Genomic DNA, 267,016 nt, shown 5'->3' with positions numbered 1-267,016 from the left:
ACGCTTATCTCTCATACCCTCATTTCTGTTATCACCCGCAATAGTAAATACTAATTGTGATCTAGTATTATAATCCGATTACGTGCTCGGTAACATTCAAGTAAAGATAACGCGATGGGTAAGATATACCTACACATATTTAAAAGGGGATTAATCAAATTAATAATATGATTACTACGCTTTTAACAGACTTCAAAAAGAGGTCTGAATTCGGTTGTATTTTTTTTTATGTTATTTTACCTTACCTGTATGGACCCGGCGCAAAATGAACCACTTTCCCATTGATGTTTTAAGAGGCGACTAAGGGAACTTAATGATCAAGGGATGGACAGCAGCGTCCATCTTAAAACATCACCAAATCCTAACTGCGGTTGTCTATCCGCCTGCCAAACGTGGTAACTACGGCAAAAATCCCCCCGATGGTAAACTGCCATAAGGAACACTCCTGTTCCTTATGACAGTCCATGAGGGAGGCCTACATCCATAAGTGGACAGATAACGGCTAATATGGCCGGGGAAGGAATTGTTAGTAGTCTGCATTACTAATCACATTGCTATCAAAATACCCTGTCAGGTTGACCTCCAGGGTAGGGACCCTGGAAATCATCGTGCTGAATTCCTGCCTGAACCTGAAACTGACCTGCCTTCATCCACACCTATCATCCCACACACGGAGCACCAGGCCCTGCCAGCGTATATCGTTAGCGCAGGCGAAGAGTACCATTCCATTATCACCCATTAAAAAAAACGGTTGATATGAAAAAATCGATTACAAATATAACTAAATAAATAATAAATAAATAAGTATTGTGGAAAAGGAATGTTCACTCACACTAACGAATGAGGAAGTCCTGAAAAGAGTGATAATAGAGAATAGAACATTAATTAAAATAATAGAGAATAGAAGAGGCAAAATGCTGGGCCCCATTATACGACATGACGATTTTTTTAGAGCATAGCAGAAGGAAAAATAGAGGGCAAAAGAGAAATAGGAAAACCGAGGAATAACTACATGGGACAGATAAAAGGAACACTAGGTGTCATGTCGTATGAGATGAGGTCAAGGATATGTATATGGCCTGGGATAGAGCTGGCTGGAAGAAAATGCATGAATTAGTTGCACCGATAAGAGGAAACTCTTAAATGAAAAGAAGATATCGTCACAGTTGTAGAATACTGACGGATCTATATATGTAATATTTGTCAGATCCGTCAGTATTCTACGACTATGACGACATTTAAAAGTAGCTTAGACCAAGTGCTTAGTGCATATCAGTACGCAGTAGTATTAGATACATAAAATGCAAAACGTCATCACTTTGACACGTGACTGGTGCAGATTAATTCTGATAAACTAAGGCTTAAGGGTTAAATAAATATGGCATACACTTATATAATCATATCAATTCATCAACAAGCAGACTTCATATTCGAGAAATTTAATATACAGGGTGTTAAGTAAACGTATCGGAAAACTGTAACCACCATCCTACTGTAGGTATTAAACATCATTGTCATGTTTAGAACTTTATTTGTGAACTCATATGCACAGAATGTCTTATTCTCTTTTCTTCTTAATAATATATTGTTTGTTCATTAAAACCAGAGGGCCTACCATGAAATATTTTCCGAAATTTCGGGGCCGAACAAAAATGTACAAATTTCATGTTAAAATTACATAATACATGCCATTTGGAAATATTAAAAATGTTAAAATATCGTTCCTTTGGACTGTTATGATAGAATTTATGACAAAAGAAATGTTAAGCTCCATTTACTGAGCCGATTTCGACTGGGTACGGACAAAACACGAAATTGAGCCCGAAAATTCGGAATTTCATTCTATGGTAGACCCCCAGTACTTACAATACCTTTATTATAATTATATACATTATATACGGATCGTCTTTACAAATCTGTATTTTTTTAAATATCATACTAGCGGGCATTACTAGCACCTTTCTTTTTCATCCCCAAGCGTATGAAGAAATAATCATTATGTCGTATTTGTTCGGAATCAAACAACTTGAAAAGTATAATAAATAAGCATTCTAGCCAATATGGTAATAAAGCTGTATCCGTTTTTTATGGGGATAGATATAGGTCTATGGCCAGCAGTGGGACATGATTGATGGTTATGAATAAATGTTCACTCATCACCTGAGTGTCCTATGAGTCACTGGGGAACCAAAATATCACAGTAAATTGAGTACATATTATTAATTTTTATAAACTTTTATGACTCTTTTTGAGGCCTGCATCGGACCATAGATTATTAAGTTTTTTTTTTGTCCCACGACATTCGTTCATATTACTTGATTTGGTGGTGTCTTTTGATTGTTAAAATATATCCAATGATGTCCTAAAATTGATTAAGGTACGATGGGACTGACGAGGCTAAAAGGACAAAAGTCCCTAAATAAATAAAGATTAAAAAAAGAAAATGATTCTTTAAAGGGAACAATAGAGTTTTCATTTATTCATTCATTCATATATGTATATACACATGTATTATCCAAACACTGGGAAATATCAATGTAAGTTTAAAAATGGCACTTTTATATTTATATACTCGAAAGCTGAAAAAAATATCCTACCAATGCTAGCTACGCACGCAACTACAAATCTGCCCGAGTTTGAATAATACTAATCGCTATCATTACATAGTATAAAACAAAGTTGCTTCCCGTCTGTCTGTCCCTATGTATGCTTAGATCTGCTATAGGTATGCATATCAGCATATATATAATATGTATATATGTATGTGTGCATAAATCGAAATAAAAACAAAATCTTTAAAACTACGCAATGGATTTTGATGCGGTTTTTTTTTTTTAATAGATAGAGTGATTCTAGAAGGTTTATATGTATAATACATGCATAATATAGTAGAGAAGCACTGATAATTTTGAAGTTTCTAATGTGACGTGATGTAGTGTGCAACTGTGTGAAGCCGGGGCGGGTCGCTAATTAATTATATGTTGAAAAAACTTTGGGCTAATCCCTTTTTGCACATACAAAAATTTCAAGAAACTATCAAACTAAACCCAAAACCGAAAAGCGCTCGCGTAAATGACTGTTATGGTGAGCGTACGGCTAACTACCTGGTTCCTCGATTTATTAACGAACCACCCACCGATGTACGAGATAACATTGCTATTAGCAACGTCAAGTGTAAATTAAAACGATACTTCTTGCATGGTTTTAATACAATTTAAATAGTTTTAATGTATTTAGTATTAATATAAACCTACGTGATTTCTGAATGCTAATGTAACATAATTTCTGTAACTTTGTATTTTTATTGTTAATAAAAAAAAAAAATTGGGGAGAGGATTACTGATGAGGTTAAAAACCTCATTGCTAGAGCAATATACCCTGTATTTTTTTGATGGGTGGAAATGGAATGGTAACACCGCCTCTGCTATCTATTTAGACTAGCGAGGCAACACTGACAGATGAAGGGAAGAATGAAAGCAGAACAGTTAGCCTATTGTGACAAATTCCATAAAAATTTGCTACGATGATTTTCAGAGAGAACTACTTGGAGGTTGACATATTAAGCATATTATAAGCAATGTGGCGGTTCCATCCTTTTCTAAAAATGCCCTTCACCCCAATATACCATGTCGAAGGTCAACGTCCGCACGGTTTCCCTGGAAACCACTAGTGAGTTTAAACGCTAGTGATTTTTTTTTTATACAACTTAGAATGGCAAACAAGCTGACGGCTCACCTGATGGAAAGTGGTAACCGTCGCCTATAGACATGAGCAGTACCATGGACAACAGAGTATACTGTTTTGCCCATGATACCCCCCCATGCGTTGCCATTCCTGAGGACTCAGGTATTATTCCTCTGTACCCTGTAAATTCACGCCATATCCCACCCTTCCAACCGAAACACACACACAATTTATCACGATAGGCCAAATGACTTACCTCCATGCACATCTATCATCCCTCACTAGTACCCCGCCAGACCATACCAATAGCTCGGGCGATATTAGCATACAATTCCATCAGGAAAAATACAGATACCAAAACCCAAAAGTGATAAGTTAAAAATAAAATTTAATATCATAAAAATAATTTTATAGAAGTAATTTAAAAATAACAGGTAACACAGCAAATGGTAGTCGACCATTTAATGAATTAATCATCACATTGATACGATGATAGGCATAATCGATCGAGCAATAAATCAAATATGACTGGCTGATTGATCCATTTTGCCTATAATAAAAAAAAAAAAACAAATATTTATAATAAACATATCATTATATACATTATATCATCACGTATAAACATTATGTAGTTCGCAGGAAAATTATGATATATATATATATATATATATATATATATATATATATATATATATATATATATATATATATATATATATATATATATATATATATATATATATATATATATATATATATATATATATACAGGGATTTTGGGAAATCCTTAATACCCTCATTTCTCTGCGATATTTGTCTTCAACGGATAATCGTGAATGTTTAGCATATTTGATAGATTTAAAAAAAATTAAATAAGTATTAATACAGGGTGTAAGGAACAGGTTGGTACAATGAATTCAGACCACTTTTCTGAATTGAAAACCAGTGGAAAGTCTTTCAGAAAATTTTCAATTTTTTCCTATATTTTAATTTTAAATCTTGTAATTTATGTTATTATTGACATAATACAAAGAAATAATAATATTTTACATATAGTGAAACACTATGAAATACCAAAAACAGAAATGTAATTTTCTTATTAAAATCCCACCACAACGCGCGGAATCAGCTGTGTAAGATCAACGCCAAAAGTGTACGAGACTACCTACGAAGAAGTGCCATTGAATGGGCGATGTAGGTATCGCGCGTCGTATGGATCGTAAAATTTCAAATACATTGCGCGCCGTCAACACTAAAAATTGTTAATTATATAGTTGTGGTGCATTTCCGGTAGGAAAATAATCTACAATCTAATTCAGATGATTCATTTGAATCAGCCGTTTTCGTTTTGACCAACCTGTCCCTTCTACCCTGTATATGTTATTAGAAGTAAAAAGAATTAACAAAATATTTCAGGCACTATATACACGCACTTCACTGATTTTATTGTAAACTAGCTTTTTGCCCGCTACTTCTGACGCGTGTACTTCAGAAGTAGGAAAAACAATAGAATTGACCACTTCCAGACGACGTATCAAGATTTTGAGTAAAACTTTCAGAAAGACAAGTTAAAACTACACTTAAATGTCGTGCAATTGTTTTTCCGTGACGCCGGAACAAACATACAGACAGACAAAAATTCAAAAAAATATTGTTTTAGTATTATTAAGACCTTTTATATTAATTGTTCTCAAATATATCCCATGTACAGACATTATACAGTTACAATTTTATTATATTAATAAGATAACTACATCGTCTAACTAATATCTACATATTTTTGGACGAATTCGATTTATAATAACTGTTTTACATTCGTATGATCACTGTTCATATCACGAATAAATGGGAATCATACCTCTGTGTAGTATGTCAGTCTATTGATTTGCAGCAAATCAAATACATTTGGAAGGACGTACGTCGTATTGAATCCTATCATACCGTACGTGAAGTATTTATAACTGAGTTCCACAATTATTTTATTTTTATTATCTAGACTATCTTCAGAGTTCCTCAGTTCGTTCTTGTCCTTCCCTAGTAACGCGCAGACAAACGCATAGGAAACTGACTTGCCCACCGCCCTAGTGGCTAGCACTCCGCAGAAGCCGAGGATAGTTCTCAGTATGGTGCAGCCCAGCATCTCGATTGACGGCCAGATGATCTCGTACGGTGGTCGTTCAGCGCTGGCCGTCATATTCCCGAGCTGATAGTTGGTCCAAGAGCCGGTCAGGATGCCCGCGCACACGCTCACGATCAGTGTGGTGTCGCCTCTGTCGATGTTAAAATTATAACACATTAGCTATTTCCCGCGGCTTTACATATATGCTACAGTATATATTCTATGTGTTAAGTTGGGATACTAGCTACAGTAATTCGTTTTTAGAGTTCCGTAGGTCTAAAGGAAAAAATGGAACGCGTTTGTGGTTTCTAACCACAGTTTATGCCCAAAGCTTGACATTTCAGATAAGAAGCACTATATTATATATGTATAAGGTAAATCTATCATATATTGCTAGTTACAAATTTATTATATGTCGGAATTCACGATATATTATTACAACTAGCATTTGACCAGTTTCATTTTATAAACACAGGAAACACTCAGACCAGAGGACGGCAACCTTTTAAGTCGGAAGAGTATAAAATTACAATTTACAAAATGGGGGGAAAGAGATTGTTAGTACTGGAGACTGAGAATCCTATTACTAGCAATATACCCAACCAGGTCAACCTCCTTGCGGTTCCCCCTGGAAACTATCATGGTTAATTCCTGATGAATTCATCATGATGGGCTAACTGGCCTGTTTTCATTCTCATCTATCACCCTTCACTGGTGCTCCGCCAGCGTATCCCGTTAGCGCAGGCGGGGTTACCATTCCATTTTCACTCATCAAAACAATAATTTACAAAATTTCAAAGTTTTTAAAGAGCCACAAATAGTTTTCTTGCCAACAAAAAATAGTACTTTCATATACAAAGTTTGATGCCTAATCCTCGTTAATCGATTCAGAGTATTTTTTTATTTTTAAATGAATAATATTTGCGTATGGAACTGAAGAGCCGCAGCGTCACATCCAAAGAGCCGCAGGTGGCTCACGAGCCGCAGGTTGCTGACCCCTGACCCAGACCAATACTTACGAACATACTATATTTTCAATGGATCAACCCCGTGACCATCAAATCAGAAGGTGAGTCAGTATATTAAATTTGCTACACCACCAAAGTTGTCTATGTATACGTATAACTCAAAACGGAACGCCGGATAAGTTATTATATTTATGTACATTAATTCCCTTTTTCATAAAAAGTTAAAGCTCTTTTTTTATACTACTTTGGTAGCAAACCTGTAACACCAAGGATTGAGCCCCTAATATGGTGGAAAGGTATTTGTGGTTCCACTGAGTTAAGCAAAGTAGCGATTCGTATTCTATCAGCTCCCTGTACTTCGGCAGCCACTGAGCGTTCCTTTAGTATCCAAGGCTACATACATAATAACAAAAGAAATCGACTTACAACTGAAAGAACTGAAAAAATTTCATTCATTTGTTATAACTGGAATCTTAAACATAAAGCTGAATGCGAGGACATTCAGTTTAATGAAGAAAATACCTTAGAAGCTTTCATTGAGCAAGTAAATGAACATAACAGTTTAGACGAAATAGAGCCTATCGAACCTATACAATTCATCGCTTGTAATAACTCTGAATCTGACAGTGATTGACTGTAGTTTTACATTTTACTTTCATCTCTTTCTTAATAAACTCAAAATCAAATTAAAAGTTTTTTATTCTGTAGGCTGCATAATAATATTGTCTATGTCCAGTATAGTGGACGTCTTGCGGCTGAGATGACGATGATGAAGTACAAAATCATAAACACCCAAAAATTTGGGTGTTTATGGGGTTTAAACCCAATAAACCCAAAACACCCGGTTTTTACCCACCAGACTTTAAACCCACCCAGGTGGATTGCCCATCTCTAATTGTCACGCGTGTTGCCGACCCTTTTAACGTTTTTGGTAAGGTTAGAGAGGAACGGCTGGGTACTTTACCTATTACACTGTTTTGTCACTTTCATTCAAACTGAGAATTTAACACAAAAGAAAGAGACAAAATATTTCAATATATAAAATAAGTTTATAAGAGGTTTAACGACTTTATGAATAAGGAGGTAATAGGGCCAAGTTTTTTTTTTCATGACCAAGATGTGTATTGCCTTATAATTATAATAGTAAATAACCTGTTTAGATTTTATAGGATTGACATGTTAAAAAACAAAAAAAAAAAAAACAAATTAAATGTAAAGAAAAAAAATAACATGTATTGCCTCGTAGCCTCAACACGGTTAACATACGGCTCTGTATAGATTACGTAATAAAACCAACATTGTTCAGATAACATTCAAGTTTATCAATAACTATGATATGAGGTGCGCATGAGTAAGGTATACGAATATAGCGAATCGTCATCATACCAGCCGTTACTTGTACACTGCTGACTATAGGCTTCCCCCATAATGAGTAGTTTTGCCAGTAATTGCCACGCTTGACAAGCGGATTGGCAACCGCAATTAAGCTTTGATATTTTTAAACGAACGTTGCTGCCTGTCCCTTGAACATTAAGTTCCCTTAGTCGCCTATTACGACACCCACGGGAAAGGAAAGGTTAAGATGACGATCCCTCTATGGGAAAAGTCCGCCATTGTATATTAAATATTTTAATATGTCCAATGTAAATTATGTACAATAAAGATTTTACAATACAATAGTATAAAATAAAGTCGCTGTACACATCTCTCGCTCTTTTACCACCGACGGATTTTGATACGAGTTTCACTGTAGTATAGATATTTTATTGACGTTTTGTATGTACAATACATCCTAATTTGCATACCTACTAAGTCAGAGCCATAGGCGTATTTAGAGAGTGGCCCGGATGGGCCAAGACCATCCAGGAAGTGTCTCGTGCCCACCCCAGAATGAGGATCGAAGTTATCAAATGTAGGCAAAGCCAAGTTTGAGATCACATATGCGTCTTGTTAAGCCTCCCCTCCCCCCCAAATCTATTCCTAAATACAATAATCGAAGCGAGTCCCTAGTAACACAAATAGAGACAGTGGAGTAGATGACAACGTCAAGATAATGAATGTTATTATCGTACTATATTGTGTACATAATAGTTAGATAAACATTCACACGTTTTTCAATATTTCAGTCATTCATTATCTACTTCTGAACATTGGCCTCCTCAAATTCAATGGACAGTGCTCTGTAGAAGCAAGCAACTGTAGGGAGGAAGCAACCGCAAATGCATCATTGTGGGTACGATAGGCATGCCCACAACCACAATAGACTCGTGACGTCACACTTTCACGATCTATTGAGGTTGATAGGCTAATATTATATCTAACCGGCGAGCGTGTATGAAAAGATTGAATGTAGAAGAAGCGAAAGAGGTTTGCTTGAATCGAAGCATTTGGCGTTCCATTGTTTCTGCCTACCCTAATAGGAGACAGGCGGGACAGATATGTATGTATTTATGTATGTACTTTTAATACTTTCGTGAGCGAACAAACTTACATTATAATGGCATTACTGCATTCATAAAGGACAATATATGAGTGTATATGTAGTACAGGGATGTTACAATGCATTATGTTAAGTCTACAGAGATGACCATGTATATAGGCAATAATAACCAATTTTAATCAGATAGACTGGCAGCTATAAAAAAAATTATGGGCAGTGGAATCATAAATATAAAAAAAATAAGTTTAAAAATTATTCTTTTATGTTTCTACATTTACATCTCACCTTGTTGGAGTCCATTTGTCGGCATTTGGATAGAAGACTATCACCAATATAGAGATAGCTATGATCACTAAGGGTGCATAGTGTGAAGTAAGTATGAGACCATCAAGCCAGTCAACAATTGGTATCAGCACTACTAACAGAGCGGCTGATAGGAGCAAACCTGCAACTATATCCTGTAATGTAAGGATTTTATTAAATTCTAATGTTATTGATTTTCTATTACTCCACTATATCTAAGAAAACCACAAATATCTAATAAAACATAGCCATATTTTCGATATTACTGTATTTGTTGATCTGTCTTTTTAAAAAAAAATTATCTTTTACCATACATTTTTAATTTAAAGATTGTAATAAAAACACCAATGGTAGAAATAATTTCAATGTTTCTGTCTTATTGAATTAAAAGGTTACACAATATGTTGATAGTTTTTGTACAAGGCTAAATTTCAGAGCTTGTTTTATTAACCACCCTTACTTATAGAAAAAAATAAAACTGGTATTAGACTAGGTATGAAATTGCAAGTGAGAGAATATTTTTTAGTAGATAAAAAATATTTAGAAGGACAAACTATTGTTTCCTCCACAAGATTACCATAATAAATTTATTATAGATACAAGAATTTAAATATTTTATTAACTTGTATAAATTCAATAACTCTACTAATAGTATTAAAGTGAAACTTTCTAAAGTTAATTAGATTACTGAAACAAACTTTTTTATGGCTAAAAGGAATGAAATTTAGTATTCAAATAGATCCTTATAAACACATAGGCTAATTTTTATTCATATTATGAGCGGTCATGGGTTATAAATAGTTAAAAGTATCTTCATAAAAACAAATTTTTATTATGGAAAGGAATCAGCTGCTCTTTTTACTATATGGCACCAAATTTATAATAAAAAAAAAAAATTAAGTAACTTACCAACACACTATGCATTCCAAGATACAGTCTACTGACACATATGAGGGTGCACCAGGAGACAGCTAAGAGAGCACCCCAGTGCGCTGGATACTCATACCTATCCATGGTGTAGAGTAATACGGAGAACGGTATTGACACACCAACCATGGCATGTGTTGACGGCATACCATATTCTATTGCCCATTTTGTCTGTAACTTCTTAACAGGATAGCCAGGTCTAGGCCATCGTATTATATCCTTGAAGCCTTGTCCTAAAAATAACGATAATATGTAAATTTTGCAAATTAAAAGATAAATATGTAAATTAGAGTCCAAAGTCTGCATCACAATTCTGTTAACATTATTTAAAAATAATATTAGTTTGCAATAACTCTTAACTGAAACTAGATTTTCTTTGTTAAATCAAATTCATTTAACCAAAGAATAAAAATAATAAAAAAATCTATAACAGTCATGTATATTTTAGATTTTAGAAAGTCCCCAATATGTCAATAGTAGAGACTAACATGCTTATTCATAAAAATGCCAAATGTCTTCTAAATCTACTTAAGCTATTTACTGTTTTGTCTCTTTCTTTTGCACTAGGCTCAATTTGAAAGAACTAAATACTATAATAGTTAAAATAGGTTTGTTGTAAGTTTTAGTTTTTATAATGAATAAGGTGGTTACATATTATTTACAAAATACAATATTTTTTTCCTGTCAATCTCTTTCTTGATTATTTCTAGTCATAGGTATATTCACTGCCTAAGAGTATAATGAAGTGACTGATAAGTAAACAGTTTTTTAGATTTTTTTTTATACAACGTAGAATGGCAAACAAGCTGACGGCCCACCTGATGGAAAGTGGTAACCGTTGCCTATAGATATGAGCAGTACTATGGACATAACAGAGTATACTGTTTCGCCCATGATACTCCCCATGCGTTGCCATTCCTGAGGACTCAGATGTTATTCCTCTGTACTCAGTAAATTCACGCCATATCCCACCCTTCAAACCGAAACACAGCCATGCAAATACAGCTGCTTCACGGTTGAAACATGAATGGGACAGAGGTACCCAAGCAATCGACTTTTGTACAAAGTCTCCCTCTAGTAAATAATAGCTAATAATTTATACTGACAAGGGTACCAGCGAGAGAAAACATGTGACTACAAAAATTTGTTGGCTCCTATGAATAAATTCATTAGAAATTATTTATGGTTTCAATTGAAGCTACATAGAAGTTGATTTGACATTTAATGTTACTGATAATAAGGCTGCCATTACTAACAATACCTTCACCCCTGGATGTAATTAATTTTCAAAAATTTGGCATTCTGTTTTAGAGGTTTTAAAGGCTACTGACATACATTTAGAATATTCTGTTATTTCAGCATATGAGTAATGATGCATAACAAAACCAATCACGTGATAGATGCCTTAAAATAAGCGAATCAACACATACCTATATACATAACGACCGTCCAGACCAAAACAACCCTTCTACCAACGGCACTATCGATGTTCCAAAACCAAAATGGTATAAAAGTAGCATAGAATATCTCGTCACCAAAGGCGGTGCCCACTACGAACACATAGTACCAAAATTTGTTGTTTATCGTGCACTCCACTTCGTCCTTGTTACTCTCCGACGATGTATCAGTTTCATACGAGGAACCAGAACTACTAGAGATATTACTTGGTATTCGTTTATGTTGCTTAATATCAAACTCTTCGTTTACACGCTCCAGCCTCTCAGAATGCACCACCTCGGATGATTCATTCTTTTGAACACTTTTATAAATTACACCGAAGAAGTTTTGAACTTTAACTACAAGTAAAGGATCTTTTAAATATTCGATAGCGTTGTCCCACATTTTTCTGTTTCTTTTCTAAACTAATGCTTCATTTGTAAAACTTTATAATTTTCACTGAACATATAATTTTCACTTTTAACGAGCGTATTTAGTGATAATCGAAGCCGACTGTTAGAGAGAATTTCATTAGAGTAGTTTTATTAAAACACAATGTAAAATTGTCATTTTTCTTATCAACTTGTCTGTCAATGAGATCAGTTGTCATTTCTCAGCTGACTAGATCTGGTAACTCGAGCCATTTGTGCCAATATGGCCTCTTAAGTCAAATTATAGCTTTTCATTTTAATTCTGTCCTTAATTAAATATAGAATGTAAAAAAATATGGGTCATTATTTTGTGATATTCTAGAAATAAAAATCTGTTCAGAATTCTGTGTTTTATATAATAAATAAACTAATTGACAATTTAGCAATTTCTTATAATAAAGCTAAAATGAAATTACCAATATAATTAATACCTATTAGAACACTTCTTTTCAACCGATTTAAAAAAGGAAGAGGTTTTCAATTCGGTAGCTTTTTTATTTATTACCTTAATCTCCGTCAATTATAAATCGATTTGAAGTATTCTTTTTAGATTAGTTCTTTAGAAATATCAATATAGTTTTTCTGTGGAACATGATATATATTATTCTTATTATATTATTCTTGTTCTTGTCCTTATCTCATCTATCTGTTTAGTGAACTAAGTGGATTTCACAAATCTAAAATTTTTTTTTATATATATTAATTAGCCTGAAAATCTTTATCTATGTAGGCAATAAGGCTTTTTAAAATGTCACTGTCAAATGGCAGTGCAATTGGGATTATTCCTTTTGTAGGTAAACTTCACTAAAAATTAAATATTTTAAAATTTTCAATTACTTTCTATAGATGTTTATTTAAAAGTTATCGTCCCGTCAGGCAATTCTTGTAAAAGTAGTGCTTGGGAATCCAATTGAATTGACATAAAAATATTTATAAACGTCTTACCTACCCTGCGTAAACTAAATAAATTTATAACTATCCTTCGCTGCTTAATGTGTCGTTTATTTTTCTTTAATTTATGAGCATATGCGATAAAAAATAAAGTGATTTATTAAGTAATATATTTAATTTTGGAAATTCACATATAACCTGCTTGCGTGTTCAACATAAATAAAGTTTCGACTACAAACAAGTTTTCATGTAAGTATGTAGGTAAAAGTATTTTTTTTTACAACTGAACAAAACACGATATTTTCCTTTTTATAAACATTCTTGCAAAATCATCTCGTTAATTTTAGACTTATTAAAAACTGTAAAAAGAGCATTATTATTTTTAGTTTTGTTTACAAACAACTGCATGAAAGCAATAAATAATTCTACTTATGATTTTATAATTGTATTTATTTCCAACAAATAATTACCTACATAAAATTGTAATTCAAAGTCTAAGAAATGCACAAAAGATGATGTAATTGTTAAAAACATATCGAAATTCCTTTTAGGATTACCTTAAAATTATTCACAATTTATATTTTTCAAGTAACTTCAAAAGGAATGGGAGGTTTTCAGTTAATATATATTTTTTGTGTTTATCCTTTGCTATATCTTTTGTATCAATTTTGGGATTTTTGTTTGTATTTGGTAGAACATGCTGATACTCAAATTGTTATTTCTCTACAGAGAAAATGTGCTTCTGTTAACATTAAATACCTAAAAACACTTTCAGGTACATAATAAGTAAATAAAAAAAAAATTAAGTAACTAAGGGTATCCACTTACTGAATTTTTAAAATTTATCTTCTCAATAAAAAAATGGCTTGCACAGCCATTTTTTTATAATAAAGAAATAGCTACAAAGATTGTTGTATTAATTTTTTTTTTGTATTAATTTTATTAATTTATTATTACTTTTTTCTCTGTTTTATTTTTAAATTATGAAATATAATATAATATGGTATAAGCGCGACAGGTCTCAGGTTAATTTTGAGGCTTATAAGAAACTACGTAACATCTGCAACAGAATGTGTAGGGATGCCAAACGCCACTATATCCATTTTACCATTCAAAACCTCTCCCAACCGTAAGTTTGGAAATTTCTGCAATCTTTAGGCATAGGCAAATCCTCTAGTCAATCTCTTAATAACTTGGACCTTAATGGTTTAAATACTCACTTTTCTACTCCTCCCTCTTCTTTAAGTAATTCTGCTAGGGCCAACTCTCTTTCATATCTTTCTGATGCCGAAGTGCCTGATTGCCCTTCATTTACTTTCCGTATAGTGTCCACAGATGCTGTCAGAAAAATTATCTGTTCCATATCTACCAAAGCCATTGGCAGTGACAACTTAAGCCTCGATATGATTCTGCCGGTGTTGGATGAGATATTGCCCGTAATCACACACATTATAAACTACTCACTGAAATGCAATGTTTTCCCGACACAGTGGAAAAAGGCCTTTATTATTCCACTTCCCAAAACTCTGAATCCGACCAGCTTCTCCCAATTCCGTCCCATATCCATTCTCCCCATTCTCTCTAAGGTCCTTGAATCAGTAGTTCACCATCAATTACATCAGTATCTCACTGCCAATCACCTGTTATGCCCTTTCCAATCAGGTTTCCGTCCATCCCATAGCACTACTGGAGCACTACTTAATATTACTGAGGACATTCGGCGTGCCATGGATGACACTAATCTCACAGCTATTGTTCTTCTTGACTTTACTAACGCTTTTAACTCAGTAGATTTTGACATTTTGCTTGCCATGCTCCGTGTAGTAAACGTATCCTCTCCTGCTATTGAATGGTTTTCTTCCTATCTTTTCGGTCGTCAGCAGTGTGTCAGAGCCAATGATGCTTCATCGGATTGGTCTCCACTCACTGCCGGTGTACCTCAAGGTGGCGTGCTGTCTCCTTCACTCTTTTCAATTTTTATAAACAATATTTCTCGGATCATTAATTCTCCCTACCATCTGTATGCGGATGATCTACAACTTTACAGACACTTTGCACTGTCCGAAGTGTCTGATGCCATTGCTGTCTTAAATACGGATTTATCTGCAATACAATCGTGGGCTAACACATTTGGTCTTCTCGTAAATCCTGCTAAATCACAAGCTATCATTATTGGCAGCAGCAGGATGCGATGCAGGTTGAATTGGACCGGGATACCGCCACTTTACTACGATGGAGTTCCAGTGGCATATAGCGAGAAGGTTAAGAACCTTGGTCTCATAATGGACGGCACTCTATCTTGGACATGTCATATAAATGAGCTCAGTAGACGCATGCACTTTACATTTCACTCTCTCAAGCGACTTCAATACTTTCTCCCAGTAAATACTAAAATCATGCTCGCACAATCTCTACTACTCCCAATACTTGACTATGCCGACGTCTGTTTTTTGGATGTGACTGAGGAGCTTCTAAACAAGCTGGAACGATTACAAAATCTGGCCATTAGGTTCATCTTTGGTCTTCGTAAATATGATCACGTTTCTGCCTTTCGCAACCAGTTAAAGTGGCTTCCTATCCGACTTCGACGTGATATGCACATCCTTTCTTTCCTTTATAACATACTTAATAACCCCAATTCTCCTTCGTACCTCCGCTCTCGATTTAAATTATTACCACCACCAATCCGTCCTAAACGCTCCTGTCAAGTTCAGTCCAGGATTCTCGACCTACCTTTGTCTAGAACACATTTTATGGGCAACTCTTTCTCGTATCGAGCTGCCCAATTATGGAACAAACTCCCTTCCCACAAACAAGAGAGCCCTTCAATTACCTCTTTCAAGAAAAGGTTGAAGTTACATTTTCTTTCCTTTGAGTCATAATTTATTTATTTTTATAATTGAACTGTCAAACTTTGAAATCATTGAACTAAATTTCTATTCTAGGTAGTATATTCATTTATTTTAACATCCACTGTATAAGTAAGTAGATATTATATTTATTTATAGTATATGTATTTATGTAATATTTTATTATTTTATATTTTATTATGTATCTTAATATTTTATTTAACTGTATATTTGTTTATGTATACTAAATATTAATAGTTGTAGCGTTTCAGCTGCCCGCTAGCAACATGTTTTCTAACTGCATTGGGTTGACTGGAAGAGATCTCTGTCAGAGATAAGTCCACCCTTGCTCACAATATTTATAAATGCATTAACATTGTAATTTACAAGTGCAATAAAGAATATATATAATCCCAAGTAGGTTTTGATGTAAATTTGTTTTACTCTTATCTAACTCTCATATTCACTGGTTGAATGTTTTATATAATTTTACAAAATGATGACACTTTATGCTACATCTTTGTACAAAAGGCATCTGCTGGAGTACCTCTCTCTTACATATTTCTCATGAATGCCATGTTTAAGGGGGGTAAAGAGGTTTCTACAGGGTCTGCAACACACTCACACTCAGTGGTATAAAAAAAAAATTAAACAACTATACTGGCATGGTTCAGTTTGAAAGATGAAATTTGAAATTACACACATCATAGTCCTCAGGAATGGCAATCATTGGGGTATTTCAGATCATGTTAAATAGCTGGCTTGAAACTTTAAAAACACCACATGTACCCTTGTATCTCCTCAAAGTTCGATATTATTATTATATTATTGGCACTAGGCAATTCTAGCATAGGAATGTTCCACCCAGCCCCCATTTCTATATATGCCTATGATGGTAATACATGAACAGCACCATGGATGTCACCATGTATTGCATGGTACTATTTATGTCCTTAGGCGATGGTTGTCACTTTTCATCAGGTGGGCCGTTGGTTTTTTTGCCTTTAATATGCATAAAATATGTATAGCAATATTCAAAGTCGGGCGGCTCGAATTATCGATAGTCAACGCCTTACTGTCCGACTCGACCCACTGAAACTGCGCAGAGATGTTGCATCTCTGTGCATCTTCTACCGAATTTATCATGGGGAGTGTTCTGAGGAATTGTTCGGATTGATACCTGCTGCTGATTTTCACCACCGTACAACCCGCCACAAACTAAAGTTTCATCCCAATCATCTGGACGAGTGGCGGTCTTCCACGCACAACCATTCTTTGGAATCAACTTCCAGCAGCAGTATTTCCGAACCGATACGACAACATAACCTTCAAGAAAAGTGTGTTCCTTTTTAAAAGGCCGGCAGCACACCTGCAATGCCGCTGGTGTTGTGGGTGATCATGGGCGGCGGTAGTCACTTACCATCAGGTGAGCCGCATGCTCGTTTGCCCCCTGTGTTGTAAAAAAAAAAAAAAAATAGCAGTACTAGCTATATTGACTAGTAGTAATTTTTCTATAATTCATTAATTGAAGAAGTAATTAATTTGGTACTTACTTTTTAAATAAATAAGCTAGCATCATCAGTGTGTGTTGCCAGCAACAAGCTTGTCTTAAACTAGCTATGTAGTGTCTAAATCAATCAGCAACGAGCACAAATGGAAGATACAGTGTTTTAGTAAGAAATACAGAAAATTAGCAAAGTATAATGTCTGATGAACACTTTGAAACTGATCATGGCTGATATATATGTATATGCTGTTTTTCTTTAATGGATGATAATGAAATGGTAACCTCACCTATGCTATCAAAATACATTGGTCGGGCATCAGTGAAAGATGAAGTGAGGATGATTCTCACTTATCGGTGAGTTGGCCCATCTTGACAAATTCATCAATAATTAACAAGGATGGTTGCCAGGGGGAACTGTGTGGAGGTTGACCTGATAGGATATATTGCTAGCAGTGGGCCAATCTCATCCCATTACTAACAATCCCTTTCCCCCTGTATATGCTGTTACAGATAATACGAATATACAGATTATTTTTTACATGATAGTATTTTATTAGACCAAGATCAAACTGAGAACTGTAACCAGCATTATAATGTGAAAGTAACCTCAGATTGTTAAGTGACTTGAATGCTAGACTTGTTTAAGTTAAGATTATAACTGGCTATATAAACTGCTGTTAAACTTATTTAAAAACCAAATATCAATTTTAAATTAAAAATATTTATATTCTGTCAAAGAATGAATTAAACTACTGTTTCAATATAGCTACTACTGTGTGTAAATATTACATGAAAATCTAAGAAGTCGGCAAATAATAATATACAAATACAATTATCTACGTTTCTCACTATCCTATAAGTTATGACCGGCACGATAAGGTTTCCTCCAGTCGCCGCCCCGCCGTCCGGTCGATCGTTCGGCAAACACGTTGCGAGATTTCCCGCCAAATTACTGGTTCAGTTCACGTGTTTACTATATTAGATACGCAAAAAATAACAATAAAAAGGTATTATTATTATTTGAGAATATAGTATTATTAAAACATGAAAATTATATTTAATATCAATATATTTTTGTATTATTATGTTCAGGATTTGTTCATTAGTACCTCCTGTACTATGTCTTCTAAAATGTAAGAGATTAATTTCACTTTCCCCAACGTAAACTTTATTTCGCAGTTTTGATAGGTAATAATAATAATTCAAATTTTTATTAATAATTATACAATATTATGTTCTTAAACGATGGGTACAGATATATGGTGAATATATGAACTTGTCTAAAATGTAATTACTTCTGCCTAGATATATGAGTACATAAGAAAGTATATTGTGACTTCCAGAAATTATATTTATTCGATGTACACATGTAAGTGACTCAACAAAGATACTATTTAAAACTCGTTTTAAATCCGAATGAAGATTATAATTAATTTTCAAAAAGAAATATGACGAAAAACCAAGCAATGAACATTTGGTAACACTACTCTGTAATCAGGGTAGAAATGGCGATAATTTTAATGGGTATGTTAACTCCCATTATTATCTTTAAAGGCGGCCTCCATCCAGACCCCCTTGTTAAAAATCATCATCAGCCGTTAACTGTCCACTGCTGAACATCCTTTATAAGAGAAGATTTTGCCAGTATTTGCTAAGCTTGACTAGCGGGTTGGCAACCACAGTTAAGCTTTCGTAATGTTTTAAAAGACGCAGCTACCTATCCCTCGACCATTAAATTCCCATAGTCGCCTTTTACGACTCAGAAATAGGGGATAGAAAGGAGTGGCCCATTCTATGCCAAGACCACACGGCATAATAAAAATGCAGTTAGGTATTTTGATCCACAATAAGCTTAGAAACGTTTTGTTGTTTGCTCAATGATAATATATCGTCAAGTAGTTTATAACAAACAATAGAAACCCTGATAGAGGGCTGTAGCTAGCAGGGCACACAGATAACGGTGCTGTGGCGCTCCGTATTGTTTGCGGTAGCCTATAACAATAAATATCTCAGCTTTATTAAGAGGAAATAAAATCAATATTATTTCTAAAACTTATATTCAATCTTTTTATGATATATTATTTTTTTATATGCCCGACGGAAATATTTGCACAGCGCTATACGCCTCCTGTAGAAGACTTCTGAATGAAGTCAGAAATGAGAAACACAGTGAGTTCACAAAATTACCGTTGTGCACGTATATAAACATCGAATATAAAATCATTCTGACCTAGATTAAATAACTAATTTAACCCTCCCCCAACCAACAACCACCAATAACCACAATATGGTCCGGTGGCCCCATTCCATGCTATGCCCTACCTTTTTTATGAGTGACAATGAAGTGTAAAACGCGTATATAAATGTGAAAGAAGTCAAATTAGTCTACCGTGACGAATTCACCACAAATTAACCGTAATGGCCTCTAGAAGAAATCGCGTAAAAGTTAATCTTATAGAGTATATTATTAGGAGGTTATTAGTCCCCACTATTAATATCCCTCCCTCCCCCCCCCCTAAATACACCTTATCCAATACGCGATCGCAGCCGCCAAACCCAAAAGAGGCGCCAAGTTACAAGTTCCTTTAGATGCCTCTTACAACTCTTACGGGCAAGGGAAGGGGTGGTCCATTCAATGCCAGGATGACCCTGGTATGACCTCATGGGAACTATTTACTACAATTTAAGCCTTGTTACAGGACGGCACTTGGTGAACATGGCGACGGAAGGAGAACCAAACACTCTCAAGACGTATTGGGATCATTTCTTCAAAGCAGAGACTGGCACTTATGAGGTAGATAGAAAGATATATAATTTATTTGCAGTACTTGCAGCACACAAGTTAGAAGTCGTTTGCTTGGGTACCTCTGTCCCATTCGTGTTCAACCGTGAAGCAGTTGTGTTTGCATGGCTGTGTTTCGGTTTGAAGAGTGGGATATGGCGTGAATTTACAGGGTACAGATGAATAACATCTTAGTCTCCAGAAATGGCAACGCATGGGAGGTATCATGGGCGAAACAGTATACTCTGGTGTGTCCATGGTACTGCTCATGTCTATAGGCGACGGTTACCACTTTCCATTAAGTGGGCCGTCAGCTTATTTGCTATTCTAAGTTGTATGAAAAAAAACACAAATAATAACATATCGAGATATACAAAAAAAGAGATAAAAGGTAAGATTACATCATCATCTTCCTACCCTTATCCCAATTTATTTGGGGTCGGCGTAATATGTTTTTTTTTTATCCATATTACAAAAAGATTTGGGTTATAGTTTTACGACCGTCCATTAGTTAGTTCATTTTGGAAAAATGATCTCTTGGCCAAAGTTTTTTTTTTATACCACTAAGGTGACAAACAAGCATACAGCCCACCTGATGGTAAGTGGTTACCGTAGCCTATGAACACAAGTAATTTAGGAATCTAAATTTTATTGCATGGATATGAATAAAAATGATTAGAAGACTGTCATCACTGTGTTCTCTTGTATTTGATATTTATATGTTGTATTTAACGTGTGTATGTATGTGTGTATATGTATGTATATATATATATATATGTATGTATGTGTGTGTGTGTGTGTGTATATATGTATATATATAATTATTTATAATTTATATAAATATTTATTAAAATTTCTGTCGTGCACTATTACTGCCCACTCACTGCTTCCTATGCCACTGCGTTAGGTTGACTGGAAGAAATCTCTTTTAGAGATAAGTTCGCCTTTGCTAACATTGTTATTAACTTATTGTTGTTACTGTATGTTTTAGTGCAATAAAGAATATATATACATAGATATATATGAATTCTTAATTTTACATACTACTATCGATTTCGATTTCAGCTTGCATACATGATCAAATGTCTTCCAGCGATGCGCGGAAATGAACTATTACATTGAATTGGCTAAGAATATAAATGTTAATTGATGCTCACCGCCGTATCTTTAACGAGACTTTTTGTTGCAGAAATCGACTTGGCTCGATTTGTTCTTGGCGGAATTCCTGATAAGAACAAATGACGGAGCGAATCCTAAGGAACTAATTAACTTTTGGTAAGAAAAATATGATGGATCTTTAAAAGATTTTTTTTATACAACTTAGAATGGCAAACAAGCTGACGGCCCACCTGATGGAAAGTGGTAACCGTCGCCTATAGACATGAGCAGTACCATGGACATAACAGAGTATACTGTTTCGCCCATGATACCCCCCATGCGTTGCCATTCCTGAGTACTCAGGTGTTATTCCTCTGTACCCTGTAAATTCACGCCATATCCCACCCTTCAAACCGAAACACAGCCATGCAAACAACTGCTTTACGGTTGAAACACAAATGGGATAGAGGTACCCAAGCAAACGACTTTTGTACAAAGTACCTTGTACGCAGATAATATGCATCTTGATGGAGTGTCAACTGTCAAAATATGTTTAAAAAAATAGTCAAATGTTGGCTGATGCATATCTTTTTTAGACAAAACACGTCATTTTTCGTTGTTACTATTTCAATATTTAGGTATCCCTATTCACACACACTGACAAATCGCAACTACAAAAATAAAAAAAAAATGGACTGATTTTAGCGAAGTGTGGGTGGATAGATAAGGATGTAACCTGTAAGTTTGTGGCTGAGTTTATATATATTCTTGATATTTATGACTTAGGTTATGGTGAATGAAATTAAATTCATATGGTTCCTAGGGCTCTATTTGAAGACTAACTCGTTACTAATAACACCAATCTCCCTTCACTAATTTGAATTTGGAATTTTTATATGAAATCTATCTCTAAAGAACTTCAGTGGATTGCCAAATCGTGACCATCACAGTTGTCGTCACATTAGGCTATTGTGATTTTCATCTCTCAGCCCTGTCAGTGGGGTGGTGACGTTGGTCGGCTGCGAGCTACTATGCGGCATCCACCGCGTCACCTCGTCCATCAACACGCATTATACTGTGCCGCTACCATGCCTCGACACCGTTTGCTCAGGGAAGGAAACGCCCGTCTTCGAAGAGTCGCCCGAACCTACACCGCCAGGTAATCTTGTCCCCAGATAAATATTTCAAATAAACACTCAACTTACAAAATATATATTTAGTTACATTATACTCTATACCACAACATTGATGGAAATTGTATGTATGAATGAATGATAACTTTATTTGCTCGTTTGTTCGTTTGCTCGTGTAGTTCGCTTGAGGATAAATACGAGTAGTTATCGTGTCAAGGTTATCGTGTCATGTGCTTATTTTTGAATTTGGACTACATTTCTTTAAAGACATAAATGAATACCAGAAACAAAGCACTAGGGGTGTATATATATATTATAAAACAAATGTTAATTTCGCATTAAATGTCCCTTTTGCAACACATATATATATATATATATATATATATATATATATATATATATATATATATATATATATATATATATATATATATATATATATATCAGTGAGTCTACCATGAATATATAAAGAATATATATATATAATAGCGTTTCTCGAATATATAATGTCGAAATGAGGTACCACAAAATTGCTCTAGAGGCAATAAATAGTAGGTGTAGTATAAATTACATTACTTGATATCAACTCTAATTCAGGAATAAATGTTCTAATTAAGGAATAAATGCAGAATATTATTATACAGTTTTAAGAAATTTGAAGCAGTGATTTGCCTTCATACAGAGATCAAAACAGAAGACGCGAGGGTGCAGCCGACCAGCCTTTTCACGATAGCCAATTTACAGTCCTCCGCCGAGATTCTCAGAAAGTATTTACTCGGTGGAGTCGCTTGGCGATGTCTCGTTCTGCTCAGAGCCTTAGGAGTTGAGGTAAGGATACAATATTGTAATTCATTGTTTTTATTTCACGGCTGAAATAATGTGTTTTTTAATGGGTGATAATAGAATGGTAACCCCACCCGCGCTATTAGTATACACCGGCGGGGCACCAGTGAAGGATAATAGGTGACGATAAAGCAGGTCAATTAGCCCATCGTGACAAATTCAACAAGAATTGTCACGATGGTTTCCAGGGGGAACTACGTGGAGGTCATATTGCTAATAGGGCATATTGCTAGCAATGGGGCTGTCAAACTCCATTGTTAATAATCCCTTTCCCCCCGAAATAATGTGTTAGCACGTACATTCGACGCTCATACAAAAGTACCATCAGTAATAATTTAAAATGACAGATACCTTACTAATGGTAGTACTGAGTGTCAAAACACTCAGTCATTCTTCTGAATAGTTTTAAACTTTGATAAACCGTTGTAGATTAATACATAGGTACTTTATATCGTAACTTTGGTAGGCAAGTCATAACATGTTCGTCTTCAGAAATGGCAACGCGTAATGGGTATCATGGACGACGCAATATCGACTATATTGTTGTCCATGGTACTGTTCATGTCTATAAACAATGGATACCGCTTTGTGAACAATCCACTTGTTTACCATTCGAAGTTACAATAAAAAAAATGTAGCTGGCATATTATGTATCATTGATTTTTTTTTTTATACAACTTAGAATGGCAAACAAGGATTCTTATTAATCTAGATGTAAAATGCCCACAAAAGTTGTATAATGTATTATTGTCAATGTCCTCATATGAACCGATACAATGATTCGGAGGAGCTGACCCGTGGCCCCGGCCGCATTATACACAGTTATTGATAAATAACATTTAACATATGATAAACATGTATACATATAAATATGTATGCTCTCTTAAGTTTTATCAATGAAACATGTCTGTATGCATAATTTGAAGTTATCGTCAATTATTAAAGTTGGTTATTTATTTAGCAGAAGTTGAATTTTTATTTATTTAACTTTTTATTGTACCAAAAATAACCAAAAATAAATAAATGACTTTAGACATTAGAATAATCTCTACAGGAGACAATTAAGCAAATGGCTTTGTCATGTCTCTCTTGAAAATATGAAGATACTAGCTTTTATTTATTTATTCACAATAAAACTTCGTAGAAATAGCGAGCTTAATGCCATATGGCATTCTCTACCAGCTAATTATTAGGTAAAAACAGAGAGCGTATGAAGGGCAGAGGTGATGGTTTACCCGCGACTTCACTCTCGTGACCGGATTTTTTTTAATGGATGCTGGAATGGTAACCCCACCTGCGTTATACATATATCGGTATACACCGGCGGGGCACCAGTAAGTGATGATAGGTGAGGATGAAGCAGATCAGTTACGTTAATGCTAAAGGTATTAATATGGAATTAACTTGGAATAACCCTCGAGTTTAAAAAGAAAGAATAAAATTAGTACAGATGATGTTACAATTTTTTTTTTTTATTAATGGTGCATATGTATATTTGTAAGTGTATGTATAAGTTACGCATAACCTTCACTAATTCCGAAATTACCGATTTTGGTCATTCTTTTTATAAGCGAGAGTTATTCCTGTTTTGGATTCATATTAATTTTTTCACCATTGACGAGGCTGTTTTTTTTTTCGTGGAACGAAATTTTAAAATTATTTAGTAATGGAAATTATTTGATTGATTGAAGACAATTTGACAATTCACTGGTCTTTTTATCCAGGGTCTATCCTGCTGCAGACAGCTGAGCTCGGTACTGATCTGGCTGTACGGCGAGCTGAGCGGCACTCCATCACCTTCCCAGCAGCGTTGTCTTTCACCAGCTTCGTCACGGACACCCATACACCAGCTATTCTCACACAAGTAAGTAGTTCAAACTATACATAAATTGATAAGGTATTATTTTTCTGTGATATGTCTTGTTCACATCCTCCTTCGTGCAGGATCAAGGATACATAGACAGGACAGGAGATGAGACATGCTCTGCGAAATAATTTCCCTTTGAGAAATAATACCCCATTTCATCAAGTTGTACTTGCAGCGTCCAACCTAGATTCGCAGTCTATTGAGCGATTTTCAGATTGTCCACTGCAAGTCGCCATCCGGAGGCAGGTGTTCAGCTGATCAGAACGAAATCTGAGGGAGCAGGATGATTGGATTTCCACAAGTTGACTTTATTTTTTCAGGCTAGATGATAACAGTTAAGTTTCTGAGAAAGCTTTTGGTTTGGAAGTCTTAAAGTTTCGTCATCATCCTCTCAGACATTATATGTCCACTGCTGAACATAGGCTTCCTCCATAGACGGCCATAAGGAACGGTCCTGAGCCATCTGACTCCACTGACTACCTTAAAGTCTCACAAATAAACAAAATTGAAGCTTCCGGCAAATATTTGGGAATCTTCTACTAACTTGTTTAGTTTCTATTGTTTGGTAGGTACCTAATTTACATTCGATCCAACAAAATCGTATTTGAGATTTTATCTATGTACGAGAATGTACCTTACTCCAACTGAACTTATTTGTTTAAACCAATAATTTGTGAACACAAAAGAGCGAAAAGGAATACATTATTCAGATTTATAACAAAAATTTCAAAGCAAAAACGGTTCCTCAACCCCCTTCCCCCTGATTTAACGACATTGTACTATATCAGCGCTTAACTATCCACTTCTGAACATAGGCCTCCTCAATAAAGGAGAGTTTTGCCAATAGTTACCACGCTTGACAGACCGGTTGGCAACCACAGTGAGCCTTCGATGATGTTTTAAGAGAGATACCTATCCATCGACATTTAAGTTCCTCTTGTCACCTCTTACGACACCCATGGGAAGAGAATTAGTGGCCCGTTATATACCGGGACCTCACGGCAACGAGATAATGAGATTATATTGGTGTTAAATTTCAAACGCGTACTTCTATTCGATAACCGAAACACATGTGGCCTCACAATATTTGCTAATTGATAATAATTATTGGGATTGCCAAAATATAATTTCTATATGTGCGTGACTCACGGCATCTCGTTGTTTATTTTGCCAGTTATTGTATTATAATGAAATTCAAGGCATTCTTGTGTATAAGAAAAATAGCTTTAACTACCCAAACATTTACCGTTTTAATTTGTATAGAGATAAAAAGAATGATTATAATGTTTTTGATAACATATTTTTACGCGTAGTTATTGTAATGATTATCAGACTGTAAAAAAGCTGTACCTGTATGCCTATTTTTATTCAGTTTTGATAAACAGCTAGTTGTAAAGATACGATGGAAGTTACATAGACATTTCCCCAGATAAATCTCATTTATTTATTTTTTTATGTATTACAATGTATTAAACTGCATGTATGTTTTTTATGAGATGATAATGGAATGGCAAACCCATCTGTACTATCGATATATAATGGCAGATTACTTGTGAATGATAAGTGAAATCAAGAACAATGATTTCTAGACGGCAGGTGTGCTAGCAATTAGTTTCTAATATTGAAAATCTCCTCCCTTCTCGTCAATAACACACATAAGAGACACATCGATCTTAACACAGCCTTTTCTAACTTGAAGCCTGCCCTAGATTTGATGACGTAGCTAATAATATTTTTCTTTTTAGGATATGGTCACAACAGAAACCTGTTAGTATTCAAGGATCCAAAGTGACCTCCGCAGCATCATCAGAGAAAGGTTCCGTTATTGGAAAGTAAGTTTTGTTTTGTCTGATTCTGTATTTATTTAAATTAAAATAAATCATTAATCTGCTGCATTCTATTTCATATTAGATCCAGACACGGTGCTCAAAGTAAAGCCGACGTTGCAGAAAGTAAAAGCAAAAGAAAATTAATTAAACATAGTGATCCTTCCACAGAAGATAGTGATTCCAATCAAGATCTCCAAATTTTGAATCGATCCATTGGCATTAAAGTTTGTACGCCTGACGATAGCTTCGATTATTTCAATACCCCAGTACGATCCCCCGCCGAGTACCCTCTTGAAACTCTACATAGTGATACTTACTCTACGCCACGGAAAGACAAGCCGAAAGTGGATGACTATATGACAGACAAACATAAAGAAATACTCAATTCAGAAATAACATCCTTCGAATTTGTATTATTAATAATAGATCTGCTACAAGAACTATGCAGAGCTGAAAGTAGTTTATCCGGCGCGGAAGGATCACAAATATCAGTACAGTGTATCAATTTTTCCCTGAGAAATCTCTGCTCTCTACAGTTTAGTTCAGTGCCGTCACAGTCCTCGGAGGACGTAGAGGAAGCATCGGAAATCAAAGTAGCTTTAACGGAACTACTCATAGTGTCGTTGGACAAAGTCCTCGTGCATCCAGATTTATGTGCCAAACTAATCAACAACGGCATACTGCCGATGCTGCTACGAATCTTAGAAGACGTGGTCTGTAAATCTAGCAATAAATATCGGAAAACCGATAATCGTGCCAAAGATATTCAAACATCAAATAAGACTGAATCGGAAAATTTGCTCAATTTCGTATTTGGTATATCATATTCGATAACTGCATTCTTCCATTGCCTACTAATGCAGTGCCGGACAGTGGAGAAACTTCGAGAATTTACAGAACAGTTTAGGTTATATGCCGAGTGCCTTAAAGGTGGGTTATTGAAAGACTGCATAGAGTTAATGATAAGGATACCTGATGTAAAACATGACGAGACAGTGACTTTAATCAAGAAGTTAATTGAGACGGTCGGTAAACTAATTTGTGGTATGAAACGAGTGAGGAGTGAAGTAATTCACTCTGCTGCGTGTCCGAGGAGTAGACATAAAACGTGCCGGCAACGGGTGGCGGCTGGCATGTACCACCACCACGACATCCTGGGCGAGGCCAGCATCGACCTGCCCATAGCCTCTGCGTGCTGCATATCTGTGCTGTACGGAACGCTGACTGCTTTAGTAATAGATGAGGAGGTATCCGCAGAACCGGCGTTACGAAACAAACTTCTGAAAGTAATGTTGAACTGTGGGGTGTGTTGTTGTTTCTCACCAGGCACTCTCATGGAAAGCATTGTGAGACTTATGTTAACGCATAACAGCGTAGCCTCCTTGTGTCTTCAAGTACTGGAGCATACTGTATATGGAGAGTTAGGAGCGAGCGTGCTTGTACCAAAAGTTACGGATCAGCTGCCGTGCTCAATTTGTGAACCATCCGAAGACAAAAGAGATATTGGTAGAAAATGTTCACATGGGATCGGTCCAATGGAAAGAAAGAGCGTGTGGTCTTTTCTTATCCATTATAATTCTTTACTTCAATTAGATAACCATAATAACGTATTGCACGCGACGGTCAGTCACTTATTGCGGGTAACACCAAAATGTCGCTCAGAAATGAAATATGAACTTCTATTTAGCGTCATCTATCCGAGCTTCATCGTCGCTAAACATAGGTACATATTAAGAGCGGAAGAGTCCGCTTACTTCCTCACCGTATCATGTCTGAACATATTTGCGAGCCTTCTAAATACTATACCATTTGCTGAACAGTTCATACAAAAAGGCGGACTCAGTTATGTTCTCGAATTAGTGTCATTGTCTGAATTTTCAAATCAATGTTGTTCCATCCTCGAAATAGCTATCACAGTTGAAATATTCAAGTTTATAAAAGACAACTCTGAAGTAACATACTACAGGGAGATAAGTACTCTGGCCTCTGTGCAGATGCTTTTTAAGTCTTTATCGGATATGACTGACAAGTGTTATAAAATATTTAAGTTAAAACTGACAGATGAACTCTTTGACGAGTTGAGCGATTTGACCAAAGAAAAAGAGATGTTAGCGTTCACGCCCGGTTCAGAGTACGTGCAATCCAGACGGATTTCTGTGCCACAAGTAAAAAGCGATTTTGCTTCAAACGAGGGCGTGATCGAAGAATCTATAGAAGATTACATTGAGGTGCTGAAGAACATATGGACCTTTTGGAAGACTTGCGCAGAACTATGCCTGTATAGCCCTATGTTTAGGGAGTACGTTGTGAGTGAGAGCGTGTTCATAGACAGTTATGGCCTGTTGAAGCTACTGCTTCATTACCTGTGTCACTGTGAGTGCGGGCCAGCCGAGACGCGGATTCTGATCAAAATACTGGAGGCACTGTTAACTGTGCAGTTGGCTGCATCCGGTGAGTCTATTTTTTATTACAATAAAATATGTATTGTATATAAAGTCATTGGGCAAAATTAAAGCACATTGCTTTAAGTAAATAATGTCTGATCCGAAGTTCAATTCTCGGTTGGAATCGAACTTTTTAAACGGCCTTAGTTGAGCGTTTTAGGTTAAATGCTCAGATCTCATTTGTTCGAATTTTCATAACACGATAATAATATAAGATTAATATAAGTTTTTTTTTTTATATTTATATTACAACTTAGAATGGAAAACAAGCTGATAGCCTTATGAAAAGTTGCAATAGACTCCTATAAACATGAATTCCTATGGGCATCTCGGAATACCTTGTTACATCTATTGCCATTCTTGATTATACTTCTGTAAGCTGTAACTTCACTACCTGTCGCTAAACGCTATGCTGACGGCCCACCTTATGGAAAGTGGTAACCGTCGCCTATAGACATGAGCAGTACTATGGACATAACAGAATATACTGTTTCGCCCATGATACCCCATGCGTTACCATTCCTGAGGACTCGGTTGTTATTCCCCTGTACCCTGTAATTTACTGTCTTATTATTGTAAAGAAAGGAGGCTTCCTTATACTTTTTGTTCCAATTATGTAAGTAGAGATAAGTTATAAACAAAATGCAAACAGAAATCGCGAACATTGACTCGTAACAGATGACCCCTCGAACCTTGACATTTGACTCTGAAGCTCAGTTTAATGTTACAAATTGTTCAAAATACACATCGAGTCTAGGACCGGCCTGTTATCGGATACCTTAGTATTGATGTCTACACTATACGTTGTCAACTGCGCACCATCCTTATGTCAATGTCCCCAAGGTTAAATTTCGCATTGCAACTATTGATATCTGTCTGCATTATAGAAGTTTGTTACACACTAGATCGGGTTTCTTATTCATGTTCATTCAGCCGGTAAGAAATAAAACGGAATGCGGAAAGAATCTTTTATTTTATTACAGTAAAATTATAAGATTGTCATGTGGTCCCGACATAGCTGATCTTTCCTTTCCCATGGATGCAGTATGAGGCGACTAAGGAATCTTAATGGTCGAGGGATACGTAGCAGCGTCCCTGTTAAAATATCACCAAAGCTAACTGCAGTTGCCAATCCACTTGTCAAGGGTGTCAACTATTGGCAAAAACCCTCTTTCGGGGCATATTTTTAGCTATGGCCAGTTAGCGGTTGATATAATGTGATGATGATAGTAAAATTATTAAACCTGTGCCAGATTTTTTTGCAATATTGCAAACAAGCTAGCGGCGGAAAGGGATTGTTAGTAATGCGCTATACCCTGATAAGTGAGAATGAAAAGGCAGGTCAGTTAGCCCATTGTGATGAATACACCTGGAATCCAGCACGATGGTTTCCAGGGGGGCCTCGTAGAGGTCGACCTAACAGGATATATTGCTAACAATAGGACTGATAGTCCGCATCACTAACTATCCTTTCCCGCCCGACAGGGCATATTGTTGGCAATGAGAATTAGTCTCCTCATGTCTAACAGTGGTTTCCATACCGGTGTATAGATGTGACCTCGGAGCGGTCTAAGGAAACGAGCTGCAGCCTGATCCGGGCGGTGCTGTGCGGCGCGGGGGTGGCGGCGGGCGAGGGCGGGGGGCTGCACGCGGTGTGCGAGGCGCTGCTGCGTGTGGCGGCCGCGCAGCCCAGCGCCCGCCACTGCATGCCCACGCTCCCTCATGCAAAGGTAACCCTCATTCATTGTCCACTAGCCAATACTATTTTGAAAATACTCTTATCTGTTTTTTCTAAGAGATTTATGTATTAAGTAAATATTTAAAACATGAATTGTACAAAACCTAATGTCTTTGACAAAATCCACGATAAATCAAATATTACACTCGAACGAAATCACGGGCGAAAGCTAGTTTAAAATATTAATGGAACTAAATGTGTTACAATAGAACGGGACCCTTGTGGCGCAATTTATACATTATTAATTAAAACAAATACATTCCTACTGCCTACAAATATTCTTATACATCGGCATCCGACGTCTCGTTAAAAAAAACATAGAAAAAAAACATTCTACCAGTAATTTAATAAACGTTCGTCCAATCAAACTAAAGAAATTCCCATATTTCGTCTCATAGGAATGTGCGCGACATTATCGAATTAACGGCGACCGGTTTGGTGGCAGCACTTTTATGTCTTGCTAGATACAAGCAGGGTTCCGCATTTTACTATATGAATGTGTAACTAAAATTCTAAAAAAAAAAAAAAAAATGTGTAACTATCATACTAGTAATCAACTATCACAATAATATTATCATCAAGAGCCCCGCTCTATCAATTAAACGAACAGAACTTCTCCACTTAAACTATAATTACTCTTCTAAATCTAAAGGTTGCCTGGAAGAGGTCGCTCTTAGTTATAAGGCTGCCCATTGTTTTGTCAGTGTAATATTTTCTTGTAATTGTTTGTATTTATAATAAGTTTATTATTGTAAACTAATGGAGGAAACAATAATGAGTATCTATCTACCTAATATTATATGGCGTTAATTTACAAACAGGTAAAGAGAAATAACACCTGAGTCCTCAGGAATGGCAACGCATGGGAGGTATCGTGGTCGAAACAGTATACTCTGTTATGTCCATAGTATTGCTCATGTCTATAGGCGACAGTTACCACTTTCCATCAGGTGGGCCGTCAGCTTGTTTGCCATTCTAAGTTGTATAAAAAAAAAACAATATTATAAAAGAGAAATAAAAATTTTCATTATTTGTAATGGATAAACTTAGAAAGTACCAATTTTAAAAATCTCTCACCTATCAATTCTAACATTATCTACTGATAGTCACTTGGTTTATATTTTATTTAAAAAAAATTAGACGTCTTTTAATTATCTATCTGTGCGAAGTTGGAGCGGGTGTCTAGTTTACAATGAACATATGTAAGTATAGGAATTTATTAAGATATCCAATATCGTACCGTACCCAGGTACTTTGTGGTCGAGCCGCTACGTAGTCCGTTCGCCGGTCGCGTCCGTACACATGCACTCGATTGGAGGCAATGCACGTGAACTCTAAATAACAAAGTTACACGTTAATAAAACACGTAATTTTGCGTACCTTCCCCGTGGTTCAATGGTGTTTAATTTCCTTGATATCTATAAGAAAATAAATGTGGTAATAATGTGAAGTGAAACTAAGATGTTATTTGTACATAAAGATGGATGAACAAACGGTAAAAATTTATATTATAATAAAAATATTTTTTTAGGTACTTCTTTGGATAGTGAAAAGTTTTTATATAAATACAAGTAAATAAATAAATCGAGCTAGTTACGTTACCTAGTCGTACTTTGAAATTATGATAAAACAAATAAGATTTTGTGAATATCATAATATTTTTGATTGTCTGTGAGGGAAACTTACATTTTTCCCTGGATAATTATTATCTTCCTGCCCTTATCCCAATTATTTTGTATTTTTTATTATGCCAATAATTTTTTTTAATATGACAAGGTTTTGGTTTTTCATTTTACGACCGGCCGCTTGCTTCACGTCATCTTATCTCGTCATCTCTGGATTATGAACGACAAAAATCATTTTGAGCCATTAAAGCCACGGTTTCATCATTTAAAATCCATCTCATGACAGAACCTGTACGGTATAGGCAGAGAAAATTGAGTATTAACGAACTTTTATGTTTCCTTTTTGAGTAATAGCTACTTAGTTTCATTGATAGAACACGCCCTTAAATGTATGCCAATGATTTCTTCTTGTAGATACAATGTATATTATAATTGCATATCACTCCATCGATCGTAACAAACTTTCGAATTTATTGGAACTTATTATACTTGCCTATTATACTTATTATTCTATGGACCACACGGGTCCATAGAATGGGCCACCCCTTCCTTTCCCATAGGTGTTGTACTAGAGGCGTGTTACAGGCGACTAAGGGAATTTAATGATCGAGGAATGGGCAATGACCATCTTAAAATATCACCAACTGGGGTTGCCAACCCGCCTGCCAAACGTGGCAACTACTGGCAAAACCCCCTTTATATGGGGGGCCTATGTTCAGCAGTGGACAGTTAACGGCTGATATGATGATCATGAATAGAATTATGCACAAATCATTTTAAGGTTGTTAATTATTAAGAACAATTAGGAATGAGTTTAGAATTGGGATTAACTTGCAATAGTATGCATTGGCTAGTTACACTAATATGTATCTTTAAGAACAATGTGATACTTTTATATCGCTAGTATTGCAATTCGAAAATGCAAAACGTCTCAATTCCAATATAGATAGATAAATAATTTATTTGCATTACTTACATCTCACAAATTACAATACAAACATACACATAATACAGACATACACAGTAAAAGAGATAAAAGAATGAAAAACAAAAAAAGCAACAAAAAGAAACAAAAAGCAAAGTATATAAAAAAACATTTTCCTTCTTTCATGTGCGTGCCATAGTAACACGAAATGGTCACAACACAGTTTATTGCTTTGCCCTCAAAAAAGCAAAACACTGATGTTCTGTTGCGGCCAAGGGTCAGTCGCGAAATTCCTTAATAAAAATAATAATAAAAAAGAAATATAAATAAAATACATTGTGTGTGTCCATTACATTTGCCTCCATTTGATATTCTATTCTATTCTAAATAAATAAATAACAGATACCATAAGATGAGGGGTAGTCGAGAGGTCACTTTCTGTCACATTATCGATATATCGAATATCGAGCTATTGTAATTTATATTAAGAGTAACCCTCGCAGATCCACATTTTTTTTATACCACTGAGGTGGCAAACAAGATGGTAAGTGGTTTTTGTAGCCTATGAACACCTGCAATACCAGAGGTATTACGCGTGCGTTGCCGACCCTGAAGAAACCTCTTTACCCCCCTTTTGAAGAACCCCATGCTGTAGTCTCTTGGGAAAACCTCGGCAGGGAGCTCATTCCAAAACCTGAATGTTCGTGGGAGGAAACATCTCTGAAACCGTGCAGTACGAGACCATTGAGGCTGTAGGACATGAAGATGAACTCCCTTTCGATGGCGAGCCGTATGATGGTAGAAAGTAGCTGTGAGCATCATATTGAACAATTCCTCTAAGCACAATCCATTGTACAGGCGGTAGAACACGCAGAGCGAGGCAAAATCTCTCCTAAGACTCAAGGGTTCGATACCGCTTGTAAGCCACATCCGTACGTTTCCCGTTGTAAACCAAAATCTTAGTTAATTCTCTATAAATTCATCGCTATGGGCCAACTGACCTTTTTCATCCTCACCTATCATCTCTCACTGCTTCCCCGCCCGCGTGTACAAATAGGGTAGGCTGTGTTATCATTTTATTATCACCTATTGGAAACAATGGTATAGCGTTGATGGTGTGGCGTCGTTCAGGTACCGCCGCTGCTGTGCCCGTCGGGCAGCAGTTCACCAGCGTGCTCGTCCAGCGAGGACAGTGCGCCCGCGCCCTACGCCAGCGACCGCAGCGACGCGCCCCGCCCCGACGACGGCTATGAGGTGAGTAAAGCAGTGCGCCCTCGTGACGGACCTTGCTGTCCCCATCTGTCTTTATAGTACATTACTGCAGTAGCTAGCAACTGAGGCATTGATGGACGAACGTGCAAATGTGGGCCGAGGTGTAGCCGAGGCACACATACGTGAGTCCATCAATGCCTAGTTGTGGCCAAGGCTTGTATAGTACTTTTTGAATTCAATGACGAATACTAATAATTTTTCACGCGCCATAATGTTCCCTTGTTTTTTTTTTTTCAATAAACAGCTTTCTATTTGCAAGCCAGTTCGAAATTTAAATTAAACCTTTTATTAGTTACCTTCTTGGTAGCCATGTATCGAAGTAAAAGAACATTCCATTTTTAAATTACAGGACGGATATGAATTTACATAGTAATTTATCTGGCCGCAAAACACGACAGATATGGTTTTTCATATAACTTTGTATACCGTCCTCCCAGTGTATACCGTTAGCGCAGGTGAGATTACCATTCCATTATCATCCATTATAAAAGAAGAGGAGCCAGCTCCCAGATACAAGCGAAAGCTTTCAACTATGTGTAGAGACAGTGCATACGCGCAAGACCTTGCTTGCGGTAGCGATAACGTATTTATATTGTAGATATATTCACTGTTAAGTCTATTTTGCCGTTCCAAACTAAAATACATAGTTGCAGCTTTTTATAATTTTGAACCAAGTCAATTATCATGTATGTATATTCGTACTGAATTAATTTTTCCACTTGTGTGGCATGTTACCATAACTGTCACCTCCTTCCCCGGAAGACCGAATCCTCTATTGCAGTGCTAAATATCTAGGAGCTGAGCTTTTTTCTCAGCACTGTTATCATTTCAGATCAAATCTACTCTGCATATCCTCAGAATTTGTCATATTTACCAGAATTCTTATTAAATTTATAAGTGCTAGTAAATGTACCTAATATGAATTATTTACGATGTGCATTGTTGTGTGTCTCAGGCTGATGTCGAAATAAGTAAACTGGATATGACGTCATACAAGCTGAAGAAAATATCTGACTCTCTTTCCTCTACGGGAAGCAATTATGGTAAGTTCCTTCTTATTCGAACAAGTCGAAGATAGCTCAGAGGAGTTTTTTTTAACTGAATAAAAATTAAATTATTACCGTGCTTGTAATTAAGGCGGTAATAGGTAACAAACAAACTCACTTTCACATTTGTAATATTAATAAGGATTAAAAAACTTAGAGATTATACTTTTGGGCATATTTATTAATTTTCAACCGACTTCAAAAAAGGAGGTATTTTTTATGTATACTCTTATTACCTCCATCAGTTATAAATCGATTTGGAAAATATTTTTTTATCTCTAAAGGATATACTAACAAATTGGTCCCGTAGAAATTTTATCAAAATCGGTTTTCGTAGTTTACTGTTAAAAATAAAATAACTGGTTTTTACACAATTAAAGTCTTTTTTTTTCTGTGGAAAACATTTTTAATTTTATTTATGTTGTTGCCAGCTAAGATCCAAAAAAAATTCGAGTCGACTGTGGAGTGTAGCGAGTACATAAAGAACGACGAACTTGCCCACCCGGAGTTGTGCATCATAGTCGTCGACATACTCATACAACTCATACAGATGTAAGTATGAACTATTATTAATCTGTCAACCAACTTTAAAAAAGGAGGGAGTTATTTGTCCACAATATATTTCTTTCATGTATGTCCATCGATTTCTCCGTCAATTTTGGACCGATTTCAATAATTCATTTATTATTCGAAAAAGTATACGCCTGAGGCGGTCCCATTGTCACCAAGCCAGGCTCTTATGATGGGACCTAGAAAAATCGAGGGCAAACCCTAAATTTTAGAGACACATATATGGTGATTCATATTTTTCTAAATTTGTTTAGATATTTGCATGCGGTAGTCATTATCTCATATTGCTGAACTGATAATGGAAAACACAACTCCTCGATGATTGAATATTTAAATATATTTTCCAAATAAAGTCCAACTCTTAAATAACTGTAAGCATCTGTCAAATTATACAGATCTATCGACAACAAACAACAGAACGCATCAATTGTCACAGACTGAAAACATTTCTTCTGTTAATTTTGTTAGTTGCTAGTCAACTGTTGTATCAGGTTATCCTGCAACTTATTTTTCGTCAATTATCAGCGTACGTTTTAATATTAACGAATGTTGTAATTTTTTTCAAAGCAAAAGGTACTTTTTTTAACGGATGACTAGCGACCCGCCTCAGCTTCGCACAGGTGTAATACTAAATAGCACCAACGGCCCCCCGGCCGGTACCCCCACAACCCCTATGTCCCTTCATTTTAATTCTGTAATATGAAATGATAGAATAAAAATTATCACCGGGCCAAATCGCGTTGAGATCGACTTAATAGGGTATATGGCTAGCAATGGGCCTGTTAATCTGCATTACTAACAATCCCTTCTCCCCCCAGCTAAATGTACTATTGTGTGCGTGTGTGTCAGGGCGGTGGAAGGCGGCGGCGGCGCGGGCGCGCGGTGCGGCCGGCTGTGCAGGCGGCTGGCGGCGCGGCGGCCGCGCGCCGGCCTGCTGCGCCGCCTGCTGGCGCCGCCCGTGCGAGCCTTGCTCGCAACACACCACCCGCCGCTCCAAGGTCGGTCGCCCACTCGCCACCATCACCAACATCACCATCACCATCACCGCCACTTGTGTATACGTCAATCTATCTTTATAACACAACAGTGAACGCTCTCGCTTGACAACAATATTTTTATAAAATCTATATGACACATATTCTGTATATATATATATATATATCTTAGATTATATATTATAGATAGTGTCTTCGTACAAATACTTCGAGAAAATCAGGTCAACTATTTCATATAATTTTGCGTGATAAATAGTTATGAAGGTTTCTTCAACAGGTTAAGGTTTCTTTTCTTCTCTTTTAAAGTTTCTTTCTTTCTTCTGAATTTTTCCACCTTTTTAGTGCGTAAAAACTCATTTTATTTATTAAAAAAATATAGACACGTCAAGATATGTTATGTGCGTAAGTATATAGAACACTGATAAAAAAACGAGTGAGCTAATTTAACAATTAGCTGACAAAAAGTTGACCCATTTTAAGACTCGATGCTCTATCTATATACTATATTCTAAGATATATATAAGCGAACGCAACATAAATATCAGCTTTCACAGTATTAACTCTTCATTAAAACAACATTCATTTATCAGATTTACAGCGCAACATTTTGGAGTTAATCCACTCGGCCGCGACTCAAAGTATAAGCCCAGTAGAATTGGGGGAGCTACTGAAACTGCTGGCAGCGGAGCAGCCGCCGCTGGACCTGCTGCTTCCAGCGCTGCAGCGGCTGGCGGCGGCCGCTGTGCCTAACACACCTGATTGTTTCCTCACGTTTCCAGTGGAAGCTCAGCCTGCAGGTCGGTTTCTATTGCTGCACTGATTCATACATAATATCGATTGTCGAGATCTTCGACATTTCTACCTTAAAATCCACCATATTAGAATTGGCTTTGTATAACCCGCCCATATAAATGTACTATTCCCTTAATATTACGCTCTTAGGTCGAAATACCTATTAAACTCTACGGGTTATGTACTAACTGACACTGAACACGTACTAACTAATATACCTATGCTGGGTAAAATGTGCTAGTAATATGATCTAATAACCCCATTGCTAGCAATATATTCTGTCACCTCGACCTCCAGCAGTTCCCCCTGGAAACCATTGTGGTTAATTCTTCTCAAATTTGTTACAATGAGCTAACAGATATGTTTTTGTCCTTTTTTATCATCCTTCACTGCTTTATTATATATTTCAGCTAAATAGTCATCTCTTGTTGTATGTAATATGTAGCAATACCAGTTCAGCAGTCGACAGTTAAGGGCTCTTAACTCTCCACTGTTGACCTGGTTTTGCCAGTAGTTCCCACACTTGGTAGGCGGGTTGGCAAACGCAATTTGGCTTTTGATGATATTTTAAGAGGGACGCTGCTGTCCATCTCTTCACCATAAACTCCCTTAGTCGCCTCTTACGACACTCACGGGAAAGAGGTGGCTCTCTTAAAAACCATAAATTATACAATGGGAATTTTAATATACTTGTCATATTTAGTAAAAATAAGAGTCGAAAAATTTATACTTGACAACAATAAGTACATATTTTTCTTGTATACATATTTTATTTCCTTGTGTCTTTCATAAAGGGGAATAGTAAACAGTTTACATTCGTTCGTTTCATGCATTCATTTATTTCACAAACTCCCTTTTTGTTCTAGCTCGTATTTTATACACTTTTAATTGATAATAAAATATAAGAATTATTCTATTTACAGACACCATGCAAATGGCGGGAGACGATGTGAACTTATCGGTGAACTATCAAATAGAAGCGCAAACAAGGAAATTACGGGAGAGCCATATTGCAGCGGGTGAGTTCATTTTAAACTGTTTTTGTTCATATTTCAATTTGTTTCCCGGAACTTAGTGTGAGTAATGTTTGAAACAAATAACGCTTTAACATCAAAAATTTATTTTATAAAAGCGATGTTATTTCTAAATTGTTTTGTATGGTACTCTGTTTTATTTTTATCTATTTATTTATATGCTTTTGGAAATGAATTTTTTCTACCTATAGACATCAAGTTATAACCAAAATGTACACTTATCTTACTGACTTATTCCTTCAAGGGATTTCTTTCAGTCAATCTTTAGACCCCGAAAGAAGAAAGTATCTGTAGAGTTTGTATTTTTTTTATGCCACTGAGGTGGCAAACAAGCATACGGCCCACCTGATGGTAAGTGGTTGTATGTACTGCGTGACATATATATATATATAGTCCAAAAATAAAATGATAAATAACTGAATATAGAACACTTAAAATCTTTTTGATTGAGCTTTGAGAGCATGAACGTTCTGGCCCATTTTGGTATCATTTGGAAGAAGTTCCAAAGTCTACACTGTAAAGGATATGGTGTGGGATTTTTGTGGTATTTTACAATATTATGAAAAAAGTTAAAAAAAAGTCTCTAATCTTTTCCACATTAAAGGGCAATTCAGTAAAGTTCATATTGGTTCATTCTTAGATCTGGAAATTCTATCAAAGCTCAAGAGTGTAGGTATTTTGGGTTGCTCTTCAATATATTGGGTTACTAGTTTACCATAATATAATATAGTATTAGTTTGAGGGTCAGATCTTGAAAACATTAATTTAATGTAATGTAGGTGGCCAGGTGGATTTCTTTTCAGTTTTATATAAAAATGATTGAGGACACATTGTAGTCACACTCCTTCATTATATAGAAATAATTATGTTGTAAGTAAATATACATATGTGGTAGAAAAAATACAGATGTAAAGAAAATCATTAGCCGTACGTCAAACTTGGAATCTACCAATGATATAGAATATATTAGGACAAAAATATCCTAAATAAAAATATAAATAAAATGTGCCTTACATACTACTACTCATAAATTGATAGCTGAATACTCCATGTAAATGTGAAAAACGACTTTTTTGTTGTTTCTCTACGATTCATATTTCTTTGAGATTTTTTTTCACCAGTAGAACATCTTGATTCTATCTCGCACTGTATATAGCTTCGATCTCAAATGATACGAGGTATAGCCAGATTAATGTGATGCTTAAGTAAGTGCATGGTGGCAGGCGTGGCGTCTGCGTGGTCGCGGCACGCGGCGCGATGCTGCGTGGGCGGCGCGGGCTGGGCCGCGTGGCAGGCTGGCTTCGGCGTCCTGCTGTGGCTGCGACTCACACACGCGCGAGCCTCACGCTCGCCACGCTCACCATGCTCGACACGCTCGCCACACTCGCGCTCCAGATGGGGTAAGTACCTTTTACAATTTTATGTATCTATTATCTAGTATCCGAAGTACATGATTTACTTAGTAAGTAACTTAATGGTACAGTGTAATACATCAAGTGATATTTATAAGTTATTATTTATTTTCAATTTATTTATGCCTTCATTTCTCTCTAACTACAGTACGTGACATTTTTTAAGTTGAACTTAGAAGATATACTAATATGACAATTTGGGTCATAGTGCATAGATTATTATTATATTAAGTAAAAAATCGTGTGTGAACGTAGGCAGTAGGTATAAAGTAATACGTACTAATAAACTGATGACAATGCAATCACAAAAACGAGATAAAAATAATTAATACACTAGTATGCGAACTCTTTTTTTGGTTACCATATATGTGGTGAGATAATACTCACCAATGTTTATAATATATGTAAACTTTTATAATATAATTAAGTTTTTAAAAACAAGCAGACAAACGAACATTTTGTTATATATATATATTTATATCATAACGCTTGGTCACGGGACTCACTCGCAAGATGCGCGCGCAGGTCGCGCAGGCGCTTTGTGATTGTTGGCAATTTATTTACAATATGAACCCTACTATTAATTCTACATATACACATACTATTAGTATTTAAAAAGAAATCAATGGCATACAAATTGAAATAAATTAATTTTTAACACTATTAGTAATGTGAAAGTTGAGAAAAATTATTTGGATATTGCCTGTTATGTTTTCTTAATTTCATTCACATCCTTTCAGCTGTCAATAAGCGCTCAATAAATTTAACGAGATTGCACATCTATACATTAAAAGTTCTTTAGAAGTGTTCACATTGATTACTAAAATAGTAGCATAAACAAGTAGAGATTGTGTCGAAAACCTGTGATCGTCCACATATTGTTATAATATATACCTCACTGGTATCAAAGAATAATATATATTTTTTACTAATGGTTTCTTCAGTGAAATCAATTAAAAAATTACATGAAAATTAAATTGAAATAAGTAGATAGATCATTATCATAATTATCTCAGCCATTATCTGTCCATTGCTGAACATAGGCCTCTCCCATAGACTGCCGTAAGGAACTATGCTAAGCCACCTGCGTCCATTATTATAATTGCATTCACGTACATAATATAGCGTTGTTACAATGCTCTTATAAAGAGTAAGTATATGAAATCCTGTTTGGGTGTAGCAAAATTTTATTTTTTATTTATTCATTAGTACAAATATGTGTACATGGCGGACTTAATGCTAAAAGTATTCTCTCCCAGTCAACCATAGAGTAGTGTCAGAATACTCGAATGCGGTACTAGTAATTATTGATATACATACTGTAACAGACCGTTGTTGGAAAATGTTATTTTGGTAGTTATCAAAATGAAACGGACGCTTGCAAGACACTTTTTTAATCAATTCACAAAATATAGCAAAACTACGAACTAACAACAACAACTAACAACTCGTACACACACGTGTCACGGGACAATCGTTTGGCGCATGCGCGCCGGCATTAATTCAATCAAATGCTAACAGATGGCGCTAGTGGTTACAATTATAACATTTTACGAGGTGCGAGGTGCATCGCTTACATCCTCCCCCCTAGTGTCGGTGTCGCGACACTCATCAACTCGCGGAAACGGTGCCACTCGTGTCACCGGTCTCTTCATCACGCCCCGGTTGCTTCTCACGTCCACGACCCTCACTCTCCCGTCTTTTCCAGGATATACAGCTTCTATAATTCCTACAGGCCAGCTGTATCTAGGTAAGTTCGGGTCCACTACAAGAACCAAGTCTCCTACACGGACTGAATCTTCATCGTGGTACCACTTTTGACGCGGCAACAGCACAGGTAATATTTCTTTCAGCCATCGCTGCCAGAACATATCACATAACCTTTGAGCTACTCTCCATTGACGGCGCAGGTAAAGGTCACTGTCGTCGAAGTCACCGAGCACAGGTAAGTTAGACGAGGAACCAAGCAAGAAGTGGTTAGGGGTCAGTGTCTCCTGGCTCCTAGGATCCACCGATACGTGAGTCAGTGGTCTACTATTCACCATACTCTCTACTTCTGCGAGAAAAGTAACAAGAACTTCCTCACGCGGCGCTCTTTCTTTCAGCACAACGCGAAGTGTAGACTTCACGCTGCGAATGAGGCGCTCCCAGGCTCCGCCCATATGTGGACTAGCCGGCGGTATGAAATGCCAGTCTACTCCTCTGTGTGCGAGTTCTGATTGGACTATATCATTGTTCATAATTTCAGCACAGGCTTTCTTCAATTCAGCATCTGCCCCTCTCATGTTGGTGCCGTTATCTGAATAAATGCATTGTGGCCACCCTCGTCGTGCAGCTGCTCTTCTGAGAGCCATGATGAGTGAATCCGTTGTCAGCGAAGGCACTACTTCAATATGTATCGCACGGACTGTCAGACAGGTGAATATCACTCCATAACGTTTAGGTCTCTGTCGTCCTACTGTGACTTCAAGAGGACCGAACAAATCGATGCCACAATGAGTGAAGGGCCTTAAGTGATGGGCTAATCTGGCTTCAGGTAAGTCACCTAATCTAGATGGTTTAGGAGTAACCTTTTTTATACGACACAACAAGCATCTGGAAGCAACGGTACGGACTGTAGGTCGCAAATTAATTATCCAGTATTTTTGTCTTACTTCATTCACCACCATCTTATTCCAGGAGTGAGCAGTACGTTCATGGTAATGCTTCACTATCAATCGTGCAACGTGATTTCGACCATCAAGAATTATAGGATTTTTTACTTGTATATCTATATTTTTTGCAGCACCTATACGGCCGTCTACGCGCATCAATCCTTCTTCATCAATAAAAGGAGTTAAGGTACGTAATCTACTATTTTTATTTATTTCTTTGTTCTGATTAATATCTTCTATTTCACAGGGAAAGGATTCAGCTTGCGAATACTTCAATAACAACACTTCGGCACGGTCCAGTAATCTACGGTCAATTTTTGTATATATAATACTTTTCTTACATTTTTCAGTAAACAATAGTACAGCCGCAGTACTACGCAGCAAACGCAACCATCTCGAGAACCAACTGGGATCCGGTACAGGTAAGTCTACTCTTTCGTTTATATTACATACAGCATGTACATGTTCTACATCATTGTTACAATTTTTATTTAGATTTTCAGGCTCCAATGGCCACTGTTCGCGAGTGGAATACAAAAATTGAGGACCAATAAACCATTCACATTCATTGTTTAATACATAATTATTCTGTTTAGTCGCTACGTCCGCGATATTCAAGTGTGTAGGTACATAATGCCATTCATTCATCTTTGACAGTGAATCAATTTCACCTAGGCGATTCGCCACAAATGTTTTGTAATTTCGTGTGTTATTTCGTATCCAATGTAACACTGTGGACGCATCGGTCCAAAAATATCGCTTGTCTATTTTAAATCTATGTTCGCGCTGTATAATTTCAGCAAGGCGACATCCTAGAAGTGCTGCTTGCAACTCTAGTCTTGGCACAGAAATTGGTTTCACAGGTGCGACACGGCTTTTGCTAGCAACAAAGGATATTAATATGTTTCCGTCGCGCGATACTCTCCTGATATAGGCCACGGCTGCGTAAGCAGCAGGCGAAGCATCGCAGAAGATGTGCAACTCAAGCTGGAACGGATTAGATTCGCATAGCGCGCGCGTCGGTAGGCGATCAGCGGGGACCGCGGTCACGTGACTTGAAGTGGCAGAGTTACGTCCGCTGTCACAGGAATTTGAACCATCGGTCGACGTACGAAAGTACCATCTCGGAACACGAATGCTTTCAATAGTTTGTAACTGAGTTAACCAATTGCAAAATAAATTGTATAAATCATCTGTGATGTTTTCATCCCATTTAATATTGGATTTCCATATTAATTGCATTAATATTTTTGCTTTAATTGTGAATGGAGCGAGCATACCGTGAATATCGAATATAGACATTACTATACTAAGTACTTCTCGTTTAGTAGGCCTGCGCACTAAATTCAAAATATCCTCCGAGATACGTTTCAATGATACGTCAAACGCTAGTGTATCACTAGAGGGATGCCACATTAATCCAAGTGTACGTTCCGGCTGATTCTCAATTTTGAACCTTACGGCTTTATCACCTAAGGCATATTCCGGTATATTTTGCATGACCTCTTCGCAGTTACTTATCCAATTATGTATATGAAAACCTCCATTCTTATGTATATATATGACTTCGTTTATTACTTTTATAGCAATCGCGATATTTTCAAAACTCTCAATGCAATCATCCATATAGTGACTTTGTAAAATAGTTTTTACAGCTTCCGGCATCGTGGATTCAAATCTAATAGCGTTTTTATTTTTTATATACTGTGCAATAAATGGGGAACAATTCGCGCCAAAAATAAGCGAAGTCATTATATATTCCTTAACTTCATCGCTAGGGTTATCACGCCATAAAAACCGTAGTGCGTGTCGATCCTCTGGTTTAATTTTAATGCGTAGAAACATATCTCTTATGTCTCCCGTTACCGCTACTGGGTTCTCACGAAATCGCATCATAATACCTAATAAAGATTGCAACAAATCTGGGCCTTGCAATAAATAATCGTTTAATGAATAACCTTTGCATGTGGCCGCTGCGTCAAAAACTAATCTTAACTTATTTTTGTTAGGATTGTCTACACCAAAGTGCGGTAGGTACCAAACTCGCTGTGCACTTTGATTACCGGGTACAAGTTCTTGAGCATAATCGTTTACGAGCAAATGGTTTACGCGTTCTCTGTATCGTAGCGCGTACTCATTATTCAAACTCATTTTTCGTTCGACAGACTTCAATCGGTTCAAGGCATTTGGATATGAATTCGGCATTGAGGTTTCGGATTTCCAAGGCAACCCTACCTCCCAATGTTCATTGATGAGGTTAGCAGTTTTATCTAATATTGAAATAGCTTTCAAATCGTTCGCATTCTGTCGTGGTATATTCGAAATACCTATTGTTTCTAACGAAAAGAAACGTTTCATTTCATCTTGAAATAAAATATCACTGTAGGTACAATAATGCACTGACCTTTGTCCCTGAGCGGTGATGGCGGCGACGGACGGGCTGAGCGAAGCGCGCACAGGGCCGCACTCGCGCGCTAACGAGTCACGGACACCAACACTAGGCGACGCACCCTCATACATACCTTCGCACCCACTTACACTACTCGGATCACATTTTATATTATTATACAATAATGAACAAACTGAGAAATTATTTACATCATTTTTACTATAGACAGATCCATGTACACACCAACCTAATTGTGTTTTTGTTACATAAGGCTCATTTTTACTACCATAACATTCGAGCGGTGCAATTAAATGATAATTATCTTGACCTATTAATAACTTAGGTTTAACATCACTAGAGTACTTAGGTATAAAGGTATTTTCACTCACATGTTTATACTTTTGTACGTTAAGACCGGACACGCTATACACTGGGAGATTAAGTTCTCGCATTTTGCAAACATTTAAATCGAAACGAACACGATCACTATTTGATACACTACACTTCACATTCTCTACTGAACACGTAAGGTGCCCAGCATCCCATGCGCTGTCCACGCGCATAGTTGTAGTCTGCCCCTGGAGTCCGGCGCTGTCTGCAATATCGGCCGCTATCAGTGAAATGGTCGCGGCATCATCGAGTAGAGCGTACGTCTGTACACTCTGTTTCGAGCCGTGCACGGTTATAGGTACCACTTTCAGTAGCACTTTAGGTTTTAATAGTGCATATGTATGTGCGACGGTCTCCACAGGTTTATCTTCCTCTTTTGTCTCTTTTGCAGGTGGCGACTTCACGTAGTGCAGTAATTTATGGTGCGACTGCCGGCACCCGTCGACATCACAGTTGTCCGCTCTACACGTTTCACTGTGGTGGCCGGCCGCTAGGCATTTATAGCAAAGTTTGTTTACCTTTACGAAATTCCAGCGGTCGCGGCGCATCGCTCGCTTATAGCGAGTACATTCGTCTAATCGATGCTCACTCTTATTACAGAATTTACAAACATTCACTGGTGTCGAGGTGTTCATCACATGTTCGACTGTTGTATGCACATTGTAATATTTATTCGGTTTTTTATATTCAGTCTCGTGTCTTCTTTTATTTTCAGAATGACTATATATGTTGCTCACACCGGCGGTTGCCGTTTTGGTCGCCTCGATGTGTAAAAACTCGGCAAATAATTCCAATTTGGTTCTATTTTCGTATGAATGACTAAATAAATAATCGACCCACTTGGTAATAAGAACACTAGGACACTTAGAGATCACGGTTGTCATTAATTCCGGGCTCCGTAGGTAATCGGACTGCTGTATCGCCTGCACTGCTGCTACATAGTTTCTCACTTTGGTGGAGAAGGTCACTATTTCATTGTGGTATGCAGGTGGTAGCGGTGCTATCTTTTTTAATTGGTTGACTATCTTTGTTATTATTACTTTTGGTCTTCCAAACTGAAGTGCCAAGGTCTCGATGATCACATCAGGTGAGGTGTTGCCGATGAGCATAGAGGACACGGCATCCTTCGCTTCTCCGCGAAGACACTTTCTCAAACGCCACAGATTCTCCGTGTTAGTGTAGTTACATAACTCTGTGGATTCTTGGTACGATTTATGGAACTGGAGCCACTCCAAGGGATCGCCGTAATACTGAGGTAAGTCTTTTGAAGTACTCAATCGGGACAGAAGTTGCCGGTTACTCGTGTGGACTCCAGTGGTGATAGCGTCTCTGAGAGCGCAGGTCAACTGCTGGATGTCGGTTGACGCGGCCACTGCCGGCGCCTCCGTTAGCGACCCACCACAGTGCGGGCGCTCAGGTGCATCCAGATTACTGCGATCTAACCATTGTTCTATCTTGGTGTTGGAGTTCACCAACGAGTGTTGGCTTCTGGTACTTCTGAAACTTTCTACTTCCAGGGCGGCGATGTCAGCGGCCAGTTTCTTTTCAATGAGCTGCTTTTCAATTTCAGCTTTAGCTCGAGCTGCTTCCCATTCCAGCTGCTTTTTACGCGCCAACGTGGAGCTGCTGGAATGTTTACTGTGGGAAATCATCGTGTCTGCATCCGTTTTAACACGTCGTACAACTTTTTCCCTTTGTTCACGCGACTTCAAAATGGCGCTCCGCGTTTGCATTTTGCGCGGAGTTCGCGTCGTAACGAACATTTTCTAACTTGCTTGTTCTTCAAAGGATCCGGCTCGATGGAACAGCGAATGTAACAGACCGTTGTTGGAAAATGTTATTTTGGTAGTTATCAAAATGAAACGGACGCTTGCAAGACACTTTTTTAATCAATTCACAAAATATAGCAAAACTACGAACTAACAACAACAACTAACAACTCGTACACACACGTGTCACGGGACAATCGTTTGGCGCATGCGCGCCGGCATTAATTCAATCAAATGCTAACAGATGGCGCTAGTGGTTACAATTATAACATTTTACGAGGTGCGAGGTGCATCGCTTACACATACATACTAAAATTACATATATATAAACGAATAAATATATATAAATAACAAATATACTGACACCTATATGATATATACTATATTATACACGAAATTGAGAATAATATAAAGCACTTACCGCTCGGATAAAGTAAGAAAGTGAGCGTGAACGCTTTTATTGAAAGACGGTTTAATTAATTATATTGAATTATTTAAATTATACATGCATTTATGTCAATTTAAATGTCAGATTATATTTAATTATTTACATATAATTAATAAAATAATAAATTAATAACATATAAATAATTGTTCATTTTAAAATAAATTTGTCATGCAATAATTTGGATTTACATTAAATAAATAAACAACAGTTTAAAATATCATATAAAATACATTGGAGTCAGTCTAGTTATTTAGGTATAAATATGTGTATGTAACACAGTGTCTTACCACCTAGATGAAGTAGACGAGTGGCAGGACGAGTCGAGTGAGACGGAGGTGCCGGCGAGTGGCCCGCCGCGAGCCGGCGAGCCGCTGCACGTGTTCTCCGTCGGACACGACTCGCTCATGTTCGAACTGTGGCTCGAACCCACCACAGGTAATTCTGTTGTTGTGTACCCTATAGTTTAACTTACATCTTCTAACCAGACTTCAAACCGAAGCACAAGCAAGCATTGCTGCTTCATGACAGAAACATGGTTTTTTTTCTATTTTTTATTGGATGAAAATGGAATAGTAACCCCACCTGCGCTAACGAGATACGCTGGCGGCGCACCAGTGAAGGGTGATCGATGAGGATGAAAACAGGCCAGTTAGCCCATCATGATGAATTCATCTGAGATTAATCATGATAGTTTCCAGGGGAAACCGCGAGGAGATCGACCTGGTTGGGTATATTGCTAGCAATGGGATTCTTAGTCTCCATTACTAACAATTCCTTTCCCCCCGCAGAAACATGATAGGACAGAGGACCCACGAAGACGGTTTTCCACAAGTCATATTTCAGTAATTATTGGCTGCCAATTCCAATCATCTTCCCTAACATAACTCATGCCCCACCAGCGACATTTATCCGGCCCCGTACGATCGACGACTTATTGTTTATTTCACACCCCGTTTTATTCTTTCAGCCGATTCTGTTTACAATAGCACCAGCTTGGCTCTCTGATCCAAAACGTATAGACGCGAAGGCGGCAGGCCCTCGCAGTAGCGCACCTGCATCTTCTTAAGGATGTACCAGAGGGAGACTTTGTACAAAAGTCGATTCCTTGGGTACCTCTGTCCGATTTGTGTTTCAACCGTGAAGCAGTTGTGTTTGCATGGCTGTGTTTTGGTTTGAAGGGTGGGATATGGCGTGAATTTACTGGGTACATAGGAATAACACCTGAGTCCTCAGGAATGGCAACGCATGGGGGGTATCATGGACGAAACAGTATACTCTGTTATGTCCATGGTTCTGCTCATGTCTATAGGCGACGGTTACCACTTTCCATCAGGTGGGCCGTCAGCTTGTTTGCCATTCTAAGTTGTATAAAAAAAAAGCTATATTATCTACAATTATCATGGGTTGTATTTTATTTAAAAAAAATAGAGATCCCGAGTCGTGTAATATATGCTCTTACATACGAAAAATACAGTTATATTAACTACTTACTATAATTCTATATATAATTTCAATTGGATCCTATTCTTTCCATGGTGCTGTTCATGTCTGTAGGTGACGATTATCACTTTCCATCAGGATTTAAACAAATACGGGAATAAACAAATATCCCTTCTTCTGTCCAAATGATAAGTGGTTATCTTTTTGCACTGTTCGCTACAGGCATGGTGATATTTCGGTTGACGCGGCCGGAGATGGCGGCGAGAGGCGGCGGCGGCGGCGGCGGCGGCGGCGGCGTGGTGGCGGAGAGCCGCGGCGGGCCGCTGCCCACGCACCGCTGGCTCTGCGTCGCGCTCAACGTCACCGACAGGGTCATCAAGCGCCGCATATACGTACAGGTCGGTAATGAAACGTATAGGCCATAGAACAAGTAATCACTACGTTATAAGAGTTAGCAGCGGCCTTATTATAACCTGGAAGTTGGAATGCATTTTACCATTTCGAAATAACAAAATTAGACAGACATTAAACGAGCCAGTGACATCCCGCATCTTGGTTTCTTCATGCGTACTCTTAGTGTGGGACACTTGTTTAATATAAAAAAAAGCAACTTTTTCCCCCACACCGAAATTATTTATTTAATATTTTCTTTTATACGCAGCTTAATAGTAACCCTTTCACTAATTTGAAGGTTCACTTTGACTCGCGACGCGCGTCAAAGTGAACCTTCACCGACGGTTCAGGGTTATATTGAGCCTGGATGAATCTAACTAGTTAGTTTTACTGGCCTGACCGGCGGGCAAAAACCAGGTCCGTAGCAGGGCAGTAATTAGGCTAAATTACGACTGATTGATTTACAGTTTGTATGAGTTCATATAGGCATAATACTGCAGATTTAATGGAAATAAATGATATTGATAGTCAGCAATAATATGTCTATATGCTAAGGTCACCAGAGGGAAACTTTGTTCAAAAGTCGATTGCTTGGGTACCTCTGTCCCATTCGTGTTTCAACCGTGAAGCAGTTGTGTTTGCATGGCTTCGATTTGAAGGGTGGGATATGGCGTGAATTTACTGGGTACAGAGGAATAACACCTGAGTCCTCAGGAATGGCAATGCATGGGGAGTATCATGGGCGAAACAGTATACTCTGTTATGTCCATGATACTGCTCATGTCTATAGGTGACAGTTACCACTTTACATCAGGTGGGCCGTCAGCTTGTTTGCCATTCTAAGTTGTATAAAAAAAAAAGGTTGTAACAGTACGCTAACGAAAATGTATCTACCGATTGTTTTGTTTGTCACTTGTCTAAGTTAATTTACTAATGACCGTTCGTTTTGTTACAGGTGACGATGTACGTAGACGGTTACGAGCACGAGACTGTATCGCTGCCGTTGCAAGGTAACTTGGGTAATTGATTTTATATATATTTTTTTTAATATATAGATGTGTCGGGGTCCAGTCAATCAAAAAATACCAATTTAAAAGCATGTTCTAATGTAAGAGATATTTTCCCTGTTTTTTGGTACAAAATATTTCCAAAAGTAATTTTTTTTATCTCGAGCTACGCACGTGTTCGGAATCTTTCGCTATATTCAGAATCAAAATAGGACAATTGCAATTGTGGGACAGGTATCCTGGTCCGCAAGGTGACGCCGAGCCATGTGCTGGTAGGGCACACGGGCGGTGAGACCGGCGGCGCTGCATACCTGGTGTCTGGTGTGCAGCTGTACCGCACGGCGCTGCTGACGCGGCCGCGAGCGCTGCACCTCGCTGCACACGGGCCCGACCACTCCTGCCAGGTGCCAGCACACCACGCACCACGCACCACGCACCACGCACTACACGCCGTCACACATTACACGTGCAAGGGTACCATAGCGGTATGGGGGAAAAAGGGATTGTTAGTAATGGGGTCTAACTGCCTTTATCAGATCAACCTCTATGCGGTTCCCCCTGGAAACTGAACATACTGATGTCGATATACTTTGTGCCATAGTGTTTAATTTCTGCAATTCTTCGACACCAACGATAGAACATTTCATATATTCAAAGATTTACTATTTATTTATTTACAGAAACACCAATAGCATTTTGCATTATAACACATTAAATATTTAATATTTATTAAATTAAGATAGATACTCTTTATTGTTTCCTCCAAAAAAACTACAATAATAAAACTATTAAAGATACGAACAATTACAAGAAATTATTACAGTGAGAAAACAATGGGCGACCTTATCGCTAAAAGCTATCTCTTCCAGACAACCTTTGGATGGAGAGGAGTAAGTAACTAAGGCACATTAAATAAGAAAAAATAATTTTCAGGTTCGATGCGAAACGCCCAATTATTCACTACTCTTGACAACGAATCTTCTAGATACAGACATGGACTGGGATCAGGTGAGATTACATTATAGTTAATTGGCTAACGATAATGTCACTACTAATAAAAAGAATTTTGTAATTTTAATAAGTTTTCTCTTCTGACTGTACTAATTTTCAAACGCCAGATGTACGAGATAACGCACACGTCCCTGCGCGAACTGCACGACAATCTGTTACTGTCGTTCTCTGCGCATGCGCCTGACACGATTAACTTGTACCAGCAGCCCGTCGCCCTACCCACCGGTACGTATATCGTTAGCTCTTGAAGTCTCTCTTCAGGCAGGAAGATTCTTGAAAGTGAATACAGCGCTTATGCCGTACGATTTCATCTCAATATGTACCGATACCTCGCATGCAGTGATGAGACACTGTAAAGTAGGTTCTTTACCTAACCTGAAAAAGAAAATGGAATCGAAACTACAATATTCGGTTTGCCCAGTGGGTTGATTGATAGAGAACACCGTCCATTATTAAGTCCGCCAAATATGCATAGAATTTTACTGTGCATTAAAATTTAAATAAGTAAATGAAAATAAATATTGTAGTAATTTGCTTAAATTCCTGTCCACCAATTTCTACTTGGCTACTGTCCTGTACTTGTAAATTGGCTCACGATCCTTCTGGCTGACGTTCCTTATCTATCAACGCTTTCAATATGAGAGGGGGGGGCACTGCTGCGTTGCCATTCTTTTAAAAATATGTGTTCATTGATCTATAACGGGATAGTATACAGATGTAAAAGGATAGATACTCTATTTGGCAGTGTTCGGGACGCGCGTGGGGATGAGCTGTGGCAGTGGCGGCGGCGGCGGCGGTGGTGAGCCGCCGACGACGCTGCGGCTGACGTGGGCGGGCGCGCCGCTAGCCAACCGACACAGCGGCTTCGCGCCCGCGCTTCTGCTGCTCGGCGGCCCGCACCACCTGCTCTATATGTTTGCCAGGGTATGTATGCTGCATGTACGAAATAATCCTTCACATTACTCTGACACGATTCTTATAGAGACATGTCGTGATAGCTGCTTCTGTATTGGTTTCTTACACGATAGGCATTCAACTAAATGTCACATTATCACAAAATTTTTCGTTATCTGATGATATTAGCTATTAGGTTCATGTTTGTTCCTTCCAGGTGGTGGAGTTGGAGGGTTCGGCGGAACAGCAGGCGGCGGCGCTGTCGGTGTTGCTGCGTGCGTGCAACGTGGACGGGCGCCTGTACGCCACGCTGTTCGCGTCGGACGCGCTAGACATGCTGCTAGCCATTTTTGCTGCGCCCGCCTGTCTCTTCTCGCACCATATGCTCAAGGTGATCACTCTCCTGTGGACAGTCGCCACCTCGCTGGCGATAGTGGTAATGAGTGCAAGAGACGCAAAACGATTGCCTGTTGTCTTAACCGCTTCGTTTAAGCTTTATAGTAGCATTGTTTTAATTTGTTTAGAGTGAGTGATTAATCTGACCATGTGGCAGGTAATCCTGGACTCAGCATGCAGCGCGCCCTTGCTGAGCACTACCGGAGCCGTGACGATCGTCCATGGTGACGCCGCCCTCATTGAACCAAGCCTGCTGATGCTGTTGTTACAAGCCTGGAGGCACCTTGACGACTCTCCCGACCAGGTACAGAGCACATGTAACTTTACAGCCAGCCATATTATTTTTTTATATCGTTGATCATGGTTCACATTCTCAACATAAAAAGCGTTCGGTTGTGTAAATATCTAATAAACATTTTTATGTAGGAAGTGCAATGGGAAGAGGAAGGGCAGGATACGCAACGCGGGTCCGTGTTGGCGTTGGCACTGCGCTGCATGTGTGCGCTGGTCCACGACGAGCACCCGCGCCGCGACTTCAACCTCTATCAGATGCAGCGCCTCGGCCTGCTCGCACACCTGCTGCTCGTTTGCAAAGTACGTCTAATATATGAAGTTACAAACACTATGTATAATAATTTTCATCTTTCGAGACTAAAACAATGGCCATATAACTTTATACAGGAGCGATACCTGAACTCTGAGTGCGAGTCGCTGGGGGAGAGCGCGAGTGCAAGCTTGGTGCAGCTGGTGCGCGCGCTGCTGGGCTCGCCGCCGCTGCTGGCGCACCTGGCGCACCTCGCCGACTTCCTGCTGCTCATGCACCAGGTACGTACCGCCGGGCTCGCCGCCGCTGCTGGCGCACCTGGCGCACCTCGCCGACTTCCTGCTGCTCATGCACCAGGTACGTACCGCCGGGCTCGCCGCCGCTGCTGGCGCACCTGGCGCACCTCGCCGACTTCCTGCTGCTCATGCACCCACCTGGCGTACCGCCGGGCTCGCCGCCGCTGCTGGCGCACCTGGCGCACCTCGCCGACTTCCTGCTGCTCATGCACCAGGTACGTACCGCCGGGCTCGCCGCCGCTGCTGGCGCACCTGGCGCACCTCGCCGACTTCCTGCTGCTCATGCACCAGGTACGTACCGCCGGGCTCGCCGCCGCTGCTGGCGCACCTGGCGCACCTCGCCGACTTCCTGCTGCTCATGCACCAGGTACGTACCGCCGGGCTCGCCGCCGCTGCTGGCGCACCTGGCGCACCTCGCCGACTTCCTGCTGCTCATGCACCAGGTACGTACCGCCGGGCTCGCCGCCGCTGCTGGCGCCCCTGGCGCACCTCGCCGACTTCCTGCTGCTCATGCACCAGGTACGTACCGCCGGGCTCGCCGCCGCTGCTGGCGCACCTGGCGCACCTCGCTGACTTCCTGCTGCTCATGCACCAGGTACGTACCGCTGGGCTGTACTAGCTGCGTACGCTCTTCTATTGTAGATATTTCCTCGTTATTTAAGTGTCAACTACTGATATGAACTTGGCATTCTTACCACAGGCGAGCGACACATTCGTGACTCACTCAAGAGCTAACTTCTACTTCCTCATCACTCCGGAGATGCCAGATATGAGCGACTTCATGGACAATACCTCCGTTAAGAAACGTAGACGCAGCAGGAGGTCGGAGAATAGACCCAGCGAGTCAAACACACTGTCCGAAGACGTTACCAGTGATAGCAGAAGTAGATCGAATGTAATCGTGGACGTGGAGAATGTAGAGAGGTTATCAGAAGGGGATCCTAACAGCAGAAGGGAAAACACCAAACAATTAAAAGGAATTATTAATAAGCAGATCAAGAAGCATAGGTATGTATTTTTTTTTAATGAAAGAAACCTATTTCGTGAAAATAAACATTTTAATTTTAAATATCATAATCGCTTCACTCGTATTATCAAATTTATATATGGCTGCTACTCAAGTATTTGTCGTCGTTGTTCAAGGAACTCATTCGAAACTGCCAATATGTAGAAAAGATGTAAACAACCCTAAAATATCCGTCTTAACCATGCATTACAAATACAATCCATTCCAATGAAATAACATGACTATTCTATTAATTTGCAGGAAACATGACGTATCGTCTACCTCAAAAAACTCAGACGCAACTGTTGGTAAGGATTAACATATTTGTTTTATTGTAATTGTAATGAGGGATTCTTAACATCTTAATAAGGCTCACTTTTAAAACGCCAAATCTGTGTAAATTGCCGTTTAGTTAACACTGAGGCTGATGTTGTTAAGAAAACTCGATGCATTTTGTGGAGATGGTAATACGAACGACGAATAATTCAAGATTTCTGTCTTGCACTACTATTGCCCACTCACTACTTCCTATGCCACTGCGTTAGGTTGACTGGAAGAAATCTCTTTTAGAGATAAGTTCGCCTTTGCTAAAATTGTTATTAACTTATTGTTGTTACTGTATGTTTTAGTGCAATAAAGTATATATATATATATATATATATATATATATATATATATATATATATATATATATATATATATATATATATATATATATATATATAATGTACACTTGTATATTGAATGGACTGCTTAGCACAGAGGTTGTATCGCGAATGTGTATAAGATAAAACATTCAAGTTACGTTGATTAATTTAGGTCACTTACAAATTAGGGAACGGTGCAAAGTTCGCTTTGAAATTATGAATAATCATTGTGCAGTATTACATGTAGGCACAACCCCATCGAACTGATCCACTTCTATACATTACATACGAATATTTGTAACTTTATGGTCTTATTTTTAATGCTTCACATTTACATTTATAGCGAAAAGCAGCAAATTTCTCGTAGTCTGCCTATTAAAATGCAAAATACTGGTTACAGAAAGATCGGATGAAGGGGGAGGTGGCAGTGAAATGACCGAAACCAAGGCCAAAGTGACGATTGAGGATATACCGGAGGGGCATGCGGAGGATGAGAAGATCACGGACAAGAACGTACAAGAGAAGCACGAGGGGGATGAAAAGAAGGCGACAGTCGAAGGAGTACCGGAGAAGCAAGCGGAGGATCAAAAAACAATAGACGAGGGTATACCGGAGAGACCCAGAGACGATAAAGAGAAGGTTGTAGAGGAGAATGTGACTGGAAAGCAAAGTGAAACTAAGGAGAAGACGACGGGCAAGGGTGTTTCAGAGAGAAGCGGGAAAGACGAGCTCAGCGAGTATATTGTTGTGGACGTGGACGAGATACAGCACACTACCGTCGAGGTGTACACTAGCGGCATCTATCAACAGGTAACAACTATATGTATACTTATGTATACCATAATATGTAATACCTTTTTGTATTATTTTTTTATATATTGTATTATTGCTGAACATAGCCTGCCCCATGAGGGAGGTATGCCAGTAGTTGCCACGCTTGGCAGGCGGGTTGACAACTGCAGTTTGGCTTTTGATAATGTTTTAAAAGGGACGCTGCTGCCAATCTTTCCACCATAAGTTTAGTCGCCTCTTACGACACCCTCGTTCTATATATTTCTATATATTCTATGCGCGGATCTACACGGCTACATGGCTATGGCTATGTTACATATTCATATCTTTTTAAAAATTTATATCAATAAAGTACATTCGACGATCTCGGTGGCGTAGTTTGCATAAATTAGCTCATTTAGGTAAAGCAACGTGCACACGAGTACAATTCTCGGTTGGACCAATTTAGCAAATAACCTTTTGTATTGGCTTAGATTGAGAGCCACATGGTTTGTGTGGTGTGACAGTTATTGTTATTAAACACGTGTCCGTGTTCCGGCAGCGGCGGGTGCGCGCGGGCGCGGGCCCGGGCTGGGCGGCGTGCGAGGGGCTGCTGCTGGCGCTGCGGGACGCGCTGCTCGCGCTCACCGACCACGACTTCGCGCAGGTGCCGCCTTGTTACTTATTTTATGTTTTCTTACATCAGCCGTTAACTATCCACTGCTGAACATAGGCATTCCTCACAAGGAGAGTTTAGACAATAGTTGATTGTATTAAATGTCATGTGTATTAGTTAAATATTGTTTTTATTTGTAAAAAACTTGTAATTGACTTTTGTCTTTAATATTTTTTATTATGAAATTTTCTAGCTGTTGATGTTTTTTTAATAAAAAATAAATGCTTTGATAGACGAGTTAGCAATCGCAGTTAGGCTTTAGTGATTGTTTTAAGAGAGACGCTGCTGCTAATCCCTCGACCATTATGTTCCCTTAGTTCCCTCTTACGACACTCACGGGCAAGTAATGGGTGGCCCATTTTGGGCCAAAACCACACAACTTTTTTTTATTTAGCGACTAGTATTTACCCGCCACCTCGTTCGCGTGACCACGATATATTTAAAAGATAAAAAATTGCCTATATCCTTCTCCAACCCATATAATAATACTTTTATCAAATTTAATAGCGAACGGTTAAGCCTTTAAGACACTATCGATTAATAAATAAACCAACTTATTTTTACATTTAGGGATTAAATCTGTCGTTTAATTTTTGTTAGGAGTTTGTTATTTGTGTGCGTGCGCAGGCGGCGAGTGGCGCGGTGCCGGCGGAAAGTATCGCCGTGCTGGCCAACCACCGCGTGGGCGCCGTGCGCGCCGCCGTGCTGCGCGTGCTGGCCGCGCTGCAGCGCCGCGCGCCGCCCGCGCTGCAGCGCACGCTGCTCGCGCGACACTACTACCTGCACCTCGCCAACCAGGTACATATGGCATGGTATGGGGGCGCTGCTGTGCCGCGCACACATACACTAAATTGACCAATTTAGAACATTCGCTTTTTGAATTAAGAGTAATAATTGCGCAGTTTTTTTCTTCTTTTAGCTTCGGGTTTTCAGGGTAGCCATTACCCATTTTCAAGTTTAATTAAAAAGCAGGGAAAGCGACGCAGATCAAAACTGGAATATAGTGGTAAAAAATATAGGGATAGAATTACAGGATCAGGACAGTTGGGAAAGAAAATAAATTAATATAGTAAATGAACATATATTTATATATAGTTTTATATAAACATAATAGATATATAAGTATAATTATATATAATTTATAACTTTATATCATTACTTACTATAAAATCAGGAAGGATTCTCTTAACTGATAAGTTAAAATAGTTTAATAAATTACACAGTTATTTTTTAATGCAAACCGTTTGTAGTGAGGCACTGTATCTAGATGTAAATCTTGATTATTTTAGATTGATTATTGTCTAATGAAGTTTCCATTGCACCAGATATCGCTGTACAAGAGTACGTGGGACTTGGCGGCGGCGTGCGCGGCTCTCATCACCAAGTGCGACGTGCCGCTCGAGGACCAACTTAATGTATACCAATTCGTATACTTTATTTATTTATTTATTTATTTATAGGATCACTAACATAAGATACAGCGAAACATTTCAATACAATATACTGGTAAATTAGATCTAAGTGTTCTTACATTTAGAAGCAACCATAGCATGCGTTGTCACTACATAGTATAAGTAAAACAAAGTCGCTATTGTTGTCTGTCCGTTCCTATGTATGCTTAAATCTTTAAAGCTACGCAACGGATTTTGAAGCGGTTTTTTTAATAGATAGAGTGATCCAAGAGGAAGGTTTATATGTATAATACGTGCATAATATTGTAGAGAAACACGGACAAATTTAGAGGTTTCTAATGTGACGTGATGTAATGTGCACCCGCGCGATGCCGGGGCGGGTCGCTAGTGTTAGATAAAATTTACATATAACTTATTTGATTTCAATGAAAATAATCAATAACTATTACGATTTTGCGCTCACCTTGATGGTTTTAATACATCATAACTTCATGGTCATAGGTTATCGATTGCTTGCGTACCTCTGTCCCATTCGTGTTTCATCCGTGAAGCAGTTGTGTTTGCATGGCTGTATTTCGGTTTGAAGAATGGGATATGGCGTGAATTTACTGGGTACAGAGGTATAACCCCTGAGTCCTCAGGAATGGCAACGCATGGGGGGTATTTATGTTCATGGTACTGCTCATGTCTATAGGCGACGGTTACCACTTTCCATCAGGTGGGCTTGTTTACCATTCTAAGTTGTATAAAAAAAAAACCCCTGTCAGTGAAAATATTTCCATTAATGTAAAAATACTTGTACTGATAGCCAACAATCAATACAATATCTGTTTGTATTTTTATGGCTATTTTTAAATATTAAAAAAAAACAATCCGGTCGTCTCCGTGCCCGTCATATAGTGTGGGCGGGCGAGGTAGGGGCTTCGGGGCGTACCCCTTTGCCCCGGCTTCCACTCCGGAGGCTTAAAAAAAGCTACACATGTCTATAAACTATCTAGTGTCCATATAGTTGGCGCTGTATACAATGTTTAGTAATCGATTCGTTAAACTTGGTTTTGCCCTCTACCGCCATCTACCGAGTTCGTATTGTCTTATCGGAATAAAACTTTTCAATTCGGAGCAAACAATATACATTTACAAAATTTTCTTAAAAATCTATTAAGACATGTCAGAGATTGTCGTGACCGAATAACGTGAACCAAAATTTTAATTTATACTCTACTGTTAAACTTTTTTTTTTTCATCAGAGAGAGATTTTATACAAAAGTCGTTTGCTTCGATACATCTGTCCCATTCGTGTTTTAACCATTAAGCAGTTGTTTGCATGACTGTGTTTTGGTTTAAAGAGTGGGATATGACGTGAATTTACAGGGTACAGAGGAATAACATCTGAGTCCTCTGGAATGGCAACGCATGGGGGGGTATCATGGGCAAAACAGTATACTCTGTTATGTCCATGGTACTGCTCGTGTCTATAGGCGAGGCTTACCACTTTTCTTTAAGATGGCCGCCAGCTTATTTGCCATTTTAAGTTGCACAAAAAATATGAAGTAGTTATCGTGAGTATACAGTAATTGGTGTGTGGTGTGTAGGAGGACATATGGGCGGACGTGCGTGAGAGCGCGGTGCAGTACAGCCCGCCGCTGCTGGCGCTGCTGCCCGGCGCTGTACGCGACCCGTCGCTCGTGCACCACATCGCGATGCTGCTGCACCGCCTCATCGACAAGGTACACGGCTTTCACTCTCACTCAGCGACCACCAAGCGACACTTGTAACTACTAGCTGTATCCCGACGCTCTCCATCTATCCATTAGGTTTAAAGCATATTATGTGTTTATCTAACTAGGGTATAGTCAGAGAGGGAGGGGAGAGCAGTTGGGGACGCCTATATCGCCAAGGTTCCAGATAACGCTGAGGTGTAGAAGGTTAGAAGCTCAATATCGCATGTAAATCGATTAGAGTGACCAGTGAATTCTTGGTGATCTTTTGTTTTTCTTCCTGAAGCAGAAGCAGCTAGCAGGCGCCTTCTAAAATTTCGCTCATGGAAGGGTCGCATCATATTTATTTATTCATTAGTACTAATATGTGTACATGGCGGACTTAATGCTAAAATCATTCTCTCCCAGTCAACCATAGAGAAGTATCAGAATACTCGAATGCGGTACTACTAATTATTGATATACATACATACTAAAATTACATATATAAACGAATAAATATTTATTCGTTTATATATATAATATATAAATATATTTGTTATATATATATATATATATATATATATATATATATATATATATATATATATATATATATATATATATATGCTAGGGTTGTAACAATGCGTATCCGCAGGCGACCGTGAAGGCGCTGTGCGACGTGTGCTTGCCGGAGACGTGTGTGAAGGCAGTGCGTGCGGCGGGCGGTTTGCCAGCGGGCGACGGCCGAAACCAATTGCTGCGCCATCTGTACGAACTGCTCGATCACTTCACGCTCAAGGCACTTGCCGCGTCCCACGCCACACAGGTACTGGTAGTGCACCTCGATGTCTTATGCCATTTCAAGTATACAATAATATATGTTAATATACGGGATAATAAATGTGAATATACATCATAGTATATATTTTTATTGTCTCCTATGCCATACATTTCCAGAGGGAGATTTCGTACAAAAGTCGATTGCTTGGGTACCTTTGTCCCATTCGTGTTTCAATCGTGAAGCAGCTGTGTTTGCATGGCTGTGTTTCGGTTTGAAGGGTGGGATATGGCGTGAATTTACTGGGTACAGAGGAATAACACCTAAGTCCTCAGGAATGGCAACGCATGGGGGGTATCATGGGCGAAACAGTATACTCTGTTATGTCCATGGTACTGCTCGTGTCTATAGGCGACGGTTACCACTTTCCATCAGGTGGACCGTCAGCTTTTTTGCCATTCTAAGTTGTATAAAAAAAATACATATGCCGATTTTTTAGTGTTTATGCTTTTTACACACACGTGCATATAATTTAAACTTGCCCATGGCGTACGTGACGTCAGGATCGAAATACTAAAACTCAAACCTAAAATTTCACGTGTCTAATTTCTAAACTGAGGAAATTCCATACAAATTTTCAATCCCCGTTTTGCCTTCTGAGGGATCGAATTTTCAAAATTCCTTTTTTATTGTTCACCTACGCTATATAAAGAATCTATTTGTAAAATTTCAAGATTTTTAAATCAGCAATTTCAGCCGAAAATGTTGAATCTGTGCATATAAGTCAGATAGTCATCAGCTCAGCATTATCTTTTATATATAGTATTACTACTTTTATATACTAGCTGACCTCGTAAACGTTGTTTTACCACTTATTGCGAAATATAAAAGTTGCGATTAAAATACAGGGGTTGATCGTAAAACGATGAAAATTTTAAGTAGTATGTATTTTTCAATGCTAAATTATAATAAAATAAAAATAAAAATGTCAGAAAAATAAAAAAATAAAAATTTGGGGTGGGTGACCCTTATCACTTACGGGTATGAAAAATAGATGTTAGCCGATTCTCAGACCTACCCAATATGCACACAAAATTTCATAAATATCGGTAAAGCCGTTTCGGAGGAGTTTGGTAACAAACACCGTGACACGAGAATTTTATATATAAGATATATATATATATATATATATATATATATATATATATATATATATATATATATATATATACATATATTTGTATAGATTAATATGCGATTTATAATATCTGTAAAGTATACTTTTTTTTTTCAATGGATGATAATGGAATGGTAACCCCAGTATACGCTGTCGGGGCACTAGTGAGGGATGGATAGATGAGAATTAAAAGGTAGATCAGTAGGTAGTCAGCACGATGGTTTCCAGGAGAGACCACGTGCAGGTCGACCTGATATGGTATATTGCTAACAAGTGGACTGATATTCCGCATTACTAACAATCCCTTGCCCCCTTGTAAAGTAATCACATATCTGCGATGGTTACCACTGTCCATCAGGTGGGCCGTCAGCTTGTTTGCCATTTTTTGTTATTGCATGTTGTATAAAAAAAAAAAAACATTGTGCTTACTATTTTGTTCCTACGTCCCCAGACAATAGTGGACATCCATCACATGCTCACTTACGTGGAGGCGACAGCAGTGGACGACGACGCAGGCACGAGGGTCCGCGTGGCGGCGCGGGACGCTCAGATTTCCTTGTTCAATGTACAGTTGGAGTACTTAGAACAGCGGCTACACTCGTCCTACAATGCGCATACAAAGTACGCCAACTATTTCACAACCGGTAAGTGTCTATGTATTGTATACATTATGAAGTCAAAATAGACATTGTTAAATTCGTCAAGTTAATAAGGAGATGGGGGGAAAGGGATTGTTAGTAATGGAGACTGAGAATGCTATTGCTAGCAATATACCCAATCAGGTCGACCTCCTCGCGATTCTCCCTGGAAACTATCATGGTTAATTTCTGATGAATTCATCATGATGGGCTAACTGGCCTGTTTTCATTCTCATCTATCACCCTTCACTGATGCTCCGCCAGCGTATCCCGTTAGCGCAGGCGGTGTTACCATATCATTTTCACCCATCAAAAAAAAATAAGGAATGGAAGAGACCTTTGGCTAGCTGTGGTATATCATAGGTTAATAATAGTATATAACTGGAAACCTAAAAATCTAACGGCAAAAAAAAATTAATATATGTAATTATAATACCGGCAAATAACGAGCCACCCTTTCCTTCGGTGGTTTCGTAAGAGGCGACTAAGGGAATTTAATGGTCTAATAATAAACAGCAGCGTCTCTCTTAAAACTACACTAAAAGCCTCTTAAAACTGCAATTGCCAATCCGCCTGCCAAGCGTGGCAACTACTACTGGCGAAACCCTCTTATGGGCGAAGTTTGATAGCGGGAAAAGGGGCATAACTTGAGTGTTCGTGGGAGGGAACATGTCTGTAACCGTGGTGTACGCGAGCATGGGTTGAAACTTGCGCGACGCGATGGCGCACTATTGTTGTAATTGGTGTGGTGTTGCGCGGCGCAGTGCTGTCGTCGGCGGTGTCGCTGGGCGCGGAGGGCGCGGGGCGCGGCGAGCGCGCGGAGGCGGGCGGGCGGCACGCGGCGGCCGCGGCGCGCGCCGTGGCCTTCCTGGCCGCGCACCCGCCCACGCAGCCGCTGCCCTCGCCCGCGCACGCCGCGCTCGCGCGCCGCCTGCTGCGCACGCTGCTGCTAGGTGCGTACACCGCTACCTGCGCGTACGCGCACTTGTACCGTGCGCGCGTCTCACTTACTACTTCATTTACGTCACTGCAGAAGATTGCATCCATTATGAGACATGAACATTTTTAAGATATAATCTTCTGAAATATAAAACTTTTAGTAGAACTGTTGAGTCACATGTTTGTTTAAAATTTGTAAATTTTTAAATTATGAATATGATCTATATTTAACAGTGATTAATTAAAAACTAAAATGATAGTGTTTTTTTTTTTCATATTAAACGATGCATTTATATCTGAAATAACCAAGTAAAAAACAAGGAAACGATATATACTCGTAATAATAGGCATTTGTCGTGTTTATGATGTAACGATGAGGAGACTGTGCATGTACTTGTACGTTTGGCGGCAGCGGTGAGCGGGGCGGGCGGGCACAGCCAGCGGCCCAAGTGGTGGGCGAGCAGCGGCGCGGAGTGGGCGCCGGCGCTGCAGCAGCTGTGCTGGTGGGCGGGCGGCGGCGCGGGCGTGCGGCCGCTGCAGCCGCCGCTGCTGCGCGCGCTGCACGCCGCGCCGCCGCCCGCGCTGCGCCTGCTCGCCGGGCCCGACCCGCCCTCCACGCGCAAGGTGCCGCACCCGCAACTACTCTCTAATGCCTTCCCTTACTACTCTACAACGTGCAGTCAACCTCGACCGTACACCACATTCATTTATTTATTCTTGTGATACAAACACAGATTACAAACAAAACTTTCAACAAGAGAATATAACAATGCATTTATAAGTTTGCAGTCCAATTATAATTGTACTCAACATTCACAGAGATGAAACAGAATAGGTTGATTTTTAATACACAAAAAGAATGAATGAAAAACTACATACAAAACAAGAATCAAAAACAAAACTACCAAACTACGCTTATAAACTATTAGGTCATCAATGTATCTAAAATGATTCGATACGATGAAGATTTCCGATAGAATATGTCAATATCCGATTTACAATCAATGTCATTGTACAATTGTTGATGTAGTGTATATCATTAGAAAATATATATGTCGTTGCCGATCACCAAACAGACGCGAGTACAAGCATCCGTCAATGAAAGATCGCCTCTTCACATAAATTAATCAACGCGGGTGATCGGCGACCTGATTGGTGAGCCAAAAGGCTCATTTAAACACAGTAAACAACCAATACAGAGTAGGTATACTGTTTAGCTGGCGGTGTATCTGCTGACGATGCTGAAACACATCCACGCGGCGGGCGAGGAGGCGGGCGGCCAGCCGCCGGTCGAGCTGCCCATTTTAGATTGGGCGCGCGGCTGGGCGCTCAGCATGCAGGCCGAGCTGCCGGACCGGCTCGCCGGCGACGCGCTGCTGGCCGAGGCGGCCGTGCTGCTGCGCCAGGACCGGGAACGATGCGCACGCGCCGCCGCTCGCCAGAAGCCCGCCATCGCCAAGTTAGTTATCCAACATTCCACACATATACACACTACTGCTGACTATACTGCCAGTGGAGTTGGCACATGACCATGCAGCACAGGAAACTTCCATGTTTTTTTTTTTTTTATACAACTTAGAATGGCATATAATGGCACCTAATGGAAAGTGGTAATCGCCGCCTATAGACATGAGCAGTACCATGGACGTAACAGAGTATACTGTTTCGCCCATGATACCCCCCCATGCGCTGCAATTCCTGAGGACTGCTCATTTCAAAGCTCCGTTCGAGTGCAGTATATTTTGACCAAGCGAGGGATAGTGATTTATTTTAGATTATCTATAACCGTTGACTTCCGAAACAAAAAAAAAAACAAACACCAGAGAGAGACTTTGTACAAAAGTCGATTGCTTGGGTACCTCTGTCCCATTCGTGTTTCAACCGTGAAGCAGTTGTGTTTGCATGGCTGTGTTTCGGTTTGAAGGGTGGGATATGACGTGAATTTACAGGGTACGGAGGAATAACACCTTAGTCCTCAGGAATAGCAACGCATGGAGTGTATCATGGGCGAAACAGTATACTCAGTTATGTCCACGGTACTGCTCATGTGTATAGGTGACGGTTACCACTTTCCATCAGGTGGAACGTCAGCTTGTTCGCCTACCCCTACCGGTTATGTGTTGAGAGAGACTAATGTAAAGTGCGTGTGCGCGCGCGCAGGGCGGTGTTCAGCAGGGAGGCGCTGGCGGCGCGCGCGGCGGAGGCGGCGATGGGCATGACGCGCGCGGCCGTGGAGGCGCAGAACGCGGCGCGCAAGGCCTTCCTCGAGCACCTGCGCCGCCGCCTGGCCGCGCGCGCCGCCGCCGCGCGCCGCCTGCGCCGCCTCGTCGCCGACCTCGCGCACGAGCAGGGTGCGTATACACACACACTATATACATACCAGCACCACTACCACTACCAGTACAGCACCGACCCTGCAAAACGACTAAACTTTTTATCAGCTAATTATCAAATTTTTTTTTATACCACTGAGGTGGCAAACAAGCATACGGCTCACCTGATAGTAAGCGGTTACCGTAGCCTATGAATGCCTGCAATACCAAGGGTATTACGCGCGCGTTGCCAACCCTAAAGAAACCTCTTTACCCCCCTTTTGAAGAACCCCATGCTGTAGTCTCTTGGGAAAACCTCGGCAGGGAGCTCATTCCATAACCTCAGTGTTCGTGGGAGAAAACATCTCTGAAATCGCGTTGTACGCAATCATTTAGCTCACTCATTTTTTTTTATTATTGTTCTATATACTTACACGCACAATGTACCTCGACGTATTTATATTTAATTATTTTTTAAATAAAATGAGTTTTTGCGTTATAAAGGAATTATTAAATTACATAACTGTTTATCGCGCAAAATTGTATGAAAAAGTTGACCCGCTTTTCTAGAAGCATTTGTATGTAGATACTCCATCTGTATAATCTAAGTACACTTCTGATGATGAAAACATCTTCGTGCGGCAATTTTTTTTATAAATCACTGAGGTGACAAACAAGCATACGGCCCACTTGATGGTAAACGTTTACAGTAGTCTATAAACATCTACATTACCAGAGATACTCGATGCGCATTACCAACCCTGTAGAAACGTCCGATAGGATCTCATAAAAATCTATTACATGAAATGGAGTACTTTATTTGCTTTGAATAAACGATAATAAAGTTCTTATTAAATTGTAATATTAGCCCTAGGATCACAAAGCAAATACATTAGTGCAAAGAAGTGGAAACTTGTTATATGTTATGGAAACGGGATACCTACCAGTAAAAGTTGATAGGTGAGAAAGCAGATTAGTTCACCCATGGTGACAATTTTTTTTATTTTTTATTTTTTTTATACAACTTAGAATGGCAAACAAGCTGACGGCCCACCTGATGGAAAGTGGTGACCGTCGCCTATAGACATGAGCAGTACCAAGGTCATAACAGAATATATACTGTTTCCACAAAAATTTACTATAATGGTTTCCAAGGAGACTACGTGAACGTCGACCTGATAGAGTATATTGCTAGCAATGGTAGACCCTATTAGGAACAACCCCTTTCCCCCCTGCTGGACGCTATTGTTGTGGTATGTGTATGCGGCGGGGGGGGGGGGGGGGGATGATGTGTGCGTGTACTGGAGTACTGGTATATTGACGAGCGCATGCGTTGCGTGGCGTAGGGGTGTGGCACGAGGCGCGCAGCTACCCGCAGTCGTGGCAGCTCGACCCCACCGAGGGCGCGGGCCGCGTGCGCGTGCGGCTGCGGCGCGCCCACCTGCGCATACAGCCGCGCTTCCTCAAGCCCGAGCACCGGTACAAGGCCGGTGAGTCGCATTATTTCATCATCTTTCGTACGTAATTATATGCATGCTGTTTAAGTTGTCAAGTTATCAATTCCTTTATTCTACTTTGTCTTGAGATTAATTTATTGAATGGATGAATGAATGAAAATTATTTATTGCTTATTTTAAACAATAATACAGATTATAAAGATTACCAATATGTACACAAACAAAATATATAGTTAATTACATAAACTTAATTACCTAGAAGCAAGACAAAGAGGCAACAATGGGCGGCCTTATTGCTAAATAAAGATCTCTTCTATATGAGGCATATATGGAGAGATAAAACTAAAATTATGTCTGGCAAAGGCGTAACATTTATTGTGTATTTTTTTTTTTTACATTTATGACGTAAATTTGACAGACTATTTGTACAAGTATAAATTACGTGTACAAGTTACAGCTACAACCGTTCATAATTATTTATTTGTATATAAAAAAACCTAATTAATGTAATTAGAATTTAGTGTCTATACACATGTATTTACACGTTATGTATCAATACGAAAATACACGTCATATACATAACCTGTTCAAGTAATACGCTTATTTTTAAGGGAGCACGATTTACACACTCGTGTTGTCTGCTGTCGTATCGTGATCTACACAAGTGTGTTGTTGTATCAGATGTTGACTGTCCACTGCTGAACATAGCCTCCCCCATAAGGGGGTTTTGCTAGGAGTTGCCACGCTTAGCAGGCGGGACGGTATCTGCTATTTACCTTTTGACGCTGCTGTCCATCATAAACTCCCTCAGTCGCCTCGTATGATATCGATGAGAAAGGAATAAGTAGTCTATTGTATGCCGGGAGCTGCACGGTTATTATGGTTTACACACAAGTGTGTAAACGAGTTTAATGCGTGTAATTGTTTTCTTTTTTCACTGTGCATTTATGTTTATTGTTGTTTGTGTGCTGTAGAGCTGTGGCGGCAGCCAGCACCGCTGCAGCGCGTGTTGGCGGCGGCGCAAGGCGCACGCGGCGCGGCGGCGCGCCTGCAGCCGCACGAGACGCTGGCGCACGCCGCACGCGTCACGCACGTGCACGTCGCGCGCGAGACCAGCGGCGACCTGCTGCTCACAGACCGCTGTCTCCACTTCGTGCCCGACGGTACGCCGCTACACTGTAGCACAGCCTTTCCCAATGTGGGCGATATTACCCCCTTGTGGGTGCTGCAGGCCTAAAGGGGCGGTAAGAGATACAGAAAAAAATGGCGTTGTGTAGAGATTTGGGAAGGGTGATTTGTTGATCTTGAAGTAATAGTGGTTTTTAAGTAGGTGAAGAAATGGGAGCGCTAAAAAATAATTTAATCTCAAAGAAGGCAGTAGACAAAATAATTTTGGAAACCCTTGCTGCAATTCGTTATCATCATATCGACCATTATCTGTCCACTACTGAAATATATGCTCCCCCATAACTTGGAAGGCTTTACCAATAGTTTTTTTTTAATCAGTGGTAATGGAATATCATGTCATATAAGAAGGTCAAGGATATGGCCTGGGATAGAGCTGGCTGGATGAAGATGCATGAATGCACCGATAAGAGGAAACTCTTAAATGAAAAGAGAGAGAGAGGTAATGGAATCGTAACCCCGCTTGCGTTATAGGTATACGCTGACGGCGCAACAGTAATAGATGATAGGTGAGGATGAAAGCAGGTCAGTCAACCCGTCGAGACGAATTCAACGATAAATTAGTCACGATAGTTTTTAGAGGGAACCGCCTGAAGGTGGACCCGATAGGGCGTATTGAGAGCAATAGGGAGTAATCTGACGTGATTTGTCTGCGCGCGCGGCAGAGGAGGAGGGCGAGGGCGAGGGCGAGGGCGAGGGCGAGGGCGCGGCGGAGGGCGGCGGCGGCGCGCTGAGCTGGCCGCTGTGGCGCGTGGCGCGCGTGGCGGCGCGGCGCTGGTGCCTGCGCGAGCGCGCCGTGGAGGTGTTCGTGCGCGGCGGCCGCGCGCACCTGCTCGCCTTCCACCACGAGCCCGCGCGCGCCGCCTTCCTGCGCGCGCTCGCCGCCTGCCACCCGCCCGCCAGGTGCCGCGCTGCTATCACATCACATTACATTACGTCCACGGCCCGAGCTTTACACTTCTCCAATACATACACACAGGAAATATTCAGTATCAGTACAATAACATATATATAAAAATAATAATACACATAAATACATTTAATTTCTAAATTTCTGCACACAAACACCTTGTGACCTACACACACACATACACCTTCATCGGTAGTAGATTTTTAATTCACGGTAACTAGTTGTTCAGTATAATATTCATGTTATCCTTCATGTGCCATTAATAAGGACCAGGGACTCAGATGTTATTCCTCTGTACCCTGTAAATTCACTGCCATATCCCACCCTTTAAACCGAAACATCAGCAATGCAAACACAACTACTTGACAATGGAAATACGAATGGGGCAGAGGTGCCCAAGCAAACTACTTTTGTATAAAGTCTCCCTCTGGTATCTAATTCTATTTTCTAATTTCAAAACTAAAATTTCTATACATAAATACAGTTCTTAAACACTTCATTACGTTCATGACGCTATTCATATCTATAAATAACTATTATCACATTCTTCTCTTCTAATAATCTCCACTTCTAATAAACCATTAACTTATTTAAAAAAACTTACATAAATACCTATTCTACTACGACTAATGCTACATTACCTCTACATAAATACCTATTCTACTCGACTAATGCTACATTACCTCTACATAAATACCTATTCTACTTGACTAATGCTACATTACCTTTACATAAATACCTATTCTACTCGACTAATGCTACATTAATGTTTATATTAGTTCGGAGCCCGATACTCTGTCAGAAGCGATGGCCCAATGGCGATCCGGCAGTATCACCAACTGGGAGTACCTGATGCGGCTGAACTGCCTCGGCGGCCGTTCGTACAACGACCTGATGCAATACCCGGTGTTTCCGTTCGTAATCGCTGACTACACCTCGCGGATACTGGACCTCAACAACCCGGCCTCGTTCCGAGACCTCAGCAAGCCGATGGCGGTGCAAAACAAAAACCGGGAACAGCACTATATAAACACTTACAATGTAAGTTGTCTATTATCGAGTCATATCTATGTTTATGCGTGCAGTGCAGTAAGGAAATTGTTTAGTACGTCGGTTGCTTGGGTACCTCTGTCCCATTCGTGTTTCTACCGTGAAGCAGTTGTGTTTGCATGGCTGTGTTTCGGTTTGATGGGTGGGATATGGCGTGAATTTACAGGGTACAGAGGAATAACACTAGTCCTCAGGATTGGCAACGCTTGGGAGGTATCAAGGGCGAAACATTATACTCTGTTATGTCCATGATACTGCTCATGTCTATAGGCGACGGTTACCACTTTCCATCAGGTGGGCCGTCAGCTTGTTTGCCATTCTAAGTAATATAAAAAAAAATAACAGGTTTAATATTTTCTTCAATTCAATTTATTCGTAACAATACTTCATTGTGTTGAATATTTTTTATAAGTAACAAGAAAATATAATAAAACTACTAGGCAGTTGAAATATACGTCTCTAGCAACCTGGTCGTTTTAAATCAACCCGCAACATCTGTCTCCATAAATTTTTTATTTCACGGACTTTTTATAAAGTGTAATCACTATTTAACGGATAAAATTCTCACGTTTCCAAGTAAATATATTCCTAATAGTCCGAAGTCAGGAATACTAGAGAAAAACATTATTGTTAATATATTCTCTTCGTTCTATCGAAAATTTCGAAGTTGATTGGTGATTTTGGATTCTGATCGTTTGAACACTTTATGGGTAGGAATATGATAAACAATGCATCACTATACCGTCTCTTTTTTTCCGTTTTTTATTTCATTGTATGTTCGAAATTGTAATACGAAACGTATTAGTTTTGGAGCCACGTGAGCGTGAGCAAGAAATGCGGATCATCCGCCAAGTGTGATGGCATTACATAAAGATGCAATGCAGCATTACCGATCTTCCATCATTCAAAGATCGGCGCGCCAATGATCGAACAGACGGCGGACACAATCGCTCAGCGACGTTTCAATGTAATGACATCTACTTAGTGTAACTGAGGGTAGCAAATTATATGTAAATTGGTATATAAGCGTTCCGTCGCGGATGATCGACGACCGAAGATTGATTTAAAGTCGCTGTTTACCACTCGCCTCTGAACAAGACTATCGCCAGCCTCTGTGATGTGGTGAAAGATGATGACCAGCAAGGTGATCCGGTTGCAGGACCTGGCGGCGGCGCGGCGGGCAGGCTGCTCGGCACTGTCGCAGCAGCCGCACCACTACGCGTCGCTGTACTCCAACTCGGGCGGCGTGCTACACTACCTCGTGCGTCTGCCGCCCTTCACAGAGCTCTTCCTCAACTACCAGGGTAAGTATTGTACACGTCGGCGCGATACATAGACATAAAGAGAAATAGACAACGCATTTGTTTTGAATTCGTAAGTGTCACCATTTAACTGTTTGTCTTGTTTAACTTGTTTATTGATTGTAAATCACTTCTCATACTAACTTCCCGTACTTAGATAGATAAATAGATTTTACTAGCGACCCGCCCCGGCTTCGCATGGGTGCACATTACATCACATTAGAAACCTCTAAAATTATCAGTGTTTCTCTACAATATTATGCATATATTATACATATAAATCTTCCTCTTGAACCACTCTATCTATTAAAAAAATCCGCTTCAAAATCCGTTGCGTAGTTTTAAAGATTTAAACATACATAGGGACGGACAGACAGCGACAGCGACTTTGTTTTATACTATGTAGTGATTTGTATCACTTACGGTACACTAATAATGTTAGCTATGGGTACATATTTAAAGAAATACAACAAAACATATACAAAAAAAACTTTCCCTTTCAACCTTCTACAGTTTTTTTGATGTTTCATTTATCATAAGATTACCAGAATCAATTAGTAAGGGTTTCAATTTGTCAGCGTACACGTGACACTGATTTAGACATTCATTGGCTACACTGTATCCTCCACAGTAATTGCTTCCTCATTCATCACCAATTTATTTCCAGATAACAACTTCGATATGCCGGACCGCACGTTCCACTCGCTGGTAACTACGTGGCGGCTAATCACAAACGACTCGCCCACCGACGTAAAGGAACTCATACCGGAGCTTTTCTATTTGCCAGAGTTGTTCTATAACAATGAAGGTCAGTGGCGCCACGTATAAATAATCGATAATATGTACATGTAGAAAAAAATGGCGGGAACGGTGAATATTTAGTTTAAATTGAAGAGCTGTAGTTTGAGTATACATACGCGATGATACAATGCGTAATTGTTTCTTATGATTGTGACGCCCTTTGAATATTATGTGTAAAAAAAATATAATTTTCGACTTACAATTGTCTTATACATGATGCTGGCAGAAATGGTCGTAAAAATGGCGACCGGTTGCCATTGAGGAAGTGAAGAATATGTATATGTACGTAACTTCTTTAAGGAAGCAAAGGACTGAGATCTCGCAAGTATCAATCGCTCTCGACAAATGTATATAAAAAATGCAATAAATATCAATAATTTAGACATTAAATGAGTGAGAAACACTCGCTTTTATAAAACCCGTACAAGGCATTTGGGAATATAGTGTGAACGGTAATGTTATTGGGCGTGCATCAGTGCCTTTATAAACAATATGGCGCCAGTGCCAGTAGGTCCAACATAATGTAAAGTGTTATCGCGTGGTGTAAGATTAGTATTATGAGTATTATGTAGGGGGGGAAGGTTGTGCCCTTGTTCTAAGTTTACCATGTATAATCTTTGTATAGCGGCATGCAAAGTTGACACTGTGCTGTGTGGCTTTTTTTAAATGGATATTGGAACGGTAATACCACCAGCGCTATCGGTATACACTGACCGGGGAGCCAATGCGAAATGATAGGTAAAGATGAAAGCCGGTCAGTTAGTCCATCCATAAGAAATAACCACGGTCGTTTCCAGGAGGGAACTGCGTGGAGGTCAACTTGATAGAGTATATTGCTAGTATTAGGTTTGTTAGATCCTATAAGCAGCGATTTCTATTCCGCTGGTGGTGTGCGGCAGGGCTGTCGCTGGGCGTGCGGCAGTGCGGCGCGGGCGTGGACGCGGTGGAGCTGCCCGCGTGGGCGGCGGACGCGCGGCTGTTCACGCTGGTGCTGCGGCAGGCGCTCGAGGCGCCGCACGTCACCGACATGCTGCCGCACTGGATCGACCTCATCTTCGGCTACAAGCAGACCGGCCAGCCCGCCATCGACGCCATCAATGTGTTCCCAGCATGTGTACGTATCCCATTTATTATTATTAATCATCGTTTTGTCAGCCGTTAACTGACTACTGCTGAACATAGTTCTTCCTCTACTGGGGAGTTTTGCCAGTAGTTGCGCTTAACATGCGGGTTGGCAACTACAGTTAGGCTTTAATGATGGTTAAAGAGGTGCACTGCTTGCCCATCCTTCGACTATTAAGTTCCCCTAGTTGTCTTTAACAACCATATGATGTGCCATAAAATGTGAGTGGCCCATTCTATGTTGGGACATATGATCTAAATTTACCACTAGCTAACGTTTTGGTATGTTGCGGGTTGAGAGGTGTGATGTGCGTGTAACAACATGTGCAGACGTACTACGGGTTCGACCCGCTGGCGCTGGAGGACGAGGTGGACCGCACGGCGGCGGAGGCGATGGTGCGCACGTACGGGCAGGCGCCGCGCCAGCTGCTGCGCCAGCCGCACCCGCACCGCGCGCCCGACCTGCTGCACCGCGCCTCCCACCAGGTACGGCCCGCTGCTGACTTCGCTGCCCATCCTCCGCCGACGAAACATCGGAGCCTCGACGACCGGGTGCAAGCATTCCGCGACGTTACTTAAACATAATGACTAATCTTCGGCGCAGTATACCCGAGAACAGCTAATTGTATGCAATTAGATGCATCAAGGTTCGGTGGTCGAAGATACCTCCGTACTCGTCACGACAACCTGACCTTTCGCCCCTCGATAGGGGTCAAAGTGCGGTGGCCTAAGCCGAGATTCGAGCCGCTCTGATGCTCTTGAGTGCACGCCGCAGTTCATAAGAAAGACCTGACACTTTGCCGCTCCCCTCTCGCGGGCTTGGAGTGTCATCTGCATTCGCCCTGCGCACGCGTCCGGTGAAGCTGTAAAGGTCATTTGCGGCCAACAGCATGGACGGTTAGAAAAAAGATACCTCCGTCGAATGTGACGTTAGTTCTGTCGTCATTAACATGCGACCGATTAGCCTAAAATGGTACTAGCCTCAATGAGCTAGATTGTTGCTCCCAATCGCAGATTGTAATCCACAAGTTATAGTATATAATATAGTAATATTATAAATATTCATACATTTCACTGCTAGCTGTTTAGCTTCCGAAGCAAATTTATCACACAAATGGATACTTTTATGAATGTTTCTGTTTGTTTGTTATCGTAAAACGGACGAGAAGCTGCGTCCATTGTTTATTTGTAAAGCGTTTCGACTAGTTGTTTATTTATTTGCTTGGTGAGAACGTGTCGTTGGAGCGTTGATAAGTTGTGTTGTGCGCGCAGCCGAGCGTGTGGGCGGGCGTGGAGGGCGGCCGCTGGGGCCGCTGGTGCGGCTCGCCCGCGCTGCCGCCGCCCGTGCCGCGCGCGCGCCGCTCGCTGGCGACCGCGGGCGGGGCGGGGGCGGGGTTGGCGGGGGCGGGGGGCACGCTGTACGCGCTGCCCCACGCGCGTACCGTCGCGTACGCCCCGCCCTCTAGCGCGCTTGTCACCATACAAGGTACCCGAACTTATACATTACACACACACTAACGCCATTATAAATTATGTCTTGTATGAACAAACACGAATACAGTTTTTTTTTTATTTTTTATTTCGAACATTACATACACATTTTTAAGAATTCAATAACTTTCTCTCGCAATAACTAAGATCGAAAAAAAAGAAGTATATGTTCACCATCATTTTAGTTGTTAATTATCCTCACATTAGCTCCCTCTGTAGACTGTCATAGTAAATAGCCTTAAGGCGGCCTGCATTAATTGACTCCCCGCAACACATATGAAGCTATGGCTCCATCAGTGAAGGAGTCTTAAAACAAGGCGGAGAGTGGTAAACAGCGCTTGATACGCCCTGATCTAAAAACAGCGTCGTAACATAAGGTGCTATAATAAAATGGAGAAGGAGGATGTCAAAAACTTGCCTAAAGGTGTCAGGTAGACCAAGGCCAGTCATGAATAAAGTCATTCATTTTATACAGAATTTATTAGTTCGAATTACCTGATAAATTGTTAATTCAAGATATATGTACGACCAGCTTATTACCTTTGTAGTTACTATTATTTTTAGCTTACTAGTGGCTGTTTTATCTATTGGCCATTTTTATGTTATCATTGATCATTGATTCATTATTTCCATTTCAAGTTTCGAATAAATGATTACTATGTGAAATAAAACTGGCTACGTGGTAGGTGAGTCGGGCAGCTCGTACGCAGTAATATCATGGGACCACGCGGACGACGTGGTGCGCGTGCGCCGCCGCCGCGACGCAGCGCTCGACATGCTGCTGCGGGTGCCCGCGCTCGACAAGGTAATACACGTGCCTATATTACATGCACTGCCATATTTCATGTTTTATTTACATTCACCTCCAAATTACCGGCCACAAGGTACCGGCCGTATATCTATATTAATTTCGGTCGAGTTCTTCATTTCGATATTAACATATTGGATAACATTCAATAGACATTTAATATATTCGTTATTGAGCCAAGCTAGCCAAACCTATTTAGATAATGTAACTAAAATATATAGGTATTGGTATATGTTAGCCACCCCTGTGGGCAGATAACGTGCGTGGCGTCGTGCGTGGGCAGCGAGAGCGCGTGCGCGGCGATGATGGGGCACGCGGCGGGGCGCGTGGCGGCGCTGCGCGTGCGCGTGCGCGGCGCGCCGGGCGGCGCGGGCGGCGCGGGCGGCGCGCGCGCGGCCGCTGCTCGCGCACCGCGCCGCCGTCGCCGCGCTGCACGTGTGTGCGCGCGCGTCGCTGCTCGTCTCCGCCGGCTGCGACGGCTGCATCGTGCTCTGGGACCTCAACGAGTGCGTGCCTCCCGTACACTCCTCATCGCAACCGCTACAACCGTCCCAGAATACTCTATGAGACCAGTCGTACCTTTCATGCGTTACCATTATGGACTAAACCGTTATACCTCTTTATTCGGAAATATTCTCCATTTTGTAATTCATTGTCACTTTTATTTCTTTTTCCTTAGTATTTATACTTCTTTAATTGAAAATGTCCCACTTCATTTCATCATGATTCATTTTATTAATATTTCTTGCATGCACGCCCGCACACGCAAAAGAGAAAGAAATTATATATACCATTTTATTTGCACCCACTAAAAAACTCGCACGCACACACGCACATGTATTTGTGTATACGTGTGTACACACAAATACATGTACGTAAAATATAAATGAAGAACAAAATCGTATATATACCACAGTAACATAAAATTGAATCTTAGCAAACTGCTTTAATTGTAATCGTATCCGACAGACTGACATACATCCGAACACTGCCGAACCGCGACATGCTGCCGGTGACGCACGTGACGGTGAGCGAGACGCTGTGCGACGTGGCCACCGTGCACGACCCGGCCGCCCGCGCCCGCGCCGCCCCCGTCGACACCCGCGCGCCCGGCGCTGTACACGACGACGTCACCGGCGCCGACTCGTACGAGCACGACGTTGACAAATACAAGTCGCTCATACGTGTGCACACTGTGAACGCTTCATTTGTCGGTACGTATTTCATTATTCGGTGGGTCTACCGTGAAATGAAATAACGAATTATCGGGCGCAATTTCGTGTTTTTGTTCATATCGAAATCGGCCCATAGTCCTCCCATTTCGTTCGTCATAAATCCTACCATAATAATCCAAAGGAACAATATTTTACCATTTTTAATATTTTTAAACGCTACATATTACCTAATTTTGAAATCAAATTTGTGTTTCGTTCGGTCTAGAAATTTCGGAAAATATTTCATAGTAGGCCCTCAGATGTCTAAGTTAGCACCACATTCGACGTATCTGTATTCGCGTCTTAGTCATGAGTGACTGTGACGCGCTAAGGGCTCGCTGTAGGCGCTTGCGGCATCGTCACAGATAAGAAAGACGGCGTTCGGAACTCTTCGGGTATCAACGGCTAGTCTTCGTAGTCTTCCTCTTTGTCTGTCATTATTGCCACTAGTTGTGTTGATAAGTCACTGTGTACATACAGTGCTCAAAGTATCGCCCTTCAACTCGTAGTTGATTCAAACCGGTAGTTATTAAATTAAAATATAGTGCTAACGTAATTTACCTATAATATCAACAATAAAAATAAACACTGGTTAACTTCATGCAATTCTATTACTAATGTCTCACCGCCGTAGGTTTAAAAGCAAACAATGTTATTAAATTGAAGTTAGTTGAAAATAGGTAGTAATAGTTTAAAAAAGGGTCTTAGACATTCTAAAAAGTTCTTAAATGATAATGTCGAAGGATGGGATAAACTCATCTACAGCGGTGGCATACAACAGGCAAGACTCTTTATGAGTGCCCTAACTGGATATATGCCAATAAGGCATATACTACACAAGATGGTTCTATCTTCGGACACACTGTGCAGACTGTGCGGGGAGAAATCGGAATCCATGGAACACTTGATATGCAACTGTGATTCGTTGGCAAGTATGCGTATGAGTCTACTGGGAACGGCTTATCCAAAGCCAGGGGACTACATATATTGTTAGGGTAACACATAGGATCTATGAAACGATGGTATAAAGCAGGGGGAAGCACAAAAGATCCGTATGGGTCGACGTGCAACGGCTTAGCTGATCCCATATGCAAAAAATAAAATAAGATAGTCGAAAATATATCTACTTCAGTAAAGACGTGTTTTCTTGCACCTTAAATTGATATTGAAAAGTGAACCTTAAAACCATAAACATATAGTGTATGTTTACGTAACTTTTTATAACTTGTACAGGTAGCGTGAAGGTAGCGGAACGTGTGACGAGCATTTGCTACTCGAACGCACCAGAGGGCGTGAGTGTGAACTGCGTGGCGGCCGGGCTGGAAGGCGGCGGCGTGGTGCTGTACTCGTCGTGGGACTTGCGCCGCGTCGCCTACATACCGCCCGCTGAACGCGCGCCGCTACTCAGGTACTGTACTGTACTGTACGCCCCCTGCTGTACTGCACACTGCATCCTGCACCCTGCACGTACATTGTACTGTATAATGGGTGAGCGTTTTAAAATTATCCAATAATGAATATGTTAAAAGTCTATTACTAACACCGACTGCACTAGCGGTATAATCTAGTTCATGTATATTTTATTAATAAAAATAGAAAATTTAGAATATACCTAAATTACACGTGATTAAACTGTGTGTTAGTGATTAAATATCCTGTGTTCGTGTTTGTAATAAAAATTATTCAGCCAAACTGAAGAAAACATAAAAGTAAAATTTAAGTTCGATCTGGTTGTTATAAAAATCAAGTAATGATTGTAAACCACATTAATAAAAATCAACAATAATAAGATGACAACAGTGCAATGAATATATTCTTACTAACAACAATACAAGCGATATTGAAGAGAACTATTAATAAATATTCCATATATAGTAATAACAAGTGCAAGTGACGGTTGAAGGTCAAAGCGGATAAGCAATAAATTCAAACACCTCCAATAATTTAAGATTTTTATGAACATCAACTGTCAATTAGCAAAGATTATAATTGAATGTTTCACACTAAGACGCAACAAGTTACTTGGTCTGGCGGCAACGCTGAACGACTTGTGCCCCGAAGGTTGATGTTTCAAATCTCAGGCGAATATAAAGTTTATTTTTCGTTCTTTTTTTTTTTTTTTATAATAAATTAGAGTGTGGATTAATATTATTATTTAATTCTAGAAGACATAGATAAACATTTTATGACATTTTTTTTAAGGAAGATCATTTTTAGTGAAGAGCAGAAACTTTTATTTAATTTTGACATTTTATTATTTAATTGTATTTTTTTTTAATTGATTTATTGCCCGATTTTATATAAAGAAGACAATGGCATATGAAAATGTAACTTACCGAAAACCGACACGATCGAGTTCATTGCATAATATTTCAGACTCTCATTCCTCTATATTTAATTCAACTATGATGAGTTTACCTAATAACACATCATTCAGTGAGAGTCAAATTCATGCAGAATTAACACAAAAAATAAAAGACCTTACAAGTGAATTAGAGATCGCTCACCAAGAAATAGAAAATTTAAATACTGAAAATTTTAAATTAAAATCAGACCTCGACAAAAGCTGCAAATTAGTAGAATCTTTAAAGAAAGTGCATTTATCTCCGCCAACTCCTTTATCAGGACGAAAGAAAAGAAATCCTATTAAAAACAAACCGGCCACTCTAGCAAAGTCATTATTATTAAGTAGTTCTACTTTAGATCAAAGTCCACAATCTAAGAATTTAAATAAAGATCAACAGATGTTTATACCTGACCACCCAGAACAAGCTATTGAAGACAAAATGAATTCACAACTAACATTAATAAATGTAGAAAAAGAAGAAAAACCAAATGACAGCCAGAAATACAGAATTGAAGCGAAAGAACATAATTTGAAAAGGAAAATTATTGTTATAGCAGATGATCAAGGAAGGAATGTACAGAAACATCTTCAAAAATTAGTCGGAAAGGAGTATATTGTTAGTTGTTTCTGGAAACCCGGAGCTAAACTACAAGAGGTTCTCTTGTCGGAAAAAAAGTCTATTGGCGGGTTGAATAAAAATGATTTTGTGATAGTACTTGGTGGAACTAATGACAGAAATCCCTACGAGTTTCAAATGTATATAAATAAGTGGATTGAATCTATATCTAATACTAACATTTTGATTTCCGAAATACCATATAATTATTATTTAAACGAAAGAAAAATAAATTACGAGCTAAAGTTTATATGTACTAAATATGACAACACTACTTTTGTTGATATGCACTATCATTATGAAAGACCTAGACGCAGTTCTTTTGCACTACACCTATGTCAATTAATGCTCAGAGAAGTCTTACGCATAGACCATAAAATAAAATATTCCAAATATAGAAATCAAGTATTGAATTCAAAAATAATTTCCTCAAATTTATTAGAAAAAGGTACCCAAACTGACGAAATTATAGAAATACAAAACGCACAAACTACGCTTTTTCGTGAACTATAAACCTAAAGCCCCTGACAAAATTAGTAATTTCACATTATTACATCAAAATATAGCGGGCGTTTTAAATAAATCGGAACTATTAGAAATAGCCTTGACGGACTTAACAAAAAATGAAAGGTTGGATGTTGATGTAGTGTGTCTTAGTGAAACATTTATTAGAAAGGGCACTGAAAATTTATTAAAGATCCCCAACTATAAATTAGCGTCTTCGTTTTCTCGAGATACCAAACGAGGAGGTAGCTGTATTTTGATAAAAAAAGGACTAGAATTTAAACAAATTTCTGCTTTAGGACAATTATCACAAAAATTTCTATTTGAGTGTTCCGGGATTGATATCATATCCTGTAACATAATTGTCATTTGTATTTATAGAATACCAGGAAGGGATACGTCAATATTTATGAATAGATTAGAAGAATTATTAGATTTAGTAACAAAAAAATATAAAAATAGAAAAATTATTCTTTGTGGAGACTGGAACATTGACACCTTAAAAAAAAATAAAACATCTAACGAATTAATAAGTGTACTAAAAAGTTATAATTTTGAAATACATATAAAATATCCAACAAGACAACAATCCTGTATTGACCAAATCGCAAGCAACATAAAAAATGTGAATGCTAAGCTTTACTACTTAGGGTTATCTGATCACGAAACTGCACAAACTATCACACTAAAAATAAATAAAAGAAAAAGTAGCACGTCCTGGACAGAATATCGTAGGGATTATAGTAAACTGAATATTAATAAATTTTGTGAAAGCATGAGGCAATTGAGCTTCAGTGAATTGTACGAGCAAGTTACTGTGAATAAAGCATTCGATGCATTTCATAATCTGCTATTGTTATTTTATAATTTGTGCTTTCCGATAATTAAAATTAAATTAAAATCTAATAATCAGAAATCTATATGGTTATCTAAAGGAATAAAAAAGAGTTGTCTCAAAAAGAGAATATACTATTTAAAATTTAAACATGCTAATCACAATAAAAAAGTAAATGCGAAAATTTATAAGACCTATAGTAAAATTTTACAAAAATGTATTAATACTTCACAACAAATACAATGCAACAAATATATAGAAAAAAGCAAAAATAAAGGAAAAGCTATATGGAAATTAATTAATAATAACATTAATAATGAAGCTGAAAATAGACAAATTGATATGATTAAAATAGATAATATAATACATAATGATCCAAATATAATATGCAATCTATTCAATGATTATTTCGTAAATTCAATAAATAAAAAATCGACATTAAAATCTAATTATACCCATAATATCAGTATGAATGATAATGCCAAAACAATATTTTTGACACCTAGTAGCGATATAGAAGTTATGGATATTATAAAGACATTAAATAATACAAACTCAGTAGGTTATGATTCAATTAGCACAAAAATTTTAAAAACATGCTCTATTCACTTGTGTAAACCATTATCCTACATTATTAATATGTCGTTTGAACAAGGCTATTTTCCAGATAGTCTAAAAATGTCTATAATAAAGCCATTACATAAAAAAGAGGATGTAAGTGATATGAGTAATTATAGGCCTATTGCACTTATCCCAGTAATTTCTAAAATATTTGAGAGAGCTATGTTAAAAAGGCTCAATGACTTTATGACTAAAAATAATATCTTAAAACAAGAACAATATGGATTTAGGAAAAATAGCTCAACATCTTTGGCTTGTTTCGATTTAATAAAATCTGTAACGGAGGGATTGAATAATAGGGAGCACGTAGCTGCAATATTTTTGGATATGACTAAAGCTTTTGACTGTTTAGATCATAATATAGCACTAAACAAATTATATAAATACGGAATAAGAGGAAATGCACATAGTTGGCTAAAAAGCTATTTACAAGATCGCAAACAATGTACCGAGACGTTTAAAATTATTAATGGCTATAAAAAAATCTATAGATCTATCCCAAAATTAAATAAAGTAGGAATTCCTCAAGGAAGCATTCTTGGACCATATATTTTTTTGACTTATATAAATGATTTGCCTAATATAATCACACATAAATGTATACTATATGCTGACGATACAACTATATTAATAAAATGTAAAAATAAAGATGACTTAGAAACACAAATTAATGACACATTACAAAATGTTATAAAATGGTTAACAGAAAATAATTTAAAAGTTAATTTAAATAAAACCAAAATAATACATTTTGGCACACATCATTCAAAATCTGTAAAAATAAATATAAATTACCAAAATCAATCAGTGGAATTAGTGGATAGTACCAGATTCTTAGGCATAATTATAGATAGAAATTGTAACTGGAAGGCCCATATAGAGGCCTTGTGTAACAATCTCCATAGATTCGTGCATGCGATACGAAAATTAAGATTGTCAGTATCAGAACAGGCTGCACTGAGTGCTTATCATGGATACGTATCCTCCATACTTTCATATGGATTACTAATATGGGGAAACTCTGCAGAAATTTCCAGAGCATTTGTTGTGCAAAAGAGGTGTGTTAAAGCTATATGTGGTGCAAAAATTAGAGAAAGTTGTCGCCCTCTTTTTAAGAAATTAAATATTCTTCCACTGCCATGTACGTACATTAGAGATTTGTGTATATTTGTAAGGGAACATGCTGGCTTTTTCAAAAGAATATCGGACTCGAGAACACGTACAACTAGACCAAACGACAAATTATATGTACCAAAGTGCAGGTTAGATTTACATAAAAGAAACGCATACTGTATGGCTATTAAAGTTTACAACCATCTACCAAATAACATTAGAGAAGTAACAGCTCATACAGTGTTTAAACGTAAACTTAAAAATTGGCTGTTATGTAACGGGTTTTATACCATTAATGAATATTTCGCTAAAAAAACAAATGCACTTCACAACCTACACTAGAGATACAGTTGTTAAAATATTTTATTAATTTGGACAACTATTGTATAGGCTTTTATTTTTTCTGTTTACTGTAATAAATAATAATAATTTATTGTATGACTAAGGAAAGGAAATATAATGTAGAATATATATATAAATTTATTATATTGTTAAAAATTTGCACGCCGACATAGAGGCAGAATGTACACGGGAAATATAAACCTCTATCATCTAAAATTACCTGCATTCTAGCAAAATAAATTCATTTCATTTCATTTCATTTATCCGAAAAATTATATTGAAGACTTGACATATTAGAAAATAAATATCGAACCGATATAGGCGATATCGAAATGGGTGATAACCTTTTTTTCCGCTTTCAATCTCCAGATAAACCCAATATATAGATATCAGATCGGTATCCATATTACCCATGCCTAATGTAAACAGATAATAATAATAATACATTTGCTTATTTCAAGGTATTACTTATAGTTTTCACTAAATAAACATTAAATTTCAGTGTGACATACAGCAGCGACTCCCTACTGCTGTTCGGGTTGTACGGGAACGGCGTGGTGGTGGCGTGGGAGAGCGGCGGCGGCGCGGGCGAGGGCGGCGCGCCGCGGATACTGCACGCGCATGCGCTGCTGTAACACCAATACTGCGGATAGTTGTTGGCAGCTATAAACGTGCAATGTATATCACATTTATAATGTCTAATAAGTATTAAGGTCTCAAATAGAGGTCAAGGTCGCTTCCAAAGGTCAAGGTTCAAGGTAAGACAATAAACATATAAAACCTAATTATCACTCAATAAATATGACTTCACACATCACTGCTGTGCTAATATGTCACAAATAATATTAATTTTAGTAAATAACTGACAATCTGTATTAATAAAAATTGTTATTATGTATTTATAGCAAATTGTTAAGTGCATCTGAACTTGAACATAAATAGATGTTTTGTGGGTAAAAATAAAACCCACTAAGAGGTTCCGTAATATCATACTTATAATCTCCCTATGATATTATCAGACTGTAAACACATTTAGTTTTGTCTTATTTAAGCGATTTGGTATATTTTAACTCGCTAGATGCTATAAAAAAGACTGCTTTATTGAATTTTTAATCTTAGCTCGTCTTCATACAGGAGATATAAAAACTACACTTATAAGAAATCAACGGCATTTTATTAAACTTTTATAGGCAGTAAATGATAGAAGGTGGCAGTTAATCCTTCTTTGCATAATAGTGGAAATTTCCATCATTACATCGAATGCTCAAAAATTATATAAAAGAACAAGTTCACTTTAAGTTGATCGTGTCTGGATACCTTTTTAATGTCCATTGCAGAAAAAAAACATAGCTGTATAATTTATTTTTTAACCATTTTTCCTTTAATTTTGATCATGAATTATATCACCATGATTTATATCACCAATAAAAAAAATATGCAAAGAAGGGTTAAACAGATTTATGTATCAGTAAGAGAGTAAAGTATGTCTTCCAAACACGTCAACTAATACGTCCTGCATAGTGTATATTTAAAAAATAACTAATTTAATTAGTACGATAGATATATACTTTCATATTTAACAAATGTGTATATATATATAAATAAGTCATATATCTCAATAAATAAAAATCTCAAATCCTCTCAACCGATTTTAATAAAATTTTGTATTGTATACTCCAACTTGAGAGATATCCTATCTCTCAAATTTTTATTTTGATAAAATCAACTCGATAGATGACAGTAGGGAGCAAAACAACTTTGTTAGGTTAAATAATAATATTAAAAAAAGAGAATATGTAAAAATGCTTCCTGGTCTCTGACTAATCAGAGATTGTCGATTATCACTTTTTTACATATACTGTATTTTAGTTACACTCTTTTTATATGTAATAGAAATTTTAAACATGTAAAATGTATGTAATTGGTAAGTAAATAATAATATATAATTGTAATGTAACGAAGCAATATTTTTATATTGTCCAGAAATATTTTTGTAAAACAAATATTGTTAATGTCATTTAGATTGTAATTAGAAATGTCGACAAGGAGAGTGGCAACTCTGTGAACAAATTTGTATGATACTTAAGGCCGATGTTGTCTAAAAGACTTTAGTACTTTGTCGCACTAACATTGCTGACTGATTCAAAGATTGTGTTTGATAATCAAACTAAATTTTAATGTAACAAAGTACAATGTTTATATAATGTTAAACGTGGCAGCATTGCCAAATTATTAATAATGAATTATGTCCATCAAATGATATATGACTTGGATTGAATATTTTAATGTATAAATGCTAAGTAAGTACCACGGCCTAATACCAGTCTGAATGAATTTAGACTGTAAGAGTAATATATTAAAGTAATATTTTGTAAAATATATCTTTTTACTAGAAAAATTGCACTCTCAAAGATGTGGTATCCAAGTTGATCAATATTAATTATTAGAAGTTATTCATACACTTTCAGTGCTGTCAATTCTGAGGCGTCCTTTCTCTAAATCTTATCTTTTAACCGAATATTTTAACATAATAGTTTCTTTATCGTAATCTTTAATTTTTCAGTTTTATACATTTAATTTATACAATTTTTGGAATAACAACACATACAATTAATTATAAATAGTACTCAAGATACTAGCAACATTACCTCTATGGACCGCTAAACTCGTCTTTTTCGCAAAGTAGCTACACCAGTTCTTGGATCACCAGTAACCTTGATGAGGCGCGCTCAGGGCTGAAGCTAGACCCATGTTTAAGCTAGGCCAAAAGAACTGTTTGGTAAGGCAGAAGCCATAATTAAGTGATTTAGAAAAAGCTAATCTGTCTAATTAACTAAGGTATTGAGCCTTTTGAAATAGGGCATTGCTCCTCAATATCCCCCTCCCCCCCCCCCCCGGCTATGGCCGTGGGGCCGATAAAAATGCTTTATTATAAATTAAATTTAATAATTTTGAATTAAATTTATTACAAATTTAATTCATATTATTCTAAGAATAAAGGTTTCTATATGATATCAAAATGAAATTTTAAGGTAGTGTAAATTTTAAAAAGAATTTACTGCGCCGTGTATGTTGCTGCCTTGTATTTAAGATATGCTTGTATTGTACTTAGGATACCATACATTTGATAGTGTAATATTATATATAGTATAAATTTTATATTGATATCTCTATTCAGAGTAATTTATCACCATATCTTTAAAGAGTATTGTATCAAATATAATAAACGTGAGATTGGGTTCCAATACTGAGATCTATATTTAAACGGTATCAACAAAATATATAATATTATTAATATGTAACAATAAACAACAAAAACATTATGTAATATAAGAATAATTAATTTTGATATATATTAGAGAATTCTTAATTTAAATTTACTAATTCACTCAGGTTTATAATATTGTATACAATATGCATATACAAATAGAGATCAAAATTGTATATTCAATTGTGCCAAATGAAATCGGCCAAAAGCGAGTACAATTTGCATTAATACTTATAGATGTGGTTCTTTAGTATATGATATCTATACAGGTTACGATTTTTTCTTGCAGATTGAATGGGTACAATTTTAAATAGCTAAGTGTAACGTTTATGGCTGGCATTAGAAAATAGGTGTTCTATATCGATGGTTCCTTTTTCAGCTAGGTGAAGTTTCGAATATTAATTTTATTTCAATTTAATTTGTTTATTATTTTTAATTTTATACACACATATTTAAGATATAACTATTGAAATAATGTACATATCATTAGCGTATAAACTATGCCTTATATATTAAAATTGTGCTACAAGCATTCCAAGTAATGTTATTCCGTAATAAAACTTATTGATATTTAAATGAATAGATTAAGAACTGATAGTTCTCAATCTAATACAAGTATATTTTTTTCTATTTGTAAGATAATATAAATTAGGACTGACTCTAATGTAACATTTCTCTGAACTTATGTCTTGACTAATAACTCTTAATATTTTAATTTGGTTGTTTCGCGATGTTATTATTTTATGAACTATCGTACTCGTAAACTAAATTTATAAAAAAAAAATGTCACTGTGATATCAAATTTTAATGTTAGAGATAGGTCAAGAGAAATGCCATTTTAAAATATAGCCCATTGTCTTTTCCAAGAACAAACTAAACCTTTATTATAATTAAGTACTCATATTCTTATACATATATCTAAAAATTAAAAAAAGGCAGCATGAAACGCCATTTTTTTTTTTTATTATTATATACACAGGAATAACTGTAATGAGTATACGAAACTTATTCATGAAACTAAACAACTTAAGAAGTTTAGTCAAAATCTAATATTATTTTATAAATTATTCATATTAATTGGATCATGTAACCAAATTATTTTATTACTATTGTATATGTATGCGTGTGAATTTATTCTTGCATTTAGGCTTGACATATATATTATGACAAATCGTGTACAGTTATTCCTATCATTTCTGTTTCAATATTTTGTAAAGTATTGCATGTACCTACTAAATGCTAATAAAAGAGTGGGCTAATCACCTACCTACTGAGATAAAAAAAAAGTTTTTTAGTATGTAATTTTCAATTTTTTAGTATATTTTTTTCTTTTGTAATATAATTGTATGTCGTTGTTACCAAATTCTATTTTATGTTGATTATGAAATTAAATAAAAATAAAATATTTTAATACAATTCAATGTTTTATTTATTATTAGCTATTCAGTGCACACATGAAATAATATAAAAAGTAATATCATATAATGTTAACCTAGGATTAATATTTAAACCATATATCGTTATCTTTATGAACTTTTACATTTATAATATGATGAGACTAGAATTAATTTCTTGGACTGGGTATACCTTACAGTGAAAACTCGACTAAGAGTAATTGCGGAAATATTTTTAATAAATCATGAAATCTACATGTATGAGATAACAACATTCACCATTTCGTCGATATCTTCGTCATTTTATGTAATTGGACGACGGAAATAAAAGCAATTTCTATAATAATGTTATTTTTTTCTAAAATCTAATTAAATATAATGAATTTTTTATGGGATTATACTGAAAGTGAGAAAATCAAAAAAGTATTAATGTCGACTCATAATTAGCGGAGATACCTGTCGGTAAACACAATTTTTGATTACAGTTTAAAATCATACCAGGTATCACTAATTACAATAACAACACGTTATGTGTGAATTTGTTAAATTTTACTTTATTAACCTATACGATTTTTTCCGTTATTTGTCGCCGATAGTGATTTTTAGTGATGCCAACACCCTGCGAAAGCTAACTGACCTGCTTTTTCAGGGGGGAGGACGGGATGGGATTGTTAATAATGCGGACTACCAGTCTCATTGCTAGCAATATACCCTATCTGGTCGACTTCCACGTGGTACCACTGGAAACCATCGTGCTGAATTCCAGGTATATTCATCATGGTGGACTAACGGAGCTGCTTTTTCATTCTCACCTATCATCCTTCACTGACGCTACACCAGCGTATACCGTTAGCGCAGGCGGGGTTACCATTCCATTATCATCCATTAAAAAACACCTTGCGAGATAATTTAAAAGGCAAAAACAAAAAACATCGCCTAATTCAGCAACATTGAACCTGCAGAGCCCAGCCATTCAGCAGATTCATGTATCTTTTTAAATAGATCATTATTATATCTATATCTCCATCAAATACATTGGTAACTTTATAAACACAAAAAGAAAAACACTACATCTATAGATTTTTGCGTTCTATTTATCTCTATCTATGCTAATACGAAATACTATTGACTTTTATATTTAAAGTTTTGATATGACAACTTACTGTCACTGTCGTTGAACACATAGTCTGTTATAGTTATAGTCTGTAATCGTGGATTTGTCACCAGCATTATGTGACATACTGTTTGAGTAGCTTGATTATCTTAATGCAAAACGTGTTTGTTTTCAATTAATTCCATTTTATATCTCGATTTTTTTTTATTAATTATTTACTTTAAAAGAGACATATTCAGTTACTTTGAATCCATAAATTATAAAAGCCATGGGATCCTCGAAGAAACATAAAAAGGAATCCAAAAAGAAGAAACATCGTAGTAGATCTCGGTCACCGCTGGGCGGTGAGGAACGCGAACGAAAAAGGCATAAGAAACATAAAGACCGGAAAAAAGATCGCTCCCCTGACGGTGAGTTCCTTCATTTATATTACTTAAAAATAAACGCTGGACACCGATGATCATTTCTGGCATAACTATTTGTATTTTTATATTAAGCTAAGTATACCTAACTTCACACTGGTCTAGAAAAACAGATCCAGAAACCTGCATTCTGCGATGATCATCTGTACCAGCGGTGCTTCCATTTGACATGATAATGGCATATTTTGCTCGTTATTTCAGAGCCAGGTGGCATCGAGTGGGCCACCTCTGCTTGTATGCTGCTCCGATGAGGTGGGTATTGTATGTTAGTTGGGAAGAGCAATAAAACAATGCTCAGGCGCAGTTTTCTATCCAAAACTTCTTTGCAATATTATATACTAGCTGATGCCCGCAACTTTGTCTGCGTGGTATTTGTTTTTCCTGTTTAGTATATATCAATGTATATACCTATCTATTTAATACGTCTGGGAATACTGGTCTACATATAACAAATGACGTGTCATTCTCACTCTTTGCCTGAGGACAAAATTACTAATTAAGTAGGTTGTGTACTAAGCTGTATAAGTTACTATAGTTTTTTGAACTATCCCATGGGAATTCTTCAATTTTCTATTGTTAAAAGTACCTAAAATGTTGACTGGGGATGTAAAGTATCACTATGCAAAATTTCATTTAAATTGGTCCAATAGTTTCAGAGATTAGTCTGTTTGTACAGGATAAACAGACTGAAAAACAAAAAGTTTGAAAAAAGTGTGTAAGTCTATTTCACATCCACCTGTTTCTGATTTTAGTGTTTTTTTTTTTAACATTCAACCTCTAGTTTTATTATATGAATATAGATATATGTACTATATTGCACTTGTAAATATAAAGATGCAGTGTTTCAGTTACCTACTTGTTAACAAGGGTTGGCTTATCTGTAAAAGAGATTTCTTCCAACCAACCTAATGCAGTGAAAGAGAAATTAATTAATGGGTAATATAGTGCAACAAAGATGTGTACATGATAAAAAAGAACCATATTATTAGAGCCATATGGTTCAGTTACTTATTTTTTATTGCAAGTCAGTTTACTGGTATAGCAAATAAACTGCTTTAAATTTAATCTTAATTTTTAAAAGTATTAAAAATTATTATTAAATTGTTGTTATATTATAAATACTACAATAATTTAAACAGTCATGAGTCTGTCTTAATAATTCTGTTGCTGTCAATTTAAGTGCTTATCATTCTTCATTCATAGATTAGTATATAAGAGCTTATTTTTCTCTCTACATACCTTATACATATTATACATATACTATACATTCTTTCCTGATAATTCATGAGGTAGGCAGAAAGTAACAAAACACAAAAACTTATAATTTTGTTATTTTTCTCATCTTCCCCTTGTACTTTCTAATTATTTAAGGCCGGAATATGAATAATGGCCGAAAGCTAGCTTTTAAAAACTACATCTGTTGTGTATCATATAAAAACCTCATGTTACAGTATACATTCAACCTAATCATTGAAATCATTGAATTAATTTTCATTCCAATTGCTCTTTGAGATCAGTTCCCATCCCATAAGACAGGCATGTGATTTCAGTATTTTTTTTTATTTTATCTATAGTGTTTTATACATTACTTGTCTAAATCATTGTAACACATTTTCTAAAAAGGTTATTCAGAAAATAAATAACATAATGCAAAATAACACATGGATTCAGGTGGCTCAAGACCAGTCCTTACGGCAGTATAAGGGAAGGCCTATGTTCAGCAATGAAAAAATAGTTGAGATGATCATCAAAATAATTCCTAGTTCAGTAATTAAAATAATGATACTTATTTAATGGTATTATGTAATATATTTCCATTATTTATATTATGTTATTATTCATATTGTTAATATTTTTACTTATTTAATGACATTTAATTCTATTTTAATGTTTATCAAACACAAGGCATGCTGTGGTTGCCTATAAATGTAAGAACAGTTAGATTTAATCTACCAGTGTATTGTACTGCAATGTTTAGCTGTATCTTATGTTGGTAATCCTATAAATAAATAAATATATTTTTTTATATTAAAAATCAATACAAGGCTTGTATAACAACATTATTTGATACATTACATACTTTACTAATATAATAACAATTTAGGAACTTCTAATTGTTGACTGTTTTTTTACGGTTACATTTTCTTATACAAAAGACCAAAGTCATCATCAGAGAAGGAATGAGTCATGAGGTGTACCTATATACACAATATGTTTACATATATTCTATTAATATTGAAGTATAGAATATATTTAATTTGTTACTATGCAATATTACAAATTACAAACAAACATCTATCTTGGGCAAATAAATATATAAGTAATAGGTTTTAAAGACACGAAATTATGAATAAATATTGAAAATATTTTATTTATATTATGTAATTATAGGAAGGTATTACTCAACTTATTTTGCTACTTTCTTTATTCAACTTTGCTCTTGCAATGTGTCTGGAGGAAAGCAAATAGGGTAATGAAGTAATAATATTGTAAAAGAAGGAATACTGGAAATAAAACTCTATGCCAATCTGACTATTGTAGTAAGAGTAGGGCTTTATCCTTCTATGACCTTATCAATACATTTATGACCTATGACCTTATCAATTACAACAATATCTCACTACTAAGAAGCAGTGAGATATTGTTGTAAATTGTTATAAGTTTCTTTATTTCTCAAAAATATATAAATTACTTGATAATAGAGAATAATAATAATAATATAATATTTACTAGTTTAATTTTATAATACTATAACAAACTAAACACCACTGCTGGTCACTGGTTTCTACATATAAGAAAAGTTTATTGTTACAAAAGACATTATCGTAAAATTTTTATTATAAGGTTTTATTAGTAGTATTCCTTCTCTTTTCCCTTTCTTCTCTTCATTGACTGTGCCTGATCTAGTTATTTAGTAGCTTTAGACAAATGTAATTTTTCCCACCTTTTATAACATTAATTATCAAAGGTGCCGGCCAGGCCTGGATTCACATGGGTGCAAAGAATTTTCTCTAATAATATATATATATATATATATATATATATATATATATATATATATATATATATATATATATATATTTTCTATAGGTGAAAGAATTTTTAAAATTATGTAGTTTTAGAGTTTATTTATTACAATTAAACAATCAAATCTTTTCTCTTTATAATATTAGTATAAATAATGACATTTTATTGCTTTAGTCATTTACCCGGCTGGTGCGCCTCTAAAGCTGACTCTATGCTTTCTTCCTTTAGTTGCCGCTAACAACATATTGCAGATGAAAAGGATTCGTGTCATATTGTATTATTAATTTATCATCACAAATTTTATAACATTATAGATCCTATTAATTTTAAAATTTTCAATAAATTGAGGAGTCTGAGGTAGTTGTTTCGGGTAATATATAGTTGTTGTAACTGATATTTAATAGTTATTATTGTTATGACGATATTAGTAATGTAGTGTATTAATCAAGTTATTACAACTGACAATAAATAACAAATTTAATTGCTTTTATATCATCATCATCTACCTACCCTTCTTCCAATTATTATTTGCGGTCGGCGTAATATGTTTTCCTCTTCCATTCTTTGATAAAAATAAATAAATAAATAAAAATAAAAAATATTAAAATTTAAAAATAAATTGATCTTATATATTAAATAACAACAAAGAAATATTAACTAAAATGGGAAGGGGGGGGGCAACACATTTACCTAGTATGTGCAGTGCTAAATTGACAAATAACATTTTATTTGATATTTTCTTACTGTACTGCACACACAACCATAAGTGTTATTCTTAATTATATATAATACGTTATCATGTAAAGTAATTAAGTAATCAATAGTGTAACATAGATGTTACTCCATATTCCCTCTTGATAATATAAAATGCGTTATCATGTCAAGTAATTAAGCAATCAATAGTAAAACATAGTTTTAACCTAGATGAGTTGTTAATCAAGTATTATGGTTTGTTGCAGTGGAAGAAGTGCCGGTGGACTCTCACCTGACTGCAGTGCAGACGGTTAAATCGTTAAGTCACAGCCGCAGCCGCAGCACCAGTGTTGAGCGGCGTGCCTACAAGGAAACCAATAGTCATGGGTGAGTTAAATGACCACATACATCATGCTTAACATTGTAACTACAGGCTGAAATCTATGTCTTTAGCTATACGCAAAACATCTTAGCTTTCTTTCTTAATTTAGTGGGTTTTTACCACCCATTCTATAAAATATGTTAGGACAAATTTCGTTAACAAAAAATACGTATTGGATAGTACATTCAAAGTATTTTGCCATTTTAGATCCATCATCCTTTGGAAGAATCATTTAGTTTTACTGTTAAAACACTTCCATTAAATGATGTTAGATTGGTATGATGTATCATCACCTATAGATTGGTTAATATGAATCTTTAACGAGATTGTGAAAGCAGATGAATTTGGATTAATTAATAAAGATAGAGTAAAGCAGTGTGAAGTGTGATTCTGTCTTTTGGCTGGGTGTAACATTTCATAGTGAGACATCACAATAGCGTTATTTTAATCGTGTTATACAATATACTATTGTAGTTACTATTGTAAACAGTTAAAAGAAAGCATGTTATAAAAACATTGACGTGTATAAAATTATTTTCCATCCGTCCACGCTCAGCCTCTTAAAAAGGGCACGTCATGTACTCTTTGCCATGTTTGTTCTTATACTTAAAACTCCTTACTCATCTTGACGTGGGTACCAGATAATACTGGGGCAGGCACGGCCCACCGGTCACCCCTTTTAAGTACGCCTATGGATACCTGTAACGCGCGACATTGACTGCGAAAATAAAAATAAAAAGAAAAAAACTTCAGTCAATCAATCAAATAATATATTTTGCTGAAACCTAGAGGAATTTAATATTTAAAATAAAATTATACATGTTTAAGCACCGTGATTTTTTACTTACAAAAGAAGTGACGATGAATAGATGTTTGTTACTCTTTCACGCAAAAACTACTGAATAGATTTGCATGAAATTTGGTACATGGGTAGATTATATCCTAACTTAGCCCATAGGATACTTTATATATTGAATCACGCGGACAAAACTGCGGGATACAGCTAGTTAAGAATAACTTGTGTACTTGTAATACTCGTACCTTTAATCTCATTATATTTTAAATTACTTAACTAAAGTTTTAATATTTTATTTTTTAATTAAACAGGGATAAAAGTCACGACGTTGAGCGCGAACGTGTTCGAGAGCCGTCACCTGTGGCCGCGAGCAGTACAGCCCAGGAGAGCATCTCCATAGAGGAGACCAACAGACTCCGCGCCAAGCTCGGCCTCAAGCCGCTCGAGGTCACTGAGAAACCAGCTGGTAAGTCTTATGTACCCACAGATTTATATAATACAACAACATTACAGAAGATATACGGCCCGCCATGGACGAGACCAAACGAACTGCTATTATCCTCCTAGACTTTTCCAATGCATTTAATTCCGTCGATTTTGACATTCTTCTTGGTGTTCTTCGTGCTGTTAATGTCTTTGCTTCTGCCTTGCAATGGTTCTCTTATCTTTTCGGTCGTAATCTTCAATATTATCGACATTTCTCTCCAGCTAATCTAATATGTACGATCACAGCTTTGAACAATTTTTCTCAACGTTCTCTACCCAAAGGTTGTCTAGAAGAGATTGCTTAGTGATAAGGCCGCATTTTGTATCACTTCTCATTAATATTTACTGCATTTGTTATTTCTCTTTTTATTTTGTACAATAAAGTGTAAATAAACAAGGATTTATCATCGATTCATTCTTGGGCTAAAGCTTTTGGTCTCCTTGTTAATTCATCTAAATCTCAATCCATTCTTATAGGCAGTAGCAGGCTTAGAGGCAAGCTCGATATGTCTCAAATGCCACCACTAATATATGATGATGTTCCCTTAGTATACACCTATCCCCCGATTTACACGGTAGATACGTTCCTGAGAAAAACGTGTAAATTGAAAATTAAAAATTTTCAAGTCAAAACCGTGTAAATCGAAAAGCTTGCAAAAAAATGCATAATTTTGCTATTTAACAGTTGTGATTTTTTTCAATATTTTTAGGTGTACACAGAAATAAAAATGAAATGCATTGACAGGTTAAAATATGTAATATGTTACGGAAACACTGTTTTTTTATTTAATTACAATACATTAAACGATCCAAAGCGACCCAAAATTTCGATTTTAGTTTCTAAAGAAATAACTTTTCTTTTAACTTCACATTATAAGCTATAATTTTTTTTTTTTTTAATTTATGTTAATTTATAAAAATCTTAATTATGCACTCATTTGTAATTTACGAATATGAAAAATTAAATCTTTCTGACACTGTGAAACTTTCACTCAAATACAATTTTCCGTAGATAAAACTTTAATTTTATGCGAAGAAATACAGACACAGTGTGCATGTGCAGCAAGTCAGCATATACGCTATATGTGTACACAGCGCACGTGTTCAAACACAGTAGCATTTAGTAGAGTACGATAAAAACAAAAAAAAAAACTTATTTGGAAAACCGTGTAAAAGCGAAAACGTGTAAAACAAGTACCGTGTAAATCGGGGGATAGGTGTATACCGATAAAGTAAAAAACCTAGAACTCTATTTTTTAAGTTGGTCGAAAACACTTGTACTCTGCCATTATAAAGTTATTATAATAAACACCTGACCGACATCTAACCTTTTAGAAACATAAACTAAATCACAATTATTTTGTATATAGATTTATTTATATGCAACTTAGAATGTCAAACATGCTGACGGCCCATCTGATGGAAAGTGGTAACTGTCACCTATAGATATGAACAGTACCTTGAACATAACAGAGTATACTGTTTCCCTCTATGCATTGCCATTCCTGAGGACTAAGGTACACATATACATGTGTATATGTGGGCCTAAGAACTAAGAATATTTTAAACTATAAAGTAATATTATAAAGAAGAAGTATTTGTTTGTCTGTATTAGATAAATTCTAAAACTACTCAACTGATTTTAATAAAATTTTCACCTAAAGAAAGCTACTTTATCAGCTACTAACAGAGGCTATATATTACACGTGCGAAGCCGAATCGTTAGTAATTTAATAAATATATTGTAACAGAGGATGGCAAGATCAAAGATGATCTCGGCGAGTTCTACCACAAACCAGCCGCAAATATCTCACAGCAGAAGAAGTCGGAGAAGATACGGGAGAAACTCGAGGAGCGGCGGGAGAAACGGAAGCTTGAACAAAAGTGAGTACAGTCAGCAATGGCAGGCATAGCTGTAGCTGAGGGCTTTGAATGACCAATGCCCTACTTTAAAAGGACAAAGACTTTTTAGAAGTCAATTATGGATTTTGTCCTACCAAAAATTTCTTTTGTCCTACCTTAAACTTAGGTCTAGCTACGGCTCCGTTGACAGGTCAAAAATAGATGATTAATAAATGGACACCGCACGCTTCCAGAAACGAATCCAGTAAGTTATTTACGCCTTGATGATATTCGCGCTGACCACCCTGAATCAAATAGCTGATAAAAACTTGGTGTTCTCTGTGTGAATTTATAATCTAATATATAAAATACTCGTGTCTCGGTGTTTGTTACCAAACTCCTCCGAAACGGCTTTACCGATTTTTATGAAATTTTGTGTGCATATTGGGGTAGGTCTGAGAATCGGCCAACATCTATTTTTCATATCCCTCAGTGATAGGGGTGACCCACCCCTAATTATATTTTTTTTATTTATTTTTTATTTTTTTTTTTGTTTTTTTTTTATTTTTTTTTATTTAATTATGATTTACCATTACAAAATACATACAAATTAAAATTTTCACCCTTTTACGATCAACTCCTGGTTTTTAATCGCTATTTTTATATGCCGCAATAGGGTTGCAAGATGACAATCGAATTGTAGTACAATATATTTTCATGTATACTTCTAGAAATAATGTATATGGTAAAACAACGTTTATCGAGTCAGCTAGTAATTTATAAGACATTGATCCACAAAAAAAAAGCACTTCAATTGTGGCAAAACCTATTTATTGATTAATTGAATATATAATATAATATTAATGTTACAGTATAAGGAATCTATTTAAAATTAAACTACTGAACTGATTTTGATAAAATTTTCATATAAAAAAAAAGGATTTCCCAAATCGGTTTGTACTTAAATGACGACATTCCGAGGTAACAAACACATTTAAGTTAGACCTTCAGGAACACAACATAGAGAACTGCATCCAATTTGGTGCAGTAGTTTTTATGTGATGCCTGAACAAACATACAGCTGTCTGTACAAAATTTCTAAAAAAAATATGTTTTGTTTTCTACTGGTCTTATTAAGACTCTCATATTATTTTTTCTTAAATATCTTCCATGGATGTTAGTAAGATATGGCATAATTTAAATTATAAAGTAATTAATAATATTCATGTCTTCATCAGGCTACAGACTACATTACTGGCAGACGAGTCCGACGATGAGGATGCAATCGCCTGGGTCAAGAAGTCCAGGGACATAGAAAAACAAAAGGCCGAAGCTGCTAAGAGGGTGAGCTCGTGTAACATGTTTGTCAGCAATGTGGAAAGAATGTCACGTGAAAGATTGACGAAACAGACATTGACAAAACAGACATACAATAGGAAAGCGTTAAATTAACTTGTGTGAGGAGAGGTTTGTTTTTTAATGAGTGAAGATAAAATGGTAGCCCCGCTTACGCTATCGGTATATGCTGGCGGGGCACCAGTAAAGGGTGACAGGTGAGAATGAAGGCACTATTGAACAAGAATTAATCATTATGGTTTCCAGAGAAAACCGCATGGAAGTCGACCTGATAGGGTGTATTGCTAGCAATGAAGCTGTTAAATCTCATTACTAACAATCCCTTTCCCCCCGAGAGGTACAGATTAACCTATAGCTGTACTTCTTAGTCAGTGGATGCAGGTGGTTTGGGACCGTTCTTTATGGTCTACAGGGGAGGTCTATGTGAATTTACTGGCTACAGAGGAATAACACCTGAGTCCTCAGGAATGGCAACGCATGGGGAGTATCATGGGCGAAACAGTATACTCTGTTATTTCCATGGTATTGCTTATGTCTATAGGCGACGGTTACCACTTTCCAACAGGTGGGCCGTCAGCTTGTTTGCCATTCTAAGTTGTATAAAAAAAATTTTTCAGTAATAGTCTAGTAGCTGATATATGTATATATAATACGCTATGGTTCTTGCTGAAAAACAGCGCTGTAGCGCTTCAAGCGGTGCAGCAATATGCGGACCTACATCACAGAACATTGCGACACACACGCGCGTACGCGTACACATTCGTATATACCTGTAGGGTCTATTATTGATTATTATTATAATTTAAGTGCTTTTAATTATTTGTATACAATTATTATTTTCTTTTGTTTATTTTGATTTCTTTTGTTCTTGTTTTGTGCGCTACTGTGTGGGCCGCATGCTTCTTTGATTAAATTATCTCTTTCTTTCTATATGATGTCTCTTAATCGGTGGTCTGCAGATCACTGGAACCACGAAGTCGACTTGGTATGGTATATTACAAGCAATAGGGTTATTAGTTCCCAATACTAATCCTTTTCCCTCCTATAATGTGTTGTTGATATCCCAGGCCGCGATGCTGGACGAGATGGACTCCGTGTTCGGCGTGTCGGCGCTTGTAGAGCAAGAGGAGCGAGAAGCCCGCGCCGACCGATACAGTGCCGCCCACTTGCGCGGCCTGCGGGTAGCGCACGACGTCAATGCGGTCAGTATACCTCACTTGAGACTATATACGGGTTTCAAACCATAGAGACATACATGAGAAATTTTCAACAAAAAAATATTTTCCTTTTTATAAATGAAAAGTGTTAAGAGCACTTTTTATAATGGGTAAAATTTAAAGCAAATTTGTGTATAAATGAGCTAATATAATTAATTATAAGTTAAACAATAATAGAAACTAGTAATTGTGTGTATGTATAAAAAATCCTTTAAAGGAAAGTCGGTGTATGAAATTGAAAAGATTTGAAACCTGCAAATATTTAGCTACCATATGCTTGAGGTAGAATGGGACACTCACAATTTTGTCACTCCATTTACCTGTATATATGCACTCATTCTAGCATTAGTTCCTTCCTAACATATAACTAAGGTGCGATATTATATGTAAATTGAATATATGTTATGTATATTTTCGTGAAAGTCGAAAGTACAGTATACAAGGGTTGCATGGAATTTACGCACAAACAAACGAGTGTTCATTTTTTTATAATGGATGGGTAACTCCGACCGCGCTTACGGTAAACGCCGACGGGGGCCTGATATATGACCAGTGAGGCATGATAGGTGAGGATAAAAGCAAGTCAGTTAGCCCATCGTGATCAATAGACCTGGAATTCAGCATGATGTTTTCCAGGTGGGACCACATGAAGGTCATCCTGGTTGGGTATTTTGCTAACAATTGGCTCCTTAGCCTCCATTACTAATAATCTCTCCCCCTTCCCATATCTGACAAGTCAGTTGTTTTCGAATGCAGGTATATAAATTTGTTTGTGGATAATCTAAACTTATGTTATTATGTGTTGTGATGTAGTTGGGCGAGGAGCGCGAGATCGTGCTGACGCTGGCCGACAAGGAGGTGCTGGCGGAAGACGCCGAGGACGTGCTCGTCAACGTCAACATCGTCGACGACGAGCGATACAAGAAGGTCAGTCGCCCCAACACTACTGTACCTTAATTATTTAAGTTTATTAGACCAGAGTTGATAAACATTACAGTTAGCGTCAAGGATCAGTAGCTGAATGTAGCAGCCAAGTCTACATATTTTCCATTATACGAATTCCTACTAACGCAAGCAGTCAACACAGACAATCTGCTTTTTTTTTATACCACTGAGGTGGCAAACAAGCATACGGCCCACCTGATGGTAAGTGGTTACCGTAGCCTATGAACATCTGCAATACCAGAGGTATTACATGTGCGTTGCCGACCCTGAAGAAACCTCTTTATCCCCCTCCTGAGTCACATAAAAGAGTTGCTGATTTTCCGTTAGGCAACCATAGCGGACGTGATTATTCCGTAATGTTCCGTTAATGTAACGACCGATCTACCGCGCAGTGTGACCAAGACTACCAAATTATATGCAATTTGATGTATTTTTATTTATTTAACTCTTTATTGCACCATATACAAAAATATACAATGACAATTGAATAATTCAAGTGAAATACAGTAACATAAATACAGATTGAAATATACACATAAAGGTACAAAAGGCGGTCTTATCGCTAGGACAATCTCTTACAGACAACCTTTGGTTAAAGGAGAACAGATAGAAGTGGGTAGGTGGCGCAAGAGTGAATTAATAATTTATGTAATAGCATTACGTCGTGGATCGGCGACGGTTATATAGAAAATTCTCATTAGCGGCTTTCGTTTAAGACTAGGGCCTTATTAGGTCTATTTTAGGTTACTTATCATCAGCAATCGAGGATCCGTGGCAGAACGTTGGTGTCATATTTAGCATATCTTCGTTCAGCGCTAGTGTTTAAGTGTGGCGCGTCACATAGGAAATTGTGTAATGCCTATATCTTGTCAATACTAGGTTCCATCTATTTTAATTCATATTGTATATATTCCAGAACATAGAGGAACGCAAAAAGGCCAAAGCAGGCTACCAAGCGTACGATGATGAGGCCGACATGGAGGCGGCCGCCCTCGGCTACCAGAAGCCGGTGCTCGCCAAGTATGACGAAGAGATTGACAAAGAAAAAGCGGAGAAACAGCGAGGGTTCTTCATCGGTGATGAGGACGGTATCGAGGCGCAGCGCTTCAAGGAGATGATGGTATGTTATAAATTATAATATTAATGTCATAGACATAAATAGCATGATATTTCACTGCCACTCTCGAAGAAGAGAATACTGTGAAGAAATATTCTGATTACGATATCCATTCTACATTTAATCCAGGGCCTCTAGACAAATGATAAATGAATTCGTCGATGGAATCGACATCGCTAGCGAGTCTGTGAGTTGGAATGAGATAGCAACACTAGATGACTCATTCCAACTCACGGATTCGCTAGCGATGTCAATTCCATCGATGAATTCGCTTACCACTTGTCTAGAGGCACAGATCTCGTACTTTAATTTTTTTTTAATTCACTACATTACTTCATTGTCTGTGTCTATAGTTTTAAATTAAGAACATTAAGATTACTGGACAATAGATAGAGTACGAGATAAATACTCTTTATTGTTTTCTCTAAAAGATTATAGTAATATAAATTTCGTGCTCTTAGAAGTATGTTTTTTTTTGTTTCAATCTGTTTGTTCAAATTTATTGTGTTATATAGTAACATTTATTTTTATTGGGCATATAAAAAAAAATTATGTATAATGGTGGACTTAGCCCATACAGGGGTAGTTATTCCAGTCGACTATTGAGAAATCGAAAAAAAAAAACTATATAATTTTCGAAGGTAAAAACTGTACAGCTAAAGATAAAACCTTATAATATTTAGTTAAAATTAAACATAATGCTCCATTCTTTCTGAATCATTATGCAAATTTGTTATTTGCTTTGATCTTCGAGGGGTACGTTGCCGGTCATCTAGTGCGGTTCTATAAGACCTAGCAACTGTTGATATCAGAGAGCGCCACGCTCACTAGTGGTGTGTTTGTTTGTGCAGCGGCGGTCGCGGTTGGCGGGCGGGCCGGACCGGCGGCTGGAGTCGTTGCAGCTACCCGAGCTGCAGCTCGCCTCCGACTATATGGACGAGCACGAGATACAGGCCAAGTTCAAGAAACCCAAAAAGAGGGTATGTACACATGGACTTATTAATTATACATATTTTTTACAGTTACATGTACTAATTCTTACTAATGTCACAGTATAAGGAAAAATTTTTCATACAGTAGTTTTACGAAGGGAGGTACCGAACTACCATACATTCGTTCGGTACATTTATATAACACAATTATATAATTGGTATAATTCATAGCAGTTTTTATCATTCTAACGTTCCACAATTATTATTTGTGTGCAGGGTAAGATGCGAAAGAAGGCCAAACAGGAGCCAATCGACGTGGACGACTACGAGGCGGGCACTGTACCCCTTGACACCGATGACACAGGTAATATACTCTGCGTTTTATTTTGTATTCAACTTAGAAAGAGGTGTTATGAAAAGTCATAATCGTATAACATCGACAACACATCTTACTGTGTTAGTGATATATCAATTTTTTATTTTATTTTATCTTTATTTGTACCAATCACTTTATTGTATTTGTATATTTGTTATTATATACTCTGTGTAATTATTATAAGTTTTATTTTGTATTCAACTTAGAAAGAGGTGTTATGAAAAGTCATAATCGTCGCCGATAACATCGACAACACATCTTACTCGTAGTTCTCAAAAGTGTCTTTATATATCAATTTTTGATTTTGATTTTGATTTTGATTTTATCTTTATTTGGTCTCCTAGCAATTGTTACACTGATAAGATTTAATATTACAATTACTGTCTATTTATACTTAGTGTACAATCATTTTAAAGGAAACACAGCGTGCTAATTAACAAAAACAATAATATGGTATAACAATCTCTTGAAGTATTTGACATTGGTATAGTTTTTTAGATTCAATAGATGATTGCCTCACATAAGTTTTTTAGCTATTTAAATTACCTGTAATGCTTTCCTATAGAAATCCCCTTCTGTATCGAAGTGAATATCCAAGTGTTGCTAGCAATCATTCAACAGCTTGCAAAGACGTGGTACAGTGGAGTTGGCACCAAGAACAGTTCTACGGAACGGCACGGACATTAGACTGATGTAACTACGAGGATAGTGTACGGGCAATCGAAAATGAAATTTGGCAAGAAGCTGAGAACAATCAATTCTGTTCCTAAACAACTTATATAAGAACATTAAATCTATTAATGTTCTACGCTTATTAAGTGATACCATATTGAAATAGATAAGCATGTTTTTATGATATTATTCTTTGTTTTGTAGCTGGTTTCATCTTGTTAGTTATTTTTATCCAACTTCATAATAGCAGTCTATATTACTGGTTATTTGATTAGCATTATTTTGTTTAATTTCATTACCATTAGTAAGAGTGTGACTGCCAACATTTAAACATTCACTGTTATTATTATTACTAGAAGATCTACAACTTCCATATTAGCTATCAATCTCCAACTGCTATTTCGTCCGCCCATGTTTTGCAACACGTGTTTCACCTCTAAATGAGGTATTTTAAGGATAAAATAGCTTGCTTCTCGAAGATGAAATTTCAAATTAGAGAAATCAATTTTGCAAAACTGCAAAATTGATTAAACACACTTAAACAAGTGTGCTGAGATTTGTTATTATATCGAACCCGCAGAAGTTAAGCCCGAGGAGCTGGCGACGGGGATAAAGGTGGAGGACGAAGACGAGACGGAGCCCGACAGCGAGCTGCAGGCTGCACTCGCCCGCGCGCGCCGCCTGCGGCTCATGCAGCCCTCCACCACGCCCAAGGTCACGCGCATACGCACGCACACGCACACCCAGCGCCTACAGGCACACTGACACGCGTACAGATATTGTATTGACACGCATTCGCCATGCAGTGCTGACACGCACAGATAACACTCGCGTACACCCGCCCGCGGCGCTCGCAGTCACACGCAGCGCCGACACGCACACACACGCGGAATTCACAAGCATGCGCACACAGTTCTCAAACACACACTCTTCACTGCACCTTGTATAAGTATTTTCAAGGGAAACTTCAGCGTAGGAAGGTGCAGAAACTAACTCTAGAAACACGTATCTCTGTACTAGACAGTTAACTTGTTTAACAATATTATTTGTCAGTAAAACAGCTTTGTAGACACAAACAATATGGTTTTAAATACACAAACGTCGTGGTCCAATCCACGTCGAAACGTCGGCAAAAAAGAAACAGGTATGTATTATTGTAACATGCAACCATGTAGGTACTATTTACCTGTAAAGGCTTTTATATCGCGTTAAGTCCCGATTGTGTATTTAAAATATATTTAAACAACGAGAAAGTTTAAAATTAAATAATAGGTTGTTTATTTATTTATTTACTCATAGGAAAACCAGGGCTACATTAGAGCAAATAGGTACAGTTTAATATTACAAAATAAGCCACTAATAGGTTTTCACAAGAAGCAACAATATAGATACAAGGCGCTGCACACAAAGCAACAAAAATAAGAATAATATATAAATATAATATACAATATGAGAATTTATCACTTGTTTAAAATAAAAAATAACTTGTTTATGAGAAAATAAACATTCATTTTCTCATCCAGGTGGAGGAGATATTGGAGCGCGTGAAAAAAGAGGAGCCTGAGGAGGAGGACGAGGACAGTATGGGGGGCAGCGGAAGCGCGATGGTGCTGGACGCGACGGCGGAGTTCTGCCGCACGCTGGGCGACATCCCCACCTACGGGCTCGCCGGCAACAGGGACCACCACGCTGAGATCATGGTACCCTAGTAACTTATTTATAGATCAGTGTCACAATATGGCGATGATATTGTTTATTCAACATTCATTCAAAGCTATTTCTGCAATGAAAAAGTTTTTTATAATCATTACCATATCATCAAATTTTTTTAGGACTTCGAGCGTGATGATATCGAGCCGGAGCCGGAGGCGACTTCAAACGCGGGCGCCTGGAGTCGCGTCGACGTCGGCAGCGAAAAGCCACCAGATCTCGCTGCAGGTTGGACTTGACAAATTTACTATCATATATTTTTTCTCATACATGCTTGCAAATGTGAGCGTTATTTTGACAATCTTCTTAGAGATAAATCAAAATTGCCGTACTGGCCAGACACATGCGGGCAGCGGCCGGCAAAAGTTGTATGAAAATCCATATCTGTCGTGTTTTGCGGCCAGATAAATTACTATGTAAACTCATCTGTCCTGTAATTTAAAAATGGAATGACCTTTTACTTCAAAACATGGCTACCAAGGAGGAAACGAATAAAAGGTTTTATTTAAATTTCGAACTAGCTTGCAAATAGCTGTTTATTGAAAAAAAAACAAAGGAACAATATGGCGCGTGAAAAATTATTATTGTTCATTATTCGTCATTGAACTTAAAAAGTAAAATTGTGTTTTTGATTTCCGCGCATTGTTTGAGAAAAGTACTATACAAGCCTTGGCCACAGCCAGGCATTGATGGGCTCACATATGTGTGCCTCGGCTACGTCTCGGCCCCCATTTGCACGTTCGTCCATCAATACCTCAGTTGCTGGCCGCTGCAGTAATGTACTATTCTATTCTAATTAACTTCTTGTGTTAAATAATTATTCATACAGCTATGTTTATTTATTGCTCTTACCTGGTCTCAGTCGCCCCGGTGGTGAGAAGTCGCAGAATTTTACCGCCGGTGGTTTTCGATATTTTTTTTTTGTTTCGTTTTTGTTCAGTACAGAAAGGCAAAGGAACTGCGTCCATACAGCTATGTATAATTTAGTGAGTGTGTAATATCTGTATGCGCAGGGTCGGGCGTAGGGCTGGAAGCGGAGCCTGCGCTGGGTGCAGGTGTGGCGGGTGCACTGCAGCTGGCGCTCAGCAAGGGCTACCTGGAGCGCGCCGGCGCCGCGCCCGCGCCGCGCTCGCACCTCGCGCACCTGCTGGCCGCGCGCCACTACTCCATCGAGGACAAGGCGCTCGGGTACGGACCCTGTCCCCACTATACTACACTATACTACACTATACGCTCAGCAAGGGCTACCTGGAGCGCGCGACCAAGTGTGACACTACACACTAACCTCGATTATATGTACCTGAATTTGTACTAATATTAGACCGTACGTAATCGTTACACTGTTTGTAAATTAACCGATAATGTATTGTATTCAGTGGCGAGGATGACAAATACGGACGGCGGGAGCGCGGCGGCCACTCGGGCCCGCTGCAGGAGTTCCGCGAGAAGTCCAACTTCCGACCGAACATCAAGCTGGAGTACGTGGACGACGACGGCCGCCCGCTGTGCCCCAAGGAGGCGTTCCGCTATCTCTCGCACAAGTTCCACGGCAAGGGGCCTGGCAAGAACAAGCAGGAGAAGCGCATCAAGAAGGCCGTGCAAGAGGGGGTTAGTACACGTTTTTATAATATTTATAATTGTTTGTTATTTAATATAAATATGTATATGTGTGTGAGTGAGTGTGTATATGTATAAGTGTGTGTGTGAGTGTGTATATGTGTGTATGTGTATATGTGTATGTATGTTTACAAAAAAATTATTACTCTAAAAATAAGAAATATGATTTTCTCAAACATGCTTGAAAATGTGAGCATTATTTTGACAATCTTCTTCGAGATAAATCAAAATTGCCGTACTGGCCAGATACATGCGAACAGCGGCCGGCAAAAGTTGTATGAAAATAAACTCATATCTGTCCTGTAATTTAAAAATGGAATGACCTTTTACTTCGAAACATGGGTACAACCAAGGAGGTAACTAATAAAAGGTTTTATTTAAATTTCGAACTGCCTAGCAAATAGAAAGCTGTTTATTAAAAAAAAAAACAAAGAAACATTATGGCGCGTGAAAAATTATTATTATTCGTTATTCGTCATTGAACATAAAAAGTAAAATTGTGTTTTTGATTTATTTATTGATTTATTTATTTATATAAATAAAATAAATAAATAAAATAAAAAAATTATTGATTTCCGCGCATTGTTTGAGAAAAGTACTATACAAGCCTTAGCTATAACTAGGTATTGATGGACTCACGTATGTGTGCCTCGGCTACGCCTCGGCCCACATTTGCACGTTCTTCCGTCAATACCTCAGTTGCTGGTCGCTGCAGTAATGTACTATTAACAGTGTTCCTATCGTATTACAGCTAATGAAAAAGATGAGTTCTACGGACACGCCGCTGGGCACGCTGCAGATGCTGCAGGAGAAGCAACGCGAGACGCACTCCCCGTACATTGTGCTCAGCGGCGCCAAGCGCGACGCAGCCAACTAAATATAATAGTCCACAGCGAGCAAACTACACAAACTAAACAACTATTAATTGGCAATTGAATTATTATTAAATTAAAGTAATATTTTGTAATAGAGGAAAGATTGTTTGTAATGGCTAAATTAAAAAATACTTTTCGATTTTAAACATTATTTCATCTATAGAAAACTACATTACCAGCTAGTAATATAGGTCGTATATGGTCGCTGTAACAATAACTTTTTTTTTAATAGGTGATAATGGAATGGTTACCCCACCCGCGCTATCGGTATACACCGGCGGGGTACCAGTGAAGGATGATAGGTGAGGATGAAGCAGGTCAGTTAGCCCATCTTGACGAATTCAACAAGAATTGTCCACGATGGTTTCCAGTGGGGACCACGTGAAGGTCGATCTAACAGGGCACATTGCTAGCAATGGGGCTGTTAAACTGCATTGCCAACAATTCCCTTCTCCTTGTAACAATTATTGTACATGACACGAACAACTAATAACCACGTAAATCCATAGTAAACGGATTTAATAATAAATATTAAAGTTATTAATTGGTACAGATACATTGTTATGTAATACTTTGACTACTTTGTAATTGGAGCCCTTGATTGATTTTTTGTTAAATATTTTTGACTATCACAAATTATTTTTGATTAGAACGACTAAACGTTTAAAATTAGACCGTTAAACTTCCTTTAAGTGTATAAAAGTGACAGTCGGCCATAGTGGCCGCTACTCACTTTACTTGTTTGACGATATATTTAAAATGAAGGAATGTCAGATATGATAAATATAAATGAATTAATTTACGTATACGAAACATTATCATCCCATGGCAGTTATCATATGTGGACGTCTTAGGTCTGACTTCCATTATTATAATTTTTTTAATGAATAACAAGCTCGCTTTGGACTCACCGTTAGGATCGTATCTGTTTAGATAACCTTTGGAATATTTGTATATTTTCGAGTAGTTCGGATTACTATGAAATAAACTGATGTCCAAATTATGTGTGTGTTTTTTTAATTCACCTTTTAGTATCCCGCGAATTTGATTGAAATTTCATTTCGTTTAATTCTGTTCAGTCATTCATGGCCAACAGACATTTAGGTACCCTAATAAACGTGTAAGATTTATGAAAAAAAGAAAATTATTACTAATACCATTTACCTGAATTTACATGAATGGAGACTTGGTACAAAAGTCGTTTGCTTGGGCACCTCTGTCCTCTGTCTGTAGAGGAATAACACCAGAGTCCTCAGGAATGGCAACGCATGGTGGGTATCATGGGCGAAACAGTATACTCTGTTATGTCCACGGTACTGCTCATGTCTATAGGCGACGGTTACCACTTTCAATCAGGTGGGCCGTCAGCATGTTTGCCATTCTAAGTTGTATAAAAAAAATTACCGCGAATTCGTTAATGGTGTGACGGTTTAACACAGTTCCATTTATCAATGGTTCCGACTTCAATTCCTACACTGTACAAACATTTTACATTCATCCAGTGTCTGTTTTATTGATCTGAATGTTTTCTATTGATAACATACATATTTGCAGAAAAATCAATTGTCTAGTATCGAATGTATAAACTTAATTTTGACGTATATGATAAAAGAAGTAAAAAGTATTCATTAATAACTTATCAACAACTATGAGGGAGGCCTTTGTCCAGCAGTGGACGGATAATGACTGAAATGATGATGACGAACTAGTATTAATCTGATTGTACTGTTCCTTGTTCCGGAAATCTAAAAAAGTTAAATATTTCTTAAAAGTGCTTGTAGGCAAACATAAAAGTATGTACTTATTGAGTATGATCTAAAACTCCAAGCCAGTATGTTGGCACTGGCCACAAACTCAACTTGTAAGCAATATCTGTCAAACATTAATGTGACAATCATATTAGTATTTTGCTATTATATCCAATTATTAAGATCCCAGCACTCGTTACAATGACCGATCTATATTTGACGGAGCCACGACTCAGCGCGGCAGGTCCCACGCCGGCCGACGTGGCGCGATTCGTGCCTTACGCGTGCAATCAGTTGCAGGCGCCTTTTATGGTCAAAGTTGTTATGCGAACTCAAGGTACTTGTTTTAAAATGCCCAACTAACTTAAATATGTTGTAAAATCCTAAATATATTAGAGATTACTATCATAGCTTAATTGCGTGTTAAATAGTGCAAAGCAAATAGATAGTAACAAACAAATTTCTTGCTTTGAGTTTTACGAGACAGGATTTGCCTAGTGTTGGATCATAGCTATATCGTACCATAGACTAATTTTGTTTAAGGAAATAAAGTTTTTTTTTTACTCTTAAATCGTAAAATTTTCTTCAGATTCGGATTCAAGTGTTAAAACATATAGGTAAGTAAAACTTGTCCACTCTCAAACAATTTTGTTTAATATATGAAAACAGGATGGTTGGGGTATTAGATTATGTTGGCAGGGTACCAGTGAGAGATGATAGGCGATGTAAATAAAATCAGGTCAGGTGGCTTATAGGCCACTATAGTAACAAGTTTATCACAAATCGAACATGGTGATTTCCAAAGAGAACCGCGTGGAGGTTGATCTAACATGGTCTATTCATTCTATTCAAGGTCTGTGCTATTGTATGTTAGTTAATCCCTGTTACTAACAATCTCTTCTCCTTGCATTGGTATTTCCTGTCTTTATATGTGTACTACCGAATATGCTCTCAACTGATTATTTTCATTTACCAACAGACGAATATGTAAGCAAAACAGAAGAGAGATATAAGAGATCGAACAAAGTGAAGTCAGCCATTCATCAGAATATATCTAATGTGTCTGAAAGCAAGGTGTCTACGGTCTCTGTAGACCCGCAGACAGACAGGGACATGATTGTTATCGTCGCCGTGACCGACGTAGTCGGTAATTTGGTCGAGCTCATTTTCTACCGCTGCCCCGACATCCCGCGTCTCCTCATTAAGATCATCGGCCTATGTATTCCATACCACCCGTACTTTAAGAAGCTCACGCTGCGATGGGGTCCCCTTGATGGCCCTACTCTTTATGAAGTAGCGAAACTTCTCTCCTTTTCGCATATCACCGAACTTAATCTTGACGACTCACCCGTCGCTGCAGCCAATTATTATATGCTTCTAGAAGAACAGACACAGTTGCGGTGCCTGTCACTCGCGCGCTGCAACATAGACGATAACGATTGTACAATTATCGCCTCGAAACTGATCCACCCACTTCCCGCGGCGAGAACACTCGTAATGCTTTCGCTCGCCTCTAATTTTATATGTGACGTCGGAGCCTGTGCGCTTGGTGAAGCTTTGAGAAGCAACCGGTCTCTGCAATATCTGAATCTATCCGGAAATCAGATAGGTGACGTCGGTGCGGCAAGCATATTCGGGAGTCTCATGGAATTCCCGTTGTCATGCGACGAAGTGGTAAAGAAGAGACAGCGACAATTAAAGTACCTCAAAACGAAAGAGGAGGTGTATACCAAGTACTATAATGAGCTGACAACGGCGCTTCTGGAACACTCACACGACGAGAACAGTCGCACTGGGAAGCGGAAAGCAACGGGAACGCGCAGCAGGAAATCCAGTATAACAAGCACGCTGACAGCAACTGCCACGAGCGTACTCGACACGGTCTCACTTAAAGCAGAACTGATGGCCACCGAACTGCTCGGCGCCTACTCTGACCCATTCAGCATCGAGGAAACGATGTTACACGACAATTATGTATACAGTATGGGGAACATGACATTGTGCTACTTGAACTTGGCGTACAACAGCCTAAGCTACCTCAGCACTGTGAAACTGCTGGAAGTGGTGACGTACCAGAGCGAAGTGGCTCACAAGGTGGCCAGCGGATTGTTACGTGTGCATCTGGTTGGAAACCAGTTGCCGGTGGCCAGCCGCGAGCTAGATGTCGCGCTACAGCTGCTCGACAAGGCCATGATCTGCAGAGCCAATAAGCAACAGAAGCGGCCCGAGCGGTCCGCGCGCTCCGTCAAGTCTAAATAGAGAAACATTTTGAATTTAACGTTTCAAGACTGATCCTATACGCAATTTGATTAGTTTATACTCAAATTTGTTAAGATATAATATTAACTTACTGTGGTAAACATAGTTAATAATGTAGATTATTTAGTACTATCATCATTATATCAGACTTTAATTGTCCACTGTTGAACAAGCCTCCCCCTTAATGGGGTTTTGCTGGTAGTTACTACGCTTGGTAGGCGGATTGGCAACCGCAGTTAGGCTTTGAAAAAGTTTTAAGAGGGACACTGCTGCCGATCCGTCGCCCTCTCTTAGTTGCCTCTTACGACACCCACGGGAAAGGAAGAGGTGGCCTATTCTATGCCGGGACCGACACGGCGATTATTTAGTATATTTGAACTTAATTATTACTCAATTGCTGTTTTGTGTAAAGCATTTTTAAGAGTAATGTTCGGCTAGATAATTTCTTTCATGTGACATCGCGATGAAGCGCCGCGGTGTCGTTTAACAGAACCGAATAAGCTAATACTACTTTTAATAAAATATATTTTTAAATCAAATAACTTTATTTTAACAACTTTATTTAACAAACATCATTGTAAATAACACGATTATTTAAATTACAATAATATTAACTTTATCAAAACTAGATTAAATATCTTCTATAAAACTTCACAACAGTAATCGTTGAATAATCACGATACTCCTGTAAGATAAAATGAATGTCTAAATGCTTATTATAAAGTTCTTTAAAAAAGATGTTTAAATGCTTCACTCACACTAGATTGAGTTTCATGACACACTGACCGCAAATTCCACGCACTGTCTTTGCGACAAACGGCAGAAACCTTGACGGTCAGTGTTGTAAGATCACATCACTAGTGTATATGGGACATCACTAGAAGTGGACACTGATTGGTTGATTAAATAGTATTGTGTAATAATGACGATCTGAGTAATGAATAATGGATATGCAATAATTAAATAAACTATCTATTATTAAAAGATTATAAAAATAGTGTGAAAACCGCCTTAAGGCACTTGGTTATGTACCAACACAAGTGTAATCCTAGCGCCTAAGATATTTTCAGGACGTGTGTATAATATTTTTGTTATACCTAATTGGTTTATTTGAATTCATCATCATCATCATTTCAGCCGTTATCCGTCCACTGCTGGGCATAAGCCTCCCCCATAGACTGCCATAAGGAACAATCCTGAGCCACCTGCACCCACTGACTCCCTGCAATGTATTCCAGCTCTTCACTCCATCTAGTGGAGGGTCATCCTACGTTGCGTTTGCTCGTACAGGGTTGCCACTTAAGAACTGTTTTTCCCCATCGATTGTCGGTTCTTCGAGCCATGGCCTGGTAATATAGACCAGGCCATTGCCATTTAAGCTTGCTTATCCTTCGGGCTATGTCGGTTACCTTGGTTTTTTTGCGGTTATCTTTATCAACTGAATTCATATCACTGAGTTAATTACACTGATTCCATCCTCGCTACTTTAGAGGTACTCTGCCTACTCTGGTAACGTATACTTATAGTGCAGGCAGCGTTACTATTCTTTCTACACTACTTTACCTGGTTGCTCGCTACTCGTTGGCACGAGCGCGAGAGGGCGCAGGCGCGGGCGTGGGAGCGGAGGCGACGGCGGACGGCTCGAAGTGCGTCTTCTTGGCGCGCATGTTCCGCAGCCGCGTTTGCCGCACCAGTTCCGGCGTGGGCGGCCGCCGCACCGGCTGCGTAGACGCCATACGCAGGTGTGCGTACAGCGGGATCTGGGGAGCGGAAATAAGAGGGAGGTCCCTTACAAAATTTACATTTTTTTTTATACAACTTAGAATGGCAAACAATGTGATGGCCCACCCGTTGCCTATAGACATGAGCAGTACCATGGACATAACAGAGTATACTGTTTCGCCCATGATACTCCCCATGCGTTGCCATTCCTGAGGACTCAAGTGTTATTCCTTTATACCCAGTAAATTCACGTTATATCCCAACCTTCAAACCGAAACACAGCCATGCAAACATAACTGCTTCACGGTTAAAAACCGAATGGGACAGAGGTACCCAAGCAATCGACTTTTGTACAAAGTCTCCCTCTGGTTACATTCTCATTTTGTAGCACTTCGAAGGACGCGTAAACTCGTTGCCCGACAAGTCACGTCTCTAACAGTCTTATAACACTTTCAATAACACAAGTTGACACCTTCACATTATTAGTAAAAGTGGTCTCAGGGGATAGTGGAGTAGTCTTCTGTATTTTTTTAATCAGTGCAAATGAAATAGTGACTTTGCCTGCGCTATAGGTGTACACTGGTGGGGCACCAGTGAAGGATGATTGGTGAGTAGAAGTAAGTCAGTTGGCCCATCGTGACGAATTCATCAATTATTAACCACGATGGTTTTCAGGAAGAATTAATTATGGGGTTGTTTTTTTTTATTGGTGAAAATGGTATGGTAACCCCGCCTGCGTTAACAGGATACGCTGGCGGAGCACCAGTGAACGGTGATAGATGAGAATGAAAACAGGCCAGTTAGCCCATCACGATGAATTCATCAGGAATTAACCATGATAGTTTCCAGGGGGAACCGCGAGGAGGTCGACCTGGTCGGGTATATTGTTAGCAATATTGGAGATTCTCAGTCTCCATTACTAACAATCACTTTCCGACCATTATGGAGTAATTAGACATCATTACTAACCATTACTTTCCCTTCAGTCTTCTGTATTTTTTAATGGATGATACCATTATCATCCATTAAAAAATCACAGTTTGTATGCAGTATTGTGGGTGATAACGGAAATGGGGTATGAGAGATAAACGTTAGATAACTAAGTACAGTTTTTTAATGGATGATCATCAAATGGTTACCCCGTCTGCGCTATCAGTATACACTGGCGGGGTACCAGTAACAGATGATAGGTGAGGATGATGAAGCAGATCAGTTGGCTCATCATGACGAATTTAACAATAAATCAATCATAATGGAACCGCGTGGAGGTCGACCCGATAGGGTATATTGATAGCAATGGGATTGCTAATCTCCATTACTAACAATCCTTTCTCTCCAAGTCTTCTGCATTAATACCTAATTTACTTTATGAATACAATATCAGCATAGACTCAAACTGCAATAATCAAGTTATTCAACCTACAAGATAAATGGAAATAAATAAAATTATATAAAGTAAGCACAGATAAATAAAACAAATGCTGCTTTCATAACACAAAAATAAAAAAAACCCACTCACAGTGTGTAGCGAGTCATCGAGCTGTATGGGGTCGTGGCGGTCGGGCCGCGCGGGCAGCTCGAAGTAGCGGCCGAGCAGTGGCTCGGGCGGCGTCGTGCCATACGTCTTGGTACGTAGCTCCTGCTCGGTGATGTCGCGCAGGTGGTCCACTTCCACCTGCCCTGGCACATACCGCGACACCCAGCCCGATCGCCACACCTTATACACGCACAGAAATTCGGGTATTTATAGATGATAAACCAGCGCGATTTTAAGCTGGCGGGATACCAATAAAGAATTATGAATGAGAATAAGCCTGAGCTGACCTGAGTCAATTGAATCGTCGAGAATGGAGTTCAGCAGGAATTAACCACGATGGTTTCCATGAGAGACCTCTGAAATTTGTCTGACAGGATATATTGTTGATTTCATTTACTAACACTCTTCCCATTTCCTAAATTACTTTGATCATCACAGAAATGATCTAGTGTTCTTGGTTCTTAAGAAACCAGACAAAAAACTTTTAAGAACATAACTCCAAATCTATTATATATTTACAATCCTTATCATAAAGCAGTGTAAAGTATTATATTTGGCGACAAAGTCACCTATGTGTTGTGATTGCTCTGTATAAGTAGATTTTTTTGCTCAAAAATGAATTCCTCAGACACAAGATTCTTTAGAAAAGTTCCTTTCAAAATATATCCAGCCCATTAATCATGTCCAATTTGTTTTACACAAAAGAAAAGAGGTTAGGATCCAATCAGGTCTTCAAACAGTGTACGTTACCCCGTCGCAGCGGACGAACCTATCGGCATTTTGCTGTGTGACACACATTGTGGTTTGCAGTAATGTATCGAAACATGTAAATAAAAAAACAATTATAAGTAAGTATAAATTTGCCAAACCTTGAAAGTGGTGAAGCTGGCAACTTTTTTGACATCGGGCGGGAATCTGGTGGTATCTAATGTCCAGGGCACAAAGCTTCCCAATGTTTGCAAGTACTCTCCAGACAGCCGCCACACACGTACACTGTAGTCTGAACTTCCACTAAACCGAGCATTGATAATAAAATCACCAACAGAAATTTAATTGATTGCTTCAGTGGCGTAGCTGTTTCTACCATGAAGCAGTTGTGTTTTCATGGCTATGTTTCGGTTTGAAACGTGGGATATGGCGTGAATTTACAGGGTACAGAGGAATAACATCTGAGTCCTCAGGAATGGCAACGCATGGAGGGTATCATAAGCGAAACAGTATACTCTGTTATGTCCATGGTACTGGTCATGTCTATAGGCGACGGATACCACTTACCATCAGGTTGGCCGTCAGCTTGTTTGCCATTCTAAGTTGTATAAAAAAACAATATAATAGTCCCTGCTCCATAACTTCCATAAGTAATAAAAGGGCCCCGGGAGCACTAGTAGAGCTCCCCAAAAGTTCTTTCCTTCCCCTTTCACTCCTCATCGCAAGGTCTGCGAACCATCAGCAATGCCATAGGCTGCTGCCGTTGTGATCAAACAACCGTACCCAATATTTTAAGTAGGAAGAACGCAAAACTATGGTATGGTTTTTTTGATAAAACAAAAATTTGTTAAAAATTAATTTAATTTCGAAATTTAGTTATGAGTTTCATCATCATCATCATCATTTTCACTGTACACTGCTGAATATATGCCACTCCCCTGCGAGTTTTGCCAGTAGTTACCACGCTTGGAAGGCAGATTGGCAGCCGCAGTTAGCCTTTGGAGATGTTTTAAGAGGGACGCTGCTGATCATCCCTCGCTCTCACTTTATCGCCTCTTACGAGACTCACAGGAAAGGAAGGGATAGCCTATTCTATGCTGGTACAAGACGACAAAAGTCATGTATTTATAACAATTTTTTTGTACAGGTTCGATGTTAGTAAAGATGATGGAATAGTGAAACTTTAAAAATGAGCTTCTTTAAAATACTAATTTGGCCTACAGAACTGTCTGATTGGGCACGAGAACTTCACCAAGCAAACTATGAAGCATGATTACAGAGACCTAAGAACCAGTTTCATATGCTCTATATAGGCCATGGTGGTGATGGAACGCAGGTGGGCGCGGTAGCTGCTGAGCAGCAGCGGTAGCGGCTGGTCGCGTACGGCTCGCTTCGCGCGACCCTCGATGCGGTCCCGCCACAGGAACGGAAACTGCACTCGCAGCTCTGGCATATTCACGTGAACCTATCGTGTTAATGGACACTAGAATTATATTAGATATACTGGCCATAATATCTTACCTAAAAAATTGCGTCGCATGAGAAATCTGAAAGACTTCAAAATTGTTTTACCGTAGCACAAGTCTCTCAACTAAAGTAAATGTTACGAGTGTGCTAACTCTGAGTAACGAGAACTTATTTATTTGACGCCCAATTTTCTAATATTCATAATTATATATCTATTATACCTGAATAAAGTCAAGTACTTATAAATTCGTTATGCGCTCACTTGTTCTTGCATGAGATAGTTTGTCATCAGCCACACTTTGATGTATCCCACTGTGGTGCCAGTAAACAGGAATCGATTAGCGCTGTCTGTAGCGAAGGCAGATACATAATCGCCCACAGTGTGGACTCCCTGGAACGAGCCCTGGAACCCGCCCGCTGGGTGATCTGACCATCCCTGCACCTGGCCGTTCTCCAGCGCAACCATCAGGGCCGCTGCACGAAAGCATACAGATGGAGTCGACAGGTTGATCCAAATAAGGATCCAAATTTTCACATGATCTGTCCACTGCTGAATATGGGCCTCCCCCCCCCATAAGGAAGGGTTTTGCCATTCATTTTTGTTTGTTTTTTGTTTGTGATTGATTTGGTTTTGGTGATGTTTTAAGAGGGACGCAAAACGGTGCTAAAGCGAGCTGCCTTTTAGGAATTATAATTTATTCATTCATGCTGATTAATTTGGGACGGGCACGCGGAACCTTAATGTTTAAGAAATTAGGGACACTGGTCGAAGTATAAAATTAATGTAAGAATGTGCTGGAGTCAGAGAACTATTTATAAAATAGGTAAATAATTATGTTAAGATGAAGCAAAAAGAGGCACAGTGGCACCGACCGTCGTGCATGGTGCAGGGGCGTGTCTCGAGGAAGATCATGGCGTGCACGGCCAGCTGGCGCATGGCCTGCGCGCGCGCCGGCAGCGCCGCGCCCAGCGACACGCGCCGCGCCCGCGCCTTGTGTACCGCCGCGCCCACCGTCGGCGTCGACAGCCGCGCGCTCGTGCTGCATACACATGGCGCCAAGGAGTCACCTCACGTTTACCTAGTTTTCTACACACCCACATACTGCACCACGCTCACGCACGCTCAGTCTGTGACCACATTTTCCAGAGGGAGTTTAAAAGAGGTCTAAACCTATCTTTGCGCATAGTTAAAAGCTCCGTTTACATCCTAAGAAGGGCATCAAGCCATAATGGGATGGGCACGGCTCATACACCCTCCCCCTTAGGGGGGAAAGGGATTGTTAGTAATGGAGACTGAGAATCCCATTGCTAGCAATATAACCCAACCAGGTCGACCTCCTCGGAGTTCTCCCTGGAAACTATCATGGTTAATTCCTGATGAATTCATCATGATGGGCTAACTGGCCTGTTTTCATTCTGATCTATCACCCTTCACTGGTGCTCCGCAAGCGTATACCGTTAACGCAGGCGGAGTTACCATACCATTTTCACCCATCAAAAAAAAATCCTCCCCCTTAAATGCGCCTATACCAAATACGCACATACACATATACACTGCACGCCGACCGTAAAATTACTGTTAAGAACAGATTGAGTGTTGTGCATCAAAACACCTGACGCATATTCTCAATCGTTATCGTACACAACCATACAAACACAGTACCTAAGAAGAGGCGTGGAGGCGCGGCGGGTGGTAGTGGCTGTCGGTGAAGTGGTACGCGATACGTCTCGCTTCTTGTAGTGCATTTTGATGCGTAGCATTGGATCTGTACACGAAAACCGTCTGAAACCAAATATATGACGTTTTAATGGATGAAAATGAAATAGTAACCTAGCCTGAGTACCTATATCTATTTGACAGGTCAAACGTAAATATGTTAGCGAAATACTATAAACTTAAACTCAATTTAAAGAAAGTGTGGTAAAATAACCCCACATCACAAAAATATCTTTACATGTTCTGTGTATCACCTGTAGGGTTGACCCGTCTCTAGTTTCCAGAGCAGCAGCTCTGAGTTGTAGGAGGCAGTGGCAAGCGAGAGCGGCGAGCGTGCAGCCGCCGCCAGCACGTCGTCACTGTGCCTCGTCTCCCAGCTTTTACCGCTACTTGCCGTGCCGGTGTCTTCAAACTCCGTCACATGACGGTTCCACCCCACGGCCAGGATCCTTGGCATAATCATAAGCAACACAATGTACTCTGTCTATGGTACTATTCATATCTATACGCGACAGTTACCACTTTCCATCAGGTGGGTCGTCAGCTTGTTTGCCATATTAAAGTTGCATAAAAGAGCAACCAAAATGTAACTACAAAGCCTGGACTATATTAATATACTCCTTTGGGAGGGAGTAGGGATTGTTAATAATGGGCGATAATTGCCCCTTTGCTAACAGTATTCTCTGTGAAATCAACCTCCACTCCTTTCTCCCTGGAAACCATCGTGATTAATTCCTGATAAAATCATCACCATGAGTCAACTGACCTGACTTCATCTACAAATACCATTCCTCAATAATGAGCACCAGTCAGGGTAAACCCATAACGCAGACGGGTTTTAACATTCCTTTTTAATATTAAAAAAGAACTTTTTAGGATTAAGGAAGTAAAGTTTTATCAAACTACTTTTTAGTATATATTTTTTTGATGGATGAAATTGGTATAGTAACCCCGCCTGCGCTAACGGGATACGCTGGCGGAGCACCAGTGAAGGGTGATAGATGAGAATGAAAACAGGCCAGTTAGCCCATCATGATGAATTCATCAGGAATTAACCATGATAGTTTCCAGGGGGAACCGCGAGGAGGTCGACCTGGTTGGGTATATTGCTAGCAATAGGATTCTCAGTCTCCATTACTAACAATCCCTTTCCCCCCACTTTTTAGTATTATAACATAGCTACGTACCTCCCCTCTACCCAAAAACAATTCGTAACTTCACACATGTGTTCGATTGCCATATTCCTTAGACACAAGCCAGTATTGAAGTTCCATACCTGAGCATAGAAATCTGTTTTAATTTTTGATGATCCAAACCTTTTAAATTATTTTAACAAATTCATTCATGATAACCCTGCATAATCTTTTATCAAGGTCTACGTAGAATGTATCCAAACCCTTGATGGTCATGTTTGAAAAAATTATGTAACTGAAAATGGTTTAAGACAGAGGTTCCTAAACTGAAGATTAAGAAACGCCCACCAAATACCTTTTATTTCATGGAACCCCATATCAAATGATTACAAATCGAAAACATTGTAATTTAAATAAGAACAAAAGCTTTTATTAGAAATATTTTAAAATAACTTTATAGCGTCATTTATTTTTTAATGTGAAGAATGAAATTCTTTCACTGTATAAATAATTTCGCAGAACCCTGGAGACTTTTTTACGGAAGCCATATTAGGAATCGCTAGTTTAAGAGGCAAAGGTATCACTAGTACTTTAAGAGTGCCATTGCGTGCGCCAGTAACCAGTAGCTGCCAGCCAGGATCAAAGCAAGCCGCCGTGATCTCGACCGGGATCAGCTCACCGTGCAACAGTCGCGTGTGGGCGTCGCGGACCATCGCATTGCGTTTACCTTTACGCAATTATTTACAGTCGATTACACTTATTGATAGGGATATATAGAAAGAAATGATAGTCAAATTTCGAGTTAGTTGAGAATTATTTAAAAGATCCTGGATTTGATTTGTGGGTGGAGGATTATGAAGATTCAGATTAAATAAATCCCCAAACCTAACCTTCCTACAACAATTAGATCTAGTTTCGTAAACAGTATCTTCGTGAACGGCCAGACAAAACAGGATATTCTATCTTTCCCGAAAATTATTATGAGTTATTTAGGTAAACAATACACAATATCTAGTGCAAGAAAAGAAATATCGAAGTAAGACTATATTAAATCCTATTGTTTATAAAAAAAAACCGTATTTAACATTAATGAGTTATTAAGATGATTATGATAATAATAGTGATGATGTGTGATGATGATATAATAGTGATAAGTTTATGGCAATAACCTGTAACCGGATCCCAATTGATAATAATGCTGTCCATGCCACAAGTGATAACGACTTTGAATAAGGGATTGTATAGTATCTTGGCTACAGCACGCGAGTGCGTGAAACCATCGGTGTGTTGAGGGTTGAGCTGCTCATCCAAGACAAGCACTGCTATCTTCATGGCTGCGAGGATCAGCTCTCGAGTTGCTTTGTTGTACACGGCCGATATCGGAGTCCGCTCGCCGATTTGCGAGGGGATGTCTATGTATGTCTAATAACATACATTATATTTATGTTATTTCTGCATAATACCAGATGTAGACTTTGTACAAAAGTTATTTGCTTGAACACCTCTATCCCATTCGTGTCTCTACCTTGAAGCAGTTGTGTTTGCATGGCTGTGTTTCGGTTTGAAGAGTGGGATATGGCAGTGAAATTACAGGGTACAAAGGAATAATAGCTGTGTTCTCAGGAATGGCAACACATTATCATGGACAAAACAGTATATCCTGTTATGTCCACAGTACTGTTAATGTCTATAGGCAACGGTTACCACTTACCATCAGGTGGGCCGTCAGCTTGTTTGCCATTCTAAGTTGCATAAAAAACCCTCCTTTATCAGCTATCTATAATGAAATGTTAATGCATGCGGCATATATGAGTATGAAGTAAAGGGCGGGATGCATCTTTCAGGTGTATAATAGTGCCATAGAACTCTGGGACTATTTTCCAATCTTGATTTCTTATAGTATTGGGAGATATCTAAACTCTGGATAAATAGTGGTTGTTATATTTGTTACCACTTCACCAGAAACATCCTTTTTGGATTAGTAAGTCACGTTTGATTATACGTTGCGAGAAAAATTACTATAAGCTGACCTGCACGCAGACCTGTCCCTGCACGTCCCAGACTTTGATGACGCGGTCGCGCGAGAGCGAGTAGATGGTCTGGCCGGAATTCTGTAGCACGAGGGCTGTGATGGCGGCGCGGTGACCCGTCAGCACGGCACCGGGCCGCGTCGGCACGAACGGATTCCACACGCGCACCGCGCAGTCCGGTCCGCCAGTCACCAGCACATGCGCTTCCTCGTCGAACGCGAAGCACTGAATGCCCTGAAGTACCATCAGGCTTGGGAACGATTTGGAACGAGTTCCCACTGATTATGCTAATTTTTATCTTCTATAATTTGCATCTTAAGACCATTTGGTGATGGAGTAAGAAGACGTTACTATAGAGATATCACTGATATTCTACAAAGACCGTGATACCTTTTATGCGATATACCAGCTCATAAAACTATGTTATGTTCCCGTACCCTGTAATTTTACTGTCTTATCTTTCAAATCGAATATACACATAGCTGCTTCATACACATAGAAGGATATCTAAGCAGATGATATTTATTACAAAGTTTCCTTCTGACCTGAACGTTATCGCCTACCTAATGCAGTGAAACTTATAAATCAATAATTATTTTCTTTTGGAGATCGCATAAAAACTGAAATTCTGTTGGCTGATTTATCTACTCGTATCTAATTTCGATGAGTTTTTTTTAGTTTCGAACTTTCATAAAAATCGATGTCCCAAGAAAGTATTTTATAAAACGTTTTCTTCTTTATTGCGGAAGCATCAGCTTTTCTGGGGACCTTATGTTGAAAATATAATTAAAATTTTGGTAAAACAAAATTGAACAGGAGTTTTACACTTATTAAAAATAACCCTGTTGCACCTTGTCAACTCGAAACATGTTATGCGTCTTGGAGCCGGCGAGGTCACACATGAGCAGCGAGTCCGCGCATGTGGCGCACGAGACGACGCAATGCAGCGACGCGTAAAACGACACTTGCCGCACCCACTCCGAGTGCACGCGCTGCAGCTCCACCAGCCGCATCTCCGGCAGCACTTGGGGCTAATATGTCGTGATTATTACACTGTGGCCAAATTAAAGGGCGTCGTTCAGGTAGATACCTAGAGCGACAAAAATGAGGCATGACAAAATTGACAGCAGGAAAATATAATTTTTGTCCAAAGCGGCAAAACTGCCAGATTTATTAGGAAATTTCCCTAAAAATCATCAATTTAGGTTGTACGATGTCTATCAGTTTCTAAGTTATCAGTGTTACAGTTTTAAGTAGACACTTATTTTATACTTGTAACTTCATAAAATCTTACACAGTAATTTCTGTCAAACAGTCATATAGCACAAATTTGGAGGATCACCTTCCGCTGCAGGTCGACGTGTCGCAACTGGATCAGCGCACGGCCGGCCTGGTTGCGGAAGGGGCCGCGCTTCACAGGCGAGAACAGCAGTATTCGCACGTTGCCTCCCACGTCGCCGCAAATGAGGATGCACTTCTCATTCGCATCTTTGTGATATTGGTAGTACATCGTGCAGATCTGTGTGTAATTTGAATTTTATATATATTACGTGGATTTTAGAAATAAGAGAATGGCGAATAAAATAAGAGAATGACCTTTGATTATTTAAGATTATTTTCCAGGACGACACGGCCTGGTCTCTTTAAAAATGACGCATTATTATATCTTAGAACTTCATTTTACGCGTAGCCGAAGGTTTTGCTCGCACTGGTAGGCACTAGACAATTGTGGGATAGGCACGCCTCCCCTTCCATCTTAAATATGCCTGATGTTGAATTTGATAATTGTTAACACTTTGTTTAATTTTAAATTCAGGATCTTATATAGTATAAGATCTATAATTTATTTTACCATTTAAAATTTGCTATCCAAAAAACGATGACTGTGAATCATGATGCAAGACTGCAGCTTACCATGTATTCCCAACTAGTAATGATTATCTTGAGGGTGAATGTCTTAGCAGTACAGTCATAGAAACGTAGGTCGCGCTCTGTGGAACTTGTTACGACAATGTTCACGTCGGGCATGCACACCATATCCGTGACCCAGGTCGTGCTGACCTTCAGGTGAGCTGCAATTATCATCATCATCAGTTGTCAGGACTGCTATATCAAAAACCAACTCTGTGTAAAAAATAAATAATACTATTGACTGCGAGTTCCGGTTTGAAGCATGAGTATGGCTGTCCAACCAACTTGGTCAACAAATGGGTTATTGTACGTGATTTATTTTGACAGGTGAGATATTTCGGGGAAATTATTAAATAATGTGATTGAACATTTTTATGCCACACATAAGGGTTCGGGCAAGCATGCATGCTTTTGGTGTTGCACCCGTTTAAGGGCTGCGATGCGCTATGCTTGCCAGCACAACAATCTCGTTGTAGAAAATAGTTAGAACTTCGGACAGAATAGTGACAGACCTTTAATTTCATAGGATTCATCATTTAGCTCCGCATATGTACAAATTTTGGATTGCATATTCGAAACCAACCAACTTTACAAATTAATTTGCTTAGCAAAGAATTATCAACAAATTCAGTTTTCGTAAGAAATTAGTAGGACTAACGGCTGGACGAAAAGGCAGTTCTCAGCAACGACATATCCAGTGACCACCAGTTGATCATGCCATCGCGACTTGCTGTTATGTATGTACCTTGCATAGGGTCTGTACTACGATCCTGTGTGAAGATTTATAATTGAACATTCTTTTTATACTTGAAATTGGGAAACAAGCCTTTGGCTCCTTGATAAAAGTAGTAGCCGTTGCTTAGAGACATGAAGACTCTAATATTATACATACACAAAATATACTCTGATATCCACAGTATCCCTAATGCGATACTATTCCTGAGGACTATGGTGTTATGCCTCCGAACGTTGGAAAATCAATCCTTTATTCTTCTTCAAACTAAAGCATAGTTATATAAGGACAAATATCTCCAAAACACGGGTAGTACAGGTGTACTTACTCTTGCAGATACGTAGGGGGGATTGTTAGTAATGCGGACTACTAGTCCCGTTGCTAGCAATGTACCCTGTGAGGTCGACATTCACGTAGTCCTCCCTGGAAACCGTGATGAATACACCTGGAATTGTGCTGAATTTCAGGCGTATTCATCTTAATGGGCTAACTAACTTGAGTTTTCATTCTCACCAATCATCCCTTACTGGTGCCCCGCCAGCGTATATCGTTAGCGCAGGCGAGGTTACCATTCCATTATCATCTATTAAAACAATACAATTTATTGATTATCTATTACTATTAGTATATTAATTTATTTTAACATATACTATATAAGTAGGTAGGTATTGTACATATTTATAGTGTATGTATTTATGTAATATTTTATTATATATTTTAATATTTTATTTAACTGTATATTTGTTTATGTATTAATAGTTGTGGCACTTCAGCTGCCCGCTAACGAAATGCTTTCTTACTGTACTGGGTTGACTGGAAGAGATCTCTGTCAGAGATAAGTCCACCCTTGCTCACAACATTTATAAATAGATTATTTTATATGTAACTTACAAGTGCAATAAAGAATATATACTCTCTAAACTGATAGTAACTGACTAAGCTATTTACTTCTCTCGTTGAATTATACCTTCGACACATCAGGACAAAAGCATATCCTGGATATGGGATGCCGATGCTGAGAGCGCATTACGGTGGGAAGGCCCATGATCGGCGGTTGCAGTGACTCTCTCTGGTTCTCTGGGTCATTGGCAAAGTAACCCAACAGAAGATGCGAAACAAGCTCATCCCAGCCGATCTCGCCGTTTCGGTTTGTATTGATCTTTTTTGATGAAATAATATTATTTAAAATACAATTTTGTATTCTGATATTATGTTTTTATTATCTATCTAAACCATTCATTCATTCGAAAATAAACCATTCATTCATTCTTATTTTATAAATACAACGAAGAAGCTAGTCGTAGGTATATAAAATTGAGGGAAGAAAGTAAAGAAGCCTGGGACTCGATTCTCCTAGTGTGTCTGATGCGAATTTCTCAGCCAAGTCAGTTTTAGTTTTCTTTAGATCATTAGTTAAAATTACTTTCCTAGTATTTAAAAAAAGGAAGGTTAATGAACCGTGTATGAACGTGCTCAGAGAATTCAGTATATTTTATAATAGGATAGGTACATGAGCCAAGAAGACTGTCACAACATTAAAGAATTATAAAACAAATTGACGAATATTTTGTGTTACAGTTATTTCTAATTACGTTTATAATGTAATTTTAAATCTAAGTCAATTAGGTAGAAGTACACCTTCATGAAAAGGATTTGAAATTCCTCGTCATCATAATCCACATTGAGTAAAGTGCTTAAAACATTTCGGAACTCAGTTGGCAACAGTACGTTTCTGTAGGCTGTCTGAAAAGCTTCTTTGATTTTAATCATGTCCACCATAGTACATCGTTCATGCAACGGGGCGTTCCTCCATCGTGACCGTGACGCGAGTGCTGTACTAGCCTCTGACTTGGACGAAAAGGTCATTAATGACTTCATATCGCTTTCGGCCATTTTATTATATGATATGATCCAATTGAAATTAAATTATAAAATGTGTAATATTTTTAGTGTACGTAAATGACTTATAATAATCACAGATAAAAAATACCTATCAAAAATAAGACAAATCTTCTTACATATTTTTTTTTATATTTTTAATACATCCTTATTCGCATCGCATTAGTGTATAATTTGTGGATAAATTATTACAGATGATGAAGCGAAGAAGTAAGCCGATCAATAAATGCCGAGCAATAAAGATCATGCAATTAAAAAAGAAACAACCCATTTCCTAATGCGTCTTATCGTTTTTAGTAAATCTTATTAAAAAAAGAAACGTTAAAATAGACCGCTTAAATGTTGAAGAAATCGGTGTAGTCAGTATTAAACAAGTAACGCCTTTTTTTTTTTTTTTTTTTTTTTTTTTTGTGGCGTTCACCCCGATATTAGGGTATTTTGCCAAGAACAAAACGGGGAAACGATAATAGTAATAAAAATATCTAACACAAACGAATTTAGAAAGGATAAGGATTAGGTCTAGGATATTTATAGGATATGAAGGATATACTTGTACATATGAGAATATACTTATAAATATATAGGAAAAGCAATTGATGCAACTATAAATGTATTCATGTAATATAACTAAATCTTAATATTGTTATCATATATATATGAAGATAGTATTTTATAGATAATAGGATCATTGGAAGAAAGTAGAGTAAGAATAGAAGTTGGGAATGGAACACGGATGGATCGGAGATGATTAATGTTAATACTTTTTGGAACCAACCAAAAAGTATTAACATCTTCTCTCGGTGTGGAGACCTATTGACGCTAGGATTTTCCACAAACGAGGTCTAGGCAGAGGTTTTGTGAATATATCTGCCAACTGTAGTCCAGTGTGAACTTTCTTTATCACTAGCTCTCTAGCTATAACAAGCTCACGAACAAAGAAATGACGAATCCGAATATGTTTAGTCCTCTTGTGGAATTCCGGATTCTCAGCTAATCTAATAGCAGCTTCATTATCCACATTCAACACAGGAAGTTCTTTCAAGCCTACCAGTTCTCGAAACAACCTAGTTAGCCAGATACATTCCTTAGCTGCTTCGCTAGCAGCGACTATTTCTGCTTCCGTTGTAGAAATTGCTACACTAGTTTGTCTTTGGCTTAACCATGAGATAGGACCACCCGCATAGAGGCACAGTACTCCTGACGTTGATCTTCCTGTTGTAATACAACCTCCATGATCTGAATCACTATAGCTTTCCAATATTTTGTTCTTATAATATTTCTTGTACAAAATTCCAGCTTCAGGAGCATATTTGAGATAACGCATAATACGTTTCACCCTAACGCAATCTGTCTCAGTTGGTTTTTCTAAATTCCGTGATACAACACTTACAGCATAGGCGATATCTGGACGTGTGCCAACCATAAGGTAAGCTAATGCACCAACAATCTGCCGATAATTTTCCAGGATTGGAGTTAAATCACACGTATTGTGCTTTTGTTCCACATCATCCTTAACTATGGGCGTCATAACAGGACGACAATCTTCCATACCAAAACGCTTCAAAAGTTTTCTTGTGTAACCAGCTTGAGCTATCAGTAGGCCGTCTTCTCTTTTTTCTATCTCTATTCCCAAAAAATAGCATGCAGGCTTCATAGTAATTTTGAAAGTACCTTTCAGATCTTCAAAAAATTCATCTACTAGCATCTGTGAAGATCCTGCCACCAAGCCGTCATCCACATACAAAGCTACAATTAACCAGATGGCAACGATTAGAGCTGTCTTGAGTATCGCGGCTAGTGAGGAAATGTATATGATGCAATTCGATGTTTCAACTGCTTTCTTGTATGGATCCTTGGACGAGGAGATTTTTATGTCTCAACCGGAAGGTTATGACGATGGCACTGGACGCGTATGTTTATTAAAAAGGAGTCTGTACGGCTTGAAACAAGCTCCGAGATGTTGGAACAAACGAATACTAGATTTTTTCAAGAGCGTGGATTTCAAAGCTTGTGATGCTGATCCTTGTCTCTTCGTACGAGACAACGATAAGGGGAAGATTATTGTAGCTTTGTATGTGGATGACGGCTTGGTGGCAGGATCTTCACAGATGCTAGTAGATGAATTTTTTGAAGATCTGAAAGGTACTTTCAAAATTACTATGAAGCCTGTGTAATTCATCCCAAGGTAGTGTTAATACTTTTTGGTTGGTTCCAAAATTTAAAATGCGGTGTGACACCTATTGCGTGTGTTGCCTAGCGATTGTTGACTGTCGTTTTTATTACGAAAATAGAAAATTAGTAGGTGATTTAAATATTATTTTTATTTATATATCAAGTGATATTGTGTGTTCGTTTATATATATTTTGTGTTATTTGTTTGGACCTTATAAACTGTATAAGTGAAATCTACTGACAATTCTGCTAATTCTTACTACCAATCTTTGAAGAGTTCAGTTATACAGTTTATAAGGTCCAAACAAATAACACAAAATATATATAAACGAACACACAATATCACTTGATATATAAATAAAAATAATATTTAAATCACCTACTAATTTTCTATTTTCGTAATAAAAACGACAGTCAACAATCGCTAGGCAACACACGCAATAGGTGTCACACCGCATTTTAAATTTTGGAACCAACCAAAAAGTATTAACATCTTCTCTCGGTGTGGAGACCTATTGACGCTAGGATTTTCCACAAACGAGGTCTAGGCAGAGGTTTTGTGAATATATCTGCCAACTGTAGTCCAGTGTGAACTTTCTTTATCACTGGCTCTCTAGCTATAACAAGCTCACGAACAAAGAAATGACGAATCCGAATATGTTTAGTCCTCTTGTGGAATTCCGGATTCTCAGCTAATCTAATAGCAGCTTCATTATCCACATTCAACACAGGAAGTTCTTTCAAGCCTACCAGTTCTCGAAACAACCTAGTTAGCCAGATACATTCCTTAGCTGCTTCGCTAGCAGCGACTATTTCTGCTTCCGTTGTAGAAATTGCTACACTAGTTTGTCTTTGGCTTAACCATGAGATAGGACCACCCGCATAGAGGCACAGTACTCCTGACGTTGATCTTCCTGTTGTAATACAACCTCCATGATCTGAATCACTATAGCTTTCCAATATTTTGTTCTTATAATATTTCTTGTACAAAATTCCAGCTTCAGGAGCATATTTGAGATAACGCATAATACGTTTCACCCTAACGCAATCTGTCTCAGTTGGTTTTTCTAAATTCCGTGATACAACACTTACAGCATAGGCGATATCTGGACGTGTGCCAACCATAAGGTAAGCTAATGCACCAACAATCTGCCGATAATTTTCCAGGATTGGAGTTAAATCACACGTATTGTGCTTTTGTTCCACATCATCCTTAACTATGGGCGTCATAACAGGACGACAATCTTCCATACCAAAACGCTTCAAAAGTTTTCTTGTGTAACCAGCTTGAGCTATCAGTAGGCCGTCTTCTCTTTTTTCTATCTCTATTCCCAAAAAATAGCATGCAGGCTTCATAGTAATTTTGAAAGTACCTTTCAGATCTTCAAAAAATTCATCTACTAGCATCTGTGAAGATCCTGCCACCAAGCCGTCATCCACATACAAAGCTACAATAATCTTCCCCTTATCGTTGTCTCGTACGAAGAGACAAGGATCAGCATCACAAGCTTTGAAATCCACGCTCTTGAAAAAATCTAGTATTCGTTTGTTCCAACATCTCGGAGCTTGTTTCAAGCCGTACAGACTCCTTTTTAATAAGCATACGCGTCCAGTGCCATCGTCATAACCTTCCGGTTGAGACATAAAAATCTCCTCGTCCAAGGATCCATACAAGAAAGCAGTTGAAACATCGAATTGCATCATATACATTTCCTCACTAGCCGCGATACTCAAGACAGCTCTAATCGTTGCCATCTTAGCTACTGGGCTAAATGTCTGATAGTAATCAATGCCTTTCTTCTGTCGAAATCCCTTTATGACAAGTCTAGATTTATACTTATCAACTGTTCCATCTGCATTAAGTTTCACTTTAAGGACCCATTTGCATGGAATAGCCTTCCTATTTTTCGGTAGTTCTGTTAAAATCCAAGTTCCATTTTCTTTTAAAGAAGAAATTTCACTTTCCATAGCTTTTTTCCATAGCTTACTTTCCGGACTTTGTATCGCTTCTTTATAGCAACTTGGTTCTGAGTAACCAGTCCATTCGGTGTTCATAATATAATCATTGAACTTAGCAGGAAGTCTAAGTAATGCACGATCTCTCAATACTCTAGCACCTTGCTCAGATATCTCAAGATCTCGAAGACCTTCTGGAATATTATTATTAATATCTTCCCCATTTGCTTCATCCAGTTCAATTTCTTCTTCATGAACATCATTTCTCGTATCATCAAATACTTCATCATCAATAGGCGAGCTTGGAGAAGTCTCTATCAAAGGACTTTCTTCTCTTGCAGTATTAATACGATCATTTGTAGCGATCGAAGCTTTCTGAAGAGGAATCTCTATCTCATTCTCTTCAATTTGTTTAGTTGACACATCAACGAACCTTGATTCGATTGGATTCTCATTGATAACAACATCTCGAGACCTTATTAAAGAATTCGAAGCTTTATTCCAAAGTCTATAGCCATCATCGTTATCATAACCAATCAAAATACATTTATCTGCTTTCTTTTGCAATTTCTTTCTTTTTTGTTTTGGTACATGTGCATAACATAAAGAACCAATTATTCTCAAATGCTTAATTTGTGGTTTTCTTTCATACCAGAGTTCATAGGGAGATTTCTTCTCTATACTCGACGGTCCAGTCCTATTTAAAATATAGACAGCCGTGTTCACGAGTTCAGCCCACAAGTATTGTGGCAACTCCTCATGCGCATGCATCATTGCTCTAGCAGATTCAACAATGGTTCTGTTGTCACGTTCACAACAACCATTCTGCTCTGGTGTATATGGCATCACCAGCCGTTGCTTAACACCATTCCTTTTTAGAATATTTTTTTACTTTTTCGTTGTCGAACTCTCCGCCGTTATCGCTGAGCAGTTCCTTGACTGTATGTCCTACTGTCTTAGCTTCAGCTAGCATATCTTCTAATTTTTGATATACTTCTGACTTTTCACGTAGAAAGTAGACATAGCGAAATCGTGTGTAGTCGTCCTTAAATAAAACAAAATACTTATATTTTGATGTAGAACTTGGGAAGGGTCCACAAACATCTGTGTGAATAAGTTGTCCAGGTGCAGTTGCTCTTTCACGTACACCAAACTTCCGTCTATGTGCTTTTCCGAAAATACAGCCTTCACAGACTTCTTCATTAGACCAGTTTGTTTTAATTCCCAACTCACGTTCGATTACACCCTTTACGTGTTTTTTACTCTGATGTCCCAATCTCTCATGATATAGTTGCAATTTATCTGTCTTGTCTACCAGATTTATGCAAGTCACAGGCAATACAGGTTTAAATTTCAACTTATATAAACCACCATACCTTTCTCTGGTTCCTTTTACGGCAATCTTTCCGTTGATTTGGACATTACAAGATGTTACACGGGACTCAAACAGACTATCAGGATTTCTGTCCTGAGCCGATAGAACCGAAAATAAATTCTTACTAATTTGAGGTACATACCAGACGTTTCGAAGATATATATTCTCTTCCTTACCATCAACATCAGCTATAACGTTGATTGTGCCTTTACCAACGGCTTTGATAATATTACCATCCGCTGTTGTAACAGTGTGAGATTCGCCAAAGTATTCAAAATCCTGATAGAGATCCTGACGCATTGTTACATGATTGGTAGCTCCATTATCAACATACCAGCCATCCTTGTCGATAACCGTGTCTAATGAATTTACCAACAACAACATCATGTTCATGCTTGAAACAGTCTCTTTTCCTAAGCGAGTAGACTTCTTCTTAGAACATTCCTTCATAAGATGTCCTACTTCTTTACAAAAGAAACATTTCCTTTTATCAGTAGTCTTTGAAGTCTCACCTTCTTTCTTTAAAGTTTCACCTTTTTCCTTAGTAAACTTTTTCTTCACTTTGGTCACCAGTGCTTGCCCACTAATCTCACTAGTACCTCCTGTTCCTGTAAGAGCACGTTCATGAGCACACAATTGACTAGTTAGGTTTTCCACTGTTCGATCCTTTTTTGACATCAACAACCAACTCGACTTAAAAGAAAAATACGATTCAGGCAGTGTGTCTAGAATTTTGCAAATCAGCAAAAGATCCGTTAAATTTGTATTATTTTCTGCTTTTGCAAGTTCCTGTACCAGTTTGAACCATATATTCTTCAGTTTTGTAATGTGAGTTGTAATATTATCTAAGGGATCTTTACTGTACCGGAAGAATTCCATACATAAATCATACGCTTTATTGTCATTAACGCCATCATAAAGCCTGTGTAATTCATCCCATACTTCTTTAGGAGTGGAGAATCTAATCACCTTGTCAAGTGTTTCGTCGCTAATATTATTAGTTATCAAGAGTAGTGCTGTACTCTCTAACCTGAGAAAATTCTGTAGACTCGTGATATCACCTGTGCTAACCCTATCTCCATCAGCTGATGCAGCAGCTCCAGCCACTTGCGTAGCAGCTTCTGCCAGCAGAGAAGGTCGTTGTATATTACCTTCAACAATATCAAGAAGTCCGTCGATACTCCTTAGCAAAGCGGTCATCCGATACTTCCATTGTATCCAGTTATGGTTTTCAAGATTTAATCAAAGGACTTTCTTCTCTTGCAGTATTAATACGATCATTTGTAGCGATCGAAGCTTTCTGAAGAGGAATCTCTATCTCATTCTCTTCAATTTGTTTAGTTGACACATCAACGAACCTTGATTCGATTGGATTCTCATTGATAACAACATCTCGAGACCTTATTAAAGAATTCGAAGCTTTATTCCAAAGTCTATAGCCATCATCGTTATCATAACCAATCAAAATACATTTATCTGCTTACTTCTGCTAATTCTTACAACCAATCATTGAAGAGTTCAGTTACTGTTCAAGGAACAAGGTTCAAGGTACGAATATCTTTAAGTGGTTACGGGCCCAGATTGCTGAAGATGGATCTTGCCAAGATACAGATTACCAAACTTGAAAACCATAACTGGATACAATGGAAGTATCGGATGACCGCTTTGCTAAGGGGTATCGACGGACTTCTTGATATTGTTGAAGGTAATATACAACGACCTTCTCTGCTGGCAGAAGCTGCTACGCAAGTGGCTGGAGCTGCTGCATCAGCTGATGGAGATAGGGTTAGCACAGGTGATATCACGAGTCTACAGAATTTTCTCAGGTTAGAGAGTACAGCACTACTCTTGATAACTAATAATATTAGCGACGAAACACTTGACAAGGTGATTAGATTCTCCACTCCTAAAGAAGTATGGGATGAATTACACAGGCTTTATGATGGCGTTAATGACAATAAAGCGTATGATTTATGTATGGAATTCTTCCGGTACAGTAAAGATCCCTTAGATAATATTACAACTCACATTACAAAACTGAAGAATATATGGTTCAAACTGGTACAGGAACTTGCAAAAGCAGAAAATAATACAAATTTACCGGATCTTTTGCTGATTTGCAAAATTCTAGACACACTGCCTGAATCGTATTTTTCTTTTAAGTCGAGTTGGTTGTTGATGTCAAAAAAGGATCGAACAGTGGAAAACCTAACTAGTCAATTGTGTGCTCATGAACGTGCTCTTACAGGAACAGGAGGTACTAGTGAGATTAGTGGGCAAGCACTGGTGACCAAAGTGAAGAAAAAGTTTACTAAGGAAAAAGGTGAAACTTTAAAGAAAGAAGGTGAGACTTCAAAGACTACTGATAAAAGGAAATGTTTCTTTTGTAAAGAAGTAGGACATCTTATGAAGGAATGTTCTAAGAAGAAGTCTACTCGCTTAGGAAAAGAGACTGTTTCAAGCATGAACATGATGTTGTTGTTGGTAAATTCATTAGACACGGTTATCGACAAGGATGGCTGGTATGTTGATAATGGAGCTACCAATCATGTAACAATGCGTCAGGATCTCTATCAGGATTTTGAATACTTTGGGCTGAGCGAATCTCACACTGTTACAACAGCGGATGGTAATATTATCAAAGCCGTTGGTAAAGGCACAATCAACGTTATAGCTGATGTTGATGGTAAGGAAGAGAATATATATCTTCGAAACGTCTGGTATGTACCTCAAATTAGTAAGAATTTATTTTCGGTTCTATCGGCTCAGGACAGAAATCCTGATAGTCTGTTTGAGTCCCGTGTAACATCTTGTAATGTCCAAATCAACGGAAAGATTGCCGTAAAAGGAACCAGAGAAAGGTATGGTGGTTTATATAAGTTGAAATTTAAACCTGTATTGCCTGTGACTTGCATAAATCTGGTAGACAAGACAGATAAATTGCAACTATATCATGAGAGATTGGGACATCAGAGTAAAAAACACGTAAAGGGTGTAATCGAACGTGAGTTGGGAATTAAAACAAACTGGTCTAATGAAGAAGTCTGTGAAGGCTGTATTTTCGGAAAAGCACATAGACGGAAGTTTGGTGTACGTGAAAGAGCAACTGCACCTGGACAACTTATTCACACAGATGTTTGTGGACCCTTCCCAAGTTCTACATCAAAATATAAGTATTTTGTTTTATTTAAGGACGACTACACACGATTTCGCTATGTCTACTTTCTACGTGAAAAGTCAGAAGTATATCAAAAATTAGAAGATATGCTAGCTGAAGCTAAGACAGTAGGACATACAGTCAAGGAACTGCTCAGCGATAACGGCGGAGAGTTCGACAACGAAAAAGTAAAAAAATATTCTAAAAAGGAATGGTGTTAAGCAACGGCTGGTGATGCCATATACACCAGAGCAGAATGGTTGTTGTGAACGTGACAACAGAACCATTGTTGAATCTGCTAGAGCAATGATGCATGCGCATGAGGAGTTGCCACAATACTTGTGGGCTGAACTCGTGAACACGGCTGTCTATATTTTAAATAGGACTGGACCGTCGAGTATAGAGAAGAAATCTCCCTATGAACTCTGGTATGAAAGAAAACCACAAATTAAGCATTTGAGAATAATTGGTTCTTTATGTTATGCACATGTACCAAAACAAAAAAGAAAGAAATTGCAAAAGAAAGCAGATAAATGTATTTTGATTGGTTATGATAACGATGATGGCTATAGACTTTGGAATAAAGCTTCGAATTCTTTAATAAGGTCTCGAGATGTTGTTATCAATGAGAATCCAATCGAATCAAGGTTCGTTGATGTGTCAACTAAACAAATTGAAGAGAATGAGATAGAGATTCCTCTTCAGAAAGCTTCGATCGCTACAAATGATCGTATTAATACTGCAAGAGAAGAAAGTCCTTTGATAGAGACTTCTCCAAGCTCGCCTATTGATGATGAAGTATTTGATGATACGAGAAATGATGTTCATGAAGAAGAAATTGAACTGGATGAAGCAAATGGGGAAGATATTAATAATAATATTCCAGAAGGTCTTCGAGATCTTGAGATATCTGAGCAAGGTGCTAGAGTATTGAGAGATCGTGCATTACTTAGACTTCCTGCTAAGTTCAATGATTATATTATGAACACCGAATGGACTGGTTACTCAGAACCAAGTTGCTATAAAGAAGCGATACAAAGTCCGGAAAGTAAGCTATGGAAAAAAGCTATGGAAAGTGAAATTTCTTCTTTAAAAGAAAATGGAACTTGGATTTTAACAGAACTACCGAAAAATAGGAAGGCTATTCCATGCAAATGGGTCTTTAAAGTGAAACTTAATGCAGATGGAACAGTTGATAAGTATAAATCTAGACTTGTCATAAAGGGATTTCGACAGAAGAAAGGCATTGATTACTATCAGACATTTAGCCCAGTAGCTAAGATGGCAACGATTAGAGCTGTCTTGAGTATCGCGGCTAGTGAGGAAATGTATATGATGCAATTCGATGTTTCAACTGCTTTCTTGTATGGATCCTTGGACGAGGAGATTTTTATGTCTCAACCGGAAGGTTATGACGATGGCACTGGACGCGTATGTTTATTAAAAAGGAGTCTGTACGGCTTGAAACAAGCTCCGAGATGTTGGAACAAACGAATACTAGATTTTTCAAGAGCGTGGATTTCAAAGCTTGTGATGCTGATCCTTGTCTCTTCGTACGAGACAACGATAAGGGGAAGATTATTGTAGCTTTGTATGTGGATGACGGCTTGGTGGCAGGATCTTCACAGATGCTAGTATTAAAAAGGGAGGTGTGGTCAAATTTAGAACATGAGAAGAATATATGATTCAAGTCTGCCACTTCAGCACCGCAATTACACGACGAACTTTGTACAATACCAAGCTTGTATAAATGAGAAGGTGTGCATACGTGACCTAGACGCATACGAGTTATAATAGTTGTTGCGGTCTTTCCAAGCTTTAATTTACAAAACCATGGTTTGAAAGGAATATCGGGTTGTATAAGGCGATAAAATCTTCCTTTTATTGTACTTGTTTTTTCCCAATATTCCTTCCAGGCATACCTTAAATATATTTTTGGGAGACAAGCTAGGTCACTACAGTAATTATGATACGGATACATATCACCACAAGTTACAGCCTCTCTTGCAATAAGGTCAGCTTTGTCATTGCCGCTAATACCACTGTGTCCTGGTAACCAGGCAAAAGAAACGGAATACCCTCTCAACATGCAAAGATAAAGACTTTGTCTTATGTCACAAATAATGGGATAAACTGGTTTTGATTTAAACGGATATTTGGCTAGAGCTTGTAAAGAGCTCATAGAGTCAGTGAAAACTATTGCCTTATGTAATTTCATTAAAAGTATATATTCTACAGCTTTTAAAATACCATAACATTCCCCGGTAAAAACTGAAGACTCCGGTGGAAGTTTAATTTTTTGAACGATATTAAATTGTGAATGAAACACACCCACACCTACACAACCGCTATTGTCTGGTTTTGATGCATCAGTAAAGATGTAGTGCCATTCATTCCATTCAATGTCAGTTATAAACATAAATTTGGCATTCAATTCTGAATCATTTTTTGATAACCCAAAATCATATTTAATATTAGGAGATAAAACTAAAGATTGATATGAGCATTTATAAATGGGAAAACAGGACGATGTAAAAGTGGGAGATTCTATGGATTTATATTTTTCATAACTTTGTATTAAACATGGAGGTTTTTTATGTTTCCAATAAGATGAAGACGAAATAAAGATATGTAGTTGAGATAACTTTTGAATAAGCGGATGATCAGATAATTGTAAACAACGAAAAAAGAAGCGATCAGATAGATATTGCCTTCTTAAAACCAAAGGTGGATCACCGACTTCGAGCTGTAAAGCATTGATTGGACTTGATTTCATTGCTCCAGAGATAATCCTCAAGGCCTTTGATTGAATTAAATCCAATTTCTTAAAAGCAAATGAACTTCCTGGAGCTAACAAAAAAGTTCCATAATCAATGACACTCCTTATAAGACCATTATAAGCAAGTTTTAGTGAAACGGGATGTGCTCCCCACCAAACTCCAGCAAGGCACCTAAGAATGTTGAGGTTACGCTCACATTTCGTAGAAATATAATTACAGTGGGACAGACCTGTTAATTTATTATCTAGCACGATACCTAAAAATTTAATTTCAGTCTTTATAGGAATGTATGAGTTATCATAAAGCACCTTAATTTGTTGCGGTGATCTCATTCTTGAAAACAAAACTACACTACTCTTGGTTACAGAAAGATTAAGACCATTTGCATCTAACCACGTTTTTAACAAATCTAATGAATCAGATAATTTGGCAGAAGCAGATTCTATGGACTTCGCAATAAAATATAATAAAAGATCATCAGCATATTGTAAAATTTTGACGGATTTATCAAGGAATAATTCTAGATCGTATGTGTATATGTTAAATAAGATTGGACTGAGAACAGATCCTTGTGGAAGGCCTTTCCATACTGTTCTAGATAATTTGGTATCTTCATCTAAATTCATATATATCGTTCTTTCTGATAAAATATTGATAATGAAATTAGAAAGCATTACCGGTACATTTAGAGCTTGTAATTTAGTTTTTAAAATAGAAATTATTACATTATCATAGGCAGAATTTATATCTAAAAAGGCTGAGAGGATTGACAAATTTTGTGAGAAAGCTATATGAATATCTGAAATAAGAATGCTCACATTATCTAAGGTGCTCTTACCTTTCCTAAAACCAAACTGGTTCGGGGATAGTAAGTTATTACTTTCTAACAACCATTCTAGACGGTTTTTCACTAAATGTTCAGCTAGCTTTAGTAAGACAGAGGAAAGTGCAACAGGACGGTATGAAGATGGTTCAGAAGGTGGTTTATGAGGCTTTAGAAATGGTATAATAATCTGAGACTTCCATGAAGTAGGTATATTTCCCGAAATAATTATGGAATTAATTATATTTAAAAAGTAAATTAATGTCGCATCGCTAGCATTTTTAAAAAAGGAATACGGTATACCGTCTTCTCCCGGTGCAGAGTCTTTAATAGAAGCTAGAACACCTTTAAGTTCTACTAGAGTAAAAGGAGAGTCAAGTTCGAATAATTCGTCAGAGACGGATAGAGAAATATTGTAAAGGCATTCCGGCACATAACTAGGAGCAAGGCGATCTAAAAATTTATTCGCTAAAGTTAAATCGAGTGCAGAACGTGATGTATGATCACTAAAGGCAGATCTGAATCTTTTAATATTATTCCAAACGACTGATGAATTAACTTCTGGACAGATAGAAGAACAAAATCTTCTCCAGCCTTCTAATTTCTTTTTTTTCAGTAGTTTTCGAGTAGAACGTGAAACTGCGGTGTAAATTTCAAAATTTTCTGGTGTCATGTAATTATTATAATTTTTTTCAGCCTCTTTACGATTTTTAATTGCTTCCGTACAATCTTTGTCCCACCAAGGTGGCGAGGGAATTTTCCCTGAAGCACTATTTTTAACAGGAAATAATAAATCAGCAACCTCCTTCATATTTATCATCAAGTCATTACAACATTGATGTTCATTTCCATGGTAAACAATAGGTAACTCCGATATTTTATTATCTAAATATTGTTTGTAAATATTCCAGTCTACATTTGATAAATTATATTTAAGCCGAGGACCACTCTTTCGACTTGAGGGAATGGAAATTGGAAAAGAAAGAATGAGGGGAAAGTGATCGCTTCCGAAAGTAGAGGAATGAGGATACCACGACAGTGAAGAAGCTAAATCAGAAGAACATATTGAAATGTCAGGAGCACTAAACCCTTCATTCGGTGCAGTTCTACGTGTTGGTACATCTGAGTTAATAATACATAAGTTGTAAGTGTCAATTATCGTCAGGAGTTTTCCACCATAAAAATTAGAAGTAGAACTGCCCCACGATTGGTGTTGAGCATTAAAATCGCCCATTACGAGAAAAGGTTTAGGTAAAATTGAAAATAATTGTTCTAGTTGTGAATATATTTGGCATGTAGGATCAGGAATATATAAAGTAACAAAACAGATACCATTTATAATTATAGCAGCTGCATTAATGCCGCTATATACAGGAAGCGAAAAAGAAGAAAAAGGAAGGAGTTTTTGACCAATATGGCAACACCGCCATATCCGTCAGCTCTATCATCACGGAGACTTGTAAAGCCTGAAATCCTAAAAGGATATCCTGGCTTTAACCAAGTCTCTTGTAGAGCTATTATAAAAGGATTATATTTATTAATCAAATAAAATAAGTCTGATTTCTTGTTTGTTATGCTACGACAGTTCCACTGAATTATTAGGACTTTGTAATCCATTGTGAGAAGTTAATAATTGAGAAAATACATTGTAAATGGCATCGTTGGACGGTGGTAAAGTTGTTTGTATCATTTTCGATTGCGATAACACTTTAATAAGCATGAGAATAATATCAAAGATGGATTGATTATTGTCAATATTATTTGATGATAATGCACAACCATTAGAGGGAGCAGGAATATTATATTCCTTAACTATGGCTTCATGGGCAGAACGATCATATCCTTGTTGTGCTTTTTGAGGAGTGCGTGGTTTAAGTGTAACTGTTTTTTTATATGATGATTGAATATGTGGTAATGATGATTTCTCTTTGAGGAAAGAAGATTGAAAATGAGATTTATTGGACGGAGATGATGATGTTAATACATCTGAATATAGTTTAGAAGTGGGAGGATGAAATTTTGATGCTTCAGCATAAGAAACACAACTGTGGGCCATTGTTTCTTTAATGGCTTTCTGACGTGCATATTCAGGACATTTCTTACTAATTGCTGAATGAGAACCATTACACAAGATACAAGAAACATTTTCCTCATCTACTTCACATTTATCACCTGTATGATTTTGCCTGCATTTATAACACCGAGGATTTGAACGACACTGCATCTTGACATGTCCGAACCTACAGCAGTTATAGCATTGGATAGTGGGGTAAATGTACAAATCTACAGTTAATGATGTGTAAAACATAAATACTCTTTTTGGTAATATTTGTCCATCAAAAGTAATAACAATGGTTTCAGTATTAATAAAACTTGGTTGTCCTTCATTAATGGTCTTTTTCTTAATTCTTCTGGTTTTTAGAATTCTCCCACAACCTATAGGTACTGATATATTTTGGATTACTTCCTCTTCTGTCCAATCTTTAGGAATACCCCTCACAATTCCCATACGGGTTACATGGAAAGAAGGTATAAATGCCTTAAAATTATGTGTTTCTAAGTGACTATTATTTAAAAATGCATTTGCATTTTCAAAATTTGAGAAAGAAAGCGATAAACGGTTTCTTCCTATTCTTTGAGGCTACCATTCACTATATTATTTATCTTATTAGTGTGTAAAAAGCGACCAAATGCAATAGGATGTAATGTAGTGTTATCATTAGGATGTGTTTCATTTTTTTGTACATGAACGACATAAGGAGCTACATCCTCGGCATTGTACAAAGTTCTGCTTAAAGTACTGGGTGGAGAAGCAGGTTTAACAGACTCGGTATTATTTACAACTGGTATTGATACTAGAGTTTGATTCTCATCCTCAATACATTGACAATCACTATCTTTAATTTTAGATTCGAGACCTTTGGTGTGCCTCCTTCGTTTTTTATTGCAATGTTTGCAAATGCGACGTTCGCCACGTACTCGCTTACGTTTAGAACTTGCAACGCTAGAACCATCTGTGTCCATACTAGATTCACCCAATATATCAAAACTATTATTAAATGGGATAGTTATATTTGCAGACACCTGGGGGTTGTCCCCCCAGGGTCTATAGGTGGATCCATAATGTCTAATTAATATAGGTAATTTACTTACCAATATTTACAGCAACAAACACTATTACTACAAAATATACAATTATATATACAATCTAATACACAATATATAAATAAGACTAATCCTTATATAATTAAAAATAAAATTAATTTAAAGAAGATCAAAAAACACTCCCGCTTTTTTAAACGTTTCCCGCGCTTTTTTCAAGTAACGCCTTCTTCCCATAGATATATAATTATCTGTGCCTGTGCTTATTCCTAACTTTTTTAAATGGGTTAATTTAATAAATAAGACATTTTCATAGATTAGGAATATAAAAATTTGGCTTACTTAATGTTAGTGCCATAGATATAGTATAATGATGTTTTAACCATAGATATTAGAAGAATTTACCTCAAATATTGACTGACGTAGTACTGATTGTCATAAATAATTTTTCTCTTAATCTGTGTTCCTGACCGACTGACAGTGACAGAGAAGTCTTCGAATTTCTTATATCTATATTTTCTCATATTTTGTGAATGATACAATTGTAATAATTATTTTTAATTTATTTGTATAAAAAAATAGATTTGGGCATTGATTTGTGCCACTGTTTTATTTCCATTTCTTACTTTGGACGTCCCTATAATGTTTCTAACATTGAAATTACTTTCAAATAGACATCCTTCGTTTATAGCTCGTACAGTTTTTGTAAAGAATAATAATGTGGACGACGCCTGTAGATTGTTAAATAGAATTCTTGGTAAAGAAGGTATCTTAGAACAATTTAGGCTTACAAGATATTATGAAAAACCTTTTCAGGCAAGTAACCTAAAATATTTGGATATTGAGATTTCAAATATTTCTTTTTTTCACGTTGGATTGAAAAATAGAATGTTAAGATTGAAGGAAATAGTAAATAATTATACGACACTTGAAGTTCCTGTTAAATCGTAACATAATCTTTACGTAATAGGCATATTTTTTATATTAGTGCTTGTCATCACAGTTCATCATTTAAATTATAACATGTATATTATGTTTACATTTACAGACACGACGACGCATAAATCATGAGAAATGTAAAGCCATCTATAATGAAGATATGGAACGTAAAATAAAATTTGTGCTTAGGAAGAACCGACATGAGCCATTTCCTGGATGTCACTGAAAAACAAATTACCTCAACATATTTAGCATACTAGTTAATATAAATAAATGTAAATAGGGAATGTCGTTTTTTTATTTTAAGATTATAAACCAAGATTGTATAAAATAAGTTTAATCAATAATAGTAATTATGTAGAAGTTTTGAACTTGATTTTGAGCAAGATTTATTTTTAACTAGTTGCATTCCATGGCTTTGAGCATGTATATCATCTTATGTGCTAAGTTAAAATATAATCTAGCTGTCAATTTTCATTCAAATCTGTTGCATAGTTTTTGCATGAAAGAGCAACAAACATGTATCAAATCATCCATCATTAGAATTTTTTATATTTATAGTATAGGATATCTGTAAAATAGGATTTTTAAAATGGATCTAGTCAAAACTAAAAGATTTTTTATTAACAGAAGAACTAATAATATTTATACCCTGTAGTATATGCAGGTGTTTTACTGCCATATTGACATTTCCAATTTATCATCAACTACATAGGCATTATCTAGTTTGTCTACCCTGTAAGAGACCATAATACGACTACAGGTGAAGGTTGAAAAATAGGGGTTGGAACACTTAAAAAATGCTAAAAAATTAAAATTTGCAAAGTCATATGAGATCTATCATAATAAGTATGGAAGTCACACAATTTTCAAAAAGTTATTTAATCTGTTTGCTTCTTACATAAAAATACTATAGATATTTAGCAAAATATTTACAAAGGTTACAAATAGAGTATTGTCTCAGCTTAGATTACATTTTTGTAAATATATAAGAAAACTACAAGTAAGACTAGATGCATAGTTTGGCACTGAGAAGGCGGCTGCGGGCTCAGAGGCCTGCGGTCGCGCCGTCACGTGTAGTTGTAGCAGGCGTCGCGCCGCCGCACGTAAAAGTGATAGCGGTAACACCGGTGGCATGTTTTTATGCCACAGCGGTAACTCAAACCACCCTGGGGCTTGCCTTTACAGTACTTCAGCCCACAAGGGTACCAGTTGACACAAATCTGTAATGTAATTAATGTTGTATTATTTATTTATTCCGTTATCACATTCTTTAGAGGATATTTGATATCTTTAGAAATTAGCCAAACCTTTCATCTTTGGGCTTTTACATTATTATCTATTTTATTCCTTACACCCCAAATGCAAGGAACGATATTTAAGTGGCTTGGGGTTGCTCCTTAGAGCATTATATAAGAGACACTATGTCCAGTGTTAGGAGCTGATCTCAGGGGAATACTTATTAAATTGTTATTATCAAAGGCTGCAATTATTGTATGCCTGAAGCAGTGAATTAACTAGATCAGATAGTGCTATATGCATATAATGAATAGCTGATGTTGATGATTTAGAGCCTTCCTCATTTTAAGGTAAGTCAAGACTTATTCTTTCTCATTACCATACCATATTTTATTTTTTGTACCATATTTTAATTTAGTCAATCAAGTTATTTAAATAAGTAAATAGAGTATCTACCTCCAAGTGGCAGATGCACTCTTTGCCCATATCTGTCTCTGTGACGCAAGCAGCGACTGCCTGCTTACCGTCCGCGGCATCTGATGACAGTGCATGTGCCGGGAATGGCGTCACTGCTGACATGTAAGAGGACTGGTCCATTCCTGATAAATAACCATAATTTGCTTGAACAGTTTCAGATAATTACGATATAGTTTACTAAAAATAAAGTGAGTAAATGTAACTATATTTTTAGATATCCTTCTTATGTTACATTTTAAAATATTCAGATATTTCTGTTCTTTGTCTTTATTTATTTTTCTGCTATTATAATAACAAGGATCATTGCTTAATTTCTCTGGTTTTCATGCAACTTTGAAGTTTACTTTTCACTGTTCATTCCAAATGCCAATAGTTTTTAAGGAAATGAACACTATAGGAAAAACTGTAAGGACTGTCTAGTTTCTCATCCTAATTCCATCACAAAAATGCTGTTGCATCTATGTAAGATCAGAAGACTAAAGAGAGCAGATGTCTTATATATAATAAAAATAATGTTTGTCTTACAAAATGCTTTATGTCACTCAATAAATTTGATTTCAGCCCTTAAATTGATTGCAAATATATTAATAGGAAAACTATAAATTTAGAATTTGTTTAAAAATATTATAAAATGAGCACACCAGGTCTGGGTGCCCAGCGGGTGAGATCAGCAGCCCGCAAGTAGACGCGGTCGCGGGCGGCGGCGCAATGCGCGGCTGCGGCGGCTGATAGCAGCCGAGTGGCGCGGCCCGCCCACGCTGACGCCGTCGTCTGCCGCCAACCTTTGTCTTCCTCCGCTACACGCACTGTGCCTGGATTTTTCTATGGAAAATAATTATTCCTCTACATAATATTATTGATTCAACACAGTCTTAGGAAAAAAAATATGTTAGGTAAATTGGTTATGAAAAAGTGCTTAATTCTACTCCAATTTTTTTAACATATGACCAAAAAAACCTTAAAGTGGTCTTTACCTGTCTGAGTTTAGCCATAGCATCTGGGGCAATGAAATCGGCCTGTGCTGCATGTGATAAAAAGCATAGAGTCTGGTAGCCAGTCTGACCAAGCTCTTCTTCACCAGGAATCACAACCTTCATAGCTTCCACCTCCTAGTTTAATATATGCAAGTATTAGTCAAAAGAACAATTATTATTTCAAAATGAAGGATTTTTGATTGCCTTGAATAAGGTGCACATGTATTCTCAGATATCTCTTTATGTATAGCAAAATGTGCAAAGTCCATCTAGCTACCTAAATAACCTTATAGCATTAATACTACTTCATCAATATATCAGCTGTCCACTGCTGAACATGGGCCTTCCGCTTAGTTTTGCTTTTGATATTTTAAGAGGGATGCTGCTGCCCACCCCTAAACCATTAAGCTTTCTTAGTCACCTCTTACGAAATCCACAGGAAAAAGGTGGCCCATTCTATGTTGGGACTACATGACTATGCTACTTAGAAGTCATATAATATAGGTACATTAATTCATTAGTGCTTTAGAAAGGGAACAGATTTATTTTTTACTTGAATAAACAAACAAACTGATAGCTCCACTAATTGAAAATGGTAATCATTGCCTATAGACATCAATAATATGTACATCATAGAACACCACTTGAAGCTCATTGTACCACTCATATATTTAAATAGTCTTCATTTCTGAAGGCTTAGCTTTTATGCTTTAATTTTGCTGTTAATAATTAAATAAATGCTGCTAATTAATAATTTACTGATACAATAAATTTTTATGGTTACTAACTTTAGAAAATGAAACTAATTTGACATCATATAGTCACTACACATGATGAAGTGATTTCTAATTAAGTGCAAACTATTTTTTAAATAATGACTATGACTTAAATATAATTTTTCATAAATCTTTACATACATTAGTGAAGTCTACGAGTTGGGATACATAAACGCCGTCAAGCCTCTGAAACTCCAGAGTTACCGTGTCTTCGGATACGTTCGCCGTTATGTTCTCCTGCATAACGTCACCACCCTGCATTCATAAACATATCCCATCAATTTTTGATCTTTTAAAACGACAAGTAAAAGTTAATAACAATATTAAACAAATGGTCCATACCTGATTTTTCACATTTATTAAAAGTTGTAGATTTGTTGGCTGTGCCAGTACATATAGTAATACGACTGTTTTAAACAATTCCATTGCAGTAAATTCGTTTATATTTCATATCAATTCTTTGTATCAATTAAAATAATCTTTTATACATTCAATATTTAAATATTTATAGGTTTTTCAGTTCATCACATCAAATTAAATTTATTTTATTGACACTTGAACTTGACAGTCAATGACTAAATGACATTGTATAGAGTATTTATTGAACAATTTTACCGAAGCGATATATAAAGGTTCAAGAATGCAATAATAATAATGTATTATATTGTAGAAATATATATTGCATGTTAGTATATTAAAATTAAATAACGATAATAAATACTAAAGTGATTAAATCGGTGACAAAAACTTTTTAGATTACAGGATTTATAAATGCTTCCAATCGTTCCATTTTACGTAAATTTTCATAATTAAAATCGCATAAGATTATCTATTTATTATTTATACATATTAAAATAAAATATTATAGTTAATACATTATATTGATTTTATTATTATTATTTTTGATTAAAACTTAAAACTTTAAAGTGGATTTTACTACAAAAAATATATATATATATGACTTAGCAATATATTTCATCAAAATTCTTTATATCCAACTTTTTTATATTAGCTTTTATTGTATAAATAGTGTTCACACAGGATTTGCAAATCAATATTTTTCAAAAGTACCTACCTTTTTTGAGGTCATTCCATTGTAGCAATATTTATTTTTGAGGTCATTACATTAGAATACGATTTCGCCCGATGTGCAACCGAACGAAACACGAACAAGAACGTCATCCGAAACGTAACTAAAGAAAGAAGGGCGATGTTGTACTAGCGAAGAAAGACAGCTGTCGTTTCGTTTTCAGCTGATTTTTGTGTACGATTATCACTATCATCCATTGACTGTCCACTGAGGCGTTTCGTAACAGCTTAAGGCTCCCGAGTATCTCCATCGCGCGTGATAGAGAACGAGGAGCATTAAAGGACGATATCGGGGAAGCATCGGGTCATAGCAACGAACAAAGGGAGATGGTCCATTGAGTACGGGTGGTGCGTAGCGGGCGGCCGTGACGTCACAAGGCCGCGACGTCGAGGCCGATGCGGCGGGTGCGCTTGTGATCTCGGCGCTCCGGGCAGCGCGGAGAGCGCGAGCAGCGCGGCGAGAAGTCGGAGGCAGCCTGGCCTCCAGTGACTCGGGCGACGAGGGCGCCGGGCACCGGCCGCCGCGCAAGCGGACCCGCAGGCTGTCGCCGCCGGCCCGGCCCGCGGCCATGCACCAGCCCTGCGCCAACGGCGCGCCGCCCCCGGTGCACCTCAACGGCGACGCCATCGCGCGTAACGGCGACCTGCCGCCGCCCGGTCCGCGCATGGGGCAGACCGACCAAGAGATCGTGCGCCTCATCGGCCAGCACCTCGTGTCCATTGGACTTGAGTGAGTACCCACTTTATAGTTTTACCTTGTTACCTGTTCCTATCAATATAAATGATCTAATTGTTTTCTGAATCAGTGTAGATTAGTCTAGATCAGTCTAGATCTATGCAGAATGACACACTAATAAGGATAAGTGCAAAAATACCCAGTCAAATGAGCAAATCGGAGTTTGTCCTGACAGGTAATCTGTCAGTGTAAACAATAATAGTGTAACAGTGCAAGCGAAGTGGCTATTCTGTTTTCATTTAAAAAAAAACAACATTACTATGTACTCATTACCATTACTACCTTATACTTGCAACTTCATTCAAATAATAAGGATATGATCACTGATCGGAATAAAAAGTAGTCAATATGCTTCTCCATCCCATATAGTACAACAAGTCTATTCCAAATTTCATAGTGATTGTTTTAACTGTTAAAAAGCTATAAGGTAACAAACAAACAAACTCACACATAACATTTATAATATTAGCAAGGATTGCATATACTGGAATAACAAAACTTATTCCCCCAGGTTACGGCATTACTACTCTACTTGGGGCTACTCATTTAGTAACTTACATTTCTTTTTATATGCACATTCAAATTTCCTGTGTTACATATTTCTGAATGATGCCTACCTACAAAATATTTATAATCACAAAGATTTTTATTATTTTGCTAATTATGTTCTGACTGTCTGTGATAGATTTTTTAAAAAAGGAATACTATTTAAGTTCACAATGTTGTTAAATATAATTTAACACAGATTTTTTATTTAAAATTAATAATAATATTAGTTATATCTATGAATCGTGTTGATTCCTAAAATGTACACTGTATGTCCAGGACTTAAAACATACTGTCCTCTCACCACCCTGTGGTATTCCCTTTTATCAAATTTCCTTTGTAAAGTGTGTCTTCATTCTTTCTGGGAATTTGTGTGTGGGAACAGCTATTGTGCAATATGTATTGGTATGTTGTAGTATGGTTTGGAAGGGGTTTGCACCCTTAACATGCTAATAATAATTTGTTTACAATATCTGTTATGATTTAATTGACTGTAAACAATGACTGGGAAAATAAAGATACTAAAATAAATATTCTGAACTGTGTAGAAATATTAGTTGTCTATGGATTTATCTACTTGAGTTTGTATAAAAAATTGTCTGTGTGTTATCTAGGGTTTGTATATTTGTGTACCAAGGGTCATCAGCTGTTTACCATAGCAGTAACAACTGTCAAAATATGTTTACAAGCATTCCCTTTTATAATATTAGTAAAAATAAACTTATATTTCATGAATAACATTAAAAAATCACTAAGGAGGGTTGTTTTAGTAGATAACTCCTTGATCAGGGGGGAAAGGGATTGTTAGTAATGGAGACTGAGAATCCCATTGCTAGCAATATACCCAACTAGGTCGACCTCCTCGCGGTTCTCCCTGGAAACTATCATGGCTAATTTCTGATGAATTCATCATGATGGGCTAACTGGCCTGTTTTCATTCTCATCTATCACCCTTCACTGGTGCTCCGCCAGCATATCAAGTTAGCGCAGGCGGGGTTACCATACCATTTACATCCATCAAAAAAAAACCCTTTAATCAATGTAATTTGACCATGATTTTAGGATTATGAATAGATAGATAGATAGATAATTTAATTGTATTACTTACAGCACACAACAACAGATATTATTGCACAGTGAAAAAAAAAGAAAATACATACACAAAAAATAAAAACAAAATGCACAAAATAAGTAACAATTTTTCCTTTCATGTGTGTGCCACAGTAACACAGAATGGTCACAACTCAGCTTATTGCTTTGCTCTCAAAAGAGCAAAACACTGATATTCTATATATATATATATATTATCGATTAAGACCTTTGCATAGAAATACTGAGAACTTAACAATTTAATTTTGAACAGTGAATATTTATTCTGTAAGTTAATTAGCTTTTTACTCACTACTTCATTACATATGGATAACAGAACTTGGAAAACTAATAAAATGGATCTCTTCTAGATGGTGTATCAAGATAAAATATATGCCACATTTTAAGCTAGACATTCAGGAACACAATTGTGAAAACTGCATCCAATTTGATATAGCAGTTTCCGCATGACACCATAATAAGATACCCCATATCAATTTATCTTAATTATACAACTAGTGTAGTTACAATTTTATAATTTTAGTAAGACTATTATTATTATAACTATTTAATATTTTGTCTTTATCTTTTTTAAATATAAAAATCATGTGTCATAATTTTATCTTCCTATTTTTTCTTTTCTCATAACTTAAAACTCTAAATGGAAGCTACTGGGGGGAAAAGGATTATTAGTGATGGGGTCAAATAGCCCTATTACTAGCAATATACCCTGTCAGGTCGACCCCCACGTGGTTCCCCCTGGAAACCATCGTGACTAATTCTAGTTTAATTCGTCAGGATGGGCTAACTGATCTACTTTCATCTTCATCTGTCATCCCTCACTGCCCTGCCCCACCAGTGTATACCAATAGCGCAGACGGAGTCACCATACCATTATCACTCATTAAAAAAAAAAACGAAGCTACTCAAATGGATTTTAATTAATCTTTGTAAACATTATAAACTAAATTTTTGCCTGATAAACTTTTCATATGGGTGGATTTTAGTAGTGGAAAAATCAATTAAATAGGCCACTTTTATCAAATAACAATTTAATAGTTAGACCTTTAGTAATATAACTGTGAAAACTACATCTAATTTGATGTAGTAGTTTTAATGTGATTCCAGAACAAACATACAAATACAAATGTCTTTATTGTGGATCATAGGTCAAATTAAGGTATTACATCAGTTAAATAGTATCTCTATGTCCTGCTATATAATATATGGAACAATTATAAATAAAGTACATCCATTATTTAACAGTATATAAAACAACATTTAAAATTATATAGTGAAACAATAGTACATTACTGCAGCAGCCAGCAACTGAGGCATTGATGGACGAACGTGCAAATGTGGGCCGAAGCGTAGCCGAGGCACACATATGTGAGTACATGCCTCACCTTAAGAGACGGGCTAGTATTTATTCTAACAAGGAAAAAATTATGCTGTAGACAGTGGTAGGGGTTAACATAGCAAAACAATGCTTGCTGGGACATATAGTTTTTTTTAATGGATGATAATGGAATGGTATGGGCCTGTGCTATCGATATATATATATATATATATATATATATATATATAACACTGGCTACACTATATATATATATATATATATAATATAATATAATATAATATATTTATATATATATATATTTTGCTTACAAAAAAGTAATTTCAAAAAGACAAAAATAATGTGGGACTGATATGGGAATATACTCTGTTAATTGCTCTTTATCAAAATCTGTTAAAAATTAAAGTTGTTATTTAATTGTTTTGAATAATATATTTGGCATATAATGGTCGTATGGCATTAAGCTCGCCATTTGTACAAAGTTTTATTGTGCAATAAAGAATAAATAAATAAATAAATTATATTACATACTTTGTATGCATTAACATATTCAATGTGAGACAATGAATTCTACTTAAATATTCTATTTAAATATTATGCTTCAATGTATTAAATTTTTTCAGCTTAGATATTCTGTTATGTCATATCCATACAGAAAATAAATTTAAATACATTTTGGCAGTCATAATACCAAGCTTTTGTGTCTGTGAATATAACTTTATCCACAAACATCCATCTGCCCTGAAAAATTTATATGGAGAACTTAAAAAAAAATATCTCTCATGTATGAGGCATTTTTATATGGATGCTAATAGAATGGTGTCTTTGCCTGCACTGGGGATATAAAAATGGTGGGTTACCAGTAGAACTACCCTTAAGGAGGAGAGGGATGCAGTTGAGATATAAGAAAGGCACAAAGGTTTATGTGAGGTGACACAGGACACATGCATTGATAAAGTATCACTTCAAATTCGTATGTGAATGATGCTAGTTGAGGATGAAATAAATTAATTAAATAAATAAATTATAAATAATAAATAAATAAATTAATTATGATGAGGTAAATTAATTGATGGGCCATCAATTAATTTACCACAACAGTGTCCAGATTTCCCTATTTACTTTTTTCCCATTCTTTTTTTACCAACTTCCTTTACTCATTCTGTTTTTTTTCCTTTCCTGAATAACACTAACAATTGCCTTCATAAGGGAAGTCAACGTCAGCCTGGCGATTGGTCCTGAAATCAAAAGCCAAATTATTAAAATCATTTGCTGACTCCAAAATTAGGATAAGGGCAGTAAGATGATGATGATGATGAGTTTCCAGTAGAAGCTTTGTGAAGGTAGACATGACAGGATATATTGGCCTCTAGTTCTCTTCCTGACAGTCTCTCTCCCATACATGAAGCTAGCATAGTCGCCTAGTTATTTTAGTTAGGAGTCTATTTTTTTTTTAGTCGAAGTAACTACACAATACCCATGAAAAACAAGACAGTTTGATCTATGATCAAAATAAGTGTTTAATTTAATTTTTTTGAAGTATCTAATGTGAAGCAATGATATTATTTTCAATTAAACTTATAATTATACCTTTGTTGGAAATGTATATGTAAACAGATTATTATTTGACCAACTGATAATTGATGGGGAATTAATGTTTTCAAATGGTATTGATAATGTTGCAAGAAATCAGTAGGTTTAACAAGTAAATGCAGTTGGCTCATAGGTACCTTTTTATTGCTTTTCAAACAAAATAAAGTTATTTGTATTTGTTGTCTATTAGATTTTATATTCAGCAGTGGATAATTCACGGCTAAAATGATGATTAAGGTTTTTTTATGAAACTTAGAATGGTAAACAAGTTGACGGGTGGGCCGTCAACTCAACTTGTTTGATGGAAAGTGGTAACCGTCGCCTATATACATGGACAGTACCATGGACATAACAGAGTATACTGTTTTGTGAATGATACCATTCATGTGTTGCCATTTCTGAGGACTTAGGTGTTATTCCTCTGTACCCTGCATTCCAGAACAAATTTGGACATAACAGAGTATACTGTTTTGTGAATGATACCATTCATCCATTTCTGAGGACTTACCTCTTCAAATTTACCGAAACACAGCCAGGCAAACACAACTGTTTCACGGTTGAAACATGAATGGGACAGAGGTACCAAGCAAACAACTTTTGTACAAAGTCTGGTACAAATATCTTAAGTTTAAATGGATTCTTCATGTTAACAGAGTATAGGTACATAATATATTGTACACTATTTAATCTTGATTGGCTTGAGAGGTTGACTCTTACCATTATTGTGATATGACTGATAATATTAACATTGTAAGATAGTAGGTTGTTACATCTGTAACGTATATATCCTAGCTGTTCGCGTTATTTTTTTAAATGAATTAAAATGGTATGCTACAGTCATTGTTATCAGTTTTTTTTTGGCGGGGTATCGGCGTAGGAAGGTTTACCAGAGGGAGGCTTTGTACAAAAGTCGATTGCTTGGGCACCTCTGTCCCATTCGTGTTTCAACCGTGAAGCAGTTGTGTTTGCATGGCTGTGTTTCGGTTTGAAGGGTGGGTTATGGCGTGAATTTACAGGGTACAGAGGAATAACATCCGAGTCCTCAGGAATGGCAACGTATGGGGGATATCATGGGTGAAACAGTATACTCTGTTATGTCCATGGTACTGCTCATGTCTAAAGGCGACGGTTACCACTTTCCATCAGGTGGGCCGTCAGCTTGTTTGCCATTCTAAGTTGTATAAAAAAAAGGTAGGTGAGAAAGAAGTCAGATCAGTTAGCCTATTGTGATGAATTCACCGGGAATTAAATATGGCGTCCACTTTGATCATTCCAGTTTACGTGTATTGAGTAAGTCCTCATTACTAATAGCACTGATACGGGTTACCGAGGCTCGTGCTGAAAATCAGCGCTGTAGTGCCCCTGACACTACAGCAAAATGCTGAGCACGCATCTCATTTTGCAGGTATTGCGACGCACACACACACTCATTTTGGATGAAACTGTTATAATATGCATTTTTTTTTTAATTTTCTTTATTTTTATTTTGTAGTTTTCTGTTTCTTTATTATAATTCTTAATATTTTTTTACTCCGTATGTGGGTGTAGTCGTATATTTTTGTAAAATAAAGTTTCGTTCTTTTTTTTTTTAATAATTTTAAATTTGTTGATTCTACAAAACTCCATTCATCGGTTGCTTTTACTTGTGGCTTGAAGAAGCTGCTTTTTGTGGAGCAAAAAGTAGAGTCATTTGTGAACTTAGGTTAAGAATGTAACTTTGGTCTACCTAAGTTGACGAATGACAATTGCATTGCAAATGACAATGCGTTTAATTAGGTACCTCGCGGTCACGTAGATGGCGTCAGTGTCACGAGTGCGTCCCAACTCATTACGAAATATCTGCGTAATCGCTACTTAAGTGTTACAAAATTGCTATTTAATCACGTCACAATAAATGCGATGTATGTATCCGTCCCGTCACGGTACCTAAATTCGCCTGCTCAATTGGGTCGATGCCGTGTGGTCCCGGCATAGAATGAGCCACACCTTCCATTCGTTGTGTTATAAGAAGGGATTAAGGGAACTTAATGGTCGAGAGATGGGCAGCAGCGTCATTCCTAAAACTTCAGCAAAAGCTAAACTGCGGTTGCTAATCCGCCCGTCAAGTGTGGTAATTATTGGCAAAAGGAATGTTCCCGTTCTTTATGGTAGTCTATAGAGAAGGTTTACTTTTAGCAGTGGACAGATAACGGCTGATACGATGATCGTGATTGGATCAGATATTCCACACTGGTACTCCACCAGTATATACCAATAGCGCTTCGAAGTTGACCATTCGATTTTTAAACGATTTTCGAATGAAGACTTCATTTGAAAATCGTTCAATTCGTATATTTTTTTTTTTGTATGCTAATAATTTTTATTTCAGCCAGTATAACACGTAGTTAAGTCGCCAGTATTTGTCTGGCGAGACTCAATAGAATATTTATACTTACTCTTTGGATAATTAACCGCGAACGATAGGGTAAATGACCTGACTAACTGATGCAGTGAGTCTAATATCTGTCACCAGTGTTTTTTTTTTTAGCAAGACAAAGAATTTGAAATTTGCATGTTTTCTAATTAAAATAGATAGGAATTAATGCGAGAATTTAGTTAAAATATGATAATTTACATGGATCATTATGGTCGTGAGCTGACTAATGTGAACTGATGACTGAGGAATTTTGTCACTGTGAATATAGAATCATGTCTACATTTATAAGTTTACGCTGACGGGGCGCCAGTCAGCGATGATTGTCAGAATGAAGACAAGTCATTTAATGGGTCACCATCGTCACAAATTCGTAAGAAATCAACCACAATGGTTCCCAGTAGTTATCGCGTGGAAGTCGACGTGATAAAGTATTTAACAACAATTCTCTCCCTCAGGATCCCATCGTATCAGCCGTTACCTGTCCATTGTTGAATTTAGGCTTCCCCAATAAAGGGAGTTTATCCAGCAGTTGTCACGATTGGCAGGTCGGTTGGCAACCGCAGTCAGGTTTTGTTGATATTTTAAGAGGGATACTGCTGTTCATCCCAAATAGACAAAAGAAATTTTTAAACATTATTGTTTTGCCTTCCATTGCTCTTATGAAGCCCATTCATATCAGTTTTTTTAAATATCTCCCAAGTACAGAGGTCGTCTAATTATAATTTTATTATATTAACAAGACACAGGGGATAAAAGAACGCAAACAATAAATACACTATTATGAATACGCGAGTGTCTTGGACGTTTGTAAATATGAAAAACAAAAGCCGAGCACAATGCTGCGGTCATTCCACTATGTAGGAACATTTGTATGCCAACTTTCAGCTAATAAGTTTCCATTCGTTGATTAAATCGTTATTTTGATGGTAAAAATAACTTATATTTAGTACAAAAACAATCTGAAGTTGAATGCTCGAAGTTTTTTTTTATAACACACGGGGCAAACGAGCATGCGGCTTACCTGATGGTAAGTGACTACCGCCGCCCACGATGACCCGCAATAGCAGAGGCATTGCAGGTGTCCTCCAAAAGAACCATTAATTTAATTTTTTTCTATTTATTTACACACAATTTTATTCTTTTACATGTAATAATATACGTATTTTACTAGACTATTAGTCGAGCCGCCAAAAAGTAAATAATTAAATTGTGTTCCACAAAAAGCAGACTTCATTTGTGACAAAACCAGTTATTTTGATTTAAAAACTAAACTACTACAAAATTCATATTTTTTTTTTTTTATGGGACCAATCCAAATCGATTGACTACTGTCGGAGTTGAGGAAACATCCATTAAAAAAAACACAACTTAATTGTGAATCTCCTTCCTTTTTTAAGGTTTACTACTATCGGAGTTATGAGGCAATATCCATTTAAAAAGCCGCTCAAGTGGGAGTCAGACTCGCGCAACGAGGGTTCCCTACAAAATCATTAAGTTTTTTTTTTTGTGAAATGACCGCAAATTTACCGTATGCGGATATTTTCCTTTATTTCTGCTACATGACATTGCTTCTTCCCAAATTTCATAACTCTAGGTAAACGGGAAGTTCTCTATAGGTTTCGATTCTCTTTGCGAATGTCAAAATATGCGATATAAATGGAACATAAACGGCCGTACCTTTTGATTGCGTCAATTTAGAAGCTTGATTTTTCATTGCTTTAAGAGATTGCAGATCTGAGTATATCTTTTATATTAATTTGATACTTTGACGCGTTCCTAAGAAAAAGGGTTTTGATAGATAGACGCACGGACAACGAAGTGATTCTATAATGGTTCTATTTTTTTCTTTGGGTGTACGGAATCCTAAAACTATACAATCGAATTGTGAACCTCCTATTTTTTGAAGTAAACTGGAAACAAACTCACTCAAGTTTCATATTACTATAGATGACTTGATACATTATTTGTTTCATATGATAATATATCTATTTCGCGATTGATGATTAACGCTTCAAACATAAAGTTGTGTATTTGGCACCTTTCTTTACGTCGCCACGTGACGCGAATTCACATGCTAAAACGTCTCATCTTACAAAATGAATATTTATCTATTTGGTTTAAAATAAAGTCTTGATAATTAGTTTTATATTTAATCTACTTTTATTTTATTATTAATTATTTGGAATGTGGACACATAGAAACAGTCCCTAAATGAAATTAGTAACAAATAGAAACTTACAATCAATTGTTTTTTTTTATGCAGTTTAAAATGGCAAACAAGCTGACGGTCCACCTGATGGAAAGTATTTTTTTTTTATACAAATTAGAATGGCAAACAAGCTGACGGTCCACCTGATGGAAAGTGGTAACCATCGCCTATAGACGTCCATGGACATAGACATGACCAGTACCATCAGGACAATATCAGAAACACAGCCATGAAAACACAGCTGCTTCACGGTTGAAAAGTGGTAACCGTCGTCGACATGTCGATAGACATGACCAGTACCATGGACAACAGAGTATACTGGGTTGTGCACCAGTAAGTGATGATAGGTGAGAATGAAAACAAGTCAGTTAGCTCATCGTGATGAATACATCTGGAATTTAAGCACAATGGTTTCCAGAGGGGACCATGTGGAGGTTGACCTGACAGGGTATACTTTTTTAATAGATTTATCAGAGGAAGACGTACAAAAGTAGTTTGCTTGGTCACCTCTGTCCCATTCGTGTTTCAATGCAAGCATTTATGTTTGCATGGCTGTGTTTCGGTATGAAGGTACACAGAATGACATCCGATTGTTACGTTGTTTGTCACAGACGCAGCGCGGCGCTGCTCATGGAGGAGTCGGGGCTGCACCTGGAGCACCCGGCAGCGGCCACGTTCCGTCAGCACGTGCTCGCCGGCGACTGGGTGAAAGCCGACCATGACCTGCGCGCGCTGCACGACCTGCTGCGAGACTCGCCCAACGTCGACCCCCACAACCTCGCTGTTAGTAAACTTTTTAAATAATTTGTAAAAGCAAATAAGCTTATGGACCGTCTGGTGGAAAAGTGGTAGCTGTCATTACATATATTAATACCTTTCTGCCAAACATGCCTGTTTACGCGTTTCCACCTTGACGACAATCGTGCTCGCGGGTCTCGAAGTCGAGCGCGAGCGCTGCGCCTGCTGGCCCGGCCGGTGATTGTTCCTCACTCCAGCAATGCACATATTCTAAGACGCGCGCTGTCATATTAAATTTGAAGAAATTATTAGGTCCTTGTCATTGGTCCTTCGAGCCGGATGGCGGAAGATACTGCAATGAGAATAACAAATATAAATAACAATAATTCTGTGATACCAATGTTGTCATCCTTAAGAACTAGCGAATTACGTCTCCATTCAGAGCGTCATTACCTAGTCTTGTTTGCTTAGTATAAAATCTCGTGTCACAATATTTAAAATACAGTGTTTGTTCACATGAATGTGCGAAATTTGAAATTTGTGAATTGCTATGTTTACCTCGACTTCAGAAATAGGATAATTTTTATACTGATAGAAAAAATGGGCTCAATAGAAGGCGGTAGGAAGCAAAACAACGTAAGCTGAGTGAACTATTGTTATATAAAGTATTTAGTATAGTTGGAGAGTTGTCGTCAAAATGAACATGCCCGTGGTTGAAATGCTGACCGCGCATCTGGTTGTCAGGAGATGAAATTCGTGGTGCTGGAGCAGAAGTACCTGGAGCACCTGGAGGCGGGGCGCGTGCTGGACGCGCTACACGTGCTACGCAACGAGCTGACGCCGCTGCAGCACGACACGCCGCGCGTGCACCGCCTGTCCGCGCTCATGATGTGCGCCGACGCCGCCGAGTTACATGCGCGCGCCGCCTGGCCCGGCGCCGGCCCGCGCTCGCGTGCAGCCGTGCTCGCGCGCGTGCAGGTAGTGTCATAGCTATAGGGCTTTTATAGCGTTCCAAACTAGTCTGGTATTCTTGGAATTTAAAACTTGAGTAAAGCTGACATAAATAATAACAAAATGGAACATTTTCTAACCCATAAACTCACAAAGTAATATTTTCAGAATGTAATTTGATAATGTTCTTTCTACAATTTTTGATTCTTTGAATGAATTCTATCACTTTTTTTCCCTCAATTAATATTCAGTCAGGTTCATATGAAAAGTGATTCTACCGGTTGCGAATTCAGTCGTGTTACCTATAAATTAAATAGGCAGTACTGCCTTTAGAGAGCGGGCAGGGGGGCGGTCCTGGGACGCTCCGCGGCGTCGAAATTATTTATTGATTTAAGAAAGGCCTTATAGGATTAATAAAGGCATTTAGTCGCATTAAATTCGACTTTCGTGTAAACAGCGCGTATCCCTGATGACTTCTTTTTTTCCCGTTGTTGATGGGCGCCATCAGAAATTTGCCCAGAGGCGCCAGGTACTCTTATACCGGTCCCGCAGCAGGTTCATATTTTCATGCAATAAAATTAAGATTAAATTGATCAGAGCTTCTAGACAAGTGGCTAGCGAATTCGTCGTTGGAATCGATATCGCTAGCGAGTCCGTGAGTTGGAATGAGTCATCCGGCGTTGCTATCTCATTCTGTTTCACGGACTCACTAGCGATGTCGATTTTTTTTTTTTTACAACACGGGGCAAACGAGCATGCGGCTCACCTGATGGTAAGTGACTACCGCCGCCCATGGTCACCCACAACACCTACGGCATTGCAGGTGTGCTGCCGGCCTTTTAAAAAGGAATATGCTCTTTTCTTGAAGGTTATGTTGTCGTATCGGTTCGGAAATACTGCTGCTGGAAGTTGATTCCAAAGAGTGGTTGTGCGTGGGAGAAAGTGCCTTGAAAAACGCACGGTGGAGGACCGCCACTCGTCCAGATGGTTGGGATGAAATTTTAGTTTATGGCGGGTTTGCACGATGGTGAAAATCTGCAGAAGGTATCAATCCGAACAATTCTTCAGAGCACTCCCCGTGATAAATTCGGTAGAAGATGCACAGAGATGCAACATCTCTACGCAGTTTCAGTGGGTCGAGCCGGACAGTAAGACGCCGATCGTCAACAATTCGAGCTGCCCGACTTTGAATGCGGTCTAACGGAAGGAGTTGGTACTGTGGCGCTCCTGCCCACAGGTGAGAACAGTATTCCATGTGTGGCCTCACTTGAGCTTTATATAGTTTCAGGCGGTTTTCTGGCGTGAAATACCGTCTCACCTTATTGAGTACCCCCAACTTTTTGGAATTGGAATGGATTTCATTGACGAATTCGCTTGCTACTTGTCTAGAGGGCCAGATGTTAAATAGACTTTATGGTGATATCTGTTCGACTTTATTTGATCTGAATCTAACTCGATTGCATTAAAAGTCAGCTTAGAGGTGTCCGCGTTACATGTCCGCGATGAGTAGTGAGTGATGAGTAGTGCGACGGCGTGGGGGCCGCTGAGTGAAGACGTGCGCGCGGTGTGCAGGCGGTGCTGCCGCCGGCGCTGATGATGGCGCCGGGGCGGCTGCGCGCGCTGCTGGCGCAGGCGGCGGCGCAGCAGGCGGCGCGCTGCCGCTTCCACGCCGCGCCGCGCCCCGCGCCGCCGCCGCCCGCCGCGCTCGGCGCCGCGCCGCCGCCCGCCGACCACCACATCCCCTTCACGCTGCTCGCCGATCATCAGTGCTCCGCCGACAACTTCCCCATACACTCGCTACAGGTGAGTGTGTCCGCTATTACTTTACATGTCAAATGCTAATATATATGTACTAGCTAAATCCCGCGACACTGCCCGCGTAAATCAGTGTTTAAAGTATCCTGGGTGCTAAGTTTAGATAAAACATATCTGTATAATAAAATTCATTCAAATCAATTCAGTGGTTTTTGCGTGAAAGGGTAATATCCACCCATCCGGTGAGAAAGGGATTGTTAGTGATGGAGACTGAGAATCCCATTGCTAGCAATATACCCAAACAGGTCGACCGCCTCGCGGTTCTCCCTGGAAACTATCATGGTTAATTTCTGGTGAATTCATCATGATGGTCTAACTAGCCTTTTTTCATTCCCATCTATCACCATTCACTGGTGCTCCGCCAGCGTATCCCGTTAGCGCAGGCGGGGTTACCATACTATTTTCACCCTTCAAAAAAAAAATATTTAGTTTTTAAATTAAAATTACTGATTTTATCATAATTGAAATTGATTTTTTGTGGGACACAGTCTTTAATTGTTTTAAAGGAATAATAAGTGACTTCTGTCAGTAAAACTGTCAGTAAAAACCGCCTGTAAAATGGATTGCTCAGAGGAATTGTTCAATATGATGTCCACAGCCACTTTCTACCATCGTACGGCTCGCCATCGATAGGGAGTTCATCCTCATGTCCTACAGCCTCAATGGTCGCGTACTGCGCGGTTTCAGAGATGTTTCCTCCCACGAATTGGGAATGAGGTTGTGGAATCCCTGCTGATGTTTTTCCAAGAGACTACAGCATGGGGTTCTTCAAAAGGGGGGTAAAGAGGTTTCTTCAGGGTCGGCAATACACGCGTAATACCTCTGGTATTGCAGGTGTTCATAGGCTACGGTAACCACTTACCATCAGGTGGGCCGTATGCTTGTTTGCCACCTCAGTGGTATAAAAAAAAAACTAGACAATTTATCCCAAAAAAATAATGGTAAAGAAACGAGAAACATTTAAATTTGTCGCCATTATATAATGTATTTGTGTTAATCTTCTTTGCAATATGTTAAATAAATATTTTGTATTGTAGGTGTTAAATGAACACTGCGACGAGGTGTGGTACTGCAAATGGTCACCAGATGGCACTAAGCTCGCGTCCGGCTCCAAGGACAATACCGTCATGATATGGGACTTCGATCCCGCCGCTAAAAGACTCTCCTTCAGGTAGGTTTTTCAGTTATTTAAATAAACCAGCTACTTATTTCTATTGGAGGGTAAATTAAATTTATCAGTAAAATAATAATAATAATTCAAATCCATTTAATGCTCTCTCATTTAACTATTTTGTTAGTAGTAGACTGAAAATTAAGTAAGTAAAAAAAGGTTATAACTTAATGTACCTGACAATATATAAGTAATATATATCTATCCATTTATTTTTATAGACTTAAAGACAACAATATATTTATTTATGTATATATTATGTATATTGTGTTGTGTGTAAGTATATGCATAGATGTAGGTGTGTATTTATGTATATGTATATGTGTTTTTGTACTATAAAATATAATCTAATTAATTTAATTTTGGCTGTTTAAAAATTGTACACTGCTGTATCCGCTGACATTGATGCTCCTTTCCACTTTGGGTTTGCTGTAAGAAAACTATCAGAGTTAAGCTCGCCTTTGTACTTTTGATTACCTCTGTCATATTCTTATAACTGGTGTGTACAATAAAGAATTAAATAAATAAATAAATAATAAATTTATCTATGTGAACATCAAACTGAAAATGGTAAAACAGGAAATCGAGACATTCAGCAAAAATTATCAATCCAGATTGAATAGGCATAGGAATGAATTGGCTGCTTAATTACTAGTATTGTGAAGCATTCGTTTCTCTCGATTAAAAAGACACAGCATCCAAGGACTGGTAGAAAGGTTTACACACAGAGACTGAGAGCGGAGGGTCTACCATGAAATGTTTTCCGAAATTTCGGACTCAAACGAAATACAAATTTGATGTTAAAATTACATAACACATGCCGTTTGGAAATATTTAAAATGTTAAAATATTGTTCCTTTGGACTTTTATGATAGGATGTATGACGAACGAAATATTAAACTCCATTTATTGGTCCGATTTTGGTATAAACAAAAACAAGACATTGAATCCGAATTAGTTTCAAGCCATTTTTTATGTTCTTTTTTACAATTCTATTTTCAAATTATTTACAGAGCAATTTAGAAATTTGTATTTAATATCTAAATTGCTCTGTAATGGTATTAGGATTATATATTTCATCATCATCATATATATATATATATATATATATATATATATATATATATATATATATATATATATATATATATATATATATATATATATCCCTTGACCATATACTATCTTAGTCGCTTCTTACGACATCAGTGGGAAATGAAGGGATGGCCCATTCTATACCGGGACCATTCGATATTATATATTTATATCATTTTAATTAGATGGTGATTACATAATTATTGCAGAAAATCACTGGAGGGTCATACGTACGGCGTGTCGTACCTGGCGTGGAGTCCCGACGGCCGCTACCTCATCGCCGCCGGTCCGGAGAACTGTCCCGACCTTTGGATATGGAACATGGAGGTACTACCATGCTGATAAACCTTTTATTACCTTCCGTACCATTGGTGTATGATAGACATTATAGTCTTTTTCTTTAGAATGATTAAAGATTCATTTTTTACACTTGCATAAATGCATTGAAAAATGTGTATTATTTGTGACATTATTATTATCATTGATGACATTGTGACTGTTGTTGACATTGTGATCATTGGTGACAATGTGATCATTAGTGACAATGTGATCATTAGTGACATTGTGACCATTGGTGATATTTTGTTCATTGGTGACAATGTGATCATTAGTGACATTGTGACTGTGGGTGATAATATTCCATTAATGACAATGTAACCATAGGTGATAATGTGACCTTAGGTGACAGTGGGACCATTGGTGATAATGTGACCGTTGTTATGTTTGCAGACAGAGCAGTTGCACCAAAAAATGACTCAGTCACAAGAGGACTCGCTGACGGCGGTGGCGTGGCACGCTGGCAGCGATAAGTTCGTGTGCGGCGGCGGCAGCGGACAATTCTACCATTGCGGCCTCGATGTACGTATCACTTCTCACCTTGTTTAACTTGTGATTTTATAGTGCATTGCATTCAATTTTTTTTTCGTAAAGTATTTTTGTGGTATTTTCTTTTATACAACTTAGAATGGCAAACAAGCTGACGCTCTCCTGATGGAAAGTGGTAACCGTCGCCTATAGACATAAGCAGTACCATGGACATAACAGAGTATACTGTTTTGCCCAAGGTACTCCCCATGCGTTGCCATTCCTGAGTACTCAGGTGTTATTCCTCTCTAAATCTGTGAATTCACTGCCATATCCCACCCTTCGAACCGAAATACAGCCATGCAAACATAACTGCTTCACGGTAGAAACACGAATGGGATAGAGGTGCCCAAGCAAACGACTTTTGTACAGTCTCCCTCTAGGTATACCGGAACCACAGTATCGCCAAATACAACGATGTACAATACGCTTTAAATAGTGCTATTGTTATTAATTAAGCTTCAAAATTAATTTGAAAAAATTCTTAATTGAGAGGCAAATGTTAGACATTCCAGCAAGTTACCTCTATGTTCCATTTGTCTGCTAGATAGACTGTCATATCTGTCTGTTTACTGTATAGATAATCTGGTAGTATTATTTTATTGTTACCCTATTCCCTTTGGCCACAACACAATATCAGTGCTTTCCTCTTTTGAGGGCGAAGCAATAAACTGAGTTGTGACCATTTTGTATTGTTATGGTACACGCACAAAAGGAAAATTGTACTTGGCTTTGTTTTTTTTTTTAAATAATTTATCTTATCTCGCTTCTTATGTATATCTGTATATGTTATAATTTGTGTGCTGTAAGTAATGCAAATAAATTATCTATCAATCTAATTGCGTACTTGTTACAGGGAGTCGTGATCAACAGCTGGGACGGTGTCCGGGTCAATGCCCTGGCGTGTCGCGCCGACGGCCGCACCGTGCTGGCCGCCGACACTCATCACCGCGTCCGGGCGTACGACTTCAGCGACCTCACGGACCGTAACCTGTTAGTACTCGCAATACGTACACTCTCTCCACTCACACGCATCATCATATGTTATGATATCATCGTCATTAGCTGTTAATTTTTCATTGCTGAACATAGGTCTCTCTCTATTATGCTCCCCATAGACTGCCACGAGGAACTGACCCGTTCCTTTTCAGATTTAGATTCCTTATTTGCATTAAACATGGTTACATTAGATGTTCAGTTGTTTACACTTCGAGATACATGTTTCTCACCAAAATACTGGTATGAAAAAATTGATTAAAATACTATAAACGAGTCATGTACATAAAAGAGGTATGTCAAAATAAATTATTACTATCAGTGTGAATTAAATGTTCATTATTAATATTCTATCCAATAGTCCATTACTTTGACAGTCTTTTGTGAGACTCCAGTTTACAGGGGGGGGGGGGAGATTGTCCATCCATCGACTATTATACTTCCTTATTAGTCTTATGATATCGACGGAAAACGAAGGAATCGGCCCATTCTATACTGGGACCACATGGCTTGTATTATGATTTCAAGAATACAATTAAATAAAAAATAAAATAAATCACATTTCTAAATTTAAATAACATTTAAATCTTAATCTAATCTATATCGTTGAAATATCAGCAATGCAGTGGTGAGTAATGCAAAGGGGTGTAACGTTGCAGGATTCAAGAGGAACACGCGGTGATGGCGATGACGCTGAACGCCAACGACACGCTGCTACTGCTCAACGTCGCCAACCAAGGAGTCCACCTGTGGGACATACGTGAGTGCACAGTTGTATAATATCTCTAAATAGGTCTATAAATAGAGTTATATAATTCTAGAATATGTAATATTTAGTTTGCAGATTTTGTCACAACCAGGAAGAAACGCCACAGCACTTAATTTGTGGTTGTAGCCCATTCATAGATAAATGATTTATTTTCTTTGGAAAATACACTTTATATTTATTTATTTGTAGGATCACCAACATAAGATACAGTGAAACATTTCAATACAATACACTGGTGGATTAGATCCAACTGTTCTTACATTTATAGGCAACCACAGCATGCCTTGTGTTTGACAAACATTAAAATGGAATTAAATTATTAAATATTATGAAGAGATAAAAGACACTGCTACCAAATTCCTATCTACATTATCATCCTATCAGGAGTTAACTCTCTACTGCTGAACGTAAGCCTCTTCTTTATCCACGCTTGGCAGGCGGTTTGACAACCGCAGTTAGGCTTTGCAGATGTTTTAAGAGGGACGCTGCTACCTATCTCTCGTTCTCCCTTAGTCGCCTTTTACAACTCCCACAGGATAGAAAGGGCCTATTCTATGCCGAGGCCAAGTTCTATTTTCTAATACTACATTTTATCACTGATAGAAATTAGTAGCGAATTTTAAAAAAGGACGAGCACAAAAGATGGAAAGGTCGCGGTGTCACAGGTTTTTCCGACTGAAAAAGCTCTCTCAATAATAATAATACGTAATTCTATTAGAGATATTGTTAACTGGAAAGGGCAGTTTTTATTTCGAATCGCCACGTGATTTGAGATTGCGAATATTAACCCTTATAACCCTTATTATTAAAATTTAATGAAAGAAATCTTTGTTGTGTTGATGTCATTTACCCTTGTCTCTAAAAAAACTGTGTCTCCTCCAAAAATTATCCAATTTTAATATTTTTTTTACAGCAAGCTAAACAGCGACTGATTTCACGAGCGCTATTACGCTCGTGGCACTTTTAGTTGCAATGCGCACGAGCGCGATGGCGCTCGTCGGCATTTAAAGGGTTAAGCGTGAATGTCTACAATACCAAAAATGCTGTATCTGGAACTATATATAATAGTAATTTTCTAGCTTTCTTTATAGCGAGAGAGATTGCTTTACGGTGATTTTGTGTTGACTAGAACTTGTTACATACAGGTGCGCGTGCGCTGGTGCGACGGTTCCGCGGCCTCAGTCAGGGGCACTTCACCATCCACGCCTGTTTCGGTGGTGCACATCAGGACTTCATCGCTTCCGGCTCAGAAGACAACAAGGTATGAATTCTTCCATAATATTCAGTTTATACCAGCAGTGTTATGCATTTTTTTATACAAATAAGAATGGCAAACAAGCTGACGGCCCACCTGATGGAAAGTGGTAACCGAGTATACTGTTTCGCCTATGATACCCCCTATGCGTTGCCATTCCTGAGGACTCAGGTGTTATTCCACATGTACATATTTGTATTTGCGTGCCGAATGTTAATATATCTTACGATATTTTTATACAATAATAATTGTTCTTTAATGCTACATCTGATGGTTAATAAGCTAGCTCGCCTGATGGAACATGTTTACTATCACTTACCAGATATTTACCAGAGAGAGACTTTGTCGATTTTTGAAGTCGATTGCTTGCGTACCTCTGTCCCATTCGTGTTTTAACCGTGAAGCAGTTGTGTTTGTTTGGTTGTGTTTCGGTTTGAAGGCTGGGATATGGCGTGAATTTACTGGGTACATCCTTCTACCCAAAATATAAGCACGTAAATATGGAAAATGGATGGCGTTTGTATTTCCTTTAGAGTTACGGTAAATTTAATTACATAACATAGGGTATTTAAGCTTGAGAACTAGAAGATTGAAGTCACATTCTAAGTTACGGTAATATGTCACAGGTGTACATATGGCACATCAACGGTGAAGAGCCCATAGCCGTGATCACGGGTCACACGCGCTGCGTGAACGCGGTCGCTTGGAACCCGGTGCACCACGACATCATCGTGTCCGCCTCCGACGACTACTCGCTGCGGCTGTGGGGGCCGCGCGACCCCCGTGACCCGCGTGACCCCCGTGACCCGCGCGACCCCCGCGACCCCCGGCCCTAGCCCGCTGCCCCGCACGCGAGCTCGCACGCCGTCGTAAGCGACCATGCGCGGTCCCATGTGGTTACAAGCGACCTCACGCATCCACACGCGGCCACATTCGCCCAACTGAACTGAACGGCTTTAAGACCGGTTTACGATATAAAAAAAACACTAGTTTCAAGTACTTTAACTGATGAATATACGCAGAGATGACAGTAGTCACTTGAAAGCTACCGTTTACATGCATCTACTAACTCATTTAAATGCGAGTGTTTTAATCATGTAAACCGGGCGTTAGAACGTTACGACGTGAACAAATATATTGTATTGATTGAAATACACACCTGGTTGGTCAGTGCCCACAATTCAACGACGAATTTCCAATCTATCGAAAATGAACCTTATGTATATAGTAACAGTGACCAATTTCGGGTCTCCCCTCACTAGTAAAATGTAGTTTCTGATAAGGAATTTTAAATCACCAACCACAAAGCCAAAAATAATTGGGTTGGAAGCCACATTCACATTCATTCATATATTTGTGGATTGGGCATGATAATGTCACAAAAACCCGACTGGAAAACAACCGTTAAATTGCATCCCTCTTTATTTTAATACTACTCTATACCCTGTGGCCTTTTCAAATGGTCCTCCTATCCGTCAATAGGTCTACCATGAAACCTAATTCTGAAGTTCCGTGCCCAAATTAATGCGAAATGAAGAATTATGTTTTATTAGCTATAAACTTTACCATAAAGTATCCGAACCAAACAATATCGTACCTTATAGTATCCGAACGAACGAACCATTTTGATTGCATTTGTTTCTTTATTTTTTAACTTAATATTCTTAACCTACTTTCTTTTTACTTTCGCATTGCATAATTCATGGTTTATAAAAGACTGTAATTAACGCCATCGTTTGGGTAAATTATATTTTAAATCGTGTAAACCACAATATTGTTGTTCTCTTGGAAAAAATTTCGTATCAGGTAAGTTTTACGCAGTACGTCAAATATCTACATGTTCTCACACATAGACTCATCAGGAACATCGAAAAATATCTTTTTTTTTTTTTTACAGTCGGGTGAAATGTCAAAGTTTAGACTCTTGTTGATCGTCTCACAAACTCGTAACTTCGTTTATATCTGTTAATCTGTTAACTTCTACAATCTTAGTAGTGTAGTACTAAAGTGCTCTTAAATTCTTCTTTAGCTGAACCCAAAGATTTGTATTGATATTTTAGCTCTTTCTATGTCGCGTTATTGTCAATTGCCAACGATATGCCGTCTGGATGTGCGTTATAATTATTGTGCATTTGAGGATATGTGTGTATTCCTTGGATCATAAATTGATCTCAAATGAGAGAGTTATTTGCAGGTAGTGCGGTCGATTCTGAGGTACCTATCTGAAAATTTTCTCTATTATTATCTCTCTCTATTTTTGTCTCTATCTAATTGTGAAATTACTATTTTATGTATAATCTTTAAATGGAATTTACAATAATTTTAATTTGAACCTATTGGGAGTTTAGTACATATTGGTCCTTGGAGTAAAGATTTTGCTGTGCCACTGAATTTAAATTTAATACATTGAGTTAGAGAAACGATGCCTCAGAATCGACGCAATTGTCGAGGAATAAAAAAAATTTAGTCGATATCATACATTCACGTATCACTTGTGAGCTGATAGATTCCAAACTCAGATCCTGAGATGGTGATGTAGGACTCAGTTGATGCTGTCTCAAAATGGGTGTTGAGTTCAATTGAAATTTATTTTAGTGGTCCTATTATGCTGCCTAGCGGGCGACCATGGTCTAGAAAATTCCTTTCGCCCCCAGATAGTGCAGGCTCCCAAATAAGTAACACTATTATATTATTGTGAGTAAAAAACGCGACTATCTCCCTATATAAAGGAGTGATTACTTAATAAATTATAAGGTTTCTATAGGTCTAATTCTGATTTATTATTTATATTTAGACAGGACACAAGTATATGTTATTGTTACAGTCACCTCACGATGCCAGACGTAATGCAATCTAAAATACAATAATAATAAGGTTTCATTTTGAACTCTTATCGAAACGACTCCGACACTAAAAATCTGTTAATGACGAATTTGAAAATTCATAATGTTAAATCTTAGGACAAAACGAAAATATATTTCAGCATATAAATAATAATAACTGGATATATTTATAATATTATCAGTTGATATTTATACAGAATCGAGACACGTTAGTTCTCAGAAATGACAATGGATAATGGACACCATTGGCACCACACCATAATGCCTATGGTGTTATTTATCTCTGTATGCGATTACCATTTTATAGTTCTGCTTGATGCATTTAGTAATCAGAATTAGTTCTATAGCGTTAATCAAAAAGGTTAAAACCAAATAGTGAATAAAGAATTTGATACTTGTTAAAAATGTTATGTTTTTCGTCTCTGTCTTACCACTGGATGGCAGCGAGATGGAAGATCGATGCCCTTATCTAGATTTGGCCGTTTGCGTCTCTTTCTATCTAGCTATTAATTCGATTGACGTGTAAACGAGACGGAAGATACTACGGAAGATTACACATGATCAAATTTATAATGTGCATCCACTATTTTGGTTTTAAACTCCTTGGTGTTATTATAATTAAGGCGAATGTTGGTAGAAGTGTGGGCGTGTGATGGTCGCACAGCGGCGACCAGTCTATGCGTTGTGCAATTAGGTAAATGAACAAAATGGCTCGTCTACTATGAGAGTTTACCACGCATGACTGGCAACACCTGATTCAGCTGTGAAATTATCAAACACTGAACAATTTTACATATTTTTTCACAGGAATTTATTTTGAAGAAATTTTGTATTATCATAAATAAAACGTGAATTACGTAATAGAATCGTTATCAAACTGACATTCAAATTTCTGGTGAAAAAAAAAAACATTTGTAAACTTCAGAAGAAAAATGTGAATTATATATATATATATATATATATATATATTCAATTTTAATTTGTTGACTTAAGTTTAGACTTATAATTAATATTGTAGAACAAAATTGATTAAATTGAACATAACAATAATTTTTTTTTAATATTTAAGATTATTTTTTTGTTGTCAAAAATTGACAGTGTACGAGCTGCTAGAGTTTTTATATCAACGTTCTTAATTTGAATGGATGAGTGGAAAACTACTAGTAAATCTGCGATTAAAAATTAAAAAAAAAAGGTAATTACCGCCATTCTGTTCATTTGCAAATATAATAATGCTGTTTTATCATCTTATGTGTCGAAAATTGATTCTTAATTTGATTAATAAAACGGCCAGTATCAGTACTAACAGCATGGGCCACAGTATAGCGAATTATCGGCAATAAGTATTCCACATCTATAACTTAATATATCCGGCCAGTAGTAAAGCGAAAATAGTACTTATGTACTTGTTTACAAAGTGGAATATCTACTGAATTGCCCGCAATATGATTGATAAATAAAAGAGTGATTAAATTATTGTATATTTATAACACGAAACTTGTTCCGACGAGTTCATTGTAGGCATCATACGATATTTAGTTTATTTAAACTCGATTCGAACATGTACTTAGAACATTTAGACATAGAATACAGATCAAGCAGTTGCCTCACTAAATTGACCAGTTTCGAAAAAATATAAACCGAGCGTGCGGTCAATGCGGTCGATTTTGAAGCGTCAGTTCTCTAAACCTTTCTATAAAATTAAAATTTCAATATTACAGCAAAATCTTTATACTAAGGACCGATGTGAACTAAATTTCTAATAAATTCAATTAAAAATTATTGTAAGTTTAGTTTATTATGATCTATAATATAATCATCGTCATTATATCGGCCCTTAACCGTCCACTGCTGAACATAAGCTTTCCCCGTGGGGGGTTGTGACAGTAGTTGCCACGCTTTGCAGACGGATTGGCAACCGCAGTTAGGCTTTGGAGATGTTTTAAGAGGGACGCTGTTGCCCATCCCTCGCTCTCCCTTAGTCGCCTCTTACGACACCCACGGGGAAGATAGGGGTAGCCTGTTCTACGCCGGGACCATACGGCTGTAGTATAGTATTTTCGCGAAACTATTAAAAGTTTTTTTTTAAGACGGTTTATTGAATGGTGCTTCAGAATCGACCGCAATGTCTCTTTCTAACCGCTCATGCGAAGTGAGACAATTAGACCTTTAGAAAGAGTACTGGTTGCATGTCATTTTGTCTCTCTTTCTCTCTCTCTCTCTCTCTCTCACACACACACTTAACCATTCGTATGTACTTCACTGACATTAATTATTGTTATTGTTTAATATATTAAATACGATCAGCTCTGCGCAAGGAATATATCAAAATTTTTTTTTATTTGTTTAAATAAACTCAAAGACACAAGTGATAGTGCGTGCAATAGTGTGCTAGCAAAGTGCAATAATTCGGCCTCGCGCCGTAATAACTGAATGATGAATTCGTTGGAACGTAGTGAGGATTGACAACTGATTATATGAAATTTGGTCTACCCGACTAGGGCTACACGCGCCCGATGTCAACACAAAGTCGACCGCGAGCGGGGAGACGCGCGAGTGTAGCGCGTGCGTAAGTTAGTATAAGGCTAGCCGTAAGGTAGGGATGGAGTTCGTAAGTTAGGATCGTTGGTGTGTTGATTTTAATTAAAAAAAAATTAACGTTTTAACTCTATTAATGTTGGCGACTTCCATTGTTTTGAAAGCACCACTGTTATAAAACTCTCACAGATTTGAATGTTTAATATAGAAATTCGTATATTATTCTCATATGGCTCGGGAAAGTGAAATAGTAATAATATCTTAAAGTTTATTTGCCACAGATGCTAAATTACCTTTGTCTGTGTTCTGTGACGATGATTTGATTTTTTTAAATTTTTTCGTTGACACGACGTTGCCATTACTTCTGGAAAGTTCTCTTATAATATTACTGTTTAAATAAAAATATTTAAAACCTAAGAGGCTGTTCATATTATTACGTACGAAGTGAGTGCGATGTAAAATGATCCTTATGTTAGAACAGAACAAGGAGACTTTGTACAAAAGTCGATTGCTTGGGTAGCTTTGTCCTACTCGTGTTTCTACGTGAAGCAGTTGTGTTTGCATGGCTGTGTTTCGGTTTGATGGGTGGGATATGTCGTGAATTTACTGGGTAGGGAGGAATAACAACTGAGTACTCAGGAATGGCAACGCATGGGCGGTATCATGGGCGAAACAGTATACTCTGTTATGTCCATGGTACTGCTCCTGTCTATAGGCGACGGTTACCACTTTCCACCAGGTGGGCCGTCAGCTTGTTTGCCATTCTAAGTTGTATAAAAAGAGAAACACGACTTTCAAAGTATTCCAGGATTATTTTTATGTCACACCCGTTCGTTGTAATATGAACAGCACTTAATACTTGTGGTAGTCGATCGTTGCTAGTTCTCGATTCTGTAATGTCATAATTAAATGCACTTTTTAAAATTATTTGTATTTAAGAATGGATAGTATAGGAGTGCAATCGGCGCTCCCCGCCGCGCCGGACGCTAGATGTAACTATTTTTAAGTCTTCGGTTAAGTTAATTAAGAGGTAATTATAGCGAGCAGAGAATATTTTGTAGCGTAGTAGACCGCTCGCGGCTCTATTTTTGTACCGATCACAGAATCTCTCATCTGGTTGAACCGTAAGCCCGTTATACTTTGATATTGTTCTTGAATATGTGGGATTGGTCCTAATTGATATACCGAGTGGTAATCGGTTATGTCGTAAATGGAAGTGACAGAATTCGTGAAACTGGACAGTTTATACTAAGAAGCATAGATGGAATCTGAAAATGTATTTTTTAAATATTTCATATTTGTTTTATGGATGATAATGGAATGGTGACCCCGCCCGCGCTATCGGTATACACCGGCGGGGCACCAGTGAAGGATGATAAGTAAGAATAAAGTAAGTCAGTTAGCCCATCGTGACGGGGCAACCACGTGGAGGTCGACCTAATAAGGCATATTGCTAGCAATTGGGCTGTCAAACTCCATTGCTAACAATCCCTTTCCCCCCAAAATCTTTCATATTACACTCAATGTGACCAACATTACCAAATTATTACTACAAAGAAAAGTATCCAAAATTATTTTGAGATTCTAATTCTACTCCTTGGTTTAATGAATATCAGTGAGTTTCTTCTTAGTATATCCATTGCGACTGATCCTATAGTTTTTAAATTATAAAATTCGCTAATATCATGTTATGTGTGAAACAATATTGGTATAAGTTCTAATGCAACGCTAAATTCAATTGGTTATATCAAATTCATATATGTTCTATGTTATTTCGGTGATACTGCGTTACTTGCATAACAGTTTTCGCCACGTTTTACTTCTTCTATAACAATAATTTCTTCAAACACAGGGTTTGGTGTCTTTTGTTAAAGATTTCTTGTGTTACAAAATATGATAAAATTCACAAATTTTAAATGTGTCTGTACTATTAGTGAATTAACACAATGCCCTCTTTTGTTAATGTTATATTTATTTCTGTATCTTATTAAAGGCTTTAAGAAAACATCAAAATAATTTGTGTTTAGTGTTGCATTAGAATTAATAATAAAGTTTATAATTGTTGAACCGATATAGTAAATACCTAATGTTTTTTCTATACGCCATCTTCAGTACTTTATACTCGTATATTGAAAAGTATAACGCGCTGATGCAATCAAAGAACTCCGAGGCGACATGTATTCAGCGGGTCTACCATGAAATGAAATTCCGAAATTTCGGACTCAATTTCGTGTTTTTTTTTTTATACCAAAATCGGACCAATAAATGGAGTTTAACATTTCGTTCGTCATACATCCTATCATAAAAGTCAAAAGGAACAATATTTTAACATTTTTAATATTTCCAAACGGCATGTATTATGTAATTTTAACATCAAATTTCTGTTTCGTTTGGCTCCGAAATTTCGGAAAACATTTCATGATAGGCTCTCAGTTCGCTTATAACCATAACGAAATTATGTATTAATTTTTAACATTTTTTTTTTATCTTTTTGATGGTTTATTTTTAGAGATACTAGTTAGCTTTTATAGTGAGCACCAGTTCTGCCCCGCGCTGGCACGTACGGCGTCGCGAGTGGCATGCAGCGCGGGGTAGGGTTGTCGACTGCCCGGAGTTCACTCTGTACCAAATATCAGGCAATAAACTGTTTGTGTGTCTGAAGCGCGTGTGCGTGCGTGTGTACGGGTGGGTGCGTGTGCGTGCGCGCGCGCGTGTGTAGCAAGTACAAACGAGCGCTCGCATTATTTACTATTATAGGTACGAATAACGATAATTGACTATTGCGGTGGACGATATCGGAGTTGTGTGGGGAACCGCCCCGATTTGAATTGTTATAACATTATATCAATAAATTTTTTATTGTAACTAAAATTGTTTTTTTTTTTTTTTTCAATTTATATCGTCATTATTAACATTACGACCTATCCATTGTTTAAAGTTCAAACACAGATCTCCCGTTAGATATCTTCATTTCATTGCATTGATGTTTAACATCTTAAGATCTAATCTTAGGTTTTAGCATTTCACATAGTAAGTAATTGTAATATTAGTTAGTTTGGAATTTGGAACATTTTTTCCTTTGTACTTCAAAGCATAGACAACAAAAAAAAAAAGAAAAAAGCAGAGGGAAAATTGAAATACCCAATTGGATAAAAAATAATTTGGTTTATTATTAAATAATTAACTTATAATCCTACATAGGCATAAATCTTACAAGTAAATTAAATAGGTAACAATATACAAGTACATATACACTTTTAAATATTGAATTTTAATAATTTAATGTTGAAAATATATGAATTTACTCGCCTCATTGGAATAATGAACTAGTATGAGACGATGTGACAACAATGAATGGAAGATAAGTAAACCAGAGATAGTTTGCTAGTAGCATTTATAACAATACAGATACAGGTAAAAAACACGAGTTTAATTGAATTCATTAATATTGCATTTAACCTTTAAATACCTGAAGCTTCAAATTTGATACCTGGGTTATAAATCGCATTGGGCGCCTACAATCGATTTTGTTTTAATATTTGGCTGTTTACATGTTACCAATTGTTTTTTTCAAAATAAATATATAAAAATTTCGTTTTGATTTTTTTACTATTTTTCTCCATTAGTAAACACAGTAAAAGGTAAATTTATATATTTTTTAATTTGATTTAAAAAATCAGGCATTTAAGGGTTAAAAATTGCATTGTAAAAGTCCAATAAAACGCTATTGAACTTAATAAAACATTTTACCTGTATATTTAATACTAGCTGTATCGCGCAGCTTCGCCTGCGTGAATCAATACATATAGTATCCTATGCGCTAAGTTAGGATATATCCTACCCATGTACTAAATTTCATTCAAATCCATTCCGTAGTTTTTGCTTGAAAGAATAACAAAAATCCATCCTTCCATACAAACTTTTTTATTAATAATATTACTAGAATGGTAACAGACTGTCCACTTTATACATTGTGTTGAGACTACTCAATTTCATCATTTTAAAATGAGTTAAAATTATGATGAAAATTTTATCAATATAAATTTTTTTAAACATTGATATTAGTAATGTTTAAAAAAATTTATATAAAAATGAGCTCAGCATTTTAAATTTCGGTAGATCATTACAGAGAGCCATCCACCAGTAAATAAGATGTATAGGTAATTAAAATGATGTTAAAATATTGTTAAATATTTTTATATATCAAACATGGCAAATAAGTTTACAGTCAATTATTATAATCTGATGGTGGCTTTATTCACTTTTATTTTTATACTTTCAGGTAATAAATATTAATAGTTTTTATTATAGAATGACAGTGGCATATAGTTGGTATTTACAGATGGTAAATGGTTACCATAGCCTTTGGAAGCAACACATGTGCATTGTCGACTGTGAAAAAACATAATAATTTTATTAATACATTTGATCATTTATTTTGACTATAAATTTGCAGTTCCAGATTTTTCTACTAGTTCTAACAATGTGTGCAGCGATGTATCGAACAGTTCACATCTAATTGGCATTTCTAGTGAGTAGAATGGATTTTTTAAAGCATAATCTGAGTACAGTTCATATATCCGTTTGAGTACCACCTCCGAACCCTGCATATTGGGGTCTGTCACTATTATAAATTTAACACCTGGGGAAGAGAAAGAAAAAGAAAAAGTCAAAAACCAATTAATTTAACAATGACAAATAGCAAAATAGCATAGAATATAATGTACACAGCCTATGAAATAAATACAGTATATAATTCTGCAGAATGTACACAGTCTGCAGTATCCTAATTTGTTGGCATTCATGAAAATCAAGATGTTTGTTTAAAAACATTATATGTCAAGGATTCCTTCATTCCTAAATAGATGAGTCACATAAAACTAATGCAGTAAAAGTCACTGAGTAAATATTGAATAAAATGAGACATATTTATATTAAATGTTGGTGAAATATAATACTTTAAGATTGGGTTCCACAAAAAACTGAATTCAACTATAGGAGAATCAGTTATTTTTATTCAAAAATTTAACCACTGAGCACATTTTAAGAAAAATTCAATAGGTTCAGTTTTTGCCAGAGTTATCATAAGTCATTATTAACAGAAAGACATTAATGAATATGCTATTGTGATGATATTTAATTTACATGTTACTTTTTTCTAAAATCGCAAATTTACTATGCCCACTAGACATCTCTATACATTCCCCTGGTTGGGAAGTTTTGTGATAGAAAGCAATATGCTAGCAATAGTGTTATTAAACCCAATTAATAAAAAAATCTTTCCCCCACAAATGCTGATAGTTGGTAAGTGCAATAATTGTGTACAGCTGGATCTACTGCAGATAAATTTTTAGACTACCACTTATGTTTTTTATAAAATATAAATTTTGTTATAAAAATTTTGCACAGGATTCTGCCTGCAGAACTGTTTAGGGTAGCTAGCTTGTGATCAAATATCACAATGTTGTGGGATAGGCAGTATAGTATTCTGCTTAGATGTTCATAGATTTAGTCATATTTATATGCAGTATTTTTTTTTATACCACTGAGGTGGCAAACAAGCATACGGTGGACCATATGCTTGTTTGCCACCTACGTGGTGGGAATGCCGGCATAGCATAGGTATTTGTAGAATTATTTATTATTATCAACCAACTTTAAAAAGAAGAATGTTCTTAATTCGGTTATATTTTATTTATATTTTTTACCTTATAAGTCCATCAGTTCTAAGCCTATTTACAAAATTCTTTTTTTATCTAAAAGGATATACTTACAGATTGGTCTTATAGAAATTTTATCAAAATCAGTTCAGTCGTTTAGTTTTTAGACCAAAATAACTGGTTTCATCAAAATTGTAACATTTGTAAAATAACATTATTGTACTGTATTTTTTTATACCACTGAGGTGGCAAACAAGCATACAGCCCACCTGATGGTAAGTGGTTACCGTTGCCTATGAACACCTGCAATACCAGAGGTATTATGCGTGCATTGCCGACCCTGAAAAAACCTCTTAACCCCCCTATCTGCTGACAATGGATACATACTATTTAATACAAGCAGAAATGCCTGGCAACATTGTAAATTGAGTATTTATCATGCAAAAATTTAAACATTGCTAGCATGTGTGTAGTAGGACTAGCCAGGTATTTCTGCTTGCTTGAAAATACTACTAGTATTTATAGAATCATGATTATCTCTTTAATAGTATATAAATTTTATAAATTTGTATAGATATGTATAATGTACCTGTTAATGTTTGGAAGCAAGATAGCTTGAACGTATCAGCAGTTAACGACTCAATGCCCGAACACTTGGGGACAGGGCTCAGTTGGCTGGCGAGTGCAAAAAGCGGGTAGAACATACTGGCCAACACTATTTTCTCATTGGTTGTGGCACGAGCACGACCAAACTTCAAACTTAGAGGGTAATTTTCCTAAAATGTAAAATACGACAAAAAAATATATATTGAATGATACATCAATAGGCAGTACAAAGCTAATAAAGGTTCAGGGGTAATATATATGGTAACAAATGTTGTGATATATAATATAACACAATACAATATAAGCCCTAGATTACACATCTTTCTAATTGAAATTATCAAAAAAAAAATTATAATGTATGAATCCTCTAATTTCTACATTATTTATTTTAAATGACAAATTCTAACCCCATTACTCATAAACATACTACATCCTAAAAACCTATTTGAGTTAATAATATTATCTCTTTTTTCAAATTGAGAATTTAGCACAAAAAGGATAAAATAGTTCAATAGCTAAAATAGGTTTATGAGAGGGTTAATATGTTTATAAACAAGGGAGTAAAGATAAAAAGCCGAAATGATTTTCAGACAATTTAAATACTAATTGTTTATAGAGTTAAATTAATTGAACTATCTTGTAATTATGTAATTTGTGATTATTTATTTTAGATACCTTTGTTTCTATTACTTCAAAAACATCTTTACCATCTTCTAATGTACGTCCATTTACTGGTGCTCCATTTATAGAAAGCAATACGTGTCCCACTGTAAAAAGCAAACATGTTAGCTAGAGAACACACTTTTTAAGACTCGACGTTTCTTAGTAAGAAGCGATTGAATTTTACAACTTTAACGTGGCTCCGAGACTGATACATTATGCGTATAAAGTTATTTAATACCGTTTATGCCATCCCTCTGCCCAAAAGCAACAACCACCTTCTTGTTTTCATATTGTAGTTTAAGATCAAGTGGAAACCCGAACGTTTTCTCAGTTTCCACCTTTGGTATAACATGGTCGTAATTGTAAATAAGTCCGCCAGACTTGCTGACGATGTATATACCGTATATCACCATTGGATTTGATTTAATTCTTAATTTAAGTGATATAAATTTTATGGAAAATCATCAATACAACAAAATATTGAAATATTCGAGCCGAGACAACTGTGACTGACATTGATTGATCATAGAACTGACAGACAACTGTCGCATTGCTAGATGTGATTTTTTATTTCACTTCAAATTTTAAATGTTCTTCAAATTGATAGATTTTAATTTTTATTCAAACATTATATTTTATTAGTTTTCAGTTCGCTTTGACCAATAATCATTACATGAGCGACGAAGAAAAAATAAATAGTGTTCTTTGCGTTGATCTTTTAAGATCTTATTACTACCATAAATGATATCAGACAATATACCTACATCATTTTGACTTTCTTCCAACAATTCAATTTAAAAATTTTGTTGTATCTCCAACCCATATAATTTTACCCAAAAGTACGTAAATAATGCAATCTGGGCATGCTGAACAAATGTCAATCTAACTGTGAATCTAATCTGTGAGTACTACGTGAACTGTCATTGTAACATCTTGATGTTTTGTTGCAGATTTCGCATTTTAATTTTGACAATCTTTGTTTTTCATCTTTGGTTTTTGCTAATCACATCATAGATTAAAGATAATATTTCTTTCAACGCTTTTACAGGCTTTTATGTTGGACAACAGGAAAGGTTTGAGTTCTTTCTGTCATGTGATAAGAGAAGCTGCAAATTAAAATTAACACACAGTATTTGATATAGGCCAGATAAGAATTTACGATCTTTGGAATTTACCCCCAACAACAAACAACTAGGCTACGACGCTCTCACAGACAGAAGTAGTTTACGATTATAGGAGTAAGATTACTTAACGCTTCAATTCCGCCCTATAAGATCTTCTACAACGGAACCTTGAAAAAGATGAATCAAAATCATAAATTCATACTACCTACGTAAGCCATAGCTATCTCGTACGGCAAATGCGTAACATCGGAGATAAAAAAAACAATGACAATTGCGCGGCCACTGGCGGGTTTTCCAAATGCATTAGCATGCGTATTTACTTGTATAATAACGTACGTACACTGAAATATTTATAATTTGTGGTCAACCTATCAAGGTTTCCATTCATTCGTTGCCGTATCTGGACTGGGTATTTTTATATAAACTAGATCGACAAAGACTTTGGTAAAATGTCTGCATACAATCTCTCAATCGTATTTCTGCTGTCATTTAGGTGTGGAGCTGTGTTTCGACACCTAAATAATCCTATACGATAAACAATCCTATGTTTCGATTTGAAGAGGCGGATATGACTATGTAATTAAAGGATATGGATACAGCGCTATCTAATGCCAACATAACACTATGTATACATGAAAATATTTTTGTACCTATATACATAGATAGGCACAGGCATAATGCTGGACCACCTTACATGAAATGACGATTTTTTAAAGAATATACTAAAAGGAAAAATAGAGGGCAAAATAAGAAGGGGAAGGTCGAGAAATAACTACATGGGACAGATAAAAAAAACACTAGGTGTCATGTCGTATTGGGAGGTCAAAGATATAATAGAATATAATAGAGCTGGCTGGAAGAGAATGCATAAATTAATTGCCTCGACAAAAGGAAATTCTTAAATAAAAAAAAAACATAGATACTGGTAAATACATGTTTATATGCGCAGATTGATGATTTAAATAATAGTAAATATTGATAAGTGAGTTAGTGTTTTTTTTTAATAATTGACAACGGAATGATAGTTACTCCCCCTACGCTATCAATATATGGTACCAATGAGTGGTGCTAGGTGAAGATGAAACCAGAACAGTAGGCCCATTGTGACGAATTAATAAGAATATTGAAGTTTCTATGAAGGAACCGACTGGATATCTATCTGATATTAGTATATTTATTTATTTTACACTTTATTGCACCAAGTAAAAAAAAAATACAGTAAATATTAATGAGAAATGATACAGAAGGTGGCCTTATCACTAAGCAATAGTATACTGCTAGATATAGGGATTATCGTACTCTCTTCCCCAGTGAGATTGTATTGATTCGTCACACTACCATCCTGTCCATTTCCGTCCTTCCGTCTGTCAAAGCGCTATATTTGTTTTTAATAATTAGAAATTAAGAATAGTGTTAGGTATATATTATTGGCTCGCACATATAGCAATGGAAATAATTTACAAAATATTTTTATTTTCTTTCTTTGGGAGTATAAAACGGAAACCTAAAATTGCTAAATTAACCTATTAGTCCAAGAGGAGAATCAATTATATGAAAGGGCTTCATTTGTATATAATATATCAAAACGGATTTTTAATTATTTTTATGACGCGTAAAACATATATAAAATAAACTAAATAAATTAGTTATAATTGAAACTCTTAAAAAAAAAACAATTCCCGTCTATATTCGAAGTTTTAAAAGTGAAAAATCTGAAATAATTACGGTTTATAAAGGCATATGTGAATATTACTTGATAAATATAACGATGTCTCTAACTAGCACCTTTTTTAAAAAAATATTTAAAAAAATCCAAAATCAAATTATTATTATTAATATAATTGTTTATAACCACAATTATGACTCAAAATAAGAAATACACGAATTGTAGTATCAATAATAATAACTATTAGGTGTTTATTTCGTACGACAAACGTAATAAAGGTCATTTTGTCTCATATTTATATATTTATACGCACGGAACCCTCGGCGTGTAATTTCAACTCGCACCTGTCCAGTTTTTTTATTTATATTACCGGTAATATTATTGGATATCAGTATGGTCGGGTCAATATTTCGTTTATATACGTTTTTATTAAGTTCTATTGAAAGAGAGTTTGGCTTATAACTATACAATTGCCGTGTGGTTTCGGCATAGAATAGGCCACCCATTCTTTTCCCGTGGTTGTCGTAAGAGCCGACTAAGGGAGGGCGAAGGATGGGCAGCAGCGTCCCTCTTAAAACATACAAAGCCTAACTGCGGTTGCCAATCGACTAACTATCGGCAAAACACCCCAAAGGGGAGGCTTATGCTCAGCAGTGGACAGTTAAAAGCTGATAATGATGATAGTAGTACAAACATTATAGGTAGGCAGTTATGCAAAATAAAAACGTGTAATCACACGAATTATGTTGACCATCCGTTTAGTCTCGCGATCATTTTAATAAACAATCGAATTGTGTCATCGTGCTTTGTTTAGTGTTAAACTAACACATATCCACTTCCTACTGCTTTCAGGCTGCAGCGTGAGTAATCTTCAAATAGGTAGTTACACAAGATGTGCTCTACTCATCCGTGTATGACTAATTTTATTTAGGTCGCTACTTTGATTGTAAAATATTATCCAAGTATTTGCAGAGCTTGTATGTAGTTTTAATGAATGATAATGAAATGGAGAGATAAAGGGAGGGCGAGGGATGGGCAGCAGCGTTCCTCTTAAAACATCTCCAACTTTGTACAAAAGTCGATTGCTCGGGTACCTCTGTCCTATTCGTGTTTGAACCGTGAAGCAGTTGTGTTTGCATAGCTGTGTTTCGGTTTGAAGGGTGGGATATGGCGTGAATTTATTGGGTACAAAGGAATAACACCTGAGTCCTCAGGAATGGCAACGCATGGGGGTATCATGGGCGAAACAGTATACTCAGTAATGTCCATGGTACTGCTCATGTCTTTAGGCGACGGTTACTACTTTCCATCAGGTGGGCCGTCAGCTTGTTTACCATTCTAAGTTGTATAAAAAAAAATAATGAAAATGATTAATTAACCTAACCAAAATACAGTGGCGAGAATGGGATTTTTTTTATTTTATTTATTTATTTAGGTTCACCAACAATTGTTTCCACAAAATAATGTAAATATATATACAATTATGGAGCATAGAACTAAGTGTAACATTTTTTTATAGGCAAACACAGCATATATTGATACATGTATAACAATAAGTACGGAGAAATATATATAGCTTACAACTATTATTAAATGCTTAACAACTAACAAATAAAGCTACCATATCCACAAGCAGATCCAGCAGCATGACTCATTTTATATATTTATAGACATTACGTACAAAATTTGTTAGTAACAAGATTTAACAACCTTACTGCTATCAATATACGCTATCAGGTCGACCTCCACACGGTTCCCCCTAGAAACCATAGTGGTTAATTCTTATTTAATTGGTCACTATAGTCCAACTGACCTGCCATTAATCTCACCTGTCACCTTTCACTGGTGCCCCGCTAGCGTATACGGATAGCGCAAGCGGGATTACTATTCCATCTTCACCCATAAAAAAAAAAAACAAAGTACAGTGATACTTACATGTGGGGGGAAGGAATTGTTAGTAATGCAGAATATCGGTCGCATTGCTAGCAATACTCTGTCAGGTCAACCTCCACGTGGTCCACCCTGGAAACCATCGTGCTGAATTCCAGATGTATTCATCACAATGGACTAATTGAGCTACCTTTTCATTCTCCCACATTCATTCACACCTGAGTCCTCAGGAATGGCAACGCATGGGGGGTATCATGGGCGAAACAGTATACTCTGTTATGTCCATGGTACTGCTCATGTCTATAGGCGACGGTTACCACTTTTCATCAGGTGGGCCGTCAGCTTGTTTGCCATTCTAAGTTGTATAAAAAAGAACCATATCATTATCATCCATTAAAAAAAAAACATAGACGTAATTTTTTTTGTATGAACGCTCTTAAACATTTATTTGTTTTAGTTAACGACTGTTTGTATTTAATAATTATTATATTGCCATTATAAACGTGAAATAAATAAATAAGAAAGTGAGTTTGTTTGTATGTTACGTTTTAGCGCATTAACAGCTTAACTAATCGCTATGAAATTTGGTATATACGTACTATGTAAGATGGCCTTAGATATAGGTTACTTTTTATCCCATTCGTAAACAAATCCAGGTCACGCAGAGGAAGTCGTGTGTAAAAACTAGCATATTGTAAATGTATATCTGAAAACATCTCATCACAATGGATGATAATGGAATGGTAACATCGCCTACGCTATCGGCATATGCTGGCGGAGCACCAGTGAGGAATGATAGGTAAGAATGAAAAAGCAGGTCAGTTAGCCCATCATGATGAACACACCTCGATTCAGCACGAATTTCAGCACGGTAGCTTCCAGGGAGAACACGTGGAGGTCTTTTTTTACTGGATGATAATGGAACGATGACCCCGCCTGCGCTATCGGTATACTCTGGCGGGGCACCAGTGAGGAATGGTAGGTGAGGATAAAACAGGTCAGTTAGCCCATTGTTATGAATACACCAGGAATTCAGCACGATTGTTTCCAAGGGGAACCACGTGGAGGTCGACCTAATAGGGTATATTGCTAGCAAGGGAGTTGTCAAATTCCATTCATCCATCCATTTCATTTAACTATTATATGTTGCACACAAAATTATATTGGACATTGCAAATTTAAGTGTATTTATATTCGATTATGTAAAAAAGAAAGAAAGAAAACATTTATTGCCAACAACAAAAAAGTTACATACATTATCAATTTAAAAAACAAAACTTTACATTTGTTATTGCCAACGTGGTCACCACTCAGCATGTGCTGCAGCAATTTAATTTAATTTAACGTCTTTTATAAATATTTTAAGTCAAAGGAAGTTATTTAAGTATCCACTGAAATATAGGCTCGGCCTAGTTTGGTGGCTAGTAGATCTAACTAAATGTATGTAATTTATAATTCAATAAAGATAGTTATTGTTATTATAAGTGTTTAATTTCGAATTATTTCTACACATTACATAAAATATGCATCTTGACTATTATTAAAAAAAGAAGATCAATCGTACCGATGCAAGCGCGCATGCACCGGCCGGCGGCGCCCGCGCAGCTTCCCAGAAAGCGTTTTCCTCGTCACAGCGGCGATGACGAACCGCTACGTCACGCTGATGACGCGGGCCGCGGATAAAAAGAGTGGCGGTGGCGAGCCGCGGAGCCTAGTGCTGGCCCGCCGACTGTATGGTGCAGAGCTCACCCTGGCGCCCCAACATGCTTATATGGAGGCCGAGCCCCCGACGTCCTCGGCCCAGCCGGACTCCGCCACCGACGGCAGTGACGACTCCGGCGACGAGTGCGTCCCAACCGGTAATTGTCCATATTGGAGGTTATGTGTGAATCAGTGCAGTTTTTCGGCTAAGTGATTCAGTGTTTGTGTGTCTTATTGGAGAGGATTTATTGTGGGAAGTAATCAATAATGCCTTTTATCAAGAGGAGAGCGGATTTCCTAAGGACGTTCCCGTATCTCAAAGCGTCTACACACTCGCGCTACCACCATAAACTAATACAGAAATAAATAATTTACTTAATTCTTAATTAATTATTAGGCATATTGATGTTTATCAAAATATCGATTGGATTTCACGTCAGGTGTGCGAAATGTCAAATTTAAATTGTTCCATTTGGCGGAGTACATAACAATTGTAAACACGTAGTATTATTTGAATGAACGTGACAGTGTTACAGATTAAAAGATACATTTTTATCGCATTTATAAAGTATATAATTTTAGAGTGTATAATGCAATTCAAAATAAGTAGATAAGTAAAGATAACTTACGACGTTTAATTATAACTTCCAAAATAAAGTTACGATGTAGTAATAAAATGTAGTTAACTGCAGTTACCGTTAGTCAATTAATATTTTCATACAGACTAATTTTTCTGAAATTAAATTGAAATTAAAGATATATTATACTCGAGGTATATTTGGGTACAATCTAAAATCAATAATGTACATACGCGAAAAATGCATAACGAGAAAAATAAGATTAAACATAACCTAATAAAAGTTTAACTCGATTATTTGCAGTAATAAGTAGATAAGTAAGATATCTATTTACTTATATTACTTATTACCTAGAGAAATTTTCAAATAAATAAACATTTTGAAATTAAATATAACATTTATTAGAACTTGAAAACAAACAAATTTAGTAATTAGCTGTGAGACATTAGGAAGACTTACTTCTTAATATATATATTTCTATCAAAAAATATTATAAGTGGGCCTTATAAATACAAAATGATACACATCACTTAATTAAAAAAATAATAATTTATAATAAAAATAAATAATTAAACGTCACTACTAAATTGTTTTAGTAGATAGATAACATAATGCAAGGTGTAGGCCTTAGTGTAGGCCTAAATACATTTCAATTAATGTTGCTAGCAACTAACGTATGGCGAAAAGCTTAGATATTTGTATCCAGAGATATTTATTAATAATAGAACGCTTTATTGGTGTTTACAATATACCTAAGTTTTCAGTAAGTATTTTGGAAAATATACTATGCAACTGATGCAAAATTTAACGATTTTTATTTAGCCTTCGTTTGGCGGGATTTTTTTTTTCGTTTCGAGCGAGCAAAAGTTCTAAATCGATTTTAGGATAGATTTTACTCCCAGTTTTCATTATTTTATTGAGACATTAGAAAAAGTTAATTAGAATAAGTGATAAAAAAAAACATTACGTTATAATAAATATCAGTTTGGGTGAATAGGTGTGTAACACGGTGGATTTTGCTTTTCAAAAAAAGAGAATTTAATTGTGATTAAAGTAATATTGGTCTAACATTTATTGTAAAAAAATATTAACACATTTGTTTTCTAAATTAATAATTCTGATGCTAAATTAAAAAAAAAATAACTTCACCTTATTAAAGTGATACGTTCTCAGATCTTCAATCTAATCTAAATATTTATAATTCAATATAAATCTAAATAGGTAATATTGAAACTAGATAATGCCTGTACATAAAAGATATTTGAGTAAAAATAAGGGGAATAGAAGCTAAAACAATATTTTTAAAATTTTGGTCTGTCTCTCTGTATGTTTGTTCTGATATCACGCAAAAAATTAGCACCAAGTTTATTGTGGTTTCCACAGTTGTGTTGCTGAAGGCGGAACATAAAATCTTGTGTATGTCCTATCTTAACACGCTACTTAGAAATAGACAATTTTTTTTTAATGGATGATAATGGAATGGTAACCCCAATGGTAGCCTGCGCTATCGGTATTACACCGACGGGGTACTAGTGAGGGATGATAGGTGATGATGAAGCAGGTTAGTTGGTTCATCGTGACAAATTTAACAATAAATCAATCACGATGATTTCCAGGAGGTACCACGTAGAGGTCTGCCTGATAGGGTATATTGCTAGCAATTGGATTGCTAATCTCCATTACTAACTATTCATTCTCCCCGCGCTCTATATTATTTGTTCTCCTATTTTCAAATCGCGCGTAAAACAAAGTGGCGAAAAGCTTAATAAATAAATTAATTTTATCAATAAAGAAGCATTCATAAAAATATAAATAAATTTACATGATTTTTAACTGACTTCAGAAAGAAGGATGTTATCAATTTGATTGTATTTTTTACGTTTGTTACCTAATTATTTCCATTAGTTGTAAACCGATTTGGAAAATTCTTTTTTTTATCTGAAAAGATATACTTACAGTTTGGTCTCATTGAAATTTTATCAAAATCGATTCAGTAATTTAGTCTTTAAATCAAAATAATTGATATTGCCACCATTGGAGACAGATTTCCTGTAAAACACAATTTTATGAAGTACTTATAAACCCTATCTCCTATTATAAAGTATCTAAATTGTGAAGGCAAAAGGAAAAAGTATTTATTATTAAATTTTTTTTATACAACTTATAATGCCAAACAAGCTGACGGCCCACCTGATGGAAAGTGGTAACCCTCGCCTATAGACATGAGCAGTACCATGGATATAATAGAGTATACTGTTTCAGCCATGATACCTCCCATGCGTTGCCATTCCTGAGGACTCAGGTGTTATTCCTCTGTACCCTGTAAATTCACGCCATATCCCACCCTTCAAACCGAAACACATAAATAATTCAAATAATTCATGAATTTCCAATTAACTTATTTAAAATACACTTTAATAGATGACGGAAAACTATATACTGTACTATATTTTTGTATGTGATTGTAAGTCCACGTAATAATGTTATTTCTTTAATTTAGCTACATATAAGTTTTATTCTTTAAACAACAGGTATTTTAATTAAAAAAAAAAAAAAATTGTACCCCTTTTTTGGACTAGGAGTGTTTTTCTATACGATCCTACTAAACCGTATTAAAAAAAAATGTTTATGCTCACTTTTATATTATATTTGTGCAGTAAGTACTACCTATTGTGGTCATTTTCGTGTACAATACAGTCTATCTTATATATGTGTAAGTATATTTGCTATTTATATATATTTATTTGTTTATATATGTAAATTTTAGTGTATATGTATATTAATTATTACTAAAACCGTATTCGAGTATTCTAACATTTCCCTTTAGGTTGAATGGGAGAGAATGCTTTTAGCGTTAAGTTAGATTTGTTCACATACATGTACTTATAAATAAATAAACGAATAAATATTTTATGAATTTTCAATGTACTTACTTAATTTCAACTTTGATAGACGATGGAGAACTACTTACTGGATTTCTTACTTGTGGTTCTAAGTCCACACAACAAGGATACTTATTTAGCTTAGTATTTTTATTTATTTAAATTTCAATGTATTTCATTAAATTCTATGTACATTTGACGGACTTAACAACTGAAGATGTTCTCTACCAGTCAACCATTGCGCAAACCGAAAATTAAGTGGGCATTTATGAGTTGAGGAAACATAAAGTAATACTTAATAAATTCATATATTATAAACATATAATTAGACTAATAGATACATACACATAATATTATATACATATAATAAATATATACATAAAATATTACTATAACAAATAATTAACAGTATTAGAAGAGCTAATATGTAAAACAATGTATGACTTAAACAGTAACCAGCAAAGTTAAGTTCCCTTTAGAAAATTGAATGATTTTTTTTTTATTTTTTTTATTTAAACTACCAGTTTAACCTACGTATATTTTGGTCGAAAATTTGCCTAGTTTCGGAACCATTGGGACCATTCATCATTTTAATTCTTTAAGCAACAGGTTTGATCAAATAAAGCTTTAAGTACCCTTTTCTCGTACTGGGAGTTAAAAAATATGATGCGCGTAATGGCGCTTTGTGTTTTTGTAGAATATCAAATAATAGACAGAAAATACTTAAATGAAAATTATAAAGTGATTTTTGGATTATTTTAATTTATTATTCTACCTAATGTTTTAAATATAAGCAATTGTGAGTAGACGCTTTTAAATTCGCCGTGTGGTCCTGACATAGAGGTCACCCCTTCCTTTCCCGTGGGTGTCGTAAGAGGCGAATAAGGGAGGGCGAGGAATGGGCATCAGCATATCTTTTAAAATATTTCTAAAACCTAACTGCGGTCGCCAATTTGTCTGCCAAGCGTGGCAACTACTGGCAAAACCCTCTAAGGGGGAGATTTATGTTAAGCAGTGGACAGTAACATGCTGATATGATGATAATGAAGTGAACGGAGTTTGTTTGTTTTTTTTGTTACCTCATATCTCTTTAACGACTTAACCAATCACTCTGTAATTTGTGCAATATTAATATATAAAATTCATGTATTAAATTTGTATAAAAATACGCTGTTGATATACTTGTACTCGTGAATATGGGACGAAGAAGGACATAGGCTACATTTTTACCTCGCCAACAAACATATATCGATCACGCGGACGAAGCTGTCGGTAAAAGCTAGTAAAATATAAATATATATTCTGCAGTGAAGAAGCTGTGCTTGTATGTATGAAATTATAGCGATACTATAGTTTTTAATCAGTGTGTGTTACCAGTGATGATCTATAGAACCGAAACATGGTCCTACACGGTTGCCCTGATGCAAGCTAAAGTGCCAATAGGCTAGTTACATAGCTCGAATAACCGACAACCAGTGGAGAATAAAGGTTCTTGAGTAGTGGGCAAATGCAGTGTAGGACGACCCGCATTAGATGGAGTGACGACTTCAAATGCATTGCAGGGATGACTTCATGTCCTATCTACTGACATGAATGCAGATGGCTCAAGACCATTCTTTATGCCAGTCTATGGGGGAGTTCTATATTTAGCAGCATGATGATGATGAAATATTACTCAGAAATGATAATACGTGAAGGGTACCATGGGTATAACAGTGTATTCTATGATATTGGTGGTATTTACAAGCGACGGTCATTGCTTCTCATCTGGAGGGCAATCAGTTTATTCGACATTTTACGTACTATAATTTTAATGTCAAAAAGTTTAAGCACTTCTAGAGATTAAAAGAAAAATGTTATATAAAGTGGCAATTTAGCATAATGTATGAATCAGACGTTAACTATCCACTGCTGAACATAGCCTTCCCCATTTTGTAGAGGTTTTGGCAATTCTAGCAAAACCGCCCTTGGTTTTAGCAAATGTTGCTACGCTAGGCAGGTTGTCAATCATAGTATGACTTTTGGTGATGTTTTCAGAGCGACGCTGCTGTCCATTTTCCCACCATAAGTTTCCTTACTCGCCTTTTACGATACCCACGAGATAGCTAATTTAGGGCTAATTTAGCAAAAGTTTAGAACAAATAGCATTTGATCGGTCGAAATGGCATTACTATAATAACATAGTAATGTAATTACATCAGACAGTAAAGCTCACAGATATTTTTTTTTTGATGAGTGAAAATGGTATGGTAGCCCCGCCTGCGCTAACGGGATACGCTGGCGGAGCACCAGTGAAGGGTGATAGATGAGAATGAAAACAGGCCAGTTAGCCCATCGTGATAAATTCATCAGGAATTAACCATGATAGTTTCCAGGGGGAACCGCGAGGAGGTCGACCTGGTTTGGTATATTACTAGCAGTGGGATTCTCAGTCTCCATTACTAACAATCCCTTCCTTCAGCTCACAGATATTGTGAAAAATAGGGAAATCTCTAAATAGGTTTCGATACATCGACGTGGTGTAGCGAACAATTTTTCAAATCTTATTCATTAAGATGAAATAGTTGAGCTCTCTGCCTCAATAAGTTCATCATCATATCGTCACGCCAGCCGTTAAGTTTCCACTGCTGAACATAATTGGAGTTTTGCTAGTAGTTGCCACACTCGGCAAGCGGGTTGGCAACCGTAGTTAGGTTTTTAGTGATGTTTTAAGAGGGACGTTGCTGCCAATCCCTCTACCATGAAGTTTCCTTAGTCGCCTCTTACGACACCCACGGGGAAGGCAGGGGTAGCCTATTCTATACTGTGACCACACAGCAATTTTTAATTAGGATGCCGCGCCAAATCATTATAATTATTATAGAAATAAATATATTTAACTTTAATAGAGTCACTATAAATTAAACTGACATGGTTTTACATGAGATCTCACTACTGTTTGTAGTGGAAGAACTACGTTCTGAGATTTGTAATTTTTTTACAATTTATATTTTTCATAGGACTTTATTTATTTCTGTAGGTCATTCTTTTTTTTCTAAGATAATATATTGTCCATCAGTTGCAAGCGCTTTATGTTATTTAAATGAATGAACGCAATTTTAAATAATATTTATATTTTTATTTAATGAAAATAAATAATGAAATTTCAGGATTTTTCATTTTTTTCTTCCGTTATAGATTATAATAAAAAATTGCGATTGCTAGAAGTACCTCAGAATTTTGATAACCGGTGAATGTGTCGGTGACAAAATTAAAGAACTTTGACTAGTGCCGTGATTCATAAACTATACTGGTAAGGTATTATTATTAGGTATTTAATATATTGGCAGTTGTAGTACGTCTCTTTCATCACCAATAAATAACACCAGAGGGAGACTTTGTACAAAAGTCGATTGCTTGGGTACCTCTGTCCCATTCGTGTTTCAACCGTGAAGCAGTTGTGTTTGCATGGCTGTGTTTCGGTTTGAAGGGTGGGATATGGCGTGAATTTACTGGGTACAGAGGCATAACACCTGAGTCCTCAGGAATGGCAACGCATGGGGGGTATCATGGGCAAAACAGTATACTCTGTTATTACCATGGTACTGCTCATGTCTATAGGCGAGGGTTACCACTTTCCATCAGGTGGGCCGTCAGCTTGTTTGCCATTCTAAATTGTATAAAAAAAAACTTCTTGTTTTATCTACAACGAAGCTACAGGGCCTCATAAATGCAGTCGCTTCGAGAAAAGGATGGTACAGCTGCGCTTGCTTGGCGGGGCCACTGCCGTGTCATTCAAACGGCGTGAGCTCTATTTGCGTGCAGTTTTTAACTTTCGTAGAAATCCTGCAAGGTTGTTAGAGTTTGATTAAGCATTAGACGGGACAGTTACCATGATATCATTTAGACGTTGTAATATATAAATAGCCTAGTAAATAGCACAATTCGAAGAAATCAGTGTAAACACATAGAAGAAATTAAAGATAACAGATTAGAGACTGTACAATATTTGAAAGGTTAACAAGCAACTATACTAACAAAATAAAGCCCTAAGATCATTTTGTTGACTTCTTTATCTAACAATGCAAACTTTATTTATTTAATCCGCATGTTTATTATTTATTGTGAATTACATTAAACATCTTATAAGTGAATACAGTTATACATTGACCCTATTAGGATCATTGCATATTACGTTTTTGTTTTTAATCACGTTCGATTGTCAAAAAGTTTATTCAAAGTACAGATTGATATTATTTTCTCAGTGGGGAAAATGTTATTACATATCTCGTATCTTTTGGACTTATATAGGATATTGTGGGTAGGATTCTACGTGGAATTATCTATTATAATATCCATTTTTTTTTATTTATTTATTTGTTTAAACACTTTTGTTTAGGAAATAATTTCTCTTATTATCGATCATCACATTTCTCTTATCATTTCCTCACATAGAGATTTGTATTTAATTATTGCTCTAGAGATTTCTGAGGGTCTAGAAACCGCTGTGGATTTTATGACATTGACGTGTATTACACTTCGTCCACTCATGTTAGTGCGTCATTTACTTACACTTTACACTTCTTTCGCTGCCTCCTACCTCAATATTATTGTTTCATTTAAAGCGGATTTAGTACTTTATTTATTTTACATTTCAGTGAAATAAGAGGAGAATAAAAGTTGACGTGAATTTTTTATGTAGCTTTCTCCCCTCCCACCCTCTATAAATAGATTAGGTGAGATTTTATTAGACCTTGTTTAAAAAAGCAATAGCCGAGTTATTTGCCCATTTTTCAGAGTTAAAATTGAATTACGAACTGGAAGGTAGATTTATAAAAAAAGTAGTGTAGAAGGATTATTCTATCCAATCAACGGACACTAAAAAGTACCAATAGATATTGACAACTAATTCTCCATAGTTCGGTTGCAGATCCTGAAGTGTGGAATTGGAAGGACATCCGACGATGGTTGCGGTTTACCTCCGACAAGTTCGGTGTACGAGCGTCTCGCCGCCATCTGCTCCCGCGAACCGGCGCCCTGCTGCTCCAGCTTACAGAGGCCAACTGGCTTGAGGTGCGTATCAATATTTACAATATTCATTTGTTTATACTTATAAAACCCAAGGGCAATGCGTTTATTTTTTGAAAATGGAATGATGGCTCTGCCTGCGCTATCAGTATACCTTGAACTGTAAGAAATAGGTAAGGATAAAATGAGGTCAATTGGCCAGTGACAAGTCCAATAAGAATTAATTTACCGGAGGGAGACTTTGTACAAAAGTCGATTGCTTGGGTACCTCTGACCCATTCGTGTTTCAACCGTGAAGCAGTTGTGTTTGCATGGCTGTGTTTCGGTTTGAAGGGTGGGATATGGCGTGAATTTACTGGGTACAGAGGAATAACACCTGAGTCCTCAGAAATGGCAACGCATGGGGGGTATCATGGCTATAGGCAACTCAGGTGGGGCGTCAGCTTGTTTGCCATTCAAAATTGTATAAAAAAAAAACCACGATTTTTACCAGAGACTGCGTGGAGGTCAACGGTATATTGCTAGCAATGGAGCGTTAGAGACCATGTTTGCTATTTCAGTCAGACATTAATTTCTTAAAGTCTAGATTTAGTAAGGCTTTGATTAGTTTTCATAAAGTTTTGAATCTTATTAATTTACAATATAAATTAGCCTGGTCGATGTTATTCATTAAAAAAAAAACAAATACAAACTGTTAGTTTCTATGTAGATATGCGAGTTTGATGAGAAGGCGGCGCGCACTTTCTACACGTTCCTCGCACATGAGAACGCACGAGCTCACGGGCAGCCGCCGCCACCCCAGCTCCAGGAGCATCAGAGTACATCTACGAGCCAACCAGCCGCTGATGACTGTCGTGAGTTCTTTACAAGTTTGTTCTATTTTCAAATATGTAAATATTTTGAGAAGGATACACGAATTAGTTGCCCCGACTCTTAAAGAAAAAAAGTTTTATGTTAAGGCTCTATGGCTTATGAGCCGTGTAGATGAAGATGGTCCTCGTCGTTACATTAGTCGTAGAGTTGTCGCGTATTCATGTTCGTTGAAGCAATGAAATTTCTTAAAATAAATATAGGTACCGAATGCTCATCTGTGGGCGTCCTAAAGACGACTGTCTCTCATTTATGCTGGTATATTGTTGAATATTCGAATTTCGAAAGCATATTTGATGCCTTGACTCAAGGAGAATTTTATTTCTCTGAAATCGTACAATTTGTTGCATGATTCTATTAAAAACTTTCCCGTAATGAAATTTAAAAGATCATTAAACAAACTGTATAACTACATATACAATATTGACGAATTTAAGAGGATAAAATTTAATATACATATAATGTTATTAATTATATGTATGTAACATTCATTAATTAAATATGAATTGTCAGGCTCTCTAGCTATATTGCCATGCGTTCACGAAGCTTTATAAAATTAATATTGTAGGATCCTATCCTACAATATTAATTTACTATTATATAGATAGGGTGTCTCCATACAAATGCTTCGACAAAAACGAGTCAACTTTTTCATTAAATTTTGCGTGATAAATAATTACGAGTAATTCCTTCTTAACTTCTATATTTATTTTGTCCTATAAATTTTGCGCCAATTTTAAAGCGCAAATACTTATTTTATTTATTAAATAATTAAATATAGATACGTCAAGATACATTGTGTGCGTAAGTATATAGAATATTAATAAAAAACGAGTTAATTACATTAAAAAGTTGACTCGTTTTTAGGGCTCGATGCTCTATCTATATTATCTAAGGATCTTGTATAGAAAGTGGATAAACACTTTTAATATATCTGCATTGTATTTTGTTATACTGCAATAAATATTGATTCGATTTGATTATAATTCAGCCTACATTGAAACTTATTGTAAAAGTTAGGTTTCAAAATTAAGAGTGCTATATTCTGCGTTTCAGTTATACCTACCTATTTGGATATTGTACAATGTTTTGTTTTAAATTAAAAAGTCCGGTTTTATTAGGGAATGGGTTTTGTTTAATCTACTGTGACATTAAGTAAAGCATCTATTTAATTACTAAAATATTATTATCGTATTGGAAAACATCGCGTCCTGAATTTTTTTATTATTTCTGACTCTGACATTAAAATATTAATTTGTTATGGAATGAACATTATGTTATCACAAACTGAATATAAAACTGAGATCTATGGCCACTGTAAATGGATAGTTTCCGGGAAACTAAATACTTGTTTTATATTATTGACCAACAAGAGTTATAGTGGGTTTTACTTAATTATATTGGCATTATATTGATTTAATTATAATTTTATTTATATTGGACCTAAAAATAAAGATTTTGATGTACCTAATATCAAAGTAGATATTATACGGATATGTAGCGACATAATTCTAAATCGCGCCATCTAGCGACGTTATAAGACATTATTATAGAAAGCGCGGGAAAAAATCATGAATGGACGCGCAATGAGTCAGCGCGGTGGCCGCGGGCAAGATCCATTCATCTTTGGCCCCGCATCACCTGACTCATGGTTTCTTGGAAATGGATTGTTACATACTGTAATTACGTGCCGATCGACTATCACCGTGATGGCAGAATGGTTTCGGCACTCATAATAAATAGAGATCACAGACATTTGTACGGTCATAGAGAGTTCTTTGAAAGACCGACTAAATAACACAGTTGTGGGGGATCTCCAAGAATAGCCATTCGGTTAATACTTTAAATAATTTATTACAGTAATGACTGTGCTTGCGACTAGTTATCGAAATTAATTAAATTTTTAAAAAACATAATATGGAATTTACTTACGCTATCTAGGAATTTTTTTCGTAACATACATTCATATATTTTATATACCTCTATACCAGACCTGGGCAAATGGCGGCGGTAGAATTATGTCTGGCCCCTGAAGCATTGTATATATTATATTATTAAAAACACAAATATTAGTTTTTGTCTAACATAAATTGGCGCATAAAACATTTTACATAAAATATTTATTTTATATTACAGCAACACATTATCAGGGCCGGTGAGAGCCAAAATTTTCTCCCGGACAACCGCTCTTTTCAGCGCTTAATAAATATTTTGATTCAAAAATGTTGGTTTTAAAATTCATTAATTAACATCCTTAGCAATTATTAAACTTAAAATTATAAAAAAAAAAAACTGTTTGCCCCGGGGTCAAATTTTCATCTGCAATGTGGCCCGACTATCAAAATATTTGCCCACCCCTGCTCTATACACTTTACAAATAAATTCTGAGGTATGGTACCTCAGAATCTACCTAAATCATTTTTCTTTATTCTTTATTCCATATTTTTTTCTAAACCTAATTCTTGACCTGTTTTAATAGTCAGAAAATTTGCACAAACAAGCATTAACAATCTTAAAAATTAATTAAAAAAAAAAAACTAACACTCAATCAATATATTTCATATAATATATTCAATATATTACACATTTATTATAAACTACGTAGCATTGTTTCAGTTTTTATTCAAATTGTTTCAATTCTACTAAAACGGTTCATAAAAGTTTGGGAATCATTGTTGCACTATCACCCTAACGAGGATGATAGTTCTATTCGATTAAAGATAACGTATAATGTTCCCTGGAGGCAGTTGAAATGGCGCAAAGTGCCCCAAAACCGAGCCAGTGTAATGATTCAATCGCGCCCATGCAATGGCTGGCCGTTACATTAACATAGCTATCTTTATTTGTTTCCCGAGATATGTGGTAATGGAACGGATAAATAGTTTTTAAATTAATATTTATATAATTGCAAATTGTTAAAAGTATTTCTAAAAATGTATATTTAAAAATTTGTACTTTTATTTAAAGCAACTTAGAATGGCAAACAAGGTGACAGCCCACCTGATGGAAAGTGATAACCGTTGCCTATAAATATGAGCAATACCATGGACATAATAGAGTCTATACTCTCCATGCGTTGCCATTCCTGAAGACTCAGGTATTATTCCTCTGTACCCGGTAAATTCACTGCCATACGCTACTCTTCAAACCGAAACACAGCGATGCAAACATAACTGCTTCACGGTAGAAACAAAATATTCTACAATAAATATTATAAATCTGCAAGATGCACTAAAAACTAACTTAAACCAAAGTAACTACTTAGTAAAAGTTTAGTTACTGTGACTGACTTCTACACTCTTTGGGTCATGCATAATAGCTGAGCAGATTTCAATAAAATTTTGCACAAAAATCGACTATATATTATTGAGGATCAGTATAGGGTATAGCTCCTTACTCCTCGACTGCAGTATAACTGAGCGGCGACCATTTCTGCAAACATTGCTTTTTTTTATACAACTTCGAATGGCAAACAAGCTAACGGCCCACCTGATGGAAAGTGGTAACCGTCGCCTATAGACATGAGTTATTATTTTGGAAATAGAGAGTTATTTTGGAAATATATATCATGTACAGAATTGACCTCTCTACAGATTTATTATAAGTATAGATTTTTTAATAATTTAATAAATTTATTTGTTAAATATACCTAAGTCCATAATTGGACCTAATTAGGTAGAAAGCAACTTTCCTATACGGACATCCCAAGTAATGTGATTGTTTTTTGCATACCCAATGTACCAATTCGTTTTGGAATTTTGTTTAAATTTCTGTAGTGAAAAATTAGTCATTTATAATACCGTGAAAAACACAGTTAATAAATAAATGAATACATATTAATGACTATAAAACTTTTTATAATAAATGACATTCGCATACCAGCGTTCGATTAGCTTGGTCCCTTTCTAAGAAACTAATATAAAACTAATTAAATTATGCAGAAAGCGTTAATCAATATTCAGACATAAAACCACTAAGGTCTTAACAATATGGAAATATAAGATTTTTAATTACTTATATACTGAGTCCACAGGAATGGCAACGCATAGGGGGTATCATGGGCGAAACAGTATACCTACTCTGTTATGGCCATGGTACTGCTCATGGTTATAGGCGACGGTTACCACTTTCCATTAGGTGGACCGTCAGCTTGTTTGCCATTCTAAGTTGTATAAAAAAAATATATTCTATTATTTAAATTAACCCTGTTCGCCGCACCATAACTGTCAAATTTCTAGCTTTGACTTCCACGAAACAGGCCTTGCCTAGTGTGGAATCATAGTTATATTGTACCATAGGTTAACTTTGTTTAAGGAAATAAAATTTATTATTAATAATTATTATATTAAAACTCCAGTTGGTGTAATATGGTATATATTTAAGTCGATTGGTACATATGTATGCCTGAAAGTATTCCCAGAGATACGCCAGAGGTTTCCACCAGCCGGTGTGATGTTTCTAAAGTTAGTATAAATAGATAAATAAATAACTATTTTCCAAATCGTTGTAGTAGATCCATCAAACGAAATCACTATTAGGTATTTCCTTTTATTACGAGTTTAGAAGTACAAAACTCGATTCGTGATTCAGTGAACTTTTTTGGCAGCGTATACAGGATTCTTGATTGAGGAATGCGCGTTCGCGTGCTCTCTGAATGCTAGCTATGTGCTGTGCTATGTGACAGATCATCCCGAATACTTGTCACATTTGTCAGCTAAATCTTGTAAATAATTACGTGTATAGGTAGGCGCCACGGTCGCGGTACTATTTATAGCCGAGGTCATTATACCTAGCGATGTTTGTTGACCTAGTGTGTAAGTTTCGATAATGGCCAGTCTCATAAATAAGAAAGTGTATAGAAATGTTTAATTAAACATTGTTATATTTTTATAGTCTTTTAATAATAGACGGTTTATTTAATTATTGCATATCCTTTATTCATTTCTCAGACAGCCATTATTACACAATACTATTTAATCAACCAATCAGTGTCCACCTCTAGTGATGTCCCATATACACTAGTGATGTGATCTTACAACAAACATACATATATGCGTATAGATGTTTATTACTCAATCATACTTTGAATTAAATTTGGTACACATTCAATTTCTACTAATTACTAATTATTAATATGTATGTTTATTTTTACTATTGGGGGAAGGATAAGGAAGCTGAAGTAACATTGGGCTGGTTACATAACTTGAAGAATCGACAATCGATGGGGAAGGAAGGTTCTTGAGTGGCGACCGCGTACGGGTAAACGCAGTGTAGGACGACCCCCCACTAGACGGAGTGACGACCTGAAATGCATTGCAAGGAGTCAGTGGATGCAGGTGGCTCAGGACCGTTCTTTATGGCAGTCTATGGGGGAGGCTTATGTCCAGCAGTGGACGGAAAATGGCTGAAAGTCCGCCTTTTGTATCACATTTTATTGGTCAATCAAATTTCAATAAATAAATAAAATTATATTCAATTTGGTATTTTATATTAAAAAAAAAAAGATTACGTATTAAGTACTTTTACAGTTTTATGCTTAACAAGCTGCAGCTTGGGTTAGTACATACTATCATGTTAAGTACTTACCTTGTTTTTGTTGAAGAGTTTTAGTTTCCATAAGATAAAAAAAAAACCGGTAATTACAGTAGAAAAACTGATATATAAAGTGATTTATTATTATTAAGTACCTTGGCATTTACATTTTATAATCTAATTTGCAATTTATTTTTAAAGAAACTTTTTTTTCAAATTTGGAAGACACATGACTGATTTTATAAGTAGGTACTCATACTAATTTTAGATACGTACACGGTACAACAGAGTATCTAAAATATTTTTTCTATTATTAATTTTTTTTTGATGGGTAGAAATGAAATGATGACCCCGTCTGCGCTAACGGGATACGCTGGCGAAGCACCAGTGAAGGGTGATCGATGAGAATGAAAACAGGCCAGTTAGCCCATCATGATGAATTCATCAGGAATTAACCATGATAGTTTCCAGGGGGAACCGCGAGGAGGTCGACCTGGTTGGGTGTATTGCTAGCAAAGGGATTCTCAATCTCCATTGCTAACAATCTCTTTTCCCCCCTATTATTAAATTATAAATGAACTGCGGTTAGACCGTAGTTCAAAATTTAACACGCCAAGCTTGACTAATATTTTCTCACAAAATAAGAATATGGTTAACCCCTATCGAAGTCTATTTCAATAAAACGTATAATTATTTAGCGGAAATGATTCAATATTTACTCGGAACCAATGATTCAGAGGTTCCGTAATTCCGTATTGCGTTGACTCAATATTTGATCTCGTTAAATACCATCAACTAGTTTTCGAAGTTATTGTGTTAGTAATAGAGTGTATAATTGTCTATAAAGCTCGATTAACGTACACATCTTGTAGTGGCGCCGGCGTCGACTCATGGTAGATCAAAAAATGACGTCTTCGTGGGAGAGCGTGAGTAGAATTAGCATAGCATTGCACGCTATGTTGCAATGTATTTGTATTTGTGTAATATTCTTTCGTTTACTATATCAGTTTGGATTACAGAAGGGGTGAGGGCCTTCCCTTACTTCTTGATTGGGGGTGATTCTATGCCATGTGATTTCGGCGTAGAATAGGCTATCCTTTCCTTTCCCGTTAAGAGGCGACTAAGGGAACCTGATGGTCGAGATTGGCAACAGTGTCTCTTTTAAATCATCACCAAAGCCCAATTGTGGTTACCAATCCGCTTGCCGAACGTGGCAATTACTTGCCCCCCCCCCCTCCCCCCACTCTTATGGGGGAGGTCTATATTCAGCAATGGTCAGTTAACAGATGATACGGTATGCTATTCTATCTTGGGGAAGGGGGATAAAATATCAGTATCATATTTAGTGCCATTTTTATTAGCGTTTTTATTCATAAATACACGTACGTGACAAATAATTAATAACTCGTTAGAAACCCCTGTAGAAATTATAATAAAGTTCTTAGAACTGTATAAAAGAAACATTGCTCATTTAATAAGACAAGGGTAATTATATGTTTACTCTTTATTGTACTATTTAAAGGATAATTAATATATAATTTTGTACATATGAAGTACAAAAGGCAATCATATCGCTAAAGCAATCTCTTCTAGATAACCTTTGGGTAAAGGAAAAAAGAAAGAGGCGGTAACTATTTGACGCAATAAGTACATCTAATAAAAAACGCTCGTGTTAAAAAAACATATGCAAATAATTATATGAATACCATAATAATGAATACCACTAAGTACTTATGATAGTATATACTACATATATAAATGTATAAGACACATAACATATATATATAACATACATATATATATATATATATATATATATATATATATATATATATATATATATATATATATATATATATACATACATATATATATATATATATATATATATTAATCGTAAATATAATATATGCAAAATGATAACCTGTGAAATAGCTATCAAGTTAGTCGACTTTATTATTATGAAATGTCGAGTATTCTGTACTAGTTGTATTCCGCAGCTCCGCCCGCGTAAATCAGTACATAAAGTCTTATGTGCTAAGTTAGGATATAACCTACTTGTGTACCAACTTGCATTTAAATCCGTTCCGTAGATTTTGCGTGAAAGAGCAACAAATACCCATCCATCGATCGTTACTTCTACATTTATAATATTATGTATTTTTATACATATGTATACATATAACACCATGTATTTCAATTCAGAAAACCTTTTTTTTTTATACAACTTAGAATGGCAAACAAGCCGACGGCCCACCTAATGGTAATATTACGCGCGCGTTGCCGACCCTGAAGAAACCTCTTTACTCCCCTTTTGAAGAACCCCATGCTGTAGTCTCTTGGGAAAACCTCGGCAGGGAGCTGATTCTATAATTCGTCTCATAAAAACCTCTAAAATAACTAATTAATAAAATTGTTTAATCTTTACAGACAATATTTGATCACATATTTATTTCATTTTGAAAAGTATATCACGTATCATGTTTTTTTTTTTTTATAATATGGTTGAATTTCCTTCGATTACGAAAAGTATTTTAAAAGTTGACTATATATAAGTATTGAAAATTTACAATTTGTTTAAAGGGAAGACATAAAAATGAAAAAAGATTTACCTATTTAATTTTGATTTTCTATTATGCTACAGTTCCATGTGGTTCCACCATAGAGTAGGCCACCCCTTTCCTTTCCAGTGGATGTTGTATGTCGACTAAGAGGACTAAGGGAGGGGCGAGGGATCTCTAAAGGCGGTCGCCAATCCGTCTGCCAAACGTGGTAACTAAAATTATTAATTCACTCTTGCGTCAAAACAAAGGTCTCAAAGCCCATGTGTATATTTCAATCTGTATTTATGTTACTGTATTTCATTTGAATTATTCACTTGTCATTGTATATTTTTATTTATGGTGCAATAAAGAATTAAATAAATAAATAAATAATAACTACTGGCAAAAGCTCTCTAGGGGGAGGCTTATGTGCAGCAGTGGACAATTAAAAGCTGATCTTAATATACCATAGGAAAGATATTTATTTAAGTAAGTAAATATCTTACTGTGGTAAGTGCCACGATTGTTGCCATCGGAAATCTAGTTTACCATACTACATACCTACATTGTTGAAATATAATAAAAAGAAAAAAAAACAATAACAAAAAAAAATAACATTATCATGAAAGTATGTTTACGTGTTAGATTTTTTTATACTATGTCATAGTATGCGTCTGAGACATTGGCCTAGTTGTAATATTGATATTAGAACGTTAACATACGAAATAATCCATACACACAAATGACGAACTCATAATATTTGTCATTCATGTGTCATTTGTATTAATTTAAAACGTATACAGCGCTATGGGTACAATCTAAATCCTTAGTCCTATTAATATAATAAATGCGAAAGAACAAAAATATATATACTTGAAGTATTGCGTATCGCAATTTTTGAACGTTTTCGACCCTCTCTCCCACTCGTGTAACGCGCCGTAACATTTTTCTGAACAACGTTATGTGACACCCAAGTGACAATTTTTACTTAAACGTCACAACACTAATAAATACTGATAACGGAAATAAACTAAAAAGAACGTACAATACATTCAAGACATTCCCTGTGAAACAAATGAAAAGGCTTGTCAACTAGGAAGATTTTAATTCTCGATTTATTTATTTAAATAAAAAAAAGTTACTGAATAAAAATAAAGTCGAATCTTGATTTTGAATATGTCTATTATATTTGTACGAAAACGTCACATTTAAAAGTGTCAGATTAAAAAAAAAAAACATTATTTTTCTTTTTTTGTATAAAGAGCCAACAAGGAGTTTGTATACCAGTTGTTAATTGAACAGTTACGTAATGCGTTGTTCGAACCGTCCTCCCGCTCTGCGGGTCTACCATGAAGTGAAATTCCGAAATTTCGGACTCAATTTCGTGTTTTTGTTTATACCAAAATCGGACCAATAAATGGAGTATAACATTTCTTTCATCATACATCCTATCATAAAAATCCGGAATTTCGGAAAGCATTTCATGGTAGGCCCTCTGTAACATACCTATCGTAACGTTTTTTTTTATTAGTTTATTTATTTTATATACTGGGCGAGCTTTATAGACCCCTAAATATCGTGACATAATACTTGAACGCCGCTAAAATTTGTAACGATAACGATAATGTTTGTTAATCTTTCACGCAAAAACTACTGAACGGATTTGAATGGTATTCGGTACCTACCCGTAGATTCTTTTAATGAGTGTTAATGGAATGGTAACTTCGCCTGCGCTATCGGGTTACGCTGGCAGGGCACCAGTAAATGATGATAGGTGAGGATGAAGCAGGTCAGTTAGCCCATCGTCACGAATTCAACAAGAATTGTTCACAATGGTTTCCATGGAGAAACACGTGGAGGTCGACCTAATAGCTACCTAATATTACTAGCAAATGGGGTTGTCAAACTCTACTGCTAACAATCCTTCCCCCCTCCCCCTCTATCCGTAGGTTAGGTTAGTTGTAGCCATCCTTATATTTTCACATTTTTATTATTATTTATTATTTACATTTATAATGACAATAAAATTATTTTTGAATAAAACAAGCAAACAAACTCATGTCATTGTATCAAGTTGTAGGTACATATTATGATATCATGAAATACGTAGTGGTGGTATTATATAAATCAAATAATTAATGTGGTATCATGAAGTACATAGAGAAATTACGGAATGTTGACGAATATATGGTAATGCACATACAAGTACATTTGACGCTGAGCTTTATTCAAATATTTGACTAATTCTTGTAGATATATTTGTCGTTTTACTGTAAACTATTTGGGTTTTCATGTTGACTTTTTAATTTAGAGCTGCTTACCTAATTTGATTCTGTAATTGTTTTAAGATTTTGTATCAGTAGCTTTTCATACTGACTAGGCTGTTGGAAGCGTCGTGCTAATGTGGAGCCTTAAAACTTTTTTTTTTTTTTTATTTCTTACTAGCTTTTACGTTTATTACTTTTTTATGTTTTTTTTTTTATACAACTTAGAATGACAAACAAGCTGATGAAAAGTGGTAACCGTCGCCTATAGACATGTGCAGTACCATGGACATAACAAAGTATACTGTTCCGCCCATGATACCCCCCATGCGTTGTCATTTCTGAGGACTCTGGTGTTATTTTTCTGTACCCTGTATATTCACTGCCATATCCCACCCTTCAAACCGAAACACAGCATACATAACTGCTTCACGGTAGAAACACGTATGTGCTAGGTTAGGATATAAACTACCCTTTGTACCAAATATCATTCAAATCCGTTACGTAGTTTTTACATGAAAGAACAATAAACATTTATCCATCCATTTTTCGTTATAAACTTTAGCATTTATTATATTAACAATATATTTTTTTTGATGGGTGAAAATGGTATGGTAACCCCGCCTGCACTAATGGGATACGCAGGCGGAGCACCAGTGAAGGGTGATATATGAGAATGAAAACAGGCCAGTTAGCCCATCATGATGAATTCATCAGGAATTAACCATAATAGTTTCCAGGAAGAACTGCGAAGAGGTCGACCTGGTTGGGTATATTGCTATCAATGGGATTCTTAGTCTCCATTACTAACAATCCCTTTCCTCCTATATTAACAGTATTAGGAAATAATAGGATTTCATCAATAAAAACGTAATACTTGTAGTTAAATATGAAAATATAAAAAAATCCATAAATAATTGAAGTACGGCTCAGTTAGTCCATCTTGACGAATGAATGGAACGCGGACTTGATTTAAAAAATAAACTGTTCTATTAATGTTTAACCACAAATAAAAAAAAAATAACCTAAACGATTCATGAAATTGAACAATTCGCTTCAAGGAAGAAATTCGAAAAATAATTATTTTTTAAGCTATTGTATAGCAATTATCGCGGCTGTCGCGGAGACTCCATTAAAAATTCCGTAACGGAAATGGACTTAACACCCCCATATTAACAGTATTAGGAAATAATAGGATTTCATCAATAAAAACGTAATACTTGTAGTTAAATATGAAAATATAAAAAATTCTATCTCTTTTAATAATTGGTGAGACAGCGTGCTTTTTGCGAGCTGCTCCGGAATTGGACGAATACGTAAGCAGTTGTTGTGAGAATGTATATAGGTGTATAGGTATCTATCATCTATGTCCAACAGTGAATAGCTGTACGCGTAAAATTTGTGTACACAGAATATTATATGAATAAACAAAGTGCATTTATTAATGAAGAAAGTAATGAAAAAATAATGAAAGAATATATAGAGATATAAATACATTTTATTTATTATCATAAATGCAGTGTTATTGTTTTTGAATTTATATATAATACAAAAAAAACATAACCTAAATTTTGGATTTTGAAATGCGATAGTATTCATGAAATTGAACAATTCGATTCAAGGAAGAAATTCGAAAAATATTTATTTTTTTAAATACAATGAGAGGTTGTTTTTTTTAATTGATGATAATGGAATGGTAACTCCACCCGCGCTATCGGTATACACCGGTGGGGCACCAGTGAAGGATGACAGGTGAGGATGAAGCAGGTCAGTTAGCCCATCGTGACGAATTCAACAAGAATTGTTCACGATGGTTTCCAGGGGGAACCACGTGGAGGTCGACCTAATAAGGCATATTGCTAGCAATGGGGCTGTCAAACTTCCATTGCTAACAATCCCTTTCCCCCACAATGAGAGGTTAGGTTAGTTAGGAATATAATATTAGATTAAGAAAACAGACTGATGATGAAGCTGGTGGCCGAAAAATTAACTTTGAATTAAAACAATGCAAAACATTAAATAGAGTCTGTTTGTACGGAAGATTTCAATATTCCCTGCAGTACACCTTCAATGCCGTTGGTGTTGTAGGTGATCATGGGCGGCAGTAGTCACTTACCATCAGGTGAGCCGCATGCTCGTTTGCCCGCTGTGTTTAAAAAAAAATCCCATGTCTTTCAAAAGTTTTTTTATTATATTTTTTTTATACAATTTGACGATCAATCTGATGGAAAGTGGTAACCGTCGCATATAGACATGAACAGTGCTATGGATATAACAGAATATACTGTGTCGCTCATGATACCTCTCATGCGTCGTCATTCCTAAAGACTAAGATGGTATGCCTCAGTACCCTGAAATTTCACTGCCATATCCCATCCCTCAAACCGAAATGCAGCCATGCAACACAAATGCAACATTCATATGCTTTCTTTATATAACTTTATAATTTAACATTGTTTGCCGACTGCTTTAACCATGCTGTGTGTACACGTGTCTGGGTCTCAATCTAGTTCAAACTATTGCCTTTATATAATGTTTGTAATGTTATTGATTGTAACCTGTTGTGTATACCTTTAATAAATAATAAAAAAAAAAAAAAACTGCTTCACGGCAGAAACACGAATGGAACAAAGATACCGAAGTATACAACATTTGTACAGTGTCCCTCTGGTTAAAAAAATAAATATGTTTGGCTAGAACATAGAACAAATACGAATAATCATAATTATGTACAATGAAGTCACAATTGTATATAAAAAAAAAGAGTGAATAACAAAAGAGATTGTTTTGTTACATTGCAACAAATACTATGTAAACCTTTCGGTGACTTCGCGGAAGAAAAATATGAAAGTATTAACTGATTACGGTATCACTAGCATCTAATCCCTGTCTCCGAATGACTGTGACTCTATAAATATGTATGATATGAATATTAGGTGCTGTACACAATGTTTTGTCATAGACCATGTTAGATTGTGGTTGGCAGCTGCCTCTGGGAGCCACAGACATAGATTGGATTTAAATAGATGTCGTAAATGCATGTGTGCCTCGCGTGTCAAATTTTAGTTTTAAATTGGTCATTCAAGAGAAAAAATTATTAACCTATTTGAATATATTATTGAAAATATAATGGGACGATGCTTGATTGCGGTCGGGAGAATTAGAAATGGAATTGACTTGAGAGCGCTTGAATTTTTCAAATTTATATTTGAATAATTTAAAAATGATAGTCACTTGTTTCGAATTTCGAAGGGCATATGGCCATCTTAATTCATATAAGAAGCTTTCATGTATAACAAGGGTGGCTTAGAAACTGTTGACATTAGAGGGCAACAGCTTCACACGAGTAGTAGTTTTAAATTATGAATATTATTTTCAGAATTAGTATTCATTTATTTGCTAGATTAAAGTACATTTTTATAGTACATTTTATATTATAACTAGCTGACCTCATAAACGTTGTTTTATCACTTATTGCGAAATATAAAAGTCGCGATTAAAATACAGGGCTTGATCGCAAAACGATGAAAATTTAAAGTAGTATGTATTTTTCAATGATAAATTGTAATAAAATAAAAATAAAAAAAATTGTCAAAAAAATAAAAAAAAATATTTTGGTGTGGGTCACACTTATCACTTACGGGTATGAAAAATAGATGTTAGCCGATTCTCAGACCTACCCAATATGTACACAAAATTTCATAAATATCGGTAAAGACGTTTCGGAGGAGTTTGGTAACAAACACCGTGACACGAGAATTTTATATATAAGATATTACATCAGAAGAAAATTATAGTCCAATCTTATTCCGCCACAATGTAAGCATGCAAATATTAAAACTTATTATACAAAAAAAAAAAATATTGCAATACTATTCAAAATTTATGATAATTTTTTAATACAATGTTTATATATATGCAGAAAGTGAATTTGACGACCTTACTGTGTTTGTCGTTTCCGACAATTGTTTTGACTTCGTCTAGTGAGAGGCGAGATGTTATGACGTAAAGGGCCGTACGGCCTCTGAAGAAAACTTAGATTTTTCCGGATTTTGAGATTTCCGGATGAAATCGAATTCTCGTTAAATTTACGTTGTGCATGTATATGTATAGACGTTATTACAGATGACATTTTGGTACGTACTTGTTATGGAACGGTTTTTCTCAGTAAAGTAGTTTTTCGACGTTTAATATCTGAGGACATATATTTAGAAATAGGATGTTTTCCGAGTCTTTTGTAAAATTTTGTCTGTTCCCTGTTAGTTAGGAGACAATGGCGGTTAACTGTCATTATGAAAAATTACCCTATGTTTATTTTGTAGTAGCACGCATAAACTTCTTGGAAATGGAAGTTCTCGCGTCATCTAACTCTATCACGTCTGCGGTTGGGACATTATCTCAATTGGTAGTTCAGACAGTAGACGGCGCCTCCTCGCCGTAGTGATTCTTAGAAGATAACCTCGGGGCCATACCGTTTTCCTGCTTCTAAGAACTACGTAGGCGCACATGATGCGCACACTGTTTCATTGCCCAATGCTCTGAAGCTCTAGTTGCTCAGCAACCGTATTTTTTAAAATAATATGAAATAAATTTTGTAAAATTATAAATATATACTTACCGCTCAATACTCGTTTTTGAGTACTCTTTAGCATACTTAAGGCGAACTGGGTAGGCCGTGCCCGTGCCAGAATTGTCTAGTACCCACATCAGTATTAGGAGTAGATATTAATAGCGTAATATTAATAAATGTTTTAAATATTTTACTAACCTTTTTTTACGCAACTTAGAATGGCAAACAAGTGTATTGTCTGACATATTATATAATTTACGATTATTATTTCTCAAATTCAGTGATATAATATGTGTCGTTCACAACCGTCGCCTTGTCCAGGCATTAGCAGTACCACGCCATAACAGTGTACCACCCACTATATCGTTTTTGCCCATAAGATAGACCTTTCAAAATAAATTACCATTTTTTTTTAAGATATTAGGACTTAAATTATTTAAGCTGTTATTTTGTATTTGACACAATTTGTAACAATATTACTATTTTTATAGATATAACTGCATATTTGAAAAAACAAGAAAATTACATTTTAAAAATATTGGAACTAACCTATACTAATATTTTTAAATCAATCATTTATATATTAGACTTTATTAAAACAGTTTAATAAATGTATACTCATTGTTTGTGTCTGGTATATATAATTTTTATTATTTTTATTAATTCAGTGCGTGATATATTTTTTCATATGTTAATGTCGTTCACAACCGACATGACCTTGTCCAGCCCCCATTAGGTTTGTAGCATACCTTTTTATGCCAGTATCTGTGTACCACCCACAATGTATGTTTTTTGCCACCCACAGATAAGCGAAATACCGACCTACTTCAAAATAATTTAGAAAATATTTTTTTAAGTGATATTAGGTACATAATAAATTATTTAAGCTGTTATTTTGTATTTGACACAATTTGTGAACAATATTATCGTATATTTTTATAGATATATATATATATATATATATATATATATATATATATATATATATATATATATATATATATACGTATGTTCATAAATAGAATAATAATAATTTATAATTGAAGAGCGCGGTATGTAAAACTTCTATAGAAAATTCGTGAATTTTATTAACAAGTGGATACGCCGTATTAGTATAAAAAACTCTAATTTTTTTTTCATTTTCTATTGACTTTAAAAAGAAGGCAGTTCTCAGTTCGGTTATATTTTTTATGTTTATTACTTCATAACTCCGTCAGTTCTAAACTGATTTAGAAAATTATTTTTCTTTATCTGAAAGAATATATGTACTTACAAATTGGTTGTATAGAAATTTTATTAAAATCAATAGTTCAGTTTTTAGATGAAAATAACTGATTTTGTCACAATTGAAAATTATGTTTATGTATTAACCTTTTTAGAGACACCCATTTTAAGTACTCTGATTTTTTTTTAATTATTAAGCTAATATTGAAAGCCATCAACGATTCCAAATTTGAATTCTACGAAGTCTAAAAATAATAACAAACCGTCCGTGGGTGTGACGATTGGCGCCAATAGTCCGCCAGCCAATAGCTGCTCGTTGCAGTTAGATCCGACGCCTTATGTTACCGAAACCCCCACGATTGGCAACAGACAGCCAAATAAGAGCAAACACTAACAACTTAGTTCCGTAATGTAATTGCTAAGTGGACTCATAAATGTCACAGCTGACAAATCACATTATTTATGGCTATAAGTCAATTTTAAACGACTTTCTTAAGAAGACAATTCCTAATTTGTTTAATTTTATTTATTTATTTATACTTAACTGTAAAAACTAATCATATATCCGGAAATATGACTGTGGGAAGTAAATAGAGTTCTTTTCTAATGAATCCAAAGTGGAAAGGAACATAAATATGAGTGGGTAGATAGTTGTACAATACTGTATTTTATTTTATTTAAAAAAAAAAAGAACAAGATAAACCTCTATAATATTAGTTTATTGTGTTATTTTATAACAGGTAGCGAATTATATTATATTTAATTCATTTAAATTGAAGGGAAGGTGTATATAAATCATATATATATATATATATATATATATATATATATATATATATATATATATATATATATATATATATATATATATATACGTATGTTCATAAATAGAATAATAATAATTTATAATTGAAGAGCGTGTCCCACAAACAAAGCGACTTCAATTTATTTTTATTTTATTTCTATAGGTACACATTACAGAGAATGAACAATGTTACATTAATTTATACAGTACAGTAATGTTTTTTTACAAATGTTAAAATTTTGACAAAACCAGTTATTTTGATTTAAAAATTAAACTATTAAACTGATTTTGATAAAATTTCTATAAGACCAATCTATAAGTATATCCTTTCAGATAAAAAAAAAAGAATTTTTCTGGCTTAGAACTGATGGACTTATAAAGTAAAAAGTATAAAAAAATATAACCGAATTAAGAACGTTCTTCTTTCTAAAGTTGGTTAATAATAATAAATGATTCTACGAATACCTATGCTATGCCAGCTTTTCCCAAAGTAGGCAATAACGCCCAGAAAGCGTAGAGACCCAGAAAAAAATGGAGGCGTTGTATAGAGGCTTGGGGGGTGATTCGTTGATCTTGAATAGTGGTTTTTAAGTAGGCGAAAAAATTGGTGGCGCTAAAAAATATTTTATTCTCAAAGTCGGCAGTAGACAAAATAAGTTTGGGAACCCCTGTGCTATGCGATTATGATACCATTTTGCTTAGACTTTCACAAATCAATCGAGCAATCGATAGGATTTGCTCCTATATGTTAATTGAAGTAAATTTTTTCGAGAATTAAAAATATGTTTTAAGTATAACAGAATAATTTCCGAGCAAACGAGAGAAAACAAATTTACTTCCGCTACCACGAAATCACCACCTTCTCAAGTTAATATGAAGTGTAAGTGAAATCCCAGTAAGAGGTGTGCATTTCAACCTAAATCCCCGCTGTCAGGGTTATGACACCATGATCCCGGGTGAAAGATGGTGCTCCGGGTCGCCACCCCCGCCCTGCCCTGCGCCCTTTACGTGCCCCTTTGCACATTGACTTGCAAATGGTCTCCTGCTGTGCAAACACCTACTGTTGAAACTCGATTTCTTTATATAATTCACTTTTGTCTTGTGACATGTTTATTATTGACTAGTGGCCCGTCCCGAATTCGCACGGGTGAACATTTTTACATTTTAAAAAGTGGCCATTAAGGCTGCACACGCGACGGAAGCTTAAAAATGGAGTAATTTCTCCCATTTTCCCAACATTTCCCTTCACTGCTCTGCTCCTATTGATCGTAGCGTGATGAAAAGTATACTATAACCTGTCCAGGAGTATGAAGAATAATTGTACCAAGTTTCGTTAAAATCCGTCGAGTAGTTTTTGTTTCTATAACGAACATACAGACAGACAGACAAAAATTTTACTGATTGCATTTTTGGCATCAGTATCGATCACTTATCACCCCCTGATAGTTATTTTGGAAATATATTTCATGTACAGAATTGACCTCTATACAGATTTATTATAAGTATAGATATAGATTAAGTATTAATATACTTTTTACGTACAATTACTAACAAAAATGGACCCAAGTTGTCTAAAATAAATTGAAACTATGATACCTTATAATAATTTCTTTTAAATACCTCCCATATACAGATATTGTCTAGATACAATTTTATTATATTAATAAGATAAAATACAGTTCATGTTACTGATATAAAGTAAATTTTTATAAGTTTTTATCCTTTATGCTTAATATTAGCTGAATATGGAACCGTATATGTATTGTATAAGAGCTTGGTCATTACCTTTTCAAAGCAAATAACGTATTTTATTTTATTTAAAAAAAAAAAAAGCACTGGATACATTACAAATACAAGTAATACCTCTCCTTTTTATAATATTAGTTTAATTGTGTTATTTTATAACAGGTACGGTCTTGTAAGTGAACTTGAAAAGAGTAGCGTTAGACGGGAGGGGTCCGACAAAATTACGTCAAATCTCATTTATAAGAAGGGAAGGTGTCATTGAAAAATCTCTTCTTACTTCATTGCAATAAGCGAGCGAAGCAAAATATATTAACATAATTAAATTTGATTATTTAAAATCTTACGGCCTTATCTATGGAATTCTTATTTGGTGCTTAACCTACTCGTATTGTCGGTGAGCGAACGAATGCCAAGGAATGTAAACTTTCCTACGCAAACGAGTACAAAAGTATTCCGTTTTAACGTAATACCTGAGTAATCAATTTCTGCTTTCCCTCAAACTAAATGGATTTGAATTAAAATTGTACAAAGATGAATCATATTCTGCGTGGATATATAAATTATCTAGCTATATTTTAGATTAATTCACGTGAGCAAAATAGCTAGTAATTAACAAATAATGTTATGCCTAAGTAAGAATGCATTTTTAATGAATGAATGAATGAGTATACTTTATTTGCATTATACAATATAGGAAATAAACAAGACAATTTACAAACATAACGATACAATTGTATAAGTACAGTAAATAAATAAGGCGGTCTTATTGCTGAGAGCAATCTTTTCAAGACAACCTTAGGGTAATGAACTAATTGTTGTACAAGTAGGTATGATAGTACTGTATAATTAAGAAAGTTAACAGCGTTAAACATCAAGGAAAATAATAATAAGTACCTTTATGAAATTCAAAAAATAAAATTATTAAATATATACAATATATAATCCTATATATATATGATATTAAATATGTACCTGATACTACAACAAATATTTTGCTTCGTATAAAAACAGTAACGTACTTATCAATATAAACATATTTATTGAAAATCTTAATAATATAAAAAAATTGTGACTAAGAGGGAGACGTTGTACAAAAGTCGATTGCTTGGGTACCTCTGTCCCATTCGTGTTTCTACCGTGAGGCAAGTATTACGCATATAGTGTATCTTAGAGTACCAAGATACACTATATGCGTAAGTATATAGAATATTAATAAAAAAAAAACAAGTCATCTAATTGTCAAAAAGGTGACCCGTTTTCGATGCTCTATATTATACTCTATCTATATAATTTACCGTCTAAACGTATTTTCATACGGTTGGTTCACAAATGGACAAAGTGATTCATGAAGAAGGTGATTCATAATTAATAGGTGCATTAGAATTCATTAAATATTTTTGTATAAATTAGCTCAAATTGTTGAAGACATTAGAAAATATTATAGCGACTGGAAGCTTCACTAGCCCGAGTCGCCTAGTACACCTACGTATGACATTACGTCAGAAAAAATGTATGCATTTACCTCTCCGCTTTGCTACTTGCACGATGTCAGAGCGGGTTGGAAGTAAATAAAAAAAAATTTACCATAATCGAATCAATAAACGTGTGTGAACTAGAGGGCACCACGTAACCACCTGTCCCTGGGAACTACAGTTCGCGACCGGATTCCTCGCTTTCACATTCCTGATGCGAGCGCGCGAACAAGCGTACTCGAGCCGCGCGTTTTGCCTCTGAATCATAGACAAGAATGCGGACTTGCTCGGTCGCTTTCAGGATAGCTCGATGCAGTACTCTCTGGTTATGTTCATTAATTGAATGCATAAATGTTGACATCATTATATGGTTTTAATTATATTCTTCTTTTGTTTTAAAGTAGCAATTATTTCAGTTTTTAACGTACATCAAAATGTTCTAAATTCGATTGTATTTTTTTTTATCTGTTACGTATTCTCAAATAAATAAATCATGTGTAATTCTCGTGGCTTTGCCTACGTGAATTAGTATATAAAATGTGTACAGTTGAGGTATATCCAACCCAATGTTTGAAATGAAATGAAATTTGATTAATTTCGTTGAAAATCTTTAAGATTTGTCTGTTTTCTGTCAATCTATAAAAAATAGATTAGAGTATAAAATATTTATTGGCCACAAAATAATCTCGCCAAAAGTAAGTACATGATCAAAATTACAAAAGTGAAAAAAATGACCAGAAAAAAAGAGTACCTATTAACCTATTAAGAGTAACCATTAAGCTACCAACAGTTGCCACATTAACCACTGATGGTATCGTTGATGGTCCCACGGTGGCGCCCGTTTGTGCTATATTACCGGTATACACTAGTGGGATGCCAGTGAGGGATCGTGAAAGTGAAAACAGGTCAGTTTCAGCCCGTCGTGGAGAATTCGACAAGAATTAATCATGACGGTGTCAAGGGGAAACCGCGTGGAGGTCGACCTGAAAGAGTATATTGCTACCAATAGGACTTCTAATTTCCATTATAAACAATCCCATCCCATCCCCCCCCCCCCGGTCACAGATATTGTAACACTAGAGCTGTTAAATTACCGTGTATTACCGGATATTTATGTATTTATTTAAATTTCGTAATATAGACATTCTAAAAAGGCAATCAAAACGTTATCGTGTTTATCACTAAACACGTTTTGTAATAAAATAAATATTTTCTACTTTCTTAAATAAAATCCTTTGAAAGCACTTGTGTATACAAGGTGAGTCACTCGAGTCGTTTCTTGCCGTTTGTCTCTGCGTTAAGGTGACGGAGTTTTAGTAAGTCTTGGAGTTTCCCAGGGCTATATTACTGTAGATTACCATCAAGTGGTGTATACCGAGTCGTATCACGTCGAGAGGCGGGTCGGCGAAGGCCCCTCCTAGTGGCGACTCCGCCCCGGCACTCCTACATCGAGTGCCGTGTGGTTTAACTGTATGAGCGCAAGCGATATCACTTATTATTAAATATACATATTATTTATTGTATTTGTAAAAAAAAAACGAGAAATTAATATGAGAATATAATGGGTCTGCTGTGTGGGTGGATAGGCTGTCATAAGAGGCGACTAAGGAAACTTAATAGTCGAGGGCAGCAGCGTCCCTCTTAAATCATCAGCAAAGTCTAACTGCGGTTGTCAACCTGCCAACCAAACATGGCGGTAACTGTCAGAACTCCCCTTATAGAGGAGGTCTATGTTCATCAGTGGACAGTTAAGAATACCGACGCATAACATCTCTAGTAGTTATATTCATTCCGTAGCATTCATTAGTATTAGTAATATTTCCGTAGTATATTCATTCAATGCTTTGCTCTTTTGAGGGCGAAGCAATAAACTGATTTGTGGCCATTTTGTATTGCTATGGCACACTCATAAACGAAAATTGTATTTAGCTTTGTGTATTTTTTTTATTATTTATATTATCTCGCTTTCTTTTGTATATGTATGTTGTAATTTATGTGCTGTAATTAATGCAAATAAATTATCTATCTTTCTATCTATCTATTTTGTGACTTTAATGAAGTTGTTCATGTTTATAAGAAATTATTACTACTTTCCATTAGGAGTGTTGTATATGTATATTGTATTATTTACGCTATGCTTGAGCGAGGGCAAGACTAGAGAGGCGGCCATGTTGTAGACAATTAAAGCAGCTGTGAAAAGTATGATCCGGTCTTTTACTTATATTTAAGTAGTAATATAGTGAACCCGAATACATATTTAAAAAGGAGAATCGCCTATCTACTTATCCGCTATTTTCAAGCTGTAAAAAGAACATTGTGTTGTAAGGGCACTAAATGTTTTCGTGTGTACTAAAATCTGTAGGCCAAAAAAATAAATTTGCTTGACTACATCTAATTTTAGATATCTTACACAAAAAATGCAAAAAGAAAACATATTAAAGGGTCAAACGAAGAGTTTGAGATACAAGAAAGAAATCATACCTAAATAAGTAATACGTAGTTCACTTTGCTACTTAGTTTAAAATGCCGAGATGAAACCGCTAGTTAATGAATCAATGATTTTAATGTTTCCAGATTTTTTATAACAAATCTGTAATTTGCTAGTTTAATTTCGTAGTTAATTTACTATCAATGTGTTACTGACAACAAATTTTTATTGGTGAATAACAGTTTGGTTATCTTTGATCTTACTTATTAATCAATAATGGTACTGTTATACTAGGTTACCCACCACGTTTTTTTAATACTCGTATCTGACACCTACTCTCTTACTCAAATAAATATCCAATTTGTGAAAACATAAAACATTTTGAAAAATCTTTAAAAATCCTTTCTCTAAAGCTCATCTTTTTACCATTTTCACCTTTGAAGACATACGAATTTAGAGGTTTCATCATGAGATTGAATAATTAATTAGTTACGCTACTCTCTTATGTATCTTTTAATATATCTGTAATATCTAATTAACAAATTAATTAAATATTAATAATATCTTTATCTTGTCTGTGCCTAAAACTGTTCAAAAAGTTATGAATTAAAATTCTCCAATCGCTTGTGATTTGCGACAACTACGAAACACTTCCAAGAAGTTCTGTCGGGTCTGAGTTTTTAATTTACACGCGGCGCGCTTAACCGCATTATTTACGGCTGTGGATTCGTTCAATTAAGTTTTTTACGTGTTTTTCAGAACCCGCCATTATGTGTAAGCGTTATAAATCGACCATTAATCGAGTTTGTTTGATCTAATGATTAATGTAATCGGGATTTACGAGTCGATAAGAAATTTTCGTAGGTGTATCCAGGTGGTCTACCATGAAACGAAAATCTGAATTTTCGCGCTCAATTTCGTGTTTTTGTTCGTACCAAAATCGACCCAGTAAATGGAGCTTAACATTTCGTTCATCATAAATCCTATCCTTTTAGTCCAGAGGAATGATATTTTAACATTTTTAATAATTTTAAACGACATGTATTATGTAATTTTAACATCAAATTTCTGTTTCGTTCGTGCCCGAAATTTCGGAAAATATTTCATGGTAGGCCCTCTGATCTACCTGAAAATATCAGTGTGGACTTCTATAATAGACAAATCCTATACTCTAACTTATCTTTAGTCCCGTATTATAAATACGAGTAATTAAAATAATATTGATTTTTCGATGTAGGTCTTTTCTTTTTATACAACTTAGAATGGCAAACAAGCTGACGGCCCACCTGATGGAAAGTGGTAACCGTCGCCTATAGACATGAGCAGTACCATGGAATAACATATACTGTTTTGCCCATGATACCCCCCATGCGTTGCCATTCCTGAGGACTCAGGTGTTATGGCTCTGTACCCAGTAAATTCACGCCATATCCCAGCCTTCAAACCGAAACACAGCCATGCAAACACAACTGCTTCACGGTTGAAACACAAATGGGACAGAGGTACACAAGCAATCGACTTTTGTACAAAGTCTCCCTCTGTAATTCATTTTTACTAATTTGTACCGCATCGTTGACCGCAAAGTATATAGTACCGCAGTTATTAATAGTTATTCAATAAATCACACGTGGAAACTCTTTTAATTGGATTATCAAAGTTTTAAAGTATAAAGGTAAGGAAGTAGATATAAGTAGGTTAGTAAGAGATCAAATAGAAAGTCGAAACTACTTTTTTTTAATTAATTGAAGCGGTTTTTTAATGAGTAAGCAAAGCTTATAATAGCAAAATTGTAAGTAATATAACTTTGCTATTAATTTTTTTAATTTATATATGCCGTAGGTGAGTGTGATATGACTATTTTTTTGTAATTGTAAATTATATGTACCTAATAATAGTCACCTAATTTTAGGGAATATAGTTGCAAAATTGCCTGGTCCCTAGGCTACAGTAACTATTTACCATATAATAATGGTGTGTTCTTGTTGAAAAAGTCACGATGGGCTAACTGAATATATATATATATATATATATATATATATATATATATATATATATATATATATATATATATATATATATATATATATATATATATATATAGTTGCAAAATTGCCTGGACCTAGGCTACATAACTATTTACCATTAGACGAAATAAGATGTATTTAATGTTATTCTTTAGTGATGTCACTAAAAATTTATTTAACATGAAAATAAAAAAGTACAGTTGTGGGGAAGGGGGTTTAACAGTATCTAATTGTAACATATAATAAAACTGTGTTTGTAAAAAATAACAATCAAGTTACTTGAAAAAGAAAAAAAGGCAAAAATATATGTATCATAAGTTCCTAGATATTATTTGAGTTTTTAATCAGTGTTTTTTAGCATTTTGCTTAATTTTATATGTATCGATAAGTTTTAAAAAATATTATAATAGTATAATTATCAAACTTAAATTACAGTTGATAAAATAATTTATTCAAATAATTGTATTAATTCATATCTTTAAAAATTTAAAACAATGTAGACAACATTTGAAAAATAAAAACAAAAATTTTCTCAAAACAATTTAAATATAAAAAAAAATTTAAAAACTAAACTCCCGAATTGAATTTGATAAAGTTTTTATGGGAGTAATCTGTAAATATATCCTTTCAGATAAAAAAAAGAATAATCCAAATCGGTCTATAACTGACGGCATTATGAGGTAACCAACATAAAAAAGATACCTACATCTGAATTAACAACCTCCGTCATTTCGAAAACAGTTGAAAAATGATTATTTCCTACAATAATCTTTCCTTCACATCACACGATGACTCATGATTAGATATTACTTGAATAATAGATTAGGCGATTATCATCAGTTCTCATCACTTGGAAATCGGAGGGGTTCGCGTAATGCCCACCATGGCGCGCTGCGGGACATACATGCATTATGCATGTACCGGCAATCAACCGCCGCGCCCCCTACACGGTTTACACAGTCACTAAATAACTTAATATCTCATTGGGATCAAGAGATTGCTATTGATACTGGAAGGAAATTAATGACTTGCAATTGTTTTTTTTTATATACTTTTTTATACCACTGAGGTGGCAAACAAGCATATGGCCCACCTGATGGTAAGTGGTTAAACCGCGTTGTACGCGACCATTGAGGCTGTAGGATATGAGGATGAACTCCCTGTCAATGGCGAGTCGTACGATGGATAGAAAGTGGCCGTGGGCATCATATTGAACAATTCCTCTGAGCACAATCCGTTGTACAAACGGTAGAACACGCAGAGTGAGGCAAAATCTTTCCTAAGACTTAAGGGTTCGATACCGCTTGTAATCATCTGCCGCCTGGGATCATCGACAATTCTCATAGCTTGTCGTTGCAACGAGTCGAAGGGTTCAAGCTGGTATTTAGGTGCTATATAACTTAGAATGGCAATCAAGCTGACAGTACACCTGATGGAAAGTGGCAACCGTCGCCTATAGGCATGAACAGTACTATAGACAAAACAAAGTATACTGTGTTCGCCCAAGATACTTCTCATGCGTTGGCATTCTTGAGGGCTAAGTTATGTCTCTGTACCCTGTAATATCACTGCTATATCTCAACCTTCGATCTATTGCAGAATATCAACGATTCATTTCAATTGACTGTAACGATTGTAATAAATAAAAATTTTGCTCTGCAAAATAAAAATATTCCAATTGTAATTTCGTCATAGTAAAATTGTGACTAGACCATATGTGTATATAGAATGGAGTAGAATGGAAAATATCTATTGTCCATAAAACGATATCACAGGAAGTACCTAATTATAATTACGAAAGAGAAATATGAGATTAAATAACGCGAGATTCCTACATTATACCAGAGGGAGTCTTTGTACTAAAGTCGATTGCTTGGGTACTTTTGATCTATTCGTGTTTCAATCGTGAAGCAGTTGTGTTTGCATGGCTGTGTTTCGGTTTGAAGGGTGGGATATGGCGTGAATTTACTGGGTACAGAGGAATAACACCTGAGTCCTCAGGAATGGCAACGCATGGGAGGTATCATGGGCGAAACAGTATACTCTGTTATGTCCATAGTACTGCTGATGTCTATAGGCGACGGTTACCACTTTCCATCAGGTGGGCCGTCAGCTTGTTTGCCATTCTAAGTTGTATAAAAAAATTAATTTGGTTACAAATTACTCGTAGTTTTATATCCGATACTTCGTAACGTGTAAATCAAAAGTGGAAAACAATGCGTCCACTTCCTAATGGCACATCAAGGTAAAACATATACCACTTTTTAAGTTCGATCTTCAGGGATACAACGGTGACAACCGCATCAAATTCGGACAAATTTCAAAATAAAATCGTTTTGGCTTCTTTAAGTTTTATTCCCAGATATCAATATTTCTTAAATATACCCCATGTATGCGTTGATATATATATGTATATATATATATATATATATATATATATATATATATATATATATATATATATATATATATATATATATATATATATATATAGTTACAAAAAACTACAATATATCCTCATATTCATAAACTTTTTCAACCAAAGACCAAGATTCAATTTGGGGATTTAGAGGGCTCTTACGACTTAAATCTTTCACTGGTTTCATATACCCCATGTGATTGTATTGTGTGTGGGGTTGGTAAAAGGGCGGGGGTCGAAGGCGGCGCGAGCTCGACCCGTGATCTCGACTCGACCGTCACTACCTCGTTTCCGGTCGCGCATCCGCCCGCATATCCGGATCTTGTTGCAATTGCATTAACCGGTAAAATATAAAGTTGGTGACGTATCCGGACATTTTGTATTCGAATTGTGTTTCAGTAAAATGGCTCAGTTTTAATTAAAAAAAAAAGAAAAATTTAACGCATGATAATGTTTTCGTTTAGGAAACGTGAACACATGTAGTTTTCGTGTCGTATTTATTGACTTTAAAACATATTAATAATAGAAGAAAATAGTTTTAAACAGCTATTTTGTATTACATGCATTTTATTAACTAATTATTAAGGAAATATTCTATCAGTGAAGTTATTTTTTTATTTCAAATAAGCAGTGATTGAATAACAACATAAGATTATGTTTCACAAAAAAAAAAAAAACACTTCTAATGTGGCAAAAATTTTGATTTAAAAACTAAACTACTGAATTGTTTTTGATAAAATTTCTATGATAGGAAACTGTAACTATATCCTTTCAGATAAAAAAATAATTTTCCAAATCGGTTTAAAACTGACGGAGTTATGAGGTAACAAACAAAAAATACAACCGAATTTTTCTTTTTGAAGTCGGCTAAAAAACGGGCCTTTTCGAGTATGGAAGATTAAACATTTTTCGAAAAAAAAAACTTTCCAGTTTAACTGGTAGGATATTTCTTTATAAAAATGCCAAAACTTACGATTTTGGCCTGTAAATATATGAGCATTAAAAACTTTTTACTTAAGTGAAGTCGCAAACGCCGTCGGCTTAAGTTCTGATTTGTTACCATTCTGTAAGGACACAAAAAAAAACGTATAAACTTGGTGATGTGTTAGAGAATATAACATATCGGTCATGTTCACCGCGTTCACCGGGTTGTGATGGCCACCGGCTGTGTGATGTCACGACGACGTCGGTGCGGTGATGTACCCGCGTGATGCTGTGGCTGAGTGCGACAGACCATCATCGGCGCTTTCACCATCTCTACCACGGTCAGTTATTGTCTATTTTGTTTAAACTTACAAGGCCGGCAGCACACTTGCAATCCCGTTGGTGTTGCGGGTGATCATGGGCGGCGGTAGTCACTTACCATCAGTTGAGCCGCATGCTCTTTTGCCCCTTGTGTTGTAAAAAAAAAACTTTGTTGTCACAGAATAGAATAGATGTTCATTGATAGCAGTGCATTATAATAATTCGAAAATGTTCATGACGTCTTAAAGGAGATTTGCACAACTTACCCATATATCGGGCATACAATACCATTACTTCGGGGGGAAGGGATTGTTTGTAATGGGGTCTAATGAACCCATTGCTAGCAATACACTATCAGGTCGACCTCCATGTGGTTCCCCCTGGAAACCATCGTGAATTAAATTTGAATTCGTCACAATGGGCTAACTGACCTGCTTCATCCTCATCTATCATCCTTCACTGGTGGCCCGCCAGTGTATACCGATAGCGCGGGCGGGGTTACCATTCCATTATCAACCATTAAAAAAAAACCATTACTTCATAAATAACATTAGCATTAATAATAATTAAATATTATAATAGTGCATGTGGTGTTCGCCTGTAAAATACTTTTACATTAGGCAAAATTATTTTTTGTGTTATTGATTAAGCAGCATGTAAAATGTAAAAGTTGTATGTGAGCTTTATTAAATAAATAAAAAAATAAAAGAAAATAAGCATTAATTATTTTATAGTTATAAAATACAGTCGTCATCGAAGTTTAGAGTAGCAATAAAATCGTCATCATCATTATACCAGCCATTAACTGTCCACTGCTGAACATAGGCCTCTCCCATAAAGGGAGGTTTGACAATAGTTGTTTAAAAAGAGCATATTCCTTTTTAAAAGACTGGCAGCACACCTGCAATGCCGTTGTTGTTGTGGGTGATCGTGAGCGGCGGTAGTCACTTACCATCATGTGAGCCGCATGCTCGTTTGCCCCCTGTATTGTAAAAAAAAATTGGCAGACGGATTGGCAACCGTAGTTTTAGTGAAGTTTTATAGGGACAGTGCTGCCCATCCCTTGTTCCCTTAGTCACGTCTTACGACGCTCACGGGAAAGAACAGGGTGGCCCATTCTATGCCGGCACCACACGGCGATGTCACACACACGGCATGATCACATTTACAAAATATTTATGATTATTTTATATATTAATAAAATAATTTATAATTTCATTATTAAAAAAATGTCAAGAAGCAGAAAATCAGTTCATATTGTAAAAAAAAAAACATTTGCAAGTAACCATTTTTTTTATAATAATTTCAATTTGATAATTTGTAACAATTTAAGCCTATATTAATAATTTGTTATTATTGCCAATTTAGTAAGATGTTGGATTCTCTAATAACAATATTTCCCACAAAGAAAATTAAAATTAAAGTAAATAAATAAGTAAATGTCTTCGAAGTTTGATTACTTGGTTCGTGAATTTTTTATTATTAAAAGAGGATATCCACAATTCGACGGCTTTCTGTATATATATCATGCAAGATATGTGCATTCTTAAACATAATAAAAACGTTATTGTATGCTATATTTTATAATTACTCCTCTCCATCCAAAGTTTGTCTGGAAGAGATCGCTCTTAGCGATAAGGTCCCCCATTGTTTTCTCATTGTTATTATTTCTTGTAATTGTTTGTATTTATAATAAGTTTACTATTGTAATCTTTTGGAGGAAACAATAAAGAGTATCTATCTATCTACATCATATGCAGTTATTTAAATAACTATATTGACTACTTAAAATTTATAGTGCAAAATATATATTTCTGAATTGTTATGTAGTAAAATCTATCAGTTGGTGAAGGCGGAAGTAGGATAATATTTTATCGAAAATATAAATGAGAAATGAGAACCAAATCTTGAGCTTGAATTACGTCTAAAGTGAAATAAATCCATTGTGTAAATAATTCTGTTTAAATTTAAGAATTTATATTTCACCAGACTTTGTACAAAAGTCGATTGCTTGGGTACCTTTGTCCTATTTGTGTTTCTACCGTGAAGCAGTTGTGTTTGCATGGCTGTGTTTCGGTTTGAAGGATGAGATATGGCGTGAATTTACAGGGTACAGAGGAATAACACTGAGTTCTCAGGAATGGCAACGTATGGGGAGTATCATGGGCGAAACAGTATACTCTGTTATGTCCATGGTACTGCTCATGTCTATAGGCGACGGTTACCACTTTCATCAGGTGGGCCGTCAGCTTATTTGCCATCCTAAATTGTATAAAAAAAAATTTGCACAAATTTTATTGCACAATAAAGAATAAAGAAATTAATCAATGTTTGTAGAGGTAAATGTTTTACCTACTTTATCTTATGTTACAGAGCCATATGTTGCGCTGAGCTCGTGCACGCGCACCACCGGAGGACAGGTGCAGCTGTGGCAGTTTCTGCTGGAAGAACTGGCGAACGGCTCGCCTGGCATCTGCTGGGAGGTAGATATACCTGTGTACCTGGATTATATAGATTATATAGTTACTTTTAAGGGCGCCAGCTTCCAAACAGCCTAGTGGGTGCTCTACGCTTTTATATACACGTAACTTTTTGATAAAGAGAAATTAATTTTCCTTTATCGCTATCTTCCTACGCTTGTCCCAATTATTGTTTGGGATCAATGTTATATGTTTTTTTCTTCCATTGTTCTCTATTCACAGTCATTTCCGCATTCACTCCCATTTTAGCCATATCATCTTTCACACAGTCCATCCATGTCTTTTTAGGTCTTTCCTAAATCATCATCATCATCATGCCAGTTATTATCTATCCACAGCTGAACATAGACTTCCCCCATAGAGTGCCATAAGAAATGGTCCTGAGCCATCTGTACCCACTAACTCCTTGCAATGCATTTGAAGTCGTCACCCCATCTAGTTGGGGGTTCCCACTCAAGAACCTTTCTACCCCATCGATTGTCAGTTGCCACTTGCTTATCCTTCTGGCTTTGTCGGTGACTTTGGTATCATTTTCCTAAATATATATTTAAAATCGTGGGAGTTTCAATTACATTTACGATAAAGTATTGTGATGAGTGTCAAAAGGCATGTGTTGAGGCAGTGCCAGAACGAGGGTGAGTTCCGGCTCTCAGATCCGGACGAGGTGGCGCGCCGCTGGGGCCGCCGCAAGCAGAAACCAAATATGAACTATGACAAGCTGTCGCGTGCACTACGGTATTACTACGACAAGAATATTATGAGCAAGGTATGAATATTATGAGAATGCTATACATATAGCAATAAGTTCGCCTTTTATCTCGAATATTCTTTTGTAATGTAGTCAATAAAGAATAAATAAATAAGGTATGTGGGCTTTTGTATAAACTGAGGTTCAAAGACTGTTCTATATTTTCAATGAACACTATATTCAGAGCTATTACGTACGTATGTACGGCTAAATAAATAAAAAGAAAAATCGGTATCATATATTAGCTTTAATAGGTAAATTTTTGATACATTGAATTATATAGAATATAATGATATAAGATAACAACTTTCCGAATCCCGCAGTAGATTAATAAACTGACCCTAAAAGTATCCACTGATCAAAAAGGATAATTTAAAAGTGCTTATAAATAAGTTTGTTTGAATATACATGATTTGAATTTGAAATTATCTTTATAAGTGAGAAAACACTCGTAGGTAATATTTTTATAGATTTTCTTAAACTAAAATATGTATAAGTACTTAGTGCAAGTGTTATTATAAATATGAATACTAAATTTCACTAAATAATAATAATTTTTACTTAATGCAATAAAGTGTAAATAAATAAATAAATAACAAATATTTTTCATTCAGTAAACATAATTATGAGCATCTATGAGTAACTTATTTATGAGTATATCGCCCAGTTTGGAATGATATTTCAGCTGAGAAGAACGGGCAAGAAACGCAGCTGTTGCTTTTTTTTTTCAAATAAAAATTAAGTTTACAACAAAAATGTGAATGGATAAAATAACTATCACAAACTTCGTATTGATAAAAAGAAAGAAAATAAAAAAAATTACAAAGCTACAATCAATCACAGTATTCTTGAACAGACTAGTGCCATCAATCGCCAATTCTTCAGTATCAACAGAATCTGCGATTTCCTTATATCAGGTTCACGGCAAACGCTACGCTTACCGGTTCAACTGGCGGGGGCTGACCGCCGCGTGCCAGGCGCAGGCTAGCGACGCGCCTCCTTACTGGTATTACCTTCCTCAGTCGCAGCAGCATGCATCGCAGCCACCAGGACAACGGGACTTGCAGCGACAGGACCCACCTGCGCCGTCATTAGAACAGTAATATAATAATATTTGCTTTTGCCTGCAACTTCGTATGCATGGATTTTGGAAGTATGAAAACAAATTAAATAGATCACTTCTAAATAGGTATATCAAGATAAAATATACGAAGGCTCAAAAGTACCCGACCTGATAAAGAAAACAGTAAAAAAATTGCGAATTTTTTTTTTTCAACATATCTTCTTTCAACTCGATATACTTTTCCCAACGATGTTCAATAGCTTGTCGAACTGGCCTAATTTACATGGCGCAATGCTAAATCGGACAATTTTTCTTATCAATTTATCAATAATTCTTTTAAAAATAAAATGTATATTGTAATGTTTTGGAATCATTCCTAAAAATAACGCAACTTTGATAAGTATACTTCATTCGATCTATACATCTTATCTATTACTTGTATTGTGACATTGAGTGATAGATAGTTAAATTTGGGGACAGATATATGCGTTCTTGATTCCAATAATATAATTTTTAAGTGGAATTCAAATTTAAGTTTATCTAATTAATTATTAATGTTGTTTTTTTTTTTTTTTTTTTTTTTCTTTTTTTGTGGCGTTCACCCCGATATTAGGGTATTTTGCCAAGAACAAAACGGGGAAACGATAATAGTAATAAAAATACCTAACACAAACGAATTTAGAAAGGATAAGGATTAGGTCTAGGATATTTATAGGATATGAAACATATACTTGTACATATGAGAATATACTTATAAATATATAGGAAAAGCAATTGATGCAACTATAAATGTATTCATGTAATATAACTAAATCTTAATATTGTTATCATATATATATGAAGATAGTATTTTATAGATAATAGGATCATTGGAAGAAAGTAGAGTAAGAATAGAAGTTGGGAATGGAACACGGATGGATCGGAGATGATTAAAAAGGAGGTGTGGTCAAATTTAGAACATGAGAAGAATATATGATTCAAGTCCGCCACTTCAGCACCGCAATTACACGACGAACTTTGTACAATACCAAGCTTGTATAAATGAGAAGGTGTGCATACGTGACCTAGACGCATACGAGTTATAATAGTTGTTGCGGTCTTTCCAAGCTTTAATTTACAAAACCATGGTTTGAAAGGAATATCGGGTTGTATAAGGCGATAAAATCTTCCTTTTATTGTACTTGTTTTTTCCCAATATTCCTTCCAGGCATACCTTAAATATATTTTTGGGAGACAAGCTAGGTCACTACAGTAATTATGATACGGATACATATCACCACAAGTTACAGCCTCTCTTGCAATAAGGTCAGCTTTGTCATTGCCGCTAATACCACTGTGTCCTGGTAACCAGGCAAAAGAAACGGAATAACCTCTCAACATGCAAAGATAAAGACTTTGTCTTATGTCACAAATAATGGGATAAACTGGTTTTGATTTAAACGGATATTTGGCTAGAGCTTGCAAAGAGCTCATAGAGTCAGTGAAAACTATTGCCTTATGTAATTTCATTAAAAGTATATATTCTACAGCTTTTAAAATACCATAACATTCCCCGGTAAAAACTGAAGACTCCGGTGGAAGTTTAATTTTTGAACGATATTAAATTGTGAATGAAACACACCCACACCTACACAACCGCTATTGTCTGGTTTTGATGCATCAGTAAAGATGTAGTGCCATTCATTCCATTCAATGTCAGTTATAAACATAAATTTGGCATTCAATTCTGAATCATTTTTTAATAACCCAAAATCATATTTAATATTAGGAGATAAAACTAAAGATTGATATGAGCATTTATAAATGGGAAAACAGGACGATGTAAAAGTGGGAGATTCTATGGATTTATATTTTTCATAACTTTGTATTAAACATGGAGGTTTTTTATGTTTCCAATAAGATGAAGACGAAATAAAGATATGTAGTTGAGATAACTTTTGAATAAGCGGATGATCAGATAATTGTAAACAACGAAAAAAGAAGCGATCAGATAGATATTGTCTTCTTAAAACCAAAGGTGGATCACCGACTTCGAGCTGTAAAGCATTGATTGGACTTGATTTCATTGCTCCAGAGATAATCCTCAAGGCCTTTGATTGAATTAAATCCAATTTCTTAAAAGCAAATGAACTTCCTGGAGCTAACAAAAAAGTTCCATAATCAATGACACTCCTTATAAGACCATTATAAGCAAGTTTTAGTGAAACGGGATGTGCTCCCCACCAAACTCCAGCAAGGCACCTAAGAATGTTGAGGTTACGCTTTTTCGTAGAAATATAATTACAGTGGGACAGACCTGTTAATTTATTATCTAGCACGATACCTAAAAATTTAATTTCAGTCTTTATAGGAATGTATGAGTTATCATAAAGCACCTTAATTTGTTGCGGTGATCTCATTCTTGAAAACAAAACTACACTACTCTTGGTTACAGAAAGATTAAGACCATTTGCATCTAACCACGTTTTTAACAAATCTAATGAATCAGATAATTTGGCAGAAGCAGATTCTATGGACTTCGCAATAAAATATAATAAAAGATCATCAGCATATTGTAAAATTTTGACGGATTTATCAAGGAATAATTCTAGATCGTATGTTAAATAAGATTGGACTGAGAACAGATCCTTGTGGAAGGCCTTTCCATACTGTTCTAGATAATTTGGTATCTTCATCTAAATTCATATATATTGTTCTTTCTGATAAAATATTAATAATGAAATTAGAAAGCATTACCGGTACATTTAGAGCTTGTAATTTAGTTTTTAAAATAGAAATTATTACATTATCATAGGCAGAATTTATATCTAAAAAGGCTGAGAGGATTGACAAATTTTGTGAGAAAGCTATATGAATATCTGAAATAAGAATGCTCACATTATCTAAGGTGCTCTTACCTTTCCTAAAACCAAACTGGTTCGGGGATAGTAAGTTATTACTTTCTAAAAACCATTCTAGACGGTTTTTCACTAAATGTTCAGCTAGCTTTAGTAAGACAGAGGAAAGTGCAACAGGACGGTATGAAGATGGTTCAGAAGGTGGTTTATGAGGCTTTAGAAATGGTATAATAATCTGAGACTTCCATGAAGTAGGTATATTTCCCGAAATAATTATGGAATTAATTATATTTAAAAAGTAAATTAATGTCGCATCGCTAGCATTTTTAAAAAAGGAATACGGTATACCGTCTTCTCCCGGTGCAGAGTCTTTAATAGAAGCTAGAACACCTTTAAGTTCTACTAGAGTAAAAGGAGAGTCAAGTTCGAATAATTCGTCAGAGACGGATAGAGAAATATTGTAAAGGCATTCCGGCACATAACTAGGAGCAAGACGATCTAAAAATTTATTCGCTAAAGTTAAATCGAGTGCAGAACGTGATGTATGATCACTAAAGGCAGATCTGAATCTTTTAATATTATTCCAAACGACTGATGAATTAACTTCTGGACAGATAGAAGAACAAAATCTTCTCCAGCCTTCTAATTTCTTTTTTTTCAGTAGTTTTCGAGTAGAACGTGAAACTGCGGTGTAAATTTCAAAATTTTCTGGTGTCATGTAATTATTATAATTTTTTTCAGCCTCTTTACGATTTTTAATTGCTTCCGTACAATCTTTGTCCCACCAAGGTGGCGAGGGAATTTTCCCTGAAGCACTATTTTTAACAGGAAATAATAAATCAGCAACCTCCTTCATATTTATCATCAAGTCATTACAACATTGATGTTCATTTCCATGGTAAACAATAGGTAACTCCGATATTTTATTATCTAAATATTGTTTGTAAATATTCCAGTCTACATTTGATAAATTATATTTAAGCCGAGGACCACTCTTTCGACTTGAGGGAATGGAAATTGGAAAAGAAAGAATGAGGGGAAAGTGATCGCTTCCGAAAGTAGAGGAATGAGGATACCACGACAGTGAAGAAGCTAAATCAGAAGAACATATTGAAATGTCAGGAGCACTAAACCCTTCATTCGGTGCAGTTCTACGTGTTGGTACATCTGAGTTAATAATACATAAGTTGTAAGTGTCAATTATCGTCAGGAGTTTTCCACCATAAAAATTAGAAGTAGAACTGCCCCACGATTGGTGTTGAGCATTAAAATCGCCCATTACGAGAAAAGGTTGAGGTAAAATTGAAAATAATTGTTCTAGTTGTGAATATATTTGGCATGTAGGATCAGGAATATATAAAGTAACAAAACAGATACCATTTATAATTATAGCAGCTGCATTAATGCCGCTATATACAGGAAGCGAAAAAGAAGAAAAAGGAAGGGAGTTTTTGACCAATATGGCAACACCGCCATATCCGTCAGCTCTATCATCACGGAGACTTGTAAAGCCTGAAATCCTAAAAGGATATCCTGGCTTTAACCAAGTCTCTTGGAGAGCTATTATAAAAGGATTATATTTATTAATCAAATAAAATAAGTCTGATTTCTTGTTTGTTATGCTACGACAGTTCCACTGAATTATTAGGACTTTGTAATCCATTGTGAGAAGTTAATAATTGAGAAAATACATTGTAAATGGCATCGTTGGACGGTGGTAAAGTTGTTTGTATCATTTTCGATTGCGATAACACTTTAATAAGCATGAGAATAATATCAAAGATGGATTGATTATTGTCAATATTATTTGATGATAATGCACAACCATTAGAGGGAGCAGGAATATTATATTCCTTAACTATGGCTTCATGGGCAGAACGATCATATCCTTGTTGTGCTTTTTGAGGAGAGCGTGGTTTAAGTGTAACTGTTTTTTTATGTGATGATTGAATATGTGGTAATGATGATTTCTCTTTGAGGAAAGAAGATTGAAAATGAGATTTATTGGACGGAGATGATGATGTTAATACATCTGAATATAGTTTAGAAGTGGGAGGATGAAATTTTGATGCTTCAGCATAAGAAACACAACTGTGGGCCATTGTTTCTTTAATGGCTTTCTGACGTGCATATTCAGGACATTTCTTACTAATTGCTGAATGAGAACCATTACACAAGATACAAGAAACATTTTCCTCATCTACTTCACATTTATCACCTGTATGATTTTGCCTGCATTTATAACACCGAGGATTTGAACGACACTGCATCTTGACATGTCCGAACCTACAGCAGTTATAGCATTGGATAGTGGGGTAAATGTACAAATCTACAGTTAATGATGTGTAAAACATAAATACTCTTTTTGGTAATATTTGTCCATCAAAAGTAATAACAATGGTTTCAGTATTAATAAAACTTGGTTGTCCTTCATTAATGGTCTTTTTCTTAATTCTTCTGGTTTTTAGAATTCTCCCACAACCTATAGGTACTGATATATTTTGGATTACTTCCTCTTCTGTCCAATCTTTAGGAATACCCCTCACAATTCCCATACGGGTTACATGGAAAGAAGGTATAAATGCCTTAAAATTATGTGTTTCTAAGTGACTATTATTTAAAAATGCATTTGCATTTTCAAAATTTGAGAAAGAAAGCGATAAACGGTTTCTTCCTATTCTTTTGAGGCTACCATTCACTATATTATTTATCTTATTAGTGTGTAAAAAGCGACCAAATGCAATAGGATGTAATGTAGTGTTATCATTAGGATGTGTTTCATTTTTTTGTACATGAACGACATAAGGAGCTACATCCTCGGCATTGTACAAAGTTCTGCTTAAAGTACTAGGTGGAGAAGCAGGTTTAACAGACTCGGTATTATTTACAACTGGTATTGATACTAGAGTTTGATTCTCATCCTCAATACATTGACAATCACTATCTTTAATTTTAGATTCGAGACCTTTGGTGTGCCTCCTTCGTTTTTTATTGCAATGTTTGCAAATGCGACGTTCGCCACGTACTCGCTTACGTTTAGAACTTGCAACGCTAGAACCATCTGTGTCCATACTAGATTCACCCAATATATCAAAACTATTATTAAATGGGATAGTTATATTTGCAGACACCTGGGGGTTGTCCCCCCAGGGTCTATAGGTGGATCCATAATGTCTAATTAATATAGGTAATTTACTTACCAATATTTACAGCAACAAACACTATTACTACAAAATATACAATTATATATACAATCTAATACACAATATATAAATAAAACTAATCCTTATATAATTAAAAATAAAATTAATTTAAAGAAGATCAAAAAACACTCCCGCTTTTTTAAACGTTTCCCGCGCTCATTAATGTTGTTTGTGTACATACTCGTATTATTAATCTTTATAATCTACATCATTCTTTGACGGAACAATAAAAAGTTTTTATTCATTAATTCAAATATCTATTTGTATAAATATAATCTTTTGCCTTCACTAAGTTTCAAATATCTTAAAAAAAAAAATAACTTCCTACTTTTGTCATGGCAGAGTACTCTATGGCTGTAGCCTGCCCGAAACAAAATTGAAATAAAAAAACTATTTTGGCGGTAAACAGTGATTAGATTAGACTTCGCTGTAGGTTTTTTGTTAAATAAATGAAACAAAATTGTTATTGAAATTAAATAGGCATTCGTATAATATAAATAATGTGTACCTTACCTTCCTACGTAAGTACGTTTAGTTTATATTACTGATTTTATCGTATATTGTACACTTAATACCTCACTTTGTTAGATACTGTTAGATATTATATAATAATAAATTACTATTATAATGCTATAACTTTCTTTATACTATGTGGACTATTTTATGAATAAATATGTATAATTTCTAGAATTATTAGAACAATAATAATTTATCAAAGCCATAGCGGTGTAAGTTACCTTTTCTTAGTATTTTTCTAACAAGAACATATTTAAGAATATATTACTCAACAATAAACACAGCAATGGGTAACGTAGATATTGGAAAGCACCAGTCACTGTATAGTACGTGCAAATAAACGATTTTGTAGTCTCATTTCTTTAAAATTAAAATTTCAATTTTTAATTTCAGCGAAATATTTATTGTAATATATCTATATATATTTGTATAAAATAAATGTTATAAATTATCTAAGATTTTAAGATTAATTCTAATATTATTGTGTAGATTCTAAATAATATTAAGTAGATGCTAAATATTATGAAACCTCAACAGAATATTTTTAGAGAATGCAATGTATGTATCTATGTATGTATAGCTAAATAATAATAATAAAAAAACTAATAGGTATTACATGAATTATAAAGTATGAGTAAATAGAAACAAACTTATAAAAAACTATTGTAAACCTCTACTCTTGAAAATGAGACCATAACAATACTTTTTTTATAGGAGGGAGGAGGGGGGGAGAAAGTCTCCCTCATCAGAGGGAGACTGTACAAAAGTCGATTGCTTCGGTACCTCTGTCCCATTCGTGTTTTTACCGTGAAGCAGTTTTGTTTGCATGGCTGTGTTTCGGTTTGAAAGGTGGGATATGGCGTGAATTTACTGGGTACAAAGGAATAACACCTGAGTCCTCAGGAATGGCAACGCATGGGGGGTATCATGGGCAAAACAGTATACTCTGTTATGTCCATGGTACTGCTCATGTCTATAGGCGACGGTTACCACTTTCTATCAGGTGGGCCATCAGCTTGTTTGCCATTCTAAGTTGTATAAAAAAAGGAGGTAAAAATGGAATGGCAACTCCGCCTGCGATATCGGTATACACTGGCTGGGCACCAGTGAGAGATGATAGGCGAGGATGAAAGCAGGTAATTTGTCTCATTGTTATGAACATCAGGAATTAATCATGATTTCTAGCGGGAATTGCGAGGAGGTCGACCTGACCTATATTGATATTAATGGAACTATTGTATCCTTTTACTAAAAATCTCTTCCCGCTCCCTCGAAAGTATTACGTACTCCCTCATTTAAAAAAAAAAAAAAAAAAACTAAAACCTACAAGTCTATTTGGACTGTTACACACTTTTGTCATTTTCTTTCGAATTAGAAATTTGATATAACAAAGACAAAATATTTTAAATACACTATTGGGATGCTATGAAAATTTTTGCAATATCTATATAGATATTATATAGATAGGTTATATAACCTGAGGGCCCTACCATAAAATGTTTTCCGAAATTTCGGAGCCGAAAGAAACAGAAATTTGATGTTAAAATTTCATAATACATGCCGTTTGGAAATATTAAAAATGTTAAAATATTGTTCCTTTGGACTTTTATGATAGGATGTATGACGAACGAAATGTTAAACTCCATTTATTGATTCCATTTTGGTATAAAAAAAAACACGAAGTTGAGTCCGAAATTTCGGAATTTCATTTCATGGTAGACCCGCTACTTCTTTATTGCCGACGTTTCGACGTGGATTGCACCACATTTTTCATTGCGTTAAATCCCGATAGTGTATTTAAAATATGAGTAAATAACATGAAAGTATAGAATTGTGTTTGCTGTGTTTGCATGGCTGTGTTTCGGTTTGAAGGGTGGGATATGGCATGCATTTACTGGGTACAGAGGAATAACACCAGAGTCCTCAGGAATGGCAACGCATGGGGGTATCATGGGCGAAACAGTATACTCTGTTATGTCCATGGTACTGCTCATGTCTATAGGCGACGGTTACCACTTTCCATCAGGTGGGCCGTCAGCTTGTTTGCCATTCTAAGTTGTATAAAAAAAATAACAGAACAAGATATTGGATTTTTTTTTTATAAATAAGGGGGTTTTGAGTATATGTTTGTGGTCTCATTGTTCTATCGTCTTTATTTCTTGTTTGCATTTAAAACTATTTCATTTTTAATTTTACTTAATATACATTATTCTATATAAAAAAGACAAATAAATATATGTGTCTAGGTGCCTGTAGTGAAGTGAAACCGTTTCAAACCGTGTCAAAAATAGAAAACTTTTGAAAAGCTTTCTATCTTTGGCAAAGAAAATATTTCGAGTACACTGTCTACCGGTCATTTAATTTAAACAAATTTATTAGTACCTACTAAAAAACTGTATGTTTTACGTATTCTTAGCGTTTAGTGTGTATAAGTTGTAGAATAACTGTTTTTTTTTTTATTTTTAATTTAGACAAGTAGGTAGTGTTGTTTGTTAACTTTTTTTTCATATTGCAATTACTTGTAGAAAATGTTGATAGATTCGTTTTATTTGTTGTATGTTTTTTTTTATAAGTTTTAATAAAATTATAATAATAAAGTTATTGTGTAAGTGTCTACCTTCATTTCTATAGAGTACACGCAAAAATATCAGTACTATCACCTAATTTAATAGATCGTCGAACACAGTTAAAAAATAGCATTCTCTATAAAATACGTACTCTTAATCTGTGACATAGGATAATATCCTTTTAGGTCAGAAAAGACTAAAACTTTAACACGATTAAATATTAGAAGTTTTTAAAAATTTTGTTTTACAAATAAGTACTAATTGAGTGGTGTACAAACTATACTTATTGTTGTGTGAGTTACATTATTATTAAGGATGTTACTATTTTGAATTAAAGTTCCTTTAAAATTATATTATTTGTTATTAATTTAATTTTAGGCAATAAAACTCCTCTCATGACCTTGCTTTCTTTTGATATTAGCGATTTTTTTTAATGGATAATAATGAAATGGTAACGCTGCATATCTAAGTGAGGATGAAAGGAAGACAGTTAGCTCATCGTGACGAAATCAACAAGTATTAATCACTTTATGATTTCTAGGGTAGACCGCATGGAAGTCGAATATACCTTATATTGCTAGTAATGGAGCCGCTACTCGCTTAAATAGATAGTTTAGTAAGAATCTTATTTTTTTTTTATACAACTTAGAATGGCAATCAAGCTGACGGCCCACCTGATGGAAAGTGGTAACCGTCGCCTATAGACATGAGCAGTACCGTGGACATAACAGTGTATACTATTTCACTCATAATCCCCCTCCCTCCTTGGGGGAGGGAGAGGGATTATGAGTGAAACAGTAGACATGAGCAGTACCATGGACATAACAGAGTATACTGTTTCGCCCATGATACCCCCCATGCGTTGCCATTCCTGAGTACTCAGGTGTTATTCCTCTGTACCCTGTAAATACACACCATATCCCACCCTTCAAACCGAAACACAGCCATGCAAACACAACTGCTTCACGGTTGAAACACGAATGGGACAGAGGTACCCAAGCAATCGACTTTTGTACAAAGTCTCCCTCTGGTCTTTTATCCAGCAAAACCTACGAATTTATACCGATTCATCGTTTCATATAATTCTTCTTGTGTATTATACATAACTAAGTACTCTTTGATGTTATTAGAAAAACACTTTTTCACAAAAAAATTTTGTCAGCAAAATACTTATTAAAATATTGCCAGTGTATATGTTTGTCTTAATATTTTTCGCTGATAATGGAATTTACCATATGTTTAGGCACCGAATGTTTAGGATGTCATGCGTCATTCGCACATTGATAGCAAATAATATAAATCTGGAATGTAAAAATATAATAATGAATCTTAGTGCCCTTGCGGCGCCGGAAGACTGTACAGATAGTGCGCCTACGCAACACGCGCCGCTTAGACTTCGCCAACATTTTCCATGAGTACTTTTTTTATTTGAAAGGGTGGCAACGAGCATTTGGCTATAAAGAGTAGAGGTAAAGAAAAATATCTCTGTATATGAAAAAGCGTGAAAAATTAAAGTGGCCCTAGAATAAAAAGTGTGTAAATTTTAAAACTAAGGAAAGTAAAATTTCCGCTTTTTAATAATGCACTATTAAAAGTAAAATTTAAAATAGAAAAACAATTATGTGATGTACAATTAATGTTATATTAAGTATGTATCGATGTTAAACCTAATTATGCTTTAAATGGTAAATAAACAATAATATTTAATTAATTCACTTCAATACACTTCTATCAATAACTACTAAATTAGTTTCAAACAATTTTGCCACTCTGACGCCGTTTCGCAGGGATTTGGAATTATTATTTACAGAAGAACACTTTTGTTTTTCTGTATTTTCCTGCATATATGATAGTTTTCCTTACCTCTACCCTCTATACATATGGCTCACCTGATGGTAACTGCTTACTGCAGCTCAGATACTAACAACATTAGAGGAACACTTCGCTTCAGGAAGAGATTTGGGAAATATACTAAACTTATTATAGATATATAATAAGTTTAGGTACTATTGTAATCCTTTGGAGGGGACAATAAAGAGTATCTATCTATTTATCTATCCACAGGAATAACAATGCTCGGATGTTGCCATGGACATCTTGCGATGCCTATGGTGTTGCTCATGTCTATAGACAACGGTTATCCCTTTCATATATCTGAACTAGGAAATCAAAGGATACAACCAACCTAATTTAAACTTTTTAAACATATGTGAGTATACTAGACTACAAGGTTGACGAGCCCGTACCAGGGCCTGGTGCCTGATACCACGCGGCACGCTGCACTAGTTCTTGCGAAATGGAGTCGCAGGCGGCCGTCCTAGTGCTCACGTATCTCATCTTTCTCTATGGTAAACAAAAAAACTAGTATCTGTGATTTACTAATTTTATATTATTTCATTCCATTTTCAAAACAATGGATCTCTGGTAATGGCCAGAAGTAAAAGTGCTTAAACCTATATAATGTACAAAGAATAGCAAGTTCGTACAACATACAGGTGGGTGCGAGGTGTGTGCTGACTGCGACAATATAACGCAGTTCTCGACGCAGCTGGATACGCTGTTGGCAGAATACGACCGCGAGTCGCCGCCGGCTTCCCTCGTCATCATCGAGCTCGACCTCGACCCCAGGCATGCTTCCATCCAAGAAGACACGTCTACAGCGCGTATGCTTGCTGATTTGCGAATGGTGTGTTTTTGTTTGCTATCTTCCTTCGAATGATTTGCCTTTACTAATTGGAATGACAAATAGCAGAAGTCTGAAATACATAACCAGTTGTGAGAAGAGGTAACCGTCGCCTATACATATAATCAACTTCTTGAACATGGCGAAAAATGCTTAGATGCTCTATCATGTGCCCCTAATGTAACTGTTGTAGGCCTATCGGTATATTAATTAATTCAATACCATAAAGATACTAAAACTATGTTGCCTTTCTTCAGTTAGATCAGGTAAGTATTGTTTTGTACAAAACATTTCCACTAACTACTTCATTATGTCGGTTTATTTTGTTCCGGGAATATTATTAGATAGGTATTATTTACATACATACAATATTATAAAAATAGTATTTGTAAACAGGACGCATTACTAACTAAAAAGTTTAATGATTAGCGCGTTGTTAAGTTCTGTTTCGAAGTAGATGATTTTATGAAATACATGTGGAACAGATATTTTAAATCACAACACACAATATTAAAGACTACCTTTAATTCAGACTTGGGAGGACAGTCGCATCACGTGGAACTCGACAGACTGGGGGTGCGAGAGTGCCCTGGCTCCAGCGGAAAGACTCTGGTTGCCAGACGTAGGGTTGGTAAACGCTGCTGCAACCGGGGACGAAGCTGGACTACGGGCGCGTCTCACCAGCGAAGGCCGAGTCACCTGGCATACGAGGTTCGACGTCAATGTACCCGTTGCTATGCAGCTTAAAGACTGGCCTTACGACGAGCAAACAGTCGCCTTCAAATTCGCTTCTAGAGGATATACCTTGGAACAGGTGGAGTTGGAGTTGAGTGATGATCAGGTAAATTTAATGCACATTAACTATTGGCGATGCTCTAAATATTTTTTATATGCAAATACGATTTGAATTACGATAAAATGATTATGAGACTAACACTGAAGTAAAATCTATTGATTATTGAAAAAATTACGAGTATCAAAGGAATGCTTCAAGTTTTTCTCTTTGTAAGAAAAAGCAGTTTTCCTAATAACATTTAAACAGACTGTAGCTGGAGGCACAGGACCTCCAGTTTCAGTTCGCTTTACGAGTTTAAAATTAATATCAAATTCGCCAAACAATAACAGTTTTGGGGAAACCTGAAAATGTTTTACTAGCAGCAAGCGACAGTTTCGGAGTCCGGCGCATGGGAGCTGGTGTCCGTCATGGGTACACGCGCGGTTTGGATGCGTGGTACGGACTCGCGGCGGCTGATCAGCTGGCAGGTCACCCTGAAGCGACGCGGGGCGGCGCACGCGCGGGCTTCTGCCACCGTGCTATTCGCCACTGTGCTGTTATTGGCGGCTGCGATGGTGTTACCCCCTGAGCACAGACACCCGCTATACGCCACTGCTGCGTTCGTTGCGACTCTTTGGTACGTTTGAACTTTAAATTATTAAACTAAAGCTCTACTTGATGAAAAGTGATCTGCTGTTGTCATGAACACTGTGACTCTGATTGTAGCCTCCGTGTGTTACCATTCTGAGGACTAAAGTGTTATGCCTCTTTATCCAGTAAGTTCAATGCCCTATTTCACCCTCACAAAACTAAATGCAAACGTAGCCGATTTATATTAGCCGACGCAATAGCTAGTTTTTTTTTATACCACTGAGGTGGCAAACAAGCATACGGCCCACTTGATGGTAAGTGGTTACCGCAGCCTATGATCACCTGCAATACCAGAGGTATTACGCGCTCGTTGCCGACTCTGAAGAAACCTCTTTACTCCCCTTTTGAAGAACCGCATGCTGTAGTCTCTTGGGAAAACCTTGGCAGGGAGCATTAGAATTTAGTTTCTTTGTCTTTTGAACTATCCCAGCCACCTTGGTTACTGTACTGATTTCTTCAATTCGGATTATATCATGCAGCGAAACTCCGAGCGTGGCCTTCTTTAAATTTCACGTAGCATTTTCGATTCAAGCTGAACTACTTCTCTGATGCCGCGTGGTCTCTGCATAGAATCGGTTACCCCGTCCGTTCCCGTGGGTGTCGTAAGAGGCCAGTAAGGGAACTTAATGGTCGAAAGATGAGTAACAGCGTCCCATTTAAAACATCACCGAAGCCTAACTGCAGTTGTCAATCAAGCATGGAAACTACTGGCATAATCTCCCATATGGGGCAGGCTATTCAGCAGTGGACAGTTAATGGCTGATGTGATGATGTAAGATGGAAAATAGTAACCTATAAAAATCGTCATCTATCTATACTTATAATAAATCTGTAGAGAGGTCAATTCTGTACATGAAATGTATTTCCAAAATAACTATTAGGGGGTGATTAGTGATCGATACTGATGCCAAAAATGCAATCAGTAAAATTTTTGTCTGTCTGTCTGTCTGTATGTTCGTTATAGAAACAAAAACTACTCGACGAATTTTAACGAAACTGGGTACAATTATTCTTCATACTCCTGGGCAGGTTATAGTATACTTTTCATCACGCTACGATCAATAGGAGCAGAGCAGTGAAGGGAAATGTTGGGAAAACGAGAGAAGTGACTCCATTTTTAAGCTTGCGTCTCGTGTGCAGCCTTAATGGCCACTTTTTAAAATGTAAAAATGTCCACCAGTGCGAAGCCGGGACGGGCTAGTCTTATAAATATTAATATAAATGACAGTTTCAGCGAGCATTATGGATGGACGTCATCACTGTGATGATCAGGGCACCTTACATGTTTAGCCTCCCTGTTTCGCGGTCATATCCCTACCAGTATAGATGGTTAACCAAAACATTGTTAAATTTCAGGTTGATATCAGCGCTGCTCCGGCTACCGAGCTCAGCGTCCACGCCAACGCTGCTGACGCTGCAGGGGGCGCTGTGCGCGTGCGGCGGCGTGCTGAGCGTGCTGGCCGCGCTCGTGGCCCGCGTGGCGGTCTTCACGTCGACCCCACCGCACGCTCTACGGCAGTTCGTGTTCACTGCCTCCAAAATTTGCAAACTCTCATTGCAAGAGGTAACTTCAATTGTTTGTCTGCTATATATATTTATATCAATTATTCTCTCTTTTTCAGTCGGTATGTATTAGTACATTACTGCCGCGGCCAGCAATTGAGACATTGATGGACGAACGTTCAAATGTGGGCCGAGGCGTAGCCGAGGCACACATACTTGAGTCCATCAATGCCTAGTTGTGGCCATGGCTTATATAGTACTTTTCTCAAACAATGCGCGGTAATCAAAAACACAATTTTACTTTTTAAGTTCAATGATGAATAACGAACAATAATAATTTTTCACGCGCCAGTTCGAAATTTAAATAAAACCTTTTATTAGTTACATCTTGGTAGCCATGTTTCGAAGTAAAAGGTCATTCCATTTTTAAATTACAGGACAGATATGAGTTTACATAGTAATTTATCTGGCCGCAAAACGCGACAGATATGGATTTTCATACAACTTTTGCCGGCCGCTGCCCGCATGTATCTGGCCAGTACAGCAATCTCGAAAAAGATCATCAAAATAATGCTCACATTTCCAAGCATGTTTGAGAAAATTTATTAGCTTTTTGGCCGTTGTTTCGTAAGCATGGATTTTAGTTGTAGGAAAACAAATCAAACAGACTACTTTTGGATGGGTTACCAAACTGGAACATACACCAGATTTTAAATTAGACCTCCAGAAAACTACTGTAGGAACCGCGTCTGATTTGGTGTTGTAATTTTTGCGTGATACTGGAACAAACATACAGACAATTTCTTTGTTTTCTTTGTGTCATCTATTGGGCTTATTAAGACTCTTCATCCACATTTTTTTTAAATATCTCCCATGTACCATATCGTCCAGTTACATATTTATTATATTAATTAAATTAAGATTAGGATGTGATAGGGCTGACGTAGCCACGTAGGATAGAAGCCTCTTTATAAAAATAAAGAATAAAAAAATTATAAAGAGTAATAAGCTAATAAGAGTCTCACATTTTTTTTTTTATTATTTGTATTGAAATTCCTTATTATTAGACCCGGAAATGTGAGGGATAGATGCATAGAGTAAAACTTGATGAAATGTTAAAATATTTTATTACTTAAAGAATAAAATTCAATTATAATTACACTGCTGTGCTTGTGTATGAGGATTTAAATGAGCTTACATTATTTGTTTGTTATACAAAATGTTCACCCATTCTGAATCGATTTTAATCAATCTTTTTTAATCGATTTATTCCTGTATTGGTCCTCTACGCATTTTCTAAGGCTTAAGATATTTTTTTTTATGATGGGTGAAAATGGTATGGTAACCCCGCCTGCGCTAACGGGATACGCTGGCGGAGCACCAGTGAAGGGTGATAGATGAGAATGAAAACAGGCCAGTTAGCCCATCATGATGAATTCATCAGAAATTAACCATGATAGTTTCCAGGGGGAACCGCGAGGAGGTCGACCTGGTTGGGTATATTGCTAGCAATGGGATTCTCAGTCTCCATTACTACATTACTAACAATCCCCCCCCCCCCCCCCGCCTTTAAATATTTGTAATTTTGTCAAGTTTTAATCACTCTATAAAAGGCCGGGAACACGTGGTTGCAAATATTCATTGCCTAACATGGCAGTTTTTTATATATCCGAACTAAAGAAAAAAAACTCTCTTTTTTTTTTATATATAGAACTAAAGAAACTCTATTACACTAGTAAATCAATTAAACAATCTAAAATAAAAAAGTTTCGTTCTCCAGGAGCTGTCTACGGAGGGCACGTGGCGTGCGGCGGCGCGGCTGCTCGATATGATCGTGCTGGCGGTGGCCGCGCTGGTGCTCTTCGTGCTCACGTGCTACGCGATATCTGTGCTTTAATTCTTAGCTCTTCACCGTTGCCGTTTGCCTTATAACCGTTGGGTATTGACTGTTAATTGGTAATTCGATTAGGGCTAAAATAATCGAATAATAATCGATTATTAATGATTAATCGATTTTATTGATAAAAGTTCCGTAACTACAATGTATGTATAGTTTAAATCAAGAACATTCTGATTGATTTACGTATTTTTAGTGGGAATATTTGCCTAGTTTTGGGACTAAGAGTTCCGGAGAATCGCGAAACTAGTTGAGCAATTTCGAATAAGCATATCGAACAATTTAAATACGTAAATCATTCCAACTATTCTTACATTAAGACTAATCGATTATAATTGACTGAAATAATCGATAATACGATATAATAGATTAATAATAATTCACAGATAGTATTCTTTTGAAGGTCACAGTGGAGATGGAAATGTATTGTGTGATGATATATGGTGTTCAACGTACAAAATTGGTAGGACCACAGTAGGTCCTACATTAAAAAATTGGTTGAAGAAAGATCAAATAACGATGACGATGATTTTGAACAAGCTATCGATATAATCGATACTATTGCTAGTTTATATGTAATCGATAATATTCGTAAATCGATATTTAGATTATTCTGAATGAACACAATCGATTAATTGATAATCGATTATTATTAAGCAACACTAGTGGCTGTAGATGTTCTTAATAATATATCAAGTGCAAGGGTTTTCAAAGTTAAGTCAGATATTGGTGTACATTTATCAACAATGCAATCAGATCCTTCTCAATCAAAATCCAAATTATATTAATTATAATATTATTTTTAAAACTCAAGTTCATTTTTTATCTGATACATATATAATGAAAAAATAACATTATACAGGTATATTTATTTTATAACAATTCCGACAGAAGACATGAAAGCTCATGTCTATAGGCGACGGTTACCACTTTCCATCAAGTGGGGCGTCAGCTTGTTTGCCATTCTAAGTTGTATAAAAAAAGAAGAACCAATCAAAAAAATTAGGACAAGAAATTTGTTACTCTTTTCAAATAAATTTTATCGATATTATGCAAAGCGATTTATGATTATTTATTTACCAGTAGTAGCCACGTTTGCCAATCAATAGCAATGAATTTACAGTGTACAGAGGTATAACGCCATAGTCCTCAGGAGTGGCAACCGCAGTTAGGCACCAAATAGATAATACTTTTCTAATATTATTACAAGAATAACAAGTCACAAAGTATATATGTTACACGTCATGCACTAAAATTTTTCATACTACGCGACAATCTCGGTTAGATTTATCACATTTAACCCAATTTTTTTGTTTTAAATAGGTATCTTCGGTTTAATCCTTATTATTACTATGCTTTATACAGTTTCTTCGTTGTAGATTCTCCAAATAATTAAATAAATAAATGCATAAATAACTCGCGACCCCCGCTTTTGGGGGTCACCATACCTCCTCAAGGTGACGCGATCCCCACTTTGAAAACCCCTGTACTGGTACCGGTAAACTATGGTAGTTGTATGACTTTTTGTATTACATGTTAGTTTTTTTTAAAATTAGGAAAAATATTGCTGCTTGTTACCTAGATATTTGACTTATTAAATTACTAAAACTGAAAGTTCGTTTTGAAAAGATGAACTTATTTTGTGTGATCCAATTTTCAACCGATTTAAAAAAATAAGGTTCTCTATTAAAATTTACTGGGTACAGAGGAATAACACCTGAGTCCTCAGGAATGGCAACGCATGAGGGTATCATGGGCGAAACAGTATACTCTGTTATGTCCATGGTACTGCTCATGTCTATAGGCGACGGTTACCACTTTACATCGGGTGGGCCGTCAGCTTGTTTGTCATTCTAAGTTGTATAAAAAAAAAAATATCCATAATGTAGAATAATATCCATCCATCCACATAAACTTTCGTTTTTATAGAAGTACTATAGAAGGTGTCCCGTAAGTCATGGATCAAACGGATTCTAGCAATAGTGGAGATCACTCCCTAACAAAAACAAAAAATAAACAAAAAATAATTAAACCAATAGTTTACAAAATAATGAGAATTTTTTTTATTTTCTAAACATAGTTATACTGGGATGACAATACCAGTCCAATACCAAACCAATAGTTTACAAAATAATGAGATTTTTTTTATTTTCTAAACATAGTTATACTGGGATGACAATACCAGTCCAATACCAAACCAATAGTTTACAAAATAATGAGAATTTTTTTTATTTTCTAAACATAGTTATACTGGGATGACAATACCAGTCCAATACCAAACCAATAGTTTACAAAATAATGAGAATTTTTTTTATTTTCTAAACATAGTTATACTGGGATGACCTATTTTATAAATATTTAATATAATTGTGCATTTCACAGAATTATTTTTTATGTAAAAGGGAAACCACATGAAACGAAACTAAATGTATGCCTTTTGTATAAATATTAATTGAATTGCTTAAAAATTCTAAGTATCCGCGTACCTGTACGCTTAATTCTGAATGCTAATACTTCAGCTAACAGCAACAGTACGGCCAGAAGCGCCCCTCCACATAACACCTGTATAAATACATACTGAGTGTAGTACATAATTACAATATTATTTACTTGGTATAGAAACCAAGTAAATTTAATATAATATTAAAAATATAAAAAAAAATCATGTTTAATTTTAATTAATAATAAAAAAAAAAACTAAGTTTTCACATTTATAATAGTAGTGAGTATGACATTAGTTTTTCTATAAAATTATATATTATAAATAAACTAGCGACCCGCCCCGGCTTCGCACGGATGTACATTACATCACATCACATTAGAAACCTCTAAAATTATCAATGTTTCTCTACAATATTATGCACGTATTATACATATAAACCTTCCTCTTGAATCACTCTATCTATTAAAAAAACCGCTTCAAAATCCGTTGCGTAGTTTTAAAGATTTAAGCATACATAGGGACGGACAGACAGCGACAGCGACTTTGTTTTATACTATGTAGTGATATCCACACAATACTAAACATTTAAATATATAAATATTTGAAAATATTTAAATATATAAATTGTTAAATGTTAGGACACTTGATACGACACGACGATCTTATGAACTATAATAGAAGGTAAGATAGAAGGAAGGAGGGGGAGAGGGAGACCGAGACATAGTTACATCAGGCAGATCAAGGAAGGAGTTGGTGTCGTGTCGTATCAAGAGGTGAAGAGACTCGCTGAAAACCGTAGTGAGTGGCAAGAGCTCCACCGACAAGAGCGCAGCTCTTAAATAGGATAGATAGATAGGTTAAGTCCATGTGTCCTCTACGACGTTATTATATTATATTGAAGGAGAGGGAATTGTAACTAACAGAGATTAGAAGCTCCATTGCTAGCAATATACTATATCAGGTTGACTTCCAAGCGGTCCCCCTTGAAATTGCCATGATAAGTATTAATAATAATTCTCTCTGGCTTCTATATTAGCCATACCGCGTGATCCCAACATAGGGCCACCCCTTCCTTTCCTGTGGGTGTCATAAGAGGCGACTAAGGAAATTTAATAGTCATGGAATGGGAAGCAGCGTCCCCCTTAAAACATCACCAAAACCTAATTGCGATTGTCAGCTCGCCTGCCAAGCGTGGCAACTACTGGCAAAACCCTTCTTTTATGGGAGGAACTTATGTTCAGTAGCGGACGGTTTTTTTTAATGGATGATAATGGAATGGTTACCCCGCCTGCGCTATCGGTATACACTGGCGGGGCACCAGTGAGGCATGATAGGTGAGGATAAAGCAAGTCAGTTAGCCCACCGTGACGAATCTAACAGTAAATTAATCACGATGGTTTCCATAGGGAACCACGAGGAGGTCGACCTGACAGGATATATTGCTAGTAATATATCCTGACAGGTCGACCTCCTCGTGGTTCCCCATACTAATCCTCATTACTAAGAATCCCTTCTCCCTCTAGTAGCGGACATTATGATTAATAAAATAATTGATTAAAGTTCAATAGACCTGGAAAGCAGGAAGCAGGTCAGTGATCCCGACGCTGAGGAAACCAGCACTGGAAGCGTCACATCGCGGCCGCTCCGCCAGCCAGTGTCGTCGCTCGTGACCTATTAGGCCCACTTCACGTTGCCATCGCAGTCTAGCAATATATATCAATATAGTAATATTGCGTGTGATCCCGCCATATTATGGGACACTCCTTCCTTTCCCGTAGGTGTCGTAAGAGGCGACTAAGAAAAAGGGCAGCAACGCTTCTCTTTAACCACTTAATGCGAGGGTTTTTCTGTGAAATGAGGTCAACGGGCGCACTGGCGCACGCACTAAATTCGAACGAGCATACAATAAATATACACTAAACTCTATGAAATACAAACGGGCGAGATGGTATCGCTCCAGATAAAAATATAAACATAGTATTTATAAGTGGCTAGAGGTACTCTGGATAGCGCAAATCGGAACACATTTGATACGCGAGAGGGTCTCGTTCGAGATGCTTAAGTGGTTAAACATCACCAAAACCTAATTGCGTTTGCCTATCCGCTTACCAAGCGTGGCAATTACTAGCAAAGCCCTCAAACGGTGAAACCTATATTCAGTAGTGGATAGGATAATGGTCAAGGGATAGGCAGTAGCGTGCCTCTTTATACATCACCAAAGCCTATTGATTGCCAATCTGCCTGCCAATTTCTGTCGTAATATGTTGGGTAGATTCTTAGTTTTATGTACAGTTAACGACTTTAATTTTATCTTGTACTTAGCCTGCTGTACCTTATGCTTTTCCCCATGTCAATTAGAATCAAAAACACTTAAATCAAGACGTGATCCAAGTGTGTACTAAATTTAGTCATATTTATTCATAAAAATGGATTTAGCCGAATATGATTTCTCTAAAAAATTTATTCGCCACTGGGATTCCTGGTGGCATAGTAGTAGTCATCGTCATCCTTATATCAGCCATTATCTGTCCACTGCTGAACATAGACCTCCCCATAGACTGCCGTAAGTCGGTCTCGATCAGGGTCCCGATTCACCTGCATCCACTAACTCTCTGTAATGCTTTTGAGGTTGTTATTTCATCTAGTGGAGGGTCTACGTGAGTCTGTACGGTGCCACTCACAAACCTTTCTTCTTCATCACTTGTCAGTTCTTCGAACTATGTGACTTGCCCATTGACATTTCAGTAGCAATGTTTGTCAACTGTTGCCTTTTTGGTGAACGTAAATCTCAATACACCCAAATTCTGTCAAACATTTTTAAATCATGGCAGAAGTGAGTCTACTTAATCTCGAATTGATATAAAATTTTAATTGGCGCCCAACGTGGGACTATTCACGCATACTTGCAAGTCGTAGTCAGTGATGTGACTTTTGAGGCAATCGAATTGGTATCAAAAAGAAATCATATCGAATAGAAATCGAATACAAAAATTTGATCATAATTCAATCGTGTCAAAAGTTATCCAGCAAAACTCGGATTCTCATAGTTTAACTACATGCTACTCGGATAGAACTTATTTCGTTTTACCTGGACGCTAGAAGATCACGGTAGCCAGAGTGTTTTCTTATTGGTACGCTGACCATAGGTAATCGGAACGCCTCCACTTCCTTCAAGCCACACTTTTCCCGCTCCGTAAACGTTCTGCTAATTATGTCGTATCCTGAACTCTGTTCCACCTATTTTAATTGGAACTTTTATGACTTGGTAAACGATAAGAATAATTTATAAGCTATTAAATATATAATTTATTTATCACTTTTTTTTAAATGGATGATAATGGAATAGTAAACCCGTCTGGGCAATCGCTATGCATGGAAGTAGGTCAGTTGGCCCGTCATGACGAATTCATCGAGATCAATCACGATGGTTTCTAGGGAAAACCACATAGAGGTCATCCTGGCTGAGTATATTACTAGATATATATATTGGTTTGCTAGTCCCCGTTAGTACCAATTCCTTTTCCCTCCACTATTTATCACTTATCATCTATTTATCCATATCCTTTCTACTTTTCCTATCGTTCACCATTCATTATTTAGTGGAGAGAGTCTATTGGCCTGGTTGGTAAGCAATGACGACTGCATTTATACAATTTGCAAACACACTGGAGATTCAGACAGAAAGTGATAAACGTTGACTATAAACATGAACTGTTCCATGGATGCGTATGTGTATTATGATGATACTGCTTTGTTTTTAAAAAGACTTATTTATTTTGGATATTATGATACATATTATGTGTACCTGAAATGCGAAGAGGCCAGTGCGCATGCGTTCAATACCTTCGACGACGCTGAGGTAGGCACGTTCGCCCAACGGCAACAGTTTTCGCTTGTACAACTGCTGTGTCACCGAGTCAGTGCTCTCCTATGTATCCATTATTTTGTTTAATACACTATAGCCTGCAACTTCGTGTGTGTGGATTTTAGTAACAGGTAACCAGCTTCTAAATGGTGTATCAAGATAAAACCTATCACATTGTACCTTAACCTTTCAAGAATGTTCCTGAAGTACTAAGATATAATCTAATTCTAAGTAATGCCTCCAAATTGGTGCAGCAGTGTTTGCGATGTATTGGAACAAATACACAAAAGATGTAAACAAGCTGACGGCCCATCTGATGGAAAGTGGTAATCGTCGCCTATAGATATGAGCAGTACCATGAATATAACAGAGTATACTGTTTCGCCCATGATACCCCCCATGCGTTGCCATTCTTGAGGACTCAGGTGTTATTCCTCTGTACCCAGTAATTGATTCGATGTCAGCTATAATATATCATCGAGAAGTGAACTATTTCACTGGTTTACCTTCTTTTAAAATCCGCACGTACAAAGATATTAATGACTTGTTATCTAACAGAATACTTACAGCGAAGTACACCCGTTTGTAAGTGGTATCTTGGACGCCCATGCTCATTGGCGATCTTGCCAAGTCAGCAATGGTCTGTATGGCATCGCTGGGCGTCTGAAGAATCACCACTATCTTGGCGGAGTACGCGGTGAACGTGAATAATGCCATCATTAGTGCACAGAATATTACTAGGCGTGCTGATGCCAGGTTTGGGGTCCTGTAGAAACCTGCAGTTAAAAATAATATTTAAAAATACAACAAATGAAATAAATCCTTTTAAAGTGAAATCTGGAGTTCGGCATAAAGTAAGCTAGTAGTAATAAGTAAGTACTTACTTCATGACCAAGTCATGAAGTAAGTACTTACTTACTACCTTTGTTTCACATTATCCTATTATGCATTCTCTGATATTCAGCGTTACTTTTAGAATTTGCCTAGAGAACTTATATAGCCTGAGATAAGGGCTGATCTTAACCTACCTGACACCTTAGAGCAATATTTTTAATGATGCCCCTAAAAGAATTGCTTTGTGAGTCGACAGTGCTACTGGTCAGTCCATGGACAGCTTCTCTTAGTGGCACATTCCAACTGCTCAGACAAAAGTATCAACCTGCAGCCTCTCACCTAGGTGTTTCTAAATTCCGCTTGCCCTCGCCTCCTAACGTAGTCAAGAACATAGAAAGATTTTCATTCTTACCCTGCTGGCAAACAGTGCCGATTGCAAAAGTAAACGCTTCAAACGGAGTGAGCAGCGCAAGTTCAGGGTCTGTCTGCTGAAGGCGGTAACCGAGCACAGTAAGAAGTGCCGCCATCACCGTTGTCAATGCAAAAATTGCTGTCCACACTCCGCGACTGAACGGCAGCACAAATACATTTGACACTGCTGATTGGGACGGCTGACGGAACATAAAAGCACCCCTACAAAATGTTTGGTTAAAAAACTGTAAAAAAGGAGATTTTTGGGTAGACAGGCATTTGTAAGTTTCATAATTTAGAATAACGAACAAACTGATGGTTCATGAACATCACAAAATATACCGTAATGCCATTATATGTTGTGACGATACATCTCTCTATCTATATTTGTAATATTTAAATATTGGAAATGAATAAATTAAGTCCATTCCAATATTATACAGACTACATACGCTTTGGAATAAACTACAATATTACGGTAAATAACGGTGACCTAGATTTCTTAATGGATGATAATGTAATGGTAATCCCGCCTGTACTATCGGGATACACCGGCGGGGCACCAGTAAGGGACGATATAGCAGGTCAGTTGGCCCATTGTGATGAATTCATCAAAAATTAACCAGGATGGTTTCCAGGGGGAACCGCGTGAGGTCGACTTGTTAGGGTATATTGCTAGTAATGGGTCTGTTGGATTTTACTACTAACAATCCCTGCCCCCCCCCCCCCTCCCAGTGACCTGGATTAACAAGATGTACTTGTTGCAGTTTCTTAAAAATGTGAATTGGTATCGTATACTTTTTTTTTAATAAACCACGATAATCGAACACAGGCCAATTAAGAAGTCATTTAATGTAAGCCTGGTCGAGAATTGAATCCTTTATTATGTTGGAAGATATACTCGTAAATAGAGAAGATACCTGAGCTCTGCAGTCTCTGAACAGTAATGGAGCACTTTCATGCGATCCTCACGTATGAACATGGAGGTGATGCCGATCTCTGTATCGTTATGTTGAAACAACCCCACAAGACCATTGAAAGTACCATTATGATCTTCCCCATACAAGTCAACTTGCATCATATTGTGTCTGCAAATACACAATAATATTTCAATTAAAAGTAGGTGCTGAGTCGATTTTTTGTAAAAATTTTTTTTTTGCTTTTTGGAATAACCTCCAAGATGTCGACTTACCTGATGGGAAGTGGTAACTGTTATCTATAGACATGAACGACTTTTATAATGTGATATAATACGACTTTTGCATTGCTATTCCTTTAAATTAAGATGTTATAATACCGTGTGGTCACAACATAGAATGGGCTACCCCTTCCTTGTTCGTGTGTGTCGTATGAAGCGACTAAGAGAACTGAATGGTCGAGGGATGAGTAGTAGTGTCCCTCTTAAAACGTCACGAAAGCCTAACTGCGGTTGCCAACTACTGGCAAAACCCACTTATGGGGGAGGCCTATGTTCAGCAGTGGACAGTTAATGGGGATGATGATGGGGAAGATGTTATGCCTTCGTATCCTGTATTATTTCTCCTTTCAAACTGAAAGATTAAAATGCAAAGACAGCTATTCATCAGCAGAATTGAGAATTGTGCAGAGCGGAATTCAAGCTAAAGACTTTGCATAAAAGTTTTCCTCTAATAGCCTAATGGTAATAAAATCTTACAGTAGCCTATTGAAGGCCTGTACGCAAGTATACAATCACGTTGTCGAACATTAGAGCATGACGATCTTGTTTCATATTAGCCAATAATCACACTGTCATATCGCAGCCTTCAAATCCGAAGACAGTTTGAAGCAAACTGCTTGATTGTGACAGAAATAGATGAGATTAAAGGCTATGAATAATAATAATTATTGTTAATAAGAGAGATTTGTAAAAGATATTATATAAACACTTTTTTTAACTGTAACATTTCACAAATTTGACATGACTTAGTTGCAGTGTGCCTACCTAAAATGTAAATCTTCAGCACATAAATTTAATAAGGGATACGTAAACTTGGGAAAAGTGTCGATGTGACGGGTCGTCAAGTCCGACCAGCCTTTGAAATGCTGCGGTTGTGATATCTGAAATACGAAACAAAATTAATAAGCTCATTTTATTATCCTCCTCTCATAGAGGGATCCGTGCCCAAGACGTTAAAAGTTTTAGTTACCTTCAAAATTACTTTTTGGAAGTTATTCTTATTACATAGTTAATTAGATATAACCACAGATCTAAACCTTTTTGGTATATATATAAAGCACGTTTTATTATTGCTTCTTGGTGTTTTCAACCGACTTAAAAAAAGGTGGTTCCCAATTAGGTTGTATTTTTTTTGTTTGTTACCTCATTACTTGTTTTTTTTTTTTTAATGGAACACAATATTAAATTACATCAGCTTGATTGTATGTTTTGGATGGAGAAAGACATTGGCTTGCTTTTATCTCGGTCAATTTACATGTTCCGACCGCGGAGATGAATTATATTCTCTTCTGATTCACTTGGAAAAAGCCATTGTTATAAAGTTTCAGGTCATCTTTTTTTACAACACAGGGGGCAAACGAGCATGCGGCTCACCTGATGGTAAGGGACTACCGCTGTCCATGATCACTTACAACACCAACGGCATTGCAGGTGTGTAACTGGTAGTTAGCTAGTGAATAAGTAATTAAGGATTATAATAGATACACATACTCGTAATTTATACCTAATTTATTTAATACTCGTGACAAAGCCGTGAATCGCGCTCATGAATAAAGGCTTCTATTGCATTTGAAACTAATTGAGTTTCCCCGTATTTAAAACGTGAGTAAAGCCGATATAAATAATTCATTATCATATCAGCCTTTAACTGTCCACTGCTGAACATGTCTCCCCTTGGGGGATTTGCCAGTAGTTACCACGCTTGGCAGGTGGATTGGCAATCGCAGTTAGGCTTTAGAAATGTTTTAAGAAGGACGCTGTTCCCCATTCATCGCCCTCCTTTAGTCGCTCCTTACGACATCCACATGAAAAGAAGGGGTGGCTTATTCTATACCGGGACTACACGGCTATATAAATAATTACAACACACAATTTATACTTACAATAGTAGCAGATTTTAAAAACACATTCTTCAAATCCTTTCTCCTAGTCACAGCAGTTTGTTGTTGTGCCCAGAATGTCTCCAATTCTTTCAGACCGATATTTTTGTTCAGTTCCAAGTGAGTAGTTACGAGTGACTGATCAGCCTTGATCCTGTACACGTCTACCAACGCGTCGGGAGTAGACCAAGTGACGTCAGCATCAGGCAAGATGTTCGAATTCAGAAGATGATTTTCCATAGTAGAAATGTTATAAGGCGAATCGTGAGATAAGAGCCATGTATAGCGGTGATTGAATGCACGGGTAGACGATGCCTTTATAAAAAAAAATAGATAGTATATTTGAGTATTTATGTAATTCTAAACGTTTTTCTTTATGAAACATAGAATGGCAAACAAGCTGACGACCTACCTGATGTAAAGTGGTAACCGTCGCCTATAGACATGAGCAGTACCATGGACATAACAGAGTATACTGTTTCGCCCATGATACCCCCATGCGTTGCCATTCCTGAGGACTCAGGTGTTATTCCTTTGTACCAAGTAAATTTACGCCATATCCCACCCTTCAAATCAAACCAAATACGGCCATACAAACACAACTGTTTCACGGTTGAAACACAAATAGGACAGAGATGTCCAAGCAAACGACTTTTGTACAAAGTCTCCTTCTGGTAAACTGATAATTGCCAACAGATACCAGCTTATTTCTAATAATTACTATGGTAGATATTAATTACTAATTACTATTTTTTTACGTAGTTTATTTTTTACACAACTTACATCCATATTAAGGTTTCTTCAACGTTGGCAACGTGTACTGATAATGATAAAGGTCATAGCCCATCTGATGGAAAGTGGTAACTCTCGCCAATAGACATGCACGGCACTATGGAGCATGCTTTGCACTTTTTGAGAACTTTGGTTATACGCCTTCGTAGCCTGTAACTTGAAAGCGATAACTTGCCTTTTAAGCGTAAACAATTATGAAAGAAAAGCTAGTCAACGGCAGAAACGCAAATAGGACAGAGAACACAAGCAAACTACTTTTGTACAGTTTCTCTGTGGTAAAGATACTATAATAAATATATAGGTAATTTTATGCCGTACTTGAATTAATAACTGGTCGATGTTATAGCAATTAACGTCCAGAAATACACCTTCTCGGTATACATCATATGCTGGCAGTTCAGGCAATTTTTCCAAGTCTCCAACACGCAATCTGAAGCCCCATTGAGAAGCCTTGCGATGCAGTTCCAGCAAATCAACTAAATAATAGGTAAGACCAAATAGCTTCTTCGTTTTCAGTTTAAGTATATTTACTTTTTTTGTCTAATAATAAATAATGTCTAAGTATATAAAAAAATATAATGTCGCCATGTGGTCCCAGTATAGAATGGTCTACCCCTTCCTTTCCTGTGGGTTTCAAAGCGACAGAGGAAACTTAATGGTCGAAAAATAGGCAGCAACGTTCCTCTTAAAATATCACCAGTCTAACTGATGTTGCCAATCCATCTGCTAAGCATGGCAACTACTGGCAAACAGAATAGGGGAAGGTTTATGTTCAGCAGTGGACAGTTAACGGGTGATAACATATCACCCGTATATATAGTAGTATATATAGTATATACATAGTGTATAAAAAAATCCCATGTCACAATGTTCATCAACGCTAATCTCAGAAACGACTCGACCAATTTTAATAAATTTTTGTAATTGTGTATTATTTGCTCCAACTTGAGAGGTAGGAGAACTTTATTTCGATTAATAATAAAAAATATTCTTATGGACTTTTCAACTACTTTTACTATAAAAAGCCTTAAGCCCCATGGTTTTCAGCTAAATAAGTAACTATAAAGACAATTTCTGCACCCAATTTTGGCATGTGTAATGTAGCGTGATCGTATATATAAATTAGTATGTACATTTAGATTAATATGTATGTGAGCCGTAATAAAAGTTAATATTATTATTTTACCTGGACTCCAACACAAAAACATAGACAAATACGCGATGTTTTTGCTCGCAAAGAACGTCAATATAAAATTGATATCCATTCTCGATAAACTAACGCTGAATGCACGTTAAGTTTCCGGGACTGATTTTTAAACATCGATGTGCAATCATACATTCATACGGATTATCGTAATTTGAGTTAACCAGCCATTAGCGGTAATATCGATATTTGCTCAGCAATTCAACTGAAACAACCTTACTCATTTGTATTCTAAAGTAGAATGTTTTAAATGTTGAGTAATAACGACCTTGATGAAACGAATACTGGTAGGATGTTGCTTTGAGTGAATGAAGTCGTGAGTTTGATTTCTTTAAAGTCAATTGTTCCAAGTAGGCTCGAGTCTGATTCTATTCCCAAATATTCGGTGTCTGTTTTTTCTAAAAAAAGATATACCGGAGGGAGACTTTGTACAAAAGTCGATTGCTTGGGTACCTCTATCTCATTTATGTTTCTACCGTGAAGCAGTTGTGTTTGCATGGCTGTTTCGATTTGAAGGGTGGAAATGGCGTGAATTTACAGGGTACACAGGCATAACACCTGGGTCCTCGAGAATGGCAGTGCATGGAGGGTATCATGGGCGAAACAGTACACTCTGTTATGTCCGTAGTACTGCTCATGTCTATAAGCGACGGTTACCACTTTCCATCAGGTGGGCCGTCAGCTTGTTTGCCATTCTAAGTTGCATAAAAAAAGTCTGAGAATCAGACAAATAACTCGATATTAAGTACTCTCTTGACCGACTACGTCTCTTAGTTATATGTAAATAAAGTATATAAATAATGTATAGTCATAGATAAAAGAATATTTTTACGGTATGATCTAATAAGAATAGACTCTCTATAACTTGAATGACCTTTAGGTTGGCCTTTAGTAGTCGAATTACTGATTACTCGAATGATTAAGTTTTGGCCCTGCATACTTGTTTGGTATCTATGTGTAGGGATGCAAATAAACATTAAAATATTATATTTTTTACTGCAGATAACAGACATCCAAAATTATTAGTAGATTATAAATTGAAAGTTACGGTTATAGTTAGCTCTGATGTTAGGTTTTATACTAGTATAATTTTAAAAAAAGCAGGGTATATATCAATGTTTCTAGGTAATCATATCTACAATAAAACCTCTATACGTGAATATGAGGATGACAAAAACTACAATAAGTCAACAAATTATAAATATATTTTGTTCTATCTATAAACTTTCTATATAACGGTCGAACAGACGTCGGGCTGCGTGAACAGGTCCGTGTAGTTAACGAGCAGGAACAAGAGCAGCGAGCCGATCGCCGAACCGAGCTGCGTGGCCACGCCGCACGCCCGCATGCCACGCGCGCCGCCGCCACGTGCCCACCCGTACACCCACATGCGAGCGTACGACACCACAGCCAGCACGCACACCCATGACAAAACCTGTCAATAAAAAAGAAAGGAATCTGTTTAAAAATATTTAAAAAAAGAACTTTTATAATGTAATCCGCCATTTTGTCGATGCAGAAATTTTAAAAAATGTCAATCTATTAATCACTTGTATGCCAAATAACAGCAAAACAGCGATTTAAACTAATTTTTTTTTATAATATCATCACATTATTGAAAGACGGGCTTTTTCCCAGATTAAAAAAAAAAAAACTTTATATAACGTAACTATATAAATAAATTATAGATTGATTAAAGAAAAGATACCATTTGTAACAACATTTATTTTATTGGTACCTTTCAACTTTTAAGCTATGCATTTTATCAGGGCTGTTGTGGCGGAGTTCATTTAAAAAATATTGAGTACTACATATTGTCACCAGAATTAAAGGTATATGAAAAATTTTATCAAAATCAGAAGGAAGTGGTACTAATTCAGCTTGCAAGGTTTAACCTAAACTAAAATACGAAGTTAAAAGAAAGATTATAAAATTGACTATGCTCTATCTGAGAGAGAAAACCAGAAACATGACACCAGCGTGCATGCATTAGACAAATTAAAAGTGAATAAAGCAAGAGATACATATAGAAAAAGAGGCCTTTAGTACTCGGTTCTCTAACAAGAGAGTTGGCCTTGAAATACTTCTCTATTTGTAGTTGTTCTACTAGTACATAGAGGATAAAAGCTTTTCTAATACCAATATGCAGTATTTTGCGATAACATTTTACAAATGCTAAGTGCATAACAATAATACTAACGACTAAAGCTTCACCGCTGGTCTGATGCTGCAGAGGTGGTGACGGGCTCATCACAGCCGTGGTCAAAATGTAGACGAATGGCACCACAGCCACCGACAGCATCGCTGCGAGTGCCTTGCTAGGTACCGGCGGCAGCCACACGCCGGCCAGGCACGCCATCGGGTTAGCGCTAGTACCCAGCGCCACCGCCAGATGGTACGCTCGCGTTCCGTACGGCATGCACGAGTACGACTGCACCGATGGCAATACGCCGTTTGACAGCGCATTCAGAACCGCCATCAGCAATAGAATCGACACCCATTTCGGATGCAGGAGCGAGTACTGCTGTACTGCTTCCTCATCTTTCACTGCAGCCGTCAGGGACACTCTTTCCGACGCAAATATTCTAGTGCTATCTATAATTGTGAAGCTTAATAAACTAGCAATTGAAAGGACTCCGAGTACGAGCATAAACACTGTGGAGTCGAATCGCGCTGGCGGATACACAGGTATCGTAAAGTTCCCGGAGGGTACGCACTCCGGCTCTCCACCTACGCCCTGTATGAGCGATAAGATACTTGGTATAAATCCACTCAATCCCTCCCCAACTAAATAGGTAGCTAAGTAGATCTCCCGGAAATACCTTAAGTACGGGTAAAATAATACTGAACTAGTACAGCCTACGAGACCGGCGAAGAACGTTAACGATAGGAATGCCATGGAGCGTTCTGTGTTGCCGACTGTCGCTGTCTTCGTGTATAGGAACGCATTGAGAATGAGAGCTAATGCACCAATCATTAATAGTCCATATATGTAGGTTGCATCCTTAACCCTCGTAAATATACGCCGTAATAAAGCGTAGAGTAGGAGGCCAATGTTAGCGATTTGTACGGCCACAGTCATAGAAGCTGGTAAGGCCCAGCCCTCGGGCAGCCTTTCGACGAGTAGTGGCAGCTGCACGTACAGGCCGTTGATGCCGAGCCAGGTGCCCATGCCCCAGCACGCCATGAGGACGTCCAACAGGACGCGTCTCTGTGTCGCCATCATTTTGACCGCGATGTTTCCGTTTTCACTCAAACAGGGTGAACGCGCCGTCTCCTCGTTGAGCCTGTGTGTAAATCGAAATTTAGAAACAAATGAAATAGAACTTTGAATGCTAATTAAATAATAATTAAGTATAATTCCTTTATAAGGTTATGCGCATGAGTTCGCCTGTTCTGGTACTCTTAGGCGCTATGTCAATTATTATACTATTTAATTATAATTAATAAACAATCCAACGTTATTGTATTACAAATACTGCATTTGTCATTGTTTCACGTAGCACCTAGGTTTATCTTCAAAAGCTAAATTTGCATACCTTGTAACTCCGTCAGGAAAATCGACTTTTAGCTTATTATGAGTAGATCAAAAAGTATAAAAAATAAGTACATTTTTGTTTACAAAGTATGCAAAAACCGATGCTATATTGCAAAATATTTTTTCAACGTAAAATATTTATTACCATTCTGTGCATATGTATTGTTTATTTTATATTGTCACTAGAGGTAACACAAATGGCGTCAGAACATTTTCACATTTTACAATATGTCATCCTATTTATAAAATTGTAAACAAATTGTTTTCCAGTTTAGATGTTTTATCACAGAACGTGTATTGGTTGTTTTTATATTAGCTTAAATGTATTATTTATAATAATATTTTTATCAATATCACATACTAAAAGATAATGTAAAGAAAGGTGTCGCGCGTATCACAAAACACATGCACATTTCACCGAGTTAGTTACTAAACTGATATAGAAGTACAAATGTAATTGTATCTTTACAATGGTGGCATAAAATTCTTTATTATCATCTATTAATTCGTAATCTATGTTCATACATATGTATGATATAATACAAGATCACTGATAGGTGGTAACTAACTGGTAAATTATAACACGACATCATAAAGATAACATGTGTTTATTAAATTCTAAGTTACATTGTTGTAATGTTTTTACTATGAATAAATTAAGACATGTTGCCATAGTTTAGATAAGAACGTATTGTGTTATTAAACGACTTTCGTGTTACATGAATTCGTCTTTTTTTATTAAAATTCTGGTACGTATTCTATTTGAGAACTTCTTTTTACATGAAATCGCCTTTTTACTTGAAATTGTTGCATGTATTTTATGTAAAATATATATTTGGAATTATTATTTTTAAATGCTTTAATATCTGAAACGTAACACTGATCAATTCATTTTTATTTACTTTAGTTCTTGCTTACTATAATGGTATATATAGCTAAATTCAGTTGAATCTATAACCTGGATTCATCTGAATTTAGAATATATAATTAGGAAAAAATATCTAGTATTTCTTATCAAATGTTGTTTAGTGACCAAGCAAATTTTAATTCATTACTAATTTAATTTATAGAGTATTTATATTAATTAATTTATAAGAATTGGTTACTATTTTATTTAGTTTGAATCGAAGCATTTGATTGTTTCTGCCTAAATGGGAGACAACAGATATGTATGTATGTATGTAAATAATCTAATACTCCGTACATTTATTACTGACATACCGGATGACAGTTCATAGTTTTAGCCACGGAGAAAAAATTTGTAGAATGCTATATATATTTGTATCCATAATTTGGATTCAACTGAATTTAAAATATATAATTTTTTTTTTTAATTAATAATAGTTTCAATAAAAATTGATTAATATTTCATTTAGTTGTACTGAAACAAACTATATATTTAGCAAAATCCTTTTTTTTTTAATTTGGCTAATTATATGAACGAATATTGATATTGTTATATTGCTTATGTTACTAATACTATATTAGAATGGTAGAAGCCACCTAACCCAGCTATGATGAAAAGTAAATTAAAAAATTGATGAATGTGCAAATTGTGAATAATGTAAAAAGCTATAGTCCCAATGCTACTCCACATACGTCTAACGTCCTACATAAAATATAAAGTATTAGCATAGTAATCTTTTTTATAATTCTTAGAAAACCATGCGCGTAATGTGAAATGTTTCCTATTAAGCAATTTTGACTCGTATTACGTTTCCTTTTCGAGTAATAATGGAATGGTTGACGAAAATAAACAATTTTAATTATCAAAATAATGTCTAATTATTGCATTAGAACATTGATCAACTAAGAATGGACACAAATCTATCGCTCATATGGCATTCATTTCGTTATTTTTTTTAATTATAATACTTTTACTTACTACTTTTTTCTAACAAAAATTTCATATTTTACAATGATTAATAAGAAACACATTGCATGAATACTGTATATAGAATGAAACTGAAATCATTAACGACCTTTTAAATTATCTACCAGTCCAGTGAAACTGAACACTTTCAACCGATTTCCAAATTCAAGATCTCAATTCTGTTGTATTTTTTACTTTTGTTACCTCGTAACTCCGTCAGTTCTAAATCGATTTGGAAAATACTTTTTTTTTTATCTAAGAGAATAGACTTACAGATTGGTCTTATAGAACTTTTATCAAAAACGGGTCTAGCAGTTTAGTTTTTAAATTAAATTAGTTGGTATTTCCACAATCGAAGTCGGTTTTTTTTTATGAACCACAACCTTAAATTTTTCTTTGAGAAACATGGTTCGAAAAAGAATAAAAAATATTTACATTTCCATTCTAGTAAATAAACAACTGAAACCACTATATTAATATACTTTCATAATATAATACAAGTACAGTGTGTCCAGAGAGATAAACTTTTCATGTCGTTTTTGTATGCCTGTTTTTCATCCATCTTTAGGAAAAATGAATCTACAGAACACCCCTTTAAAAGCACGCTACCGACTTCAGTTCCGCCATGAAGTGTGGGTTATGAAAAAGCTGCAGTGTTACCTACCTGTCAGGTGCGAGTGATGGTGCCATAGTAGTGCGCCGGCGATGGCGGGGCGGCGCACGCGTCGCCCGCGCCACACCATCCTCACCTCACCTAACACGTTACCACGCATGTTAGCTGCACACAGTACCGGCCTTAGGGGTGGTTTAAGAGAGGCGACGAGGTCTAGGAGGGGCATCATAGAACCAACAAAGATTTTTATCAAATTCAATTAATTCTTTGCAGGGATTAATAAAGAGTTCCCATTTATTCATTAGTTTTTTGACACGCCATCAAAAACTTGACCAGAGAGTTTATTACCAACTTTTTAAAACTTGACAGGTTTAGGTCATGTGTTCACAAACTAGCCTGTTTTGGTTTTTGTAGAACAGCTTTTTTATTCTGTGTCAAAGTTTAAGCGTTCGTAACAAGCCCAAGTAGCCAGGGACGTCAAGTAGGCTAAGGCCAGTCCTGGATGAATAACTACTACCACTTTTACTATCAATACATATAGCAAACGTTACACTTGTTTGCAATCCTGTGTTTTCCTACCAGAGGCGTAGCATAGACCAAATGATAGTGCTTACATAAATTAAATTATAAACTATTGCATATAAGCTGTTAAAGCATAAGACCTTGAAAAAAAATGAATTCTTTAAAAAACTAGTCTTTGACCAAACATTTATTAGTATTGATATTCTAATAAAAGTCTGGTCCAAGTTCCTGCCACATGAAGACTTTATTGCATTTAATAGGTACGCCATTTGCATAGTGACTATAGGTTTAACAATAATTGTGTAACGAACAAACAGACTCACTTTCATACACATAATATTATGCAACATATTAACTGTTTGTATCGCATATCCTGTGTAGTGAACTATCTGATTAGATAAGCTTAGTTATATCATTTGTTTAGTAAGGTGACATCTTAACAGTACATTGAACTCAATATTATTAAAATGAATAGTGCCTTATTCCTACAATCTTTAAATTAAGTAGAATTAATTTATATATGTAAATTTTCATTCAAGATGTGATTTTAGTACTTTCATATATTTATTTTATTATTTATTTTACACACTTACTTATTATTTACACTTTTTTTATCACTTATTTATTTTTTTATCACTTATTGCATCATTTATAAAATAGTAAATACATTTAATATTTACATATATTGTTTTATTCAAGTTCAAAATTAAGAAAAACTATTATGACTGACACAGTATTCTCAGTAATGTCATGATACTGTTTAAGTTTATAGGTTTTTATTTAAGTTAAGCATATTTAAGTTAACACTTTCCATCAGGTAGACTGTAAGCCTGTGTTTGCCATTTTTAGTTGTATAAAAAAGTAATTTATTTCCAAAACCATTAGATTAAATAAAAACCAACTTTATTCAATTGGCCTTGTGTTAAATTGGAAGCAATTGTGAGACAATCAATATGGAACAGTTTGATATGAGACAATGGCACAACACATAAACATAACTGCTACATACACTATGAACTGCTACATAGAGCAACACTACGATTGTGTTATGGCATATTGTTGACATTACAGTCTGTTCAAGATTTTTTTTTTATGTTTGTTAGTTTGTAACAAACAAATTCAAAAATTATTCAAAGCAATTTTGAAAATTCTTTTACTTATAAAAAGCTTTATTATCAACAACTAACATAGGATACATTAAAAAAACTAGAGATATATGCTACAATTAAAATAATATATTATTATTTGTAATATTAATACATATTAATAATAATAAATCAAAACACCAAAAATTTGCTTATTAAAGCTAATATAAAATACTAATCATCTCTATATCTCTCATCCCATGCGAAGCTGGGACAGGGAACTAGTATTGTATATAGTCTGCTAAAGTTCAATAAAGTCCTCCAGAACCGAATACATTTAGAAAACAATAGAAACATATTTTGAAGTGCAATTATAATTACATTATAGAAAAAACAATAGAGTAAGATTAAATTATTTGTAATATCAACATAAATGTTGAAAAGGCAATCACCATAACTATATACCAAGCAAGATGATACTACATTGTTAAAAAACCGCTAGTTTTAACATGTTAAAGACAGCATGTCAACTGGCGGATCACTCTGCAACATCATTACAGGACCACATGCTCATAGGTGGGCACACAACATGTTTTACTTGTAGATCGTTTATACACCGATGAGCTTGATAACAATTTATGTACAGTAGTCAATATGTCGCTCTCTCGAAGAGATACTGTATGTAGCGGACTTTGTTAATTTCACTTAGAATTATTGTACACTAAAAAAATATAAAAAAATTATATATGCAATTTACAATAAAAAAAAATGACAGTCAATATGTAAGAAATACGATTTTATAATGCGGTCTTCAACGTGTTAATACCCATAAAAAAGTTGCTCTATTCACATGCTGCTATATAGCAAAGGCTGATGTAATAAGGTTTATTTAGTTAAAACATGTGATGAAAATCAATGATATAACAACACGAATGAAAAAATTAGACGCTCACCTTGTATGATCCATAGTAGATCTATCTATGGAATATCTAGCACCACGGTCTCCCTCAAGTCGAATGAAACATCAAAGTGCAAAGTTTTCTTTTAAAGAAACGAAGACTTGCGCCTAATTACATCACTTTTTAATATCAACCTCTAAATACATAAAAGTTGTACATATCGTTAATTAACTGCTCAAGTTTAATTTAATACTTATTAATGATAATAAAAATGGTAATTATGTAAATATTCAGAATTTCATTATTAATTATAGTTCTACTAGGTATAACTTGTCTTAAATATTATATATGTGAATAAACTTCAATAATATTCTTTACAACGTTATTTTAAATTTATATAAAAAAATAAAAGTCTACTATAATTTCGTGAATTACATTTAATTTAAATAACATTTAACACATGAGAGACTAGAATTCTTTTTCAACCACGGTACAGCTGATTTGACACTGTCACTGTCAGACGCCACTGTCAATCAATCTAGATATTTCGATTCGGAGCAAAGAACAAGGAATTACGTAGAAGGAGTGATAAAATTGTCAATCTTTGCAAAATTTATACGGCCGTATAGTCCTACTAAATTCAGATACAAACTATTTGCATATTTTCTATATAAACTGTGTCAGATATATAATCTAGTAATGTAAAA

At 36.5% G+C, this 267,016-nt stretch overlaps 13 protein-coding genes and 1 long non-coding RNA gene across 24 annotated transcripts; 7 read left to right on the top strand and 7 right to left on the bottom strand.

Annotated features, from left to right (window-relative positions):
- Positions 1–4,552: 4,552 nt before the first annotated feature.
- LOC116412643 (sphingosine-1-phosphate phosphatase 1-like) lies at positions 4,553–12,464 on the bottom strand. The gene is made up of 4 exons (XM_052898724.1): positions 11,872–12,464; positions 10,424–10,674; positions 9,497–9,669; positions 4,553–5,954 (listed from the first exon to the last, which is right to left on the bottom strand). Exons 1-4 carry the CDS (start codon positions 12,281–12,283, stop codon positions 5,537–5,539), a joined length of 1,254 nt encoding a protein of 417 aa, XP_052754684.1. The 5' UTR covers positions 12,284–12,464; the 3' UTR covers positions 4,553–5,536.
- Positions 12,465–13,095: 631 nt separating this feature from the next.
- On the top strand, positions 13,096–89,049 carry LOC113517837 (lysosomal-trafficking regulator). Its single transcript, XM_052898683.1, is given in 55 exon segments — positions 13,096–13,449; positions 20,256–20,350; positions 21,528–21,613; positions 22,426–22,595; positions 23,252–23,397; positions 25,137–25,276; positions 27,025–27,111; positions 27,191–29,559; positions 31,104–31,282; positions 34,972–35,094; positions 36,068–36,155; positions 36,590–36,710; positions 37,578–37,726; positions 38,314–38,520; positions 39,439–39,534; positions 40,773–40,949; positions 48,906–49,046; positions 50,274–50,449; positions 51,400–51,454; positions 51,686–51,855; positions 52,385–52,459; positions 52,570–52,687; positions 53,208–53,386; positions 53,574–53,747; positions 53,910–54,056; positions 54,179–54,346; positions 54,434–54,577; positions 55,293–55,600; positions 55,860–55,906; positions 56,646–57,055; positions 57,579–57,683; positions 58,320–58,490; positions 59,018–59,107; positions 60,697–60,831; positions 61,460–61,630; positions 63,211–63,403; positions 64,162–64,350; positions 64,749–64,960; positions 65,554–65,795; positions 66,497–66,687; positions 67,995–68,138; positions 69,080–69,268; positions 69,956–70,193; positions 70,980–71,241; positions 72,410–72,554; positions 73,219–73,359; positions 74,252–74,466; positions 74,805–74,960; positions 75,747–75,960; positions 76,652–76,770; positions 77,028–77,132; positions 77,134–77,279; positions 77,743–77,987; positions 79,221–79,395; positions 84,868–89,049. Coding segments are annotated over 54 exon segments (10,854 nt in total). The 5' UTR covers positions 13,096–13,449; positions 20,256–20,272; the 3' UTR covers positions 85,001–89,049.
- LOC128201511 (uncharacterized) lies at positions 30,555–32,603 on the bottom strand. The gene is made up of 3 exons (XR_008253269.1): positions 32,536–32,603; positions 31,094–31,267; positions 30,555–30,647 (listed from the first exon to the last, which is right to left on the bottom strand). It is a non-coding gene; the product is annotated as an uncharacterized LOC128201511 (long non-coding RNA).
- Positions 89,050–90,239: 1,190 nt separating the features above from the next.
- Positions 90,240–109,609, top strand: LOC113515323 (U4/U6.U5 tri-snRNP-associated protein 1). The gene is made up of 16 exons (XM_052898756.1): positions 90,240–90,551; positions 94,550–94,670; positions 95,773–95,927; positions 97,699–97,831; positions 99,028–99,133; positions 100,213–100,347; positions 101,176–101,289; positions 102,224–102,427; positions 103,276–103,404; positions 103,633–103,720; positions 104,985–105,118; positions 105,928–106,104; positions 106,237–106,342; positions 107,128–107,302; positions 107,491–107,722; positions 108,483–109,609. Exons 1-16 carry the CDS (start codon positions 90,410–90,412, stop codon positions 108,606–108,608), a joined length of 2,277 nt encoding a protein of 758 aa, XP_052754716.1. The 5' UTR covers positions 90,240–90,409; the 3' UTR covers positions 108,609–109,609.
- A 643-nt stretch (positions 109,610–110,252) lies between these two features.
- Positions 110,253–113,112, top strand: LOC113512482 (uncharacterized). The gene is made up of 2 exons (XM_026896380.3): positions 110,253–110,691; positions 111,334–113,112. The coding sequence occupies exons 1-2, from the start codon at positions 110,556–110,558 to the stop codon at positions 112,611–112,613; spliced, it is 1,416 nt and encodes a 471-aa protein (XP_026752181.2). The 5' UTR covers positions 110,253–110,555; the 3' UTR covers positions 112,614–113,112.
- Positions 113,113–113,159: 47 nt separating this feature from the next.
- LOC113512481 (WD repeat-containing protein on Y chromosome-like) lies at positions 113,160–143,432 on the bottom strand. 5 transcript variants are annotated; one of them, XM_052898736.1, is made up of 19 exons: positions 143,258–143,432; positions 126,539–126,730; positions 125,497–125,608; positions 124,842–124,999; positions 124,270–124,446; positions 123,779–123,958; positions 122,928–123,161; positions 122,067–122,319; positions 121,488–121,624; positions 120,952–121,040; positions 120,019–120,213; positions 119,711–119,830; positions 118,921–119,087; positions 118,310–118,521; positions 117,864–118,045; positions 116,742–116,883; positions 115,855–116,052; positions 114,177–114,373; positions 113,160–113,298 (listed from the first exon to the last, which is right to left on the bottom strand). In XM_052898736.1, exons 1-18 carry the CDS (start codon positions 143,357–143,359, stop codon positions 114,188–114,190), a joined length of 3,036 nt encoding a protein of 1,011 aa, XP_052754696.1. In that variant the 5' UTR covers positions 143,360–143,432; the 3' UTR covers positions 113,160–113,298; positions 114,177–114,187. The 5 variants fall into 5 exon arrangements, with proteins under 5 accessions (XP_052754696.1, XP_052754699.1, XP_052754700.1 ...); XM_052898739.1 differs by lacking the exon at positions 125,497–125,608 and adding an exon at positions 125,900–126,016 and having other exon boundaries at positions 143,178–143,328; XM_052898740.1 differs by lacking the exon at positions 125,497–125,608 and adding an exon at positions 125,900–125,994 and having other exon boundaries at positions 143,178–143,328.
- Positions 143,433–143,477: 45 nt separating this feature from the next.
- Positions 143,478–144,061, top strand: LOC113512608 (28S ribosomal protein S21, mitochondrial). The gene is made up of 2 exons (XM_052898741.1): positions 143,478–143,643; positions 143,876–144,061. Exons 1-2 carry the CDS (start codon positions 143,478–143,480, stop codon positions 143,998–144,000), a joined length of 291 nt encoding a protein of 96 aa, XP_052754701.1. The 3' UTR covers positions 144,001–144,061.
- Positions 144,062–144,640: 579 nt separating this feature from the next.
- Positions 144,641–147,898, bottom strand: LOC113512469 (out at first protein). The gene is made up of 6 exons (XM_026896366.3): positions 147,583–147,898; positions 147,382–147,495; positions 146,465–146,599; positions 146,132–146,312; positions 145,470–145,612; positions 144,641–144,997 (listed from the first exon to the last, which is right to left on the bottom strand). Exons 1-6 carry the CDS (start codon positions 147,664–147,666, stop codon positions 144,845–144,847), a joined length of 810 nt encoding a protein of 269 aa, XP_026752167.2. The 5' UTR covers positions 147,667–147,898; the 3' UTR covers positions 144,641–144,844.
- Positions 147,899–148,388: 490 nt separating this feature from the next.
- LOC113517191 (WD repeat-containing protein 26) lies at positions 148,389–174,705 on the top strand. The gene is made up of 11 exons (XM_052898684.1): positions 148,389–149,059; positions 158,887–159,058; positions 159,758–159,991; positions 161,537–161,767; positions 162,817–162,950; positions 164,255–164,372; positions 164,775–164,903; positions 165,766–165,902; positions 166,565–166,665; positions 167,820–167,935; positions 168,556–174,705. Exons 1-11 carry the CDS (start codon positions 148,899–148,901, stop codon positions 168,763–168,765), a joined length of 1,743 nt encoding a protein of 580 aa, XP_052754644.1. The 5' UTR covers positions 148,389–148,898; the 3' UTR covers positions 168,766–174,705.
- A 1,750-nt stretch (positions 174,706–176,455) lies between these two features.
- On the bottom strand, positions 176,456–180,768 carry LOC113512383 (trafficking protein particle complex subunit 4). The gene is made up of 4 exons (XM_026896254.3): positions 180,478–180,768; positions 180,252–180,343; positions 179,560–179,746; positions 176,456–177,952 (listed from the first exon to the last, which is right to left on the bottom strand). The coding sequence occupies exons 1-4, from the start codon at positions 180,650–180,652 to the stop codon at positions 177,753–177,755; spliced, it is 654 nt and encodes a 217-aa protein (XP_026752055.1). The 5' UTR covers positions 180,653–180,768; the 3' UTR covers positions 176,456–177,752.
- Positions 180,769–186,454: 5,686 nt separating this feature from the next.
- Positions 186,455–229,066, top strand: LOC113509237 (DNA-binding protein D-ETS-6-like). Its single transcript, XM_052898802.1, has 6 exons — positions 186,455–186,778; positions 194,990–195,132; positions 195,797–195,941; positions 226,603–226,712; positions 227,332–227,475; positions 228,375–229,066. Exons 1-6 carry the CDS (start codon positions 186,559–186,561, stop codon positions 228,558–228,560), a joined length of 948 nt encoding a protein of 315 aa, XP_052754762.1. The 5' UTR covers positions 186,455–186,558; the 3' UTR covers positions 228,561–229,066.
- A 10,795-nt stretch (positions 229,067–239,861) lies between these two features.
- On the top strand, positions 239,862–247,203 carry LOC113509247 (5-hydroxytryptamine receptor 3C-like). 2 transcript variants are annotated; one of them, XM_052898749.1, is made up of 6 exons: positions 239,862–239,991; positions 240,139–240,329; positions 240,859–241,167; positions 241,485–241,738; positions 243,109–243,316; positions 245,036–247,203. In XM_052898749.1, the coding sequence occupies exons 1-6, from the start codon at positions 239,940–239,942 to the stop codon at positions 245,150–245,152; spliced, it is 1,131 nt and encodes a 376-aa protein (XP_052754709.1). In that variant the 5' UTR covers positions 239,862–239,939; the 3' UTR covers positions 245,153–247,203. The 2 variants fall into 2 exon arrangements, with proteins under 2 accessions (XP_052754709.1, XP_052754708.1); XM_052898748.1 differs by having other exon boundaries at positions 241,482–241,738.
- Positions 247,204–249,156: 1,953 nt separating this feature from the next.
- Positions 249,157–258,020, bottom strand: LOC113520933 (ionotropic receptor 75a). The gene is made up of 10 exons (XM_052898743.1): positions 257,762–258,020; positions 256,894–257,051; positions 255,787–256,098; positions 254,669–254,784; positions 253,626–253,793; positions 252,707–252,927; positions 252,028–252,236; positions 251,401–251,523; positions 250,684–250,832; positions 249,157–249,298 (listed from the first exon to the last, which is right to left on the bottom strand). Exons 1-10 carry the CDS (start codon positions 257,838–257,840, stop codon positions 249,157–249,159), a joined length of 1,677 nt encoding a protein of 558 aa, XP_052754703.1. The 5' UTR covers positions 257,841–258,020.
- Positions 258,021–258,966: 946 nt separating this feature from the next.
- On the bottom strand, positions 258,967–266,815 carry LOC113512398 (solute carrier family 52, riboflavin transporter, member 3-B). 6 transcript variants are annotated; one of them, XM_026896278.3, is made up of 4 exons: positions 266,364–266,815; positions 263,855–263,944; positions 259,980–261,066; positions 258,967–259,214 (listed from the first exon to the last, which is right to left on the bottom strand). In XM_026896278.3, exons 2-4 carry the CDS (start codon positions 263,878–263,880, stop codon positions 259,008–259,010), a joined length of 1,320 nt encoding a protein of 439 aa, XP_026752079.2. In that variant the 5' UTR covers positions 263,881–263,944; positions 266,364–266,815; the 3' UTR covers positions 258,967–259,007. The 6 variants fall into 6 exon arrangements, with proteins under 6 accessions (XP_026752079.2, XP_026752080.2, XP_031770769.2 ...); XM_026896279.3 differs by lacking the exon at positions 263,855–263,944; XM_031914909.2 differs by lacking the exon at positions 266,364–266,815 and having other exon boundaries at positions 263,855–263,968.
- Positions 266,816–267,016: the final 201 nt, after the last annotated feature.

The sequence above is a fragment of the Galleria mellonella genome, unplaced genomic scaffold (genome assembly GCF_026898425.1).
Source record: "Galleria mellonella isolate WM207_F2 unplaced genomic scaffold, CSIRO_AGI_GalMel_v1 utg537, whole genome shotgun sequence".
In the NCBI taxonomy this organism is placed as follows: domain Eukaryota; kingdom Metazoa; phylum Arthropoda; class Insecta; order Lepidoptera; family Pyralidae; genus Galleria; species Galleria mellonella.
Note: the sequence above shows the minus strand (reverse complement) of the source record. Positions and strands in the feature narration are given on the sequence as shown.

Bases quoted from the DNA above. Each gene is read 5' to 3' on its own strand.
- LOC116412643 (XM_052898724.1), bottom strand. From the start codon at position 12,283: ATGTGGGACAACGCTATCGAATATTTAAAAGATCCTTTACTTGTAGTT. The intron at 10,675-11,871 runs GTATGTGTTGAT...CGTTATTTTTAG, and splicing joins GACGGTCGTTATGTATATAG to GACAAGGCTTCAAGGATATA. The intron at 9,670-10,423 runs GTAAGTTACTTA...CTTACATTACAG, and splicing joins TTGGAATGCATAGTGTGTTG to GATATAGTTGCAGGTTTGCT.
- LOC113515323 (XM_052898756.1), top strand. From the start codon at position 90,410: ATGGGATCCTCGAAGAAACATAAAAAGGAATCCAAAAAGAAGAAACAT. The intron at 95,928-97,698 runs GTAAGTCTTATG...ATATTGTAACAG, and splicing joins GGTCACTGAGAAACCAGCTG to AGGATGGCAAGATCAAAGAT. The intron at 107,303-107,490 runs GTACGGACCCTG...TATTGTATTCAG, and splicing joins ATCGAGGACAAGGCGCTCGG to TGGCGAGGATGACAAATACG.
- LOC113512482 (XM_026896380.3), top strand. From the start codon at position 110,556: ATGACCGATCTATATTTGACGGAGCCACGACTCAGCGCGGCAGGTCCC. The intron at 110,692-111,333 runs GTACTTGTTTTA...ATTTACCAACAG, and splicing joins AGTTGTTATGCGAACTCAAG to ACGAATATGTAAGCAAAACA.
- LOC113512481 (XM_052898735.1), bottom strand. From the start codon at position 127,464: ATGGCCGAAAGCGATATGAAGTCATTAATGACCTTTTCGTCCAAGTCA. The intron at 122,320-122,927 runs GTCAGCTTATAG...GTATGTTATTAG, and splicing joins AGGGACAGGTCTGCGTGCAG to ACATACATAGACATCCCCTC. The intron at 121,625-122,066 runs GTTATTGCCATA...AATTGCGTAAAG, and splicing joins CAATTGGGATCCGGTTACAG to GTAAACGCAATGCGATGGTC.
- LOC113512608 (XM_052898741.1), top strand. From the start codon at position 143,478: ATGTTTCTAACATTGAAATTACTTTCAAATAGACATCCTTCGTTTATA. The intron at 143,644-143,875 runs CTTTTCAGGCAA...TATTATGTTTAC, and splicing joins TACAAGATATTATGAAAAAC to ATTTACAGACACGACGACGC.
- LOC113512469 (XM_026896366.3), bottom strand. From the start codon at position 147,666: ATGGAATTGTTTAAAACAGTCGTATTACTATATGTACTGGCACAGCCA. The intron at 146,600-147,381 runs GTATGTAAAGAT...ATATTAAACTAG, and splicing joins AACTCGTAGACTTCACTAAT to GAGGTGGAAGCTATGAAGGT. The intron at 145,613-146,131 runs GTGTGCTCATTT...GTTATTTATCAG, and splicing joins CCGCTGGGCACCCAGACCTG to GAATGGACCAGTCCTCTTAC.
- LOC113517191 (XM_052898684.1), top strand. From the start codon at position 148,899: ATGCACCAGCCCTGCGCCAACGGCGCGCCGCCCCCGGTGCACCTCAAC. The intron at 165,903-166,564 runs GTTAGTACTCGC...GTAACGTTGCAG, and splicing joins GACCTCACGGACCGTAACCT to GATTCAAGAGGAACACGCGG. The intron at 167,936-168,555 runs GTATGAATTCTT...AATATGTCACAG, and splicing joins CCGGCTCAGAAGACAACAAG to GTGTACATATGGCACATCAA.
- LOC113512383 (XM_026896254.3), bottom strand. From the start codon at position 180,652: ATGGTGATATACGGTATATACATCGTCAGCAAGTCTGGCGGACTTATT. The intron at 180,344-180,477 runs GTATTAAATAAC...TGCTTTTTACAG, and splicing joins GCAGAGGGATGGCATAAACG to TGGGACACGTATTGCTTTCT. The intron at 179,747-180,251 runs GTATCTAAAATA...TTTACATTTTAG, and splicing joins TTGAAGTAATAGAAACAAAG to GAAAATTACCCTCTAAGTTT.
- LOC113509237 (XM_052898802.1), top strand. From the start codon at position 186,559: ATGACGAACCGCTACGTCACGCTGATGACGCGGGCCGCGGATAAAAAG. The intron at 195,133-195,796 runs GTGCGTATCAAT...GTTTCTATGTAG, and splicing joins CAGAGGCCAACTGGCTTGAG to ATATGCGAGTTTGATGAGAA. The intron at 195,942-226,602 runs GTGAGTTCTTTA...CTTATGTTACAG, and splicing joins ACCAGCCGCTGATGACTGTC to AGCCATATGTTGCGCTGAGC.
- LOC113509247 (XM_052898748.1), top strand. From the start codon at position 239,940: ATGGAGTCGCAGGCGGCCGTCCTAGTGCTCACGTATCTCATCTTTCTC. The intron at 239,992-240,138 runs GTAAACAAAAAA...TACAACATACAG, and splicing joins GTATCTCATCTTTCTCTATG to GTGGGTGCGAGGTGTGTGCT. The intron at 241,739-243,108 runs GTACGTTTGAAC...GTTAAATTTCAG, and splicing joins GCGTTCGTTGCGACTCTTTG to GTTGATATCAGCGCTGCTCC.
- LOC113520933 (XM_052898743.1), bottom strand. From the start codon at position 257,840: ATGGATATCAATTTTATATTGACGTTCTTTGCGAGCAAAAACATCGCG. The intron at 256,099-256,893 runs GTACGGCATAAA...TTTTTTATAAAG, and splicing joins TCGACCAGTTATTAATTCAA to GCATCGTCTACCCGTGCATT. The intron at 253,794-254,668 runs GTAGGCACACTG...GTGTATTTGCAG, and splicing joins GCTGAAGATTTACATTTTAG to ACACAATATGATGCAAGTTG.
- LOC113512398 (XM_026896278.3), bottom strand. From the start codon at position 263,880: ATGGCACCATCACTCGCACCTGACAG. The intron at 261,067-263,854 runs GTAGGTAACACT...ATTTACACACAG, and splicing joins CCATCACTCGCACCTGACAG to GCTCAACGAGGAGACGGCGC. The intron at 259,215-259,979 runs GTTAGTATTATT...TTTTATTGACAG, and splicing joins CCAGCGGTGAAGCTTTAGTC to GTTTTGTCATGGGTGTGCGT.